The following is a 288,358-nucleotide window of genomic DNA, read 5'->3' as shown; positions in this document are numbered from 1 at the left end:
CACACACACACACACACACACACACACACGCAAACACACGCACACACACACACACACACACTGTAATGCTAATTAATTTGAAAGCTCATCATCTCCTGTGTCTGAGTTAGGAAAACAGACAGCCATCGCCACAGATCAATCACATAATGTTCTGTGAATATCCTCCTGCCTCTTGCTCATGCTGTGCTTGATTTCTTTCATCAAGAGTCTTCATTACCTTTCACAGGTAGACTCTGAACGTGTGCTGTTGGCTTGATAAGTATCCAACTTAAAGTTGAACTGAAATTCTAACTCAAACTATTGTTATGATGAAGCATATTTGTCATGCATATTTTCCGTTTTTCAAAAGAGGCTTGAACAGTTTCGGGACATATTTCTGTGTTCAGACAGAACGCTGCATACAAAATCAATGTATTAGACGTGAATTGGCCCAGGGCGGCGCAAATTGCTGTGAAGACGCGTCCTTGCAAGTTCAAAATGTTTCAACTTTTTCTAAATTCGTCCCGGGGCTTAATGGATCTATAAATGTACAATGATGAGAGGAAGAAGAAGAGAGACTGGAGGGAAGTAACTGAACTGAAGATGACTGACTGTATTTCTGTGTTCAGTCAGAGTCTGAGCTGCCACACCAACACACACTAGTGATGGGAACTCTGGCTCTTTTTAGTGAGCATCAAGAAGAGCCGGCTCTTTTGGCTCCCAAACGGCTCTTCATTTTACCACTTCTGCCTTTTATAATTCAGCCAAATTTAGTGCTGTTTTGACCCATGATTAGTATGTGTGCATATACAGTATATCACTAAAATTAAGTTCATTAATCCAAATGCTGCTTCGTTTCCGACTGTCACTCATCTTGTCTGGTAGTTGCGCACCGCACCAAACTCCTCTCTCTTTCTCTCCTCCTCTACCTCCTGCTCTGTACGTGTAGACCGTCAGCGCACCGCGCACCCCCGCCCCTCCCTGCTTGATGGTATGATCCTTGTCTGTCATCACTGGCACCGCACGCAGGTCATTAACACAACATGCAGTCACAGTCGGTGCATGCACGGAGTGCCCGTGGCATTCTGCCTTGTATCAATTAACAACAACAACAGAAATGGCTCTGTGACGGGAGCCTCTGATTGGCTGACCCTGATATTCTTACTCTAACCCTAACCAATCCCACTCCTCATGCCTAAACCATAGACTATTTATAAGAAGTGAACATTGTCACTGTGACGTCACCCATTGGTTTGTGTACTACCATTTTGGAGCCTCAAGTTCAGCATTTTAGCCGTCGCCATCTTGTTTTTTGGCCGTAGCCATCTTGTTTTTATGCAACCAGAAGTGAAACGAGAGGGTGGAGCAACCGAACGCTGAATAAGGCATTTTTAGGCAACCAAAAATGTTATAAATAACTTTCATGAACTACAAATACACTGTGAAAGGGTTAAAGTTCTAAGAAGAAAACACGGACAACTCCCAGATTGGACAACGCCATGGTAGCAACACGGTAGCCCCGCCCTTATTGGTCTATCTGACTCTAAATGGGACCATCATTTACTAAATGAACATCATGCTGTAGAAGACTTGAAGAAGACTTGAAACTAGCGATTGAGAACATAAACTCATGATTACAATGTTTACTGAGGTAATAAATCAAGAAAGAAGTAGGCTCATTTTCTCACAGACTTCTATACAACCAGAGGAGTCTGCAGGTTTAAGGCATTTCAGCTTCACTTTTCAGAGGTTTCCACCTGGTTTGAGCCTAACCAACCCAACCAACAAAGGTAACAAGTACTAGCCGATCAGAGGCAGAGTAGGGCGGGTCATGACTTTGCCATCCTAGGAAAAAAAATATAGCCACCTGTACAATACTGGCTGCACAGCAAACAACGGTTCAGCGGGCACTTTATGGGGGCATCCCAAGTCTCTTAATGTGCATCCGCATTTTCCTCACTTGTGTCTCATTTCCTTGCGTATCTCCATGCATTCCCAGTGGGAGAGACGCAAGGAAGAGGCAAGTGAGAGAAACGTGGATGCAATTTAAGAGGCTTGGGATACACCCTATGTCTTGACACACCTTGAATAAGTGAGCATGTTAGCCCGCAGACTACAAACGTGACGTAAAGTGGGGTGAGTCAAAATAACAACTCAAAAGGCCGGGCTTAAGGTTTACTTTGAAAGATGAGGGGAATAAATATGTCTTCTTGACAACTCAGATCTGCTCCTCACATTTCAAACACAGTTAGGGGGAAAATTAATATATTTTTTATAATTAATAACTACAATTAATGCCACAAGATAGTACTGTCCTTTGCTGCCTAGAAAGGAAGCCATCTTGTTTACCACAGCGCTGACGCACATTGTTTTTCCTAGGAATTGTTGCTGTTTTTCTAAAGGTAAATCCTGTTAATGTGGCTTTTGCACAAAATACCAAGTGATAAACATTTAAAAGTACACACACTGCAATCCAAAATGACTGTCATTTCAAATTTGTGGTTTGCTAGTCGTAGTTTTTCAGTTTGACGTCTTCTCAGTATTTGTGCTTGGTCATTATGGTAAATGGCTGCAGCTTATTCATCTGAGCAAACATTAATTTTCGTATCTCATTTAAATCCCATTCTGTTTAATTCAAAGCCCACGCGGTTCTCCCCAGATGTCACAGTCGGTCCTCGGGCTATGCTGTCTCTCTAGCAGACTGGTTCTGGCCTTTGATCTGCAAATGCTAAGATACTGTACTGTCATATGGTTCTGCCCTGCTGTATCAGCTCTGTACCCGCACACTGGCTCTATTTGATGGGGGGGATTTTATGGTGATTTATCACGGCTAATCAAATCAAAGGAAACAGCCAGGTCACTTACGTAACATTCATCAGGAGCAAGAGAGTTACATGGTGCTCATGTGGAGTGTGCGAATGTCTGTATTGTTGCACAAAAAATACCCTTACAGTAAATGCAGCTGAACTAGAAGAGCTCCTTGTTTTTCTAATTGTGTTATATATACTGTATATATAATATTTTTTTGAGAAATGTTTAATATGCAAAAAATAATTAAATTTGAGTTATAAAAAATGATGTTCAGTACTCTAGGGTCTGGGAAAGTCTTGCAAAAATAAAACCTCCATGGTTTAAAGGTTCATAAAACAAAGTAATAAAGTAATAAGTAAAAAGTAATAATCTATAATTGATCTTGTTAACGGACATCTCTTTTGTCGTATTTCCACTGCAAATTGACTTGCTCTTTTCTGGTTTTTCTATTAGCAAAAGTTGTAAAGACTGTCCACCCTCGGTCGAGGTTCCAGCATGCTGAGCCGACACTAGAAGGTGGAGTTCTAATACTGCAGACCACTGATTGGTCAGAGAGAATCGTCAGTAGCATGAAACGGGACATCCTGCACCAAACCCGCCATTTTTAAATAGCCAAGCCACCGTCAATAGCGTCCACAATTCTTTTAGTCACTCGACCTAAATTAAACAAAATTGCCAGCCTGCAATTAGTACAGTTTGTACTTGTAATTGACAAAGTGCAGATGTCCTCTATTTGGGTGCTGATGAAAGGATATAGTGAGTGCAATGTTGAAGATGATGTCACAGCAGATTCACACGGCGTTGCTTTGGTGATCAGCTGAGAATGCTGCCTACATCCTGGGGGTACTATCCGCAGTGGAAAACAAAATACAGAAAAGAACCTGGTACCAAAAGAGAGTCGAGTAGGGTCGAGCCGAAACCATGCAGTGGAATGAGGCATTTTAGGTGGTCTATGGGGAAAATGCTTTTTGGGCTGCTGGTACTGCAAGTGGCCACTGGGGCAAATTGACAGCAAGGTTGAGTGCAGTGTTGCCAGATTGGGCTGGGTTCCGCCAAATGGGTTACGTTTGATTAAGTTGGGTGGGGGGAAAGTAGTGTTGGGCTGGTAGGGGAAATTTGGGATGCTTTTGTCAACATTTGGCAAGGTTTTGGAAATATTATAAAAGCAATATTACCAAACAAGCTTGTAATTTTATGGTCAAAAACACAGATACACAACTCAGTAAACTTTGTTGTGTCCACTCACTCATATTATAGACTCATTTAAGTAGAAAAATAGTTGATGGACATGAGTTGTATTCAATGGTCGTTAGGGATAACGGAGGACCTACTTACCTTGACGTCATCATCATTGACATTGACATGGGAATTTGTGAAATCGGTTGTCTGACTGCACCCTTTGTGGGTTGCGATAGCCTATTCATCTAACATTTTATCTTTGGTTATTTGATGCAGATATGAAGCTTTGAATGATTATGATGTGTTTCTATTGCACATGTAATGGTTTACGGTTTCACACAGGTTTCTGACAAAGTTATGATTTGGACTTGTTTCTATTGAATTGGACGGGTTTTAAATTGTGATTGGACTTAAAACTGTCAATCTAATCTGGCAACGCTGGTTGAGTCCGGTATCCAGCTCTCTTTATACATCTATGGTTTGCACACTCATCTAACCTGACACTATAAATTCAGTAACTACAAATGTAAGGTGATTAAAAATAATGAAATAGTATAAACAGAGCAGGAATAACAATCACTATGGATAATACAAATTAAAGATAAATATATGAACAAGTACAAATGCAGATTGTGTATGAGGCTTACATAGCCAGTAACTTACAAATGAAACGCCATCTGTAGATATGAGGCCAGCAGGAAACCTTGTAGGCCAGGCAGATATGTGAGAAAGTTTAGCATGGCCAAGGATCATCTCCATTTAGCCATGAACCAGGCTTTGCTCTGCAGGATCCTTTTAGCTTCCCAGGGACTCCTCAGGCCGAGACAGCTGCCGCTCTACACTCAGCAGCCAAAGAGCTGTGACCCTGAGCACCACAACAGAGCTCACCGCCTCGCAGCCTGTACCAGACAGAATATCATTATGTATAGACAGAAGGACACATTTAGAGTCTCATTTAAAGGGAAAGTTTGATTTTTAGACGGAAAACTGTTCTACTAACTATTAACTGTACTACACTGCAGAAAAGACAGACTGCAGCCATGCTAGCAGCTCTGTGAAGCTGGTTACAGTCGGCACGGTGGTGCTTTGAGATAATGCTGACATACTCACAATGCTAACATGCTTATATTTCAACACAGTCTCACGGCAGTTTGTGAAATAGTCACCAAATTGAATCTATTTGATTTGTGTACATAGACACAAATTTCCCTTTTTTTCTGGTGATGCTCAGCATGACTTTCAATAATGTGTTTTTCATCTGTTTTCCTAAGAATATCCAGCAACATGTGACACACGTGTCAATTTCCGCTCCAGTCTTTTCAAAATAAAACTACTTAGATAGGTTTAGGAAAAGATCGTGGATTAGGTAAAATAAACCTGGAATTGGCGTGAATTAAGTACAGAAGTTACGTAACAAAAACTACTTAGTTAGGTTTAGCAAAATATCCATGATTTGCGTTAAAATAACTAACGGAAGTGCTGTTAATTAAGTACGGGAGTTACGTGACAAATAAATCAACTTTGACTTGTGGTTTCATACAGGCACCAACACCGGTCTCCTGGGGCGAAAGTCCCGGTGTTTTTTGACCCACCATCCACGCCGACTCTTTTTACTTCCCGGTTCACCAATTACGTGAATTACATAAGAATTGATTTTTGTGCTGACATCACGAATAATACAAATTTGTGTCTATGTATACGAATCAAAACATCGCATTTTGGGACTATTTCACGAACTGCTGTGCGTCTGGGCTGCATATTTATCAGGTGTAAGAGCTGCTAGAAAAGAAGTGCTTTCCAGAGTGTTGACAGTCTTCCATCCTCGTTATCAGTGGAGGGAGGATGTGGTGAGATTTGGGCATCAATTCAGATTTCCCTCCAGGCAGAGCTGCTATTGAATACGCCATGAACAGATGTTACTACGAACCTTACTTTGCAAATGAGAACTCCAGTTTTTTCAGTTGCAGATTGAGGTCACTGGGGTGTTTTTCTCATTACAACTTTCCACAACCTTTTTTTCCAAGAAACCTGTCTACAGAACAACTCTGTGCTTTACGTATTTTACCCTATTTTCTACATTTTCAGAGTCAGACGAAATTTAAATCTATGTTGAATGGCGCTAAAATGGATGTCTATGGGTAGTAGGAAAAAGTAGGAACTTCTCTAAAGAGGGCAGAAACACAAAAAACAACCCCACTAATTGTTAGGAACAATAAATGTGACAGAGAGAGATAGGCTGAGACGCCGTTGTCTCCGCTGTCGTGCTGCTGTGTTTTTCTGGCACTTTATTGCTTTCTGGGAGTATTTCAATGATGCATACCGAAGACAATTACCTCCAATCATGCTAGGGAGAGAGAGAGAGAGTAATAGGATGGGCTGCTAACAAGGCATTTAACAGCAGAAAATGACTGCTGCAGTGCACACAGCAAGCCACCTCGAGTCTTCATTACTCATTCATGTACACTAGTTGCCGAAAAACGGAGGAAATAGCACGGTGTGGTACAGCCTCTGTAATGACCTGAGAAGAGCAACTTACTTAGACCACTGTGGATAAAGTTGAAACTGTACTCATGTCACAGATAACATACATTAACATGATACATTTAGCCTATACGGTCTTGAACACAGGCTCAAATCTTATTTGAATCTAAAAATGTTGGAAACCAAAGAGCCAAAGCCTCCATCTGTGAAATCATCAAGAGAGCAAACTTGGAGCTGTTCCACTAATAATTAATGCAGAGAAGGATATTTGGGGACTTTAGCTGAGTGTCTTACATTAAAATGAAATTGTATTTTTTTTACTGTAGTGCCAGAGGCTTTGAACTCGGGGAAAAACATTGTTATCGCCACCAGATTTTCATTTAATGTCCGTGAAGCAGCTGTAGGATTTGAGTTTTTGTTGTATCACCATCTGGGCTCCCTTGTCTCTTGCTTGGAAGAACTTTTCATGTTCAAAAACCACAAATCCTTACCCCGAGGAAAAGTCCAAAATCCACATAAACAAGAATCAGAGATAACATACTCTTTTTTTTCACGAGCTGCAGCAGGATTTGATTGTAATTGAAACTGCCATCAGTGTTTTGCTTTTGTCCCTGCTAACAGAAACATTAAGGCTGACTCATGAGGCAGGTGACATGGCTGTGAGCCTCCACGCCATATGCTGAGCTCTCTGAACATATGCTTGAGGGGCTCCTGTAGTTAAAGTTTGTGAGATTAAATTTTTTGTGTGAGGTATAGGAATCAGCAATGAAGGCCGTCCTTCCTTGAACTTGATTGGCTTTAAAGTATGTAAAGAGAAGCCGGAGGGAGACGCACGTATCAAATCAAGAAACCTCCTCAGCTTTTAAATTAATCTCAACACTAATGTTAGTTGAGGTAAAAGACAAAAACACAGAGAGTGCCAAACACTGGAATTCTATGGAAACCTATAAAGTTGATCATTTGACATACATACTATACAGCTATACTATATCATTTTACTGGTAGTTCAAATATAAACCTTTTCAAACCAGTGGTGGAATGTAACTAAGTTTGTGTTTAAGTAAGTAAGTAAGTAATGAAAATGGCTTCTATGGGTACCCACGAGTCTCCCCTTTACAGACATGCCACACTTTATGATAATCACATGCAGTTGGGGCAAGTCATAGTCAAGTCAGCACACTGACACACTGACAGCTATTGTTGCCTGTTGGGCTGCAGTTTGCCATGTTATGATTGGAGCATATTTTTTATGCTAAATGCAGTAGCTGTGAGGGTTTCTGGACAATATCTGTCATTGTTTGTTAATTGATTTCCATAATATATATATTCATACATTTGCATAAAGCAGCATATTTGACCCCTCCCACGTTGATAAGCGTATTACATACTTGACAACATATTTTGTTTGATAGTACTTACATACTTTTACTGAAGTAAGGTTATGAATGCATGACTTTTTACTTGTAGTGACATTTTCACAGTGTGGTATTAGTTCTTTTATTTAAAGGCTACTATGAGGAACTTCATTTTGTGATTATTTTGGTGGTCCCTAGCTGTGGGTGCGGTAGTGTTTCTGAGCACCAGAGTCTCTTATCTCTTAGTGGGCCACCAGCAGCATGGCGAAGCTCTGCTCCTGGCCAGAGGAAGAGCTCCTCACCTTGCGACGGAGCTCCGACTGCAGGTTGAAGGCGGCAGCCGAGCAGGATCTGGGTCTGTTCGTGGCAGGCTAGTCGCTGTCCGGAGGCCCCGCTGGAGTCTGAGCTGAAGGATGTTTCTGGTGAACCTGCATGATTTAGTCTGATTTTTGTGTGGAAACTGAGCTGGGGGGTACCGATGACAAGCATTAAGAACAGCTTATATAGAAATAGCCAATCTCTCGCTGATGGTCTCGTTAACTCATGTAGGTCATATAGAGGCATCAGTATTACATTGAGACTGTATCATATCCAGTTAAATGTTCCTCACAGTAATTTTAAGCAAAGGATCTGAAAACTGTTGAAAACACACTAGAAGATGTGATTTGGTGCTTTAGTGGAGATGTGAGAAATTAATTAACTGCCCAGATAATGAACATGACACCCGATTTATATTGTGTCATCTGATTAGCAATACTTTCCCCTTGTCAGCTAGTGTAATCAGTGGATTAGCCCTGTGTGTGCTAGTCTGAGGTTGGAAGTCCTGGAATGCTATATGAGTTGGTATGGAGGCTCCGTGTCAACCCACTCCAGAATAAATTGGATCGGAAGGATTTACAGCATACCTGATTGCAGCGACTTGGTGGTAATGAGAACCTTTTAGAATGAGATTGCTTTTGGGTGGAGGCATCACCGTAGGGCCCTAACATCTGCCCCCATCCCCCATGCAGCTCTAACAACAACTGCAGACGTTTTCCTGCTCCCACCCTTCATCTGTAATAAGCACACCTGCCTGTCAGGGCCACCCAGAGATCCAGACCCAGACCCAGCTTCCATTCAGCAAGCCTGCTGTAAATTCAGCAGCAGTCATATCAGCGCCTGGCAGCGGCCGTGGCTCAGCTAATCTCCTGAAGCTTTAAACAATGTGGTTGTCAGAGGCAGGGCCCGCCAAGCCCCTCAGCTAAGCCGAGTCTCGTAGTGGCAAACGATCCCCAGCAGCACTCGTCTCTCTGCTCTGCTGTGCTGCAGCCAGAAGTGCAGAAATGTGCATCTGAGTGCCTGAAGCAAGGGCTGCAAAGGAAGCTCATTCCTTCATCTTTTTGCCAGAGTTGTGAGGCTCGAGGGATGGTCTATCGGTCGGTCCACCATTGTGTTCCAGACTGAAATATCTCAAAAACTATTGATGGATTGCCATCAAATGTTGTACAGACATTCATGGTTCCCAGAGGATATATCCTAATGAATTTGGTAATCCCCTGATTTGTTCATTAGAATCATATGAGTTTGACATTTATGGTTTTGAGTGAAATGTCTCCATAAATATTGAGTGGTTAGCCATGACATTTAGTACAGTTATTCGTGTTCCCCGGTGGATGGATCCTGAATAACTTCAGGTATCTATTGACTTTTCATCTAGTATCAGTCATCAGGTTAACGTTCTGATTGATCTAGTGATTTATCCAAACTAGGGCTGTCAAAGTTAACGTGATAGTAATGCGTTAACCCAAATTTGTTTTAACACCACTAATTTCTTTAACGCATTAATGTAATTTGCCGTTTTTAGGTTGTAGCGGGCTTAGTTATAGCTAGAGTGAAGGTACTGGCATCATATGAAACTAGAAAACCTAATGAATCCATTGGTACCAACCATGTCATGCCAAAACGCCCCAAAGTAACGCTACATTTTGGTGAGGAAAAAACTGTCATGGCCATTTTCGAAAGGGGTCCCTTGACCTCTGACCTCCAGATCAGTGAATGTAAATGGGTTCTATGGGTACCCACGAGTCTCCCCTTTACAGACATGCCCACTTTATGATAATCACATGCAGTTTGGGGCAAGTCATAGTCAAGTCATCACACTGACACACTGACAGCTGTTGTTGCCTGTTGGGCTGCAGTTTGTCATGTTATGATTGGAGCATATTGTTTTATGCTAAATGCAGTACCTGTGAGGGTTTCTGGACAATATTTGTCATTGTTTTGTGTTGTTAATTGATTTCCAATAATACATATGTTTGCATAAAGCAAGCATATTTTCCCACTCCCATGTTGATAAGAGTATTAAATACTTTTCAAATCTCCCTTTAAGGTACATTTTGAACAGATTAAAAATGTGTGATTCATTTGTGATTAACTATGAACAATCATACGATTAATCACGATTGAATATTTTAATGGATTGACAGCCTTAATCCAAACAGTTGCCAAAGGGATTGGCACAACATTTAGTGCAGATATTCTGCACAAAATTCTGGTTCCAAAACGATGTATCCTAATGATTTTAATAACCTGACTTTTCCTGTAGCGCCACCAGCAGGTTGATATTTGGGTTTTGAGTGAAATATGTCAACAACTATTGGATGATTACCATGGAATGTGGTTCAGACCTTCATAACCCCCTCAGGATGAATTGTAATAACTTTGGTCATCTCCAACACTTTGGTTAATGATCAAACATCTGCAAAACTAATGACACTCAGCCTCAGCTGTACTTTGTATTTCATGCTAATTAGCAAATGTTAGCATGCTAACACTAAACTAAGATGGTGAATATGGAAAACCTGATATATTGTCATTGTGAGCTTGTTAGCATGCTGACGTGTTAGTATTTAGCTCAAAGCATCGCTGTGAGCTGCTAGCATGCCTGTAGTCTTGTTTCAAAATGTATGCATGTGTTTATCAGACCACATTGTAATTCATGTAATGAAGCATATGTTGTTGTTTTCCCTCCTTCTTCCTCTATTTTACAGTAACACAATGAAGGGCATCGGGGAGGCAGGCTGCAGATGAGATACCAAAGCCAATAGATAAATCACATGGGCAGGATCAGTGTAGAGGAAGGGTACGGCGTAAATTTGCCAGTGTGTGAAAGCATTGCCTCCCACACTTGACACAGTTAATCAGGAAGCTCTCACTGATGTCCATAAATAGCCCCACATTAGTCAGTTCACACCGCCTTGGCGTTCTGCGTGAGACGCGTGGATGACACTACTGTGACTCCATAATAACACGTAGGTGTGGTGTGGTGTGGTGATGTCCACACGCTGAGGCCATGCACTGGTGAAGTCTGTTTCAATGCTGTTGTAAGGGGGGCGTCACAACTTGACCCTCTGTGAAGGAAATGAAAACTGGCTGATGGTATGAAAGTTTGGCCCCTGCTGAACAGTGCTCAGGGAGATTGGCAGGGGGAAATATTTGGAGCTGATTCACTGTTTTCATTCAACAATATGTGATTTTTACTCACAACGAGGTGCAGACCAGTGTGAGTTATCTTGTATTCATCAGAGTGTCTGAGGTTGTTCAGAGGTCTGTACTACGAAGCCAGTTCAACACACCCAGGGTATCTTCTCGTTATCTGGCTTCACTAACTCTAACAAACGAGATCACGCTAAGTGGTCCTAAGACGCTGGTTATCAACTCAGTTAATCAACCCAGGGTTTCTCAATCTGGCTGTGAGCGCGTTCACATGAACAGGGCTGTGTTTGCAGTTTATGACCAATCACGAGACATGGACAAGTCCACAGATTTACAGACATACAAGCAGAGCGGCACATTTTACAAGAGTAAACTATATTAGACAAATACAGAAGAAGTTAAACACTTAATCAGACTAAAGTAACTCAGTTGAAGCTGCCAAATGCAAGGACAGCTGGCAAAAGAAAAAAACTCCAGATGTGTGAATGCGTAAATTAACACTTATTAATTTAACAGAGAACTCAAAAGTCAGTTATAGACGTCTAGATATAAATAGCTTTTAAATGTGTAACGGATGACTGGATTACACCTAATCATGCCCCAGTTACAACAATGCGGCATGTACGACTATTTCAACCTTCTTTCAGCTGCGTCCTCCATCTCCAGCGGAGTGTACGGACTCAAGAGGAAGTTAAAAAATAAGTTTGAAATATAATTCAAAGCTGTAAGTACCCAGGGCATAAATCCAGCTGTCCTTCCTGCATTGTCAGTTTAAACTGTGTTGTTTTTAGCCTGGATTATGACTTAACTGCTTCATATGTGTGTAGTATTATCATACGATCCGCGCACTGAGCTTCTGATTGGTCAGCAGGCGGTGCTTTTATAACGAGTTGATCTCTTATCTGGAACATAACCTGCTCTGGAGCAGGTCAGCTGTTCAGCATAAGTTACCATGGTGATCTACCCCGGTAAGAAGTGATCCACCTTCGTAGGATGGAAAACCCTGAAGGGTTGCTCCTCATCTATGGCATCTATTGGCTTCCACTAACCTGACCCGCCTGATGATTTGTTACATAGAATCATCTGAGAAGCCGTCATTTTGAAACTGTTTGAAAAGGGCGGGCACTTTCAAGAAATCTGTCAATCAAACTCTTGCCCGAAGCCAGTCGGGAGAAGAACGAAAACATCTTCCTTTCAAGTGCCATTCTTTGCTCTTCTTTCAATGAAGAAATACTCTCCTGCTCTGATGTAACTGATGCTACTGCCAGCATCTAACCTCTTCAGGAGCTGCCATTGTTTAGAGCCAACAGTCGCCTCTCCGTGTTGTCTCTCACACACCTAAGCCACGCCTGTAGCTGCCAGCTAAGCTCCTCACAGACGCTGTTGGCTTACCGGACACAAAAACATTAATTGACAAGATAGATTTTTGTGTGATATGTGATCCCAGCACGATTCTCGAGTAATTGGTAAGTAATTTTTGCGTGCAATAACAATGCCTTTGTTGCTTTTGTGTACGCTGTGTAGTCTGTTCTGACTGCAATGCAAATGCATCTGTGTGAATGTGCTACACTCAGAGCTAGTGATGGAGAATAAAAAGTGAGAAGGTCTGCTTGTGGTGGTGGGAAGGGAGGTGGATGGGTCCAACAACACAGGACTTTTAACCAGGATACTGTTGTTTGTGTTCCAAGAGTTGATGAGTTATTTTGAAGTTACGTTAGTGACGTTTGTGATGTGTTTTCTGTACTTTTCTTGAACTTCACTATTTCACGGTCTCACAACATTAAATGGCATATAAATGACACATGAAAAAGCCTAAAATGGTTATTTGACACACGGTAATGTCCTTAAATGTCTGTTCACAACTGTCATCTTTAAAAATGGGTTGGACTGATATTGACCCTTTGAGAGCAGCATCATTTGCTGCAACGAGACCTTTCGTATTTCACCTTTATCTGTTTGGAAAACATGCCGTATCACTGTTTTCTGATTTCAGAATTAAATAATCTGTCTTGAGCAATAATATAATGTCAGTGAGTTTCCGCTTGGCATTAAGGTGATTCACATCTCTGTGCCGAGGTAAAGTTACCACCGGAGAGAGGACGGACAGCGGCTGTGCAAATGTCAAATTAGATATTGCCTGTCAGAGCTGAGACTGAGAATTCTCTTCACAGAGGAGTCCTCATGGGGCAGCCTGGACTGGAAAATAATAAGTAAGCAAAGCTTTAATTGTTTCATACACAGTCAGGTTTTACGAACCCTTCCTACCTCAGAGCCGCTCAAACCCCAAAGTGAGCTGTTCATTAAAAATTCGCCTCGACAAAAAAAGCTTCTTGAAGCTCTCTGTCTTAGACGAGAGCAGACACACAGCTTCAGTCCAGGCATGCAGTTTTTCTCACCCACCAAGGCTTTGAATAATATATGGCACAAATTTTCTTGACTTTGTGTATTATAATAAAGCTTTGTACACCTCACAATTTTAACCTTACAGCCTCTGCCGTGCTTTACGGCCCTGAAAACCCACTCCCTCAATCGGCTTCTTGTCAGCATTTTAGGTTATTTCAATAAAGAGATTTCTACACCTATACTCTTTTCCCTTTTGAGAGTATTAGTTTAATCCATTTTTATTTAAGGGGAAAGTTACAAGGTTTTACACTTTAAAGGGACTATTTGTAACTTTCAGAAATGCTTGTTAACAGCGACACCTGTGGCCGTTAAATCAACGAAAGTCAGCGTCCTGTTGCTCGCGCTTGTGCTCGCTCTAAATAGACATGAACGAGCATCGCTCAAAACAGTGAGGCGACACACGTCAGCTAAAACCGCAATATCACTCTATATTTCAGCTGCTTGGCAGTAATGTTAGCTGACCAGACGAAGGTCTCTCCATGAATCACTGCTGATCCTAGTGTTGGCTTTTCCTGCCTCAGCCCTGAAGCAGGAAGAGAAACGTTATCATCTCCCGACCGCAGCCGGAGTGAACAGGGGAGACACCGGCACCCGGTCGGAGACGATAACGTTTCTCTCTGCGGAGCCCCGTCACTTCACAAGACACGGGAAACCTCTGTTGGTCTGGAGGAGCTGCAGCAGTTATTTCTGCACAAACATCCACTGTACATTCACTAGATATTCTCAGAACTAAACTAACTCTTCTGCAGTGTGGAGTGTGCGCGCATGAACGTGAGGTGGAGCGAGAACACGCGCGTTGTGTGAGTGAAGACAAGCAGGCAGCGGAGCAGTCTGAACAGCCACACGCAAGCGTGCAGATGCGAGCGCCACATGCAAGCGCGCGCAGATGCGAGCGCCACATGCAAGCGCGCGCAGATGCGAGCGCGCATGGGACACCGGCCCGGTAGATTTATACCTGTAAAAAGTTACAAACAGTCCCTTTAAGGGATTGTTGTCCATTAAAATGCACCACTTTTAAAGCATGCAGATGATCCATTAAAAAGCTTTAATAGGCTGTATAATATGAATTATTCAGGTGAAGGTCACATGATCAGGCTCCTCCATCACCTGCAGAGTCAGGTGAACCGCCTGCAGACTTAAACACTACAGATAATGTGAAGTGATAACAAAAGCAGCCAATTTGCCCGCTCAAGGCATCAGTAGCTCAGTCTGTAGGTGGACTTGCTTGAGAGCCGGAAGGGTCACCGGTTCAAGTTCCCGCACGACCCAAGTTCTGAGTTTTGGACTTGTGTAGCTGGAGAAGTGCTAGTTCGCCTCCTGGGCACTAATCGAGTTACCCTTGAGCAAAACACTGACCCCCAAAATCTGCTCCCCCGGCATTGTAGTAGCTGCTAACTGCTCTTATGTGTAATTAAATTTCATTGTGTGCTGTGCAATGTGTGACGATAAATCTGATTTAAAAAAAGAAAGAAAAAGAAACTAGCTTGACCAACCTGGGCTCACTTGGAGTGTACGTGTTCTCTGTTTCCCTCTTCGTTGGTCGATGCTGGAAACTCGGAAATCCTCAAGTTGATATTGACATGGAATCTCAACGAGCTGTTTTTGCGATCATTTGGAATTTTTTGTTTGTTGTTTTGAGCAAACAAATTGCCACTGTGTGACATACCACAGTCGGGCTTCAACCCATGTCACTACGTTGCTGGTTGTGTCCTTAACCACCGGACCATCATACCAGAGAAACAACGATTACACACTGAAACAGAGTCACACTAACAAACTGACAAACTCTGATTCTATATCTGTGTGAGACGCAGGTTGTACCTCACAGACTGTCCTGACAGCTCAGCTGGTAGAGAAAGATCTATAGTCTGAAGGTTGGGGGTTCAGATCCAACTGACTGTTTGTGTTTTCCTTCTGTCGGCCCTAAGCGGGCTGTTTCATGCCAGTAGTCTTTTATTGTGAAAAGCCTGTTTTGACTGTGCCAAACTGAACCAGGATCAGTCTGTTTCATAAAAAGAGCGGCACATGTTTGGTTCTTCTTTTAGGATGAAGAGTAAAAACATTTGATCAACTTTCCTAACTTGTGAAGTGACTCATAACTGCAGAGTTTTAACCTGACAGCAGCTGCTAATGGAGCTCAAGTTGATGACATTAAACTTTTGGACTAAAAGCAGAATATTATTTATTCATCCTTAAACACAACTTTGGGGTGAAGTCCTCAAGACTCAGTCCTAATAGCTCAGCTGGTAAAGAAGGAGTTTTATAGTCTGAAGGTTGTGGGTTCATCTGTGCTGTTTGGGGTTTCCTTCTGTCAACTGTCAGGGGACTGTTTCATAAAGGTCAGTTTAAGGGATTGTTACCCCTTAAAACACCTTAAACCGTGCCTATAATCCATTGAAATACACTGAATAGGAAAGGTAGGATTGGCTCAAATTAAAAGCCACAAAAACGTTTTTGCAGTGTTTGAGGGTTTTAAAAAAAAACTTAAACGGGAAGAGACAACCAATTAAAACTAATTATCCATTAATTAACCTGAAACCTGTCGTAAAACCCCGTAAATGTTGAGCAACCTCCTGAATTTGAACCTTAAATGAAGAATTGATGTCGCTAAGCCCCTCCCTAGAACGGCCACCGTCCAATCAGCAACCGTACTGTAAGTAGTGCAGGAGGCCTGTCAAGCTGTGTTAATGGAACCTACAAGTCCGACAGCAGATATCCTCAAAGTTTAGAGGGGGGTGTCGTATTTTTTCGCTTTTCTGAAGCCAAAATCACAAGAGGAACAATGTCAGATATGGATTAAACAGTGTGGAAGACTTCACTCAGCTGAATCCACTGAAGATCAACAAAAACTCCTTAGTTTGCTCCACAGTAAAACGCTAATAACGTTAGCTAGCTGAGCGCGTTAGTAAACAAAGACGGTTGAATAATATTCAGTTATGAGTTCCAGTGTGCGAGCTATAGGGAATGGGAATGTGACGTCACCGACAGCAAGTCGGCCATTTTGGGAGGATAAAGGGTACGACCGCCATACGCTAGCTGTTTACTGCAAGTGTCAAAAGATTACACAAAACACAGCACAGTGAATAAGATGTCGTATTTATAGCATACAGTCAGACACAAAGGTAGGCTGACGTTGTGGGTTTCATTTTGAAAGATACCGGTAGATTAATGATGCAGTATTAGCCGATGTTTTGTTAGTATTCCGTTAGCATAACATTAGCTAGCTTATCTTTGTCTGGATTATTGTGTAGTTAGCATTTAGCTTGTAGATCTTAATATCGTATACCTACCCGTTTGTAAACTGAACATCAGCCTCCAAAGATGAACATATTTTGACCTGCTGACAGGTGTTCACTAACGCCAAAACACATCAGTGACTGTAATGGGTGGCGAGCTGTCAAAGTCCTCCTAATTCGTAAGGATCAGTGTCATAAACTAACTTCAGTTTTGTAATCTATGGCCCCTCTACCTCTGTCAGCTTCTCTTTATATGGGCATTTGTCTTTCACACGTACTTTATACATTTCTGTTGATGAACGATTGACAGATGTATAGACCGGTGATATATAATGACAGTCTATCGTAGGTCCGTACGCTACCCTCCAAACATGGCGGCGCGCCCCAGAATGCTCTGCGATTCCCATTCCCTATATCCTGGCGCGCTTTAAACAAATGGAAAAAGCATGATAATTTAGTATTATATTAGATAATGAAAGCTAAAGAGAGTAATACCTAAATGTTAGTTTTAAGAAACGCTTAAAAAAACAACAACAACAATGTATTGATTTAGCCTGATTTGCAGGAACATTGTTGTTCCTGTACATGTTTGTCCTTCACGTGAGTTGTCAAGACGTGGGGTGTCTGACGCTGGCATGGGGACCGCCAATGAGCTTTCCCTCAATTATAATGGCCTCTTCATTCACAGTACTCAACAGATTAGCCTAGGTTGTGAATGTAGCCCTCAAATGCATATTGTAGTCCTTTCTGTCTACTTCTCTCTGATATTTCATGATTATTCCAGAAATCTGCTATTATTTCCAGTAACCAAGGGGCTTAGCGAAGGGTGAATTAAGGTCCTTTTATAGTACAAATTAAGGTGCACATGATAAGTACAGTACGACTGCCGCTTTGTATCTCTGTTCTACATTTAGTGCACAAATTTGAGTGCTCTTCAAACATTTTGGTAATATCTGACATACATATTTTAAAATGCAATTAACCACATGGGGCTGAACTCACAACTATTAAAAAGACTGAAGTCTTTCATTACTCTTTTTATATCAAGGGGAAATGTTTCACCGTGCCGTGTAGTAAAAGTTCAGCTCATGATGAAAGCCTCTCAGTACATCTCCCCGCGGAAAACTCAGCTGACTTGACTTCTTTATCAAATAAAGAATGGTAATTTCAACCACCAAATATTTATACAACCACCGAGACGCATGAATCACAGATCTCTGCAGAGACGCTCCCCTGACGGAAGAGCGAATAATGAAAGAGTTGAAAAAAAGCATTCGGGGATAAGCTTCCTCTCCTTTCCTCTATATTTTTGACTGAATGGGGTCTAAATCTCACTGATGGTATGAAGGAAACAATAATAGACACTCATCTGCAGGATCTGCAGAATAATGGCACGGAGGACGAGGACAGGAAGGGACAGACAAAACAAGAGCTAGATTTGAAAAAGGGCTTAAACAGCACACAGTGCAACATAAAAAGGAAATAGGGTCGGGAAAAGGGGGATCATGGTGGAATCTCTCACTCAGAGTGCACGTGCAGAAATATCAAAAGAAGATTCCCAGAGCAGAGTTATGTAATTCATGGACCTCATAGTTGTTTTGACGAAACAGAGCAGAGCAACTGACTGAAATATTATGCATAAAACTCGCAACACATTCACAGATAATAACTGTGAGTATAGCAGGAACACAGCCAGAAGCTCAGAGCAGACCTTTAATTGCATTAAATATTCAAATGTAGTCGCATCAGCTTTCTTCAGCCAATACGACAGAAAACACTGGGCAAAGCATGCTGATTAACGTTGTGCAGCCACATGTACAGTATACTGTATCTGTCAGTCATATAGGAGATGAATACAGGCATCTTGTTATGATTTAAAGTATTGCTTTGTATTCTGCATCCATGCTCCGAATGTCAAATTACACCCTTGAAGTTGGTTCGAGAGAGCGCTCGTCTTTCTTTGGTGCTTGCACTGCAAACTGTTGAAGTGCTCTGCCTCAGTAGGAGGAAGAAAGAGCAAATTTACATTTCAATTTAGCAGCTGGTAATTAAGCTACGCAGCAAAGCTCCTCCGTGAAGTCTGACTCAAGTTAATTGTAGATAAAAAATAAAAATAAAAGCGCTCACATTAATGGACCCCAAAACTCCCCTCGTTTGAGCCCTCATATCATGCCAAAAGAGGGGAAAGTTGATGATCAATGATTAATGCCAGCAGTGATTTTGTGTTCAGAAAGCAAAGCATCATCCTCCTTGTGGTGCTCTTGTTTTGACAGTTCAGTAAGCTGCGACCCCGAAGTCAAAAAGTGACATCAGCCACATGATGAGGGCAAGTTTGTTACTGAGATGAATCCTGTAGATCCAATCAGTTCTCTTGATGAACACTGCGCTTCATGCTGGTTGATGAGAGTTTATTTATTTATACGGCTCATAATGGGAAAGTAATGGCTTATTAAACTAATTTGCATAATCATGAGACCTCTAAACACAGTGTGACATGCAGTGGCGGACTCAGGCTGTCTGAGGGGCAGGGGTGGGAAACAAAAGGGCACCAGAGCATAGAAAGTTTTCTAGAATGTCTATATGGCCCTGCACTTTGTCATGTTTTATCTTCCGTAGAGGCATCCGAGAGGGCACATTTTCAGTGTTTTTTTCAAACGGGGGCAGAACACACACTTCATACTAAGTCTCCCACAGAAAATAATTAGACTTTATTGGTGTGAACACAGTTTTCAGTGTGTAAACTTTGTTTCTCTGCAGATTGATGAAGGTGAAGTTTCTGCAGCTTCAGTCTGATCTTCTTTCTCTCTCTGGTTCTTTGTATTGCTTGGCGCCGTACGATGGTCCAGTGGTGAAGGACTCTGACTGCCGACTTGGAGATCTGCGTTTGAAACCCGACAGGACCTGAGGTATGTCACTCAGGTGTGTGCGATGAATGTGTTTGTGCGGTTTGATTTTGAAATGTTGGGATTTCAAAAGCTGTTCATTCGTCGCTGATTTCAACTTGCGTATTTACGAAATTCATCATCCACCATTGAGGAGGCGACAGAGAACACGTGAGTCCAAATGAGCCAAGGTGACTCGAGCTAGCTTAGTAAGCCAGCTAGCTTGACTGGCATTTTGGCTGATGATCTACAGGCTGTTGAACTACATAGATAGATAGATAGATAGATAGATAGATAGTAACTTTATTGATCCCGAGGGAAATTCAAGTTTCCAGCATCACAGTTCAATAGTGCAAACATATTAGTAAAGAGACACAAGTTAGTAGTACACATATTAGTAAAAAGACAAGAGGAAGCAATACAGAGTATAAAAAAATATACCAGATATAAAAATAACAGGAGATGAAGCAACTGTTAAAAATGATTATAGTGCAGGGTAACAACTGAGATACGGGACTAATAAAATGTAACTGACTCTACTGGTGATAGGGGAGCTGATCATGTGACCGTCAAACCTGCCTTATTAATGCTTTTTAATGGATCATCTGCATGCTTTCTGTTTAACAATCCCTTCGAATGTAAAACCTTAAAACTTTGATTAAAAATTGATTGAAGTATTTTTGAAGTGTAAAACCCCTTGAAAGGTACAAAATAGCATTACAGTTACACCTTCATTTGTACCTTAAAGGAACAGTGTGTAGGATCTGGCGGTGTCTCGCAGTGAGGTTGCAGATTATAACTTGTATAACTCCCGTGTGCTAAACCTGTGGGATTACGCGAATGGCCCTCTCTAGAGTCAGTTGTTGTAAGAGTAGAGTGCGTAGAGTGTGTGTGCACGTGGTAAGTGAGTGGTGAAGCAAGAGAGAGAGAGCGTGGCAGCCAAAGAACGTATATTGCTAAGAAGTGAAAATCAATTGTTCGTTCCATTGCAACATCAGTGCCCAGCAGCAAAGCTACGCTTCCGCCATTTTGGACTGAAAAAAAACTACCAGGCGCCAGAAAAACGGGCGGCTAAAAAGTGCCATATAAAAGTAAAACAAAATTATTTCTGTTCTATTTTCATATTCTACCGAAATGACCTGTGTTGAACACTAAAATATAAATATAATAAGCGTTTTTCAGTCAAAAATGGCAGCAGTGGCTGTTGTGAAAAAAAACCCAGAAGTTTCGTCTCTGCTCTTCTATACTCCTTGGCGGTGGCGGCGGCGGCGGCGGCGGCGACGGGAGTAACGTTATCGTCTCCGGCCCAAGCAGGAAAAGTTAACAGTGTTTGGTTTGTCCGTTCTGGGCTACTGTAGAAACATGGCGGTGCAACATGGCGGTGCAACATGGCGGACTCCGCAAAGAGGAGACCCGCTCCCTATGGTAGATGTGAAGGGCTCATTAATAAGGTAACGAAAACAAGAATTTTTATTATCATACTTATTATATTATATTCCATTTCTGCCAATAGATCCCCTAAATGCTACACACCTGGTCCTTTAAAGGACCTGAATTTTTCAATTAAGATGCATATTTGGATAAATGAATGGATTCATGTATATAATAGGGTTTTAATTGTTTATCTCCACAGTTCAAAGTTTTTTTAAAAAAAAACTCAAAGAGTTTCTTCTGTCCTGTATTTAGAGTCAATTACATTTTTTTTCTTTCCTTTGTAATGCTGATATTCTGGTTATTTTATGGATTGTATAGGATAGGCAAAAATAAGCCTTGGGGCTTCCGCCTATTCATTTTTCGGTCATTGATTATCTGAACTTAGTGTGAAATGGATACAGTGTTGGTTTAGATTCACACAGATTGTAAGTTTTTGTTCTTTTTGATGTATGACCGAAATAAACTATTAATCAATTCATTCATTCATTCATTCATTCATTCTTTTGAGCTGATATTACCTTCCCTCATTATTTATTTATGAATTATATACAGTAATATAATACATTTTTAAAAACTTAAACTTAAAGTGTACAAAATTACATGACAGAGTCAGAGGGGCAGGGTCTGAAATTAGCACCCGCCAAATGCGGGTACATTTTTGGCAGTGGCAGATAAAATGTTCAGGCCACCCGCCACTTTGGCAGGCAGTGAAAATAGTAAATTTCAGACCCTGCAGAGGGGGCATTCTGCCACTGTTTCCCACAGTTATTAAATCCTGTCTCAGAGTATAATAGACCGTTGTGCACACCCCCACAAACTCAGCCCCTTGCATTGTTTTAACACAGAGCTGATTTAATCTTCTTCTCATCCTTTCCTTTTGACTAGGGCTGTCAAAGTTAACGCAAATAATAATGCATTAACGCAAATCTGTTCACAAATTTGCATTAAGGCAATTGATCTTTCGGAGGTTGTAGCGGGCTCAGTTTTAAAGCTAGAGTGTAGAAGTGTCCATTGGTAGCAACCATGTCATACTATATTTGTCGCGAAGGAGGTTAAATAACGCTCCAAACTTGCGCTAAATTTTGATGAGGAAAAACTGTCATGGCCATTTTCAAGGGGGTCACTTGACCTCTGCCCTTTCCCCTTTACAGAAATTGCCCACTTTATGATAATCACATGCAGTTTGAGGCAAGTCATAGTCAAGTCAGCACACTGACACACTGACAGCTGTTGTTGCCTGTTGGGCTGCAGTTTGCCATGAGCATATTAGAGCATATTGTTTTATGCTAAATGCAGTACCTGTGAGGGTTTCTGGACAATATCTGTCATTGTTTTTTTCATTGTGTGTTGTTAATTGATTTCCAATAATAAATATATACATACTGGGCTTTAAGCAGCCCACTCCCATGTTGATAAGAGCATTAAATACTTGACAAATCTCCCTTTAAGATACATTTTGAACAGATATAAAAATGTGTGATTAATTTGCGAGTAATCGTGATTAATCATGGACAATCATGTGATTATTAGTGATTCAATATTTTAATTGATTGACAGCCCTAATTTTGACACAACACTGTCACATATACAGTGGCATGCATTAAAACACTCAAACAATTTCATTTGATATTAACTTTATATGATATAGATGGTTTAATAACACAACAGTGTGTAAAAAAAATGTACTTTATGTATGTCACACTCTTTCACCTTCATGATGTACAAGCCCAAATGAAGAACCGATCCTGTTATTAAATGACCCCCTTGTGGATTTCAACCAATTGTCCAGTTTCACAGGATAGACTTCCTATTAAAAAGCAGCAGCTGGAAAATGAGCAATCTGAGTGAGGGAGCCCAAGTGAGACATTAATGTGGAGGGTGGGGAAGAGAAATGGCTTGCAATTTACTTCTCCCACCTAAGACATGCACACATGCACATACACGAGCAAACACACACACCGCACTCTCTCTACAGTACATGAGCCCATAACTTGTGTTTCAATCTGCAGCAGGTGAACCTTAGAGACACACCATATAAACACAACAACAACTGTTAAGCAGATATTCAGCTTCCAGAGGGGAAAAGAAAAAGCTGCTGCACAAACTTTCTGCTGTGTTTGTTTTATTTGCTGTGTCACTGAAGATGAGTTGGATACATCAGCACTGCTGTGAAGAAAATATATCAGACCACAGAGCTTCAAAACAGCTGTGTTATCTGGGATGACGTGAGTTAGGGACAATCTGCAAAATTATAATTGGGGAGGGAAAGCAAAGTGGGGATCTTTCAACTCATCCCAGACAATATTTAATTTCATCATTCCTGTCACAGTCTGTCTCTCTGCCCCTCCTCTTCAGCCAAATTCCCTATTCCCCAGGCCTCTTCATTGCCATTTTCCATCCATCCATCCATCCATCCATCCATCCATCCATCCATCCACCAGATGCCCTCAGACTTTCCCTCCTTTCCCCATCACCTGACTGCCCCACCCATCTTCACACATGATCCCACTTTCCCTCATCAGCCCTCCAGTTACCTGACCTTCTGCTCACCTGCATCTCATTCCCTCATCAGCCTCTCAGTTCATATACCGGCTCTGTTCCATTCATTCCCCGCCCATACACTCGCTTCAACAAGAAGCCACTGAAATCATCCTACTACCTTGACTGTCAGCATGTGGGTCCTTCCCTTGTTGCCACTCTCCCTCACTCTTGTGGCAATTCCCTTATAAGATTTATTGTAAAAAATATAACAGCTTCTGGCTCAGGCCCCTGCTCAAAAATGGCATGCCTAAAATGAATAGAGTATATCTCTGCAACTACAAGGTAGGCCTATATTTGAATAATCTTGGTATCATAATAAAGGTATCACTTGTGAGTTTTCTGCAGAGGTGTAAGCATTAGTATGTATGTTACTGGGTATATGTAAATGAAGATGGAACACAGCATAAATTATTTCACTTCATTTCAGCCAAACAAAACTGTACACTTTTAGAATGAATATCCCTTTGGAATGATGCTGTTGCAGCTCAAAACTTCTAGCAAACCATTTCACAACATCTGAACATTACCTGTGCACAGACTGAAGCTAATAAAGTGAAGCAGAGCAAAGCTGGAGAGATTTTAGTAGAGGCATGTTAAGGCAGAATCTTCAAATTGGCCATTTGGGTACATTTGGGTACCATCTTGAAAAATCAATCAATCAAACCTCTATACGTGTTCCCATTCAAAGAAAACCATAACCCATGGATATATGTGGACACCCAACACGTTCTCATCCCAACTCGTCACATACCGCTCCCTTAGCGTCACGCCCCTTGGCGTCATTTTATTTTCCCCTTCAAAACCACTTTAGTTACCCTTGGCATCACTTTAAGTTAAGGTAGCAAAACCACTATAGTTAGGTTTAGGAAAGAACTACATGGTTGGGCTTAAAACGACTGCGTTTGTGCAGTGAAAATGACGCTGAACGTTGTGAACACGGGACACGACCGAACAGCTGATTGTAACGTGACGCACAGAACATGAACAGCGGTCTCCTGGATGAAAGCCTTGTGCTTGTTGGACCCATCCACCTCTCCTCCCACCCGCCCGGAGTGTGTCTTTCTGCTCTTTAAACTACGTCACCACACACCCGGTGCACTTTCCCTGGGCGTTTATTGTTGCCGTGGATGGGTTTACATTGTAGTTAATGGAAAGCCCGGTGCGTTTCATACCGGCGCTATGGGGTGCCTTGTGCAGCGGTACTGAACGCTGATGGCCGTGACAAAGCCTCGGTATTTGACACCCTCGGAATGAGAATGGGCTGGGACACCTCAGGTTCAGTTTCAGGTGACTTTATTTTTACCCGTAGGTAGATTTGTTTCGCAGCAAAAAATAGAGGATGACATCCGTATTGACAATTGACACCTCATGCCTGTATTGAAGGCAAGTGCCTTTAGAATGAGTGCAGTACCACAATTCATCCACCAGATGGAGACATACTAGACATAAAGTTTTCACATGGAAGACTGAGGATCTGCTGTTAAATGCTGGAGGAAGGCAGAGTGCAAATGCTCCTTCATGCCATGCAAATTAATACAGACGGCTGGAATCGAATCAGAAATGATCCAGAGACATCAGAGTAGCCATTAGCAGAGTTGATATGCCCTCGAACACAACTTTTGATCATTAAACTGCAAAGGTAAATTCTGGTTATGGCTGTAGAAAGTGAGGTTTATTTTTTTCTCTTCTTCAGCTGCTGCTGGTTCAGTGAACTTTGGTCATAGAATGATAAGACTTCTACTGTTGGAATCTGTGGAGTCTCAGCTTTCATAATGGCATATCGTTTGTGCGGGTAGCATGAAGTAGTAAAATCGCTAGCACCACTATGTGCGCTAGCACCACTATGCGCTTATGCACCGTTAGCATGTTTTTGCTTTGTGCTCATTTAGTTGCTTGGTGTTGGAATTGTGTTTCGTTTTTGGTAAAAATGGTTATCATGAGCTTTTTAGCTGAGCTTCTTCCCGTTATGTGGGTATGCAGGATGAACACTTTGCTACATGTTTAACATGTCTTTATTAGATCAGGCTTAGCTTTAGGCTCTCTGGTGTTTGTTGTGTGAACAACTACCCCCGTTATCAGATAGTTATGTTAAAGAGATGGCTTTTGTGTGCGTCACAGCTAAAGGTGGGTTGGCAATCTTGTCTTTGTATCAGGGTTTTACTTTCCTCCATCAAAATCAGCTAGCTAAAGGGACCCATATGCCAGAGAGCGCATCATTTTTCATCAGCCTGCAGCGACCTTCACTTTCATTTTATTCTTCATCATAACAGAAAGCAGCACACAGCTTCCTTTGACTTGTCCCCACACTAGACATTAGTTTAACAGTGTTTTGATATTCAACGCTGCACTCTGTGGAGCAGCTGTCCGGAGAAAACGTCTCCAGCAACATATCAGGTAATATCATCTGATTCATTTCATATCTATTTTAATTATTTGGAATCTGGTAGTGGGGCTCAAGTCCATCACCCAATAAAATATAATATATTCTGCCCTCCCCTCACCCTAATCATTTTCATACAATTCTTAATATATTAATTGGTCTTTACAGCTTTCAAAATCATTATCGGTGTCCCTAATCTATACATACATGCTGTAAACGTTACATAAACCAAGTACTCCAAACAATCAATACGCATTAAAAGAACCCTGATTTTTGAGTGTGCTGTTGATAGACACTATTCTTACACAACGTAATGGAAACGGAGGAGGAGCTGCTCACATCCTGGAAATAACTCAAACTATTATGGATGGTGCTGAAGCAAATGCAGAGAAACCTCAAAAACTAGAATAACTAAGTTTAACTGCTAGCTGAAGTCACAGGTTGATTGACACCTGACACTGCAAGTATTTTATATATTTCCTGTTATTATAAAACAGTTAAGTATGTGATTTATTGTATACTAACTAGGGCTGTCAAGTTAACGCAATAATAATGCATTAACACAAATTGTTTGTAGCGCCACTAATTTCTGTTAAAGCATTAACGCAATCAATCTTTATTGGAGGTTGTAGCTGCTCAGTTTTAAAAGCTAGAGTGAAGATACTGGCATCATATGAAACAAGAAAACAGATGACAATGCCATGGGTACCCATGTACTGTACACGTAGCTTGTCGACAGGAAGGCTGCAGGCTGCAGTTTTGGGGCAAGTCATAGTCAAGTCAGCACACTGACACACTGACAGCTGTTGTTGCCTGTTGGGCTGCAGTTTGACATGTTATGATTGGAGCATATTGTTTTATGCTAAATGCAGTACCTGTGAGGGTTTCTGGACAATATCTGTCATTGTTTTGTGTTGTTAATTGATTTCCAATAATAAATATATACATATATTTGCATAAAGTAGCATATTTCTCCACTCCCATGTTGATAAGGGTATTAAATACTTGACAAATCTCCCTTTAGGTACATTTTGAACAGATTAAAAGTGTGTGATTAATTTGCGACTAATCGCGATTAAATTATTTAATCGATTGACAGCCCTAATACTAACTACAAAACAGTGTACTATAAAGATTACAGTATATAATGTATACAGTCAGTATGTGGTGTGGAATTGGGTCACAGTTTATTCTCAGAAGAAAGTGACACATTTTTTATGTCATCCTGACAATGACGCAAAGATACCAGAAACAACAGTGTAAGTTTGTAACTAAGCTAAAAAAAGAGAAGAACAGTTTAACATTGTGTCTTTGTAATGGACTTAAGGTTGCAGTGATGATGTACAGTCTGTCTGACCCAAATGATAAAGGATAATTATAATGGAAAATGGGAACATGGCCAGACGGCTCTATCTTTCTGAGGGTAATATTTCTGTGGATTTTGTCTGAAAAGCAAGGAAGGTCGCGCAGACAAAAAGAAAAACTTTGAAAAGAAGAATGAGACAGAGAGAGAGCAGAGAGAGAGAGAGAGAGAGGAGAGAGAGAGAGAAGGGTTAGTGGAAAACTAACCATCCTCATTCAGTGTTGAGGGCATGACTGTTGTTACTGCCAGAAACACTCCATTTGATGAAATGAAAACACATCGATCTTGGGAGCTTTGGACAACAGACTCGATCTCATTTGGAGCTGGCACAATAAACCCGACTTTCATGAATAGAAATCTGTGTAAATGTCCAGGTAGTGTATACAGAGAACTCTATGTAGAAACCAAGTTTCTGTGGGAGATCGTGTCTGTCAAAAGAATCATCGTCTATCTCACCAAAGACATGTATTCTGAATAGTAAGCATTTATTTAATTTTCACTCGATCCATCCCCTTTGTTCTGTTTCAGCACTTTATACCACAGCAGATTAAGAGAGTATCAAGGCTTTCGAGCTTATTCACTGGGGACTTTTAGCTGAACCAGCATATACCAGAAACTTCATATATCAGCACAGTGTGCGGCATTTAAAAAGACCACTGTAGCTCTGGCCTATCAGACAGCTTTTCAAATTAATAGACTGAGAACCCAGTGTGAATTGGTTTGCTTGGGGGCTCGCTAAATTAGATTGTCAGTGGCCACATCCGCGTGATTCATAGGCTTACGGCCGTTTGTTTGTAGTAACAGATGCTGCCATCTCTCTCAGGGCTCGCGAAGCGCATGACATGAAGAAGACCTTATAAGACACAGCATCTTCACAGCTACCTTCGATGAAAGGATATGATGGATTCGTGATACTTCCGAGGGGCCACAGTTTTACACTTAATAGATGGTGTTATAGCAGCTGGTGGTAAAGGCTCTGCATGAATTACAGCATCTGCAGCCAAATATAACCGATCCCATGTGGTACCCGGAGTACGTACTGAGCTTGTGTGGCACTGTCATGTTGCAGTAGTTGCCTAAAAACGTTGACACATTATCATGTTTGTTTAGTAATTTCATTTTATATGCTGACAGAATTTTGTAGGGTATGGAATAATTGTTTTGTACCCAATGATTTTAAGTCATTTTATATGTTTGCATTGTGATCATAGACTGTATATAAGAAGGGAACATAAACCATGACGTCACCCATTGGTTTGTGGATTATGGTTTTGAAGCCTCAAATTCTGCATTTTGGCCGTCGCCATCTTGGTTATTTGGCCGTCTCTATCTTGGTGTTTAGCCGTCGTCAAGCTAGGCAGCGCTGATCAAATATGAATCAATATTATGTTACGTTAATGTCTTCTGTCTGTAGACTTCTATACAATCAGACTTCTTTTAGCAACCAGAGGAGTCACCCCCTGCTGGCTGTTAGAAAGAATACAAGTGTAAGACACTTCAGCTTAGCTTCACTTTTCAGAACCGGAGGTTGCTGCCTGGTTGTGATATTTAAAAGAATAGTTTTGGTAAAAACACCGTATTTGTCTGTTAAATAAGAAACTAACAGTTTCTCCAGCTATCTGTAGAAAGAAATAAGACGTCCTGCTTTTCTTTTTGCTGCTACTTTACTTACTAACTTTAATAATTTACAGTACTTTATGTCTGTGATTAACTATGGTGATGTTTTCTATATGCATGCATCTTTTCAATGCCTTCACTCTTAGATACTTTATCCCATGGAGCATTGAAGTTCATTATAAAGCTTCAGGCCCTCACTCGACCATTGCTCCCGTGTATGCTATAGGGTTGTTGGCCTGCATAGACTTGATCACCAGCATGTCCTTATTTTAAGGCAATTCTTAATGTGCTTCCTTCGTATCTGCATCAATTTATCCATCTGAAAAAAGCTGGAAGCTACCATCTCCGCTCTGTGACATATTCACGAGACTTACTCTGTGCCAAGGTCCATCTTGAAATGGGTAAAAAGGGCTTTTAGGTATGCTGCTCCTGCGTTTTAGAATTAATTGTAGATTGATTTGGGTCTAGAGGGAGCTGGTCTCTTTAAAGTGTTTTCAAGAGATAGATAGAAGAAGTTGGAGGAAGATACATGCTTTGACTGAGCTAATGTGCCCTATGTGATGATCTTTGTCTTATTTTGGTGTAGTCATGCTGTGATCTGAAAGATGTTTCTGTAACTGTTATATGTTGTATGTCTGAAACTCTGTTTAGTGTGCTGCTGCCTGTCTTGGCCAGGACACTCGTAAAGGAGATTATAAATCTCAATGAGGCTTGGTTAAATCAAATTTTGATTAAAAAAATAGCGTAGCTTAGCTCAGCATAAACACTGGAAACAGGGAAAATAGCTAGCAGCATTCTAGCATTATCTCTGGTCACTGGATGCCTGGCAATGTCACTGTGACGACAAGATGACAGGAAGTCACTGAGTTTGATGAGGAAAAACTGGCATGGCCATTTTCAAAGGGGTCCCTTGACCTCTGACCTCCAGATATGTGAATGAAAATGGGTTCTATGGGTACCCACGAGTCTCCCCTTTACAGACATGCCCACTTTATTATAATATATAGTCAAGTCAGCACACTGACACACTGACAGCTGTAGTTGCCTGTTGGGCTGCAGTTTGCCATGTTGTGATTTAAGCATATTTTTTTATGCTAAATGCAGTACCTGAGAGGTGTTTCTGGATTTCCACCAATATATGGTACATATATCTACATTTGTATAAGCAACGTATTTGTCCATTCCCATGTTGATAAGAGCATTAAATACTTGAAAAATCTCCCTTTACATTCATTTTCAACAAAGAAAAATGTGATTATTTGCAATTATGCATGGACGTCATGCATTAATCGTGATTCAATATTTTAATGGATTGACAGCCCTAATGTTCACACAGTTCATTAAACAACGGACTAACATGTTATTTGATGCTCTTTAGAGGTGGATAGAGCCAGGCTAGCGGTCTCCTCTTGTTTTCTGGTCTTTATGCTAAACTAGGCTAATTAGCTGGGCTGCACGAGTGGTTAGTCTGGTTAGCGTTTTCTCCAGCTTCCTCCCACTGTCCAAAGACATGCAGGTTAGGTCCATTGTTGGACTCTAAATGTCCCGTAGGTTTTGAATGTGAGTGTGAATGGTTGTCTGGGACTCTTTGTGTCAGCCCTGTGATAGTCTGGAGAGACTCTTGTGCCAGGGTGGACCCCGCCTTCGGGACCTTCGCCCAATGTCAGCTGGGAATCGGCACCAGCCCCCCCGCACCCTGACTAGGATAAGCGTTTACAGATAATGGATGAATAAGCTAATTAGCTGCTTCATGTTTATTCATTCATTCACATATTTCTCGAAATATCTAAAAACCCAGATTTTCTTTAAAGCGCGTAAACTGGCTACCGTTCTAAAGACATTCTTTATGAAAGTTCAGATGAATTGACTAGAATAGCCTCTTTAAGAAATTATCTTACTTTATAACCAATTGGAAAATTACTAAATCAGAATTTACAGAATTTAAATGTACCAGCCGTCTCCAAGGGCACCATGGTGAGGTCCCTTCAAAGAATGAACAGAACTATACTGAAAGCTGACACAGATGGAGGTTTAAGTGCAAGGGTGTCGGCTTGTTGTGGCGAAGGCTCGTTAATCCTAATTAGCGCCCTTTGCTAATTAAGCCATTAGCCCTGTTGTAGAGCCAGAGGACCATGCTCCTGCTGCTGCTGTTTGCTGCTTACAGATCGCACTTGTTTTCATCTTGTTATATTTTACCTTTCACAAGTGGCCTCTAACAGATAATAAATCTCACTACCATGCACTTTAATTTGGCAAATAAGGCTTATTTATTAACACTGTTACGGATTAATATTTACATTCAGTTTTATTTTAGTCACAGGTTGAACTACAACACTTCAACTGATTGAATTAAACATAAACGTTATGGTACGATATCAAATTGCATACCAAAGCCACAAATTGATTATTGAATGTAGGCAATACCACTGAATAGCAACTTTTGTAGCTGCGGTTTTGCAAGGACGTTTGGTTTGTAGCTTGTGAGAAGGGAGCGACAGTTGCCCGAAGGCTGAATACTTATTATTCTATGGGGAGCTGAAAATGCTAAGGAATAAAAGACTATCTTGGCAGTGAATCTGCCCGTACTGCATGGAGCCGAGAGTCACTGCATTCATTATTTGTTAATCAAGCATCATCATGAAGTGGCAGAGAGTGCTGCTAAATCAAACCGATGTCACGGCACAACAACAAAGTCAAATAATTCAGCAGTAAATTATTAATACTCTTTATGTACCTTCATTTATGATGTTTTCCGCTGCTCTTCATAAAGCGCTTAAAATACTAGTGTGTATCAAAAGAAGGTCTCTGATATCAATGTGCCCAGTTACATCTGCACTGAAGAAGAAACTACTGCTTGCAAATACAGAAAAGAAAATACAGCAATGTGCTGCAGATACAGAAAACAAGCAAGTTGCACAGAAGTAACACAGAACTGAGTCACCAAACAAGAGAAGTTTCCTGGGGACACGCACTTTATTTGAATAGGCAGGCTGGTGAAGGTGCGTAGCAAAATAATTCTGAATCATGCAATCAGAATGTTAAAAGGGAACTTACATCATTACTCTTTTGTCCAACTCCACTGACGGTTTGTCGACTTCAGTAACTCAATGACCACAAACCATGGCAACAACTCATCTATGAAGTAGACTGCATACATATAGATGGATGATGCCACTCCACTTCCTACCACTGTATAAAAGTGAAGCCTAATATCCCGGATACGGGAGCTGCCATCCTTGAGATTTTGATGTCATTTGGAGCCAGAGTCTGCGCAGTAGTGATTGGGGGGGGGGGATGGAGCTATTAAGGAGGTATTAAGGTCCGCCACACACCCACTCAAGCCAATCACGGCTGCAGCTTGTTAACGTGAGCCACCTAGCTGCTACGTTAGCACCACGGTAGCAGTTTGGCTAGAATAGACAACAGCCAACCAGAATTCTCTAGAACTACATTTGATGATCAATTGGCAGCCTCTGGCTGCGACTGCTTCGCTCAGAGCAGCTATCAATTACAGCTGTCAAGCATGACGTCACACCCCCTTTTTATAGCATCAAATAACTCATTAAAACCAAACCAATGGCCCATTCTCCCATCCACTACATGGAGGGGGCAGGGCTAATGACCTATACTGCAGCCAGCCACCAGGGGGCGATCAAGATGTTGATGATAATCATAGACTGTATATAAAGATGGACGACATGACAGCCCCCCTATAGTGAAGCTATCATTCGTCCATCTTTATATACATTCTATGATGTATCCTGGCAAATAGTTGTTAATGTCCCCTTGGAACGTCTTTTGTTTCATTACTCCTATTCCATTTTAGTGCTGTGCAAAGTGCAGTTTTTTTGTATTTGTTATGTTTCCTGTATCGGGTTGTGTTTTCAGTATTTGTAGAATTTATTTGATTTGTTTGTATGTTCTGTATCTGTAGTGTGTTTCTGTATTTGGTTCGTGTTAATGGGCTTTTTGTGCGCCTTTTTGTGTTTTTGCAGCAGGTTTCATGCTGCATAAGTATCAGTATTGATGAAAATGTTTTTTTCATTTGCTGTTGTTTTCCCCAAAATCCAGCTTGACAACTCCTCCCAACTGTTTTGATGCTCAGGCCTCACAAGGAGTATCATGACTTCAGTTGGTGTCTTGCACAGATTGTTCTCTTCCTGCCCCGGTGCTCAAGGAAATTCCATCAAATAAGAGCTTGTGCATTGCCCGGGGTGCTCCACGACTCATAACACCTGTCTCTGTTTGGAATTGGCCAGGGCGGTAACGTGAATCTCTTTAGATCAGGCCGGTTTACTCCTCGATTTCCCATCAGTCTCTCTTTCTCCGTATTGATCGCCACCCCTCCTCCTTCATCTCTGCGAGTAATCACTGGCTGGCAGCGAAGGGGGGGGAATGACAGCAGTTCTGTTGCATTCTGCATACAGAGGAGATGTAATCTGTCTGCCATCTCCAGCTGGAAGTGCTATCTGGAGGCCACGGGGCACGGGAGCGGAAAATGACTCTGTTCTGTTCAATATTGTTCTCTCTTGAACTGGGTGTCCTGGGACATAGCTGAGAGCTAAACGATTTAGCTTTCACACAGCACCAAGAAGGTGGCTGGTCCCTTTGATGAGCAGTATCCAGGTTAGAGCGTATAGCTTCAAGGCGACAGTCTCTGCTTTATTTCTCAGCGACAGAGATAATTTCTTAAGTTTCAAGCCACTGGATCACCCCTGACATCGCAGTTCTGCGGAGAGAACAAGCTTGACATCCTCTCTTAGATTGGTAATCTGCAGAGACTTGCATGATGAAGCAGCTCAGACTCGGATGTGACACCGCGTGTGTGTTCTCTGACACGGGATCCAACATATTTCTTTCCAGCGAGCCTAAAGAAGCTTGTTAAAGTAGCTTTACCTCGTGGGGGTGGAGGGATCCACTGAAGAATCAGACTGTTTGCCAAGTACATTAAGATTCTGTCTGAGTAGTTCAAGTTCAAAAAGAAACTCCAAGCCGATCCACACCCACCAATCACTGTCAAGCCGACCTCGCTTCTCTTCGCGCGACAGCTTTGGAGGCCTCTTCTCCGTCTCCCTGCTAGATTGGGATGGAATGTGATTATGGTCTCCTCTGAGTGGCAGCATCATTTTTACACAGCAGAGCTTTCAGAGCACATGAATTAATTGCTCCACTTCGTCCTCTTGCTACCTTTGCCTTATGCAATTTCAACTTTGTCAACTTTCATATGTCAAAACAAAAGTCTCTCGGCACTGCTGGCACAGGACTTTTCTCTCTTCTCTCTCTCCACAGTGTTGCCGCCGGTTGCTTTAATCACTGTTGTCTGATCAAAAACATTTCAGTAGCTGTCTGAACACTTGACTGTGGTGCATTATTCAGTGTGGACGGGTGTTCTGTGCAATGTGGCATGTACACGGAAGGCATGCAAAGTACACGCCGAGAGCAAGATGTACAACAATGATGTCGCCTCTGTAGTTTGTTGTTACATAAAACTGCATCACATTACAAGATTAGACAGGAGACAGTGGATGTGTATTATAAAAGTAAAGGGAGTGACAGTTGTTCACATCCAAACACAGCACGCCTCATGGCTAGTTTGAGACGTTCTGTCAGCTCCGATGCGATCAGATATTTAGTTTAATCCCATCACATCGGCCCCTCTGTCACTAACTCGCTTGTTCTTCCTCACAAATCCTCTGTTTGCACCCCAAATGTTCCCTTTCCCACCGTCTGGCAGTGACACGCAATACAAGCCAGACATGAGTGTCACTTCTGCTTCGTCAAGTTTTAAATTAGCACAGTAGCTTATTTATAATTGTCTTCCACTGTCTGGATCAACAATCAGATTCCCTGCACATTAGTTTCAACACAGTTATGATCGAAGGAAGTACTCAGATCCTTTACTAAGTAAATGATCAATACAACAGTGCAAATGTACTCTGTTACTGGTAAAAGTCCTGCATTCAGAATTTTACTTAAAGGAACAGTGTGTAACATTTCAGGAGATCTATTAGCAGAAACATAATATATTATAATTATATAACCATATTTTCATCATTGTGTTTTCGTTAGATTTGAATGATCCCTACATAGGGAGCAGGTCCTCTTCACGGAGTCCACCATGTTGTTCCGCCATGTTTCTACAGTAGCCCAGAAAGGACAAACCACCGTAGTTCTCCGACACACTTGTGAAACTGCGATAACTTGAGTCGCAAAGTGCAAAACCGTGGCGGGTCACGTTACCGCAGTCTGGGAAAGGGAGGAGTGAACGGAGGGTAGTTGGTTGCAATCTGCAAACACACCGCTAGATGCCACTAAATCCTACACAATGTGCCTTTAAGTATAAGTATGACGCGTGGCGCCACGAGGTGCTGGACATTCGTAAGAAAACACATGAAAAATGAGAATGACTTTTCATACAATAGTCATATATTTTGTTATGGTGCAACTTGCAGCTTCTTCGCTATTTGGTTGTATCTTCTGTATTTGGTTTGCCTTTTTGTATTTGGTTGTGTTTTTCCTCTATTTGTTGTGGGTTTTTGTATTTGTTTGCTCTGTCTGTATTTGGGTCGCGTTATCTGTATTTATAGCATGCTTTTGTATTTGGTTTTGTTTTATGTATTTGTAGCCCATTTTTGTGTTTGGTTCCTTTTCTGTATTTGTAATACATTTATTTTTCTTTGGTTGTGTTTTCTGTGTAGTTCGTATTTGGCTGTAGCCTATTTACTGTTGGTTTTTTTTTTGCACTTTTTTGTATTTGTTGTATTTATTGTGACATCAGAAGTGTAAAGTTGCATAAAATGGAATTAAGCACTCAGTCAAGTATAAGTTCTCAAAACTGCAGTGTAGCCTACTAAATCTACTTCATTACTTTCCTCTTGAAGGTACTTTAGAAACATTTACCATTAAAACAACCGTGACACACACACACGTTAGGATGTTTCCACCAGTGAGTCTTGTTATTAGCTGGTAAAGAGGTGGGGGAATAATGTCAGCGGGCTCTGATCTGAGGCTCGAGTGGGGTTATCAGCAATATCTCTGCAACAGAACAAAGCTCTGCCTTCCCTTTGAGGCTCGCCCTAAGTTATGAAACATGATTAAAGTGCTCTACTTTCTGCTAATCCTCTGAGGGGAAACTTGATTAATCTACCAAGCAGCAAAAAGGATGTGGAAGCGAGCAGAGGTAAAAAAAAGAAAAAAGAAAGCGGAGTGGAAGCCAGCATTCCACACGTGTCCTGTCATTCAGTCTTTACATATTAAAGACCAAAACCAAAGATGCCTTTTATTGCCCGCATCTAGCAAATTAATGACAAATAAATTCAGTGAAATGTTTTCAACTGTGCATCAAATTTCCTTCCAGACTGGTCTCACTTCACTTTGTAGGGGATGAAATAGAGAGATGGACACACTTCACATCTCTCTCATGCCTCTGTAGTAAATGTCTTTCATGGAAACTGAAGTGCTGTTATTTGCAATTACCATCCCCCATCCTGCATCTCAATTACTAATCACTCTCTGTGTTCCTGCGCCTCAAACCCTTCCAGGCTGACATTTTACATTGTTCTAAAGCCTCAAACTCTGATTGTTTACCACTTCTTCTAAGTGAACTAACTGTAATTATTTGTGTTGCTGAGCAGATGTGTCTTGTCTCAATATTTGCCTGTTATGTAACAAGCTAATCTCCCACATCTGGGTGCTGGGCACCTTGATGAGCTACACCTGCAATGCTGCTCCCAAATCACAAGGTCCCAGGACTACCCAGTACTAGTTATTCAAGACAATGCTCACCCATGCTGCGGTCAAATAGTCTTTTTTGCTTAGGAAGGTATAACGGAGTGAAATGACCCGGAAATATCTAAGTGTTAGCCATGCTAAGAGCTGTTTGAATTCTCTAAATGCTAAGGAAAGGTGCTTCAATGCTTCCTCTCTTAACTCCTTTAGCATAGGATACGCTGGACCATCCTTTACGAAAGGAAGGAGATAATCCGTCCCATAATTCCTTGCGGCCGCAACATTTAAAGCGACGCACCATTGGCCGTCCATGAAAACAAACAATATGCTTATATCATATATATTTAAAGACTAACGTTTCAACACCAACTGGTGATGTTTTTCCCTACACTTAACTAAGTGGGTTTTTTTTTTACCTAAACCTAAAGAAGTTGTAGTTGTATTGCCTGAACCTAAAGAAGTTGAAGTTTTATTGCCTAAACCTCAAGCAGTTGTCGTTTTATTGCCTAAACCTAAAGAAGTTGAAGTTTTATTGCCTAAACCTCAAGCAGTTGTCGTTTTATTGCCTAAACCTCAAGCAGTTGTAGTTTTATTGCCTAAACCTAAAGAAGTTGTAGTTTTATTGCCTGAACTTAACTGTTTTTTTGCCAAACCACCTAAAGAAGTCTTTTTGTTGTGTACCAAAACATGACGTGACTGATAACGCCTATTTAATGGCTGATAACAATGAAATCGGGTGCCCTATGTGTGTTTCGGTTTACGGGGCTAGGGTTACGGTTCTGGGGGTTGAACCCTAAGCACAGGCTCTAAATCTGACTTTGTCTAGGGTACCAAAAGGGTTAGAGCCGGCCCTGACCATTCTGTGTGTAGGATAGAGGATATATTTCCTGCTCTTGTCATCCAGTGCCATATTGCTGACTCCAGAAACGTCAATGGTTTTTAATATTCAGCTGTTCTCTCCCAGGTGTGTTCTGCCAAAACTGTCAGGGCCCAACACTTGGACCATTCATCTCCATTTAGCCCCAAACTCTTCTCAATGAACAGAGGAAACAAATGGCCCCATCTTAGACGTTAATGGATTTTAGCGCTGACTGGTTGTAAAACCTCACGGAGTGTTGGCCGAATTATGAGATAAGATAACTATTAAATTGAGAATCCAGTCTTTTACAAGTAGGATCGATGGCTTATTTTCTGTATTCGCTTTGTCTCGGGTTTGTGGCTCGCCATGACAACTGACTCTTAGTTGTATTTTATCGAATGGAAGTAGTCTGAACTAGAGTAGCTGATTCAGTCACCTCAGCCTGCTCATGATCCCCGTCCTCCCATTCGAGACCAGCATCTATTTTAGGGTGTCCAATACAGCCATCAAGAATGCTTTTACCCTGAAAAGCGACTAAAAATAAAGCTTAACTACACAGTAACAATGCAACATTAGACTTTTCTGTCATTTCTCTTTAAAAAACAAAATCTATTGCAGGATTGTAGTAATGAATATTCTGTTTTTTAAAATCATATTTCAGCCTTTGCCTTTGAGCCAATTATTCCATCTTCTGTATATTTTACACATGCCTGTTGTCCCAGATTCATGAAACAGCCTTCTGGCTGCAGCCATGTCAAAGAATTAAGAAGAGAAATTGTAAAAAAGAAAAAAGATAAAGTGCATCTGCAGGGCCAGAAGAGAAAGAAAGAAAGGAGGAGGAGGAAAAAGAGGCTGTTTATGAAGTTGAATGGCTCTTTGGTTTCGAAGAGAGGACGTCGGCACAATAATCCGGTCACGTTTTCATCTCAGCTTCTGTCATGCCTCGGAGCTTCCTGGCGTCCCACTGAACTCCAACAGTTGTCTGACCACCAGGACTCTGCACCTCGGCTAGAGCAAGTGTAGAGGACCAGGCACATGCAGCTTCTTCCCCTCTTTCTCATTTTGCCTCTAATGAAGCCTCTCCAGCAGATTAAAACACTCTCATCACTGCGTTATATTTTCGTACATTCATAATCATTGTAATTCAGAAAGCATGATGTAACATTTTCATGTGCAGACACAACACTTGAGTGGAAGGTCTTATTATAATCAGAGAGGAGGAGGCGAGAGGAGGAAGTGCCAGCAGGGCTGCACCTCATCTGTTGTTTTTCTGCTCCTCATGCTTTAATGATCAAATGCCCCCTGGTGGTTCAAATACGCCATGTGCATTTTCATCCTCTAGAATATTAAGCAGACACTTCTTTTTGTTGTGATATTCTTGGAACCATCATTGTTTTTCTATTTATCTATTAACAAAGCTTTTGTCTTTAGAAAGTTGCCTGAATATTGGAACATCTTTCAAGTACTTTACTTTTGAGGTACTTGTACTTTACTTGAGCATTTCTATTTTATTCTAATTTACCCCTAATTACCTCTAATTTAAATACAATGCATTGTGAAGCCAATGGTCATTTGGCTGGTGCCCTCTCACAAAAAAAGCAGTGTCTCTTGTCATCCCTACTCGTCATATTTTGCGTTTTATCTTGATGCAGAAGGTTTGTATGTGGTTAGCGTTTTGAAACAGCTGCGTTTTTGTCATGTTATCTGATTGGCAGCTTAGTGTTTCCTTTGTTTCCCTGCCCTTGTGTCTCCTGTTTATGTTTCCCTTTTGTCCTAGTCTGTCTGTGTGTTGAGAGGTGTGGCCTTCTGTCTCCTCCTCCTACGTCCTCCTCTGGGCGGGGCATGCAGGAGCAGCTGAAATCAATCACCACAATCACCAGCAGTATATCTACCCCGTCTTCCTACAACTCATCGCCAGATCGTTCCGTCACCCACAGTGGTACATTCACTAAATCAGGCTCCTAGATTTTTGTACTCTTGTCTTTGCGGTTGCTCTTGTGTTTTCTTGGACTTGTTTGGACTAAAACCTCGTTTTGTTGCTCTGTACTCAGGTCTGTTCTCCTGTCAGCTGTGGCTGCTTCCAGACCTGCCTGCTCACTCCTGCTCTCTGCTCCTGGATCAACCTGGAACCTTTTTTTGTTAAAAATAAATATTCTTTTGTTCATACTTTAAAACGTCTCGTTGTGTGCTGCATTTGAGTCCATGCTGTTGTTTAATCCAGAACATAACAGAACGATCTGGCCCTAACAATGGACTCAGCAGACACAAATGTTTTTCAGGAGGCTGTTTCCCAGCCATGATATTTTGTCAGGACAACATCACCAATTACTTCAGGGGGTTATTAGAGACCCAACAAGCCTTAGGTAGTCAAATGTCTCAGATGGGAAAATGTTGGAGACAATTTTCAGGCAAAATTAGCCCCATCCCCGCTCTGCCTCCTCCTTCTCCGCCTCAGCCACTCAGAGAATCACCTGTTCCTCCACCTGAACCATATGGCCGGTGATTTGGGGAGATGCAAAGGATTCCAGCTCAATGTTCGCTGGTTTTTTCCCGACAACCAGTCACCTTCACCACAGACCAAGCCAAGTAGCGTATGTTTACGGGACTATTAAGAGGGAGAGCACTGGACTGGGCTGAAGCAATGTTGGGAAGAGGAGGGATACATTTTTTGCCCTATGATTGTTTCATGAATGAAATGAAGAAAGTTTTTGATCACCCTGTATGTATTGGAGACGCTGCTAAACGTTTGCTTAACATACGACAGAGTCAAAGAAGTGTGGCGGAGTATTCTGTGGACTTCCGGATTCTGGCTGCAGAAGCTGGATGGAATGACGAGGCATTAAAAGGAGTTTTCTACACGGTTTGTGTGAGCAGTTAAAGGATGAACTTGCTGTCCGTGATGATACTAACTCTCTTGATGCTCTTATTGATCTGTCTATAAGACTGGACAACCGTATGCGGGAGAGACGCCGGGAGAAGAACTACAAATCCCACACTCCCGTGAACTCCTTTGCTGCTACCCCTACTCTCGCGAGAGTTGCCTCCGGCCTGTCAGAGACTCTCGGCTCCGGTTCCAGCTCCTCTGCTCACTCTGATGAACCCATGCAGATGGGTCGGGCTAAGCTCACTCCCGCTGAACGTCAGAAACGGATCCGAGCGGGTGAAAGCATCTACTGTGGTCAAGTCGGACATTTCCTTGCTGCATGTCCTCTCCGCCCAAAAGAGCGGGCTCACCAGTAGCTGTGGGGATACTGGTGAGTAAAACTGATGTCCCCACCAACACTAGACCTCGTACTCAAATACCTGCTAAACTGTGTATGAGTAACATGTCCTTGCCCCTGTTAGCATTGATTGACTCCGGTGCAGAGCAGAGTTTTCTAGATGCTGAGTTAGTCTCTCAGGCTGATATCAGCATTGAACCCCTTGAGATTCCTGTCAGAGTCTGTGCTTTAGACGGCAAGTCTTTAGCATTAGTCACTCACCGCACTGAACCTCTGTCTCTAATTCTGTCTGGAAACCACCGTGAGCTAATACAGTTTTTTGTTTTCTCTGCCCCTACGACTCCTCTTGTTCTCGGACACCCGTGGTTAAAGCTACACAACCCCCAGATCGACTGGTCAACTAGTAAGATTATGGGTTGGAGTAGTTTTTGTCATTCCTCGTGCCTGCAGTCTGCATTACCACCAGTAGATATTAGTGTTGCTCCTCCGCCCTGTGTTCCTCCTGACCTGTCTACTGTGCCCCCTGAATATCATGATGTCGGGGAGGTTTTCAGTAAGGAGAGAGCGTTATCCTTGCCACCTCATCGTCCGTATGATTGTGCTATTGAGCTGCTACCTGGTACCACTCTGCCTTCAAGCCGCCTGTACAACCTGTCACGTCCTGAGAGAGGTGCTATGGAGACCTACATAAATGACTCTCTGGCTGCAGGCCTCATCAGACCTTCCTCTTCGCCTCTAGGGGCAGGATTTTTTTTTGTTAGCAAGAAAGACAAGACTCACCGCCCGTGTATTGATTTTCGAGGGTTAAACAATATCACGGTAAAGAACAAGTACCCTCTGCCATTAATCAGTTCTGCTTTTGAACCACTACAGGGAGCTACTGTCTTCAGCAAGCTGGATCTGCGAAACGCGTACCATCTGGTACGGATTCGGGAAGGAGATGAATGGAAGACAGCATTCAACACACCACTGGGTCACTTCGAGTACTTAGTGATGCCTTTTGGACTGACTAACGTTCCTGCAGTGTTTCAAGCACTGGTTAATGATGTTTTGAGAGATTTTTTTGGACCGGTTTGTGTTTGTCTACCTGGATGACATTTTGATTTTTTCTTCTGATCTCGCAGAACATCAGCTTCATGTGCGCCAAGTGCTCCAGAGGCTACTAGAGAACAAGTTGTTTGTGAAGGCTGAGAAGTGCGAGTTTCACGTAAGCTCTGTTGGATTCCTTGGTTACATCATCGAGAGTGGGCAGGTGAAGACGGATCCGGACAAGATCAAGGCGGTGGCAGAGTGGCCGGAACCATCCTCCAGAAAGCTCTTACAACGCTTCCTTGGATTCGCCAACTTCTACCGTCGGTTCATCCGTGATTACAGCAGAATTGCTGCACCACCTGACCAAGCTCACATCCCTCGCTGTTCCTTTTCACTGGACTCCTGAGGCGGACCAGGCGTTTGCCTTATTAAAGGACCGCTTTACGTCCGCACCTATCCTGGTGCAACCTGACTCTTCTCTTCAGTTTGTTGTGGAGGTTGATGCCTCGGACATTGGTGTGGGGGCTGTTCTCTCCCAACGCTCCGGACCAGATAAGAAATTACGTCCCTGTGCTTTTTTCTCTCGACGCCTCTCTCCAGCTGAGAGCAACTACGACGTGGGAAATCGTGAGCTGTTAGCAGTGAAGTTGGCCCTGGAGGAATGGAGACACTGGTTGGAGGGTTCGGAGATCCCGTTTATTGTATGGACTGATCACAAGAATCTTGCTTACATTCAGTCAGCCAAACGATTGAATTCCCGCCAGGCTCGGTGGGCTTTATTCTTTGGTCGATTCGACTTCACCATTACTTACCGTCCTGGTTCCAAGAACATCAAGCCTGACGCATTATCCCGGCAGTTTTCATCAGAGGAGTCACCAAGTGTTTCAGACACTATTCTGCCGGCAGCCTTGGTGGTGGGGGACGTTAACCTGGGAGGTTGAGTCAGCGGTTCGGGAGGCTCAACGTGAAGAACCGGATCCAGGTACTGGCCCCGCTAATCGATTGTTTGTTCCTGTGTCAGTTCGCTCCCAGGTCCTGCAGTGGGGACACGTTTCCCGGTTCGCTTGCCATCCTGGGATGAGTAGGACTTTGTCACTCCTCAGACGACACTTCTGGTGGGCCACAATGGAGAAGGACGTCAAGGAATACGTCCTCGCCTGCACAGTCTGTGCCCGGGGAAAAACATCTCATCGGCCGCCTGTGGGATTGCTCCGCCCATTGCCCATACCTGGCCGCCCTTGGTCCCACATCGCCTTGGATTTTGTTACTGGTCTTCCTCCTTCTAATGGTAAGACAGTGATACTTACCATTGTTGATCGGTTCTCCAAGGCCGTTCATTTCATTGGCCTTCCCAAGCTGCCGTCAGCACATGAGACAGCTGACCTCTTGACTAACCATGTTTTTCGTCTGCATGGTATTCCTGTGGACATCGTCTCAGACCGTGGTCCTCAGTTCATCTCTCAGGTCTGGAAGTCTTTTTGTCAAGCCCTTGGAGCCACTGTCAGTCTGTCTTCTGGTTTCCACCCTCAGACGAATGGACAGTCAGAGAGGGCTAATCAGGATTTGGAATCCGCCATACGTTGTGTTGCTGCTATTAATCCATCTTCTTGGAGTTCACAGTTATGTTGGATTGAATATGCGCATAATTCTCTCTCTTCTGCTGCCACTGGTGTTTCTCCTTTTGAAGCCTCATTAGGGTACCAGCCTACACTGTTTCCAGCACAAGAGGAGGAGTTGGCTGTGCCATCTGTGCAGCACCACCTTCGACGCTGCCGCAAGGTCTGGAAGGACACTATGGCTGCGTTACTTCGTACGGCGGAGAGAAACAAGAGGATCGCGGATCGTCACAGGACCCCGGCTCCTGTCTACATCCCAGGTCAGAGAGTTTGGTTGTCCTCCAGAGACATTCCGTTGAAGACTGACTCCAGAAAACTGGCTCCTCGTTTCATCGGACCATTTGAGATTGAGAGAATTATTAACCCTTCCACAGTCAGACTCATCCTGCCTAAATCCCTAAGGATTCATCCTTCGTTCCATGTCTCTCAGCTGAAACCGGTCCTCACCAGCCCTCTGGTCCCTCCAACCAATCCCCCTCCTCCCGCCCGGATCATTGACAACCAACCAGCGTATACGGTCAGGCGACTGCTGGATGTTAGACGCAGAGGCCGGGGGTTTCAGTATCTGGTGGACTGGGAGGGATACGGCCCAGAGGAGCGCTCCTGGGTACCTCGTTCCCGCATCCTGGATGCTGCTATGGTTCGGGAGTTTCATCAGGCTCATCCTGAGAAACCTGGAAGATAGCCTGGAGGCTCTCGTTAAGGGGGAGGTACTGTCATGTTATCTGATTGGCAGCTTAGTGTTTCCTTTGTTTCCCTGCCCTTGTGTCTCCTGTTTATGTTTCCCTGTTTGTCTAGTCTGTCTGTGTGTTGAGAGGTGTGGCCTTCTGTCTCCTCCTCCTACTCCTTCTCTGGGCGGGCATGCAGGAGCAGCTGAAATCAATCACCAGCAGTATATCTACCCCGGTCTTCCTACAACTCATCGCCAGATCGTTCCGTCACCCACAGTGGTACATTCACTAAATCAGGCTCCTAGATTTTTGTACTCTTGTCTTTGCGGTTGCTCTTGTGTTTTCTTGGACTTGTTTGGACTAAAACCTCGTTTTTGTTGCTCTGTACTCAGGTCTGTTCTCCTGTCAGCTGTGGCTGCTTCCAGACCTGCCTGCTCACTCCTGCTCTCTGCTCCTGGATCAACCTGGAACCTTTTTTTGTTAAAATAAATATTCTTTTGTTCATACTTTAAAACGTCTCGTTGTGTGCTGCATTTGAGTCCATGCTGTTGTTTAATCCAGAACATAACAGGTTTACGTTGTAACACATGGTTGACGTTGTGAAACAGTTAGGTTTAGGCAACAAAACTTTGTTTGGTTAAGAAAAAAGATCACGGCTTGGGTTCAAATACATACATCTGCAACGTATCCTCATACAACGGTTTCGTATCTTTCGAAAAGTTATTTCATTTTTTCATGCATTTTCCAATGAATGTCCATCAACATGTGTCAATTTCTGTTCGTTACATGCATGCAGTCTTTTCAAAATAAACTTTCGTCTTCACAGGAAACTAGGTTAGGTTTGGGCAACAAAACTCCTTAGTTAGGCTTAGGAAAAGATTGTGATTTGGATTAAAATAACTATAGAAGTGGCATAACTTAAGAACAGAAGTTCGTGACAAAGAAATCAATGTTGACTTGTTGTTTGACACGGTTTACAAACATCCATCTCCTGGGCCAAAGTCCAGTGTTTTTTGAGCCACCCATCCAACCTGATATCCTCCCTACGTGGCGTTTGTTACTCTTTATACTTCCTGGTTCATGATTACATGGATTACATACAAATTGATTTTGTGGGTTACACACGTAGGCAAAATTGTTGGTACCCTTTCGTTAAAGAAAGAAAAACCCACAATGGTCACTGAAATAACTTGAAACTGACAAAAGTAATAATAAATAAAAATTCACTGAAAATGAACTAATGAAAATCAGATATTGTTTTTGAATTGTGGTTCAACAGAATCATTTTAAAAAACAGACTAATGAAACTGGCCTGGACAAAAATGATGGTACCCCTAGAAAAGATGTAAAATAATGTGACCATAGGGACATGTTAAACTAAGGTGTGTCCTGTGAATAGCATCACAGGTGTCTTCAAACTTGTAATCAGTCAGCCTGCCTATTTAAAGGGTCAAAAGAAGTCACTGTGCTGTTTGGTATCATGGTGTGTACCACACTGAACATGGACCACAGAAAGCTAAGGAGAGAGTTATCTCGGGAGGTTAGAAGGACAATTATAGACAAGCATGTTAAAGGTAAAGGCTATGAGACCATCTCCAAGCAGCTTGATGTTCCTGTGACTACAGTTGCACATATTATTCAGAAGTTGAAGGTCCATGGGACTGTAGCCAACCTCCCTGGACGTGGCCGCAAGAGGAAAATTGATGACAAATAGAAGAGACGGATAATACGAATGGTAACCAAAGAGCCCAGAACAACTTCCAAAGAGATTAGAGGTGAACTCCAAGGTCAAGGTACATCAGTGTCAGTTTGCACCATCCGTCACTGTTTGAGCCAAAGTAGACTTAATGGAAGACAACCGAGGAGGCCGCAAATCATAAAAAAGCGAGACTGGAATTTTCCAAAATGCATATTGACAAGCCACAAAGCTTCTGGGAGAATGTCCTTTGGACAGATGAGACAAAACTGGAGCTTTTTGGCAAGTCACATCAGCTCTATGTTCACAGACACAAAAATGAAGCATACAAAGAAAAGAACACTGTACCTAATGTGAAACATGGAGGAGGCTCGGTTATGTTCTGGGGCTGCTTTGCTGCATCTGGCACAGGGTGTCTTGAATCTGTGCAGGGTACAATGAAATCTCAAGACTATCAAGGCATTCTGGAGCGAAATGTGCTGCCCAGTGTCAGAAAGCTTGGTCTCAGTTGCAGGTCATGGGTCCTCCAACAGGATAATGACCCAAAACACAGCTAAAAACACACAAGAATGGCTAAGAACAAAACATTGGACTATTCTGAAGTGGCCTTCTATGAGCCCTGATCTAAATCCTATTGAACATCTGTGGAAGGAGCTGAAACATGCATTCGGAGAAGGCACCCTTCAAACCTGAGACAGCTAGAGCAGTTTGCTCACGAGGAGTGGGCCAAAATACCTGTCGACAGGTGCAGAAGTCTCATTGAGAGTTACAGAAATCACTCGATTGAAGCGATTGCCTCGAAAGGTTGTACAACTAAATATTAAGTTAAGGGTACCATCATTTTTTCCAGGCCAGTTTCATTAGTTTGTTTTTTAAAATGATTCTGTTGAACCACAATTCAAAAGCAATATCTGATTTTTATTAGTTCATTTTAAGTGTTTTTTTATTTATTATTACTTTTGTCAGTTTCAAGTTATTTCAGTGACCATTGTGGGTTTTTCTTTCTTTAACGGAAGGGTACCAACAATTTTGCCTACGTGTGTATATACGAATTACAGTGCATTACTTTTTGTAGATATAGGTACAAACGGTGCAGAACAGCCTGACATCTGCTATATAACTTAAGCTACGAAAGTAACGTCATGTGACAAAACGTTATCAGTAAAAATAAATAAACTTTTGGTTTCACATGGGACATGAACGTTGGTCCCCAGTGAAAGTCCTGCGTTTGTTTGCCCCTTCCTTCCTAGCTCTTTATACTACGTCAGCTGCTCTGAGCATCTAATAATGACACGGATGGGTTAACATTGAATTTAATTGAAAGCCGGGCTGCGTTTGACAAGTCAAAAGATGACGTCCTAACGTCTTTTCCTAACCACTTCTCCTTGACCTCATGACGTTTTCATCGAGGTACAAAACGACTACAAAAGGCGCTACTTCCCCGTGCTTTGTTAAATAGGTCTTTCAATGACAGACTGCTTCACCCGCGGTGTGTGAGAGAGAGATACCACAGGTCCTCCTGCTGCTGGAACACTCTATCAACAGATAATAAAGATTATCTGACCTAACGTGAACAACCGGTGAAAAATATCACTTCATTACCAAGGCTGGAACTGAAATAAACAAAGGAATATGATAAATATTGAGTTAATTGTTGGAGTTATGGAGAAGGTGTAGGACCATGGACTTCTTCCAACTTCTTTTGGGACATGTAATATTTATTTATGTTGATTATTTGTTAATTGATTGTTTATTGTTCATTTTATTAGTTTTTGTTGTTTTGTTTTTTGCTGAGGTATTTGTTACATGTTCCAAATAAATAATTAATTAAAAATAAAGTGAAATGAAATGGTTGTCACTGTCCACTCATATTAAACATGAATCCCAATTAGTGTATGAGCATATGAAAATAATATGCAAGATAAGCATATCGTTTGTTATTATGAACGCCAGAATGGTGCGTCGCTTTAAATGCTGCGGTCGCAAGGAATTGTGGGATGTTATTCTCTCCTTTCCTTTGGTAAAGGATGCTCCCATTAATCATTTCACGACCACTCAGATTTATCTTGAGACCCTTAGGTTGGGAACCACTGGACTAAACTAACAGTATATAAAGTAGTCCAAACGTAACTTAAAGGTGCAGTGTGTCTGCCAGCATCAACTGAAACTTCTCCCGTGTGCCAGGCATGAAAGAGAACTACGGTGGCTGACACGAAAACCTGAAAACGTAAATGTCCCTATCTAGAGCCGGTGTTTGGTTTTGTCCTTTCTGGGCTACTGTAGAAACACGGCTCCCTGAAGAGGACCCGCTCCTTATGTAGATATAAACGGCTCATTCTAATGCATCAAAAACACAACGATTCATATTTTCAGGTGATTATACACTAAAGAAAACATACTCATTAATATTAAATTATATTTAAGAACAATAGATCCTCCTAAATGCCACACACTGTTACTTTAAGTACATTTTCCTGTTAATATTTCTGTTCTTATATTTCAGCAGGATTTTAAATGTAGGACTTTTTCTTGTAATGGAGTATTTTTAGTGGTACTTTTACTTAAGGAAAGGGTCTGAGTACTTATTTTACCACTTTCTTTCTGGTACGAACCATGTCATACTAGCTCGTCGCAAAGGAGGATAAATAACGCTGCAAACTTGCGCTACATTTTGGAGAGGAAAAACCAATAAAAAAAAACATTTTCAAAGTGGTCCCTTGACCTCTGACCTCCAGATCAGTGAATGAAAATGGGTTCTATGGGTACCCACGAGTCTCCCCTTTACAGACATACCCACTTTATGATAATCACATGCAGTTTGGGGCAAGTCATAGTCAAGTCAGCACACTGACACACTGACAGCTGTTGTTGCCTGTTGGGCTGCAGTTTGCCATGTTATGATTGGAGCATATTGTTTTATGCTAAATGCAGTACCTGTGAGGGTTTCTGGACAATATCTGTCATTGTTCTGTGTTGTTAATTGATTTCCAATAATACATATATTCATTGCATAAAGCAGCATATTTGCATATTTTGGAAAATCTCCCTTTAAGGTAAATTTTAAACAGTTAAATAATGTACAAATAATTTATGATTAATCGTGATTAACTATGGACAATCATGCAATTAATCATGATCATGGTTAAATATATTAATTGATTGACAGCCTTAGTATAAACGGTTCATTCTAAGGTAACGAAATCACAACGATTCATATTTTCAGGTGATATACACTAAAGAGAACATACTTACTAATATTATATTCCATTTCTGGCATTAGATCTGCCTAAATGTTACACACTGTTCCTTTAAGTACATTTCCTGTTAATATTGCTGTACTTTTACTTCAGCAGGATTTTAAATGCAGGACATTTTCTTGTAATAGTTAAGTAAAGGGTCTGAGTACTTCTTCTACCACTTTCTAAATGTCTATTTAGACTAAATGTCTATTTATGTGTCTACCATACCACCCCGGATACTCCAAATCCCTGCCAGGGTCATTAGAGTAAACTCTGTTTTTGAATGAATGACACATATTGGAAAATAATGGATACTGGTGGCCTAGTTTTGGGAAAAGAAGCCAATATCATTGTCAAACATGTTTTTATCTTCCCAGCTGCCACAAAGCAACAAAGAGTCCGTTGGGAGAAGCGGTTAGGGGACTGGTCACAGTCTGTATGCCTCAAATCAATACTTTTCAATGAAACACACAAAACCCAGAGTGGGAAATTTCCCTTTGTGAGCCAGTGAGCATATAGGGAACTCTGGATCAACCATGTCAGGCGATATACTCTCTAACACTCCCCGGAGAGGCCATCTCATGCCAGAACAAAAGGAATCAGCCTTTATGTAACCAAGCCTGTAGAATCAGAGACATAAAAGCCGTGAAATCCATCAATCACATGGGGCACCGACACACCCATCGCCACAGAAGCGAACGGGGCTGAGCAGTGAAACCAGAGATGCCTCTAAAGTAGGCCATCAACTATTCATTCTGTTGTGATGCGCCTACACCTATCAGGTGTGATGCAGGCTGTACGGATTTCATCTGGCTTTAGCCTCCGCTTGTCTTTACAGGAATCACTGTTCACCTCAGAGCCATCAAACAGATTGCTCGGAGGGAAGACTGCCTCCATGCATATTTCATGACGCTAGTCCACTTTTGGGAAAGCTCATCAGCTGTTTTAGAGATTCTGGTGACAAGCAACCAAGACTTACACTCTACACCGAAAGGGATCGCTGTAGTGTTTAAAGATTAATCAGTGTAGTGACTTATTAAGAGTCCTCCTGTAATGGCTTTACTGACCCGCTGTCTAAGTGACACAGCATAAGGAGGACTTTACGAATTATCTATCCAAACAAGCGTTGTTAAAAGCCTCCACTACATAAGCAAAGAGCGGCGACAAGCCTTTGAGCTGGGATATCCGTATTGTAATTACAAATAAAGAAGCCAGCCAGAGAGTGGGATGATCAGTCATTTATTAAAGTATATAAAACAGTACAGTTCATGTCATTGATTTCTAACACACTCACACTTTCAATCTCTCTCTTTGTAACCTACTTCCATGCATTTGCTCAACTCTCATACTTAAGTGCTTTATGCATAGTGCCAGGTTTATAACACCACTACTCCATAAATAAACCACATGAAATTGGCAGTAATCACTGACTTACTAATTCAACTAAAGGACAAGGCAGCTGCTTTGTCTTCCTCCACCACACACACACACACACACACGCACACACACACACACACATCCGGTATATAGATTCTTAATCACTGTAACTGAGTTAGTTCATATTCAGATTGACAGAAATTCTGTATGCATTAATGGTCCTATATGGATTAAATGTGACTGTAAGGAATAAATCAATCTAATTTTGCATTATTTGTGCCTTCATTCAATATTAAAAGAGTTGATCAAAAGCATTAATTTTCCCATTTGATGTTTGTTTTTGCAATCCAGTACAAGCCCACAAACATATTGAGTGTGAAAATTGACCCAATAGTTGAATCAACAATTTCCTGCAAACTAACAATTATTTTCTGTACTTTCCGACCTGATTAAATGGTACATCAGAAATTAGTGAAAAATGCCCACCACAATTTCCTCGAGCCCAAGAAAACATCTTCAAATTGATTTTTTTGTCCGACCAACAGTAACGTAACAGTAAAGTCAATCCATCATCAAATGTTTGTAGATTTTACTTGAAAAATTACTTTTCTTATCATTTCAGTTCCAGTCTTAAAAGCGCTAAATGCAAGATTGGGAGCATTTCTGTTGCCTCCGCACAGCTCTCAACATGGAGACGGCTGAGTCGGCAGCTAGTAGCAAAAGCGCTAACAGTGATAACAAAGACAACACTGCTGACAGAGCAAACAGTTTTTACCTGGGGGGAACCGGAAGGTGGGTGCTACATTTCCGCAACGGCGCTGTCAGCGTTATCAGCTGTAACCGCTGTATGAGAGCAGTGCAGCGCAGCGCCCGGCGATGTCAACAAAGCATGGAGAAGCTTGGATTACAGCAACTTCGGGGTCTGAGAGGTGAAGCTACCACGGCGTTGTCCGGTCTGGGTGTTGTCCGTGTTTTCGTATGAGAACTTTAACCCTTTCACAGTGTGTTTTCAACTCATGGAAGTTAATTACAACATTTTGGTCCCCTATAAACATCTTATTCAGCGTTCGGTTGTACTTTGCTCAACCCTCTCGTGTCACTTCTGGTTGCAAATAACCAAGATGGTGATGGCCAAAAATCAAGATGGTGACGGACAAAATGCAGAACTCTTCAAAGGCTTCAAAAGGGCAGTCCACAAACCGGTGGGTGACATAACAGTGACTCTGTTGACTTCTTATATGGAGTCTATGATTACAACACACACAGAGGGAGGGCAACTTCATTCTCTGCTCAGGTAGACATTACTTCACTATATCTTTGCATAGCAATAGTTGTTTGCTGCTATGTTAATTCTCTGGATAGAGCACCTTTAACAAAAATAAAAACATCACAAGCTTCACAAATGGGTTGTTTTGCAGGGCTCCTGTATTGGATTGCATTATATTGTACAGTTGTTGCTGTTATTGTGTCAATCACCTGTAAACGAGCATTGAATGCTCATGTGATCTTTGATGTTGCAGTTGTAGCACCGGTTAGACCCGGATACATTGTGCATACACCTGCTTAAAGCATTTCAAATAATTTTCTATGAGCACTGAGCAATTAAGCAGTGAAATTGGCACCTCATTCTTGATGTTGTGGAAATGTGGTCAATATATATCCTATATATGTCCTTTTTTTCTAGCAGAGGGATGTGGTGAATTATTCATCACTTGTTTTGTTTTTGAAATGCTGTAAACAGATCAACAACAGACATGATAAATATTCAAGCTTGAAAACTTAAAGGAATAGTTTGACATTTTACACTTATTTGCTTTCTTGCAGCAAGTCATATCTGCCAATATGAAGCTGGAGCGTGGTTAGCTTAGCTTAGCACCATCAGCCACATAACCCCCTTAAAGGGACTGTTTGTAACTTTCTAAGCTTATAAATGTAGCGGATCGGCACACATGCGCGCTCGCATATGCATGCTCCCGTGTGGCCGCTGTCTCGTCTCCTCTGCCTGCTCGCCTTCACTCAGACAGCGCGCGCGTTCTCGCGTACTCGCTCCACCTCTAGACGTGAACGCGCACTCACTCCTCACTGCAGAAGAGTTAGTTTAACTCTGAGAATATCTAGTGAATGTACAGTGGACGTTTGTGCAGAAATAAATGCTGCAGCTCCTCCAGACCAACAGAGGTTTCCCGTGTCTTGGGAAGTAACGGGGCTCCGCAGAGAGAAATGTTACCGTCTCGTTACCGACCGGTTGCCGGTGTCTTCCTGCTCTCTCCGGCTGCGCTGAGGCAGGAGAAGCAAACACAGTATCAGCATTGATTCATGGAGAGACCTTCGTCTGGTCAGCTAACATTACTGCCAAGCAGCTGAAATATAGAGTGATATTGTGGTTTTAGCTGACGTGTGTCGCCTCACTGTTTTGAGCGATGCTCGTTCATGTCCATTTAGAGCGAGCACAAGCACGAGCCCAACGCTGACTTTCGTTGATTTCACGGCCACAGGTGTCGCTGTTAAGAAGCATTTCTGAAAGTTACAAATAGTCCCTTTAAAACCACAACTTGTTATTTTTTACACTTTGGTTTTTATATAGATTAAATGAACAAAATATATAACATTAGTGAGCTTTAGAGGTGCTGGTATGCAGATTTTAGTTTTCCTCTCGTGTCTTTATTCTAAGCTGAGCTAACCAGCTGCTAGCTGTTCATATTTAGCGTACAGATATGAAAGTGCTATCAATCTTCTGTTCTCTCGGCAAGAAAGCGAATAAACGTAATTCCCAAAATGTCAAGCTATTCTTTTAACACATTAACATATAATTAAATGTGCACAAATGGTAAAAAAAGAAGAAGAATATGTTAAATCAAAGAACAGAAGTTGAAATGAAGAGCATTAAGTCTCCACAATCTCAGTAACATTGGGTTTTAATCCTTGTTACACCTGCTGTAGTAGCTGAATATGGTGTTGTCTATCCACCTGCGGAACTTGGACACAGCAGTGTAGACTCCAGGAAACTGGGCATCGGCACATCCCACCCCCCAGGACACCAAGCCATAGACCCGGCCGTCACATACGAGTGGACCCCCAGAGTCCCCCTGAACCAGCAAGAGAGAAGGGGACATCAGGGATGACATGATATTCTTCCAGGCTTCCAAATAGAGTCATGTTTTACTGAACAGGAAACTTAAAGCTAGGGTTGGTAGTGTTCTTCAAAAACATCTTTTGTTATATTTGTTGAAATTCACATCACATCCTGACAGCAATCAATAAATCAAATGCTCTGACAAAAAAAAAGAAAAAATCTTCCGGTATTTGTGGCTGTCGCAGGACTGTAATAAACCTGTCTGTCTGCCTGCATGCACTCTGCCCGTGCACTTATTGTGCGTCACCGGAGTCTTACGCAAGCTGCTAGCTTGCCAGCTGTGAGTACTAACAATAGCCATGTTAGTTGTTTATGTTCGTATTGATAGTGTTGGGGGAGTGTCTTTGGAGGGAGTGTCTCTGAAGGAACAGGCTGTCAATGTTGCCGACTTGGCAACTTTCTCGCTAGATTTAGCGACCTTTGGAGCTAGTGCTGCTAGTTACTTTTATTGGAAAAGAGTTGACAACACTGGGCTGGGATTTTAGGTTGGATAATTCTTAAAATCTAGCGTACTCTTGCTTGTTTCTCAAGATTACCAACCCTAGTTTTAAAGGGTGTGATATTTTATATTTTCCTTATTGTCAAAAAACCTGCGGAAAGACAAAAACCAACACTGAATTGATATTAGGTATCGTCTGTGTAGCCACAAGCAGAAATAGCTTATTCCTTTGTGCCATAGAGCTCCATTTTTGTCCAATTGTTGCCCTCGGTGACAATGTTTCTTAATTTCAATGAACATAAGCACTGTACTTAATTTAGACTCAACCCCCATACACCATCCTGCTGCCATAAACATTCACTATTGCACCAAATGTGTTTTAATCCACAGCTGAAAATAGTCCCAAAAAATGCACAATTTACTCCTGTTGAGTGCCATTTGCTAAAAACTACAGTGCCCAGGTGTTTTAGGAAATTACTGAGGCTTTTTCAAAAAGGGCACTATATATTTGAGACCAGTGGTGAAAGAAGTATTCAGATCATTAAGTAAAAGTAGCAATACCACAATGCAAAATACAAGTTAAGGTTGTGCATTCAAAATGTTACAAAGGTAAAAGTACATATGTGGCCTAATAGTAGTGAGATGTCCTTAAAGTATTAAAAGTAAAAGTAGTCATAACGCTTTGTTTTATCCATTTGTCAGTTACTGTTCAGCCCAGTCGCACAGAAAGGCATATGAATGACACGATAATGTGCAAGACATTTAGCGTGCAATAAGAACGCTGCTCTTACTTTTGGCATGTCATTTATACGCCATGTCTGTACTGACATCCGCGTAAATATGCTACAATCAGAGCTAGTGACGTAGAATAAAAAGTGAGACTGCTTAAAGTAGGTGGGAGGGGAGGTGGATGGGTCTAAAAAACACTGTGTCCAACAAACACAGGACTTTCAACCAGGAGACCGGTGTTCGAGGCCGGTGTTCGAGTCCGGTGTTTTGTTTCGTAAGCTACGTTAGTGATGTGTTTTTTAGTGACGTTTGCGACGTGTATTCCGTACTTATGTTAAGTTGTTTCCGTACGTATTTTACTTAGTTTACGTACTTATTTTAAGCCCAACCATGACGTTTTTCCTAAACCCACCTAAGTGGTTTTGTTGCATAAACCTAACTGCGAATCTTAAGTCGAGTCAAGTCAATTTTATTTGTATAGCCCAAAATCACAAATCACAAATTTGCATCTGCTAGTTGAGGTGGAAATAACTTCAGTGGAGTAAACAGCAATCTCCAAATGGTGACATATCCACACACACGGAGTAAAACTAGGTCTTACCTGACAGGCATCCTTCCCACCAGTACTGAAACCAGCACAGATCATGTTTTCTGTGATGTTGCCATTGTAGGACTCACTGCTGTTGCATTTCACTGTGGAGACGATGGGCAGCTTGACAGTGCGGAGGGTGGAGGGGATCTGGCCTCCATTGGGGCTGATGTATCCCCATCCTGACACTCTGCACATTCTGCCCTCTGCTATGGAGGCGTCCTGCCGGGGCAGCAGAGCGATGGAAACGTAGCTGTTCAGATAGACCGGGGCCCTCAGCTGGAGACATGGTTGACAGTGTGATCAGTAAACAGACTTAGTGACAGACAGAGTAACACCCTCCGAAAATATACCAGTAGTTTGCACACTGTACCTTTATAAGCATAATGTCATTGTTGGTGGTGGTGCTGTTGTACTCCGGGTGGGGAAACACATGCTGGGGCAGGATCTCTTGCTCTGTGCCCTCATAGATGCTCAGAGAATAGTCTCCTGCTACTATCATCATTTCATCTACCCTGCAGAGATAAAAAAAAAAAAGCAAGCCATTTTGTAATGCAGAGATAGCATGTCAGATAGTATTTGTAGGTTCTTGTTAATATTTTGTGATCTATCTGTCTGTTGAATCAGGAAGTCGACACACATCGTCCATCTATATGTATGCAGCCTACGTGATAGATGAGTTGTTGCCATGGTTTGTGGCTCATTGAGTTACTGAAGTCGACAACCCGTCAGTGGAGTTGGACAAAAGAGGTAATGATGTAAGTTAACATTCTGATTGCATGATTCAGATATTATTTGCTACGCACCTTCACCAGCCTGCCTATTCAAATAAAGTGAGTGTCCCCAGGAAACTTCTTTTGTTTGGTGACTCAGTTCTGTGTACTTCTGTGAAGTTCTGTGTAGTTCTGTGAAGTTCTGTGTAGTTCTGTGACATCTATGACGTCAAAAATCTCAAGATGGCTGCCCCATATCCGGGATATTTTGGCTTCACTTTTGTACAGTGGGAGGAAGTGGAGACGCGTTGTCCATCTGTATGTACAGTCTATTCTCACAACATTTCAGCTCTCTACTGCCAAGGTATATACAGTATATACAGACGTAGGCAAAATTGTTGGTACCCTGCCGTTAAAGAAAGAAAACCCCACAATGGTCACTGAAATAACTTGAAACTGACAAAAGTAATAATAAATAAAAATTTACTGAAAATTAACTAATGAAAATCAGCTGTTGCTTTTGAATTGTGGTTCAACAGAATCATTTTAAAAAACAAACTGATGAAACTGGCCTAGACAAAAATGATGGTAGCCCTAGAAAAGATGTAAAATAATGTGACCATAGGGACATGTTAAACTAAGGTGTGTCCTGTAAATAGCATCACAGGTATCTTCAAACTTGTAATCAGTCAGTCTGCCTATTTAAAGGGTGAAAAGTAGTCACTGTGCTGTTTGGTGTCATGGTGTGTACCACACTGAACATGGACCACAGAAAGCTAAGGAGAGAGTTGTCTCAGGAGATCAGAAAGAACATTATAGACCTTCATGTTAAAGGTAAAGGCTATAAGACCATCTCCAAGCAGCCTGATGTTCCTGTGACTACAGCTGCTCATATTATTCAGAAGTTTAAGGTCCATGGGACTGTAGCCAACCTCCCTGGACGTGGCCGCAAGAGGAAAATTGATGACAAATCGAAGAGACGGATAATACGAATGGTAACCAAAGAGCCCAGAACAACTTCCAAAGAGATTAGAGGTGAACTCCAAGGTCAAGGTACATCAGTGTCCGATCGCACCATCCGTCACTGTTTGAGCCAAAGTGGACTTAATGGAAGACGACCCAGGAGGACACCAAATCATAAAAAAGCGAGACTGGAATTTTCCAAAATGCATATTGACAAGCCACAAAGCTTCTGGGAGAATGTCCTTTGGACAGATGAGACAAAACTGGAGCTTTTTGGCAAGTCACATCAGCTCTATGTTCACAGACGAAGAGATGAAGCATCCAAAGAAAAGAACACTGTACCTAATGTGAAACATGGAGGAGGCTCGGTTATGTTATGGGGCTGCTTTGCTGCATCTGGCATAGGGTGTCTTGAATCTGTGCAGGGTACAATGAAATCTCAAGACTATCAAGGCATTCTGGAGCGAAATGTGCTGCCCAGTGTCAGAAAGTTTGGTCTCAGTTGCAGGTCATGGGTCCTCAAACAGGATAATGACCCAAAACACAGCTAAAAACACCCAAGAATGGCTAAGAACAAAACATTGGACTATTCTGAAGTGGCCTTCTATGAGCCCTGATCTAAATCCTATTGAACATCTGTGGAAGGAGCTGAAACATGCAGTCTGGAGAAGGCACCCTTCAAACCTGAGACAGCTGGAGCAGTTTGCTCACGAGGAGTGGGCCAAAATACCTGTCGACAGGTGCAGAAGTCTCATTGAGAGTTACAGAAATCACTTGTTTGCAGTGATTGCCTCAAAAGGTTGTGCAACTAAATATTAAGTTAAGAGTACCATAATTTTTGTCCAGGCCAGTTTCATTAGTTTGTTTTTTAAAATGATTCTGTTGAACCAAAATTCAAAAGCGATGTCTCATTTTCATTAGTTAATTTTCAATAAATTTTTATTTATTATTACTTTTCTCAGTTTCAAGTTATTTCAGTGACCTTTGTGGGTTTTTCTTTCTTTAACGGAAGAGTACCAACAATTTTGCCTACGTCTGTATACATATATATATATATACATATATATATATACATATATATATTGATACATATATAGTGTATAGTCCAATAATAGTGACTCCGCACTGTTATTGAATTACTCACTATTGTTAATACAGTATCAGTATTTGAGGACAGAAGCTGTTGTTTGTCGACTGAAGTAGGCAAAACTGACATTCGGGAACTGTCATTTGATAAAAGGCCAATATCAGTTTGCTGATGTACTGCTGTAACCCTAGAGTCTAGCTTAAACACCAAACATTGTCTAAAATGATTGCTTCCTTATGAACCAAACTCTTTACTATCTTCCTGAAAGTGTGAGGCCTCGAGGCCGTCGTACTGTATGCTTGCATCAGATTCCCGTACCACAGAGCTCCATTGTTACTGGCATGCTTGTATCACTTTCATATGCTTTCTCTCAGTCTCGATAACTTGCAGAATTGACTATCTGATATGGCTTGAAATTACTGGATGCTCACAAAATCCTGTTTATACACACATTTACAGGCAGAGAAGTCAAGTTGAGGTCATCATATTTCAATAGGCCTTTTGTTGTGTACAAGTTCTTTAGAATAAGCTGAATCAGGACACAGAGGTGTACTGTGACCTTACTTTATTATCCTGAGGTTATGTAGCTTTTATAGTCAGTGGAGGTAAATCAAAACAAGAAAAATGAGCTCACCCAACGTTACAGTGTGCTGCTGTGATTACCCAGTACTTATTTACCAAGGAGCCCCCGCACAAGTGCTGACGCCGTGTTGACTGTATCGACACAATGTACTTGATTGAATGTGGAACCGGAGCGTATCCTCCTACTATACGTCCCTGTCCCTGTTCCTGTACCACATCTTGACCTGCGACACGCACAGAGGGAAATAAAAAAGAGCTCAGATTGGATTTAGAGAGAGAAACACACATAACAGTCCATAAGGAGCAAACAGAGTTGTAACGTCATTACTGCAGTTGCAGCATCAGCAAGAACAATAGAGAAAACAACTTCAGTGCACAGAAGCTTCTGGCTTAGCAGATCAATGAAAAACAATCTCATCGCTGAGGTGCACTGATTCACAGCGAGGACGAGTCTGACCATCATTATCTACCTGATGTTAACACGGGAGTGGTACAAATCCTACTGTAAATAGCAGTGTTGGAAAGTACATTTACTCAAGTGCTGTACTTAAGTACAAATCTGAGGTACTTGTACTTTACTCAAGTATATTTTTTAAGGCTGTCAATCGATTCAAATATTCAATTGTGATTAATCACATGATTGTTCATAGTTAATCGCGATTAATCGCAAATTAATCGTACATATTTTATCTTCAAAATGTACCTTAAAGGGAGATTAGTCAAGTATTTAATACTCTTATCAACATTATTTTGGGGCACTTGGACTTGTGACCTCAGTATTTCTAGAATCCTGACCCTGACAGTATCTAAACTGTAAACATTTGAAACTTTCTGTCTAAACCTCAGAGTATACATGACGGCGACTGAGAGCATCAGTGATGGAACAATACCCTCTCATTACTGTCCTAGATATATTGACCCCAAGCTATGATTAGCAGCAGTGGTGCGTGTGAAGAGCAAAAAGCGGTAACTCTATCTATACAGTATACATGGATGGATTGGGTTAGTGTGAGATACACATAGAGTAGGTGCATTAGAAAAGTGTTATGTAATGACCTTGAAACTGAACCTTGAACAATGTGTCTCCTATTGTGTGTAATGTGGGCTGAACTGAATAGAATCAAATGTAATATAACGTCTTCTTTTTGCTTACTGCGCACACTGCTTAACTGTGCATTGTAGCAAGTCAGTTATATGTAATTCACTGCATACTGCTGGTGTAGTTATAGCTGCATTAATGCACACAAATCTACTTTTTTTCCATATTCTCACAAGCTATAAAGTAAAGTCTCCAGCAATGTCTGTTGTGAAATTAAAAGTGCTTCTGTTCAGTCCCAGATCCTATAGATGCTTATTGGAGTCTCCTTTTACCTTTTATCTTTGTTATATAATTGCCATGCACAAAAGGAGGTGTTGGCCTCAATTACTTATTGTCATTTTGTTGTTTTGCCTTCATCTGTTGTTCCTGAGGTTTCAAATTCTTGAAGTGAAAAAGCACCCTTTTACTGACCTTTTTATTTCAAAAGCTCTTTATCTCACAAAGACATCTTTGATGCACCGAGTAACAATGTGCATGTTACGGGAATTTTAACTGTTACTGACTAGTTTTGAATGAAACTTTAAAATGTGAGCAAGAAGAATAGCAAATTCTGGATGAATCAGGTGTATTTACAGTGGCTTTTCATCACAGAAGTGTCATTGTAAAGGACTTTACAAAGGCGAGCCTGACTAAATCTTACAAATATCACAAAACAAACCGACGTTGTGTCCACTTCACCACTGAAATATTCTCATCTTTTCATTTCAAGTACAATCTATGCCAATTTTGCCCTTCCCCTATTACTCTGTCAGTGCAATTTATGATTCAAAGCTGTGAGACGCTCAGTCATGCCCGGATGAAAATGGCTCTGAGACACACTTTTCTGTCAAAAGACCGTCTCAAGGGAGCATCAGGACTGCAAGTGCCACAGCTCAAAGGCAACTTTTAAAACATTGATGGAAAAGGGATGCTAATAACATATTAGATACACATTCAGCCCTTGTAAACATTCAATTTATGAACCCCAAAACTGTCATGCATGTAACTTTTCAGGATGTTAAACAACATACAATGCATCCCAACTTTCCTGTCATTGTAACCCAACTTCACTTAAAGCCCTTTCATGCATAAATAAACTGTAAATTTAAGATAAAGAAGCTTGTACTTACAGTTTACAGCCAGGACTTCCAACATTATACAGAGCACTAAAGATGGCAGGTCCATAGTGAGACAATGGGAAGACCGGTCTACACAGGGAGCTGGCTTGACTTGTGTGAAACTTTAACAGGAGGGCATTACATTCTCGGGTTTCTTAAATAGTTCCTATTTCCGTTACCATGGCCACCCTCTTGTTCTGGACCGATATATAATTGAAGCTTCCACAGCACCTCTGTCTCACCTCTTCCGTGACCTATTCAAGCTGTCCTGTACCTCTTCATCAGTGTTTAGACTATGTTAACCACCCAGTTAACTGAAAGCCCATTCACTGTCACACTGTGTTTATTGTGTTACCACTTTTATCATGTTACTGTATATTGATGTTGTAGCCCTGTCAGCTACGTCCAATATTTGACATATTGCAGCTTTATTGAAGCTCTTGATACTGATCAAATGGGCTGCTGTGGTACTAAATGAAAGGAGGTACAATAAGGGTCTCTGCAGCTCTTCATCACCGTACCGTCTCCCCTCACTGATTTCCCCAGGAAGGATTAATGAGGGTTTCTGACTGATGACAAGCAGCAAAAGCTTTTGTATCTGACCGAGTCGAGCTAGCGTTGCCGCTCCACATCTATTCTAGGACCGGGTGTCATTAAAAATGGAGCACGGCTCAGGCAGGTCTCATCACTGCTACAATCCCTCTGTGGAGTTCCTGACCTCTCTGGCTAATAGCCCTCTATGTCACCCTCCCTGCTACTGATAGCTATAGCCGCGCTCTCACATCCCCAGAGTGCTGACCGCTGCCTTTTTTTCCGCATGACCCACTCCTCAGTCCAAGTGCTGTCATCATCGCACGCAGCTGCCAGCTCCCCGTTCTCACATTCATCTGTCTGGCCCCGGAATGAAAGGTCATAATCACAAGGCTCTAATCCCTAAACTCCCCTCTTTATATAATTCTCGTCTCATTATCAATACAGGCTTTTCTTGTTCCATTCAGTTAATAGGCATTAAATGTCTATCAGAACAGCGGCATTTGATTTTATGACATCTGTAAGTCTTGACAAAGATTGTAGCTCCTCCTGAATGATATTAAATGTGCTTGAGGATGGAAAGTAGTGGGTGTTGTTTTTACTGTTTTTTACTACTAACCAGAAAAGTCACTTAAAAAATAAATAATTCACGACTCTGTGACAAAATGTTTCACTGGAGAGGAGGCATTTAGATCCTGAGATAATCTTGGTTTACAGTCTTTAGACTGGGGTGATGTTATCAGTGCCAGTATCACTGTCATCACTTCTCGAACAACACCATGACTCAGCGCTGGCTTCCTGATGCATTTCCTCCTGGGAAAAAAGGTCTTGAAGGTGCTAAGCGCGAAATTGAGAGCATATTTATTGCCTCTCAACGTCTCTCAACATGGCGACGGCTGAGGCTGGCAGCTAACTGTGCTAACAGCACTAACAGTGCAAACGCTTCCGCAATGACACCATCGGTCGGGACGTGTTATCAGCTGGAACCGCTGTATGAGAGGAGTGCAGAGTGCAGCTAGCCAGTGGGGCACGCTCACATGCACCAACATGTACTAAAAGCATGCGCGGTCGGCCCGACGATGTCAACAAAGCACGGAGAAGCTCGGATTACAACACGCACAGAGGGAGAGTAACTTCATTCTCTGCTCAGGTAGACATTACTCCTCTATATCTTGACATAGCAAATAGTTGTTTGATGCTATATCAATGCTCTGAATGTCAAATACAGAACCTTTAAGTTACAAATATATTCAGCTAGTCAAAGGGGAATTCCTATTAAGTATAAATAGATGATTTTACTCAATCTCAAAATACTGGGTGCAGTAATGCAGTAAAAGTTCATTTAAAAAAAAAAAAAAAAAAAAACATTTAAAGGCACTATTTGTAACTTTCAGAAATGCTTCTTAACAGCGACACCTGTGGCCGTGAAATCAACGAAAGTCAGCGTCGGGCTCGCGCTTGCTCGCTCTAAATATACCTGAACGAGCATCACTCAAAACAGTGAGGTGACACACGTTAGCTAAAACCACAATATCACTCTATATTTCAGCTGCTTGGCAGTAATGTTAGCTGACCAGACAAAGGTCTCTCCATGAACATGATTTAGATCTGATCCTAGTGTTGGCTTTTCCTGCCTAAGTGCAGGCTGAGGCAGCGGGGCTCTCCAGCATGTCTCCCTGCTCTCTCCGCCCGCAGCCGGAGAGAGCAGAGGAGACACCGGCACCCGGTCGGTAACGAGAAGACAACGTAACTCTCTGCACAGCTCGGTCACTTCACAAGACACGGAAAACCTCTGTTGGTCTGGAGGAGCTGCAGCAGTTATTTCTGCACAAACGTCCCCTGTGCATTCACTAGATATTCTCAGAGCTAAACTAACTCTTCTGCAGTGTGGAGTTAGCGCGCGTTCACGTCTAGAGGTGGAGCGAGCTGAGCTGTCTGAGTGAAGGCGAGCAGGCAGAGGAGAAGGGTACAGCGGCGACACGCGAACGCGCATATGCGAGCGCGCATGTGTGACGACCCGCTACATTTATACGCTTACAAAGTTACAAATAGTCCCTTTAACCTGCCTTAATAATTTTGGCCGATAGCAAGTCAAGTGTCACCATTTAAACTAAGAAATGTCTTAGCGAGGAAAGATTTAAGTGAAGTGTAAATTAGTTGCTTGGAATCATCTGTCCAATCGAATGTAATCAACTAGGTACAGGAAGTCACTGTAGCATCAAGCTGTAACATAACATAAAATAAAAATTTTGGGGGGGCAAATTCAGTCAGCTAGGTTTTAAAAATGGCTGCTGCTCCTCCCCATGTGATCCCCATCTGATCAGGATGTCTTCTGATACCTAATGTCTCTGTCACCTCCCTGTGGAGGCACTCTGGAAGGAGGAGGAGGATGAGGAGGAAACAGACACATTACATATATCCCAGGTTCCCTGGGAATGCCTCAGGCCCCCCCAGGAAGAAATGGATGACGTGGCTCTGTGCTCTGGTGTATCTTGGTTATACCGTGCTGAGCCTGCTACCACTGTGACCCAAATCAGATAAATAAAGTATTGGTGTAAAATTACCAAAATGATGTTTTAAATCAGGCAATATATGATTACAGCATAGGTAACCAGGTCTAGAATCTGATCAAGCATTTGGGGGCAATTTTTGGTGCGTCACAGTTCGTAGTAGTTGTAGAACCATAGAAGTGGTCGTTGCAGTTGTAGTAATAGTAGACTTATTATCAGTTGTTATTACTATAATATAAGTTTTATTACGGTCGGCACTGTTCGATTGGATTCGACCCACTGGCCAGCTTGGGCCCTTACGTGTGGAGTTTGCCCGTCTCTCCTCTGGGTCCTCCAACTTCCTCCCACGGCCCAGACACATGCAGGAGAGTTTAACCGGTGAATCTAAAATTGCCTGTAAGTATGAATGTGAGCGTGAATGGTTGTCTGTCGGCCATGTGAATGACTGGCGACCTGTCCAGTAGTATTAGTTGGTAATAGTTATAAATTTACGCCTATTTGTAAATCACTGAATAATCCAGTCCTATGTTACATTTTGAAGCTATAGTCATACAGTATCTCTGGCTAACAGTGTGGGAAATATGCACTGATAGTACAGTAGAACCATGCCGTGTGAATTGTGAGCCTATATTAATAGAGAGAACAGATTGTGCAGCCAGAGAGTAATCTGAGTAATAAAGCTGAAATATAATATTCTTTGAATTATCTATATGTTCAATTTTCAATTTATTTATATTGCGTCAAATCATAACAGAAATTAGCTCGAGACACTTTTCATAGCAGGTCTAGACCCAACAGTGGCAAGAAAAACTCCTCTTTAACGGGTAGAAACCTCGGGCAGGACCAGGCTCTGGGGGGGGGGGCGGCCATCTGCCTCGACCGGTTGGGTTAATAGAGAGAGAGAGAGAGAGAGAGAGAGAGAGAGAGAGAGAGAGACCCAGCAACAACAATAATAGCACAACAGCTATAATAATAATAATAGAAATAGGACTCATAACAATAATAACAGTAGCGATGGGTATAATAGAATGATAATTGTAATAGCAGTAATAATAGCAGAAATAATAACAAAAATATAACAACTTATATTAACAACAGCAGCAGTGGATATAATAGAATAATAATAGCAGTAATAATAATAGTAATATGGCTAATAATAATGATAGTAGTAGTGGGTGTCAAGTAGGGCCATGGCAGCAGGCGCAACTCTGATCCATGGATATCTACCCCAGCATAACTGTTATAGGCAATTCATAGATCGTATTATGTCTTTTACCCGGTTTTGATCAGTTGCATTGTGGTGTTATATGCAGACAAAATCATTATCACAGCCAACCACAAGGTGTATTAATGTCTGTAATGAAAAGCTTTTTTAATTACACTTTCAAATTGAGATGTTTTGTGTTGATCTGTAAATGAGACACACATTTGTGTATGAATATAACATTAACCAATAAACCCAAAGTACACTGCTGTTGATTGGTCAGGTTCTTTAATTCAACAATGCAAATACATTTATCACTGTGACTCTTTTTATATATATATATATATATATATATATGTACAGTATCCACTACAGACACGCGAGAATATCAATCAAATTAGTCCGAGCGAATTTCATCCATACATCCCACAACCAGGTGATGGTGGTGACTGCTTAGAGGCGTTCCCATCCCAAATACCTCCATATCCCAAGGTGCAAGCAGCAAACTAGAGCTTACAAACAGACATAATACACAAGAGCACTTTAGCTTTGTCAAGTAGTAGGTCAGTTTCATTGTTGCAGCGTGAGATGGTCGCAGTACAAAACAAGACGAAAAGATAATTTAAACAAAAGGTTTGAACAAGGATACGGTTACTCTATAAAAGGCAACTGGAGAGCATTGGTCCCACCAGTTGGAGATACTCTGAACGGCGCTGTGTTTGGGCTTACAGGTAAGTAGAACCTTTAATGATTAATATTCAAGGGCCTACCCTCTATTACCAGTATATTTATGTAATATATGTTAAAATTGTAATACTATTAATTTAGTTTCAAAATGAAATGATGGTGATTCAGCAGAGTAGAATAGACTGTTACCAGTCAGTAGTACGATTTAGCCAGTGATTTCAGAGGAAAGCTGTGAACTTCAGTAATTTGAAGCAAAATCTATAATCTACAAAATCCCTTTCGGTGTCATAGATAGTCAACTGAGAAGAAATAAGGCAGCAAAGTTGCACATGTGTACAGCCTAACCATAATCTGCATTCACTTTCTGTTATTTCACACCAACATAATTGGATTTTATCAGGGTTGTCAGAGTAATTAAATGAACTGGCACATTATGTACTGTGTATAGAAACTTATAAAAGTTATGTTTCTGCATTACAGATGATAAGTGAAAACATGGCTCCGCTGCGAAGCCCTACTGTGCTGTTGTTTTTGGCATTCTTGGTATCAGGTGAGTTCCTCAATCACTAAATTTGGGTGCACAATAAAAAGTATGAAATCCTACTCGAGATGTGGAACCATGTTGAAAGGAACTTTCACAGAACACTGACTGACCCTGAGGGTGAAAACAAGAAATGTATGTATGTCAGGAGTAACGGAGATACCCAAACTGTGCTGACGTGGCCCTGAGACTGCCTCCAACCTCTCTTTAAGATTATAAAGACCGTAGAGCACAGGGCCGGCTGAAGGCATAGGCCATATAGGCGGTTGCCTAGGGCGCCACCTTCTGGGGGTCGCTGGTCGCCCTCTAAAATTAATAATAATATTATTTTTTTTGTTTTTAAATGCCATTGGGCACTCCTCATTTACTGCATTAAGGTCACAAATGAACAACAAAAAGAAACACACTTTTCACCCCTGTAATTCTCTTTCTCACACTTTTCCATCTGCCTTGCAGTAGGGGTGTAACGATACGTTTTTACAACGATACGATACAATACGATTTCCATGGTTCCGATACGATTCAGGATGATATTTGGCTCACGTAGAGCGATACCATACGATACGATTCAATGATTTGAAATCGATACAGTTACTTTTTTTTTGCCAAAAATTCAGTCAGTGTGACTGTGAAATAAATATGTGATACTGGACAGAGCAGGTCAGGATTCCTCAAAGTTTTTCTTGTAAGGGAATCAGGGATAAATTAATTATGGATATAAACAAGTAAACAACGATTAATGGCAAATACATACACCTTTTATTTGAAAATAATAAAAAGTGCAAATGCAGGACCTGCTGATTCTCAAGATACAAGGCAGTGCAATATTTAACAAAGAATATAATAAACCAACTTCTATTCAAGTTAAATTAACAGTGGTTTAACCTGCTGCTTCTGTCCTCATTTTCAATATAAACTGTAGAGCAGGGGTCTTCAACGTTTTTCAGGCCAAGGACCCCCAAACTGATGGAGAGATGGAGCAGGGACCCACTACTGTATTTATTGTATAAAATTGTGTTTTATATTAAACTGGGCCTAGTGCCATGTATAAATGTACCTTGTTATTGTGCATTCAATACTAAGCTATTCAAATAATACACAGGTTCATATAATCATATTTTTATTTTAAACATGTGCAAGGTACAGTGAGTAGATAAATTGTTATAAATAATAATAATAAAAAAAAAAAGAAATTAATAATAAGAAAATTTCGCGACCCCCCCTGCAGTACCTCCGCGGACCCCCTGTTGAAGACCTCTGCTGTAGAGCAATAATACAGAGATCAACCACTGATCGTGATCAAATAGCTGATAGTGATCAAACGGCTTGGGACAATAATCATTCCTATACAAACGCTGGTTAAATAATGTGCTTATTGTAATCAAGTAGTCCACCTACAGTGTTTATTTAGGGTATTTTCATACATGAAAAAACATCTTGAAAAACTTTTTTAAACTATGTTAGACTGACGTTAGTTGAATTTCTGTTTAGTTTTTTACTTTACTCCCATCACTTGTCGTGATAATTTACCTCGCGGACCGTCTGCTCTCCGGCTGGATATGCGAGGCTGATTCTGCGTTCACATACAGTAGATATCATGACGGGGAAAGGAAAGGAATTTTCTCTGAATGAAAAACCGACAGCGCACGGGGAAAGCTCCTTTGGGTGAAGCCGACAGGCCCCTGTCTCCTGCAGACCGACGCTCATCTCCCTCCAGCCGCTACCTGGTGAGAGAGGAGGAGCTCCATTCGTCTGCATGCACGACATAGATGCGCGCTCGCGCTGCAGAGAGCAGAGCTGGCAGAACCGGAGTTACGTTTAACATTTCTTTACTAATACTAATTCATTACTAATTCATATAACGTTTGTCGTCCTTTAATACAAGGTGCAAATCCTTAATATCGATACAATCGATTTTTGCGTTTCAAATCGATTTTATATCGATATACGTCTCCCGTGAAGGACAACTTGCCAAGTACCTATCGATGTAGTTGTATCTTAGGAATATAAATCGATATATCGATATAGTGGATGAATCGTTACACCCCTACCTGGCAGCACTTATTTGTTATTAAAAGTGTAAATTGTAGTGAAACCAACAAAATACTTTTAAGCCAACCAAATCACGGACCAATTTTTTATTTATAATATGATAAATATAGTTATCAGTTATTTATGGGGGGGGGAGGGAGGAGGAATCCGAATTCCGCCTCGGGCACTAAAATGGCTAGATAGATAGAGTATTAAATATGAAACACATTTGACATTTTTTGTAAACAAAAATAACTCACACGGCACCTATTCTCACTGTGTACAGAGGCATTTGCAGATAGGATCATAGGGGGTCAGGAGGTCAAGCCGTACTCTGTCAAATATCAGGTATCCCTGCAGTACAAGTTTGGTGGGAGACACTACTGTGGAGGAACCTTAGTGCACCGTCAGTGGGTGGTGTCTGCTGCCCACTGCTGGAAACCGTAAGTACTGACACAAGACACTAAAAGTAGCCAACACTGACGTTTTGAGATGTTAGAATAATTGAATGTTAGTATACAACGAGGAAAGAATTGTGACAGTAAAGATGTGATTTTACTGTATTTCATAGTTACAGTAAAGGGTAAATTCTGAAGCACCTTATGTCTGTTTACGGCCACCAGGCAGAGTCGGATGAGGGTGGTGTTAAGTGAACACAGCCTGGCGAAGAATGAAGGATTTGAACAGGAATTTAATGTCTCAAAGATATTTTATCACCGCCAATTTAACTACAAAACATTCAACAACGACATCATGCTTATCAAGGTGAGCAGAAGAGCCTGAAATAATGGAGCTCTTGACACATGCATACACTCTTAATTGTTCTTAATTGATGAATTGCCTGGTCAGCATATCTAAGCCCTAAGTTTGGTTTGTGTTACAGCTGAGTAGGCCGGCACAGCTGAACGCCCATGTCCAGCCAGCTGTTCTGCCGGATGAGAACGGTTCCCCTCAGCGTGGAGATGTCTGCACAGTGAGCGGCTGGGGTGTGACACAGATTTACAGTTACTCCCTCTCTCCTGTGCTGCGTTCTGTGGATGTGAGAATAACACCTTACTGCAATTATTACTACTGGGGGAGGATCACTCCAAACATGCTGTGTGCTGGCTCTCGATACGGTGGAAAAGATTCCTGCCAGGTACACAATTTTTCTTTCTCTTTTCTGATGTATGTGTAGTGTGGTCTGTGTATTGGATGCTTGTGTTGAATGCTTTAATGAGTACCTAATCATGTTGCATAATGTTGTCTTGTATATTACATATCATTTTAATTCATATTTCCCTTTTTATTGCTCTGCATGCTGTGTATTGTATGCTTCTGCTGCATGTTTTAATTAGTGCAGTATAATGTAGCCTAATGTCCTGTTGTCCTGTGTACCAGTGGTGGAAAGTAGCTAAGTACATTTAATGTACTTGTACTCTACTTAAGTACAGTTTTACTTTACTTGAGTAATTACATTTTATGCTACTTTATACCTCTACTCCGCTGCTAGTAGTAGTGCAAATATTGTACTTTTTACTCAGCTACATTTATTTGACAGGATTAATTACTTTGCAGATTCACATTATTAATACAAAATATGAATCAACAAATATGATTAGCACCACATTTACCAGCTGCATGCATCAGTAATTATAATTGAATAATATAATATACATTATTCTGAAACTGGCTATTCTACACAATGAGTATACTGATACTACTACTGAATGATACTTTTACTTTACTTTACTTTTATTTGATGCTAATACTTCTGTACTTATACTTTACTAACATTTTGTAATGGAGTATTTCTACACAGTGGTATTGCTAGTTTTACTTAAAGGAGTTCTATACGGAGTTCAAAGCAAATCTGAGTTTGAGGGATTGCCTCCACACAGCTCTCAACATGGCGATGGCTGAGCTGGCGGCTATCAGCTAAAGGGGCTAACAGCAGGAACAGTGCAAACAACAGCAACACTGCTGACAGTGCTAACAGTGTTAACCTGGGGGAGAACTGAAGGGTGGGCGCTATGCTTTTGCGACAACGCCGGCGTTATCAGCGGTAACCGCTATATGGGCGCAATGCAGAGCGGCGGCCATGAGCTAGCCAGTGGGGCACACAAACAGGGACTCACATCATGGATGTATAAAAAGAACTGGATACAGTGGCGGAGGCGGGGCCCCGTTCATGAAAGTTGCTCAACTTTGACTCCCAAGTATAAAATTACCCGCATCTTCCGGCGACATTCCACATCCATGGAACCCATAGAGCAGGCACACTAGTGTTTCCTTTAACCCCGCCTCCCGACCCTCAGTCCAGCCTTGGTCTCAGTCTCATTCACGTGACCGAAGGAAGGAGAATAACTCTGGATTCGGCTATTAGAGCATTTTTTAGGACCTAATGATATAAATAAGGGCTAATCAAGTTGATTTACCTAAAAGAAATGATCCGCTAACATGCACATGTGGCCGGACCGGCTACATAAACAAAGCACAGAGAAGCTTGGATTACAACACACACAGAAGGAGAGTGACTTCATTCTCTGCTCAGGTAGACATCACTGTATCTTTACATAGCAAATAGTTGTTTGCTGCTATATTAATGTTCTGAATGTCCCATAGAAGACCTTTAAGTAAAAGATCTGAGTACTTCTTCCACCACTGCTGTGTGGGGCATGTTATCACTATTAACATTAACATCCCCTTCATGCGTGTATCCTATTTCTGTAACTATTTTAGCTTGTTCTTCAACTGCGATTTGCCTTGGTGATCCACAGGGTGACTCTGGTGGTCCTCTCATCTGCAGTGGCAAGTTCGAAGGCATTGTCTCTTGGGGTATCAGCTGCGCAAACCCATACTTCCCTGGAGTCTACACCAAAGTGAGGAAGTACGTCAGTTGGATCAACTGGATTATCGACCATAATACAGCATGAAGAGTGGCCACGATTCTTGATGAGCAGCCTGCAGAGGCAGGCTTCTAGATGTATTCATTTTGAAAAGGAATAGACGATTCACCACATTATTTTCAATGGCCTATTTCATTACTAATGACTTTCTCAGTATTTTTTATAGTACTAATTGTCAATTTCACACACTGAGTTTAGTTGCAGTTCATAATGTTGGGATATGCTAAATAGAGCCAGGGTTATCAGTCATTTCTAGATGTAAGGTTTCCTGGAAATGTGTTAACATGCACAATTCATTGATTTTCATTTGTTCATTGTTCTGATAGAGAAATAAAACACAGAAATAAACATTGTTATTATCATTATTACTTTTTTATTGTTATTATTATTATCATTATTATTATTATTATTATTATTATTATTATTATTATTATAATAATAATAATAGTAGTAGTAGTACTAGTAGTAGTACTAGTTGTAGCAAAGATGTTAAAGCAGCATTAATCAGTAGAGCTGGGCATCATACATTAGATCAGCACATAGCCTACGGTTCGCAAAAAGTCAAGACCACGCCCCTTTTTGGGGGAAATAATACCGAGGATCCCAGAGACTGCAATGCAATTTGACGTATTTTTGGATTGTAATTTTGACAAATTTGTATGCATTCATCTCTTGTTATACAAACATTCGTTTTATACACATGTCTAATAATTATTTTGCGATCTTGCCTGAACCTGAGCGTTGGCGATACCTTAATAAATGAAGGTTGATCGCCGCCATGTCCCTTCAGTCGTCCCCCGTCCAACACAGTGGCCGAATATTGCTTATCCATACATCTCAACATATCTGATTGAATCCTGTTGGGCTAAGTGTTGTCCGTAAATAACCAACATGTTAATAGTCAACTGTTTGATCTATAGGCTGAGATTTAGTTGGAGACGACAGTCTGATGCTGCTATAACGTTAATGTATGACGTATTACTGCAGCAGCCTCACACTCAAGCTAACGTTAGCTAGCCATGCTAGTCACTGTCACCAGCATCATTTAGCGATTCACCACACTGACAGTGAATATTCATGAATCATATGCGCCTCAAATCTCAGCATGAAAGCCTCAGGTTAACCCGCTACACAACAGCTTTTCATCATTTTCCATTTTCTCTCCTGTGACAGCGAGTTTCTTTCCCCCAAATGGGAGCACAGCCTCGGCAATGACGCCGTGCTGGTCTGGTCTATAGCTTGGAGCCATAAAGCCATGCTGGTCCGGTCTATAGCTTGGAGCCATAAAACTCCTCTATTATATCCTTTTTAGGACATGGCAGGGGAACAAATTGGGAATCAGTGTTTTTGGATTTATTGTTTGTGCAACCAACTACACAGCAACTCTTCAGCATAGCGTTATTAATGTTAGCGGTTTGTTTAAAGTAGAAGTTGGAGACATGTTTCAACTTCTTCTGTTTACAATGTTACCGTCTATGAGGGACACGATATTGGTTTCCCCCAAAAGGGGGCGTGGTCATTCGAGCCTACTCTGGATGACGTATTGCCGGTCTGATGTATGGTTAAAATCAATGATAATATTGAATTATCACCCAGCCCAATTTTTTTTTTTGTAATGTCATTACAAGTACTGCATGAATGATTAACCATCCACAGTGATATTAAAGAGGAGTTGTTTCTCTTGTGCTGACAGCTGTATTTGATTCTTCTCTTGCCTTGCCATCACAAGAATCAAAACAGCCGATGATGAATTAGATTCTCACACCCCGAATCAGCAACATCTGTCTTTAAAAAAAGCCAAGAATAAGACAACTGGATGAAAATTATTTTTTCATGAGCCCTACAAGGCTAATAGAGGTTGATTTGTGTCCTAAGGGAGAGTTCAGAGTAGGAGCAGCCCTCATGGCAAAGAAAGGAGCAGTCAGTAAATCATTATGTCTACTGACTGAATTTCATACAGCTGTCCGTGCATTTATAATATGTGTTCATGCATGTATGACATATATGATGCTTCTACTGATAGGCTACTGCATGTTTGCTGACACATTTATGGTTGATTTTTTTTTTTTTTTAACAAGTAAAAGAAAAACTGGCATCTTGTCTAAAACAATGTCTGCTGCTTATGTAGGTTAGTTGTATTAAACCAAAACTAACTTGCATACTGATATGGCTTACTATCCAGGAAGGCTGATCACATACAGCTGTGCTATACAATCATTCAATGGACTATACCAATGTGCACTAATTTGCAAGTGCAAGTTATATGCATACTTTACATGTTTGACTGTTTTTGAACGAATGCTATATAGTACACCTACCAGTGTACAGAATCTAGGCATTGGTCTACATTTATGTCTGTATGGTACAAAAAATCAATTAGCCAATAAAATCAGTTCCTTTAAGTCAGATATTATGACTCGTGGCTTGTTTCACCAGAATCTGTGACCGAGATTCAGTTATGAACATAGTTTAGTTTGGTTTAGCTCTTAAGTTAGCAACTACTTAGCCCTGGAGCTATATAGCTGCATGTCTCCCCTTAAAGCTGCAGCAGGCAAGATTGGAGCAAATATGATTAAAAAAAAATTGAGTTTAGTTTTTAGTTTTATAAAACGGTCGCTATATCGTGAAAGTAGTACATGAAACAAGTAACCTGAAAAAAATCATGTTCCTCTGTTTCCTCCGGTGCTCCTAACGGCATCTGCAAGATTTCACATACCGTCAAACTAGGCCGCGCTGATCAAATATGAATCAACTGTTACTGTAACACCTATTTCTCACCGCAGATGTTCTCAGAATCATCTCGTAGTGCATGGTTTAGCTGTTTATCCGCTAACTAAATGAGAAAGTTTGTGACACCGCCACCATTGTGAAATCTGGTGAAGGAACGCCAAGTTCAGGTCACATGACCGGAGCATAGCCAATAGGAACGGCAAGTGATTGACAGCTGCCTCCGTTGATTGAACAGTCAATAGGAACGCTCTCTCTCTGAAATTACCTGTGATTGGCCTGTGATTGGCCAAAGTCTCCCGTCACGGGATAGATTTTTTAAAGCCTGAAAACAGAGCCATGAGGAGGAGCAGAAGTCTAGTTTTCTCTCAGAACACTTGAATTACAATATGCTGAATGGTTATTATGGAATTTTTGCCTAATGATGCCAAAAATATACTGCTTACTGCCACTTTAAGTTAGCAACTACCTAGCCCTGGATCTATAAAGCTGCATCTCTCCCCTTAAGTCTGCAACAGCAATCTGTAAATGTTCAACTATCATAATATGAGTTGAAAATTCAGTACTTTGAACCGTGCAGTGTATGTTGAAGGAAAAGCAGAAGAAAAAAAAAGCCTGGCATCAGTTGTCAATTTTCAACCTATTTACACATTCCACTAAATTCACACAATACTGTCTGGCTAGCCTATTGTGGTCTTTACTTATCATACTAAAGGGACAATAGGACCCATACACTTTAAGCTTAAAGTGATTTGTGTAATTTTGCAACTGAGGCCTCACGCATAGGCGTGTATATATGTCTATGAATATTTAGGTTGTTTGTCCATATAGGAATGAAAGGAAATGAATTAGCTGACAAGTGTGCAACGGAAGCCACAAAAACTAATCAGATTGACACCACAGTACCATTTAGTAAGACGGAAATGAAGACCACAATTAAGCATAAGCTGAAAAAAAGGTGGCAAAAGCAGTGGGAAGAAGGGAGAACAGGAAGGTGGTTATACAGTATTCAAAGAAAAGTAGGTAAATCATCAAATCATGTCTTATGATGAACTTGAACTAGTATACGGTAATGTTTGTGACCTTTTTTACATATAATCAACTCTGTGCAGCCTCAGATCTGGAAAAGGAAGCTATCATTATGTACAAAACAAAAGGCATGTTGCCCCTACATTAAGCATACAACATGGATGAATGAGAGAAAAATAAACAAGAAAATATATCAGTATTTCATGCATCTCAAAAACATGTCTGCTGCACCAGTAGCTATTCATTCTAAATGGGAAGATTTGTTAGATGTATCCCATGGGGGAAGGTATTTGCATGTATTTACACAACTTCTTTTGATGTCTCCATTAGAATTTTACAACTAAAACTAATCTTCAAATACTTGCCTACTAAGAAAATGCAAAAAAAAAAAAAAATGGGGCGTCCAACAATGTGACTTCTGTAGTTTCTTGGAGGAGGAAGAGGAGTCAGACATTCATTATTTTGGTATTGTAAAGAAGTTGCATTATTTTGGATTAAAATTGAAAAGTGGATCTCAGTTTACAAATCAAATTTCTATAGTTGTCCTTTATCGATAATGTTTGGTGATTTAAGGGATGATGAAGGAAAAGACCTGAATATCATTATTATCATTATGATGGGGAAAGCATATATATTTAAAGCTACAAAAAGACAGCAGTTAAACACTGAACGTTTCAAAATGTTTTTGAAGCATCAGTGGGTTCTTGAGAAAGATGTTAATAGGAATAAAGATCAGAATATAATTTTTGAACATGGGTGGGATACTTTGAGTCAGGGTGAAAATTGGAGTTAAACAAAAATTAATAAATAAATAATGTCGAAAAAAGGTCAACTAAAGGGATGTAAATATGTCTATTTTTTGACTGTATAATAGAATAGATAATTGTGTAAGCGAATTTGCCTAAGTGGATATGTATATGAATGCATGTGTAGATATATATATATGTATGTATATATATATATTAGGTTGGGTGTATGTATATGAATATGAACTTATCTCTTGACACTGCACTATTACAAATTATTTTTTTTTTTTTTTCTTCTTTATGTTTTTTTTGTATATGTTGTTGCTGCTGTCTTTATGTCCCTTTACAAGTATGTGTATGTATTCCTTTAACCTTAAATAATAATAAAAAATAAAAATAAAAGTAGGTATGAAGAGAAGCACAAGGAGAACCCGGCGAGAGGAAACCGTAATATCTCGGTTACGTTATGGGCGATTAAAAGGTACATCATTTAAAATAGCAAAACAGGAAGGTGTGAATTTTGTAATCGGGAAGAAACTTTAGAACATATTATGCTCCACTGTCTGAAATATGATACCCAGAGAAGGGAACTGGTAGTGAATCTTGAAGAAATTAGGTTAGGCTATGATCTAAGTGATCTCTCACAAAGAAGTTCTGGGGGAAAGTGTTATATATACAGGATATATATACATTTTATATATAATTTTTTTTAAATTGTAATTATTTTCATTTTCTTTTGTAGTAAAACTAGTTAGAATCCTGATCCAAACTCCAGACCAGTTAAAGGCGGTAATGCTTAATAAAGTTGTTCAACCGCCATAAAACTCCAACGAAGAAGAAGAAGAAGAAGAAGAAGGTGGTCCGTCATTCTCGCGCATGCTCAGTAGCAGTAGCAGCTGTTTGTTGACATAACAGTAGCCGAGGCCTGGCTGACACCAGACGGGGATAAACAGCTTCAGTGATGTCTGTGAAACACGCTCTTAGCCGGGGACTCGAGCTGGGCCGGTCGGTCTTCCAGCTGGGTCTCCTCAGATCAGGTGGCCGAGTCGCAGCAAAGCTCCGAGCTGACCGTGTAGGCCCGTCGGTCCGCACCGTTCAGCCTCAGGCTTTCCTGCCTTCTCGGTACCGGTATTACCGCACCTCTCTGAAGGGCCTGGCAGCCCAGCTTCAGTCCCGCCGGCTTCAGAGGAGTTTTGGCGGCGGGTCCCCACGGAACAGGGCCGTGTTTCTGGCTTTCGGTCTCGGTGTGGGGCTGATTGAACAACAGCTGGAAGATGACAGGAAGAGTGCTGCGACATGTTCAGAGATCCAGGTCTGGTATCTACACATACTGTACATGTTGAACTACATTACATATATTACATTACATACATGCTGAACTACATTACATACATGTTGAACTACATTACATATATTACATTACATACATGCTGAACTACTATTACATACATGTTGAACTACATTACATATATTACATTACATACATGCTGAACTACATTATATACATGTTGAACTACATTACATACATACTGAACTACATTATATACATGTGGAACTACAATCGACATACATACTGAACTACATTATATACATGTGGAACTACATGACATACATGCTGAACTACATAAATACATGTTGAACTACATTGCATACATGTTGAACTACATGACATACATGCTGAACTACATTAAATACATGTTGAACTACATTACATACATGCTGAACTACATTAAATACATGTTTGAACTACATTGCATACATGTTGAACTACATGACATACATGCTGAACTACATTAAATACATGTTGAACTTACATTACATACATGCTGAACTACATTAAATACATGTTGAACTACATTGCATACATGTTGAACTACATGACATACATGCTGAACTACATTAAATACATGTTGAACTACATTGCATACATGTTGAACTACATTACATACATGCTGAACTACATGATAAACATGTTGAACTACATGACATACATGTTGAACTACATGACATACATGCTGAACTACATTACATACATGTTGAACTACATTACATACATGCTGAACTACATTAAATACATGTTGAAAACTACATTACATACATGCCTGAACTACATGATAAACATGCTGAACTACATTACATACATGTTGAACTACATTACATACATGCTGAACTACATGATAAACATGCTGAACTACATTACATACATGTTGAACTACATTACATACATGCTGAACTACATTAAATACATGTTGAACTACATTACATACATTGCTGAACTACATGATAAACATGTTGAACTACATTACATACATGTTGAACTACATTACATACATGCTGAACTACATGATAAACATGTTGAACTAACATTACATACATGTTGAACTACATGACATACATGTTGAACTACATGACATACATGCTGGAACTACATTACATACATGTTGAACTACATACATACATGCTGAACTACATTAAATACATGTTGAACTACATTAAATACATGTTGAACTACATTACATACATGCTGAACTACATTAAATACATGTGAACTACATTACATACATGTTGAACTACATTACATACATACTGAACTACATGACATACATGCTGAACTACATTACATACATGTTGAACTACATGACATACATGCTGAACTACATTACATACATGTTGAACTACATTACATACATACTGAACTACATTAAATACATGTTGAAACTACATTGCATACATGTTGAACTACATTACCATACATGCTGAACTACATGATAAACATGTTGAACTACATTACATACATGTTGAACTACATGACATACATGCTGAACTACATTACAACATGTTGAACTACATTACATACATGCTGAACTACATTAGGTTTGGGCTACTCGTACTTGGTTTTTTCCATTTGATGCTACTTCTACTCCAATACATTTAACTGACAACCAGAGTTACTAGTTACTTTACTTGCTGATTTAGACTTTGACCAGTGGGGGAAGGAAGTATTCTGATCTTTTACTTAAGTACAAGTAGCAATACTAGCCCACAGTGTAAAAGTACTCCGTTATAAGTCAAAGTCCTGCATTGAACACTCTTAAGTAAAAGTACAAAAGTATTAGCATCAACATATACACCATAAGTACTCATCAGCATGTAGAAGGGCGCATTTTATAATCAAATAGCCTATGTTATATTACTGGATTATAATTATGGATGCATCACTTTAATGTTGCAGCTGGTAAAGGTGGAGCTTCATTTGAATGACTTTATATACTGCTTGGTAGCATGATGATCATGATCTGTAATTATACATCATAATATATTAGTTGATTTACAATTTGTATTAATAATCTAAATCTGCTAAAGTACTTAAGTTATCAAATAAATGTAATGGAGTATGAAAGTACAATATTTCCCTCTGAGTAGAAGTATAAAGTAGCATAAAATTTAAATGCTCAAGTAAAGTACAATACCTCAAAATTGTACTTAAGTACCAGTATTAAGTATAGTATATGTATTTAGTTGACTTTCCACCACTGGATTTTACACACAAAACATATGATCAATTTTATAAAATATTATACATTGTTATAGATTAACAAAGGAGATAAAACTAACTGTTTTAGTGTTACACAAACTATAACACTAAAATGCTGCTAACATGTCAACACATCCGTTAATAATAATCTAGCGATATTAATGTATACAGTAATATAACATAGCATTATGCACACTTAAGTATATCACTGGTAATACTTCTGTACTTTTACATAAATTCAATTTTTAAATCCAAAGCACTTTCTGGTTATGAAATGTTTTACACTGTTGTATAATTAGTTTGACTTTAGTAAAGGATTTGAATACTTTGAGTACTTGTATTGTAGAATACCATGGACTTTATTGAGACGTAATAATAGATAAAGTGTTGCCACCTGTTTTACACTAATCCTGTACATTTCCCTCATACGACTACTACTACTACTTACTATTATTAGGGGGATGCCTTTACAGTAATTGTTAATAGTTCATGTGGTTAAGTTTGCAAAATACGATGCATTTGACTATACAGAAATGTCAGCCAGCGAAGACACTTTGGCTGCTGACCTGACATATCTACAACTATAAAATGTGCCATTATATTATCTACAATTTATTATTATGTCTAAAGAAATATTTCTGGATTAAAGCTCCCAACATTGGACTGAGAAAAAAGGAAACATTTCAACCTTACTGGGTCGTTGGGAAAAATAAATAAACATAATTTAATAAAATTAGGGATGCACTAATACCGGATTGGATATCGGGCCGATACTGACTCAAATAGCTGGATCGGGTATCGGTGACAATGGGGCCGATCATATTCAATTCTATGTTTTATATACTATGTACATTATATACTGGTATTTTAATTCCTGTTTAAGTTTTTTGACCAATTTGTTGCTGCATTAAAAAGGTTTACACTTGAACTGTAATTCCTGTTAATTTTGAAGATCTTTTACCAAGTTGCTAGTGTACGATGTATTATTCTATTTAATAAATATCAATTCAGTAATTAATATCTATGTATTTATTTGTTTACATTTTGTTTTACAAAGTTAAGAAAGCAATGTTTTAAGTCGAGCCTGATGTTTTCTTACACATAACAGAATGATCCCAGTCACTTCCACACATGAGGCCTACAGCTTATTAATTAAACACTGGTATCGGATCGGTACTCGGTATCGGCCGATAATCCAAGGCCCAGGTATCGCCTCTTGGGTATCGGGACTGATAAAGTTGAATCGGTACATCCCTAAATCAAATATTTTTGCCAAATAAGTTTTAGGAGCTTTAATCCAGTCTAGAGAAACGCTTGACTGAATCTGTTATTCTTCACCGGACCTAAAGGAAGGGATGTGCACACATTTACCTTTCTGCATCTTAAAAAAATATATATTTCTCCCAATTGCAGGCAGTGTTTAGGAAGAAAAAATTCAGAGCCCACTCAAGCCTTTCACCTCTGGATATAAACTGGAGGATTACATTATTGGGAATCAGATTGGGAAAGGCTCCAACGCTGCTGTGTACGAGGCTGCGGCTCGGTTTGCCCCTCCAAAGGAGACTAACAGCAAGTGCTCCCTGGTGCAGCTGAGAGAAGATGAAGAGGAAGGGGAGACGGCTCGTTCTCTGACATGCTGCTCGCTGAGAACCTTCCCTATGGCTATCAAGATGATGTGGAACTTTGGGGTTGGTATTCTACAATATTACACACTTCTCCCCAGAACTTTAGATATTAGTGGGGACACAGACGACTGGCACAAATCAGTACTGACGGGTAGTTTTTGATGACATTTATTTGCAGGCAGGGTCGTCAAGTGAGGCAATATTAAAATCCATGTCCCAGGAGCTGGTGCCTGCAGGCCCCCTGGCGTTAAAGCAGGAAAAAGAAGAAGTCACTCTGGATGGGTACGTATTACACTTTTATTACACTATTACACTCAGTGCTTCCATCGGTCATTACTAGTCCTGCTGTCCTGAACAGGGTGTAGTAAAGATGCTTGTTGTGAGCTGCTGTGATCTCTCTACATGCAGACATTTTGGAGTCCTGCCCAAAACAGTGTCGGCACACCCTAATGTGATCAGGGTGTACCGGGCTTTCACAGCGGACGTCCCGTTGCTACCAGGTGCCCAAGAAGAGTATCCGGATGTGCTGCCAACCAGGCTTAACCCTGCTGGTCTGGGCAACAATCGCACTCTTTTCCTCGTCATGAAGAAGTAAGACCTGCCATGTTTTACCCTCTTGCAATTATTAAAAACAAAAAAAAGTCACCAGCTTCATTTTAAAGGGATAGTTTAGGGGTTTTGAAGTGGGGTTGTATGAGGTACTTATCCATAGTCAGTGTATTACCTACAGTAAATGACGGTCGGCATGCCCCCCCAATTTGGAGAAACTGACAGGAGATACTGCAGAGAAGCAAAACAATGTACTGCTGATTTTTAGCCACCTAACAGAAAGGGCCACCTAAAAAAATCAATATCAGTTTAAGTGTACGCTATATTTAGAATATTTTTGCCAGCATACCTTGCCGTCAGACGGCTATACAGTCTGTGTTTCCCGACGGGGAACTGAAGCCGTTATCTACACTCTCGCCAAAGCAACCAGACTCCATTGGAAAAAAAAAACACATTAATTTGACCTTGCAGAACACGGGAGTTGTTGGTCTACTGCTGCCCCTTTGTGTTATACAAACAAACTAACCGATCGAGGCAGCGGTATAGACCAGCAACTCCCGTGTTCTGCGAGGTTAAATTACAGTTTTTTTTAAATGGAGTCTGGTTGCTTTGGCGTAGATTGGATACAACTGCTTCAGTTCCCCGTCGGAAAGGGCTGACTGACGGCAAGGTAAAGCGGTGAAAATATTCTAAATATAGCGTACACTTAAACTGATATTGATTATTTAGGTGAGCCTTTCTTTCCCAAATCCGTTTTGCTGCCGGCCCCGTCCACAGCAGTACATTGCTTTGCTTCTGTACGGTAACTCCTGTCTGCTTCTCCAAGATGGAGGGGGGTGCCGACCATCATCTACTGTAGGTAATACACTGAATATGGATAAGTACCTCATGCAACCCCACTTCAAAACACCTAAACTATCCTTTTAATGTCATAATCCTTAACTCCTGGTTGATTCGGTGACACCCGTGTTTAATGGTGGTAACAGCAGTTTAATACTCCAGCAAACTCTCATTGAGCAGCTTGTGTATGTGTTTACAGCACAACCGTACAAACTGATTTAATAAAGAAGTCAATCAATCATGCCATGAGCACTCATGATCTAATCTCATGCTGCACAGTGCGAGTATTTTTCCCACACAAAAGCAGGGCACAGTAAATTGTGTTTACCTTTCAGTTGTCACCTGCAGCTCTTCATGGAACAACTCGCTGTGGCTGCTCCTTGTTCCACTTCTCCCTGCGATATTTAAACCTGATCTGCTGTCAAAAAATGCAGAAAAACAGCGTTAGGAGAGTGACTGTGAGGCTGAAATAAAAGAGTAATGCTGGATTACATGCTGCATCGTTTCCCCTTAATCCCTCATGCCTGTGATTTGAATCCCATGTGGGAATTGCAGACCTCGCCACTAAACATGAAAATCGCTATACAGAAAGGTAATGACAGAATGTAAATTCATTGAATTACTATTGCTGAAAAAATGACCAGACCATAAAGAGCATCAAAAGTGGCTCTGATTTCATGAAAATCTTAAGGATTACAACTTTAAGAGGTGTATACCAGAAAACCTAAAGCTGCAGTAAGCAAGTTGGAGCAAATGTGATTTAAAAAAAAAAAAAAAGTTATTTTTTTTTAAAACAGTCATTAAATCCTGACAGTAATCCACGAGACAGGTAATCTGAAGAAAATCATGTGCCTTTGTGTCCTCCGGTGTTCTTCGGTGCTCCTTAACGGCATCTGCAAGATTTCACAGACCGGAGGAAACAACCAGTCAGAGCCGAGCTGGAGTCTTGCTGTCTCTGAGCAGCTGTCAATCACTCGTGAATTCCGATCAAAAGATCAAACTAGGCAGCGCTGATCAAATATGAATCAATATTCTGTTACTGTAATGCCTATTTCTCGCATAAAATGTTTGCAGAATCATCTTGTAGTGTACTGTTTAGCTGTAAAATGAGAACGTTTGTGACCCGGCAGCCATGTTGAGATCAGTTGAGGAAATACCAGGCACCGCCCACCAGCCGGAGCAAACGTTCTCATTTTACAGCTAAACAGTGCCCTACAAGATGTTTCTGAAAACATTTTATGCAATATTAATTCTTATTTGATCAGTGCTGCCTAGTTTTACCATTTGGTCGGAGTTTACGAGTGATTGACAGCTTACTCCGTTGAATGAACAGCCAATAGGAACGCTCTCTCTCTGAAATGACCTGTGATTGGCCAAAGTCTCCCGTCACAGGCTAGATTTTCTAAAGCCTGAAAACAGAACCATGAGGAGGAGCAGAAGTTCAGTTTTCTCTCAGAACACTTGAATTACAATATGCTGAAAGGTTATTATGGAATTTTTGCCCAATGACTCCAAAATAATTCTGCCTACTGCAGGTTTAAGTCATCCAGATGAGTTGGACTGACATCTTGTCTTCTGCTGTGTTTATAGCTACCCCTGCACGCTGCGACAGTACCTGGAGGTGTCCACACCAGGCCGCAGGCAGGGCTCTCTGATGGTGCTGCAGCTCCTCGAGGGGGTCGACCACCTGTGCAGACAGGGTGTTGCTCACAGGGATCTCAAATCAGACAACGTGCTCTTGGAGTTTGACTCAGGTCAGGGGAATATTCAGTTACCAAGAGAACAATTCAGAGTTTTGATTCCATCAGTTCAATGTCAAAATCTCAATTGATTTTGCTTTTATCCAGATGGATGCCCTCGTTTAGTGATTACCGACTTTGGCTGCTGCCTGGCCCAGAGGGATTCTAATCTACAGCTGCCCTTCAACAGCATGTGGGTCAACAGAGGAGGGAATGCCTCCCTAATGGCCCCTGAGGTAGGCTTAAGTAGCTCTTTATTGTTAAGTAAAAGAAGAATGGCCATCTCTTATTGATCCCTATACAACTTGAACTAGTTCAAATGGTAATAAAGAAGTAGAACATAATCAGACATATGAAATACTGTGATTTAAAGGGCAATAATCATTGTAATTAGGGATGCAATTCTGGCCCGATACCGATGTTTGAAATAACAATGTGTCTGATGGCCGAGAGCCGATACCGATGTTTTTGTTTATTTAGTTTTTGCTGTTATTTATTCCCATTTTGTGCAGGGGAAGCAAAGACCTCTTCATTATAAAAAAGAACTGAGCTGTTTTAAAGTCATTCAGCATTTCATTACACCATCTTTGAATGAGCACAAATTCAATCATACAAATTTATGAAACAACCTTTAATATAACCTTCTCTCACATTAAACATATTCTTTTTTTTTTTTCAACTGCTTCAAAAGCCTTTTTAGCTGCTATACATCTACTCAAGGAGAAGAATGTTTCAGTATTTACACAGCCCAACAAAAATATTTGTTTTGTGAAACATAAATGAAATGTAAGTATAAAAGCTATGAGAAACATCAACAGCGTTTCTCACATATAGACTTAACTTGGGCGGGCCGTCAATGTATTAATGGCAGTCAAGTATATTAAGGGACCCATTTTAGCATTTCATTTTTTTTAATCCGTCCGAGAGAACGACGCCTCCCGTGATTGATTAACTAGTGGAGTAGTAGGGGCAGAACGCCGGCGGGGAGCAGATGGAGATGGAGAGCTCTGCTCTGCTGGAATAGCTTTGGGCTTCACTGCCTCAGCTGTCCGAGCTGGACGGACCAAGATGGCCGACTTTTTCTTTCACTTTTATTTGTAAACAAACCACACGTGCGCACAGCACCCATCATACCACAGTCGTGTCCAGCCAGTTGCTTATTCTCTGAATAAGCAGCTGGTTACTGGTTATCCCAGACCGACCGCAAGTTACCAACACAACATTTAGCCGGCGCAAAATTGATGCAACACAACAGATAAACATCGGCCACTGCCATCGGCGATGTCATCTTATATGCCGATGACAGTCAACAAGGAGAATATGGGCCGATATGATGAATCAGTGCATCCCTAATTGTAATAAATACAGATTTTTGACACACCAAGAAAAACATTTAGTTTCAAACAACTACTTGTACAATAATGACAGTTAACCATAATATTACTTTTGTTAAATAATCACCCATGTAATCACTATCATTTCCATGATGTGTCTGCCCAAAGGTGGCCACTGCAGTTCCAGGGAGCGGTGTGGTGATTGACTACAGCAAGGCGGATGCCTGGGCAGTAGGTGCCATCTCCTATGAGATATTGGGTCAGAGTAACCCATTCTATCGAGCAGTGGGACTGGAGAGCAGGAGTTACCAGGAGAAGCAGCTCCCTCCTCTGCCCTCCGGTGTTCCAGCTGATGTGCAGTCAGTGATCCGATTACTCCTCAGGAGGAGCCCAAGCAAGGTATAGCAGGGGTTGTACACAGAGGTCTACCAGTAGTCTGGTAATACTAACAGTTAACCAACTCTTCGGTACTACAATACTCATACTGTATGTGTTCCTATTACTCTGCAGCGTCCCAGTGCCCGTGTGGCAGCTAACATGCTACATCTTAGCCTCTGGGGACAGAAGGCCCTGGCCAACCAGGACAGCGTTGGCATGAGGAAGCTGGCTGATTGGCTGCTGTGCCAGTCTGCTGTGGTTCTCCTGAGGGGCTGTAGTGGACCCAGTGGGAACAAGGTAGGGGCGGAGCTTCAGAGGAGCTTCCTGTCTAACCTGGACCTGGAGGACCTGCGCACCGCTGTGGGCTTCCTCCTGTATGGGCGAGAGCAGCGTCAGGCCTGCATTCTGTCTGCATAGATCCACTCTCACTCATTCAGACGCCTATCTTAAAGGTGCAAGTGATAACATATAGCCAGTAGAGGTCGCGCTCTCTCTCCCCCGTTCTGTTGAATTCACTTCACAACAAGTGGTTGCCAGTTCGTTGCACAACCTGCATATTTTCGTGTAGTCATTTTGCAACACTTGGCTATACATGGCTATTGATTTAGGTTACTTTGTGCTGTGGTGTTTCAAGATTCATGCAACATAATCTATCATAATCTAAGGGTATGGCTATCTAGTTTAGGTAACGTTTAGCTTGTCATCTAAGCAGTGGTATAGTGCAAGGTATATGCTGTAGACCTACTGATTTCCAGTCGGCCACCCACTTCTAAATCACCTCTGATGTGCATCTTCGTTACAGATTGTTAGAGGGAACTATAACGTTGGGTAACTGGACGCAACCCTCACTAATGCTAAGATGCTAACGTAGCTCCTCAGTGATTGAAGCAAAGTCCACTGACACTGTACTCCTACATTGTTGTACGTCATCTGTGACTGTCAGTGTACTCCAGCAGTTATTATGAACTATCAAATGGTGTAATTCACCCCTAAACAAGTGTTGTCTATTGCTGCTGAAATTCCTGATCTGCATTTAACCAGAATGTGTTCTCACAAACTCAGCGCCACAACAGCATCAGCAGGAGGTAACTCAAAGTGCTACTACTAGAGATGTTCCAATGTCATTTTTTCCTTCCCGATTCCGATACCTAAACTTGCGGTATCGGCAGACACCAATACCGATCTGATACCAGCATGATAAAAAAAAGTATATAGTTATTGTTATTGTTATTGTTATTATTATTATTATTATTATTATTATTATTATTTAACAGCTGTGTACTACTGACCATGTATGGATGTGATATCATTGCTATCTCTGTTGTATGGCCTGGCTCAGGTTAAAACCTTTGTAAATCATGAACAAATACATACAGAGAATGAATGCAATAGAACTTTTTTTTATTATTCAGTTTGTCAGTTACAAAAAACACAAATTAATAATATAAAATATTATTATAACATGAAATAATCCGGTTAAACAAGTTGATTTTTCTTTTTCTGGGTTAATAAATGATGGTATCGGAACTGTGTATAGACTGCTGTACCGAATCGGACGCATTTCTGATACTGGTATCGGTATGGGAACAACTAGCTACTAGTGCCCCTTCATGCAAAATACAACATGTTTTTTGGGTGCATTACATCACATACTATTGAGGCTACTGTTGGTGGAGAAAAGGCCCTGGTATCTCTGTGTTTTCTATGATTAAGTTCTCCTTAAGAGTGTTGTTTGTCAGCACCAAACAACTAAACTGGCCCAGAGATGGAAGGTACCAATGGCTTCTGGTGTTTCTATTATAAGAGTGGATATTTTCTTTTACAAACTGTGATGCACTTTAGATATTTGCGAGGAAAGACCCCACACTACAGGTGTTGTTACCTGTGAGTTTGATAAAAATTGGTCTGTGTAGACTGTAGAGGTTTCAGACTGATAAAGGTGAAGGCCAAAGCAGATCATTTAATGAGTAAAACATGCATAGCTACTGTAGACCCTACTGTGTATGGAGACACTGAGTTTGACATATTCACAGGTAACATGCTGCCTGGTAGATGGTATGGATCAGCGACTTTATGGATGTGATTTTGGTTTGTTTTTGTTCCTGTGGTTTGCACTTAATGTCCATGTTTGCACTTGCCTAGAGCCATTGTTATGACTTACTGGTGTTTGTTTGTTGCCAGCTTATTATTATATAAGAAATGATGACTTGAATAGAGTGATTTAACCCTTCACACTTCACTATGATCTGTTCTCAAAACTAGTCACAGTAAGCCTACAATGTTGGCATCATAACAGACATAAATATAAATATAATCATGTGAGGGATATATCTATAGAGTGTGTAGGTTTTCATACCAAAGATGGTGAGAAATATTTTGGATATATGTGGATTTTTCTGCTGTTTCAGAATAAAATCTGTGAAAATAAGTCTGAATGGGTTGTCCAAATCATTCCTCTCGTTTATTATTTAACCCCTCTTGTTTCAACGTTTACATCTCTGTGAGTCAAGTGAATTTAGATATGTTTCTCAAGTAAAGAGTTGGTGGCGTATAATACACAATAAAATGTTTTAGCAACCGGTGGGGAGAGCGCTGGGGATCTGGAAAAGGGAAGTTGTAGCTCAAATATGCGGACCAGTTTTTCACTACAAATATAGCACATATTTAAGTAGAACTCAATCACTGTGTACTGTAGATGTTCTGCAAAACTTGACATGTAATGAAGTGTTTTTGCTGCACAGCTATTTCTCAAAATTATAGACCCTTTTTGTGTCGACGTCATGATGATGTCACGGTGTTAGTTGGAGGCAAAACAAAGGAAAGACTGGAGGCTAATGCTAGCAGTGGGCTAAAGTCATCCATCTAAAATATCATCTTGCTGTGTTGTTTGGTACCAGAATCCAGATATTACAGACATTTGAGATGACAAACTGTGATTCGAGGCTCGGGCGAGCTACAATATTGGAAAAATGTTTCAGAGATGGAGAGTCAATGTTGCTAATATTTAGCCTTCTGCTAACAGCAGCCGTGAGCCGCTGGCTGCGGTTAGCAGAAGCTAAACTATTAGCAACCCTTTCTCTCCATCTCTGAACGCTTCCCCGATATTGTCCGACTCTCTTTCTGACTGACTTTACTGAAGGATAGTTAACTATAGGCATCCAAAGATTTATACGCCCTCAATTTATCTTTACAGCGCTGCCGTTGGCTACTTAGCTAATTTAGTTTGCTAATTCCACCATGCTGTCATGCAACACAGAAAGTGAGCCAAACAAACAACTTCACGTTACAGGAACTTTATTTAGGACAGAGCCAAACTGACATTTTAATGACCTTTACTGTGAACATATACAAGCTGGTAATGAATAGGCAAACATTTCTGTTTGGAATGGGCTTAAGAACAAATTAAATCATTGTTTCCTGGTGCTTTTATGTTCCTTTTAATATTCCTCTCCCTCCTCCTCTCCCTCTCCCTCAATAGAGTCAACTCCAACCTCTTCGTAATCCTTCTCCAGAGCTGCCATGTCCTCTCTGGCCTCAGAGAACTCTCCCTCCTCCATCCCTTCCCCCACATACCAGTGAACAAAGGCACGCTTAGCGTACATCAGATCAAACTTGTGGTCGAGTCGAGCCCAGGCCTCCGCAATAGCAGTGGTGTTGCTCAGCATGCACACGGCCCTCTGGACCTTGGCCAGGTCTCCACCAGGAACCACAGTGGGAGGCTGGTAGTTGATGCCAACCTTGAAACCAGTGGGGCACCAGTCCACAAACTGGATGGAACGCTTGGTTTTAATGGTGGCGATGGCTGCGTTCACATCTTTGGGCACCACATCACCACGGTACAAGAGGCAGCAAGCCATGTACTTGCCGTGGCGAGGGTCACATTTCACCAGCTGATTGGCTGGCTCGAAGCAGGAGTTGGTGATTTCTGACACCGAGAGCTGCTCATGGTACGCCTTCTCAGCGGAGATGACGGGGGCGTAGGTGGCCAGAGGGAAGTGGATGCGGGGATACGGCACCAAGTTGGTCTGGAACTCTGTCAGATCAACATTGAGGGCACCGTCGAAACGAAGGGAAGCAGTGATGGAGGACACGATCTGACTGATCAACCTGTTCAGGTTGGTGTAAGTGGGACGCTCGATATCGAGGTTCCTACGGCAGATATCGTAGATGGCCTCGTTGTCCACCATGAAGGCGCAGTCGGAGTGCTCCAGGGTGGTGTGGGTGGTCAGGATGGCGTTGTAGGGCTCCACCACGGCGGTGGACACTTGGGGAGCTGGGTAGATGGAGAACTCCAGCTTTGACTTCTTGCCGAAGTCGACGGACAGACGCTCCATCAGCAGGGAGGTGAAACCGGAGCCGGTGCCACCTCCGAACTGTGGAAGACCAGGAAGCCCTGGAGGCCGGTGCACTGGTCAGACTGACGACAGAGAGGGAGAGAGACATATATGAGACACAGTTATGTCATTTAAACCTGCAGTAGGCAGAATGTTTTTGGCATCATTGGGCAAAAAATCCATAATAACCTTCTAACATATTGTAATTCAAGTGTTCTGAGAGAATACTAGACTTCTGCTCCTCCTCATGGCTCTGTTTTCAGGCTTTAGAACATCTAGCCTGCGACGGGAGACTCGGCCAATCGCAGGTCATTTCAGAGAGAGAGCGTTCCTATTGGCTGTTCATTCAACGGCGGCAGCTGTCAATCACTCACAAACTCCGATTAAACCAGGCAGCACTGATCAAATATAAATCAATATTCTGTTACTGTAATGTCTATTTCTCTCCTCAGATGTTCTCAGAAACATCTTGTAGTGCACTGTTTAGCTGTAAAATGAGAAAGTTTGCTCCGGCTGATGGGCGGTGCTTAGTATTTCCTCAACTGATCTCAACATGGCTGCTGGGTCACAAATTTTCTCATTTTACAGCTAAACAATACACGACAAGATGATTCTGAGAACACCTGAGGAGAGAAATAGGCATTACAATAACAGAATATTGATTCATATTTGATCAGCGCTGCCTAGCTTGACCATTTGATCGGAGTTGGTGAGTGATTGACAGATGCTCAGAGATGGCAAGGCTCCAGCTGGACTCTGATTGGTTGTTTTCCTCCAGTCTGTGAAATCTTGCAGATGCCATTAGGAGCACCGGAGGACACAGAGGCACATGATGTTTTTCTCATGCACTACTGTCAGGATTTAGTGTCTGTTTTATAAAAATAACTCTTTAAAATGATATTTGCTCTGATCTACCTACTCCAGCTTTAATTTAAAATTCTGGAGCAAAATTATAAATGTGTCCATCCTGATGTCAAGTTACCCACCAGTTTGCGGATCCTATCCAGTACCAGGTCGATGATCTCTTTGCCGATGGTGTAGTGTCCACGGGCGTAGTTGTTGGCTGCATCCTCCTTGCCGGTGATCAGCTGCTCGGGGTGGAACAGCTGGCGGTAGGTACCACTGCGCACCTCATCTAAAAAGGAGACAGATTCAATCAGAAATTGAAGGTTTGACTAAATTAAATCATGACACGACTATGATATCTATTATTTAATGGGAGTTTACCAATGACAGTGGGCTCCAGGTCGACAAAAACAGCCCTTGGGACGTGCTTTCCAGCTCCGGTCTCACTGAAGAAGGTGTTGAAGGAATCGTCTCCTCCTCCTCCGATAGCTTTGTCGCTGGGCATCTGCCCGTCCGGCTGGATCCCATGTTCCAGGCAGTAAAGCTCCCAGCAGGCATTGCCAATCTGGACGCCGGCCTGGCCGACGTGGATGGAGATACACTCACGCTGGGTTGGAGAAAAAGCAGATTTGGATTAAATAGTGCTGACAAAGGAAACCACAACCACTGCTGCTAATTAAAATGGAGGGATTGTTTTGAGAGAACCTTTAAATGGATGCTACAGATCAGCACAAAGAATCGATTATATAATCAAATAATTCTTCCTTTCTTGCATGAAAAGCTTTTATTGTCACACCAGTCTATTATCTATGACATTATGTCTGACTGAGGTTCATTTATTTTACATGAGCCCATCCATTTTCTGCTGCGACATAAAACTGCCTAGGATTACTGTAGGGAGAGGATTATCTAGGTCAGACACCATGCAGAGGCCTGTCTCTTTAAAATGCCACACTGCTCACTGACATTATGTGCCATTTTTTTTTCATTTTATGTGACACACAAAGACAGTCAAAGAGATTCATCATTTCACATAACAGGATCTTCAGAACAAGGAGGAGCAGTGATTTGATGTTACATATATATATATACATATATATATATGTATATATATATATATATATATTTATATAAAGGCTATGTTAGGGTGAAACCTGTGGTCAAGCAGTGGTAGTGGCTATCTAAGCTGATTTAGACGAGTTATGTAGGAAGAGGATTAGGCGTTTGTCGTGCAGGAATGCGTGCGTCAAATTGTCTGACAGCAAAAATATTGACAATGAAACGATTTGTAGTGATGATGGGCCGCAGAATATGGCGAGGCAATACAGGGTAACGTTGGAGAAGTCTCGACCTATTTCCCTCCCCATCCATGTTAATTGGCTGGACTAGAATCAATAAGCAATACCTCTAGGAATAAAACGTTAGAAATGGCATTTAAAGCAGCGCTTACCATGGCGGCTTGTCGCTATTATGCAATGTAACGAGACAAGTCTGATGAGCGGTTGCTGCCGAGGTGCGTGCTGTCTGGAGCGGATCTGCTGATGCTGATGCTGATGCACCGCGCGCTGCCTCTTCAGGAGGACAGGTGAAGTGCGCACATTAAAGGGGAACACCACCTAAATTAAGAATTCTAATATGATATTTCCATGGCCTAGGAAAGTTCAATCAATCTCTGTGAACATGAGCTGCTCTCTCTCAAGGCCAGAAACCAGAGAAGGAAGTCTCAATTGTGATGTCATCGGGTTAAATGTCTGGAGCTGCTCCATAGACAATGAATGGGACACTGATTTTGTGTTTTTTTCTTTTTTATACCCAAATGAGCTTTATTCTATCTTAGTGTTCTCAGTTGTGAAGCAGAGGATGTTCCCATCTACTCAGAACATTCCTCTGGTGCTCTCAGTGTCATCTACAAGGTCTCTCTCCCAATTCATCATCTACGGAGCAGCTCCACACTTTATACGTGAGCACATCACTAGTTTGAGTTTTAGCGCTCTAGTTTGGGGATTTGGGAGAGAGTTGTTCATGTTTACTGATATTTTTGGACTGTCTTAGACCATAGGAATAACGTATGAATTTTGAAAATGGGCGTATTCCCCTTTAAATCTCCCCCTCCTCTCCTCCGTTAACTGTTTCACATCCACAACAGCCAAGATGCTGTGGTTGAGATACGACTTTGACCCCCAAAACCATCATTTGGAGGATATGTTGATGATTTGGTCCAGGGGCTGTGCAGACTACATGTGCGTGCAACAAATTCAGAAATAGGAGAAAGGGAATATTCAATGTGTTAACTTATACATTTAACCTTACTCTGCAAATGTTGCCGAACGTAAAAGCTTTTAAATGTTATTATGTTGGTAACATTGGGCTCATGACACAAGATCTTGGATGTGGACCCTAAATTGTCACTTTCAATAGCCTAAACTCCAGTTATAGGATGGTTACCGTACCCAAGTATGGAGGATAGAACATGCCAAAATAAAAAATAAATAAAAAAATAAATGACTAGATAAATACATAATTTTTCACTTTTATTTATCTATGTATATATTATTTTTATTTTTTAAACTAATTCATTAATTTTTGCATTTTTTATGTATTTATTTATTTTTACATTTATTTATTTATTTTTGCATTTATTTTGTATTTATTTTAAATTCATTTTTAAATATGTAAGTATGTATTTATTTATGTATTTATGCATTTATTTATTTGTTTCTGCACGATTTTCCCTTTGCATTTCACCCCTTATTTCTGGTTTCTTTGCTTTATACATTTCTTTCCACATTTCTTTTTACATTTCTTTATGCATTTCTGCCTCATTATGCAAATGAGGGTCTGTCACTCACTGTGTGTCATCATGGGGTCAGAGTGCATAGATTGACTATATGCTAGCTAGCTAGCTGCACTCCAGTCTTCATCCCCGGCTACGTACAGTGGGTCATCGGCGAATTTGGGGAAACAATTAAGGGGTGAAATGCAAAGGGAATATCATGCATAGATAAATAATGCATAATACATACATTTAAAATTAATATAAAATAAATTAAAAGTAAATGCAAAAATAAATAAATAAAAATGTATGCAAACATAAATACATTTAAAAATTAAAATTAAGAGTAGACTAAATAAATAAGGGAAGTAATACAAAGATAAATAAATAAAGAAGCAAATTAAAGCAGACATATGAATTTATGTCATATTTTATCAATTAATGAATGGCTACATTTATTTTAATAATTTCTTTGCTACATTTAATGACATATTGATTGATTTATTGAGTCATTTATTTATTGATTGATTTTTTATTTTGGCAGGTTCCGTCCTCCATACTCAAGAGGTCTTAAGGCAGAAATAATGTAAGTGGTTGGGTTATGTATTTATTTATTTATTTTGCTCCAAAATCCCTGAAAATTGAAGCACTGTGAAAAAGGTGCGAAGAAACAAAAAAAAGAAAGAAAAAATTAAACTACAGCTACAGTACAAAAAGAAAAAGGACACAAAATTATGAAAAGTTATACATGATCAAAATAATAATAATTACACTCATGGTACGTCCACTTTTTGATTTACGACTCAAAATTCTGAGATAATAAGCCGAAATGAAAAAAAATAATTTGACATACCTCATTATTTTGACTTAGCAAGTTCTCAGAACTTATTACATCATAATGTTGATTTACAATGAGTGCTTTGGTTTTTATCATGCATAATAGTAAGTCAAAGACGAACAAAAATGTTGACTTCTGTCAGTATTTTTGACTCGGCAAGTTAAAAATATTAATTAAATTATTAATTTAATAATTTAATTCTAGCCTACATTTGTACTTAATAGCCCATATTTTTTTAGTTGCTATACCACAAACTCAAAAACTTTATTTACTATCTAATAATTCTCATGAGGAGGCTTGTTGTTGTTGTTTTTTTATCATGCAGAGGCTTAGTAGTTATTTATGGACTCATGCTGCCTTCACGCTCACAACCATTTCGTAACTTTGGAAAGCAGAAAGCACTTGATGAGAGAACGACATGAGAAGCAGCAGCTGTATATGACAGCTGCGGTGACGTCATGAGCCAAGTGCGTAAAGTTTGTATGATTATCAGAAATGGTGCATTCAACACAGCACTGTGTCCGTGTGCTCCATGGTGAGCTCATAGAATCTGACCCTTACTATAGTCACGGTGCAGCCTGTTACGTTACTGTGTGTGTGAGAGTACAGCCTACTTTCTGTCATTTCCTGTAGGCTAATATTACTAGTAAGAGTTAAGATAGCAGCAGAAGTCCCACAGCTCCCACAGCTCCATATCACACTCACAACTCAGAGCAAGTATGTTTTCATTGTGGAGAAACTTGACTACAAGTCGCTATGTTATTTTCAGAGGGACTGCAGCGGACTTGTCCTCTCTACGGACACGTCAAACTTGTCTGGCTCCGTGCAGCGACAGACCATGTCTGGGCAGCAATCCCAACAGAAAGAGCTCCGGGAAACGTTTCAATGTGCCACCGAGCGCCGAGTTTGTCGCCCGGGTGTCGGGGATCCCCACCATGGCCAAGCTGCCTTTCCAGGAGACCGCGGAGGGGCTGGACGCGGCGTTTATCGGGGTGCCCATCGATACCGGGACATCCAACCGACCCGGAGCAAGGTGGGGTTAGCTTTCTCTGCTGCTACCTGTTGCTGCTGAACGCCTGTAGTTCGGTTCATTTGGTCTGGACCAAAGGATTTGGATTTTACATATTAGTGTAAGCCGTGCTTTCACACCTAACCTGGGACTCAGGTCCGTTTTCCCTGTTAGAAGGCTACAGTTCGTTTAGGCTGGTGTCAAATTCAGTCTCATTTTCAACTTTGTGTACGTTTATATATATATATACAGCTCTGGAAAAAATCAAGAGACCACCTCAAAATTATCAGTTTCTCTGATTTTACTATTTATTGGTATGTGTTTGAGTCAAATGAAATGTTTTGTTTTATTCTATAAACTACTGACAACATTTCTCCCAAATTTCAAATAAAAATATTGTCATTTAGAGCATTTATTTGCAGAAAATGACAACTGGTCAAAATAACAAAAAAGATGCAGTGTTTTCAGATCTGGAATAATGCAAAGAAAACAAGTTCATATTCATTTTTAAACAACACAATACTAATGTTTTAATTTAGGAAGAGTTCAGAAATCAATATTTGGTGGAATAACCTTGATTTACAATCACAGCTTTCATGCGTCTTGGCATGCTCTCCACCAGTCTTTCACATTGCTGTTGGGTGACTTTATGCCACTCCTGGGGCAAAAATTCAAGCAGCTCGGCTTTGTTTGAGGGCTTGTGACCATCCATCTTCCTCTTGATCACATTCCAGAGGTTTTCAATGGGATTCAGGTCTGGAGATTGGGTTGGCCATGACAGGGTCCTGATCTGGTGGTCCTTCATCCACACCTCCACTGACCTGGCTGTGTGGCATGGAGCATTGTCCTGCTGGAAAAAACACTCCTCAGAGTTGGGGAACATTGTCAGAGCACCAAAGAAGCAAAGAAGAGCCAGGCTGAGGTTTGTACTTGGCTTGATTCACAAAGACAAATCTGCCCGATTCCAGCCTTGCTGAAGCACCCCCAGATCATCACCGATCCTCCACCAAATTTCACAGTAGGTGCGAGACACTGAGGCTTGTAGGCCTCTCCAGGTCTCTGTCTAACCATTAGACGACCAGGTGTTAGGAAAAGCTGAAAATTGGACTCATTGGACTCATCAGAGAAGATGACCTTACTCCAGTCTTCTATGGTCCAATCCTTATGGTCTTTTGCAAACCTCAGTCTGGCTCTTCTTTGCTTCTTTGGTGCTCTGACAATGTTCCCCAACTCTGAGGAGTGTTTTTTCCAGCAGGACACCTTCACTGACCTGGCTGTTTGGCTCCATGCCACACAGCCAGGTCAGTGAAGGTGTGGATGAAGGACCCCCAGATCAGGACCCTGTCATGGCCAGCCCCAATCTCCAGACCTGAATCCCATTGAAAACCTCTGGAATGTGATCAAAAGGAAGATGGATGGTCACAGGCCCTCAAACAAAGCTGAGCTGCTTGAATTTTTGCACCAGGAGTGGCATAAAGTCCCCCAACAGCAATGTGAAAGACTGGTGGAGAGCATGCCAAGACGCATGAAAGCTGTGATTGTAAATCAAGGTTATTCCACCAAATATTGATTTCTGAACTCTTCCTAAGTTAAAACATTAGTATTGTGTTGTTTAAAAATTAATATGAACTTGTTTTCTTTGCATTATTCCAAATCTGAAAACACTGCATATTTTTTTGTTATTTTGACCAGTTGTCATTTTCTGTAAATAAATGCTCTAAATGACAATATTTTTATTGAAATTTGGGAGAAATGTTGTCAGTAGTTTATAGAATAAAACAAAAAATTTCATTTGACTCAAACACATACCAATAAATAGTAAAAACAGAGAAACTGATCATTTTGAGGTGGTCTCTTAATTTTTTCCAGAGCTGTATATATATGTATATATACACAAGCACATAATTAATCATGTTGAATTGGAAGTGTTGAGCAATTCAGTTGGCATTATGCAGATCGGTAACATTCAAGTTTTATATTTATCATGTATATATATAAAATTATTATTACTATTACAGCTAATTTTATTGACGTCATCTATAACAATACCTCATATTGTATAAACCCATCATATGTTTTTGATGTAAAATCTTAAGTAGAGATGCACCGATACGATACAGATACCCGATCGGATATCAGCCGATACTGACTCGAAGAGCTGGTATCGGTGGCAATTCAGTTCTATGTTTATATACTATATACATTATATACTAGAATTTCGGTATCAGGACTGAAGTGGGATCGGTGCATCTCTAATCTCAACCTGAAAAGAAACTAGTGGGCTGAATATTGCTATCAGATGAATGTAGTGTAGTGAAAAGTACAATATGTCCCTGTCAAATGTAGTGCTGTAGAAGTGTCATAACATGGAAATACTCAAGAAAAAATACAAGTATCTCAAAACCGTATTAAGTAGTGTACTTGAGTAAATGTAGCCTACTTTGTTGATAATAACAGTCCAGTTTGCTTCACAGCGTTGACATGAAATACCAGATGTTCCCTCCACCGCTGCAGGTTTGGCCCAGGCAGATCAGAGTGGAATCTGCCATGTTGAGATCTTACAACAGTGGCACCAGGGCAGCACCTTATGAGTCCCTCATGGTGGCTGATATCGGGGACGTCAACGTGAATGTGTATGACCTGAAGGACACCTGCAGACGCATCAGGGAGGCCTACAGAAAGATCCTGGCTACTGGCTGCATTCCTCTGACTATGGGTGAGAGTGACTGGATGAAAAGGTTTTCACCTGAATCTAGATGCACAAACTTTTTCCCTTGGAGGGCCAAAACAAGAAGTCAATAGTGTGCCACGTGCCAAAAGTAAACACCTATCCTATTGTATTGTTAAGATGCTAAATGGTACCAGGATCCCAAGTTCCCCTAATATAATATTATTTTAGCTTTTACATAGTTAACCCCTTAAAACCCACTTGCTGAATACAATTGGGCTAACTTCCAGTCATACCCAATTTATGCATTTTCAAGACAGAAATATTCAAATAGCCTACACAATTTTTAGAAAATAACACATTTCTACTGCATTCAAAAAACTGCATGTTTTTGCCCAGAACTGCACGGTATTAGTATAAAGTGGGCATGTCTGTATCTTGAGGTCAGAGGTCAAGGGACCCCTGTGAAAATGGCTATGCCAGTTTTTTTTCCCGCAAAAATGTATCCTAATCTTTGAGCGTTATTTTGCCTCCTTCCCGACATGTTAGCATGACATGGTCTAACTCTAAACCGAGCCTGCTACAGCCTCCAAAAGACAGAAAAAATAAATTTGCTAAAATCTGGCAGGTCAAATCCAACCTGATGGCGGGCCAACTTTTGCCCGCAGGCCCCACTTTGGGCAGCCCTGATCTGACAGATAGTCAGTACAGCTCAGTAAATATTTTAGAGCCAATAAAGCAAGCTCTGCAATGTCTGTACCATTATTATCCATTTAAATATCCTCATAAACTGTATTTCATGTTGGTTGTTGTGTCTACAGGTGGCGATCACACAATTGCATATCCGATCCTGCAAGCTGTTGCTGAGAGGTAAGTAGGTCAAACTTCATTGGCAGGGATGCACATGATAGATATGATCAGATTGGCATTATATGGCCTGGACAAGTTTGGAAATTACTTTATCCTTGTTTTCTCGGTGAACAAAAATAACAAAAATAAAAATTGTTTTAGAGATGCAACGAACGATTTTTTTCATTATCAATTAATCTGTTTAGATGAATCGATGAAAAATATCATGTCAAATAAGCTCAAGGTGAGGATTTCAGATGTCTGACCAACAGTCCAAAACCCATAGATATTCAATTTAAAGGTGCAGTGTGTAGGATCTGACGGTATCTAGCGGTGAGGTTGCAAATTGCAACCAACTGAAGCTTTTCCCGTGTGGCAAGCGTGTTGGAAAACTACGGTGGCCGACGCAAAAACGTGAATGGCCCTCTCTAGAGCCGGTTGTTGTAAGAGTAGTAGGTCATTTGGAGCAGAGCCAGTGTGTAGAGTGTGTGTATGTGAGAAGTGAGTGGTGAAGCAAGAGAGAGAGAGAGAGCAGCGGCGACGGCAGTGAGTAGCGTTATCGACTCCGGCCCAAGTCGGAAAAGTTACCAGTGTTTGGTTTGCCCGTTCTGGGCCACTGTAGCCACATGGCGGACTCCGTGAAGAGGACCCGCTCCCTATGTAGATATAAACGGCTCATTCTTAGGTAACAAAAACACAATGATTCTTATTATTAAGTGATTTTACACAAAAAAAAACATACTTATTAATATTATATTCCATTTCTGTAGACTCCCCTAGTTGTTACACACTGGTCCTTTTAAAAATGATAAAACAAATGGAGAAAAGCTGTATACCTTCACATTTAAGAAGCTGGAACCAATAAATATGTGTCATTTTGGTTAATAAAACAACTGAAATGATTTGTCAATTATCAAAATGTCGATTCAACGAACTGATTAATCGATTAACTGTTTCAGCTCATTAATATTACAAGTACAAGGTTAATTTATTATCTTTCTACAATGCAGGGTTGCACAATGAAATGCGAGTTGAAGTCCCTAAATGCTACACATGAAAAAAACAAACAAAACCATATGTTTTATGATGGAGGATGAGTTGAGGAGTCTTACAGCCTGAATGAAAGAAGCTGCTCTGTAGTCTAGTGGTTCTGATTCTTATTCTTTTTTATCGCTGTATTGTGTATCTGCTCCATGATAAACTGTATGTCTTTTTACATGACCGTCCATCGTTTATAGACATGACAAATCAAGCAACATCTTGGACAAAGCTTGGACCAAACTCAAATCTGAACTCTTAACATGAACTAACCGTTAACCATGTCATACATTGTGTTCTCGTTGACTCGCTCGGTTTGTTCTGTAATCATTTGTCAGGCATGGCCCGGTGGGTCTGGTCCATGTGGATGCTCATGCTGACACCAGTGATGTGGTCTTGGGGGAGAAGATTGGACATGGTACTCCATTCAGACGTTGTGTGGAGGAAGGGCTACTGGACTGCAAGAGAGTGGTCCAGATCGGCCTGCGTGGTTCAGGCTACTCTCCAGATTCATATGAATGGAGCCGGGCGCAGGTACCTCTGCTAGAATACTAGAGGCCTTTGATATAACATAAGCCTTAAGGCCACTGGCTAGCTCACTGCAGCCGCTCTGCACTGCGCTCATGCAGCAGTTACAGCTGATAACGCCGTCCCAACTGATGGCGTCGTCACAGAAGCGTAGCACCCACCCTCCGGTTCCTCCCCAGGTTAACACTGTTAGCTCTGTCAGCAGTTTTGCTATGTTTCCACTGTTAGCGCTGTTAGCACTGTTAACTGTGAGCCACCGGCTTCAGCCGTCGCCATGTTGAGAGCTGTGTGGAGGCAATAGAAATGCTCGCCATCAGCACGCCTGGTTTATGTTTAATATATTTATGATGATAGGCCTTTTTCACAGCAGACATTTTGACTTTTCTTAGTAGGAAAAGCACAAGTGTTACTAATAATATTAAAGGTGCTAATATCAAAATTCAGAGCATCAATATAGCAGCAAATAACTATTTTCTATGTAAAGATATAGAGGAGTAATGAGCAGAGAATGAAAATTGCTCTCCCTCTCTGTGTGTGTTGTAATCAGAGTTTCTCTGCGCTTTATTTACGTAGCCAGTCCGGCTACGCGTGCACTGGCTAGCTAATTGCCGCTGCTCTGCACTGCACTCATACGGCGGTTACTGCTGATAACGCCGTCCGTACCGACGGCGTCGTCCGCAGAAACTTATCACCCCACCCTTCGGTTACCCCCCAGGTTAACACTGTTAGCTCTGTCAGCAGTGTTGCAGTGTTTGCACTGTTTGTGCTGTTAGCGTCGTCGTTAGCTGCTAGCGACCAGACCAGCCGTCGCCATGTTGAGAGCCGTGTGGAGGCAATCCCTCAATCATATATATATATATATATATATATATATGTTCTGAATTAGTAATTAAGCACCTTAATGATGGCTCTGTCCTATTCAAATTTCACAGTTGACTACGTTTATATGAATAAGAAATCTTTCAGATTTTTGCGGCATTGCTATATTTGCGCATATCGAAAACCTGCTGATATCCAAGTCTTTCATAATTTAAAGTAGGTGTGTTTCTCCTTCCAACCAGAAATGTGGGAGGTGTTTTTTGACATGCATGCATCTCTGCAAACTGTTGGCAAGTTGGTTTGTGTACAACCAGTGTACAACGCACAGAGCTAGCCATAAACAGACAGAGGCTGAGTTTTGCAAACTGCTGTAAAAACCCCAACTGAGACGCATATTCCAAATGCGCTGTATACATGTCCGAAGAATCCTCCTAAAACCCAAATGATATAAAGCATATCTCACATGTCTTAATCAGAATGTTCCAGTCGGAATAAATCCTAATTCAGAATATCTAAATGAAATATGTTGTTTACATGACCCTTATCAAATTTGGAATATTGTCATTTTTGGAATAATAGAGGAATATAAGTGTGCATGTAAAACATAATCTGTGAGGCAGCATAGAACAGTACCAGGCAGCAAAATGGAATTCAGTCATCATTTATGTCATTATTTACACCTTTGCTTTTCCTACTGCGACATGTCTGACTGTCTTCTGTGAGAACAACCAGTTGTGTGCTGACATTCTCAGGAGAAATAGCTTTTTGGCAGTAATAATGTTCTATATTGTCCCTTTTAAGCAAACAGAATGATTGTCTTTGACTAAACAACTGTGATTTGTATATTTTGTGCAGGGTTTCCGTGTTGTTCAAGTGGAAGAGTGCTGGGTTCAAATCTCTTGCACCTCTGATGGCTGAGGTCAGGGCTCAGATGGGCAGCGGTCCAGTTTACCTCAGCTTCGACATCGATGCTCTTGACCCGGGCTTTGCCCCCGGAACAGGCACACCAGAGATAGCAGGACTCACTCCCATACAGGTACACGTGGTAAAACAGACTTTAATATCCATCTGAGCTATCTTTTATGACTTTAATCTGATGACACAAGCTTGTCATATTACAATTTACTCCAGTAGTTCCTCACAGGTACTGTACACCAATGTACATATAGGAGGTTCTTTGTGAGGTGAATTTTCTGTGCTTATTTATCTTTTCGGCTGTATGAACACTAACATGTTTTGAATTTAGGGAGTGGAGATTATCCGGGGCTGCCGTGGTCTAAACCTTGTTGGATGTGATTCTAGTGGAGGTGTCTCCTCCCTACGACACCACAGGTACTTAGCATATTTCATTTCTCACCAAGTTGATGTATTTTATTAATATGACTGTTATTTATACTTCTTTTTCTCAACAGGGAACACTGCAGTGACTGGTGCCAACCTCCTTTTTGAAATGCTGTGCGTCCTTCCCAAAATAAAATACTACTGATCAGTACAGACCACACAGTTTGTTAATAATGAGTACAGATACCCGAACGCCAAATGAGCAGCAGGCTGTCCTGCTGAATAAACCGCTGACAACCAGTTGAAACACTCGACTGTAGCAGACATCATGTCTCCACTAACTTGTAAAAAGCATCATATTCTCCTGATGTACAAGTTACATATTGTTTAAAATAATACTCCAGGGTCATATAGATGACATAATTATGTCATGTGCAACTCACAGTAACCAACGAGATTATGTTATTGACATTTTTACAGTTCATATTGACGAAACAAATGAATAAATCAAGCGCACACTAAAGTTTGATTTCACTTTCATGTGTCATGTCACATAATTTTTACCATACAATGCCATTTTGAAAACATTCAAAACTGGAAATGCCTGTTATGTTTTGCTACATATATAGAGCTCATACTGTACATACACTGATCTGGCAGTTGTTTCGACATGTTTGACTGTACTTGTGGTGGTCACTGCACTGTCCTCGTTCTGCATACGTGGAGCTGTTGCTGTTGCTGTTGGAACTGTACTTCCTCTGTACTGGTAGAGCTAAAGAAAGAAACCTGGTTCCTAAAATAAAAGTTCCCTTCATCACGTGTGGACCAGTGGGCACCTCCGGTTCTGAAAGTGAAGCCAATTCTGAAGTGCCTTAAAGTTGCATTCTCTCTAACAGCCAGCAGAGGGCGACTCCTTCTGGTTGTATAGAAAGGTCTATGAGAAATGAGTCTACTTCTCTCTTGATTTATTACCTCAGTAAACATTGTAAACATGAGTTTATGGTCTCAATCGCTAGTTTCAAGTCTTCTTCAATACAGCATGATGTTCATTTAGTATATTATGGTCCCATTTAGAGTCAGATAGACCATAAAGCAGGGGATGCTTTAGGGCAGGGCTACTTTATGAGTGACCGGTTGCTACCACGGTGTTGTCCGGTCTGGGAGTTGTTCGTGTTTTTTTCTTAGAACTTTAACCCTTTCACAGTGTGTATTCAGTTCATAAAAGTTAATTATAACCTTTTTGGTCACCTTATTCAGCGTGCGGTTCTACTTGGTTGTCCATCCTCTTGTGTCACTTCTGCTTGCAAATAACCAAGAAGGCGACGGACAAAAACCAAGATGGCGACGGACAAAATGCCGTACTCGAGGCTTCAAAACATCAGTCCACAAACCAGTGGGTGACGTCATGGTGACTACGTCCACTTCTTATATCCAGTCTATGCGTGTGACCAGCAGGATGCAGTATCCGAGTGGAGGATATACATTAGTTAATACTAACTGCATAACTTAAAACACCTCAATTGTGATGTGCTTCGTTGTTGCATCACCTGGTAATTTTCTCTGACTTATGAGGTGTAGACAGATGTTCAAAAAACAAGCTTAGGTCTCTTTTGTCCTTTTTCTATGGAAGTCTTTGACAGGACAGAGCTCATCAAATACCTTCTCATCAACCAGCCTTCAGGACAGGGACAAATGTGTTGTGTGACATCAAAAATGTGCTTTTTCATTCTGTCAGTCTGCAGAGATCAAACACAACCATATAGGAAAAATGAGTGAGGTTACATTTGAATGTACACAAGAGAGCAGTAAACAGTGAATAATTAAAATCAAGCCCCTTATTGTTGTGATTTACCTGAATATGTCAACTTTCATCATTTTGTCCTTTTTGTCAATTTTGTTCACTTTCGAAATCAGAAACATAATTACTTTATTGATCACCTACGGGGAAGTTGGGAGGTTACAGTTGCTCTTATATATAAGTATAAAGAAATAGAAATAAAGGAGTATGTCAAATGTAAATGATGTACATATACTCCAATACAACACAATATATGTAGAGTAATATAAATAAATAATAAAACAAGAAATATGTACAAATATGGAATCAAACCACATAACCATATTGGCAAATAAGTAAATCAAAATTGCTGAGAAGTGGGATCTATTAAGTGTGTTAAATATAAATGCAAGAATAGTATAAATATGAATACAACATCTTGAAATGTACAGTATTAATGCCAGAGTATGCACAGGTGAATTATTGCACAAGTTATTGGACAGTTAAGTCAGTATTACACATAAGAATGATACAAAGTGATGTGGTAGTAGCTGCTGAGTGTCTGACACTCTTGAGGGACAAGTTGAGCAGTTTGATGGCCACAGGCAGGAATGACTTCCTGTGGTGCATCTCGGTGGAATGAGTCTTTCCACTGAACTTTAAAGACCAGACGGTCTCTGAAATGCCCTGCTCTATCCACATAACCACTATATGTGGAGCCATATAAAACAAAACCTGTCAGCTATGGAGATGTAGAGATAAACTGTAATGCAATTACTATCAGTGTCACCTATGAAAAATGCAAATGTATTAACACTAGTGACCTTCATGTGATGTCCTGTACTACTTTTAAACTGCATGTTTTAGTCATCCTTGTAAATGCTCGGCCTATGCAATGTTTATCAGCATTACTGCTAACAAGACAGCCAGATATTTACCTGTTCTAAAGGAGAGATCAACCTTTTCACGTACGTAGAGGACAAGGCTGCTGAATCATTGTGGATGATTTACAAAGTCTCCACTCCTACACTCCCAGACAGGCCAATGTGGATGCAGCTGAAGCACGTCATTGATCTTATCAGGTATGGTCTCTGGAGCTGTCAGGCAGTACATTGTTGATATAGCTATCATGTTAAAGTGCAATGTGGCTTGCTGTCAGCACCGTGCCTCTGGTTCTTAACGTAGAAAGAAAGGGTTTAAGAAGGATTTGTTTGAAGTAAAAGCTGATTGTGGTGACAGACGTTTGTCCGTTACTGGATAAGGACTGGATGTTTGGAAGAACAAATATTAATATGAGCAGACACTTTCATCTCATGCATATGTTTTCGCTTTCACAGCATACCATGTGATACCTACTAATTGGAGGACGGAACCTGCCAAAATCAAAATACATAAATGACTAAATAAATAAATATGAGATTAAATGTAGCAAAAATAAATGTAGCCATTAATTAATTATTTTTATTCATAAGATGTATTTCATTATTATTATTTCTGTTTTAATTTGCTTCTTTATTTATTAATCTTTGGATTAATCCCCTTAATTATTTACTCTTCTGTTTCATTTTCCCTTTCATTTATTTATTTTTTATTTACTTATGTTTGCAATTTATTTTCACGTATTAATTTATTTTTGCATTTATTTTTTATTTATTATATATTTATTTTTTAATGAATGTATTTATTTAATTTCTGATTTTCCTGCATTTCACCCCTTTATTTATTCCTAAACTCCTTTATTTCTGTCATTCTTTTCTTTACACATTTCTCTTTATATTTTGTGCATAAAATAAATCATAGGTAAATATATAAATATATACATACATGCATTTAAAAATAATTATAAAATAGAATGCAAAAAATAAAATAAAATTTAGAAAGTTAATGGATTTTATTTTTAAAATGTATGTATGTATATAGTTATGTATTATGTATTTATGTATGTATTTATTTATTTATTTATGCATGAAATGTTAAAAGTAATGTATAAAGAAGGAGAATACAGAAATAAATAAGTTTAAGGAAATAAATAAGGGGTGAAAATGCAAAAGGAAAATCATGCATACATAGAATAAATAAATACATTTAAAAACAGATGTAAAATTATAAAAAAATAAATGCAAAAATAAATAAATAAATACATAAAAATAAATGCAAACATGAATAAATTGAAAAATGAATAAAAAAAATAAATACATAAATGAATAAAAGGGAAAATTAAACAAAAGAGTAAACTAGAATGGCACTCGGAGAGTGCAGACCTCCCCCCCTTCCCGTTCAGCTTGCGTCCTCATCAACGTGTATTTCCGTTTATGTTGAGATCAGCTGTACATAGCGGAGCATCGTAAAACACTTCATTCAAACTGGACAGAAACAAAATAAAACTCACTTAAACCGTCGTCGTTACTCTTTCCAACAATCACCAAGTGTGCTTTGGTCCAACTCAACTCTAATTTCACAGAGTTTAATGTGAAAAAATGCAGATTTTACAGTTGCCCCCTCCCTCCACCCCCCGCTCTCTCTCTGTCTCTCTCTCTGAAGGAAAGAGGCGGGGTCATGCGTCATTAACGTGTCATCAGTTACACAGCGCATGTGTTATACCCAGAGGTCTTAATGTTCTGGCTGATCGAAAAGCTTAAAAAAAATTCCTTCCTGAATCCGGATCATGATCTGGATCGTCACCAAAATCTAATGGATTGTTCATTGTGCCACACCCACCTGTCCAAAAACATTTCATTCAAATACATCGCAGACTTTTGGAGAAATCCTCCAAAGGGACAAACCAACAAACCAACCAGCCACGCCGTGAAAACATAACCTCCTTCCTAGGCCATCGGCCTTTGTGGAGGTAATAAATAAGGATTAATACAAGCTAAATAAATAGAGAAGCAAATTGAAACAGAAATAATCAATTTATATCACATTTTGTCAATTAATTCATGGCTTTAATATTATGATATTGCTATATTTAATGACATATTTATTTATCGAGTCACGCGCGGTAAACTGAATCAAAGGAATCAAAACCTGCCCCGCCATTATCTTATCTCCGCGTGCTCCCTTTAGTGCACCAATCACAGCAGACGACGATGTAACAAGGAGTGGGCTATTCAGCCGCTCACAGATACAATAAATGAAAAGCAAAACTTCTACACAGGACAGATATCATTTCATTTTCACAGTTAGGAGAGCGACTGACAGCATGGTAAGAGTTCATTCTGGTTTGTTTGTGGTTGTGAATGCTCGAAGCCACACTTAGCTACTCATTTAGCATTGAGCTAATGTTGCTGCAGTGTTACACACCTGTTAGCCTGTCTCCAATCAGTACCATGGCATATTTAGATATAGATAATTGTCATAGCTGTTTGTTAAAGTTGGTCTTTGTATACAGTCTACCTATAGTTAGCTCCCATTAAATAAATAATAATATTTTCCAAGGAAACCTAACCAAAATATCAAAAGTATTTACATTTTCGAATGAGCAAAATCACCAAACGATAATGAAAAGGTAAAGTCCAATGACACTTTAAAGGCAAGAAATAATCATTTAAATATGCCTTTTAAATTGTGTTTATGTCCCAGAATCATGTTCATTTTGTTAGTATATTGGCCTCCATCCAGAGATCATAGCAAAGTTGCAGGCAATGTTTATAATATTTTGTATGAAAACTACCTTGTACCTCTTTTTTATTCATGCAACATCACAAACAAAAGAGCACATTTGGCTTACGCCTGCAACACCAAGACCCCATAGAATCACTCTCTTTTTTTATATGAACACTCACTATGGTGTGATTTGTTGCTCATACAATGCCATCTTTGTTTCTTTAATATACTCTCCATGCTGATTAGCAATTTGTTTAGTTTCTTGATATTTAAGGTATTGATGCTTTGTTAAAGCACCTGAGAGGGGAGAACAGTAAGAGCAAAGCCTCAAGGCAGAACACAACGGGAGAGGGATTCAGGTAAGCACCATTCATTTTTTTGTGTACTTAAAAACAACATAAAGACAAAAGCTTTTGTACTGTAGAAGCAAATGGATCTGTATTGCAGTACTAGAATACATATTCTCTTTTATTTCTGCTTTGTTTAATCTCAATTTATCAGAATCAGAATCAGAAATACTTTATTGATCCCAGGGGGAAATTGTTACAATTGCTCTTGTATAAACATAAAGGAAATGTAAGAAGAAATAAAATATAAAGCAGTATGTAACATGTAAATTATGTACATAATGCTACAAATAAAATACAATATCTGTAAAGAAATATAGAGCACTCAAAATTAACAAATAAGGAAAACCGGATAAAAAGAATATGAAATATGTACAAATATGCATTAAGTCGTGCAATATATAACAAATAACCCAGTGCAAAAAAGTAAATACAAAATGCTGAGAAGTGGGATCTATTAAGTACGTTAAATATAAATGCCAGAATGGTATAAAATAAAAAATTATTACTGTATTTCCTTTTCTTATATGCGTAGAATCCAAACTTTAAGATGTATAATAGCCTTTGTTGAGCAGTGTCCCGTCATCATCATAAACACGTGGCGAGCTGGAGTGAAGATTCAAAGCATCCAACTTTATTGGGAAGTCAAGACAAACTTGATAAGTAAGAATCATTTCTTCTCCTCCCTTCTCCAGTGTCTGAAACCACATCTACAAACTTTGAGCTCCATGTTTGTTAAGCAAACGTTATCTTCACATTTCAGCAAATCAAACATGAACGGTCAGCTTTACCTGAAACGGATTCTTCCCAGTATGACTGCTGTGTGGTTATGGCAATGTCTCATGCTGCTGAGGTAAGACAGGTGCTTTTTTGTTGTTGTTTTTTTTTCTTAGAGCAATCGTAGTGATTGCAATAAAGAGAGCCTATGACAACGAAAGTTGTTGCATCACCTGGAGCGTTCCAAAGTCCATGCCATCATGGTTATCTCAGGTTTGAGCCTGGAGACTACAAACTCCTAACGAAAAGCCTGCTTACAAACTGGGGACAGTTAGTTTGAAAAGACATGGGTATTTATGTGGCAGGGAAGGTCACACAAAATACACTATTAAGTTGCATTATAGGATCTAGTGTTTGCAGGGCTTGACAAATATTACGGACTAAAAAGTCAGGATATCTCTGATATCTCATAGGGAACATTTGTGTGGCATTTGTGTTTGTCCTTCAAGGTAAAAAGAGGGTGAGCCATGATGACGTTACTCTGTCCATTTAGCAACACAGGACAGTTAATTGTGTTTTCTATTTTTATTTGATGCTTGAGTTGGTCCTTTGTATCCACAGTCTTCAGTGTAATGCTTCTAACTCCAGTAGAGGGCACTTAATGCTCAAGTATACTGTGTTGAGCAAGAGAGCTTTTTTTTTAAGAATATTTCTCGGCATTTTGTCTTTGCTGACAGTTGACAGTGAAGAGGCAGACAGGAAACGGGGGTGGGAGGGGGGATGTATGACATGCAACAAAGGTCCCCAGCTGGAATCAAAACTGCGCTCCTGAAGAGAATCTCTTTAATGAGGTCTGCAACCCGCAGTTCTACTTTCTTACCAAAATAAGGGAATATCAGTCTTCTAATGACCAGGGGCCGGATTCATAAAGCTTCCTAATACAAAAGATTTGCTCTTAGTGCCAAAATTCTAAAGAAATTCTTAGAATTTCCCCTTACAGATAAGACTAGATCCTGTAAAAATAAAAGTTATTCAAAGCATTTTAGCCCTTAAGAGAGCTCCTAAGGTGAAACACTTTTAGGAGTAGGAAGGAACTCTTTTAAAAGACTTAGAGTTTCTTAAGGGAGGAGAAATATTATCCGAACGCTGAATGACAGTGTGTTAATGAAACGCCAAAGATTAAATCCTGGATGTTTAATGTTTGTGGTCGATCTCATTAGACATGTGCTCACATCTCCCACCCAACACAATGACACTATACACCAGAAATTAAAGTGATTACAACACTAAGATATTTGACTTACTGAAAAAAATGCAACAGTGGTTTGCTGGTTATAGATCTATAGTTAACACTTTATAATAACCATAATTTATAAGTGGTAAATTGATAGTTATGAAACTTAGGTAATAGTTTATTTTCCTGTTAGCAAACAATGAAATGATAATTAAAAATGTTTTATTCATTATTAGTAATGCTATATGTTATATTAACAGCTTTTTGTTGCACACATATAAACATTATATATACTTATATATATACTATATATACATATATATTATATATATAGTTTTTATTAGTGATTACGAAATTATTTATAAACCTTAAAGAAATTGTTTTTAAAACATCTATAGACATTGAATAGAGAGATGGACAGTTAATAATAGATTTTGTAAATGTCTGTAAACATTATTTGGATGCTATTATATCAGTCACAAGAGGTGATTATAATAGCTTGTTAAAAGGTTAATAAGTCTTTGTAAAGCATCTATAAACATTTATTGATAATATTTGATCAATGGTTTAATAAGGTTTTTGGACCATCTATTTATGTAATGTTTATAGATGTTTTACAAACATTTCTTAAAGGTTTTACAGTTCAGTTGGTAATAATTAACAAATACTTAGTATAGTATATGAAATGTTATGTGTGCACAATAAACTGTTAATAAATAGCTTACTATTTAATCGTAATGTATTGTTATTGTCTCCTATCAGCTATGATACAATATAGAATTTATAAACCAATTATTTAATATTACACAAACTAATGATTAAGAAACATATAAAATAAATTATAGCATTACTAAAAAAATACTAAACATTATTGATTATCATTTAATTGTTTGTTAACAGTAAAATAACTATTAAGTGAGTTTAATTAACTATCAATTTACCATTTATAAATTATGGTATTATATAGTGTTACCGATTTACATACCAACCAACGCAGCTACTTATTAGACTGGCCAGCAATCACAGAAACTGAAGAAAAGCCATTGAGCCATTTCCCCCCGTTAATATCAAAGTACCCTGCTTAAATTACCAGCATGGTAAATTAAACATAGGCTGATAAATATAACTATCAGCAGTGAATAGGCTACTGCGCAGTAGGTCTTATGATTTTAAACATTTTATTGGCGCTTTCAAAGTGGCTTACAATTTATTCAACAGAGATGTTCATTGCAAAAAATGTATTCATAATTACACCATATCTTAAGAGAGATAACATTCTATGATTAGGCCTATCTATTTCACTGTTCAAGAGTGCATCTTTATTCTTTTCATCAACCCATCACCAACTTTTTAAAAGAATACGTCATAGATAGCAATGCGATCAATCCTCACTAAGGTAAGTTTCTTTCCTTGCCTAGAGTTACACTGAGAAATTTCCTAAATCATTCCTAAAGTAGAAATTTTTAAGCTAGAAAGTTAGGCGCTCTCTGACATTATTCTCAAATGTTTGTGAATACGGCCTCAGGAGCTTTCCATAAAAAACCATTTAATTGAAGTAAAACATTGAGTGGAGTGGAACTATGTTTCAGGAATGCCAGTAAGAACTTTGAAAGATATGTGTCTTGAGGGCATGAAAGTACACTACAGGCTGGTTTAGTTGCCCAAACAAAGACAAATGCAAATCTCTAAGGATCAGGTCTAGTCTTCTTTGTTTAAAAAGGGACTATTTGTAAACTTTCAGAAATGCTTGTTAACAGTGACACCTGTGGCCGTTAAGTCAACGAAAGTCAGCATCGGGCTTGCGCTTGTACTCGCTCTAAAATAGACATGAACGAGCATCGCTCAAAAACAGTGGAGGCGACGCACGTCAGCTAAAACCACATATCACTCTATATTTCAGCTGCTTGGCGAGTAATGTTAGCTGACCAGAACGAAGGTCTCTCCATGGAACATGAGTTATATCTGATCCTAGTGTTGGCTTTTGGCTGAAGCAGGAAAAGCGGGTCGGGTGCCGGGGCTGAAGCAGGAGAGAAACGTTATCGTCTCCGATTGGCGCCCGCAGGGAGACACTGGCACCCGGTCGAGACGATAACGTTTCTCTCTGCGGAGCCCGTCACTTCACAAGACACAGGAAACCTCTGTTGGTCTGGAGGACTGAAGCATTATTCTGCACAAACGTCCATTCACTAGATATTCTCAGAGCTAAACTACTCATCTGCGGTGTGTGAGTGAAGGCAAGCAGCAGAGGAGGAGAGACTCCAGCCACACGCGAGCGCGCAATGGATCCCGACCCGGTAGATTTAACTTGTAAGAAGTTACAAACAGTCACTTTAAATCTGCTGCATTGATTTGGACCATTCTGTCCATATTCTCTGGGAAGTCCCCCATGCCATCAGTTTTGTGTGTAGAAAGGCTGCAGTCGTAAAGTGTATTCCATCCACTGACACGTAATAAAATCCTACGAGAGCTGCTCTCTCTCTCTCTGACCTTCTCAAGCAGAGATCCAGATGATTTTAAGACCTACTGTATACTCGTATAAACAGCATGTTTATAGGTGAGTCACAGTCGCTTCCCTGGTACTGTGGACGATGTGGATGAACAGCATGTCCCAGTTCAGCACATCACAAGTACCTAACGGCATTGGAAGAACAAAGCCAGTTACTCTTCATCCAGCCGTGTGGAGGGGGTAGCTAACAATGTACATACTGTTCAAATAAAAGTAATAAAGCATGTGTAAAATGCAACAGTTATCCTACTAACAACATCGAAATATTTTGCATGCACTTAAACTGGTCTCATAGGGAACATTTGTTTTGAAATAGTGTTTGTCCTTGATGTAAAAGAGACACAAACAGGTTGTGGAGTGTCCCCTGGTGGGTAACGCTTCCCCACTGGTAGAGCAGATTGATCGGATGTCACTTGATGTCATCCAGCAGCAACTGTCTGACTATGTCCGGTGAGCTGGACATTCTGGTGTGACATTCTGGTGTCACTTTCCCCGGTGTTCTGTGTTTGAATGTGTCATTGCATTCATGCATCTGTGTTTATTTTGGTTAATGATAGCACAGTCTTTCGGAAGCAAGCCACAGCTATAGATAGACTGTGAACTTGCTATGTAACCCGTCTTCTAATGCCTCTTTGACTCATGTGACAAACACAGGTTACGTGTCTTGAGAGACATCCAGTCGGGGCTCCTGAAAGCTTGAGACACTGGATTGTATATTTGAGGAAACCACAGAGGAAGTGTTGGTGATGGTGAGCCTCTCTCAGTATTAGCTGGGGCCCTAGTTGAATCCTCTTGACCATTAAACGCGTTTTATTTACACACAGACTACATAGGCTTTGCAAGAAACTTTAACCCTCCTCTGCAGGAGTTCAAACTTTAGCACAAGGGCAAAGTGTAGTGTGACAATACTCGGTTTCACTTTTCAGGGAGTGAGTCAATTTCAACTCCATAGGGCCAACCACATGTCACGCCAAAGCGCGTAATAGACCAAGCAGAGGATAGCGTGTCAGTGTCACGTTTTGCAGAGGAGACATGAATATTACATCATGTATGAAGGTGGCAGTACCAGCAGGGGCAACAAAACGTCACTGTTGGCCTTGAAAATAAGTATGTAAACTAAGTAAAATACGTACAGTAACAACATAACATCAGTACGGATAACAACGTCATGAACGTCACATAACGTAACTTACAAAACAAAACACCGGCCTCCTTGTTGAAAGTCCTGTTTGTTGGACACCATCCACCTGCCCGTCCCACCATAAAGCAGTCTTTCTCACTTTTATTCTACGTCACTAGCTCTGAGCGGAGCACATTACACGGATGCATTTACATTTACATTGCAGTCAGTACAAACATGGTGTAACACTGACAAGCCTAAAACCAAGAACAGCATTCTTATTACACGCTTTTGCCTTGCGCATCGTCATGTCATTCACATGCCTTTTCGTGTGACTGGACTGATAGGTCAGACTGTAACTTCTGTGGATTATGTGAGTTGCAGATGTATGAATTTACTTAATTGTGGCTTTGCGTTTATTGAAACAATCATGTCTTTCTATGTAATTAATAGTTGGCAACTTTTTTAAATTAACTTTTAAAGGGACTGTACCTTCATACACATATAAACCATTGCGGGTCGGTGTCCCATGCACGCTCGCGTGTGGCTAAGCTGTTCAGACTCAGACTCCAACACAAACTACACGGAAGCACCGAAACCACAAAGTTGTATCTAGTGAAGCCCGTCTGTTAAACAGTGTTGGCCGCGGTCGGAGGACGCGGGGGAGACCGTAGCTTTGGTCTCCAGGACCAGAGTCTCTGCTGTACTCTGCTCCTCTGCCTGCCTGCCTTCACTCACACACCACACTCGTTCTCACTCGCTCAGCTCGCTCCACTCTCACATGCATGCACGCACACTCCACACTGCAGAAGAGTTAGTAGCTCTGAGAATATCTAGTGAATGTTCAGTGGACGTTTGTGCAGAAATAACTGCTGCAGCTCCTCCAGACCAACAGAGGTTTCCCGTGTCTTGTGAAGTGACGGGGCTCCGCAGAGAGAAACGTTATCGTCTCCGACCAAAACTCCGGTGTCTCCCCTGTTCCCTCCGGCCGCGGTCGGGAGGCTGAAGCAGGAAAAGCCAACACTAGGATCAGCATTGATTCATGGAGAGACCTTCGTCTGGTCAGCTAACATTACTGCCAAGCAGCTGAAATATAGAGTGATATTGTGCTTTTAGCTGACGTGTGTCGCCTCACTGTTTTGAGCGATGCTCGTTCATGTCTATGTAGAGCGAGCCCGACGCTGACTTTGGCTGACTTAACGGCCACAGGGGTCGCTGTTAACAAGCAATTCTGATTCTTACAAACAGTCCCTTTAAGGGTAGGTGTCATCTCAAATATTTACAGACTGTTAAAATTTGGTTTAGGTTAGTTTTTTTATATTCTTGGTGTCTGACACATAGTCACTGTCAAATTTCGTAGAGTAGATAATCAACAACGTCTTCAATTTGTGCTCTGCAAAGTAGTTTAAAAGAAACATCCTTTGCTGACGCTTATTTTAAAGGGGACATATCATGAAACACTCCCCTTTTCCAGGGCTTGTGCTCATACATCTGGGTATCTGGAGTTCCTACCAACCCACAAACTGTGAAATAAGACGACCCAGTCAGTTTTTTTTGGGCTGTCTAGATCAGAAAACGTGATTCAGCAAGCCATTCATATTCGGCTCCCCTACCTATGTCACATGACGGCTCATTAGAATATATCGCCCACAGTTTGAGAACTACCTTTGCAAAGGTGCACCATAATTTTCTCGCAAGCCGATCAGAGCAGACGGGGTCTTAAAGAGATAAGAGCTAAAAAGGAGCATTTCAGACAGAGACCAGCCCATTCTCATTCCCATGGCGTTAAATACAGAGGCTTTGTCACGGCCGCTGACGTTTGGTGCCGCCGCACACGGCACCCTTTAGCGCCGGCATGAAATGTACCGGGTGTTCCATTAATTATAATTTAAACCCATCCACGGCAACAGTAAACGCTCAAAGAAAGTGTCACGTTAGTGTAGTGACATAATTTAACGTGCGAAAAGACACACTGGGCGGGCGGGAGGGGAGGTAGAGTGGTCCAACAAACACAAGGCTTTCATCCAGGAGACCGCTGTTCGTGTCCTGTGCGTTAAGTTTCACTTTTACGTTACAATCAGCTGTTCTTTTGTGTCCTGTTTTCACAACGATCAGTGTCACTTTCACTGTTCAAAAATAGTAGATTTAACTATTTGATGTTGTTTTTTCCTTTAACTATAGTGTTTTTTTTGTCCTAAACCTAAAGTTACGTCAAGGGGCATGACAGAGTGGCAGTATGTGTTTTTTGAACATTAAAGAATGTAAACACAGTCTAGTAGAAACCAGAAAATACAAGTATGTACCTGAAAATGAGCATATGTTCCCTTTAAGTCTCTTTAATAAACTGCTCTAATTAACAGAATAGGATTTTGTGGCGCTATTTGGTGAAAATGAGGGTGGATGCAAGGACAGATATGACCCATATATGAGTTGAATTAGAGGAACGGAAAAAAAAAGTCCTGTGTCATCTTCCAGCATAACTTAATGTGTTTCAGAGTCCAAGGGCGTTGACCCGCACTGAGAGCGGAAGCATTTTATATCCTTTGGCTGCTCTGCCGCTGATTGTCACAGCTGTGTTCTACAGCTGCAGCTCCAGTTGGCAACACACACTGTCCTGCAGGTACTCTAATGTAACACACAGAGCTGGTCAGTGCTGGAGTGAGTCATCTGACATCTTCACCACCATACCTCATGGCTGAATCTAATAATGTGTACAGAGTGCAAGCACAGCAACATAACAGGGAGTCAATCAGATTTGGCTTGTGCTCGCAGAGCGCTCCTAAATTTATAATGTTATGAAGGACCGTCCCAGCTGGATAAAGTTGTCTCTCAGTAGTGACATGAAGCTGTTTAATAAGCCTGACTTTAATATCTGTGTTTGGTTGTTTGCTTCTATAGTGTATTCAGCTCTCTAAGCCAGCATCCAGCTCATCAGCTGTGTTAACACTCTCTGAAGGCGGAAGAGAAAAATTAGACATCAAACTTTTTTATAATGTTATGTTGATTTTACCAGTCTGGCGACCTGTCCAAGCTGTACCCTGCCTTCGCCCAATGTCATCTGGGATCGGCTCCAGCCCCCCCGCAACCCTGAATAGGATAAGCGGTTTCAGATAATGGATGGATGGACGGATGATTTTACCACTAATTTAGACTCTCTGGGCAATAGATGCTGTTACCTTACTGGACTCTAGACTCCAAACACCAATAGATGCTGTTACCTTACTGGACTCTAGACTCCAAACACCAATAGATGTTGTTACCTTACTGGACTCTAGACTCCAAACACCAATAGATGCTGTTACCTTACTGGACTCTAGACTCCAAACACCAATAGATGCTGTTACCTTACTGGACTCTAGACTCCAAACACCAATAGATGCTGTTACCTTACTGGACTCTAGACTCCAAACATCAATAGATGCTGTTACCTTACTGGACTCTAGACTCCAAACACCAATAGATGCTGTTACCTTACTGGACTCTAGACTCCAAACATCAATAGATGGTGTTACCTTACTGGACTCTAGACTCCAAACACCAATAGATGCTGTTACCTTACTGGACTCTAGACTCCAAACACCAATAGATGCTGTTACCTTACTGGACTCTAGACTCCAAACACCAATAGATGGTGTTACCTTACTGGACTCTAGACTCCAAACACCAATAGATGCTGTTACCTTACTGGACTCTAGACTCCAAACACCAATAGATGCTGTTACCTTACTGGACTCTAGACTCCAAACACCAATAGATGGTGTTACCTTACTGGACTCTAAACTCCAAACACCAATAGATGGCGTTTGTGAGTCACACAGGACTGGGCCAGGAGTCGAGGATGCCCAAGTATCCTTAACATTTCGTGGAATGGTACATTGGTTTTGGGACCTATAATAATGGGTTGAGACAGTTTTGACTAAACACAATTTTTCCAGTCCTTTTCTGCTGACAGGAGGCAAGGGAGGAGTCCATAAATCACACCCCTGTGGTCAGTGAGATGCTTCGAGTATGTATTCACGGTCAAAGAACAGAAATGATGTCTCATGTATTAAGGAAGAGTCTAGAGAGCACAGGAACAAATGTCTGCTCTGAGGCCTGCACTTTACTTGGTGATTCTGCCTCTGAGATAAAGCGTGTTGTTTACAGCATATACTTTATATGGTGCTCTTGAATATGGTATCAACAAAGAAGCTCAAATTTGAAATATTAAATATTGCTATTGCTACAGCAGTGGTTCCCAACTTTTGTGGCTCCTTTGGGTAGTATCATTTTTTGTTCTGCTTTTTGCATTTCTCTCTTATTCATCATCTTATGACCCCCAAGATGTAGGCTATTTTGTAAACCCTTGCAGTGGTCTCAACCCCAAGGTTGGGAACCGCTGTCCAACTGTGGGCCTGTGGGGTATCTTTCTTTTCCTCCAAGGTTGAATGGCTTCTCCTCTTTATGGCTTGGCCAAGTCTTAATTTTACACATACCTCCCTCATTTTCCCTCATGTTACAGTATCCATCGACATAGATAGATAGATTAGCACCAGCCACCAGCCAAATATGGTCAAATATGTAGCTGCTAGATCTGCTTCACTCACCAGCGAAAAATCAATGGTAATCTATTGAGTGGCTGGTAGATTTTGGAATCCACCAGCCACAGTGGAAGAAAAAAAGTTAATTTCCAACACTGATATTAACACTGGAGATGAATATCTATAGTATACACAATATACTGTATATAAAGAGTATATTAGAATACACTATAAATCTACCAGACTACTGCAACTAACATACCAAATATAAAATCTAAACATAGAATAACAATAACATTCTATATACATTCGCAAAATGTGCCATGACATACTAACATAACATAAATTAGCAAAGTGTGCAAGTTGCAATTTTTGTCTTAAATCAAAATTAAATGAGGTAGAAAAAAACGATGTGCAAGTTGAACTTGTGCAAGGCTATTGCAGGAGCAAAACAGAATGGAGTGTGGTTGAGACAGAAACTATGAAACTGAGAGTTCTCTGACAGCAAAGTTGAATCAATCTGTTAGAGAAAGAGCATCGCTGTCTGTCCAGCAGGTGGTGGAGAGGGTAGTCAGGATTATCCATAATGGATAACCGTTTGTTCAGTGTCCTCCTCTCCACCGCAACTTCAAAAGTGTCTGGTTTGCTAAACCTAACTAATAACATTTTCTTTTCATTTGTCATGCCTTCTTTTTATTACACAGCTATCACACAGGGAGAGGCTGAATTTAAAGTCCCCTTCCACTCAAAAATATGTTTTGCTTTATTCTCACTTCACTTGGATGTTTGAGGTTCACTGTGCAGAATGATGTACTGTATGTGTCTCTGTGCTCATCTTAAAGGGGACATATCATGCTCATTTCCGGGTTCATACTTGTATTTTGGGTTTCTACTAGAACATGTGTACATGCTTTAATGTAAAAAAAACAAACACATTATTTTTCTCATACTGCCTGTCTGAATATACCTGTATTCACCCTCTGTCTGAAACGCTCCATTTTAGCGCCTGTCTCTTTAAGACCCCCTACCGAAAAAGCCCAGTCTGCTCCGGTTGGCTTGCGAGAAAAATATGGCGCACCTTTGCAAAGGTAGTTTTCAAGCCGTGGGTGGAGATCGTGGATGTATAAAGAGAACTGGATCCAGCGTTGGAGGCGGGGCCCCGTTCATTCCTTTGAAAGTTGCTCAGTGGCGCATGATGTCTTTTTGGGGCCAATGGCATCATGTGACGGACACGGAAGTTGCAGTACCATCGTTGGGCCACAACAAAAGTTCGGATCGACGACCGGCGCACTTCCTGGGGGCTTGGTGGAGATACTCAGATGGGGAGGGCGGTATATTCTAATGATCCTGCATGTGACATAGGAAGGGGAGCCATGTTTTCTGATCTGGACAGCCCACAAAAATCTGACTGGGTTGTCTTATTTTACAGTTTGTGGGTTGGTAGGCACTCCAGATACCCAAATGGATGTGCACATGCACTGGAAAAGTGAGTTTTTCACAATATGATATTTTCTTAGATTATGGATTTCTCGGTGTGGCAGAAGGAGTAACTTTAAGAATTTGTAACAAGGCATTTGAACTTTTATTGTGGAAAAAAAAACACATCAGACACAAATAATCATTAAAAGTACATCTATGTCTTAAAACATGTCTGGAAGAAAGTTAATTTTTAATAATGTAGCTCTTGTAATCTAATTAGACTGTAAAAATACAGTATCTCACAAGTGCTACATTCATAACATACCAACCAGCTTGATAAGCCCATTCTGTTCGTCTCTGTTTTAGCCTATTTTGGTGAGCAAATGAGAACAGCTCCTCGCCAAATCTATTCAGGGTTCAGCTTTTAATTGGCAACAGCTGTCTCTGAGTGTTACAGTGCGCTCTTTACACCAGTGACATGAGTGGACACAAACATACAGCCCTCCACACAGCTCCTGACATTAGTTTACCACATATTACTGTGTGTGGATGTATATTTAGGACATGGCTCTGATGGGACAGAAACACAGGACAGTTAATTGTGTTCCTACTTTTACTCAATGCTTGGGTTGGTCCTTTGTGTCCACTGCTGGAGAAGTTATTTCAGTCTTTGGTGTAGTGCCCCTTCTCACACCAGTAGAGGGCGCTTAATGCTCAAGTTTACTGGGTTAGAGCTCTTTTAATGAAGTCTATAAAGCAGTTCTATTTTCTACCAAAATAAGGGAATCTTAGTCTTTTAATGACCAGGATTTTTCCATAATAACATTTATTTACCATTAATTTATTAAGTAAAACACTGAGTAGAGTGGAACTACGTTTCAGAAATGCTAGTAAGGTATTTGAAAAATATGTGTCTTGAGGGCATGAAAAGTACACAACAGGCGTGGAGCAGGTTTATTGCCCAATCAAAGGAAGATGACAAATCCCTGAGGATTTGCTCTATTCTTCATTGTTTAAGTAAAGTTTTTTGACATATTAAAAGATTTTTTATGTCACTGACATATCCTTGTGTGATCCATACAATAAAAATAATCTTGTAATGCTTTCCAAATGTCTACATAAAGTCCCTGCAGGAAATGTTATTATAGGACTATTATACTAATATTATACAGGACAAAACAGAGAATGGCTTCACTATTTTATCCCATGCCATTGTACTTTTTACTCCACTACATTTATCCTACAGTTATAGTCACTGGTTACTTTGCAGATTATAGTTTTGAAGTTTATGACGCATTAAACTGCCCAACAGTATATAAAGTAGTTAAAAGCATCTCCACCAGATACAACATGAAAACACTTCTTACACGTCTATATGCATCAGTATACAGTATATGCATGTGAGGCTTCTACATTGACTACTGTTTTTAATACAATAAGAAGACTTTGCTGATAATACTTTGTATGTATACTTCACTAAGAGAAGAATGCACAACTTGCTTGTAATGGAGTATTTTTATGGTATTATTACTTTTACTTAAGACAAGGCTCTGAATACTTCTTCCACCACTGCAATACAGTGACATATGTAACCAGTGGTGGAAGAAGTACATACTACATACATTTACTCAAGTACTGTGCTTACGAACAACTCTGAGGTACTTGTTGTTGAGTATTTCCATTCTAAGCTACTTTATACGTCTACTCCAGTGAAAACATGTACATGTACTTTTTAGTCCACTACATGTATTTGACACTTACAGGTACTACTCGCTTTTTTACATAAAAACACATGATATGCTTATATGATATGATGCAGTACTGTACTGTACTGTACTGTATGACCCGGTAGTATAAAAGTATCTAGTACATTGACAAACTACAACATTAAAATGTTCTTACGTGTGTTTTTGGTCATAAATAGATAATGTAATAATAATATAATATAAAACTGTGAAAGGAGCCATTCTGCGTAATTAATAGGCTACTTTTACTCTTGATACCTATGTACATTTTGCATACTTCTGTACTTTTACTGAAGTAATATTTTGAATTCATGATTTTTATTTTATTTTTTAGACTATGGCATTCCTACTGTGGATCTGGGTACCAGTGGTGGAAAGTTACTAAGTACATTTACTCAAGTACTGTATTTAAGTACAATTTTGAGTTACTTGTACTTTGTGTGAGTATTGTAATTTTACGCTACTGTACTTTATACTTCTACATCACTACAATTCAGAGGGAAATATTGTCGCCTACTTTTTACTCTACTACATTTATTTGGTACCTGCAGTTACTTTGCAGATGAGGATTGGAAAAAAACTATAATGAGCATATAACGCATTGTTATACAGTAAATAAAACCACCCACGTTATAAAAAGATAATAAAAGTAGCTGTATTGCAGCCAGCTATTAAAATGCATCTTACATGTTACTGCACCAAAAATAATCGACTGTACATAATGTAACAACGACAGAGCCCATTTCAGCTGCATAGTGAGTATTTACTTTGATTCTTTAAGTACATTTTCTTGATAATACTTAGGCTACGTACTCTTACTTAAAGGGACAGTGTGTAGGATTTGGCCACATCTAGTGTTGTGGTTGCAGATTGCAAACAACTGAGTACCCCTCCGCTCACTCCTCCCTTTCCAAGACTGCGGTAATGTGAGCAGCCGAGTGCAAAACCGTGGTACCGCCGTTCACCTCGCTCTGAGTCCATCCATACCATAATAACACTACTTTAGGAGCAACGGAAGTCAGACGGCGGCTGGCGGCAAAGAGTATAGAAGCAAAGAGACGAAACTTGTTTTTTTGACAACAGCTGCTGCCGCCATTTTGGACTGAAAACGTTTATTACTACGGTGGCCTTTGGGTAACGTAAAAACGCGTAAGACTCTATCTAAAGCCAGTGTTTGGTTTGTCCGTTCTGGGCTACTGTAGAAACATAACAGAGCAACATGGAGGACTCCGTGAAGAGGACCCGCTCACTATGGAGATATGAAGGACTCATTCTAAGCTACCGACAACACTATTATTCTTAGTTTCAGGTGATTATACACTTAAGAAAACATAGTTATGAATATTATATTCCATTTCTGCTAATAGATCCCCCAAAATGTTATACCCTGTTCCTTTAAGTAACATTTTGATTGCAGAAGTTGTACTTGTAATAGAGTATTTAAATTGTAATTGCTACTTTTATTTAAGTAAAAAATCGGAATACTTTTACCACTGCTATAAAGTCAATATTTAGTGCCACAGACAGACTTTAAATGTGCGTGGGGAGATGTTATAAATACTACAATAGCGTTTATACAGGACCCGACACACGTGAGTAGTGTGTGGTCATGTAAAGAGCTAACATGGGTCTGCTGGTGGCGTCTCCACACACTGGGACACTGGGACTAGCTGTCTTCTCTTTCAGCACTCCCCAAATTCCATTCCGCCTTTTACTTTTCAACAGCGCTCTCTCTCTCTCTCTCTCTCTCTCTCTTTCTCTCTCTCTCTCTCTCTCTCTCTCTCTCTCTCTCTCTCTCTCTCTCTCTCAGCTCAGGACTTCCTCAGATAGATTGCATGTAGCTCCACTACTAGTCCCAGTAGTTTTGCAGTAGTTTTGGAGTTCACAGGAGCAAGTTCGGAGCGATATTTGACGCCCCCTGCATTTAAGAAAGAAAAGAAACAGGCTTGAAAAGGCTGTGTGTTACCTGTTGATGAAGTCCGGCCGGGTGAGGGTCGCAGAGGAGCAATCGGGTTTCTTTTCAGAGAAGAAAAGTGTGAAAAAGGTGCAAGCAACACACAGCTCCAGCGGCCAGGAGGACTAAGGGACCAGGAGGACTGAGGGACCAGGAGGACTGAGGGACCTCGGCTTTTCTTTCCCCCGGCATTCGCAGCCTGTGCTGGGTTGGTGGAAAATGGGCACTCCGACCACTTGGATCTGTGGACTTATCCTCTCTCTGATACTCACATGCCAGCTGGTTACTGTAAGTGAGCTCAAACTTTCTCTTTACTTTTCAACTCTCCACTGTGGACTTTAGGTTTCATTCTATTCACCTATAAAATCATTTATTCCCCCCAGAGGTCAAGCCAAAGTTACAAATCAGTGCTTTAATGTCATAATAAAAGCAAAAAAGAAAAGGATCAGGCATGTGTTGATGTTACTATTTCTGTTCAGTAAAGAGTGTGGTCTGCTGGTGCAGGGCTGCTGCTGCAGGGCTGCGCACATGCAAGTGGGCTGTGTAACAGATTCCAGTCATATCAGCCTGTACTGTAAAGATGCTTTTAAAAGTAATAGGACAAACTAGAAGCTGCTGTTGACTGAAGCTGGGCTAAGTCTGTCCATAGAAACAAGCTATTCATAGTCTCCCCTCAACTCCTAAACCTTCTCAAACTTGGTCAGGCTACACTTTGCATTTCCTACTGCATGTTTAATATGACATATACTATGTATGGAGTTGGCTTCATTTGGTGAGCAAAACATATATGAAAATGTGCATTTATTGCTAGTCTTGTTAGTCCTTTGTGTGGGGTGACTTCTTTTCTTTGTCTTCCTTATTAATGAATCAGTCCTGGAAATCCTTCAAAATAAAAGTTAGGGTTCCTTTTTTTAAAAAAAAGGGCTTTAGGTAGTAAACAAAAATAGAAAAGAAAATGATGAATCCACTTCTCCAGTGTCATTCTCCTCCATGGAAGACTTACTGCAGTTGGGAGAATGTGCCATATTGGGAATTTACTACCAAGTTACATCCCCTGGTTTTATTCATCGAGCTTTCACTATGCAGTATACTGTCAGACTGCAACTAAACATTATTTTCATTATTGATTATCTTTTCAATTATACACAAGTCCATGGGGGAAATTGCTAATTTTCTCCAACCAATAGCCCAAAACCCAAATATATTAAACTTACAATGATATACAACAGAGAAAAGCAGCAAATCGTCACATTTCAGAGGGTGGAAACAGAATGTTTGGCACTTTAGTTTGATAAATGACGATGAATGTTGCAGTTTAAAGCTGCAGTCGATAACTTTGAGCGAATATGATAAAAAGTTGTTTTTATAAAACAGTTAATATATCCTGACAGTAGTGCATAAGACAGATAATCAGTGAAAAATCATGTTCTCTGTGTCCTCCTGGTGCTCTAATGATATTTGCAAGATTTCACCACGCCTGAAGGAAAACAACCAATCAGAGACGAGGAATCTCTAAAGCAGCTGTCAATCACTGCGCGCGAAACTCACAAACTCCGATTTAACTCTCAAACTAGGCAGCGCTGATCAAATATGAGTCAAGGTTCTGTTACTGTAATGTCTGTTTGTTTCAAAATATGTTTCTAGAAACATATTTTGGAAAAGTTTGTGACCCGGCTGCCATGTTGAAAACAGTCGAGCCAAAACCAAGCACCGCCCGCCGGCAAACTTTCTCATTTTACAGCTAAACAGAACACTGAAATATGTTTCTGAAAACATTTGAGGAGAGAAATAGACATTACAGTAACAGAATATTGATTCATATTTGAACAGCGCTGCCTAGTTTGACAGTTTGATCAGAATTCGTGAGGAGTGATTGACAGCTGCCCAGAGACGGCAAGGCTCCAGCCCGGCTCTGATTGGTTGTTTTCCTTCGGGTGTGGTGAAATCTTGCAAATGCCATTATGAGCACAGGAGGACGCAGAGGAACATGATTTTTTTTTCCACAGATTATCTGTCTCATGCACTACTGACAGGATATAGTGACCGTTTTGTAAGAATAACTTTTCATTATATTTGCTTACTGATGAATGAATTATCCCAGCCCATGCACTGTTGGCTATTTATTCTAGCGTTATTAATGATTCGTCAGTCTGAAATAAGATGTTGTTACTCTGCTATATCTGTGGTATGAATCATATAGAGGAGGACTATTGCCTTGCTGCTGAGAATAGACTCCCCCCCCCCCCCCCCACCCTCTAGAAATCCCGTCTAGTCTCTCACCTTTATGCCCTCCAATAAACAGAGCTGTCATGGTTGAGATATCTGTGTTGATTTGATCTGAAGGAAAGCCTTTTTGAATGATGGGACATAGTTGCTGTGGCCCGGCACACATAAATCTTTCACCTGCTGGATATAGAGTGTATGACCAGTAATATCCTAGACGTTTGGAAAGCCATAGCGTAGATGACTTCAAGGTATATTTAACATCCAACTGCGACATGCTATCGAGCGCCGAGCCTTTTCGTGAACGGACGTGATCTATCACTTTGTGTCAGTTCACAAAGTTGACACAGAAGGTGCATTACCTGGAACACGCGTTATATATCTTTAATACCATCGATCCACAGAAGCTATCCAGTCCCCCAGAGGGCCATCATCATCTGTTGTGTCCTGACACTGGAAGGTAACAGGAGATGGCCTCTACTCATTTACCACAGCCTTGATTGACTGCTTCACCAACAATACCACCATAATTGAATTATCTGGAACCGCGAGCATCTGTTTCTTGCATTATGACTTTGAACTACAGCAGGCGGACTGCCTTTTGATTCAATTAAGCACACATACTGGTGTTGCTACGGGCCCTTCTTTCTCCACACTGGAATGTCAGGGTCATGCGCATCAACTCTAACAATCAAAGTCAATAAAAAGTCTCGATGGGTAAGAGCTCTACTCCACAAATGGGTACCCATATCCTGCTGTGAGCCACCAGCAGCACTGGTGTGAGAAATTACCCGAGTCAAGTATTTTTACAGCTTAATGTAAGCTGTAAAGACGGCTACTCCCAAATCTGTTTTCACTCATTTTTACAAGTGGAAATGGATTGATAAGGCCAGTGGTCTTTGCTTCTGGTCTCACTTAATCATATAAAAGAGAGTGAGGCCACTTTGTTTTCTGATGTATGACATCATACTGACTGAGCACCGCTGCTGACAATTTTGGCTCAGAGATCTCTCCCAGTATAGACTGTCACAAGTGTCCCTTGACTTCATTGGGGGTTGGACTGGGTTTGGGGGGAAGGGCGGCCTGGATTCCTATGACTATATAGTCTGCAGAGCGTGTGTCTTTGGTGTAAACTGTTATCTTTGTCTCCTGTGTGCAACTCAACCCCTTCATTCGCTGCTAAACGTGACGCGACGACAGTTTGATCTGATGATTTATTTAGTCTACGCTGGGTAACGCAGCGACTAGGCGAGGTGGTTGGTCTCTCTGTGTGGCGCGTTGTCGTTTCAGAACCAGCTACCTGGTGTTTAATTCCCATTCAGAGTCGACAACTCTATGGAGTTGCAAAGCACAGCAGTGCAAACACCAACTCCACTCCAGAGTTTAAACAGTAGGGAAGGTCTGCCCCCCTCCAGACCCATTCACATAATTGCTTGAAGACTGGGTTCAGTAAACATTGCATTGTTGAATTATAGCCCCGGGGGGAGAGGCCATCTTGGCTGATGGGACAATGCCGCACTGAAGTGGCTCGCCCCCTCCTCAAGCACATTGGCACACATGGAGTGCAGGCCGGCGGGCTGGCATTTGTTGACTCTGCAGCGAGGTGCGACTTGGGCCGGTATAGAGGTCAGAGAGGTGAGGGCTCTGAATCTGACTCTGGTTCTCAGCTCAGCGGGGGGTTCCTCATGATTCATTCGCAGCCAAGATTAGCTCCCACTGCAAAGCTTCCGAAACTTTTAATTTGCAGTATGCGGTTGCACAAGTCATGCTGCTCGCCATTTGTCTGGGCAGTTAACTTCACATATTTCATGTTTTGCATGTCCTCGTGCAGTGCAGTCATTCCAAAAAGTTTGCTACTCCAAGAAATGTGATGTGGCGCATAAAGAAGACCAGCATTTGTTTAGCATTCAGTTCAGCTGTCCATTGTCTTTGTTCTTTCTGTGAGTATTCCTCTATTGTTACAATATTTCCACTGAATACAGATGCTAAAAATATTCCTTTTTAGTTTGTGCTTCTTTGCCCCCCTACAGAGAAGTGAGCCTACGGTTGGTTTGGATGCAGCCTGTAGCTCGTATAGGTAGAAGAGCACACCCTCCTGTGCCCGACTTAAAGCCAGGGTTGGTAGTGTTCTTCAAAAAACTTTTTTGTTATATTTGTTGAAATTCTTTATACATCCTGACAGCAATTAATAAATCAAATACAGGGCTCGGAGAGTGCAGACCTCCGCCAACGCCAATTTGCTCCAAAACGTAATGTTTTTTTTCTTGGCCCATGCTACACCCTTCCACTAATGGCACATTTCCACCAAGTAGTCCCAGTTCAGTTCAGTTTGTTACACATTAGAACGGTTATTTTTGCGTTTCCATTTGCAAAAAATGTAATTGGCAGTTTGCAACCAATGCCAGTTTGTATTATTGTGTTGTTAGAATATAATCAATGCAGGCATTTTCTTGAAAGAACCACATTTCCATTTAACCTCAGAGATCAGTGTAATATGCATCAAAGCCTTAAAGATGGATAAAATATATTTGGGTTGTTCACCCCACCCTCGCCTTGGACACACCTTCACACACACACACACACATACACACAAACTACTGTCTCCTCACAATACACCATGCTCTGCTGCTGCAGCAGCGTTGCACTTTCAAAGTCGCATCCGTGTCGGACAGAAGAGCCGACTCCAAACACAGCTGCACCTCAGCTGGTACAGCAGCAACGCTGTGCATGTGCTGACATGAGCGCACATAGTCTTGAGTACCGCCTGTTGTAACTAGAGTCCCACTCTTTCCACTCACACCTCTTCACACATCTACGTTTTCTCTCTAAGGAATATGTCCGTGGCTGCCTGGCTTTTGTTTCAAACCACAGTTTTACACAGATTTATGTACCATCCTCAGAGCAGATTGTAGCTGCTGTCAAGTCAATTGGCATTCTGCAATAAAGATTAAAAGGTTTCAACCTTTTAATCTTTATGTGGAAGAAAAGAAAAGACTGAATATAACTATTTCTGAAATACATGACATTTTAAGCCGTCAAACCTTTCTGATTATTTGATATCACATACACACTGGCAAACATGGAATGAAATTCACTGTTTGTTCTTTTCTTCTCAACAATGCTTGTTAGAAATTACTGTAAGATCTGAAGTGCCCAAGAGCAAGATACTAAATCAACACCAATGTCTGGATTTCGCTCTTTGGTGAACCCTGTAATCTGACCTCTTTGCAGTGCAGCGAGAACTTAAGGGATTTCCTGGCAAGAATCATTAAGATTGTCCACGTTGTATAATGTAACTGATCATATTCAGAAGTTGAAAAAAATATGGATAGCAGATAAACAGTTAAACAAATGCCATTTTTTAAAAGTAAAACATGCTTGAAGTATCATCTTTCTTGTGTTATGGAGCTACAGGTGCTATAAACCCAACAGAGTTCATGTTGAGGTCACAGGATGTCTTGAGGACACAACACAGTCTACAGCACACGCAATAAAAAACAACTAATGGTCAGAAACTATTTGTGGTATAGCAAATCACAAATGTCCAATGTTTTTTTCTCCTTGTTCAGTCAGTGTTTGTATGAAGAGTATTGGAATTTTATTCTGAAAATTAGATTTATATGTTCAGTTTGGAAGAAGCTTAATACAGAGTGTTTTTTCTTCCTGTCCTTTGGAATTCACTCATTTTTGCGAAATTAGTGATTTAATGTGAGCTTTCACTCTGCTCTTCTGGAAATAGTGAGCACGAGTCTCTCAGCTTGATAAGAAGAACAAAAGGCTGTAATAGACTGTTACAGACTCTTGACTGATTTCCCCATCTTAACCAGCCCTCTTCAATCTTTTCACATTGTCTTACTGGGCTTTTTCCCAGGCTAGCACTCATTAGAGATTCATTGAAATGCTAAGTTAACTGTATTGCACTTTTCCCTTTGAAGGTGCTCTATAGTTGTCTGTGCCCTATTGAATCTGCCATTGTCTTTACTGGCAGCATTGATGTGAAGTCACTTGGGCATTCTGCTTTTACCTCAAGGGAGTTGCTGCATTGTCTTGTATGGTCCCTCCCAACTTCTACAGCTACTCTGATGGGGGTTGCTGCCCTTTTCACCAAAGACGTAGTCTTTTTTTCCCCAGAGTACTTAAGTTTGCTAAAGGAATGCTGTCAGTCTTTTTTTCTCTCCATTGTCTTTTAAAGCCAGGTTTGACCCTGACATCCTGTGTCAGGGTCAAAGTGCCTGAAGTGTTTAGAAGAAATCCCACCCTGGTGTCTTATCAGAACTGATGATGTCTCGCTCCTTGAGACTAGTAGCGCCCCGCCTCCACTTCCTCTTACTGTACAACAAGTCTCTACCTGTGAAAAACCGAAAGGCTGCCATCTTCCCAAGACTTTATTGTAACCTTAAGAAGATGCAAATTCATCTAAGCTGTTGTTAAACCCTTAATGTTCAGAGAGGGAGGTCGGCAAGTGGAATTTTGTAGGCTTCGGGGTGTAATGGCTCAGTGAAATGTAAATATAGGGGAACACCGGATTCCCCTCCCTGCTCGCTTTTATTTGATTCCGGAGCTCGTTCGTATGCAGCCATACAAGTCTGCTACTCCTCAGGAGCCTAATTAGTGAGCGACTTCACAAATTCAAGATCTTTAATGTTTTGAACACCAGAGCTTCAGCCCGGTCGCACGAAAAGGTGTGTGAATGACACATTAATACGCAAGGCAAAAGCGTGTAATAAGAATGCCGTTCTAGGGTGTCATTTATACGGCATGTAGTCTGTACTGACTGCAATATAAATGCATCCACGTAGATATGCTACGCTCAGAGCTAGTGATGTAGAAGAAAATGCGAGAAAAACTGCTTATGGTGGCGTTGAATGGGTCCAACAAACACAGGACTTTACACCGAGAGACCGGTGTTCAAGACCGGTGTTTTGTTTTGTAAGTTACGTTAGTGACGTTTCTGACGTGTTTTGCAGTGACATTTGTGATGTGTTTCCGTACTTTTTCTGCTTAGTTTGCGTACTTATTTTAAGGTCAACCATGACGTTTTTCCTAAACCCAGCTAAGTGGCTTTGTTGCCTAAACCTAAGTGAGTGGTTTTGTTGCCCCCTGGTGGTACTGCACTTTCATACACACATGTAATACCGTACGATGCCTGGAGGGTCTGAAATTAACACCTGCCAAGTGCCAAATGCAGCTGCTTCTGTCCTCTGCTCTCTGTGTTGGAGTTTGACAGACACACACACACACACACACACACAACAGCGCCATGCAGCAGCGAGATCCAGAGATGCAGAGATCCTTTATGTTCAAGAAGGAGATTCACTCGTCGGGGAAAAAACTGAACTAAACTGAACAAACTGAATTTCTATCTTTTGTTGGTTATTGCTAAATCTCTGAAAAGTGGTGTTTTTTTTATTATTGAACTCTGGACTCTTTATTTCCGGTGAATGTATTTGGGTCTTGCATTTGATTATCTTACACTTAACTCCCCAGATCCACTTTGTTTGAACCAATCCAACGGCATCCAATAAAGTTTCAGGAGAAAACCATGAAGAACTAACGTTACGTTAATGAGCACCAGTTGGATCCAGTTTCTCTGCTGTTAAAATTAAGTTACATTTGGTGAAGAGTGCATATGGCTTGTTTAGGACTCGAGACCTGAGTTGGGACTTGACTTGGGACTTGAGTCAGACTTGAGACTTACTTGTGACATGCAAAACAATGACTTGGTCCCACCTCTGGTAGCCTATACCCAGTGAAATATCACCATGTCAGTGAATTTAAACTACTGCTTTCAATCTGAGGATATGGGATTTATTGTTATTTTTTTTTTTTTTTACTATGGTATCGAATTTGGTATCGAGAATCATGGAAATTCACTGGTATTGGTATCGACTACTAGATTTTTGGTATCGTGACATCCCTAATCTATTACACGCTTTGGAGTGATATCGGGTTGAGAGCTGATGAGCTACAGAAAATCTAACAACTGAAAATCAGCTTTACTTAAAATCAATTCAATTATTTTCTTGCCTAAGATAATAATGATACTATATGCATTTGAAATTGATCTTTTCCACGTATTCTGGCATTAGACATGTGGTTCTTCATATTCTTGGATTTGAGGAAGTTTATTCTCCAGCAACCCCAGCTGAAGTCGTTACCTGAAGTAGTATTACGTTTGCCAAACTCATAATCCTGTCTGAAAATACAAGCAAGTATGTAAGCTAAGCAGTCAAACAGCTACTTTAAAAGGAAATAACAGTGTGACTACACATTTTTCCCATAGGCTGTATGTAAGAAGCGCACGTAGTTACCGTGACATCACCCATTGGTTTGTGGACTGCTGTTTTGAAGCCTCAAGTTTGGCATTTTGGCCGTCGCCATCTTGTTTTTTTGCAACCAGAAGTGACAGGAGAGGGTGGAGCTAAGTACAACCTACCGCTGAATAAGACATTTTTTTACTGAGGTAATAAATCAAGTGAGAATTAGGCTCATTTTCTCATAGACTTCTATACAATCAGACTTCTTTTTGCAACCAGAGGAGTCGCCCCCTCCTGGCTTCACTTTTCAGACACAGAGGTTGCCCTCTCATCATACTACCTAACTAACTCTACACTGCTGTTTCTTTATTTCCATTGCTTCAACATGGATCATCAGCTGCTGAGGATGCTGACTTTTTGCTTTAGCCTCAGTCTTTTAGCACAATATCATGTAGCCACTACGTGCATATTTAAGACCCCTTTTACACAATTCTCGTTTTAAAACAGGAAACATTAAAAAGTCATCCGGAGACCGCGTTTTCCTAATAATACTGTGACAGACATAACAAATGACATAGAAACAGGTAAACTGCTAAAAAATGCCTTCAAAATGTTTTAGAAGCCACTGTTCAAATTAAAATTGATGGAAGAGTTGTACTGGGCATTGGCTTTGCCCCTCACTGAGGCTGCAGAGGCCCTCAGGAGAGACAGGACGAGAGCTGCACCAGTCTGGTCTGTGTTATCATGTCAGCGGCCATCCCGCAAGACATAACAACTCCTTCTCTTTGTTATACACACATCCACACACTTCGTGTTCTCACAGGACTTTTCGTCTCTTCACCCTCTGTCCCGTCCTCTTTCTGCTCGCTCTTGCTTGTGACTTTTACAATTTGTGACTCCTCGCACATTGTAAATGAGCGGTAAACCAGTATTTATATCATAGTCGCTGTCAAGAACTCATTTCTACCCACCTGACCGTCCTATTTGTCCAGCGACGAGGAAGGCAGTTTGGACAAGTGATTGGCTCCATGATTGAGATATCTTTAGGGCTGAAAAGCAAATGGGTTTGTGGTTAAGAGGTCGCTGGCAGTCCATTGTTTTGGTGCAGTGGCTTGTGATGGTCTAAAATGTTCGTCTCTTGCTGAGTCACCATCCTGTTGGGGAAATGAAACCTGGAATAATCTACAGGACAAGAGGACCCCACTTCCCCTGAAGCAAAGTTTATTCAGGCTTTCCTGTGTGCAGTTCACATGTGCTGCTCTATATATCCTGAAAGAAACAGTGTATTTGTTGTTTTTCCAACCCCCATACCCACGTTTTTCCCCTATTTAAATCTTTTTTCTCTATATAGTATGTTTATAATTCAAAATCCTCATAATCTGTAGTCATTCTAATTTTTCTGCAATCATATCTCAACAAGCAAGTTTTTATTTAAACATCTCCCTCGTGTCTTCACTCTTTTTTTCATGCAGTACAGATAAAGAAGCATTTATCACAGCTTTTTATTTCTTGCACAGCGAGAGCTACTTCATTTGGAGGGCTCGTCAGCTGGTCATAAAGTGTGGCTGTACAGAAGTTTTCACAAGTTCTCATAACTTGGCAAGTAACAAGCTGGAACTAAGGATTAATGAATTCCCCTGGACCTAATTATGCCAAAGTACAAGCCCTTGTTGTTTTTATTTTTCTCTCTCAGCTGGGATGTGATATTTGAATTTCCTTCTCAGCATGTTTCAGCTGAGCAGAGCTGCTTGGTTGGAAACATTTTCCATTCAGGTTTGCTGCTTTTTGAAGATTCATGTTCCGTGCCATGAGCCAAACTGTGTTGTAATGGAAAAGGTCTTTGATTCAGACACACACACACACACACACACACACACACACTTACACTCATTCACATACTGTATTTTTAATGAAAAGTAAATGTTGTTCAGAACAAATCACAGGGGCTTTCTCAGTCCTTTTAAATGAAGCAGAAAACTTGTGTCCATTGTCAAAGTTCTGCCAATGCAAATCTTGGCTGCATCAGAAGTGACACAATAATACACCCTCATTGCTTATTATAGTAAATCAAATGATATAATATAATGTTTGACCATTTGCTAAGCCCCTCCCCCTTAGTTACTGTTGCTATGCCTGTCAAGCATTCCATTCTTTTAAGAGCTGCTAACTAGGGCTGCACGATATGAGGAAAATATGCAATATGCGATAACGTTGTTGAATATCATGATAATGATATTACTTGCGATATTTAAACCGATATTAAAGTGTACTCAGTGCTTGACTGTGCCACATCTTCTCTCCTGTATCCAAAATATTGCTAGACAGTTGACGCGCTATTTTTTTTAAGCACCAATTCCTCGTTTGCTCTTATCTTGTCACACTTTCCTCCTTCAACCATGTATAAGCAGCACTAGTCTGATAAACCGCACTTATATGCATGCAGATTCTAACCAATCAGATGATGCCTAACGGCGATGGCTCTGTCTGATTGGCCAGAGAGTTAACAGAAAAGCGTGTGTCAGACAAAGTATCATTTTACTATATTCAAAGTGCAATATCGCAACCTTTCGCAATTTGTTTATCGCGTATCACATTGTTATGATGATGATTAAAAATAAATGATACTGTATATTGTGCAGCCCATAGACTATAAGAAGTGGACGCAGTCACCTTGACGTCACTGTTTTGAAGCCTAGAGTTTTGCATTTTGCCCATCGCCATCTTGGTTTTTTGCAAACAGAAGTGACACGAGAGGGTGGAGCAACGTGCAACCGAAAGCTGAATAAGACATTTTTAGGCAACCAAAATGTTACAATTAACTTTCATGAGCTGAAAACAAAGGGTTAAAGTTCTAAGACAAAACTCCCAGACCGGACAACGCCGTGATAGCGACCTGTCAAGCACAAGGTAGCCCCGCCCTAAAGCATCCCCTGCTTTATGGTCTATCTGACTCTAAATGGGACCATCATTTACTAAATGAACATCATGCTGTATTGAAGAAGACTTGAAACTAGCGATTGAGACCATAAACTCATGTTTACAATGTTTACTGAGGAAATAAATCAAGAGAGAAGTAGGCTCATTTTCTCATAGACTTCTATACAACTAGAGGAGTCGCCCCCTGCTGGCTATTAGAAAGAATGCAGGTTTAAGGCACTTACGCATTGGCTTCACTTTTCAGACCCGGAGGTTGCCCCCTGGTGCAGCCCTACCGCTACCACAGGTCTAAACTGTGGTAGCATCTAGGACCGACTTCCACACATTGGGAAAATACGTCAATGGAACTTTTTTTAACGTAACCTGTAACCCCACAAACCTATGTACTTGGTTAATGGTGACCACTCTGGAAGTAATCCAAAGGCAAAAAAAAGGACACCACCCACCAAAACTCTTTATATACGGAGCATCGCTATTACTGCAGCCCCAACACCGCCTTTAGCATGTTTAGAAATCTAAAGAAAGGTCAGTTGTGCTAGTTTAGTTTCCCCTGCTACCTCACTGGACCTTTGCACAATATTTTCAGCTGGACGTGTCTTCCAGGTGATACGGACCGCTTGAGTCTTGCTACCAAGAGATGCATGTCTTTTGTGAAACAGGGAGGTATAATAGGAATGAAAGCAATTGATAAGAAAGGAATGTGGACCCTGTTGGTGGTTGAGCGTTTCACTAGATTAAAATCATAGCTTCTTGTACGCTGCTGGAAATCATTACTATTGAGCCATCTGATCGTTTTCACATAGACTTCTCTTGAAGCCATTCCAGATAGCCATCAGGGAGAAGCTGAGTGAAGGATTTCAGATTTTATCTTCATTCATGTAGAGCATTGCCAGCTATATACCAGGAAATACAGAGAGTCCTTAACCACCATGCTGACTAAAGTAGCTGAGCATCCATCATGTGCCCAGAGGCTTGACATGTATGCGAGTCTACCCAGTACCTGGCAGGCCTAGTGAAGGCAAAGGGGAATTTCTGTGGTTTTAGACTAAAGTGGCTGTATGTAATTTTCTCTCCACCCAAACCATCTGTTGATCCGGTGGAACGACGAGCCATCTAAATACTCCGCTTAAAGGCTTGTTTCTATGCCTCTGAGAGTTTCAGTTTGATCAGAGATAGCATAGATGGAGACACCAATGGATGAGATCTGTTGGAGAGATACTAACTTTAAAACCAACCTAAAGTTCATCACTGTGCATGTATCACATATCTGATGTAGCAGTATTTAACTTCTGTGGAAGCATGAGTCAGCGCGTGTTCTCAGTTAAGACATACAGTTTACAGTAAGTAGCCGGTGACCACCAACAATGCCTAAACAACACCACATCACTCAGGAGACTTATGGGAACAGCAGCTGTTTAGCATTGCAGATGTTTTATAAATCAATGCAGATTTGTGTATTTGTTAAATTCTCACACTCATAAGTTCTTTCCTTGATCTCTTTTTATAACCATGTGAGGTGCATATATTTGATTTGCTAATCTAAATTACAGCTCTTGGTTGTTCTTCTGTGATCATAAGAGACAGTGAACGCCTCACTTTTCCGTTCGTCTTCACGCAGGCAGGACCTCCAGCCAAGTCAGGCAATTATTGCTTTAAAAGGGGTAATTAAATGGTTCTTCCCCTGAACTGAAGGCTTGTGTGATTGATGTGGACTATGAGCACATAGAGGAGGCTCTTTGAGCTGTGCCAGGATGAAGAGGCCCCCGTCCTCCCTACCCAGCTCCACCTGCTGAGGCTCCGTTATGACCCCGTCATGGGTGTAAATGGAGGGCAGACTGTAGTCAGATCCTCTGGCACAGACATCAGTTTTGCCTTCGGGCACATGGTTAACCTCGGTCTGTTGTTTCACCAGGGCTTTCCTAGTGCAGGAATAATGGAAAACAAGATTTGAGGGAGATAATAGAAGAACGAGAGCAGAGTTGTTTTTTCATGCCTATTTGTTTTTTGGAACAGGCCGGCCAGACAGGCGGAGATTAGGGTCTGATCAGCCCTGGGTGCTTTGTCCCTGAGGGCAAGTCAGCACTATTGCTGCAGCCCAGAGGTGGAGCTTCACCTTCTCATGCCATATACTCATAATATAGGCCCTGTCTACATACAAATTTAAATAGTACTATTGTAAATGTGCTGCTGCAGACCTGCTCAGTCTCTCTGGTAGCTGTTGGGTCAAAGGTAATCCCTGTAAATACATTTAAAAAAAGAAAGAGTCTGTTGCATAACACTCTTGAAAGTCACCCCTGACTCAACAGTGCTTATGCTCAGTGTAAAATATGTGTATGGCCGAACTTTAAAATGTGTTGTGTGGATCAGTGGGAACATGAGCCGTTGTATTCTGTCTCTAAAACATCTTGAAAGAACACCTTCAATGAACAATGAAACATAGTCAATACCAAAGCTGTTCTGTACATTTATTCAAAATGCCGGTATATGTTATTTTTCAAACATAAACACTAAGGCAGTGAATCTCAAAGTGGGGTCCGGGGACCCCCAGGGGTCTGTGGCACTCTGTGAGGGGGTCCGCGAAATAATTAACCATAAATGACTAAATTGTGCTGTATCATTACAGATGGAGACCATTTGCACCAATAAAACAAACATATTGTGTCCATTACTACCACCCATGTTAGCTTTGGGCCAATAGAAACTCTGATATGATGGTGACACGTCAATCTGTCACTTCACTCAGGGCGCAACGAATAATTAGTTCCTGCTGCTGCTTAGCTTATTAGCCAACTAGCTAGCTGGCGATCATGGAGAAATATTTGAATCAGTCCGTATCGTCAAGTGACGCTAAGCCCAAACTAGCTAAATTAAAGGGACTGTTTGTAAGAATCAGAAATGCTTGTTAACAGCGACACCTGTGGCCGTTAAGTCAACGAAAGTCAGCGTCGGACTCGCACTTGTGCTCGCTCTAATAGACATGAACGAGCATCGCTCAAAACAGTGAGGCGACACACGTCAGTTAAAACCACAATATCACTCTATATTCCCGTATATATCCCCGTCACTTCACAAGACACGGGAAACCTCTGTTGGTCTGGAGGAGCTGCAGCATTTATTTATGCACAAATGTCCACTGTACATTCACTAGATATTCTCAGAGCTAAACTAACTCTTCTGCAGTGTGGAGTGTGCGCGCATGCACGTGAGAGTGGAGTGAGCTGAGTGAAGACAGGCAGAGGAACACAGTACAGCAGAGACTCCGGCCCTGGAGACCAAAGCTACGGCCTCCACCGCGTCCTCCGACCTCGGCAAACACTGTTTTGCAAAACGGGCTTCACTAGATAGAACTTGGTGACAAACAGTCCCTTTAAGGAAATATGCCGACAGTTATATCGAACGACATCTGCAAGATTTCATAGACCGGAGGAAAACAAGCAGTAAGAGCTGATCTGAGGTCTGCTGTCCAGCTGTTGTCTATGAGAGCCGGCTGTCAGTCACTCGTGAACTCCGACCAAACGGTCAAACTAGGCAGCGTTGATCAAATATGAATCAATATTCTGTTACGTTAATGCCTAATTCCCTCCTCAAATGTTTTCAGAATCATCTTGTAGTGCACGGTTTAGCTGTAAAATGACAGTTTGTGATGCCGCCGCCATTGAAAAATCTGTTGAAGGAACGGCAAGTTCCGGTCATATGACCGGAGCACAGCCAATAGGAACGCTCTCTCAATGAAATGACCTGTGATTGGTCAAAGTCTCCCGTCACGGTCTAGATTTTCTAAAGCCTGAAAACAGAGCCATGAGGAGGAGCAGAAGTCCAGTTTTCTCTCAGAACACTTAAATTATAATATGCTGGAAGGTTATTATGGAATTATTGCCCAATGATGCCAAAAATATACTGACTACTGCAGCTTTAACATGATTAAAATTGAAATGTGTTTCTGTTTATCACTATCAAACAGTTATGAAGTATTTAGGTTGAAATGTTTTAGAATATAAGTGGTTCCAATGGCACCTACGATTACAAATGGTAGTAAGCATATGCTTAATCTGTATTACAATTATGGCGGGGTCTTTGGAAAATGTTCTCCCCTTCAAGGGGTTCCTGGTCCCAAAAAGTTGGAGAACCCCTGCTGTAAGGGTTAGCATGCATTGTCAGTCATGGCTCATCCTGCTCCCATCCAGCCCTCTGGGCAGGAATACTTGGAATTAAGTTGAGGAATGAGCATTGGCTGACATGAATACCTGAAGATTCACTTGACAAAATGCAAGCAAAATAAATTAGAATGCGTTTTACATTTATTCATGTAAAAATACTGTTGTGCTATTGCTCATTGTCTGAGACAGCAGAGTTTCTCTGTGAAGACCTGTCAGCAGCAGAATGAGTGATGTAATCTCACTGGTGAAAGCTGAGTCTTAAATTATCCCTTTTCTGCTCTTTTTTTCCGTGAAAGGTCGTGAACTGGCTTGTGCTGGCTTGTCCATTAGCACAGTGATGAGTCACACCTAGAGCAGACTGCAGTTAGTTTCACTGCTGTCTCTCATGTACCTGACAGGTTCACTTGGCTGACAAACCACCGGAGCTCAGTGTATTTTCACACGAACACATGGGGCCCCCTTGCCTGTAATTACCTCTTATTATAGTAGGAAATGGATCCCTCACATCTGCTTCCAATGAATGGCCAGGTTAGACCTCCTGCTTTCTGGTATTATTGCATAAACTCCTGGCAAACAGATGTCTTTGTAGGTGTGAGCACGCCTTCAAATTAAGGCCTGTTGTTGAATTATGAGGACAGGTGAAAATTCGTCTGTCAACTGTTGAGAGGAAGATACTCCCAGACTTTTGTTTATGGTTGTCAGATGTTGGGCCCCCGGGTTTGTTGTATAGTTGATACAGAGCCAAATGCCAAAACCAAAAGTCTCTATATGACGTGAATGTAGAATGTTATTAAAATTATCTGGCAAAGTTTTGTTCCCCCTGCAGCATTTGTTTAAACACAGGTCACTCTAGAATGAACAAAGAATTCATGGTCCTAATTACAATTGCAGCCCATTTAATAGAGTCATCCCATGTATAGTCAACACTATGGGTTGCAGTAGGAATGCAGAACATGTGGACGCTGGCGTTTGGGGCCTTAAAGGGGAACTATGCCCATTTTCAATTCAATTCATACATGTTATTCCTATGGTCTAAGACAGTCCAAAAAATATTAGTAAACATGAACAACTCTCTCCCAAATCCAAAAACTGGAATGCTAAAACTCAAACTTGTGATGTCATAGGGTATAAAGTATGGAGCTGCTCCATAGACAATGAATTGGAAACAATGTTCTAGATGACACTGAGAGCACCCAGGGGTAGCGTTGTGCCAAGGCTTCAGAGTGTGTGTCTGTGAAGTGTTTATCGAGGCTCGTATCGTTTTACACCAATGATGTCATTGAAGACACCCAAAGCCGAACTACAGTTGAGAATGTATTATTCCTGAATAAAAAGGAATAATGTCTCACATCTATCATTTTCTTATTGTTACACAAGCACCTTCACTGCCCTCTGCCCGGTTAAACCACATATCTGGAATATATCTGCCTGCTTTACACTATTTGACCGACAGGTGGTTTCGTGTGCACATGAAGCCCAGATGAAGCCTCGTGAAATGAACCCTTTTACGAACCAATTTGCTGGAGAGCTTCAGTGCTCCATGAAGCTTCATCTCGCCATCACTACCCAGGGGAATGTTCTGAGTAGATGGGAACATTTTCTGTTTCACAACTGAAAACACTACAATTGAATAAAGCTCATTTGGGTATAAAAAAAGAAAACAAACATTCTGTGGGTCCACAAAATCAGTCTCTCATCATTCACTGGCTTACAGAGAGAGAGAGAGCAGCTCATGTTCACTAATATTGATTGAACTTTACTAGGCCATGGAAATAACATATTGGAAATCTTCATTTAGTTGGTGTTCCCCTTTAAGTTTTTATACTTTGGTGATTCATGATCATCTTTAGTCAGGTATAAGTAACTATTCAAGAGCACAATATTGCTTCTAATATCATATATTTGTGTTATGACATAAATGTTGAAATACAAAATGTGATGACACTTAAATTTATGGAATAAGTGCTCCTGTTTAATAGACCCACCTTTTTTTGGTTAACTGCTGACTTTTACGTCCTGCTCCTGGCTAATTGTAGTGGGATCTTTTTACAAAGCACAGGACCGGGATCGTTAAAAAGCCTCTGCTTGCAAGGTAAACGTCTGCAATGAACGGCCTCAATAAAGGTTTGTGGTTCCAATTAGCTACCCAATGGTGGGATTATTACTCATTAGTTTAGACGCAAACATAAAAGATTATTATGGGGAGTTTCCATTTCGGTCACCTCTGAGAAAAAATTATGTAATTGCAACCTGGGTCTTATCTTTGCATGTTTAGCCATCTTTTCTATCTGTTAAGGTAACAATTTAGCCAACGGCGTAGTTTTAGAAGTATGGGGACATCGTTTCTCTGCTAGAAATGCAGACATACATGTATGGTCTGAAGCATCAGCAAAATTCATCTGCCCACATTCACAAAATAGATTCCTCGCAGGGCCATTTAGCGAACTAGTGTGTTGGGTGAGCTAACCGCTAACACGCTAGCAAGCTGAGAACATGCTAGCGACAGTCAGTCACAATAGCTCTCTGAGCTTCTTTCTGTTTTCTCTATATTGTGCCATTTAATCCCCCTGTGGCATTTTATATATCAGTTCATTTAATAAAGAGTTATTGAAAAGCTCCCAGAGCTAGCTTGCTTGCTAACTGTCGCAAGCTCGGTCGCTAAGGGGACAATATATTCACTGTTTATTTAAAAGAGGTTTTTAGCATTGACCACTGTCTAAGAACTGTCTGCAAACAATTTGTTTTTGTTTTGGTGAGCAGTTTATTCTCTGACAAAGGAGGTTAAATCAAAGTGAATGGTGCGACGTGATTGCTGATTGCATGATTGACTACGATGGCTTGCTCCATATTGGACTTTGCAGCTCTCCGTTCCCTCAAAGGTCAGCACTCAAATGAAGGGTCATGGCTAAAAAGGTAAATTGCGAAACTCTCGTGAGATGGTTAAGGTTAGGCATTGACTTTGAATAGTTAAGGTTAGGATAGGTCGTCAGGAAGCGAGTCTTGCGGGAGTTTTTGCAATTTTTGGGTTACCTTATAAATAACCCAATGAAATTCTCATGTGAAAATTCACAAAAAGTTGAACTTGACGCAGAACAATTTCATGTACTTTGTACCCAAGGAGAGATTTCAGATTTTATGGAAATAAACTGATTTTGCTGCAAAATGTCTCCCTTTAAATGCTGATGTGTGCTCTGTATAGTATGAATATTTGGCATTAAGTGTGCTTCATTTCATTTATAGTTACATACCCTTGTTTTTATACCATAGTGATATTCAGTAACGTATTTGTTAAGTAATAGAGATGTGTCATATTTGCTGACATGCTCTAAACTCACAATCATTCATTGTGATCCAGTCTGTTTCTGTCTTGTTGATGCTGTGGTGAAGGCTGTCTTTGCATTTAGTTATTGTTCTGCTCTGAGCTTGCAGGCAGTTTATTTTTGGAACTATCTTGTGGAGGAAGGGTAAGCGAAGTTAAGGAAGTGTTTAAATTAGTTTAGGGATTTTATCTGGCTCTCAAAGCGTAAGATCCGGCAGGCGTGGTCCCGTCTGGGGGAATTCCTTCTCCCAAGTTCATCGAGGCTGCTGTCAGGCGTACAGAAAGGCTCTCTTATCACACTTACTATCCACATATACATACAACCAGATGATGCTTTGAAATGTTGATATTTATTGACTCATTTAATGAATCTGTTAGTTTCAGAGGGGATCATTTTAATCAATCTGTGAATCATGACAGCTGAAACCACTTCACAGCCTGTGATTCAGTCCTGTGTGATAGACTGGCGAATGATCCCTGCAGGGAAATAGTCTAGACAGGAAGATTCCCAGCCTAGGTGAGTTAATATACCGTAGGTTATTTTGCTGATACAGTCGGTAACTAAATACAGAATGTCATAGCTTTTATGCATGACTCATAGTGAAGGTTTATCTCAAGTTGAACAGGATAAGTAGTCATGATGAGATAGGAAAAACCATAAAAAGCAATATTCACTCCTTCAGCCATTGCATTTAATGGGAAAATATGGATATAGGTGTAAAATTAAACATAATAAAATTGAGTTTTTTTAAATGTATTACTCATGTATGGTAAGATTCTGTGCTAGACGTCAGGCCTGCGAAAATGCAAATGATGCAGGAAAAGTCGGAGGCGTCTCAAGAGGCTCTTGTTGAGCCCCTTGTTGACCTTGGACAAAAGCAATGACGGGACTTCTGTTTATCTCCCGTCCAACAGCTTTTCCCCTGGCCCTCGTTCATAACCATATCTTCATCCTGCACTCTGTTTGCTTATCCAAAGTCTGCTCTGAGACTGACTTAGGTTTTGGCTGGCTTAGATTTCCATAAAAGTTTGAGGCATTGCAGCAGTATAAGGAACTTCTTGTGCAAGTGTTAAAACAACAGCTGCCAAAACTTCTTTAAAAGTTTTAGCCAAGTGATTTTTCTCACATGTAGAAGTTGTAAAATACAGAAAAGATGGAAATGAAACCAGAGCATAGAATGAGAATAGAATGGCCAGTGGTTACCCTGAGTAACACAGGTAAACTAATCCTATTTATAGGGTTGGGGGCTTTGTGACCAGCCAAAACAAAAGCACTTTACACCTGGAGAAATCCAACCTTTACATCACTGGGATTCCCCCAGACATCCTCCTCCTTGAACCAGCCTCCAGAACATAATCCGGTTCTTTGCAAGCGTCCTGCCCCTTGATCCTTTGTCAGGGGGTGACAGAGGGAGTCTGAACCAAGGGTTTAAATCTGTGAATGAAGAAGGTGAGAGCCAATCAGAATGAAGGCATTTCATGCCGGCAAAGGGGGCACCTGATCCCCTCTCACATGCCGAACCTGATAATTGGCTTTAGGAATGTCCACATGTATCTGCTTTAGGGTATCGTTAAAGAAGCAAAGCTAGCTGGCTTTATCGGAGGGTGGTTGAGATTTGCCTTGATCCTTGGGTCGGGGGAAATAAATGACTTCCTTCACCAAACATAGAAGACAACCTGCAGGAAAGTCCCTTGTTAGGCTGACACTTTAAGGTCACGTCTCTGCTAGAGTGTGGGCGGATTTGCTTCGAAACATTCATGACTATTTTTGGTCATTAAAAATTGGACGCTGTCAAAACAAAATTGCTAAATCACTCTATTCTGGAAGACGAAGAAGCAAAAGTATAAACAGTAATCTGTGTTGTGTGTAATGTCTTCTAACTGAATCCCATTCTCATACACTACACTGAGGCGCCCGTTCTTACTGTCAGTGTAACAGTTTGAGGAGATCTTGATTCGTGTGCTGTGCAGATGTGGGGTGTGCCGGTATGCAGAGCAGCAGTTGGCTGTGCCTGCCACCACTCGGAGCGTTTACTGAAACATGGCTTTCTTCAGTGTTTATTGGTTCTTGTCCAGGCCTAACCTCAAATGGGGAGTGGAGGGGGTTGCCAACCACAGCAGCAGACGGCCTACTGTACCGAACCTCTGTGACGATAGATTTGGAAAAAGCATGTGTGGAGTTTTACACCGGGGGGAGCCTTGCACAAAAGCATCTTTGACTGTTACTGTAATAACTAGGAGTTCTGGGGAATGTGCAGTGACTAGCAAGCCCTAAAAGTCTTTTAAACACTGTTTGTGGCAGCTATATAATACAGTTTTGCTTGTTAAGTACAAATGTTAATGCAATTTAGCTGTAAGGCATTAGTAAACTTAGGTAGACCGCAGACGTCTCCTCACTGGACCTCACCCCCCCTGCTCTGCCCTGCAACCCATTCTGACTGCAGGGCCTCTGACGGAGGGTGTAATAACACCTGAGGTATTTTATCTTCCTCACCTGGAATTCCACCTCTTCTCCTCGCAGATATCCTGTCTAAATACTTGAGAACTCAGTCGGTGACCGGTCCTGGACATAGATTCTCGCAAGTTCGCCTGCCTCATTGCATTTTCTTCATTCTCGCTGACGTCTTTCCACATTAAATCATTGTTGGATCCGTGCACATTTTCTGCCTAGGAGATGGGTTGTAAGTTCTGTTAACAAGCACACACACACACACCACACACACACACACACCCACATACATTCCATGATCAAAATGAGAGCAGCATTTTGTAGTCAGGATGATGTTAAACCACAAGCAGCTGTGAATAACTGAGGAAAACACCCCTCTGATCTGAGTTTTTCAGCGTGGGTAGTGTGCTCTTCCCAGCCTTGTTTAGAACCGAAAACAAGGGTGCCGAAAACATCAGGGCTGTCCAGAATACAATTTTTTGGGCTTCAAGTAATAATCAACAGCGAATATTCAAAGTTTCGTTTTGGGTGGGAGCAGCTCTCTGCGCTCATCACTCACTAGTGGGACCGCTGTGACCATAGTGATCACTGCCACCGCTCTGTCTGTGCTCAGTTCTCCTCTCCTCATCCCTCTGTGTGTGCGAGTGTAGACGTACCTCAAAGTCACGTTCGCGGGCCCTCTCTCCCTAAACGGCAACGTTTGAGGTTGATGTCTCCACGCATTACGCATAGCCTCTCTGGCACGGCCCAGCTGCAAGCCCGTGCGTAATGCAGCACTCCACAGGGCTTCCGCTCAGGCCATTCGGCCCTGAGCCCCCCCCCCCCCGGTTGGTTACATCGGAGAACACTCCGACACAAGCAACGGCGGCGAGGGCTTGTCTCCATGACATGACTCGGGAAGGGAACATCCAGACTGGATGGACATGGACAGCATAGCGCTGCAACATTGTTAGGTTAGGTTTAATTAAAGGCATTAATTTTGAAGGATTCTGCATTGATAGTGTTGTTGTTTGTAATTGTATTTGTTATATGAACAGAGCCGTCAAAGTTAACCGTGATGATAACTCGTTAACCGCGAATTAGTTTTAACTCCACTAATTTCTTTAACACATTAACGCAACTTGCGACTTTTAGTTTGTGGCAGGCTTGAGTGACGATTCTGACATCATATGAAACTAGAAAACTAAAGAATCCATCGGTACCAACTATGTCTTAACTAGCTTATCGCAAAGGAGGGTAAATAGTAGGGGTGTGATGACGAAATATCGTGCCACGAAATATTGCAATATAAAAACGTGACGATATGAATTGTCGAGATGAAAAACTGAATGGCGATATCAGGGCATAATAAGTACTACGTACATACGTGCTCTGGGTCTGAAGCTGCAGCCTCTTCCTGCTGCTGTGCAAGCCTCTGGAAGGACGCTGAGTACGCCTCAATATCTTCAGGGTACAACACATGCTAAAATCTGGTCTGCCCTCGCCGAAATTGAACCAATCGCAACGCTTCAGTTACACTGCGCATGTGTCATACCCTGAGAGCCATGTCCGCCCGTGTCCCAGCCTCCTTTTCATAGGTCCACACACATCAACACACACAGCGCAGTCAGTGAACAGCTGATCAGAGAGGCCGCGGTGGAGACGAGCTTGAAAACTATGCCCGTTGCTGTAAAGTGCAATAAAACTTTGCAGTGTAAAGCCAAGATATTACATTATTATTATATTAGTATTATTATACGTTATTACAACCTGTTCAACAAGCATAAACCACGATGAGCGGTTAAACATGAAGGAAAGCGACGTTTCAATCTGCTCTGTCTGCTGTCTCTCATCCACCGCTGCTGTGTTACACAAGCACAGAACGTAGCTTCGGCAGCTATAACAGCTAACTGTTAACACGTGTTAGTTATTTAGTTGAGTGTGAATGACTTTAGTTCCTCGAGTAAGCCGTGTTTTTCAGTGTATGTGTCCGGGGAGTTTATTGTGAAGGGAGGAACGGAAGACGTGAAGCGGTGATGCGCTGCAGACTACGGAGGCTCCGTGGTATTCATTTATTATCTTCATAAAGTATTGGAGCAGCGTAACCCTAGCTTACACAAGACTGAAACTAAAGCTGGCAGTAGGCTGTGTAGTCTCACTGTTTAGGTTAGTTTGTCATGTATCTCACTGGTAAACTGATCAGCTGGCTGAGACAAAAAAAAAAATGGAACTATAGGGCAAACAACAGCATTGTTTTGCATTTTATATCTTTTGAATAAAAGGCTGTTTTTTCAGTCATATATTTTCATCATTCAAGTTTGTTATAATGATTGTTATAATATCTATCATATCGAGATCGTGAACCAAAATATCGTGTATCATATCGTATCGTGAGCTGAGTGAATCGGTCACACCCCAGTATAATACGCTCAAACTTACGCTAAATTTTGAAGAGGAAAAACTGGCAGGACATTTTCAAAGGGGTCCCTTGACCTCTGCCTCCAGATCAGTGAATGTAAATGTGGTTCTATGGGTGTACCCACGAGGCTCTCCTTTACAGACATGCCCACTTTAATGATAATCACATGCAGTTTGGAGACAAGTCATAGTCAAGTCATCACCACTGACACACTGACAGTGTTGTTGCCTGTTGGGCTGCAGTTTGTCATGTTATGATTTGAGCATATTGTTTTATGCTAGATGCAGTACCTTTGAGGGGTTTTCTGGACAATATCTGTCATGGTTTTGTGTTGTTAATTGATTTCCAATAATAAATATATACATACATTTGCATGAAGCAGCATATTTGTCCACTCCCATGTTGATAAGAGTATTAACTACTTGACAAAATCTCCCTTTAAGGTTCATTTTGAACAGATACAAAATGTGTGATTAATATTGCGATTAATCCAAATTAAATATTTTAATCGATTGACAACCTATTATTGAATAAAACATAATTTTCAAAAAGGTTTGGTGTATTTTATCCATGTTTGTAATCCCAAGGAGTTAAAAATATAAAAACGAATATCCAATCCCAATATTGAAAACCGAATACATACCAATTAACGAATATCCGAATAGTCGAAATATTCGCTGCCCAACCTAAAATGACATAAATGTCTCTGTGCTTGTTGCTGTGGAATTGCCATTGTTCTGCCAAAACCTACTGTATAATATGTGGCAACAGCTGAGGACATTCATCACAGGGTTATTTGTAATAATGACCCATAACTGTGACTATTTTAGATGAGGGTTCCGCCATCGTACTTTCTCACGTCTGTTGCGAAGAAATTAATTCTATCTGTAAGAGAAATAAGAGTTGTAACCTTGGATGAGGCACAGATGGTTCATCTCTACTTGGATGACCCTCCTATAACACTGCATGTCTTTGCAGTTAATGTAGTGCTGCTCATACTTTCCCTTTGTCTTCTCGTCTTCAAAGGATGTGAGATTGTTTTCTAGCTGTAAATTTCCAACTGTAAGAGTCAGTTAATATGGACCTTTAACAGAATAATTTACTCGACTCTCTGATCCGACAGGTCAGGTTCACTACCTGTATAAGTGACTTCATGCATAATGAGAAAATAGGAGCTCCCTCCAAAGCATTATTTGAATAAAACATGAAAGTACAGCAGCAGTGAATGCTGTTGTTTACGCCTGAAGACAAAAAGGAGTCCATCATCTTAGTAACATATGACCCTCCGGTGCAAAGTAGTACCCATTGTGAATGGCTGACTATGTTTCATATTTATTTCTTATGGTTGACTTTGGGCACCCAGCCCATGATACTCACATGGATATTTTTTATTTGAGATTTGGCGTTAAGGATCAGAGAATCCTTTTTATGCTCGTCTGTGTGGGCTGTGATGAAAGCTGACCTTTTCTTCTTGCCCGTGGATGTTTTGTGCCGTTCGACAAGTGAGTCCCGGCCGGATCTGATTTCTCTGTTCTCTTGTCTACTCCCAGTTTTCGGCTTTCCCATGGTGCACACAGGTTAGCGAAAACAGCTGCCATGTAATTTCCAACGGGGAGGATGGGGTCTCTTGAAAGACGAGGATAACCCCTGAATACCTTCTCCGCTTCCTCCCTTTGATGATTTTCTCAACATCAGACTGCAGTGTTCTGTTTGCTCTGCGCGCCGAACATCTGGAGAGGAGCATAGCTATGTGTTTTCTGCTGTAGCCTATTATGTTTATATTAATGGCATAAACAGCTGAGAAAGAATATTTTTTGTTCTCACAGCCCATCACTTCTGTGACTTATTTTTGTTTAATCTTGGCAGAGCTAACAGAGAGTATTATTGAAAAAGTTGTGGAAAAAAGGCTTTGATGTGCAGATGGCGCCCAACAAAGAGTTTTGTTCACAGCAGGTTTTGTTGTGATTTTATAAGCTCCAAGTGCAACTTGGGTTACCAAACAAAGACTGTTCAAAACTCATCGGTTTGAGATGCTCAACATGTTGGAGCTGCTCTGCGTTCCAAAAGCTTCACCATGGTTCCCTGCCAAATCCCAGTTAATTATGAGATCGCCCTCCCAAATAGCATGACCTTGGGAACCAGTGGAAAGTAGCTTCACCAACATGAAATGATTCCCTCCGGTCAGGACGCCTGGAGGGTATTCTCTCCGTGGCCAAAGGGCCTGGATGCTCTTCTGTTCTCACAGCTCATGAGTGATGTATTATTGTAAAGATGCGAAGTATTCATCTCTGCACCTCAGTAGAAAGCTTCGCATATGTTGCTACTCCAAGGATCCAATTTGTTCCAGAAAATGATTGCATAAGCTGCGTACTTAAAAAGATTTTGTCTACTTAGCCTACTTTTCCCACGCAGTGTAACCATGAACTAATCGAGTATGATACACAGGGGAGGGAAGGGACTTGACAGACCGAGCTAGCTCCGGACGGTGATTATGTGGGACAATGCAAGTGTGGCCAAGTCAACAGGTGGCGTCAGATTAGTTGGTCCTGAGGCGAGAATGAGCGAGAGAGAAAGAGAGGAGGGTAAATCTAACACTGCTGCTGCCGTCGGTGTGGGGAAACCAGAGCTTAGCCATCACACAGCAGCTGCTACTTCCTTTTTTAAAGGGGACATATCATGCAAACTGACTTTTTCAGTTCTTGCTGCACATACATATGGTTATCTGAGTGTCTACAACCAACAAACTGTGAAATAAGACGACACAGTCAGTTTTTTACGGGCTGTCTAGATCAGGAAGCATGTGATTCAACAACAGCTATTCAGATGTGGCTCCCATTCCTAGTCACATGCAGGCTCATTAGAATATATCGGCCATAGCTGGAGAGCTACCTTTGTTAAAGGTGCACCCAGGGGGCTACGTTCCAAATCACATCACTAATTATTTTACTTTAGTACATACTGCAGCTGCCTTTATAAAGTAATGCATGCAAGTATACATACAATTGGGACATACTACTTCGTCATAACCATTGCACATTGAAACTTTGACCCTGTTGCTTATATATCTGCTGTTGCAAAGGATTGTGGGTCATAATAGCTAGATATCAAAAGTTACACTACATTTTGGCGAGGGAAAATCTGGCATGGCCATTTTCAAAGAGGCCCCTTGACTCTGACCTCAAGATATGTGAATGAAAACTCTGAGGCCCTGTTTCAGACCTGGTATTAACATGCATCCTCAGTGATCTGATCACAAGTTCACAGCTTAAGTACGTCTGTTCACACCTGCGCATTAACATGCTTCTCCACATGCGTCTTCAGTGGCCCACTTGTGGTCCGATCCCACTTCCCGCCTCATATGCAAATAAACACGCAGTAAAAACACACGGCTAATACAGCAGCCGTTATGACGAAATATTACATGAATGTCAGTAGTAATATCCCACATATTCGTGATTCTGGTTCATTGTATTAACATCAAAATAAAAAGTTATTATACCGGCGGTCCCCGGGACCTCCGTGCCGCCGGCACCGCTGCTTTTGCCAGACAACAGCCTGTAGGGGTACAGAGCTCCAGAGAGCGGGGAGGACAGAGAACAGACGTGAGCTGTCAGCTGAGCAGCGGAACAAAAACACAGACACATCTCCGACAGTATGATAATAATGCACTTTGCGTGCACAGAGGCGGTTTTCCAATGCTGACAAGTGCCCGTGTCTGCCTGTTTATTCACCTGAGGGGGCGTGGTGATCCCGCGGGATCCCAGCAGGAGTCAGATGAGTAGGCGGTCCTTAATGTGGCCCAGGACACATTTACTACACACTGCTATAAGAATGTGTTCATTTGTGGCCCAGACCTCCTCTGAATGTTGGTCTGAAGATCCGATCTCATGTGGCGTCCTCTACATGCATCTTGAGTGTGTTCAACCTGTACTCAAAGCTGTCCACTTGTGATCACTGAGGACGCATGTTAATACCAGGTGTGAACAGGGCCTGAGATGAACAGAGTGAAAACTGTTATTCAAAGAGATAAAACAGATGTTGACAAACTGCAAATTTTGCAGTTTAAAAAAGGTAATAAACCGCAATATATTTGATTTGTAATACTCTGCATATTGCAAAGTGTTTAAAGATCGTATATGGTGACTTTAGTTTGGTGATAATATCGCATCGTGGGCCTCTGGTGATTCCCACCTCTACTAAAATGTACTTGTTATTTAGATTATATTTTCATATATTGTGCAGAACCTTTTGGTAAAACTTTGAATACTTGTGTGATATGCTTTGATTTGGAGTAATGTCATTTGCATGTAGAAATACATTTTTTGTGTATATTTAGTATATTTGGAAACATTACAACTTGAGCATTGCGCTATGAAGTAAATGTATACGTGGGTTTTCCTCCGTGCTGAGAGCTCTGTACTGTAAACTACTTTCTGTATATAACAAAAAGTCTCTCTCTTGTGCAAGGAAATCCAGCGTTTGATGCTTCATGTACTGCAGCTGAAGCTCAAGTAGTCTTTGTCCGGAGATGTTCCTGTATTTGCAGTGTCCAGCTTAACGTCAGGGCACCTCACAGATCCCTGATCCTCTGAGTCTCCCCAGTGGGAAGTAAAGCGGCGTCGGTATGTGACAGAGGAGCGCTTTCAAAGGGTCCTCTTTCTGTTATAAATAAAACAGGTCGGGGGCCGGCCAAGCCGGGGCTGCTCTGTCCCCTCCGAGCTGGCCACACCTTTCGCATGTCAGCTGTCGTCTGGTGGAACTGGAGCTGCTGGCCCCTCGGTCCCCTCCTCCGGCAGGTCACTCTATCAGAAATGTTACCGGAAACACTTACGCTATTTATAGACCCACCAAATACTCTCACAGTGTTTATGTTTGATGGTGACATGCGTTCAGGTGAGAGAGTATTTTTTCCAGCTTTTAATCACTCTTTTTTTATCCTTGCTGCCTGTAGGTTAATCACTTAGCTCTGCCCTGGTTTACCAATCAAGAGTATGACATTCGTTGGGATATTTTTCTCACAATAACCAACACCAGTAGTTTTAAGAGCTAAACCTCAACTCCAGTAAATTGGCCTTTCCCACAAACCACAGAGCCCTATTAAAACCCAATAGCTTCATTCCTGTCTGAAACAGTCGGCTGATAACTGTGTGCCAGTTAACAAGGTGTGTTACCAGTGGTGCTTGCCGCCCGTCCATGTGTGTGTGTGTGTGGTGTGCATTCTTAGTACCTGCATGTGTAAATAAGGAGGTGGTTCAGGGCTTTTGTCCAGTGGTGGCGGGGGCTTTCAGGCTCCACCGATGGATGAGCGGTGGCCGCGATTCTAGGTGGTCCGTTGACGCAGGGTCCTGCTGGGGCCCCTGCTGGGGTGATAATTGAAAAGATGGGGCTTCTGATGGGTGTCAACTGGACCTTCACGCCTAGGACGTTTGGGTGGAATGTGGTCACGCTCTAGTTATCCAACCCAACAGTGAAAATGTAATCAGTATAGCTTTTAAAAACACTTTCAGCTACCTGTAAAGTAGCCTGAAGGATAGGGAATATCCATTGCTCAGCTGGAAAAAAGCTTTTATTTTTGGCAATTTGACAGTTCTAAAATGACATAAACATAAATGAAGGGACTCATGAGGCTTTGCTCTGCTGATCTTTACTCAACAAATCCCACAACAAAGTCTTGTGATTGTTGCAACCACTGAGGCTGGAAAAAAGCCCATCAGAGATAGCATTCCGTTAGTGTTACGCGGGGTGTCTGGTTTCACATCCCGCTTAAGATCTCTGCTCTTGTCTGGTCGCTTGTGTCGCCAGGCTGTGACCTTTGGCCTGAAATTCATTATGGTGGCCTGTCACCCGCAGTTTGCAAATTGTGCTATTGGAAGGGCAGAGATGACACATAAAGTAAAGTACCAGGCTACTTTGAAATGACCCCTAAGCCTTTGTTTTTAATCTATGTTGGGGTATCTGACAAAGGTTTATTTGGTGCATCAGGAGAATCAGTTTTAAATCATATTGTTTACTAAAATTGACTTGCCAATAATGTCCATAATTAATCTTAATTAATGTAAATTAATTGCAATTTTTTTTATCTGTTCAAGATGTACTTTAAAGGGAAGATTTTTGTCAAGTAGTTAATACTCAAATATGCTGCTTTATGCACATGTATACATGTATTTATTATTGGAAATCAGTTACAATAGAAAAGAATAAGTATTGTCCAGAAACCCTCACAGGTACTGCATTAAAACAAATGTGCTCAAATCAGAACATGTCAAACTGCAGCCCAACAGGCACAACAGCTGTCAGTGTGTCAGTGTGCTGACTTGACTATGACTTCGTGACTCGTGGGTACCCATAGAACCCATTTTCATTCAGATATCTTGAGGTCAGAGGTCAAGGGGAACCCCTTTAAAAAATGGCCATGCCAGTTTTTGGAGCATTATTAGCCTAATTCCTGAGAAGCAGTATGACTGTGGTTCGGTACCAATGGATTCATTAGGTTTTGTAGTTTCATATGATGCCAGTATCTTCACTCTAGCTTAAAACTGAGCCCGCTACAACCTCCGAAATATTGATTGCTTAATGCATTAAAGAAATTAGTGGCATAAAAAGAATGTGTGCTAACGCGTTATTATCGCCGTTAACTTGTACAGCCCTAACAGCATAACAAAGTAAAGCTAAAGCTTGTTTTAATTAGGCATGGTATTAACTCACATGGTTTTTAAAGTGTGTACTGTAGCAGCAACATGGTAGCAAATTCATTAGTTCACCCTCTGGTTCCTTTGATCCCGGCAGCAGAGGACAGAAAGAGAAAGCTCACCGACAAATTGCATTTCTTTTTCTATTTAAAAAAAATTGTCACCCTGCAGATCATCCCTTCTCGCCGCCGTTGTAGCAGCACCTCGTACACAAGTCCGCACAGGCTGGATGCTTATTTTGACATGCCTCCCTAAACCGTTTGGTTTAAAAGGAGAGGAGTGTGTGAGGTTGTGTGTGGCAGATGCTGAACAGGCTGGAGGCACTGCTTGTTTTACCACAGAGACTGTTTGAACGTGGTTTGTGCCTCAGAGGGGGCAGACGCAACACAAAAACACAACACACTCTTAATCTTATGTCTTTGTGCTGAATTTGTTTGATCACATCAAGGCGTGTGGTGGTTATGATTTGCCATATGATACTTATATAGTGGACAGGAAGTGATTAACATTTCCATTGGTTTCAACTTTTTCCAATTAAAGGGGAACTCCACTCCACATCAAAGTGTGTGTTGTAGGTGTTGGGAAGTACTACTGCATCTGTGAATAAAGTTGTATAAAGCCTTTTGTGGCTGAGCAACTTAATTAATTGCTTCAAGCGATGTCACTTGAGTCAGAGTTGGTTGGGACTGATGACTACAAGTTGAAAATGAAAAAAATCTGGGGGGTGTGGAGTAATGCGTAGATTTACGCTTGCCGCATCTGTGAGGGTCGCAAGTGCCGCACAGTCAAAGTGACGTCGCACCACCAGACACGACCTTTGGGGGGGGGTTCAGTTGCAGCGGATTTTTGCACGTCCGTTGCATATCCAGAACCAGATCCACGCGGATGGGTGGCGAACATTGGAGAACTTTTAGGAGCTTTGAGAATGTCGGTTTGCCTGCCAAGAAAATCCCGGACGGAGTTCGAGTTCGGCATATTTGGCCGTCGCCTATCTTGTTTTTTTGCAACCAGAAGTGACCAAGAGGTAGTGCTGAGTACATCCAAACAAACAAAGGGTTAAAACAAGACGAAAACACAGACAGCAACCAGGACTGGACAACGGCGTGGGTAGCAACCTGTCAATCACAAGGTAGCCCCCGCCCTAAAGCATCCCCTGCTTTAATGGTCTTACTGACTCTAAATGGGACCATCATTTACTAAATGAACATCATGCTGTATTGAAGAAGACTTGAAACTAAGCGATGAGACCATAAAACTCATGTTTACAATGTATTACTGAGGTAATAAATCAAGTGAGAAGTAGGCTCCATTTTCTCATAGACTTCTATACAACCAGAGGAGTCGCTCCCTGCTGGCTACTAGAAAGAAATGGCAAGTATAAGGGCATTTCACTAGTGGCTTCAATTTCCAGAATTGGAGTGTTGTCCACCTGGAGCATAACACACATGAATCTCTGACTGAACTGTGGGCGGTCGAGTTGCATTGTGGGTAATGTAGTGCTCGAGGCAAAAAAGACGATATCTCTGGTTCTGCTTGCACTGAAATGTATCTCTGTCCTCTGACAGTGTCATAGGATGCAGTGCTAAATCGTTGGAGTCCTCTTTTACATCTTATTATAAGTCAATTAGTTGGCTCTTTAAATATGCACCACAGAGAAAAAAAAGGTTTCTTGCCCCTCTGCAGTTACCCGTTAAATCTATTTAATGGCATAGTCGTCAGTGCAGTAAATCTGCTGACATGACCTTGCAATACCAGAATATCATCGGAAAAGACATCATGCATTTCCAGAAAATGTGGGTCCATACTGCCTATTTCCAGTGGGAGACCAAGCTTATTGTAAAATGCATGGCATGACCGTTGTGTGGGAGAGAGAATGAATGACCTGGGGAAGATGGCTAGGCAGGCACTCTAAGCATGTGTTCAAAATGCAGACTCGCTCTTCACTTTGACTCCCCTGGCCCCCCTCACTCCTCTCAACAAGCTTCTGTTTTCTAAGAAAACTCAACGTGTTTGTTGCACCAGCAGCATTCGTTGTGGAACACTTTGAGAAGACAATCCCTGCATGTTGTCAAAGAGTGTTTGTCTGTTGAATGAAGAGCCTCCTTCCACTTCCTCCCCGTCCAATCACTTTGGATTAAACCCTGTGGAGACGTCAAAGCTGCAGAGAGCAGAAGGGCCTCACTCATCGGGCCCTTTATGCGAGAGGGGCCCTGGCCGAGGTTTTAGTGTCAGGAGTGGCAGTTTGTCAATTCACCCACCGCTCCAAGCAAGGGTTAAACACAGGAAACTCTGTCTCTCTCACACAAACATACACAGACACAGACAAAGCTTCCCTGTTGTTTAAAACCTTGAAACGTCTTGTCTCCTGTTCCTGTAAAAGAAACATTTCTCCGGGGCTTATCCTTTTTTCTTCCTTCTCTTTCCATCATCCCTTTCACAACACAAGGCCAAACATGTGCACACATAATTTATTTTCACATTATCAAGGGTGCTGATTTAAGGCAACCCTGCTAATACCCCTGCACCTACTCCACTGATAGCAGCGGGTCAAGTAAAGGGAGTGCTGGGGTTCTGCAGCTCAGTCCTCGTTTGCTGCCTGGATTAGCGGCTTGGCGAGCTCCTTCTTTTCAGTCCTACTCTACCTAAAGAGAAGAGAGTATGTGTCAGGCTTTCATCCACTTAATGCTCTCTGACGTTTACATTCCATTCCTGTTTAGTACCGCCGCAACTTCAAGTCTAAGCAGATATTGTTAGTCTTTCAAAGGGAGAGAGCAAAAGAGAGCAGAGGCTGGTTAGGGAGGGACGAAGGGTCAAGGAGGTTGGGAATATCATCTTGTGAAGGTTTTTTCCGTCGAAGTGCCTGGTGCATTGAAAGGTCACACCCGGTGTTTGAATCAGTTGATAAGAATGAGCAATATGCCGTGTTGCCTTGTTCCCAGCTTTCACCGCTTTTCTATGTTCCCTGTCACAGGCTCTGGTGGGAACAGAAGCATTTCCTGAGCTCAGGAGAGGCGTAAATGCTAAACCCTTTGCTGCTGCTGTCAGAAAACGACCTACAATATTTCTACAAGAGAGCATCGCTCCTCTCTGTGGGACTCTTGTCTGAGTGCGAGCAGCTTCTTGTTTTGCTGTAACACACTGGTTATGCCTTTTAAGATGTTTCTCACAGATTGTCCTGCAGCTGCATCTGTGGGTTTATTAGCCGAGTGGGCGAATCGTGTCCCGTGAAGAATTCTTCTCACACTGCCTCTGACAGGCGATGGTTGTCACAGAGATGTACCCAGGATGGGAATGCATGAGTGTGGGTTTATGATAGTGTGTGCATGAGAGTGTGGGTGTGTTTTTTGCATGTGCTACCACATGCCAGTGTGTGTGTGTGTGTGTGTGTTCTTTTGTATTTGTAACATTTCAAGATTCAAGATTCAAGATGTTTATTGTCACGCCGGTTGTACAGGTACAAACGTGTGAAAGTACTTTTCGCTAGGAAGCTCCATTAAATATAAATTATATTACATATATTATTTAAAGGGGCCATCGGAAGTGGTTTTGGATGTTTGGTCTGTAAATGATGATGTGCTTTATAGTACAGCTGCTGACCATTCTCATGACAGCGATATCTCATGAAAGCCTTGAGGGAAGAGCTTTCTTCAAATTTGGCACAACATCCACTTGGACTCAAGGATGAACTTAATTAGAATTTGGCTCACAAAACACATTTTTGGCCATAACTCAAGAATTCATATGCTAATTCTGACAATTGCACACAAATGTCTAACAGGATAAAATGATGAAGTAATGACATTTTGGACAGACATGATGTAAAACTGCAAATTAGACGGTTGGCAGAGGTATAGAACCACAAGGCGGTAATTCTAGTTCAAAACATACTATAGTGTTAAACTCACTTTAAAAGACTAGTGTGCGACAATAGGGGGATCTACTAGCAGAAATGGTATATACTATTAATAATTATGTGTCTTTAGTGTATCTAGCACCAGATAATAACAATTGTTTTTTTTCCAGTTTAGTTTAGAATGAGCCGATTATATCTACATAGAGAGCAGGTCCTCTCCACGGAGTCCGCTCATGTTGCAACTCCATGTTTCTACAGCAGCCCAGAACCAAACTCTGGAAACTTTTCCTGCTTGGGCCAGAGTCGTTAACGTAACTCGCTTCTGTCACCGCTGCTCTCTCTCTCTCTTGCTTTAACACTCACTTTCCATGTACACATATTCGCACTGGCTCTGCTCCAAATGACCTACTAATCTTACAACAACTGGCCACGCACACTTGGCACAAGGGAGAGGTTGCAGTTGTTTGAAATGTCCTCACCTCACCGCTAGATACGGCCAGATCCTACACACTGCACCTTTAAGTTCACTTGATTCCAGTAGCTTGCCTTGCTCACAACAGGTGATCCATCCCAGTAAACATGTAGTCACTTTTGTGTATTGTCAAAGTTACTGTACCATTCATGTGGTAATGTCAAGTGCAAGAAACACACATTTGGAAAGGCCCATTTTGAAAAGTCTTCTTTGTTGGTGCATTACAGGAAACTCCAACATTTGTGAGATTCTGCTATGTTGAAATTCTCTAACATCTGAGAGAAGTTGGCAGCGGAATAGCAGAAACCAAAGCCATACACGCTATACTTGTGTTCTGGGTTTGATTTCCTGCAGAAGTAGCATGTGAATGCTGTTCCATATAGCTGAATCTGAAATTTCTATATGTAATGGCTTAATAGTATAAATCTGTGATATTCTTATATTTTTGTTATTATCAACAAATCCCATCAAAAGACTAAACCAACAATGAATAGCTCCTATAACAAGTGTGCTGCCTGACTTTAGCTCCTCCGTCAGTGCCACTCGTGCTCCATTGTGTCCAATACTACTAGAATGTGCCTCTCAACATTTTGTGCATGTTATCTCAACACATTGTAGGTAGTAGAGAACCCACCAGTTTATGGACGTGTTAAGTACAGCAGCTGTGCTTAATATGGAAAAGTGAATTGCCACATCAGTTACTGTACCACACCATTATCTCAGGCTACATCCACACTAATACTGTTTCTGTTTTAAAATTGCATAACTTTTGCTGCGTTTATGTCTAACGTCCACACTACTCCGGTGTTTTCAGGCCCCTAAAACAGAGACCTTTGAAAACGAGGCTGACTCCATTTTATATTTAAAACTGCTGGGTTGCATTTTTTGGACAGAAACAGAGACCTTTAAAAACAATGACGCATACACCACGGTCACTACTTGATTGGGTCTTATCAGTCATGAAGTGTCCTTGCCTGATTCGTCACGCCCTATCACCTGAACCCTTTCGGGATGAAAACGGACATCAGCCTCAACCACTAGTGGTTAATTTCAACACGGATAACGAGTTACAAGCGTTGCTCACCTTGTTGTCTGTGCTAGCAGCTATTGTGCTGTTAAATTCAGCATTTTATAATGCTACTACTGCCTACATGCGCAGGAGACACGCCATTATTCGAGCGCTTTGCATCAATTCCGGTGTCCAGTTCTGCTTCCTGTTTACACCAGCACGCGCATGCCCAGTGTATGTGAATGGTCATGTGATATGCGCTTTCAGGCATGGTAGCAAGGAACCTATATTGGCAAGAAGTCAATTGTTTGTTTCATTGCAACATCGGTGCCCAGCAGCAAAGCTACACTTCCGCCATTTTGGACTGAAACGATTACCGGATGCCAGTAAAACGTCCGCCCAAAAGTGCCGTACAAAAGTAAAACAAAAGGATTTATATTCTATTGTCATATTCTATCGAAATGGCCTGTATTGAACAGTAAAATATTAAAATTAAACGAAATGTTATGGTGTGGATGTAGCCTCAGTATCAATGTTATGATGCCAGAAAGAGAAGAGAACAAATGGATATGGACACAAGCCATTCTTTGGAATCATTTATGGGACATTTGTTCCCGTGGTCCCTACAGATAGAAGCTGTGGAGAATTGGGAAGCTTTGAATGGCTGTTATCAGTTCTTATCCATTTCAGGAAACAAAGAAGCATGCCCATCTGATTAGCTGTTAATGGCCAGTGACTGTGAGATGAAATAACAGGCTTGCAGTACAAATGTGCATGTTGGAAGAGCCAGCGTTGGTTTGGAAGTGGAGATGACAGCAGGTCTCCAGCTGCAAGATTTAGCTGATGGAAGAAAGGATATTGGCATTAATTTTACATTTACCCAGTCTTTTTCCAGACACGTTCTGCTTCTGTCCCATTGATTATCAATTGTTCAACGGACCGAAATGCATTTTCTTTCCCCTCGTCCCGCAATACAATACAGCTGGGCAAACTTAAAACCTATCCCCAGGCTTCTGTATAGCGTCCCTGTCACTCATTAATCCATAGGAATTCTGTTGTTCCCCTTTTTTCTACAGCTACTATTAACTTCATCCTGCAAGGCAAACATTGTGCATTGTGAGCAGAGTAATTCATAACGTAAACAGTGGAATTCCTTTTGGCTGGAATGTGTGTGCTCGTCTGGTGTGTCACAATGTGCGGTACGGTGTTTGTGTGTATGTTCGTGCCGAGTAAGCTACCTGGTTGCCAGATGTCCTTCTGGAAATTGCAACAAGTTACTAGAGCGAGCGGATTCTCTGAAGCCATTGTCCTCTGGGTGGGGTGGAGTTCAAAAGAATTACAGAGTCGGTCAAGACCTTTATCTGGAGGGAACTTTAACACAACAGACGTGTCTTAACTCCTAGACTGAGAGTAAAGGTCGCAGCAGCTTTTTGAACTAGAATGCAGTAGCGTAGTGAGAAAGCAGATTCATATGTAGCGCCGAAGATGAGGCCAGATTGACATGCTCAAACAAGTGTAGCTTAACATGTTAGCTTTAAGATCCAGTGCAAATATGGGCTCGCCCAGCAAAGGCTACCCTATAAGTTTGTGGTGCTTTTTGCCCAGATGGCATCCAGCATGTCCAGATGATACCCCATTCCGAGGGAGCGGGAAGCGGGAGGTGATCACACCGATGGTTGGCTGGACGGCACCGCTGAAAAGAATTTGGTTAGTCAGCGGTTTCCTTTTGAAAATGGCCCGGGATTGTTGTTGTAAGGGTGTTCAATCAGGGGGAGAGAGGATTTGGGGGGATAGATGTAGTTATTTATTAGCCGGAGTCATTTTAAATGTGAAAACCACCGTGATGGAGTTTGGGTGGGAAATACGAACTGGCGGGCCATTGCCAACTGGAAATGCCAGGGGTGGCATCCTGCCAGGGTTGTATCCCAACTTATTAGCTGGAGTCCTGGGCAGTCTGGATGCTGAGATGGTGAGGCGCGCAGAGATAAATAACCCACACTGTGCTCCACTATGGCTGGCACAGCGAACGTTATCGAGATGATCAGATATGAGAGCGGCGGGCCAAGCGTTGTGTCTCCTCATTGAGAGTGTTTAGGATCTATCAGGTGTACTGCCAGAGGAGGCAGCTCTGTCTTTTATTTATGGGACTGGTGTTGGATTGTCCTTTAGAGAACTGTTGTGATAGAAATATATACTGCTATAATCTTTTTGATAATAATACTTTGGCACCATTACATAAAGAAAACCTTTCTGCTTGTAGGACTAAAATTGCGTTTTCCTACCAAGCACCTTTTTTTTAGCCCTCACTAGCACTGGCAACTCTAAATTCAATTTTGGTACAGATATTCATGGTCCCCAAAGGAGGAATCCCAAGGGTCCTCTGGTGATCTCCTGACTATTCTTTTAGTGGCACCATGAGGTTGACGTTTTTGGTTTTTGGTGAAATGTCTCAACAACAATTTGATGGATTGCCATGACATTGGTACAGACATTCATGCCCCCTCATAATGAATTATAATAATAATAACTTTGGTGATCCTTTAACTTGTCATTCAGCGACTATTATCAGATCCATATTTTTACAATACATTACATGCAACACCAAAGGTATTACCATCAGCCTCAGTTGCACTTTGTGTCTAGTGCTAATTAGCATTAACATGCTAAAAGAAGATGGTGAATAGAGTGCTGCAGGAATGAGTTCTAAAACCCGGAAATGAGTTAGCATTTGAAGCACTTTCCGGTTCCTCGTCTGGAAGTCAATGGGTTTTTTGAATGTTTTTTAATCAGATGCCTGATATAATGTCTGGTGGTTAACACAAGCTTAAGAGATTTTAGGTTTGTTTTCCTACGATATAGAATACATCAATAAATACCCCACTCAACACACTCAATTTTGAAGCTTTTTTGTGTCTTTAAAAAGGCGGTTGCTAACAGGTGGCTAAATGAGACTATTAAACGTCATCTCGCCGATTCGTCCGCCTTTACAACCTCGTTGTATATACTCACGTTCATGTGACTGTGATGAAGTTGGTGTATAGCCTAACGCTAGCTTTTTACTTCTGGCGATTGCATTCACACAGAGCTTATTTTCTGCAATAATTTAAAACCAAATGGAACGATCCCATTGGCTTTCTGTCGAGGGAAACCGGGGCGATGCTAACTTCCTGGTTGGCCTACCTAAAATACGTCATCCCTGCAGCACTCTATATGGTACACAATATACCTGCAACACATCAGTGTGTTGAATAATCACTATGAGCACTATGAATCTTATTTATTGCCAGATGTATCAGGTATACACTAGGAATTTGCATTGGTTCGTTGGTGCAAATAAGCAGTAAAAAAATAACAATAGAATAAAATATGTTCTTCCTCAATACCCTGAAGAAGACACGTTGAAACGTTGGTAAATTATTAAATTATTTTTTGCATCGTGGTTACGAATGTGCGACTATTTTTCTCTACACTATCATCCTGATATTAGTATTTAGTTCAAGCACAAGTGCAATGACTGTGCCCCAATAAAACTGTTTTAACATTTTTATTTAAATCAGAAACTGGCTGATCAAAGAGTAAGTACTAAGGTTTGATTTCCTGCCCTTGCGCTTTGTATGCTGCTCAAGTTGAATGAAATTCTGCCGTGCTGTGGCTCGGGGCCAGGCGCTCCATTCTCAGTTGCTCTCCCCATCCTTCAGTTACTATTGTTCCATTCATATAACATGCCTTAATGACAGGATGATCCACAGATTTTGAAGCGACTTGTCGTCTGAGGCGCTGCATGTGTTTGAGGTGTTTTTACTGCTCCTGGAGGTGACATCATGTTTCCGTGATTGACTCCTTCCTAATTCCAGAGCGAGGAGCCGGTTGTGTTTTTTTTTACCCGAGGGGCATGAAGTTTAAAGCATACTTCAACAGATTTGTGTCATTCTGATCTCAACCTCAGCTGCTTTCCCGGACTTTCACAGTTTTGTGGAGTGTGTGTTCATGTGTGATTGTGTCTTTTACTTGTGTGTGTACTCATATGTGGGTCATTGTACTCAGCTGTGCATATCTGGAACCAACTTCCACCATTCAGATTAGAAATACTTCCAACAGAAATTGAGTTTTTTGGACATTTGTTCAGTGAACAAACTTTAAGCCCTGAGTTAGCTCTGCTCATACCAGTGTCATGAACTTTTATTTGCATGCAAACTCTTGAGGAGGCCTCTAAGAGATAATAAATGGTAAAGTAAACACACCACAATGCCCTGTTTCCTGTCTGAGCTTTTGTTTTCCCTCCACCCTTCCAGGGTCCATGTATAGAACTGGGTGTAACCTTTCTCCGTGGAGACTTCAACCCCTATAAAATCTCTCTGTGTTTGCCGCAGGTGACTCAGGCCTCCAAGGTGTGGGGAGAGGTTCCTCTGCCAGAAGACTTGGAGGGGGAGAAAGATGTCCAGGCGTCTCAGAGCTTACTTGGACGACGACGGAGGACTTTGGCTGCTGATGAAGCTTCAGGAGATCCTATTGGTAGAGGCTGGGTGACCACAAACCACAGCCACAGCTGCCCCTAATTCATTGGAGATGTTTTTCATTAAGCATTCCTTCGGTTGTTGTTAACCCTCTGAGACCCACAATGGACCCGTTTCCTTTTTTTGGCTCAGAAACATGGTGATAGAAGTGTATGACGGGGCCATCCCAATTCTCTATTAAGTCTCATAAGTTGTTGCAGCAATTTTTGGGTTGATGCCATTTGTTACACAGCTTTGGTGCTAAATTTAACCATTTTTAACCACTGGAGAATTGATCAAAATGATCAATAATCCCTCCAAAATACCACATTAAGACACCAAGACCTTGAGGAACACCATAGAAAAAGCCATGCTGTGATTTGGGATAAAAAACTTTTGACATTTGGAGATTTCTGCAGGAATTGCATTTTTCGGCAATTGGATGGCGAGCACTTCTGTTCTGGAAACTGCTCAGAAACCCCCTTATTGTCATCTAGCTAGGAAAGCCATCCATCCTCTGAATGCTCTAGGTCTCTAGGCTGATCCATCCATCCTCTGAATGCTCTAGGTCTCTAGTTTGATCCATCCATCCTCTGAATGCTCTAGGTCTCTAGTCTGATCCATCCATCCTCTGAATGCTCTAGGTCTCTAGTTGATCCATCCATCCTCTGAATGCTCTAGGTCTCTAGTCTGATCCATCCATCCTCTGAATGTTCTAGGTCTCTAGTCTGATCCATCCATCCTCTGAATGCTCTAGGTCTCTAGTTTGATCCATCCATCCTCTGAATGCTCTAGGTCTCTAGTTTGTGGCTCTAAAGTTTCATGAGGCTGTGATTATCCTAGAGGTCACCACAGGTCATTTTATACAGTGAGGTCAAATTTTAAAAATGGTCTCACTACATGAAATGTCTCCTATGGGGGACAAACATCATCACACCATGAATGCGGGTCTCAGGGAGTTAAACCATCCCAAAACTGAAAACAAGGAATGTTGCTCAGAGATACAAGATGAAATTCTTATTTTAATTCTTATTTTGATGATTTCATCATACAGAGTAACACAAAAGTGCAGGATTCACACTTTCCAGGAGGAATTTAGAGCAGATTTTAAGTTCTACTTGTTACACAAGTGAACCAGACGTGATTCGTTTTCTCAACTTGAACTTGCACATTGACTGTTTCCCCATAAACCTCTGTTTCTTGTCTCCAAGATCTGCCCAGTGGAGAGGATGATGGAAGCACACCATGGCCTCCAGTCTCCGAGAGCACAAGTAAGGGACCAGAACATCTAGTGAATCTAACAGTTTTTCCTTGCGGCAGATTTCGTTGATGTGTGGTAGATCACTCAGCCTCTAAGCTGCCAGATCTGTGACTCCAACTTCAGCATGTGTGTGTATGTTATGTCTGTCTGTACCTGAATGATGATGCCTTCACATCCTGCTACACCCTCTCCACCCACCACTCCCTCACCAGCTTTCCAGAGTCTGGTCATAACATGCGCTTTGTGCTTCGTTCTTCGAGACAAAAACCATCTCCTCTCCTCTTTCATCTTTTTAACCGGCGGCAGAGGTGACAGCACAATAAGACACATGAAAGCACCGTGAACAATAAAAGCTGCAGCACAGCTCACTCTGCTTTTGCGTTCCATTCACACCCCTGCACTTTTTCCAGGCCCTCTTATTTTTGTAGACCTGAAAAGTATTTATATGCGGGCACCCCCCCTCTATATCACATCGCACAGTAGCAGGGAAAAAACAATTTAAATAGATTACTAAACTTTGCATGATGGGTCTAACTCTTTAATCACGCCTGTGGTTTGCTGCTTCTGTTCTTGGTCCATTTTTCTTGTTTTTACCGGCTATAGATTTTTCTTTTATTATTGCAGACAGCAAAACAACCAAGAGTTACTGTCATGACTTTTCCACTGAATATGTGTGCATGCTACTTGGCCTTAGCCACCAAAGATACCTCAGAGGTCCCATTTTGTAGAAAGTGAGATTGTCATGTCTTTTTTGATGATAAAGCAGATATAGGTGCTATATAAATACTGTGAAGGTATCAAAACACTCAATCAACGGAGAAATACACACAGCCCGTATTCAGAAACCGTGCCAATACCAGAAATTTAGTAGTTGATACCAATACCTGTGAAATTCCACAATTCTACCAATTCAATACCAGGGTAAAAAACAATAAATAAATGAATCCCATGTACTTCAACATACACTCCTTTATTATTGTTTGCATACTGTTTTTGTTAGGAAGTTAAAACAGGTCATAATTCCCTCTTCTATTATATATTTTCTGTGAAAAATTAATTTTACAAGATTACATTTGAACACATCATGATCACTTTTGAATTTACCTTTTGCCCAATACTCACTGACCTGAATAGAGCCTGAACGCATCATAATGTAAATCAATGGCACAATCTCGTGTTGAAATCGGCAGGGAAAATGCTAGTTAATGTTGGCTGTTAGCAGCTATTAAGCAGCACAGTCCTGCAAGGAGCTAACAGCTAACATTAGCTTGCTTCCGTCCTGCTGATTTCAACACGGATTTGCTGTTTCGGATGTAGCATTATCAGGGAAAAAAATAGGGGGCCTCCCCTGGACGTATTGATAGAGGTTACCGCGTCCCAGACACTTTTTCTCTGGACACCGTAGTGCTCCAACCCTGATGTACTATAGAAAAATAAGTACCGTTGCGTTTTCAGAAGTTTGGCATTAACTTGGTTCCAAGGTATCAGTTCTTGTGACATCCCTAGTTGTGATGTCACAACTATACAGTCTCGGGCAGAAGTGTCACTAAACTTCCCTGGCTGCAGTGACGCTGTGAAGACGGTGACAGCACAGAGACCGGAAAACACTGACCAATCAGAGCAAACTGGGCTTTTTCCAGAGGGAGGCTGAAAGAGACAAGCGCTAAAACGGAGCGTTTCAGACAGAGGGGGAATACAAGTACATACAAGTACAGTATATTCAGACAGACGGGATGAGAACAATAATGTGTTTTTTGAACATTAAGCATGTAAACATGTTCTAGTAGAAATCCAAAATACAAGTATGAACCTGAAATGAGCAGGATATGTCCCCTTTAAGAGTATAAACTGGTAATAGTTTATTAGGATACTCCAGTTATAGTTAGTTACCATGGTATTGAATTGGGTATCGAGAATCGTGGAATTCCCCTGGTATTGGTATTGACTATTACATTTCTGGTATAGTGACATCCCTAATACCAATGCTGATACTCAACTACAGCTGGATTTTAGTCTCCATGGCTCACTTGACAATATATTCAACAAAGTCCTACTTCCATTTGGTGCATCTATCCAGACTATGGACTTTCAGGGAATTTTTCTGTGTATGAGCAATTTTGGGAACTCTCAACATTTCTATTATTATACCTATCATTTCCCTCATGCAGGAAATTCCTTTACCAAAGCAGACACATGTTAATATCCTGACAGGTCAGATCATTTTCTTATGAAAGACAAAGGCCTGGTTGGTAATAGCTGCTGCTTCTCAGTCTGTCCTCGGTGCCAGACGTGGCACTCGACAGGTTAGCTGAGCTGATTACGTCATGGCAGAATAATTGTTTTGGTAGCAACATTGCGAGCTGACATCATAGCTGGGGCGCGTAAGCATCATGTGCCTCGCTCACAGAAATAGCACGGCTGTGAGGCCTCGCTGAATTTGGGTTGTTAAAGGAGCCAGAGGAGCTTTTAACAAATCATGTGTATGATGTTTGACCGCATGTGATTGTGACAGTTTAGGCTTGTGAGGTTTAGCAGAAGGTTGAGTCAGTTTTTAGCAGCGCATTGATGAAGAAAATATTTAGTTAATAGAGACAGAGATGGATTCATTAAGGCATAGTTGTAAGAAATTGTATTTTTCTTGTAAACACAGCTTCTCAGATCATTTCAGTTGAAGAAAGTTTTATTTCAACCATCAAAGTTGAGCGTGTTTTGAAGTGTGTGTGTGTGTGTGTGTGTGTGTGTGTGTGTGTGTGTGTGTGTGTGTGTGTGTGTGTGTGTGTGTGTGTGTGTGTGTGTGTGTGTGTGTGTGTGTGTGTGTGTGTGTGTGTGTGTGTGTCTCCTGGTGGGTACCCTCGGGTCAGAGTTTGGCACGTACAAACGTACAAAAGAATATGAAAGTCACAGAACACAAAGCCAGTTTGTGCTTTGTTGACAGCACAAGTTGGGAAAATACTTTCTGTTGATGTGCTCACATTTTTTGGTGCGACATGCACCTACAAACATTCCCCATTACTTGGTTTATTGCTTCTGTTTCCATAAACTTCCCGGCTTTTGTATCCACATAAAGTTCAGTGTTGCTTTAATGTGACAATTAAACTGGAGGCTGAGATTATGCAGTGCTGTCTTTAATATATTACCTCATCTCAAAGGTGGCGAGACATTTGCATTGTGCTCAGTGTGATCATGGTGCTATGATTGGAGGAGACAGGCTATTTCCATGTATAGATCTGAGCACAACAGCAATGGGAAGGAAATTTGGTTTCCTGTGCTGAATGCTGAATACTTCTCTGAGTGTCTCTGTCCTGTTGGCTGTCCAGGCTGTTCGCACAAGCCTCTGCCTTCCTTCCCCCTCCAGTACTTTAAAGTACGTAGGTGCCACCGTTGCCCCCAATTATGGCTTATATCCTGTTATGCTACTATTTGCAGACGGTGAAGGAATTCCCATTTCCCACTGTCTTAGCCTCGCGCATTGAAGCTGTGAAAAAACACCTGGAGCCTAATCTGCTGTTAAGGCTATTTTTAACCTCTTCTGTCCATTGTTGTTCTTTATCGCCTCTAATCAAAGTCTGCGATCTCCTCAAGAGATACCAAGGTTGCGTCTCATGTCCTCTCAACCTTGACCTGTACACTCAGATCCCCGAAGAGATTCCTGGGAGACAAAATACAACTTATCTCGTCTGCGAGAGCCTTTCCCTGTTTCCCAGCTCCATTACAGACATTCCCATTGCACCAGGGATATTGGGCACTTTGTTTAGAAACCAAAGAAACAAAGGTTACAATGTCCACTTGGTAATGGTTATATGGTCGGTGGTGAGGGTCTGCTGGGGTTAAATTCTTCCCAGTGCTAATTTTGGATGAAAAGCTTGAGAATTCATATCTCTAGAGTAGTGACTCCTGTAGAGGGTGCCCTGAAGACCAGAGAAGGATGCCCATTTGTTCACCGGATTTTGTATTCATTATTCGTGCGATTTTATTTTATTTTGTTTTTTAATGTGTCACTGCGTTAAAAAAAACACCTTTTATCATAGTTTTCAAATATATGAAATAAGCAATAGTACGTATTAGGGTGGGAAAAAAATGTGTTCCCCTATGTATTGCAATTTTTTTTTTACAATTTTGAAATAATTCTTTTAATGCCAGAATCAGCATATTTGCTTGATTTGAGTCTATGTGGAGGTAGAAGGAAGACTGCTTTTATTGTTGTAGTCTGAGTAACCTGACGTCATATCCGTTCCGTATCTGTCAAAAACCAAAACAAACCGCAGCGAGCCGAAACGAGAAAGTATAAACCGTTTGGAGGATGGATACGACCTGCACCCTCCCATGTTACATCCAGCGTGGTAAGCACTACACATCCAGTAAAGGATGGAAACACTTTGGGTTTCACACATTGACAGGAAAAGCAGAGCTAGACATCACGGCTAAAGCTGCATGCTAACTCTGTCACGGACAGGAAACGTTATCGTATTGCGGTAACGTGCGGTCGAGCCGGCCGTCGCTCTCGTCTCCGTGGTCAAATCGGTCCAAGCTACAACTGTAGAGCACCATACTGACATACTAGTACTAGTATCTTCGTGCTAGCCTGAGCGCGAACCCGCTACAACATAAAAATCGCAAGTTGCGTTAATGCATTAAAGAAATTAAGAGCGTTAAAACAATTCCTCCATCCTATCAGATGGAGGACCCGGGGACAACATCTTATGCGATGGGGGTCTGTGGTCTAATTTGTATCAGTTGGGATGTGAAAAAGTTTGGGAACCACTGCCATTAACTACCTTTGAATTTACTCAGTGCTATGTGATTTTGAGACTAAATGTGTATATTGGAGTTTGTCAGTTGATTCAAGGGAAGGGTGAGAGGAGAGATGTATTCTGTGTTTAGTCTGCAGGGACGTTTTCTGCGTAAACTCAGGTTGTCCTTGACTCCCAGACAGGTGTCTGCATTCTTGTGTAGCCTCAGCTGGTTTGACATCAATTATCAGTGAGTGCTTGCTGAAAAAACACAATCCAGGTTCATATTGTCCCATTATCTCTAGAGGAGAGCAGATGTTGCAGCATAAGTGGACAATGCATCAGGGTAATGTAGCCTGTCTTGTCACTTTGGCCTGGGCAGCAGAGAGACTGCGGCCGGGCCACCCACTCAGTGTTTCATCATGGGCAGTTTCTCAGTGGCACTGCCTCTGAGTGTGTTGGTGTGTGTCACACACTCCTAGGTAGTTACACAGGGGGATGAGTGCTGGCAGCTGCAGCTATTTTGGTAAAGTCTTTGTTGCTGCACTGCTGGGGGCCCTCAAGGTGGTCACACACTGACCCAAGAGTACAGCAGAAACTTGCCTCGCATTATAATCAGACTCCCTTATAAACAAGGACGACACAACACCAGAGGCCTGTACTTACGAATCAGGATTTTGCGTTTGCGAGGTAACTTCAGTGTTAACCCTTCAGGGTTTCCATCCTACGAAGGTGGATCACTTCTTACCGGGGTAGATCACATGGTAACTGATGCTGAACAGCTAACCTGCTCCGGAGGCAGGTTATGTTCCAGATAAGAGATCAACTCGTATGAAAGCACGCCCTACTGACCAATCACAGCTCAGTGCCGGTGATTGTATGATAATATTACACACATATGAAGAAGTTTAAGTCATAATCCAGACTAAAACAACACAGTTTTTACAATGCAGGAAGGACAGCTGGCTGTATGCTGGGGGTGTTTACCACTTTGAATTATATTTTTATATTTATTTTTTTACTTGGTCTTGAGTCCGTTTCACACCGCCAGAGAGGAGGGGCGCAGCTGAAAGAAGGTTGAAATAGTAATAGACGCCACTTTATAAACATAGTGTAAAAAGAAGAGTAATCCATTTATCTATTACTCTCCCAAAAGCTATTTATATTTAGACGACTATATCTGACTTTTGAGTATTCTGTTAAATTAATAAGTCTGTTAATTACGCATTCATACATCAGGAGTTTTTTCTTTTGCCAGATGTTCTTCCTGCATTTGGGAGCTTCAACTGTGTTACTATTAGTCTGAATTAAGTGTTTAACTTCTTCGTATTTGTCTAATATAGTTTGCTTTTCCTTTGTAAAAAGTGCTGCTCTGCCAGTCTGTGGACTTGTCCATGTCTGTGATTGGTTATATGCTGCAGACACAGCCCCGTTCATGTGAACACGCTCATAACCAGACTGAGAAACTCTGGGTTGATTTACCGAGTTGATAACCAGCTTCGTAGGACCGCTTAGCGGGATCTCGTTTGTTAGAGTTAGTGAAGCCAGATAAGGAGAAGATACCCTGGGTATGTTGAACTGGCTTCGTAGTACAGACCTCTGGGCTGTGTTGTTGAAGGACATGTTTGGTTTTATCTGAATGGGCAGCCACTGATAAAAAGCCATTACCAAACAGTTAATTGTCAGTGCGACTGCATATTGTTCTGAAAGACTACAGCTGATTGGACTTCAACCTTGTTACTGCACCTTGCCCGATGATGCCACGCTCTGTTGTACCAATAACAAATGTGTTGCCTTGGAGAACTCGCCCGCGCCGCTCCTCTTTAGGAAAGAGATGTTTCATAGAAAGAGAGCGCGTGCGACTGTTTGAATGATCTCTTTTTCCTCAAGGACGGGCTTGTAACTGATACAGCTGTTTATTTTGTCGACCTTCATGATGATCTATGCCGCAGCAGAGGAGAATAGCTTAAATTGGAGAAGGAAAAAAAATGTTTTGTTGTGTCACAAAACAAATATTGAATTAGAACTTGTGGTTATTGGCCGGGTATTCAGTTCGTCCCGTGGTTTTCCCAGATCCGAGAGTTTATTTGGATAAAGCCCCACAGTTGATCAGCGGCTTCCTGGTTGAACACTAGAGAATATCTACGTCAGATAATACCTCTCCTGGGACTTGTTAAACTATTTTTCTCCTGTAGGACAATACATTCAGTATATGTGCTTCCTTTCAAAAGATATCACTCGTAATTTCACTCTCGATTGGTAAGAGGGGTATACTGTATCTTTGCAATGTTCCTGTCTGTTTGTACTCTTATACAGTGACTGCTTTGTTTCAGTCAGTGATCATCATAAAAGAGTGGAGAGTATAATGAAGCCCTCTCTCTGGCTCTCACTCCCATTCTGACTCTGACAGAAACCGCATATCTGCAGCTTTTGAAGTTAGTAGCAGATATTTCATTAGCTTTGATTAGTCAACTATTCGTGGGAGGAGACTCAGATGGTTCGGGTAGGGCAAGTTTCCTGTCAACTGTTTCCTGGCTGGACTTTGTAGACTTCAATAGTTTTGCCTAGTTTGCAGCAGTAGTGCAGTGCCCATTCGGAGCTTGTGCCTGTCGGGAGCGGGCTGATTGCGTTATGGCTGCTTGTACCCGCCAATTGTGAAGTTGATTGGATGAACGGTTCTCGAGATATGCGAAGGACAGACAGAAAAACACTTAATAGATAGATGATGATGCTGCTGCAGCACCACCTATTGGCCAAAATGTGCTATGGTCACTCAGACATCATATCTACACATGTCCACCAAATGTGTTCAGGAGATATGACATTTTGTGTAATTCAAGCCTCTGCCCACAGCATTTGAGCTGAGTTTGAGGACCAGCTATAGCAAAACTGTTTCAAGACATCATCAATCCAAAAAGTATGTTTTTCTGGCTTGGTTCAGAGATGTTCTGTAGCAAATTTTGGTGGCAATTGCTCAAAATTTGTAGGAGCAAAAAATCAGATTTGGACAAAAGACGTCAAGACGCAAATGGGCGTGGCTTATATACAGTAGATAGAGTACCCACAAAATCCAGGGAAAAGAATTTTGTTTCTGAGACTTTAGATTCAAATTTACAGTCCAAAACATAAAGTTTGTTGTTATAGCACCACCATCTGGTTAAATGCACCACATTCGACACTGCACTTCCGTGGGTCTTGAGCAATACATACGCCGAGTGTGAAGTAGATCAGATGACGGTTCTAGAGATATGCAAGACAGATAGGGAATACTTAATGGTTAGATGATGCTGCTGCAGCGCCACCTATTGACCAAGCGGCACCAAATTTGTCATGGCCAGTCACAACTCATATCTACACATGTCCACCAAAATGTGGTTGCAATAGCACAAAGCCGTTCAGGAGACATGACATTTTGTGTAATTTAAGCCCTGCCCACCGCATTTGAGCCAACTTTGAGGGCCAGCTTTAACCCAAACTGTACGTAACATCAAAAATGAGAAAAAGTACCTTTTCTGGCTTGGTCCAGAGATGTTCTGTACTAATTTTGGTGACAATTACTCAAAATTTGTAGGAATAGCAGCAAATATCAGATTTGGCAAATGGGCGTGGCCCATATGGATAGATTTCATCTGGACCCACAAAATCCAGGGAAAAGAATTTAGTTCTGAGACTTAGGGTTCAAAAGTTACAGGTCAAAACGTAAACGTTCATTGTTAGAGTTCGACTGATAGTGGACTTTTAAAGGCCGATATAATAACGATAGTTTGGAGCAGGAAAAGCCGATAGCCGATTAATCAGCCGATATCTTCTTACTTCTGCAGCAGCCTTAGTCGGCTACTTTAGCATACCCCCTTTTAAATAAATCTGTTTTTTGTCACTCTGAATATAATTATTTGTAAGAGAATATCCTGAAGTGTGATCAGTTGGATTACATCATTGGAACATATTCTATTTATTTGTAATTTGGGATGAGCTTGCTCTGTGGCTTACAATACGACTGGCCAGGACTACGTCTGTTGCACATCTCGTACATTGTTAAATGTTCATGCACATTCCCGGGGTAAGGAAGATCCTTAGTGTGCGATATCATTTCATGAATGGATGGTTACGTGCTGGATTATTTGCAAAATGAATTGGTAAATTAAAGTAACAGTTGAATGATTTGTTCCTCCCTGTCTGCCTGTCTTGTATCTGGGACAAAGACCTGATAGTGTTGAATTATATATTTGAGAGATAACTTTATTTCTCCCCCTCTACCTTGACCCTTGTGTATGGAGCCTCCATGCAAAACCGGTGATGTACGTCCCGCGTGACTGTGGCGGCTGTGCAGCCATCAGCCACAATAAGAAGCCTAGTTCGGCCAATTAATCGGCCCAAAGCGATTAATCAGTCTACCTCTAGTTCATTGTTATAGCCTCACGATCTGGCCACATTGCACCACATACGACACCGCACTCCCCCGGGTCCTGAGCAATTTACCCGCCAGGTGTGAAGTAGATCAGATGAAACGGTTGTTGAGATATGCAGATAACATGCAGAAGGACAGACAGACAGCAGCAGTTACAGTCAGTCTGAAAGCAAAACTCTACACCAACTTTTCTTAATCTCCTCTCCTCTGAAAGACATGCCACAGCTCCAGTAATGATGTATTAGGAGCCATGTGTTTCTTTTTTTTTGTATACGCAGCTGTAAAACAGCTGGATCCAGCACACCCACTTGATTATGAAGGAGCTGTTGTTTACTGCTGTCTGTCGAGGTTTAAGGAGTGGACTCTTTCAGAATCCAGATTGGAGTGTGAAAATCGGTCTTGGCAGCCACAGTACATGATAAAAAAAAAAATAAACATTTTGTCAAATCTGTATTTATCCACAAGATAACATTGTCCCCCGTTTTATTGAAGACAGTGAACAGATTCACGGACAACTTTACACAAGGATCCCTCTCTGAAAGCCATCTTTGTCTCAGAGTGACCGATGAGGCCTCTTCAGCTGACATTTCCGAGCATGCCCCACGGTGCAACTGCATCCAAAGCAGTGGAAGAATGAATGAGTCAGCCACAAAACAGAACATGGTCATTGTTGCCCACGCCAGGGCTGAGGGCTCAACTTTTTGGTAAAAAAATGGTTATAATGGTGCTCAGTTTCTTTCCAGTTTAGGAGGGAAAACAGGAAGCAGCTCCTCCCTGCGTCTCTCCAAGCCCCAGGGGGTGTGTGTGTGTGTGTGTGTGTGTGTGTGTGTGTGTGTGTGTGTGTGTGTGTGTGTGTGTGTGTGTGTTGTGTGGTGTGTGTGTGTGTGTGTGTGTGTGTGTTGTGTGTGTGTGTGTGTGTTGTGTGTGTGTGTGTGTGTGTGTGTGTGTGTGTGTGTGTGTGTGCGCGCGTGTGTGTCGGAGACAGCAGACTTGTGAAGAGTGGCGCATGGGAGCATGTGTTTGGTTCGCAGGATATCCTCTTTGTTCTGTTGGACCGGAGAGGAGTCATTTAGGAAGAGATGCCCTCTGATCTCCCCTCCTTGACGCTGTCCATGCGGCACACTTCCTCGTGTGTTTTCCAGACAGACGCTGGTTGAACTCATTAGTTAATAAAACCACAAGATCCAATTGTCCCACTGACTATCCACAACATGGGGATGGTAATGATGGTAATGATTAGTGGGACAGCTGATCGCAAGAAATTGATGCTGAGCACTACAAGCTTCTCGTAGAATTGTGATGTCAAACTTTATTTTCCCTTCCTGCTGTTGCTGTTTTTATTATGTGTATTCACATAATTCCATGCAGATCAGTATTTTCCATTTGCAACTATGTGTATTTCAAGTGGTTCTGTTCACAAACTAGGCTGTCAAAGTTAATGTGGATACGCATTAACGCAAATTTGTTTTAACACCACTCATTCTTTAACGCATAAGGCACCTAGCGAATTTTTGTAAGGTTGATATGCGGGCTCAGTTATCAACGCTGGAGTGAAGATATAGAGGCCTCATATGCAAACTAAAAAACCTAAAGAGTCCATCGGTACCAACCATGTCATACTTAGCTTTTTTGCGAAGGAGGTTAAATAACGCTCCAAACGTTAAAAGGAAAACCGGCATGGCCATTTCAAAGGGGTCCCCTTGACCTCTGACCTCCAAGATATGTGAATGAAAATGGGTTCTATGGGTACCCACGAGTCTCCCCTTTACAGACATGCACACTTATGATAATCACATGCAGTTTGAGGCAAGTCATAGTCAAGTCAGCACACTGACACAGACAGCTTGAGTTTGGCCATGTTAGGTTTGGGGCATATTTTTACATCTGTCATTGGTTTGTGTTGGTAATTGATTCCAATAATAAATATCTACATACATTTGCATGAAGCAGCATATTTGCCCACTCCCATGTTGATAAGAGTTTTAAATACTTGACAAATCTCCCTTTAAGGTACATTTTGAAAGAATAAAAAATGTCCAATTAATTTGTGATTATGGTGATTAAATATTGAATCGATTGACAGCCTAGTTACAACTCTTACGGCAATTCACTTTCTGATTGTCACTTTTATATTTTCTCTCCTCGCTTCCAATCATTTCCTTTTCTAACTTCCCTGAAATGTTAACCTTTCTTCTGCACCTGCTGGCTAACTTCTCCCCGGCCCTGTGTCGCTTCTCTTGTTTGACCCTTGACCTTTGGCTCCTCTTTGTGCCTATCGACCTTCGCGCCACGTCTCTACTTCCCCCCTTGTCTCTCTCGCTCCTTGCTCCTCGCCACCTCATTGCTCGCCATAGCACACTGGTTGGACTCTTCATATCTGGGGAACATACAGAGCCCAGTCGAACCTAGATTACAGTAAGTCCTTCAAACTCTTCTTATTTCTGTTTTATATACTGCGGTTTCGCCCCCTTCCTCGTCTTTGCACACTCTCCCGTCACCTGCTCCGCTCAGTTATGCACTCTCATTTCCAAACACACTCTCAGATAACATTCCAAGGAAGACTCAGCTTGGGCATGCAGTGTTTCAGTCCAGCGAATCGGTTTTCCGAGTGTCTTGCAGGCGTCTCCCAGTGTTTTCTGATGCCAGTGGAAAATGACGAGGGTTGTTCCATCGAGTAATAGAGTTCATCCCATACGAGTGACAACACTTGCGTTCCAGCTGAGAACATCTTTGTGAAGATATGTTTGAATTACATTACTGTTCATCTCTTTGGACAGCCAACACAGTTTAATTTGAAAATTGCGTTTGGTAATTTCAACCTCATGCAGATGGCTCGTCCCAACGATACGAATCAGCTGTTTCAGGGAATCACTGCAGCAGTAGTATGAAAATCTGCTTTGTTATACACAATGGTGGTTTTTGATGCTTACATAGCGAGCCGTGGGAGAGCGCGACGGGGCAATCCTAATAGTGAAGCCAGAAGTTATTCCCAAGAGCTCCCCGGAGGGCAATGAGTGGACTTGGAGACAGAGTTGTTTGGCTGGCCACCAGCAAAAGGGTTAAGTAGCAGGAGTCCTGTCTGCAAGAGTTAAGCTGAGAGAGAGGCAGCTGGCACATGAATATATTACACACACAGGGAAAGAGAAAGATTTAGAAGTAAACAGAGATGAGAGAGAGAAAGAGGAAAAACCCATGGAGGGGAAAAACCTACTATCGGTGTTCATCTTGTCAGCTATTTTAGATTTAGTCTTAAAATGAAAATGTTATTAGTTTTAGTCATTTTCATCCTTCAGAGTTTTAGTCTAGTTTTAGTTGACAACAACTCAAAATGTTTTAGTCTAGTTTAAGGCAGGGACACACCAACCCGACATCAGAGAACTAGCGGCGACGAAGGCTGCCTATTGCGTCGCATCATGTCGCCTTTGTTTTGGCCGACAAGTTGCACTCGAACGCACCGCAAAGACTACAAGCGACAACCAGTTAGCACGTACGCTCTGCGACTGCGTGAGATGTAATAACTCCACGCCAATAGGCAGCGGTAGTCTGTATTCATCATTCAAAAAAGGAAACCGGAAGACCGAGGACGGCTGATATACTGTACAAGCCATTGTTATGATATGTAAATGAAACAAAGCGGCGTTTGCTGAACATTTTCACACCGCCTAGCTTCATTCCAGATGACCACGTCGTGAAAATATCCGTGTATTGGAATGATCAGATGAGATGAAAATGAGAAATGAGAAGAGCCTTCTGTGTGTTTCCTCTTGACTTTACTCGTGGGCTTGAATTCCTCACTTCCGTTTCTTCTTCTCGTGCACTGATTTCGTTTAAACTGAACCACCAATCAGAGTGATTTCTCCCACCAACGGGCGCTGCCACCGATTCAATACGCTGAATCGGCTGAAAAAAACTCCAACACGGGCAGAATAGAGCCGACGGTGCGGGACACACTGACACACTAGGACGACAGACGCTCACCGACAGCCCCAAACTGTCCGACCGCTGACTGTTGGCTTGGTCGTCTGGGCATTTAGTCAAAATATTTTCTCTCAATTTTGTCAGCTATTTTTTTTCTTTACTCTCAGTCCTGTTTAGTAATCAGATTATATTGAACATTTCTGTCATTTTTGTCAAACCTTTTTCATATCAAGTTTTATTTTATCATTATCTGATGAATTCACAGGTTGAATGATGAAGAATGCAGCTTTAGTCAGTTCGAGTCGTCCTGACCGAGCTAATTAATGATGCACCGGTCAGTCACACCTACCGGTCTGTTATGAGACAATCTGCCCGGCAAATGTGTAAAAATATGCGTTACTCAACCACTTGAACTCAACCTGACCCGTGAATCGACAACTTAATGCATTACAATAGCGTGTTTGCCAGGACTGAGGTGTGAGACAAGAAAGACAAAGACGGACTGAGTGCCACCGCCGTACCGCCGTACCGTCGTACCGCCGTACCGTCGTACCGTCGCACCGTCGTACCGTCGTACCATCGTACCGTCGTACCGCCATTGTGACAGAAGGTGACAAAAATAAAGAGAAATTTTGGTAAAGTTTTTTATTTTTTAAACTACATTATAGTCTTGTCTCTTTTCGTTAACGATATTGCATGTTTGATATCGTCACCGTTAGTGTTTAATGACGTCGGTACTGTCTCGTCATCATCTCGTCTTAGTCATGGGACAAAAAGGTCGTTGACAAACGTATTTGTGTTCGTCATAGTTTTCATTGACAAAATGAACACCGCGAACCAACGATTAAAGATTTCTGATTGGCTAGCCAAGGCTGTGTGGTTGAGGCCTTGTTCTTATATATTCTGTCTCTAAATGGCTCGGGTGGTGCTGGGCCGGTGCCATGGGTGCAGCCTTGGGGGTCAAAGGTCAAGCCCAAAGCGGCTGGGCTTTAAAGGACAGGCTGGGCTCACTGCTCAATCAAGTCTTTGTCTTGTGCATAGGCCTCTATGTGTTCAGAGGAGGCCCGTCGTACAAAGCCCCCACAGTTCTACTGAACAGCTTTAATAGCTAAATAAGTTTGTGAATTAAGAGTGTGGAATGTTACTTTTCCACTTTTTTTTCATTCGTCCCATCATGTCTGCACTCTTTACAGTTTCTTGATGGTAGCGGTGCTTGACGAGGGGATTCCCCCCCGCTGGAAACTGTGAGTGATGCACAAGAGAATGGGTCTCAGAGTAAAAGAGCCGCTCGTTAGCAGCGAGGCACAACCCGCCAGTCTAATCAAAGGATCTCAGGCGGCGGCGGTCCCACACTCGCCAATCGGTAACGTCAAAGCGGCAAGCTCAGAGAGAGTTCACGTTGACCCGGCGGCGAATACCCGCTCAAGTGATTAGATTATATGCGGGTCAAATGAGGCGCTTTGATGCCTAACTTTGATGTTGCCTGTCCACATCCAGGCCCAACAATGACTCCTCTTAGTCTGACAGTAACAGCCTGCAAAGCGAGCACTCGGGCGTCCTGCCAGGCTGTGCGAAAGCTGTTGTTACATGTTCACCTCACTGTGTGTTTTCATAGGCAGCAGTGCTTGGTTTACTTTGTCATAAATGTGGCTTTTCCTCACCAGGAACGGGATGTCTTGTAGTGCCAATGCTGTGTGTAAGAAAAGCAAATTCAGCCGCTGTTTAGCAGCCAAAGCTCAGGCAGTGGAGCATAAGGCAGGCAGCATGGCTCCCCATCGGCCTTTAACACAGAAAGCACACAGTGTGACACACAACATCTTTGACTTTTAATTCAGTAGCTCCCGGTAAGCATGATAAATGTCTGATGTCAGTGGCCACATGTCTCGTGATTATCCAAGGAGAAAGGAAAGAGAGGAAGCGATACACACCAAGAGTGTTGGTATTTTCTCTGCACGCTGTATGTGTGTGCAGATTTATTGTTTTGTACATATTTGGGCATGTATGTTTGTACTGGAGGCTCAGGAGATGCCTACTTAGAACACAACTCTTTGCTCTCGGCATGGCAAGTAGCATCTGACTGCAAGAAACAGTCCAAATATTGACTTCCTCCCTAAACCCACACTGGCAGTCTGAAATCAGAGGCTGGCAGGCCCGTCCTAGCAGAGTGTTGGCAGCCGTGTGAGAACGGGGCACCCTGCGGGCCGGGGCTATTTTAAGTTTCATGGGCTAAGCCTGTGACATTGGAATTATAATAATACAGACAACGTTTTTGTTGATAATGAGTTATATAATAGCTTATAATATAAGAACACATAATAACGTAATATAGCTCATCATGATGTTTTATACAGGTAGTTGTATTTAGAATTTGACAGTGTTTCAAAAGTTGATCTATAACTGGAGTGGAAAAATTGATCAGATGAATTTATCCTTTTTTTTGTTTTGGGATGTCAAAAGTACGACTGCCCCCTCTTAGTCAACTAATCGGTCGTTTTGGTCGTAGTCGACTGAGAATTCTTTAGTCAATTAGTCGTTTTTTATGCTTTTTTCATGCTGATTGACTTATTTCCAAGAAAGTTATGAGCACATCTCTGGCAAACAGGATTTAAAGTGGTGCTTTTGTGTGATTCTTTGTGGGAAAAAAACATTTTTACAGATCTGTCGATTAACCTCTTGCCATTCTCTCCTCTTTTTTTAGAGGGGTAGGGGTGGGGTACAGGGAATGTTCAGGGGTAGATAAAAAGTTAACCGTAGATGTCTAATAGAAGTAGTGTACATCATCTGAAAGCATGGGAACCCAAAGATTAATTTGATATGCAGCTCACTGAAGTTACCCAATTTAGATAATTCTAAGACTGTTTAGGGACCCCAGTAGGCAAAAATATTCAAACACACCATTTTAGATTAGGTGAAAATAACTTATTTGTACTGCATGCAAGAGACTGCATAGTTTTTGCCCCAAACTGCATGTGATTATCATAATGTGCGCATGTCTGTAAAGGGGAGACTCGTGGGTCCCATAGAACCCATTTACATTCACATATCTGGAGGTCAGGTGTCAAGGGACCCCTTCAAAAATCGCCATGCTAATTTTTTCTTCGGTCGATGACAGCCCTAGTTCAAATCATAATGCTCAAAAGTCAACACACATTTGGGATCAATTGCTCCCATAACATGCCAAGCTTTATATGCGAGAAGATGTGTGCCATAGAAAGTGTTAGTAGCACTATTACTGTATGAACCTTTCATTCATTTATTTTATTAGGTGTTATCCTATAAAACTGGTTGCTTACCAATGCATTGAAGTCAAAATGACATCATCATACATTGCATAAAAACTCTCTTTTATGGTCTGTCTTCACCCACATATGTGGCAGATGGGTGCTTTTTTGTATGCAGGGCAATATGAGTGTTAGAAGACAATTCTACTGTCAGTGTACAAGAAGAAATTGAACTTTGTCTTTTTCCCATTTTGTCAGAGTGATTAGAGAGAGTTTGTCCACCATTTTCACACCACTCTCTCACCACTTAGCTTCATTCCAGATGTTCATGTCGTTGTGAAAATATCCGTGTGTTGGAATGATGAGATGAGATGAAGATGAAAAATGAGAAGAGCCTTCTGCGTTTTTCCTCTTGACTTAACTCGTTGGCTTGCTTTCCTCACTTCGTTTCTATTCTCGTGCACTGACTGGTTTAAGCTGAACAGCCAATCAGAGTGATTCCTCTCACAGACGAGCTCCTCCGCAGATTCAACACGCTGAATCGGCCGAAAAACCTCCAACAAGGGCAGACTAGAGCCGACGATGCAGGACACACCGCAAAAACTAAGCCAACAGACGCTCACCGACAGCCCCAAAACTGTCCGACGGTTGACCGCCGGCTTGGAATGTCGAGGCCTTTAGTGATTTTCTGGGTTCAGTGCCTTACTCAAGGACACTTTAGCAGAGTCAATGGACTCAGCAGTAGATGTTAAACCAACCAGCTGCTTTTAAGGGGTTGAAAGTGAAAGGTAAAACAAAGGGAACTAGTTGCAGCTTGTCTGATTCATGCCGGAGTGCCTTATGTTCAACCAATTGACCTCTATGTTTGATGACCAGCTAACGCAGCCTCTCTGCAGAGTCTCAACAGTGATATGATCCCAGCTGCAGACTTGACTTGGTACATGTGGAGGGAATGTCGAGGCCCCCTTCTACAGTCATCCACAGAGGATTTTCTTCTTCCTCTGCAGCCGCTGGCACAGTTGTGACGGTGACTCAAACTCCCACTTACCGTCCAACTCTCTGATATCATCAGCGTTCAATCAGGAGATCTAGTGCAAACTCGCGGCCTTGCTATTTTGTGTTTGAATGTTTGCATTGATTAGGTTTCAGACAGTGTAGTCAGTTCTGCCTTTGCAACAAAGTGGCTTTAACAGCATCTGTCTGCCACGATTTGTGAGTATGTTATGCGTCTCCATGTCCATGACCCACAGGAAGACCCACACAGAGAAGAAGATACTTTCATTTCATGGTTCTTTTTCAGTATTTGGGGGCAGAGTGTGCCTGTATCAGCATGTGCCTCTTGTTGGGGCCGATGTTTGGTGCAACGCTGCAGTCGTCGGTTTTAGCGCAGACCCGACCACAACTGAGATATGGAAATAGACGCCATAATTTGTATGTGGCTCTCATTTAAGCCACAGTCACGCTCTTCAGTTTTTGCCTTTCTGAAACATTCAACCAAAGTTCCCTGAGGGGAATACTTCCCAAACGGTATCCCGTATCACATTGTCTTTAATAAACGTAACCGCTTAATCTTGGATCTGGCTTATGATATCTAAACTCTGCAACAGATGGACATTAATGCTGAGCCTGCGGTCGTTGTGTGCTATTGTGCGGTCTAGCTGACAGATTCTCCTCCCCTCTGTGTGTTTCCAGTTTATTACAGAGCTCTCGTCAACTTCACCGACTCCCTGGTCTACGGCCCCGAGCTCGAGGACATCTTCTCTTCAGCCTTTAATGAGATCTCTGAGGCAGTGGTGGACACGGTACGTCATACTCTCACAGGATAAACTAACAGCAGTCATGTACAGTACAGTACGCCGCTAAGGCTACCTTATAAGGTTCAAGCATGTTATTTATGACTTTGCTGATTTTAGTATGTGTGCCCTTATGTCTGAAAATAAGGCCCAGGCTTGTATGTTTCAACTTAACCGAGTCTGGTTTTCCCTTCGCAGCTGGAGTCGGAGTACAACCGGATTCCAGGTGTCCAGACAGTCAGCGTGGTCCTCATTAAGTAAGAGCACCAATCTTTTAAATCATTCCTTGTGACACACAAAGTAGATACCCTGCAGCTGTGTGCTGCTGCTGCTGCTGCTGCCTGGGTGTCTCACTCTGGCTTATAGGTGATATTTCTTTTCCTTTTTCCAAAACTGCAAAAGGCCAACAGTGGTAGGCCTGTAGTCGGTAATTCATCAGCAGTTAGTAATTCCTCTAAGCGACGTCCAAAGAGAAACCTTACCTCTAAAGAGCTTTCCTGTTTACCCCTTTACCATTCCGCCCTGTTTTTTAGACAGGTAGTGGGGGGGACAGGGGATGTTCAGGGGTAGATAAAAAGTCAACAGATGTCACATAGTACATCATCTGAAAGCTGGCAACCTGAAGGTTAATTTGAGCACTATGTGTCAAGTTGCTCTAGTCATAAATAAGAAATAAACAAATAATAATACTCAATTATAATTATTATCCATCCATCCACTATCGGTAACCTTAGCTTAGCCTATCCCATTTGGGGTTGCAGGGGGGTAGAGCCGATCCCGGACATTGGGGCGAAGGCAGGGTACACCCTGGACTGGTCTCCAGACTATCACAGGGCTGACCCATAGAGACAGACACCACATTCACACTCACATTCACATCTACAGGACATTTAGAGTCAACTATGAACCTGCATGTCTTTGGACTGTGGGAGGAAGCCGGAGAAAACCCACACTAACACAGGGAGATGCAAACGCCACACAGAAGGGCCCCAAGCCAGATTTGAACCTGCGACTAATAATTATTAGAATAGATAGTAATATATGATCATTATAAATTATTAAATTAAATTAAGTATATGATGGTCATTCACATGCTCTATTATGTTGCATAAATTGTTGCAGCAACTTTGGGGTTGATACCATTTGTTACACAGATTTGGTGCTAAATGTAACCTTTTTTTACCACTGGAGAAATGATAAAATGATAATAATCCCTCCAAAATACCACATTAAGACACCAAGACCTTGAAGAACACCATAGAAAAATCCATGCTGTGATTTGGGATCAAAAACTTTTGACATTTGGAGAATTTGTCGACAATTGGATGGCAAGCACTCAGAAACCCCCCTATTATCAATCTAGCTAGGAAAGCCATCCATCCTCTGAATGCTCTAGGTCTCTAGTTTGATCCATCCATCCTCTGAATGCTCTAGGTCTCTAGTCTGATCCATCCATCCTCTGAATGCTCTAGGTCTCTAGTCTGATCCATCCATCCTCTGAATGCTCTAGGTCTCTAGTCTGATCCATCCATCCTCTGAATGCTCTAGGTCTCTAGTTTGATCCATCCATCCTCTGAATGCTCTAGGTCTCTAGTCTGATCCATCCATCCTCTGAATGCTCTAGGTCTTTAGTTTGATCCATCCATCCTCTGAATGCTCTAGGTCTCTAGTTTGATCCATCCATCCTCTGAGTGCTCTAGGTCTCTAGTTTGATCCATCCATCCTCTGAATGCTCTAGGTCTCTAGTTTGATCCATCCATCCTCTGAGTGCTCTAGGTCTCTAGTTTGATCCATCCATCCTCTGAATGCTCTAGGTCTCTACTTTATGGCTGTAAAGTTTCATGAGGCTGTGATTATCCTAGAGGTCAACGCAGGTCATTTTATACAGTGAGGTCAAGTTTAAAAAAATGGTCTCACCCCAATGAAATTTCTCCTATGTCTCCTAACATCATCACACATGAATACAGTTGGGCTCATTGGATCCACAAGAGTCTCAGCTTTACAATGATACCTAATTTATGTAATTCAAGACTGTTTAGGGACGCCAGGATGCAGAAATATTCAAATACATTATTTAAGAATAGGTGAAATAACATATTTATACTGCATTCAAAAAACTGCATGTGATTATCATAAAGTGGGCATGTCTGTAAAGGGGAGACTCGTGGGTACCCAGAGAATCCATTTACATTCACATATCTGGAGGTCAGAGGTCACGGGACCCCTTTTAAAATGTCCATGCCAGTTTTTTCCTCGCCAAAATTTAGCGTAACTTCGTAGCGTTATTTAGCCTCCTTCCCGACAAGCTAGCATGACATAGTTGGTACCGATGGATTCCTTAGATTAGATCTAGTTGCATTTGATTCCAGTATTTTCACTCTAGCTTAAAAACTGTGCCTGGTACAACCTCTGAAAGACAGAATAGCGTCCGGACCTGTGTTAAGGGGTTGGCCTGCTGAGCACTCCACAGTTTGTAGCCTCACCAGGCCTTTCTTGCTCATTGCAGGAAAATGATACGAGAGGATGGCGTTGACGTGTTTGTTGAGTTGGATGTGGGCTCCGACTACAATAGCAACGACGAACAGATCCGCAGCGTGCTGTACAACGTGGTGAAGGAGGGAGCCATTGCTTCCTACGTCACATCAGTCCAGGGCTTTCAGTTCAGACGGCTCGGGGAAGGTAAGACCTCGACAAAGAGGAGCACCGCTTAACACGGTCGTGAAGTGACTCTGGAGAGTGAATGTTTGCTGTATGTTTGCAGCGAATTGAGGTCCACCAGAGCGGTGGGCAGTGCTCTTAACATTTCCCTCTGGTTTCTAGCTCAACCTCTGCCTCCAGTGGAGCCTATAGCGGCGCCAGGTTTGTACTGAGCCATGCCCTGTGCATGGCGACTGAGCCGACTGTGCTGTAGAAGCTGTAGGATGACTGTAGTGCCTATTAGAAAGAACAGTCGAGCATTTCCCTCCTTTATGATGTTGAAACTTTACGATGACCTTTACCTTGACACGTACAAGCAATGGTCACGTTGTTTGAGGAATGTTTTGCATGGATCACCAATATAAAATAGACTTCTGAGTGTCCCTAAAGTCCAGTAGCGCATAGTGAATAAGAAGGACCTATGCATGGCATGAGTTTGATTCTGCTGTTCACTGCAATCTAAACCAGCTTTAGATTTACGCAAATTCCACCAATTCTGTACACAGGCATGCTAACTGATAGAGGGGAATGGTAACGTTATCTTTAATGTCTGTACGAGGAGAAGACAGGGTTCCATCCATCTGTCTCCCTATCTGTGTGTGTGTGTGTGTGTGTGTGTGTCTGTCTTGTCTAGTGTGGTTTAGTCTAATCTAGTCTGTGTGTCTAATCTAGTTTGTCCATTCTAGTCTGTGTGTCTAGTCTAGTTTGTCTATCTGGTTTGTGTATCCAGTGTAGTCTGTCTAATCTAGTCTGTGTGTCTAATCTGGAAATGTCTTTAATATAATCTTGTGTGTATAGTCTATTATGTCTAGTCAAGTCGGTCTAGTCTAGTGTGTCTGTGTTTAATCTAGTCTCTGTGTCTAGTCAAGTCTGTGTTTAATCTAGTATCTGTGTCTAGTCAAGTCTGTGTTTAATCTAGTCTCTTTGTCTAGTCAAGTCTGTTTAATCTAGTTTTGTGTGTCTAGTATAATCTGTCTAGTCTAGTGTGTCTAGTCTAGTCTTTATTTAATCTAGTCTGTGTCTAATCAAGGCTGTGTCTAGTCTAGTGTGTCTAGTCTAGTCTTTGTTTAATCTAGTTTTTGTTTAATATAGGCTGTGTCTAGTCTAGTCTGTGTTTAATCTAGTCTTGTCTGTCTAGTCTAGTCTCTGGGTCTAATCTAGGCTGTGTGTCTAGTCTAGTCTGTGTTTCTAATCTAGTCTAATCTGTCTAGTCTACTCTGTGTCTAATCTAGGCTGTGTGTCTAGTCTTGTCTGTCTAGTCTGTGTGTCTAATCTAATCTAATCTGTCTAGTCTACTCTGTGTCTAATCTAGGCTGTGTGTCTAGTCTAATCATCTGTCTAGTCTAGTCTGTGTGTCTAATCGAGGCTGCATGTCGAGTCTAATCTATCTAGTCTAGCCTGTGTTTAATCTAGTCTAATCTGTCTAGTCTAGTCTGTGTTTAATCTAGTCTAATCTGTCTAGTCTAGTTTGTCCTTGAAAGTGTCTTTGAGCACCTTGAAGCACACCCGCCCGCTGTAGTAACCTGGTGGCTGAGACGCCCAGGACGCTGTTGTGTTTCACTTCACGTTGTTTTCTTTGTGCTGTGATATGACATTAGTGTGTATGACATGTATTGGCTGTACCGAAGCCTTGGCTTGCATGTATTTGATCCTTTAACACTGCCCCCCCCTCCCCTCCTTCCCTCTGCATCTCTCTTAGTAACCCCCGGCATCAGACCCTGCATGGCAGATGAGCACAGGTGTGGTGATGGGACATGCATCGTGATGGAATACCTGTGTGACAACAGACCCGACTGCAGAGACATGAGTGATGAGACCAATTGTGGTGAGTGGCTTCAGCTGGACTGGCCAGCCAGTTGTAACGCTGTCGGCTGTAGCATGGACTACTGGCTGGATGTGAGACGCATTCACTCACGGTAACAGCTCCAAGTCACCACTTTGTACGTTTGCCAAGTTTAATCAGAGATTTGTTTTAGACATAAAGCGGCCGACTCCTCCAGTCTTCACCACCCCGGCCACCACAACCACCACCATCAAGAAGCCCCCGCGGCCACCCGCCCCGCCTGGACCTTGCAGAGCGGATCAGGCCACATGCCAGAGCGGAGAGTGCATCCCCAGAGACTACATCTGTGACGGAGAGAGGGACTGCTCGGACGGAAGCGACGAGTTAAGATGTGGTAAGCGACGCGGCCTTGTGCATGCGCATGCTCTCAGACGACAACATACGCTCTAATTATCCTGTATCTTTTCACAGGAACTCCATCTCCCTGTGAACCCAACGAGTTCAAATGTAAAAATGGTCGCTGTGCCCTCAAGCTCTGGCGTTGTGATGGAGACAACGACTGTGAGGATAACTCGGATGAAACAGACTGCCGTAAGTCTGCATTCCTTTTGGGAGTCATTAAAGGGATAGTTCGGGTGTCTTGAAGTGGGGTTGTATGAGGTACTTATCCGTAGTCTACCTACAGTAGATGACTGTCGGCACGCCCCAGTATGGAGAAGCAGACAGGAGTTACCGCACGAAAGCAAAGCAATGTACTGCTGTGGACGGGGCCGACAGCAAAACGTATTTTAGCCACCTAAAAGAACGGCTCACCTAAAAAAATCAATATCAGTTTAAGTGTACGCTATATTTAGAATATTTTCACCGCTTAACCTTGGCGTCAGACAGCCCTTTCCAACAGGGAACTGAAGCCTATGCTTTGCCAAAGCAACCAGACTCCATTGAAATTTGTTTTAATTTGATCTTGCAGAAGACGGCGGTTGCTGGTCTACCGCTGCCTCGTTCGGTTAGTTTGTTTGTGTTATTGTGTGACTTTGTTGTTTTAAGGGGTTTGTTCAGATTCACCAAAGTCACACAATAGATCAAACAAACTAACGAATGGAGGCAGCGGTAGACCATCAACCCCCTTGTTCTGCAAGGTAAAATTACAGTTTTTTTTCAATGGAGTCTGGTGGCTTTCACAAGAGAGCATAGATGGATGCAGCAGCTTGGGTTCCCCGTCGGAAAGGGCTATCTGACGCCAAGGTAAAGCGGTGAAAATATTCTTAATATAACATACACTTAAACTGATATTGATTATTTTAGGTGAGCCTTTCTTTTAGGTGTCTAAAATACATTTTGCTGCCGGCCCCGTCCACAGCAGTACATTGCTTTGCTTCCATGTGGTAACTCCTGTCTGTTTCTCCAAACTGGGGGCGTGCCGACCATCATCTACTGTAGGTAATACACTGACTACGGATAAGTACCTCATACAACCCCACTCAAAACACCCAAACTATCCCTTTAATGATCTGCTTTGAAGGGATGGGTCAATGTTCTCTTTCTTATTAAAAGTTAGACTACTACTTACAGGTCACTGAAAGTTGCTCTAAATCTCCATTTTGTCTAAACTACAGCCACCAAGGGTCCTGGCGACAGGTGTGCTCCTGAGCAGTTTGAATGCCTGAGCGATCGCACCTGCATCCCGGCTAGTTACCAGTGTGATGACGAGCCCGACTGCCCTGACCGCTCTGATGAGTACGGCTGCAGTAAGTCTCACACCAACAGCTGTCTCTGCTCGTATCTGTCTTTCTCTCTCATGCACATTTTCTTGCACTCTCTCTCCATGCTTCTTTGACTCTCCTCTATAGTCACCCTCTGAGTCACATCGACAGAGACACAGAGCTTTTTGTTGAACCGTCCATTCCTGAGAACTGAAAGGGAATTGTCCGTCCATGGCGGAGAATTGTGTTTCCTCTGACTTTCAGGCATTTATGAGCTTCACTGGATTGCCAAATTCCAGTCCCATGCCAGCCCTTTGGTACATGTGCATTTATTATGTGGTTAAAACTGTTCTCATCTTCATGACACTTTGCAGCCCCTCCCTCTGTGACAAGCCCGCCGGAAGAGTCCATTCAGGCAGCACGGGGGGCGACAGTGACGTTCACCTGTCAGGCCGTCGGAGTGCCGACACCCATCATCACCTGGAGACTCAACTGGGGACACATTCCTCTCAGCGGCAGGTGGGTTTAATGAGAAATCCTCCTTCTGCACTGTAATCCAAACTAACTCACTTTGACAACATCACAGATTATTCAGGGTTTATGGGAAATGTTGTCCAAATGATTTTGAATATCTTTGGAACTGATATACTCTGAATGTTAAAAATGGATTCTACTTTCCAAAAAGCATGTGTTGCTCTATTTGGAGAAGCTGTCTCAAACAGAACATCTGCATCTGGTGAAATCCAATCTTGCCTAATTGATCTGCAGCAGACCGTGAAGATTTGAAAATAATTCTGAATTTGCCTTCTCTACACATTTCTCGCCTGACATATGATGACTGGCTTTTATTAAGACCTGTGATTCTAATTACTGAGATATTTGTGGTGCACTCCGACTCCAAAAGTTGCTGTATCAGAACTATCATTCTGGGCGTAGGCAGCTGTGTGTGTGGTTTCATTTTCTGGAGTTTGTGTAACAACATTTCTGCAGGCTGTTACAGCGAGAGTCAGAAACAGACGGGTTCCTATTATGTCTCTCCACTGAGTTTATTCTCTAAGAGCGATCATTTGTGCTGCGTTTCTGTGTTCCCCAGGATCTCCTCAACCAGCGAAAATGGCCGCGGCACTCTGACCATTCGTGATGTTAAGGAGGCGGATCAGGGAGCGTACACCTGCGAGGCCATCAACGCTAAAGGCCTTGTGTTTGGTATCCCTGACGGAGTGCTAACTCTCACATCCAATCCAAATCAAGGTACGGACACCTCACCTTTACTGTGGGTTCACCGTCAGAAACACTACAGCTTTCACTATAAATTAATTCTAGTAACAATAAGAATTAGAGCTGTCAATCAATTAAAATATTTATTCACGATTAATCGTCTGAGTATCCATAGCTAATTACGATTAATCGCACATTTTTTATCTGTTCAAAATGAACCTTAAAGGGAGATTCGTCAAGTATTTAATACTCTTATCATCATGGGAGTGGGCAAATATGCTGCTTTATGCAAATGTATGTATATATTTATTACTGGAAATCAGTTAACAACACAAAACAATGACAGATATTGTCCAGAAACCCTCACAGGTACTGCATTTAGCATAAAACAATATGCTTAAATCATAACATGGCAAACTGCAGTGTCACAGCTGTCAGTGTATCAGTGTGCTGACTTGACTATGACTTGCCCCAAACTGTATGTGATTATCATAAAGTGGGCATGTCTGTAAAGGGGAGACTCTTGGGTATCCATAGAACCCATTTACATTCACTGATCTGGAGGTCAGAGGTCAAGGGACCCCTTTGAAAATGGACATGCCAGTTTTTTCCTCACCAAAATTTAGCGCAAGTTTGGAAAGTTATTTAACCTCAGGCTAGTATGACATGTTTGGTACCAATGTATTCATCAGGTTTTCTAGTTTCATATGATACCATATGGTATCTTCATTCTAGCTTTAAAACTGAGCCCACTACAACCTTAAAAGTTCCATTAATGCGTTAAAGAAATCAGTGGCGTTAAAACAAGTTTGCGTTAACACGTTATTATCGTGTTAACTTTGACAGCCCTGATAAGAATATAAATGGACTCTTCTTGTTCTCTTTAGACAACTGTCCTGATGGTCACTTCCGTGTGGAGAGCCGCTGCGTGTCCTGCTTCTGTGCTGGAATCTCCAAGAACTGCAAGCGCACCGGTCGCTACCGCAACCAGATCAGCATTCGTTTCACCGAGGAGGAAAACTTCAAAGGCACTGAAGCTGTTGATGCTTATGAAACTGATAGAGAGCTAACAGCTTCACCTGAAATCCCTTTAAACGTTTGTGTAGTCGTAACATTTAGAACATGAAACATGCTGAGTGAATCTGTTATTCTTACCTCCAGGAGTGAATGTCACCTACCCGTCCAGACCAGGCACTCCTCCTCTCTCCTCAACTCAGCTCCTCATTAACCCAGAGATGGAGGAGTTCCAGCTCGTCGACCTGTCGCGCCGTTTCCTCAACCTCGACTCATTCTGGATCCTGCCTCGCCAGTTTCTGGGCAACAAGGTAAGGACTAAAATTATTAACAGACTTTATTTTGCTTAAAGGGATAGTTCGGGTGTTTTGAAGTGGGGTTGTATGAGTTATTTATCTATAGTCAGTGTATCACCTACAGTAGATGACGGTCAGCACGCCCCCAGCTTGGAGAAGCAGACAGGAGTTACCGTACGGAAGTAAAGCAATGTACTGCTGTGGACGGGGCCGGCAGCAAAATGTATTTTAGACACCTAAAAGAAAGGCTCACTTAAAAAATCAATATCATTTTAAGTGTACGCTATATTTAGAATATCTGACCGCTTTACCTTGCCTTCAGACAGCCCTCTCTGACGGGGAATTGAAGCTGTTGTATCCATCTACTGTATGCTCTCACCAAAGCCACCAGACTCCATTAAAAAAAAACTGTAATTTGACCTCACAGAACATGGAGGCTGCTGGTCTACTGCTGTCTCCATTGGTTAGCTTGTTCGTGCTATTGCGTGACTTTGGTGAATCTGAACTAACCAAAGTTACACAGTAACACAAACAAACTAACCGATCACAGCAGCGGTAGACCGGCAACTTCCCCGTCCACGGCAGTACATTGCTTTGGTTCTGTGCGGTAACTCCTGTCTGCTTCTTACAGTTACAGTTTCCATAGTTTGGAGAATATTTTTATTTAAATAATTATCACACTTAAGCATTAAAATCATTTAATCTGTTTTCAGATTGACTCCTATGGAGGATCCCTGAAGTTCAAGGTGCGGTACACGCTGGCCCGTGGACTGTCTGAGCCTGTGGAGAAGCCGGATGTGATACTGGTTGGAAATGGCCGCAGGCTTGTGTACCGCAGAGGCAGCCCCACCCCTGCCCAAGTGGTCAACCAGAGGGAGATCAAATTCACTGAAGTAGGTCTTTGACTAAGAAAGTGAAATTCTGCACAATCCTGTGGTCAATTTGTGATGAAGACATGTAGTTTTTGCAAAAATACTAACATGTGGTAGAGGTTGTCTACAAATTCACAGTGAACACCAAATTTCACAATAACAACATTTTGACCAAATTTGACTTGCACTATAACATTCAAATCAAGAGCAAAACACCCCCTATCAGAAATAATGAAATAAATGTGAAGTACATACATCAGTTAACCTGCTTGTTATTGTTTTTAGGATAAATGGCAGCACTCCAACGGTCGCCCCGTGAGCCGGGAGGACCTGTTGATGACGCTGGCCAACCTGGACAGCATCAACATCCGCACCATCTACGACAACCACATGGTCAGCGTGGCGCTCAGCGACATCGTCATGGATACCACCACTGTGGAGTTCAGCACTCTGGGTCATGCTAAGGATGTGGAAGAGTGCAGGTAAGAAAAAAAACCCTCAAGCATGCTACTGTGTGGTTGAGTGAGACGGGAGATCCTTACAAGCAGTCAGTCAACCGTCTACATTCAAAGCAACCTGTTGGGGCGTGTCCACTGTGGGCACATTGAGAGTAAAAAGTGCTTGGGTATTATCCATAAAAAACTGCAGTTTCATGGTTCCAGTAAATTGTGGTCACACCCTCGTCATTTGAGCACTGGATCGAACTAATGTCCAACACAGCAGGTTACGAATGAGCCATATTCAGACTCGCAAGACGCCGAGACTTGTTCCTGAATATATGGAGCCCATTCGTGGACCACATCAACACCAGACAGTATCAAAGAACTGATCTCACATCACGCACAGCAAATGTCAACTGATAAAGCCCATTGACTTTTCCCATTTATTTGTTTATTTAGTTTTATTTAGTTCTATTTTATGTATTTATTTATTTGTTTTGTTTTTTCCCGACAAACCTCCCTCTTTGTATTGTACTGCTGAGGGTGGGTGGATCGGGAAATGTCCTAAGAAATGTCTTGTAACCTTCATGTTATAACCAAATGTTGGACACAAATATTAATGATAAAAAAATAGAGTGAAAAGTGCCGCACAATAATACAGTAGTATTCATATATAGCATGAAACCTTTGTTTTTTAAATAATTACAAAAATCTATTTTGAGAGACATTTTGGTGGCCATGCCCTGGTTCATTTCTGGCCAATAACCTTTGTTGCATGTCATGCCCCTCTCTCTCTACTTGTGTTTTTTGTCAGTATCTCCACTCTTTATCAGTTTCTTATTTACAACATGAGGAAAGTGTGCAATTTGTAGTGTTATAATTTTCATAGTTGTGTTATGGAGGGAGTTGGTTGAAACCTGTGTTTACTGATCCTCATATTTCTCATTCCCAGATGTCCTCCTGGATATTCAGGCCTGTCCTGTGAGACGTGTTCCCCTGGTTTTGAGCGCGTCCCCGGTGGCTCCCATCTCGGCACCTGTGCTGGTTGTAACTGTAATGGACATGCCAGCGCCTGTGATCCAATCAGTGGACACTGTCTGGTAATGGCTAACTCCCTTTTTGGCAACAATGGCTTTCAGTAAGGCTGTGTAGGGGCAAGAATCTGGCGATACGATACGTATATAATACAGGGGTTACTATTCAATATATTGCGATACTCTAAGGAAGGCGATATATTTTGCTTTTTTATTAAAATCTTATTATAGGAAACCTGTCATAGTATAAAGAACACACCAACATAAGCATAGCAAGCAACAAGACTCGGTCAAAACCGAGTATATGGCAGGACCGAACATGGTTAGTCTGTGAATTTGTGACTAGATTGTTCTACAAATAGTCAGTGGTCATGTCTATAATGTTAAATCCAGCGGTACATGTCCACCAGGTCCGATGAGGACACTAGGGGGACGCACTGCTCCACTCAACTGGCCGCTCAAGCGGTGACGTGAAATGCACCTGATTGGTTCCTGGTTTTCTGCTTGCAGTTTCAAACAGGAAACAACATGGCGGCCTGCTCGTAAACTTTCTGTTGTTCCGTCTAAACGATCCACTAAAATCTACTCCTGAAAACATTTGAAGTGAGAAATAGGCGATGATGCCTTTGCTGAATCCTGTTTCATTTTAGAACTAGATCTCCTAGTTTGACAGCTTGGTCCGAGTTTCGTGAACCGGATTTGCACTGGACGGGCTCATTTGCATAACGGACTGTACCCCACTTTTTCATTTCGAAAGAGCAACGGCCAATGAGGAAACTCCAACACTCAGCCGACCAATCGTGTAACTTCATCACTCACTCAGTGACAGACTTTTGCGTTTGCAGGGATGGCATTTGCTTTCACTACTTTTGGTGCAATCTGAGCCACTGTCTGTCTGCCATGAATGTTTGCATGTAAACTGTTAATTAAAAATCAATACAGTTTTTTGGAGAATCGATACAGAATCACAAAACATGATATTGCGATACTCAAGTGTATCAACATTTTCTTACACCCCTAGCGGTCAGTCACCTATGATGAATTGGAATTTGCTGATAATTACTTCCACCCTTAGCATGTTGATCAAACAAGATGTTTGTCTGCTTAAAGGACTCTATTATTCTCTTTCTTTCCAAGAGTTAGTTGAGAAGATCAATACCACTTGAGTATGTACACTAAATATGAAGCTGGTGTTTAGCTCACAGTAAAGACTGGAAACGGGGAACCTCTCCAAAGATAAACAAATATATATATATCTGCCTACCAGCACCAGATTATTTAAAGGCTAGCTGTTTCCACCTGTTTCCAGTCTTTATGCTAAGCTAAGCTAAGCAACTCCTGAGTCTAGCTTCATATTTAGAGTACAGACACAAAAGTGGTGTAGATCTTTTCGTGTAATTTTCAGCAAGAAATCGAATAAGTGTATTTCCCAAAATGTCAAACTATTCCTTCCTATTTTGAGCGGCATCCCTGCTAGAGAATGAGCAGTGTGTTCTCCCCGCCACAGAGCTGCCAACACAACACAGAGGGCCCTCAGTGTGACAAGTGTCGCTCCGGCTACTTTGGTGACCCGAGCAGAGGTCGCCCCGATGACTGCAAGCCGTGCCCCTGCCCCTACTATGAGACCTCACGCCGGTAAGGTCACAGACCCACCCAGACCACACACACATCTACTGTACAATGAGGGGAAAGACATATTCACACCCACATACCACACACTAAGCAACAGAGGGAATAGAATGTTTCGGTCTGCAGGTTTTTTACCCCCAAAGCTGAGCTCATTCAGATGTTTAAGCACCGGTTCATTCTTTCAACATGCTACTCATTAACCCAGGGTTGTAGATTTTAATCTATGGCTTTCTCACTGGGCTTTGTAGGTTTTCTGACACCTGCTTCCTGGACGTTGACCAGCAGCCAACATGTGACGCCTGCAGGCCCGGCTACACAGGAAGACGATGTGAAAAGTAAGGAAACTGATGTCGTCAACTGTGCCTTTAAAGGGATAATTTGGGTGTTTTGAAGTGGGGTTTTATGAGGTACTTATCCATAGTCAGTGTATTACCTACAATAGATGACGGTCAGAGCCCCCAGTTTGGAGAAACAGACAGGAGTTACCACACAGAATGCAATGTACTGCTGTGGACGGGGCCGGCAGCAAAACATATTTTAGCCACCTAAAAGAAAATCAATATCAGTTGAAGTGTAGGCTATATTTACAATATTTTCACCGCTTTATCTTGCAGTGAGACAGCTATTCAGTCTATGTTTCTGACAGGGAGCTGAAGCCGTTATATATGCTCTCACCAAAGCAACCAGACTCCAGTGAAAAACACTTACCTTGCAGAACTCGGGGGGATGCTGATCTACCGCTGCCTCAATCGTTTAGTTAGTTTATGTTATTGTGTGACTTTGGTCAGTTCGGATTCACCAAAGTCACACAATAACACAAACATAAACACACAAAATAACTAACCAATCGAGGCAGCAGTAGACCAGCAACTCCCGTGTTCTGTGAGGTTAAATTACAGTTTTTTTTCAATGGAGTCTGGTTGCTTTGGCGAGAACATAGATGGATACAACGGCTTCAGTTCCCCGTCGGAAAGGGCTGACTGACGGCAAGGTAGAGCATTGAACATTTTCAAAATATAGCTTACACTTAAAGGGACTGTTTGTAAGAATCAGAAATGCTTGTTAACAGCGACATCTGTGGCCGTTAAGTCAACGAAAGTCAGCGCCGGGCTCGCTCTACATAGACATGAATTTTTCAGCTGCTTGGCAGTAATGTTAGCTGACCAGACGAAGGTCTCTCCATGAATCAATGCTGATCATAGTGTTGACTTTTCCTGCCTTGGCCTCCCGACCGCAGTGGAAGGGAGGCAACGGCACCCGGTCAGAGACGATAACGTTTCTCTCTGCGGAGCCCCGTCACTTCACAAGACACGGGAAACCTCTGTTGGTCTGGAGGAGCTGCAGCAGTTATTTCTGCACAAACGTCCACTGAACATTCACTAGATATTCTCAGAGCTAAACTAACTCTTCTGCAGTGTGCAGTGTGCGCGCATGCACTTGAGAGTGGAGCGAAATAGCGAGAACGAGCGCGGTGTGTGAGTGAAGGCAAGCAGGCAGAGGAGCAGAGGAGTAGAGTACAGCAGAGACTCCGGTCCTGGAGACCAAAGCTACGGTCTCCCCCGCGTCCTCTGACCGTGGCCAACACCGTTTAACAGACGGGCTTCACTAGATACAACTTTGAGGTTTTGGTGCTTCCGTGTAGTTTGTGTTGGAGTCTGAGTCTGAACAGCGTAGCCACACGCTAGCGTGCATATGCGAGCGCGCATGGGACACCGACTCGGGTGTTTTATACGTGTAAGAAGTTACAAACAGTCCCTTTAAACTGATATTGATTTTCTTAGGTGGGCCTTTCTTTTAGGTGTCTAACATATATTTTGCTGCCGGCCCCGTCCACAGCACTGCATTGCTTTCCTACATCAAAATACCCGAACTATCCCTTTACTGTAAGTTTACAGTTTAGATAGTTTGGAGATGGCAGTAATATGGTTTATAAGACATGATATCACTCTTTAAAGACTGGTAGTAATGATAAATGTCATATTTATACTTTATTACAAGATTGTTGTGATGATATTAATAACACAAACTACCCCAGAATATGGTTTTGACGAATGAAGATTGACCGTAACAAGCAGAAGGAGCTATAACAAATAGGTAAATCATATCTTTTATATTTTTGTTTCATTTCAGGTGTGCTCCCAGTTACCAGGGTAACCCTCTTCTTCCTAATGGAAAGTGTGTTCCTAACAGTGAGTATATGTTCAACTAATTGCTCATACAACATTTTTTAAATTCTCATTTCAACGCATGAAATCGACAGAAGCTGCACCTGGTTTGTTTTACCATCCAGCGATATGACCACAAGGAGGTCTGTGTAATGATTACCATTGTTTTGTTCCCCGGTGTTACAGTAGGCAGTAATATGTGGTCATGGCTCAGGTATGCAGAGTGGCTGGAACACTCCCAGGTGCACTTTCCACCCCGTACAGTGTGTCATCTTCTTTCCATTGCTTTCTCCCAGCACCAAGCTCCAAGTGTGATAACAGAGGAAGCATCAGCTCCAGCTCCAGCAGCAGACCATGCAGCTGCAAGGTACATATACAGTATGCCAAGCTGCTAAGTGAAATATTAGGATTATATTATGACATTTATTGTGACATCTGTATATATATATATATATACGTATATTTGAGGCTGACGTCTCTTACTGTTTCTTTTCTTCTGTCATCTTTTATGAAAGAAATGAGCTTGACAGGCAGATTGATTACACATGTGCATGTGTTTGTGTTTCAGAGCAACGTGTTAGGCGCTGTGTGCGACGAGTGTAAGGCCGGCTTCTTCCACCTATCGGACACCAACCCCGATGGCTGTCTACGTTGCTTCTGTATGGGCGTCACCAAACAGTGTGCCAGCTCCACTTGGAATAGAGATCAGGTAGGTTGCCATGCTACCGGCGGTAAAGGGAGGGGTGAATATTTTTGGTATCAAGGTTTGACTCAGTGTTTGCGCAGTGTGCGGCATCAGCAAATCCTTTCAGACGCTAAATGGTGAGATGTGCAAACACTGATTGTGCGAGCGCATTCTATTCTCAGTTCCCATCAGTGGTCATTTTGGCAGCTATTTTAGATTTAGTCTTAGTTTTAAGACAAAAATGCTTATTAGTTTTTAGTCACATTTTAGTCATTTTTATCCTTCACGGTTTTAGTCTAGTTTTAGTCACCAAAAATCATTACATTTTAGTTAACTTTATGTCAAAATGTTTTCTCTCTTAAAGGGACTGTTTGTAAGAATCAGAAATGCTTGTTAACTGCTTCCGTGTAGTTTGTGTTGGAGTCTGAGTCTGAACAGCGCAGCCACACGCGAGCGCGCATGGGACACCGACCCGGATTGATTTATACGTGTAAGAAGTTATGAACAGTCCCTTTAATTGTGTCAGCTATTTTTTATTTAGTCTTAGTAGTCCTGTGTCAAATGTCCTTTTTAGGCATCAGATAATATTGAATATTTCAGTCAATTCAGTCTTGCCAAACCAATCATTTTAGTCATTCTTATTTCACAGAAGATTTTATCTTCTGATTATCTGATGAAAAATAATTGTTGAATGATTAAGAATGCAGCTTTGCAGTTACTCCGAGTCCTCCTGACTGCGCTCATCAGTGATGTGCAGCTCAGTCGTACCCACCGGTCCGTTATGAGAGCCAGTCCGCCCGCCCAACATGCGAAAATATACTTTAATCCCCCACCTGAACCCGACCCGACCCACAAACTGCCAGCTTTATGCATTAATGTAGCACAATTGTCAGGGCTAAGGTCTGAGACATGGAGGATGGAAACTGACTGAGCGCCACTGCCACAGCGCGATATGTGTGTGTGTGTGTGTGTGTGTGTGTGTGTGTGTGTGCGTGCGTGCGTGCGTGCGTGCGTGCGTGCGTGCGTGCGTGCGTGCGTGCGTGCGTGCGTGCGTGCGTGCGTGCGTGCGTGCTTGAGACAGAAAGAGAGTGACAGAGAGAAGGATAAGAGGGTGGAATGTGACAAAAATAAAAAGTCATTTCGGTAAAGTTTCTATGTTTTTAAACTACATTTTAGTCTCTTTTTGTCAACGATATTGCATGTTTGCTATCGTCACCATTAGTTTTTAATAATGTCGCTGACGTCTCGTCATCGTCTCGTCGTAGTCATGGAAAAAAAGATCGTTGATGAACATCATAGTTTTTGTCAATGAACACTGGTTCCCATCTCATTCAGTCAAATTGTTTGTGTCTGTAGGTTGAAGGAGGGGTGAACGGGCAGCTCTTCTCCCTGTCCAACAGTGCCAACACTAAAACTATCTCTGAAGGCATCTCCCAGAGGGGCTCCTCTGAAGTTGTCTACCGCTCATTCTCCAGCGTCCCCAATGACATCTACTACTGGGTCCTGCCTGCGAGCTTCAGAGGAGATAAGGTGAGAGGAAAACAACAAAGTAGAGAGTGGGCGAGGGGATAAGAGAGGAAAAAAACTGTCAAGTGTAAGTCAAGCGAGATTTCTCTGCCCTCTCTGTCCCACTCAGTCATGCCTCAACATGTTGTCGAGTGAAAAGGCTTCACTTATCTTCTCCTTTGAACCTTTGACTTAAATTCACAGTTGAGCCCAACATGGGTGTCTTGTGACTTTCCCCCTCAGTATCATAGGGGGGAAATACCTTTCCACCATCCGGTTTTGTTGAGATTTCTTTTCACCATGTTGCTACCAGGTGACGGCGTACGGAGGGGAGCTTCGCTACACTGTGCGCTTTGAACCGTCTCAGCGCTCACTGGTGATTGACGGCAAGCCGGCTGTGGTTCTCCAGGGCAACGGCATCTTCCTGGAGCACTACTCTCAGACCAAGCCCCTCCCACGTGTCCCACATACTGTCACCGTGACCTTCAGAGAGGTACGTTTCATTGTTCACGTATCGTTTAGCTAAATCTGAATCCTCACACTATGTTAGTTATTTAACTTTTTCTCCGTTCTCCATCCCTCTCTGGCTGATAGTCTGGATGGCGACGGGCTGATGGGCAGCCGTGTACTCGCGAGCACCTTCTGATGGCCCTGGCTGACGTTACTGTCTTCATGATCAGGGCAACCTACGCAGACAACATGGCTGAGAGCAGGTATGGTGGGACTTTCCTCTGTCACTGCACAGCTCATCCCCATACCTCAAAATGATTCCAATAGCATTGCACACAAAGGGATAGTTCAGGTGTTTTAGAGTGGGGTTGTATGAGGTACTGATCCATAGTCATAGTCAGTGTATTATCTACAGTAGATGATGGTCGGCACGCCCCCAGCTTGGAGAAGCAGACAGGAGTTACTGCATGGAAGAAAAGCAATGTACTGCTGTGGACGGGGCCGGCAGCAAAATGTATTTTTAGCCACTTAAAAGAAAGACTCACCTAAAATAATCCATATCAGTTTGAGTGTACAATATTTAGACTATTTCCGCTGGTTTACCTAGCCATGAGACGGCTATACAGTCTATGTTTCCGACGGGGAACTAAAGCCGTTATCTACGCTCTCTACAAAGCAACCAAAAAAACTGTACATTTGACCTCGCAGTATACGGGAGTTGCTGGTCTGCCGCTGCCTCGTATGATCGGTTAGTTTGTTTGTGTTATTGTTTGACTTTGGTCAGTTTGGATTCACCAAATTCACACAATAGCACAAACAAACTAACTGATCGAGGCAGCATGTTCTGCAAGGTAAAATTACAGTTTATTCAATGGAGTCTGGTGTCTTTGGCGAGAGCATAGATGGATAACAACGGCTGTCAAGGGCTGTCTGACTGCAACATAAAGCAGTGGAAATATTATAAATATAGCATACATTTAAACTGATGTTGATTCTTTTAGGCGGCTAAAATACATTTAGCTGCCGGCCCCGTCCACAGCGGTACATTGCTTTGAGTCCGTGCGGTAACTCTCCTAAGCAGGGGGTGTGCCTACTGTCATCTACGGTAGCACTGACTTTGGATAAGTACCTCATGCAACGCCACTTCAAAACACCCGAACCATCCCTTTAATAGCAAACATAAAGTTGATTGTAAATGTGGGTTTGTTTTTGTGTTAAATAGTATCTCAGACATCAAGATGGACGTCGCTGTTCCTCACTCCACTGGTAATGAACGTGCTCTGGAGGTGGAAGAGTGCGCCTGCCCTCAGGGATACAAAGGACCTTCTTGCCAGGTACACATGCAGATTTCAGAGATGAGACATTTGTAACCAAAGGTCCACTTACTAGCTTTTTTTGGAGCTTTCATCATTTGAACTAGTATTTCCAAGGTCAAGAATGAACTTTCATTCTCAAGATTAGTTTAGTTTAGTTTGAAAATAGGAAAGAAAAGTATCACAGATATGCCTAAGCTTGTTAATAATAGCACAGTGAACTTGTTTCCATTGCAGTCATTGATGATAATTGCAGTGTGTCTCCCTGCTGCAGTGGAACAAAGACGTATTAGAGAAGTATTCCTCTTTGTCATCACTTGTCTCTCACCTGAGGTGTTTTTCCATGTCGTTGCAGGAGTGTGATGATGGTTACACTCGGACCAGCTCTGGCCTCTACCTTGGCACTTGTGAGCGGTGTGACTGCAATGGTCACGCCGGCGGCTGTGACACGGAGACTGGCAGGTGTCTGGTAGGTTTTACTCTCCTCTCTCCTTCTTCTTCTCTCCCATGTTTTTGCCCTTGTTGAACCTGCTTTGATCTGTGCAGTGGAATGCACTAATGGTTTCTTGGCGAATCCCAACATGTGGAAACACACCATCACTACTGTATATTCAACTGTTCCATGGATCTCACAGTCTTCTTTATTTCTGTGTGTCCTGACCAAAAGCAATGTCTCCATAACACCGCCGGGCCAAGGTGTGAACGCTGTCAGACTGGTTTCTATGGAAAACCGGTAACGGGCGGCGCTCAGGCCTGCCAGCCCTGCCCCTGTCCTGGAACCGCTTCCAGCAACCAGTGAGTTCATGTCTTAAGGTCTTTTCAACTTGTGTCAATTTGATTCAGTCAGTATAGATTAGGGTTGTGTATTGGCAAGAATCTGGCAATACGATGCATTTCTTGCGTATTGTATCGCTTGTATATTGCGATATATTGCGATACTGTAAGCAAGGCTATATATATATATATATATATATATATATATATATATATATATATATTGCGATTTTTTTCAATTTAATTTTAGGAAAACTGTCATAGTATAAAGAACACCAAAAATACACCATTTTGGAATAGGCAAAAACAACAAATGTTTACTGCATGCAAAAAACTATGCTGCGACAATGCTTAAAGACATTAGTGGCGTTAAAACGAACTTGCATTAACGCGTTATGGCGTTAACACCTTTAGTATAGATTACTGTTAATTATTCTGTTTAATGCTGGACTAGGCAAAGTACACAGTGTGCAATGCAGGTGCTGAAATCACTGAAATACTCCACAATAAACAGAGATCACACTGTGAATGAAATAACATGATGGTATCCTCATGGTATGCGTGGCCCTCTGTTGGCACAGATTCTCCCCGACCTGTTACCTGGAGTCTGACGGTCAGCCGACCTGTGACAACTGTCCCCCTGGATACACCGGACGACGCTGTGAAAGGTACACCCCCAACCCTTGTTCTCTCTCTGCTTTTCTTCTTCCTCTCTGTCTTCTGGACAGTGTTTTGGGTTACTGGGCGGGCCAGCAGCAAGGTTAGCAGGGGCTGGCAGGAGCACCCAGTGGTTTCATTCACAGGAAAGGGATAAAAGCATGTCTGTGGTTGCATCTCCCTTGTTTTTTTCCCGGCAGTTGTGATTGAGTGGTGTCAAGTCCAGGGACGGGCAAATCAGTGCCACCCATTCTGAAGTTTTGTACTGTACGCTGTTATATAGATCTACTGTTGAATGTTGTTTTCTTGGATTTATTGATTTGCAAAATGTAAGGTAATTTCTTCTGCGGTAGAATAATATATCTTTATTATAGGATAAGGGGCCTTTGATGGTATGTAATCACTCAGATTTTATTGTTCGTGGAGAAGAAATTCGTCAGAAATAAAAGTGCTGTAAGCCCTCAGGAGACATTAAGTTTAGTCTGCCTTTTGCTTTCTTCTGTCCTTTGCTTTCCCTTTAAAAGACTTCTTGCTTTCTGCTTCAGCTTTGCGCTTTGCCGGCAGCGACATTTTAAGGTGTTGGCTCACGTGATTTCTGTCTGTGCACAGACCAAATATATTTTCTGGGTTTCTACGACATAAATGTAGATGTGGCATTTATGAGGACTCCTGTCTGGCTAATCGATCTTTGCCGCTCCGAGGGCAAAGATGACGAGGTGACTTCTGGGTGTAAAACGCAACTTATAAATCATTCATTTATTTGAACGTCTCTGCCTGCATCATACCTGATTCTGCTGTTTTGACATTAAGAGAAGAGATGCCGTCTGCAGACAGTTGTGGGGATCCCTTCCTGGAGAAGCAGATAGAGGGCCTCCTACCTGCGGGATGTGGAGCTGAAGCAGTGTTCAATTTCAGCTGGGAGAAAGAGATAGAACCGTATGGCAGTGGAGATGATGATGAGACCATAGGAACAACCCTCATCCCTACTCGCTCAACTCGTTCCACTACAGCAACTGGGGTGGGCACGGTCTTAATCACCCCAAACAGAGCAGTATCCAGGCTCCCACCACGCTTCACGCCCAGCCCAGAGAGCAGAGACTCCAGCTTCCAGCACCTGCTCCGGCTTCACCTGAACACCTTCAACCAGCGCCTGAGCATGCTGGAAAGCAACACGCTTGACATGAAGGAGAGCATTCACAGTCTGGGGGATCAGCAGAGTCAACTCAGCTCCCAGCTGAAGGAGCTCATCGCCATCCAGTCGGCTGGGGAGAAGAACAAGAAGGTTAGCGAGCTGGAGAAGAGCTACACAGACATGGACACCCGTCTGAGCAGACTGGAGGGGAGGCTGGAGATCCTGATCGACGGCTTCACCGCCCTGGCTCAGGAGATGAACAAAATGAAACGTTCCAGACACGTCTCCCGTTCGCCCCAAGAAAAGAGGGCTCTGCCTTCAATCGCTACAGTCCTCGCACTCCCGTTGTACTCAACGCCTCGACCTCCTGTGAGAATTATACCCACAGAAACACCATTCACCAGTAGAGCCACAGTGCCCAAAAGCATACCTACCCCAGGCCTCCCCGCAAACAAACCCACTTCTGCTTCTCAGAGAGAGAGAAAACTCAAACCAGCAGCCACCACTACACCAGTGATAAATACAGTCACTAGATCCAAAAGTGAAGTCTCAACAAGGTCAACGATTAAGTCGAGGAGCACCCTGAGTAAACCCAGGACTACCTCAAAATCTATATCTGAAGCTACAGTGAAGCCTAAAACAAAAAGGCCTGAGGGTGGGAGGTCCGCAGCTAAACGTGTTTCACAGCCGAGCCAAACAAAACCAAAGCAAGTTACAGAAGCAATTACTAAATTCCAACTGGAGCCACCATCTCTCAAACCAAAGCCCAACCAGGCCAATAAAAAGGATTCATTTTCTGTCAGAAACAATGGACGTAACAAGACGTTCAGATCAGACGCACCAGTTCCAGAGAAGGTTCAAGAGGGTGGAAAGTCTTCAGAAGGCGATTCAAGGAAATCGTCAGAATCACAGAAGGGTAACTCTAACCAAAATGGGAAAAAGGTGGAGACCAATTCATATAAGTTGGTCTCTAACAATACAAAGAAGAATTTTGCAAAGACCACGGTCTCAACCACAAAACCTACCAAGTCTACTACGAAGAAGAAGTCTAAAAGGAAATCAACTCCTGCTAAAACCAAGGCTACTACTACAGTGAAGAAGTCGAACACGTCAGTGAAAAGGATATCAACTCCCCTTAAAACGAAGGCTACTACTGCAAAGAAAGTAACTAAAAAACCCCAGCAGAAGAAAAAGAAGACTCATTCTGGTTTGTTGGACCTACTGCGGCTCTTACAAGGAGATTACAAGTCTCCAAAGCAAAAAAAGCATCAGGACGGTTCTTTTCATGTTGTCTTGGGAAGGCTGGCCATTCCTATCAAAATTATCCCCGATGATTGGGAATAATGTACTGTGTTTCATTATATTAATCAGTTTCCATTGTTTATATCTCTGATCCTGATATTTATTTCTGTTACACATCAATAGAACTTAATGAAGGGACTGATTTTATGACACTGTTATTTTAGAGGGACTTTCCAGATATTTAATGCCATCCCGATGTCGTATAATATAGTTATATATAATCAGAACTATTGCTATGCAATGCAATGAAGAGATAGCTTAGCATTAGTACCTCTTATGTGTATACATTTGTCCATTGTGTTATGGCCAGACTACCTCACGTTTTACAAGTATCCCCCCTGGCCATTGGTTAGATCGTTCTGAAGACCTTGTGCCCATCATTCTTGTTTCCTGCATTCACATGGGTTTGCATTTATTGGTGCTTCCAATCATATGTGTTGGTGGCCTGGAAAAGCCTTACACCTCCATGTCACCCTGTGATTTTAATACTTCTCGTTTGCAGAGTATGCATTCTGTACCGAATGTTTTTAATCAAAGAGCCCCAACATGTTCACATTTTGTATTTTTGTATTTTTTTCCACTGTCTTAAGAAAATTAAAGGATAGGATAAAGAGCCAATACATTACAAACAATTGGACGTACAGTACATGCTGCAATAGTAATTATATGCATCAATATGAAAAGATTGGAAGAAAAAAAGCATCATACTTAATTTGTTATTCATAGAGCTTTAAAAGTAATGAAGCCCTTCAGACTGACGGATTGCCATCCATTTTCTTTTTTTTACAGATATTTATGGTCCCCAGAGGATGAATGATATGATGAATGATATGATCTAATGATATTGATGATTCCCTTTTTTTCCACTTAGCACCACCAGCAGGTCAAAATGTATTTTGTCCAATACTTTGGCTTATGACAAATAACTAATAATGGCAGTCCCATAAAACTCAGCTGTACGTTGTACTTGATAAACTAATAGAGTGCTACAGGGATGACCTATTTTTGTAGGCCAACCCAAAAGTTAGAATTGCACGGGTTCCCTCGAACAAAAAGCCAATGGGATTTTTCCATTGGATTTTGGATTATTGCCAAAAATAAGCTCTGTGGCAAATAAAAGTTTATGATACTTACACGTTTTGTTCCGTACGGTAATCTTCACAAACTAACACCACTTTTATGATTTTTGAAGTGTGACCGCAATCCCCAGAAGTAAAATGCTAACGTTAGGCTATGAACTAACTACACCACGGTCACATGAGTGTGAGTATACACAACGAGGCTGTAGAGGCGGACGTGTTGGCGTGATGATGTATTGTAGTATCATTTAGTCATTTGGTAGCAACCGCCTTTTTTAAGACCTATAAAAGCTTCAAAATTCAGGAGTGGGGTATGTATTGATTTATTTTATGTCGTGGAATTTTTTTTTTTAAATCTCTTAAGCTTGTGTTAACCACAGACCTTATTCCAGGCATCTATATAAAAACCCATTCAAAAAACCCATTGACTTCCAGACGAGGGAACCAGAGGTGCTAAAATGCGAACTCATTTCTGGGTTTTAGGACTCATTCCTGTAGCACTCTCTATGGTAAACATTGTAAAAATTGTACCTGCTAAACATCAGCATGTTAGCATTGTCATTGTGAGTATGCTAGCATTTAACTCAAAGCACAGCTGTGCCTAAGAACAGCGTCACAGAGCTGCTAGCATGACTGTAGACTCTTTCTGACTGATAAAACCTCTTGGGAGCATGAACGTGCTCAGCCAATTTCATGGCATCCTGCCAGTTAGGTTATGAGGCATCTTGATAAAAAGTTGATATTATAGACTGATGGTAGCTGTAGTTAAAAGGTCAAGAGTTCAGCAAAAGCAATAGGACTTAATACTATGGGGACAAAATGTGACCATAGTAGATCCAGCCTTTTGTTTTGGAAATCTTATGTAAAAGTTATTCTACATAAATCAAATATATTGTATTAAATATTAGTAGTTAGTTTGACATGATCGTTACGCTACCAGAAAACTCATGGTGAGGCCAGAGTTGAAGGGGATCATCCTCTGTGGAGCAAGACATTTTACTGAAAATGATACTTAACATTTTTATATTTTTGCCCAATAGTGGCACTAAAAGAAAGGATGGAGGCAAATGAAAACAACTGGATTTATCTTCTGGGGACCATGATTATCCATAGTCACTTTTATGGCAATAGTAGTAGTCGTCGAGACCAAAGCATTAAATGCTGAACACCCAATATTTCCACTAGCGAGACCAAGGTTTGATCTTTCATTGAACAACTGTCACATCATCAGCATATAGAGAAATGTAAGGAATGCATAGACACAGTTTCCAAGATAATTATATAATTTTTGCGAGAAATTAAAGTTTAAATTGTTTGTGAGATTGTTTATTTTTATTTGAATGTGATGCGAGAGCACATTGTTTGTCTTGTTGGGTTTATCATGAGCTGTATGTACTTTCTTAGTAGCATATAGTTATGACATTTTTTTAGCATTTTCACATGCCCATATCTATTTTGATGTATTTTTTTTATTACCCAATGTAATGACATTTATCCACCAACACTGACTGGAAGGACTGGGTTAACCACACCTTAGAATCTATTGTACGACTCAGGTGTTAGTTTGAAAAGGGTTTCCCAAAGTTCATAGCATGGAAGCCCTCTTGTTGACTGTTGACCGACGGACCTGCCAGAGGACAGGTGAGGTAAGACTGACAGCAGCTGCACAGATATGTGGTTGGATAAGCCTTTTCTCTGGTGGCAGGGGCGTAGTTTGCTTGGGTTGAAGGCGTATTGCTTTGCTGTGCCACAATATCAGAAATAACTCTCCTCATTAGCAGCTTAGCGTCTTCTTCTACGGCTCTTTATATCAAAGCTATCTGTACTCACCTCTGCTTTGTTCTGATATCAGTTTTGTATTTGTGAAGCTTTTATTTTGACTTTTTTTTTTTTAAATTGGTGATAATTTCTCTGTTAATGTTTCTGTTTCTGCAAAGGTGTTCCTCAGTTTTGGCTGTATCACACTCGTATGAGCGATGGAATCAACATCTGAGACATGTTGAATGTTTTAGTTGCGGCTGTGCTTCATCCATCTCCAAACAATATTTCATGATCTTTTTTTCTCTGGGAAAACAAAAGCTGGGTGTGAATATAAGACTAGTGCAGATATGAGTACTTGCTGGACGGAATAACAGAATAGTTTGTATGTTCCTTGTCTGAATGAGTCAGTCCTTTGTTCGTGGTTAAGGGGTCAACATGACTCCCCAAAGGACACGATTCATCAAATGTATCACCTCTTGCAGATTTCCCAGCTTCCTGCCTCATTGTTCTTTGGGTTAAAACTTGTATCCTCCTTGACTGGAAATGTTTACTCAATCACTTGTCTATTTTTTATTTCAGATGTGCCGCAGGATACACTGGCAACCCACTGCTTGGACAGAGATGTAATGTTGGCAACAATGAAGTCAATGGTACATACTGTGTTTTGATTCAGGAACATGACAGATATTGTTCCATCTTCTGGTCTATTCTTTGTCTGAAAGAGATAGTTCGGGTGTTTTGAAGTGGGGTTGTATGAGGTACTTATCCATAGTCAATCTATTACCTACAGTACATGACAGTTGGCACACCCCCAGCTTGGAGAAGCAGGCAGGAGTTACCGCATGGGAGGAAAGCAATGTACTGCTGTGGTTGGCTGGGTGAAAACATATTTTAGCCACCTAAAAGAAAGACTCACCTAAAAAAAAATCAATATCAGTTTAAGTGTACGCTATATTTAGAATATTTTCACCGGTTTACCTTACCCTGAGACGGCTATACAGTCTATGTTTCCGACGGGGAACAGAAGCCTTTATATACGCTCTCGCCAAAGCAACCAGACTCCATTGAAAAAAAACCCAGTAATTTTACCTCGCAGAACACGGGAGTTGCTGGTCTACCGCTGCCTCTATCGGTTTATTTGCTCGTGTTATTGTGTGAATTTGGTTAGTTCGATATCACTAAAGTCACACAATAACACAAGTAAACTAACTGCAGCAACTCCTGTGTTCTGCAAGGTAAAACTACAGTTTTTTTTCAATGGAGTCTGGTGGTTTTGGCAAAAGCACAGATGGATACAACGGCTTCAGTTCCCCGTCGGAAAGGTAGAGCATTGAACATTTTCTAAATATAGCGTACACTTAAACTGATATTGATTCTTTTAGGTGACTAAAGTACGTTTTGCTGCCGGCCCCGTCCACAGCACATTGCTTTGCTCCCGTGCGGTAACTCCTGTCTGCTTCTCCAAACTGGGGGCGTGCTGACGGTCATCTACTGTAGGTAATACACTGACTATGGATAAGTACCTCATACAACCCCACTTCAAAACACCCAAACTATCCCTTTAACAAAAGTTGCAAAGATTCCTTTCATATCATTAATATTGATTCAACAGAGTGTCTTTAAATAGAGAGCTGGTACACACTGTAACTACCTGGTCTACTGTCCTGTTACAGGTAACTGCTATAACTGTGACCAAAGAGGAAGTGAAGGCTGCAATGGTGGTGTGTGCCGCTGCAAGGTGATCAAACAAACCAACTTACTGGTTGTTGTTATCTTTTGTATCCTCGTTCCCACTTCCAGGGCAGACTCAAATGGACTGTATCTCACTCCCTTGATAATGTATTGCAGATGAACGTTGAAGACCCATCTTGCTCCAGCTGCAAGTCTGGAACCTTCCACCTCAGCCCAGAAAACAAAGACGGCTGCCTGTCCTGTTTCTGTATGGGAGTCACCCAGCAGTGCTCCAGCTCCACCCACTACAGAGACCTGGTAAGGCCTTTAACTCGTACATGACACAATGACACAGCAACAGTGCAATGGCTCATACCTCTGAACAACCAAACCCAATGTAAAGTTTGCACTGGATAAAGACACTATGCCGCAGCAAAGATCATATCAGCAAGTGCGTTACACATTTATTTAAAAACCAAAAGATGTGTGTGGTCTAAATTCGCCCTCATCCTGCCAGTCTTAAAAGACCAAAATGTAATGTATTTACTGTAATAAATCATAAAATAACCTTGAGATGTCATCAGAGATTAAGGAAACATGAAATACTGGCTTCTCCGACAACAATGCTACAGCCAGTATGTTCTCCTTTGAAATGCCCACGTGAGATCACATCTTTCAGTGGTGTTGGCCAGACACTGACTGAAAAACATCCCCTTGTACTCCAGGATGAACTGATTACATTCTGGTGGTCAAAGGTCAAGGGCACTGTGACCTTACGTCCGTCCCATTCTCGTGATACCTCAGGAACTCCTTGAGTGAATTTCTTTAAATTTAGCACAAACGTCCACTTGGACTCGAGGATGAACTGAAGGTCACTGTGACCTCACAAAACAAGTTTTTGGCTATAACCCAAGAATTAATATGCTAATTATGACAATTTCACATAAATATCTAACAGGATAGAATGATGAAGTGATGACATTTTGGACAGACTTGGATGTAAACTGCAACTTGACCAAAGAATAAAGAAGCAAAATGACAAAACTGTCTTTTTCGTTTTGTTTTTGACATCAGCTGCTGCTACCATTTTGGACTGAAAACGCTTATTATATTTATAGTATTTTATTGTTCAACACAGGCCATTTGGGTAGAATATGACGATCGAATAGAAATAATTTAGTTTTACTTTTGTACAGAGCTTTGTAGGCGGACGTTTTACTGGCGTCCAGTCGTTGCTTTCAGTCCAAAATGGCGGAAGCGTCGTTTCGCTGCTGGGCGCTGATGTTGCAATGGAACAAACAATTGACTTTGCTTCTTGGTAATATATACGTTCTTTGACTTGACTGGTTAGCGGAGGCATACAACTGCGAGGCGGTAATTCTAGTCCTCATGAAAACTGACTTTGCGTATTTCCCTACAATGGTCATGCTCCCAGCAAAGCGAGCCGTATTTCCAATCTCAAACTGTATCTTACTGTATGTGTGTGCTCTTGCAGGTTTCTTCGGTCTTTTCTCCAGGAAACTTCCAGGGATTCGCTCTGGTGAACCGTCAACGCACCAACCGCATCGCCACTGGTTTCACTGTGGAGGTTTCCACCGAAGGCACTCAGCTGTCCTACACCAACTTTGACTACCTGGGACAGGAGCCTCATTACTGGCAGCTTCCAGGGGTCTACCAGGGAGACAAGGTCAGCATCAAAGAGTACATACAATGGCTAAATCAGTGGAAGGAGCCCAAGCAACCCCTTGAGCCCCTTACTGCTGTACATAAGGGGCTGAGCAGTCAGAAACTTGTAGACCACTTTCATTCTATTGCTGTCTTCATTTTTCTGCTTCGTCTTATTTCAAATCTCATCTTTCTTTTCAAGCTGATTGCTTTTTCGGTCTGTCTACAACTTCTTTGCCTCCGTTGCTACATTTTGCTTCATCTCTTTAACTTTGTGTGTTCACAGAGTAAAATAATGTGCACAGTGTCCACTTTCATAACATAGCTCTCCGTTTCTTTGTGTTTGCCGCTGCACTCTATAGAAAGATTCTGTCTTTACTCGAACAAAACGAGCAGATCAGGTACAGTAACGCCAGTCGGTGGTCGTCATGTTGGGACTGATCTTGCTGTTTGGCATGTTTGAAATAACTGTTGATGTGGCATTGTGCGATATACTGAATGCCATACGTTGTGCTTTTTATGTGGTGCATATATCCATACATTATGGATATATATGTGTCATGTTTTGTGATTTTGATCATTTTTGTGTTTGTTAGATCCATTGTGTTTTATATCAGTTTGCAACTGAAGTTGTCTCTTAGATTTGACCATTCACATCTTAGTGTATATTGCACACAGAAATTGCGTTCTGCTCCACATCACATGAGCCGAATTGATCATTAATGGTCCATTAAAGAACTTCATACCATTTAACTTTGCTCCAATAACACTGCCATAACACTCCCGAATACCATCAGCTCAGTGATAAGGAAAGTGATCAAAGAGCTTGCTTTATCCACATCAATAGAGCGACTTGTACTTGCCAGAGGAGCGGCTGAGGAAGGATGCTTCCATTTGGAACCTAATGGCCTCTGAACGTAAAGACATCCACAGATCCAAAAGAGCTAGCCAGGTATTTTGAGTATGAAGTGCACCGTAGATTGTTATAACGAAGACAACACTCACACGTCTAATGGGAATAACACACAGATGCACAGTGTTTGTGTCATTATAAGCTAACACGCTGATAGATGTAGCAGCATGGAGAAGCACCTTGGTTTGATGAAGGGTCACTGAGCAGCAGCATGTTGTCAGACTCTACGTGTGCATTTGCATGTGTGTGGAACACAAAGAGGTCTGAATTGCAAAGTCTCAGGATAGTTTCTACAGCGCAAGAAGTCGATGACACTTCATAATAACCATCAGTTATAAATGGTAAATTGATGGTTAATTAAACTTAGTTAATAGTTGTTATCCTGTTAACCAACATCAGAATTATAATTAACAATGTTTACTAATTATTAGTGAAGCTATAATTTCTGTTATTTTATCATTAGTTTGTGTAATATGAAATAATTACTTTATACATTCTATATTGTATCATAGCTGAAAAGAGACGATAACAATTACATTCTGATTACAATAGTTAACTATTAAAATAACAGTTTTCACACGTTATAACATTTTTTATACTACATTAAGTATTTGTTAATTATTACCAAACGATTTGTAAACCTTTAATAAATCATTTGTAAAATCTAAATAATGTTTATAGATGCTTTACAAAGTATTTATTAACCATTTAACAAGGTATTATAATCATCAGTTGCAACATTATAGTAGTATTCAAATAATGTTTATAGATGGTTTACAAACCAGTTATTAACCATCGACAAAGTGCTACAAATATCGGTCTATGTAATGTTTATAGATGTTTTACAAACAATTTCTTTAAGGGTTACAAATACTATCTTAATCATTAACAAATACTTACTTATATATATATATATATATATATATATATATATATATATATATAGTATATAACTGTTAAAATAATGTAAATTATAGTATTACTCATAATTAGTAAACATTAATTATTTAGCTGTTTGTTAACAGGAAAATAACTATTAACTAGGTTTAATTAACTATCAATTCACCATTTATGAATGATGTTTATTATAAAGTGTTACCGATGTGTTTCATCTGTGTGAGTCGACTGTTTGAAGTGAGAAAAGTTTCCTTCAGCAGGGCCTAAACATCGTTGTGCAGCACATCCAAGCATCGTAGGCTAAAAAGCATGACGCTGCATGTTCACCTTCTTACAGTGACGTGCATCGTTGTAGAAATTCTAAACCCCGTCTCCGTCATTTTGACTGTTCCCATGGTTACGTATCCTCTGTATTTCCGGTACCCCACTTTTCCGCCTCCCCAGGGTGAAGCCAGACAGCTGGACGATGAGGTCTGGGCGCTCTTCTCTAACTTCTCCAACAGACGAGCTGGTCCCCCTCCATTCTTTCCCTCCTCCTCTAAATCCTCCTCCTCTTTCTCTTCGTCCTCCTCCTCTTCTTCTTCCTCTCGGATCCCAACTTCCTCCTCCTCCTCCTCCTCCTCCTCCTCTTCCTCTCGATGGTCTTTGCGTAACCTGAGCCCCCCTTCTCCTCCATCTGGTATCTCCTCTTCAGTTAGACCCACCAGACCCCAGCCCTACTCCCCTGGCCACTCTCCCCATCTGCAGGTACACTGACTCTGTCAGAGATTGCGAGAGGTTTACAAGCTTTTTTGTACCTCGTCACATTGGTGACTTCTGGTTTTTCTCTTCGGGGTCCGGCGGATCGAACAGAGCAAGAACACATTGAGCAAGACTTCTGCTCGTGCTTCTGGGGACAGCGGCAAGGTAGACAGTAGCATGACTGACTGGCTGACTTCATGTCTCAGTGGAAACCGTAACGCCGTCTCTGATAGTGAAGCTTTCAAAGTTAATTAACAACCAGCTGTCCTCAGTTTGTCCAGGCCAGTTAATGTTTAGTTCAGAAACTCAGCACTGATCTACTGAAGTAATGCAGAACATATTTAGTTACCAAAGAATAGATCATTTCCACAATCCCAGTGCTCGACTGGGTGGTATTTTCCATTGTTACAGTAAGCAAATAGCTCCCACTCAGTGCTGTCAGTGTAATTGTCCACTTGGGAGTAACATTGAGGTTTTACAATGCTCTGTCATTAAACTGTTGTCTGCTTTAAAACAGCCTCTTAGTGAAGCGCACGTTAAGCTGTCATTTTCAAATTATTGACAGTTGTTTTAGTTGTCAGAGAAGGCACGACGCCACTTCTATGCTGTTATCAAACTGTCAGCGGAGCCTTTAATAGCACGCATACTGAGGAACATGAACTTTAAAGAGTTTAGCTGTATGTCACACTATAGTCCTGGTCATAGATTCTTGTCGTGCTTTACTGTTCGCCATGCTTGCCTGCTTGTACTGCTTCTCTGCCTGCTTATTATTTAGTCTCGCTGCCTCTCTCTTTCCATCTGTGGCTTATTCTCTTATGCCTCCTCTTCCTCCTCTGCCTCTCAGTACGCTCTGGTCTACAAAGGTTTCAGCTTGCACCAGGATGATCTGCTCTACTGGCAGCTCCCAGCACAGTTCACAGGGGATAAGGTAACTGCGAGAACGTCCCATCCTGACCTCTAGTCAACCCTTCGAGGTCACAGAAAATACAGCACCCGTAGTGTCCTCCAGCCCACCCACTGCCCTTCATCCCCGTCCTCATACTCCTTCATATGTCCACACTCCCTATGCCCCCTAACTTTGTTCCAGCCCTCCCTCCAAAGTGTCCTCTGTAGATCAGTAAGAAAGGCTTGTGCCATGTTACCATGAGTATAATATGTTTTTTTTTGTTTATAATCCACTCCAACTGTCACATACAATCGGAAATAGAAACTACAAATATTCCTTACTACTCTTGGGTTTCACCTGCTTGGCTGAATATGATTTAACATTTAATTTAAAGGTCTTATTGATAACATTTTTGTGTAGACAAATATAAAAAAAAAAAAATAACACATCCAAAGAACTTTTAGAAAGGTGCCGAATAAAAGTATGGCTTTTCCTGAAAATAAATTATTAGGATTGTGAATTAATCATTTAAAAAAATGTTACGGGTCCAAAATGAATGTTTTGTTTATCTCTGTGGAAGATATCTGATGTTTGGTTCCCACTTCTAACAAGGCTTGTGAGCCAATAGTAAAACGACGTTGGTATCACGTGGTATCTCTGGGTCGTCAGTTAGTGTGGAAAAAAAACGGATAAATGGCAGAGATTGACGGTAAGTGCCTGACAATGACTTGCTGTGAAGTAAATGCAATGGAACGGGGAGAATGCAACATCTAGTGGCTGAATGTTATCAGTGTTATCAATAGCACCTTTAAGAAGGTTTCAAAATGCCAGAAGTCATATAATTGTCTTCTGTGTCATTAAAGGGACACTCCAGTGATTTAGTATTGCGCCTTTATAAAGTTAGGGGACTCACAGGAGAACACTAAAAACCAAAAATCGTCAAAATCATAGCAGCAGAAGCTTAGTTATCTTGTCTTTTAGTCTCTAGAATGGGTTAAGCTCCAAAAAACCTTAGATCCTACAATTCCCACAATGCATCTGGATAGCATATTTCATTAGAGCCAGCCTGCATCCTAAATGCCCACTTCTTTAAAACCCCACACCTCCAGTTTGTTTTCTTTATTTTTTATTATTTGTCTTTATTGACTCTGTTAAACCATACATGTACTTTGTTTTTTAAAATACAAAGTCATTCCATCATACCATATCAATGACTAAAACAAAGAACATGCCATAACATGATCATAAATCCAAAAGCAATATTTTTATGTGAGAAGAAAGAAAGAAAAAAATACAATAAAATAAAAGCAAGTAGAAACAGTCAAACAAACAAAATATTGTTAATAACTATAATGTAAGTGACTGGAAAATAAATTGAAATTTGTTAGAATAATAATACTCATGATCATAAAGAAAGGAAATGCATAGTATTATAATAAAATAAGTACTTACATATGAATAGGTAGATGAAAGCTGGTTGTGAGACTGTAATAGAAGGCGGGGCCCCGTCATCATAATGCTTCCCCTTATTCAGCTTAATAATAAAAACATACTTCCCCACGGGCCAATAAGAAAGAAGAGGGAGAGAAGAAGAAGAAAACAGCATAAATGAAAGCAAAACATGATCAGTACATGGGCCATACTAGTTTCTAAAACAGGTTAAAAATGTTAAGCCTCAACCCAAGTTTAGATAATCCTGATGACCTCACTATGACATCATCAGGGTTATTTTTTCAGATTTAAGAACGCTCCCTCCGGATCCACTGATGACATTATACAAATGTTTTCACAGGCTGAATAGTACTCCCCATGACGGCTAAACTAAATCCTGTTAACATGGTAACTCTCACATGTTTAAAAGAACTTCTTCACATCCTTTCAGTGCGTCGGATTTGATGTGACTGCACACTCTGTGTTGCTCTAAGAAACCATCTGGCTTTGATTTGTGCTACATTTGATGTTTCATCCAGGGAATTGCAGCACAGTTTGACCTGTCAAAAGATCTAAAGCCTCTTCTTTGCTAACCGTGTCTTAGGTGGGTTCTTACGGCGGTAAGATTAAATACACCATCTCCTATGTGGCTGGTCCAAGAGGAACACTACTTGATGACGGTGACGTCCAGATTATTGTGAGTGGATGTCCTCATACTGATTCACTGTCTTGTCCCGTAGTTACATGCATTTGTAGCATTTACTGAGCGGTCAGTGTTGTTCCTGCAGGGTAACGACATCACGCTGGTTGCTCGGCAGCCCTGGCAGAGGAGGCAGCAGGGCAGCAGAGAGACTCAGCAGTTTGAGATTGTCTTCAAAGAGGTGAGAGGCTCGTAACAGCACTGTTACATGATCAACACAAAGTGTATCAGCAAGCATCCGGCCTGTTCAGGTGATCTATGACTGAACCGGCCCTCTGGCTTCTACCCAGAGAAGGGCAAGCAAAAAGATGTTCCAGCAGGAATAAATAAATTATCACATTATTAATAATATGTATAAATAATAGTCTTGTTTTTATTTCTAATTACAAAATACAAAATTAAGCAATAAATGTGCTCTTATTGCATGAGTAAAGCGTTCATTTTGTTTCACAGGAAAACTGGCGTCGTCCTGACGGCATGCCCGCCACCCGAGAGCACCTGATGATGGTTCTGGCCGACCTGGATGACATCCTGATTCGAGCATCCTACTCCACTGAGATGCGCTCCTCCAGTATCTCTGATATCAGCATGGAAGTTGCGGTGCCTAACTACAGCGGCTTGGCTCAGGCCCTCGAGGTGGAGCAGTGCCGCTGCCCACCTGGATACCAGGGACTGTCTTGCCAGGTAAATTATTCTTTATTAATTTTTCTGAATTTTTCTGCCTCCGCGCCAGTGACAGCCGTGACTGGAGGCATTATGTTTTCAGCTTGTCCGTGCGTCTGTTCGTACCATTGTCGTGAACACGATAGCCCAGGAACACCTTGAGGGAATTTCTTCAAATTTGGCACAAACGTCCACTTGGAATCAAAGATGAAGTGATTCGAATTTGGTGGTCAAATGTCAAGGTCACTGTGACCTCACAAAACATATTTTTAGCTATAACTCAATAATTCATATGCTAAATGACCGATCCTATGTCCCACCCCCTTTAGTTACAGTTACTAGGTTGGACAAGCTTGACAAAAAGAAACATACCTCAGCACACTTTGGGGCCGAAATCAGATGAAATCATGCCGGTTCACCACAAACTCCTTCAGTTCAAACTCCAGCAGCGTCCCGCAGTCGGACCTCTGGCAGGAGGTGGAGAGCACTGCGCCCGCTGCGTCTCCTCCTCCACCGGTCCCCGCTGGGAGCCAAGACTAACACCACGTTGCTGGAGACCCAGGCTATATTGCTGGGCCCGCTGGAAAGATGGGAGGACTGGGAAACCAGAACTAGGACTGCGCAGGTGTCCGACCCTGCTGCTGTAAAATGAGAGTGTTTTCTAAAGGGACTCTGGTGTTCAGAAACACTGCTTTTGTCAACAGGGACTGCCAAAATGCATACAAAATAAAAGTTATTTGTATTAACTGTAACTATATACAATGTAATGTGATGTACATAGTAATGTTACCTTTGAACAGATGTAGCATATAGTACATGTACAACCCAACAGGAAAGGGGAAAGTTGACTGAGGTTCTGCCGGGTTCCAAGCTTGCTCAACTGTTATTGGAGCACAGAGTGAAAAGGGGCGGGACTTAGGATGGGTCAGTTAAGACAATTTCACACAAATGTCTAACAGGATAAAATGATGAAGGGATGACATTTTGGACAGATGTGGATGTAAACTACGAGGCAGTAATTCAAGTTCTGAATTGTTGTTAATAATGTCTCTTTAAGGACTGTGCACCTGGATATACTCGCACTGGAGGAGGTTTATACCTTGGCCACTGTGAGCTCTGTGAATGCAATGGCCACTCTGACACCTGCCACCCTGAGACTGGCATCTGCACGGTACGAAGCACTACATTTATCAGCGTATGGCTCATATTGGTCTTGTTGTGGCTACGGTATAGCTCCCTGCTGAGATGGGCAGATCTCTAAACATGATACGTTTCTCCTGCCAGAGCTGCCTACATAACACCCAGGGGGAGCTCTGTGAGCAGTGCGCTCCTGGCTTTTTCGGTGATCCCACTGCTGGTACTCCAGAGGACTGCCAGCACTGTGCCTGCCCTCACACTGACCCAGACAACCAGTGAGTACTGCACACATACCAAGACGTCACATTCCACCTCCATTAATAGCTCAAGACAATTCTGTGCACGGCTCACTTGCTCTGGTTTATACAACTAATTCTATTGTCTTGTAAATTAAGGAGTTTGATTAATTTCCGTTATTGACCTACTTCCTGCCAACTGACATGAAATGTTATATGTTGCTACTGAAAGCATCAGATTTTTAATCCTTACTAACTTAATTTTAACAAATCCAGATTTTGTTGTCCAGCAGTGCTAGTAAAAAAAAAACTACAGTGTGTTGAAGAAATCATCTTTGTGTTCCTTTGCTATACTCTAATATTCATATATACTCAATATTCATAGCTGTGTCATGGAAATTCCTGAATTAAATATTCTTGGATAGATTTTTCCAGTCAATTCACACCAAAAGATTTCTGTGAGACTAAATGACTTGTTTGGTTGGGTTTATATTGAACCTTTCTCTTCCTGTCTGTGTGTTTAACTCATGTAACAGGTTCTCTCCCACCTGTGAGAGCCTTGGAAATGGAGGCTACCAGTGCACTGCCTGTCAGCCCGGGTACACCGGCCAGTACTGTGAACGGTAAGATAACCCAACACGTTCTCTCGATGGGAGTCAAAACAGCTACTGAAATTCTTTCAAGTAGTTCATTTTGATAAATTGCACTCAGTCAATAATCAATAATCAAATCAATACTTGAGCTGGATGAAACATTGTCATTGACTTAACTCACGTGTTTTTATCATCATCAGTTGTGCTTCTGGATACGTTGGCAACCCACAGGAGAGACAGAAGTGTCGTCCATACGATGGTGAGGCTACATTTTGCTTCAGTAGAAATGTGACTGAACTGTGCTCATGTTCATGCCATTAACTAGGCCCGCCATGGTTTCATAATCAACCAAAAAAACAAAGTGCTCGCTGCGCCCTCTCTCCCTTTGGGGAGGGACGGGGTCCCCTGCCTGACTGAAAACCGGGGCAGACCATCCTAAATGCGTCAGAGGTCTGCGGCGATGTCGGCAACCCGCCTGATCCGTCTTGAAACACAGACCCCATCTCGTTTACCATGCTTTGTGGCTGTGACTTTTTTCTGTCATCACCATTCATATCTATACAACCTGTCACTGTGACCTCACGTCTGTCCCACACTTATGATATCTCAGGAACGACTTGAGTTCATTTTATTCACTTTGATTCAAGGATGACATGTTTTGATTTTGGTTTTCAAAGGTCAAGGTCACTGTGACCTCACAAAACACGTTTTTGACGATAAATCAAGAATTCATATGCTAATTATGACAATTTCACACAAATATCTAATAGGATGAAATGATGAGGTGATGACATTTTTGACAAACATGGCTATAAATCGCAAATTGACTGGTTGGTGGAGGCATATAATCGCGAGGCGGTAATTCTAGTTTTGGTATTCTCAGAGAGTATTCCTGATGAGTTTGTTGTGACCTTTGCACTGTGCAGCTGCAGCCTCCCTGGTGGTGAAGGTTTATCCAGAGAAGGTCCTGTCATCGCAGGGCGGCCCTGTCACTCTCCGATGCCAGGTGTCCGGCTCTCCTCCACACTATTTCTACTGGTCCAGAGAGGATGGACGAACCATCTCCAGCAGTGCTGACAGACGCAGACAAGGTAGGGCACACACTTCAACCACATGGCCATGGATAGATGTGATCATATCCCGTAGATCCAAGAAATCCCCAAAAAATGTTTTGTACACTCTTTCTTTTTGTTTGAATCTGAATACGACACCTGTTGCTCATCTGTGTGCGCAGGAGCAGAGCTGTACTTCCCCAGCGTCCAGCCGAGTGATGCTGGCGTCTACGTCTGTACCTGCAGAGACCAGCGCAGCACCAACAGGAGCCGCGCTGAAATAGTTGTCACAAGTGTGTATGGTCTCACTGTTGTATTAGCGAACACGTTTTTCCCCTCATGCTGCTTATTACAGCACTCTAAATAGATCCCATCCATGGTTCAACGCATGGGTTTGCTCATGCACGGATTATGTAAGACCTCATTCTTCAGTTTGGTTGACTGTGGTGTGGTGAGTTCTTGGTATTTGGAGCTTTGAAGGTGCTGGGATAAGGTGTGCATATTTCTTGTTTTAGCTTTTCTAGTGAATTTGAAATTTTTTCTTGTGATATCACTGATTATTGAAATTGCTTGCAACAAATGTTGAGCTGGCTGTGTTTGATTAGGAGCTTCATTTTAAGATTTTGGCTGATTTGCTGCCGTTTATTATCTTTACATTTACATTCCATGTCTACCTTCATCGATGAAGAAAAGGCAGCAAAAATAATAAAGTACAAAGATGTTCTACTGGTGTCATGCCAACATAAAAACTGACAGTAATTTGAATTTTGGATTATTATTTTTACAGTGTTTTATCAGTTTGCTTTCATTTTATGATTTGCAATACGCTAACTGTATTTATGACCAATCAGTATGAACTCATTGTCTCTGCATTTCACCAGGTGTCCCATCGAAAGCCATTGAGGTGACAGTTGAGGAGCCCAAAGCCCAGACTGTCAGGGTGGGGTCTACCGTCAGCTTCATCTGCACTGCGAAGAGCAAGGTAACACTGGTCAATGATCATTGTTTTGATAAATTTATTCTTTTTTTATAAGAAATATTTGTACAATTTAAAGAGTAGTCCAACATCTTGTTCACTTTCTTGCCAAGAGTTAGACGAGAAGATTGATACTACTCTCTGAGAGAGGTTCTGTATTGATCTTCTCAGCAAGAAAGCAAATCAAAAAATAAATATTAAACTGTTATTTTAACAAAATGTTTTATCTATATGCTCTTTTAATACAAAAGAATATGGCTATTGTTGTGGCCACCAGCCTACTGTTAGGGTCATTTTCTGTTACAAGTTTAACATTAAAGCATGGCGGAATTAGTTAGCTAACTAGCGGACAGCCAGTTAGTTAGCTAACTAGCGGACAGCCGGCTAGTTAGCCCTACTAGCGGACAGATGGCTAGTTAGTTAACTAGCGGACACCCGGCTAGTTAGCTAACTAGCGGACAGATGGCTAGTTAGTTAACTAGCGGACAGCCGGCTAGTTTGCTAACAAGCGGACAGCCGGCTAGTTAGCTAACTAACGGACAGCCGGCTAGTTTGCTTACTAGCGGACAGCCGGATAGTTTGCTAACTAGCGGACAGCCGGCTAGTTAGCTAACTAGCTGACAGATGGCTAGTTAGTTAACTAGCGGACAGCCGGCTAGTTAGCTAACTAGCGGACAGATGGCTAGTTAGATAACTAGCGGACAGCCGGCTAGTTTGCTAACTAGCGGACAGCCGGCTAGTTAGCTAACTAGCGGACAGATGGCTAGTTAGTTAACTAGTGGACAGCCGGCTAGTTAGCTAACTAGCGGACAGATGGCTAGTTAGCTAACTAGCGGACAGATGGCTAGTTAGTTAACAAGCGGACAGCCGGCTAGTTAGCTAACTAATGGACAGATGGCTAGTTAGTTAGTTAGCTAGCGGACAGCCGGCTAGTTTGCTAACTAGCGAACAGCCGGCTAGTTTGCTAACTAGTGGACAGCCGGCTAGTTTGCTAACTAGCGGACAGATGGCTAGTTAGTTAACTAGCGGACAGCCGGCTAGTTAGCTAACTAGCGGACAGATGGCTAGTTAGTTAACTAGCGGACAGCTGGCTAGTTAGTCCACCATAATTTCATGCTACGCTGGCAACAGAAAATGAGCCGAAGAAAGTTGTCAGTCATTTTGCGATAGCAATGTGCCTTCCCACGCTGTGATGAGAGTGTGTGGTTGAAGCATTAAGCTGTTAAATTTGACTCATTTACTCTGGCTCTATATGCTTCGTAATGTTTACGACTAATAATATAATAATAATAATTCATTTTATTTAGTGGCGCCTTTCTAGACACCCAAGGACACCTTACAAGGATCAATTTAAACATAGACAGATAAAACAAATAAAAACAACAGGACATGACAGAGACATATTTGTACAGACACGTATGATTGACTGACGGGTACTATAGAGAGTAGGCCAGTTTGAACAGGTGGGATTTGAATGATGTAACAGTGTCAGACTGCCGGATGTGTGGAGGGAGGGAGTTCCAGAGCCTGGGAGCAGAGCAGCTGAACGCCCTAGCTCCCATGGTGCTGAGGCGTGAGGTGGGGGAGGTCAGAAGACCGGCTGATGATGAGCGGAGGGAACGGTAAGGGGTGCACTCCTGAAGGAGGTCTGTGAGGTAGGAGGGGGCGAGGTTGTGGAGGGCTTTGTAGGTGAGCAGAAGGTTTTAAAAGTCAATCCGGTATTGAACAGGGAGCCAGTGCAGTTGGATGAGGATGGGGGTGATGTGGTTGGAGGATCTGGTGCGGGTGATGATCCGGGCGGCAGAGTTCTGAATGATTTGAAGTCTGTTGAGTAGTTTGATGGGAAGGCCAGAGAGGACAGCGTTGCAGTAATCAATCCGGGATGTGACAAATGCGTGGACCAGGATTTCAGTGCTGGAGTGAGACAGGGATGGGCGGAGTCTGGAGATGTTGCTTGTTTTATTTGTTACTGCAGAACCTCACCTCTGTGAGTCCGCGACTTGCCGTTAGTCGGTTCAGTTTATACGGAAGTTAGTCAGCTACAGCGGATGCAATGGGTACGCATAAAATAGCCGCCGCTCTGACCATCCTGCTATGTTGATTTGAATGTATCCGTTCTACTGATATTCTATCTCTATGATTTATTGAATAGTTGGCCTGCAGCCGAACAACAAGAGCATTTTCCCCCATGTTTGAGATTGCATACATTTTGTGATTTACACATGTTTATCTGCTCCCCCTCGCCCCCCAATAGTCGCCAGCCTACACCCTTGTGTGGACACGGATGGGCAACGGGAAGCTGCCCAACCGGGCCATGGACTTCAACGGCATCCTGAGAATTCAGAACGTCCAGCCTGAGGACGCGGGCGTCTACATCTGCACGGGCTCCAACATGTTCGCCATGGACGAGGGCAACGCCATCCTCTATGTGCCAGGTTCGTGATCCTCGGCACCACATTCCATTACCCATCACCCCCTGCTACCCTACCAGCTCTGGCTCCCGTACTACTGTAGTTTCCCCTCCCACTAAACTTGAGTCCCCCTCCAGCTTGCGATGGTGCATGCTTCCCTGTTTTACTGCATCTCCCATCATGCACTACAAACACTCAGCTCTGGGTTAACAGCATTATAAGCTTGCAGTTCTAACTCCCAATGCTTTTGCCTTCTGCTCTCAGATAGCAACATATAAGCTTATTATCATACTGCCAATCCAGCTCTTCTTACTGCTTTACCCTGACTTTAAATGAAGAAATACAGCTTGTGGGTTTGGTTCAAACTAAAACTGTACAAATTTTCCAGATAACATATGGGGTCTAGTATGCAGTTTCAGATTTAACTAATGGGCACTCAAAATCACTGAGGCCAAATGAGCGCTCTTTCGGTTAAGTGATTTGTGGGTAATGCTTTCCGCTAACACTCTACTGAAGCAGATTTTTTCTTTCCTCTTTATATTTTTCTGTTCACATGGGTTGAATTAATCGGTGGTGGTTCGGTTGCTTCTTGATCACTGGTAGAGTTGCTGGTTTCTGCTGTTAGAGGTTTTACTAGCAGGGTGCTGGATTCTGGTGTCTTTACCTTTGGTTCTCCTGGGGCCACTCATGCCTGAGCTGTAGTGTATAATGATGAGGAGGAATGTGGACGCCACGATTGGTGCTTAGTGACTCTGCGACTGACATTCAAAGAGGACTTCAGTGTATCTGGAAGGAGAGGAGAAGTAGGAAGAACCCCTACTATCTCCGATTTCTTTGTTGTTCCACTCCGTACAGTATTCCTTCCTGAAATTACCGTCTGCTGAATGAACAAAACGGTGCTATTAGCCATGCAGTTGGTTGAATTCACTTTCTAAACATGCTGTTATACTGCTGTAATAATCCCTCATTCAATCCTTTAGTGTCGGTCCTGTTTGTATCCATTGTTACTTGTCAGATTTAGTCAGTAAAATATTTAAAATCTGGCTTGAAATGCAAAAGAAAAGGGGATTTTTTTTTTTTATATTTTTAATCCTAATTTTGTCAATAATCATCTCCATTTGTATGTTATGGTCTTTGTTATTTAGCTCCTGTCAATATTGTTGGCACATTTTCTTTTCTTTTTTTTTAAATTGACTGAAATATGATATCCTGAAATGTTTCGATGAAATCAAATATATCAGAAGTGTTAGAATTTTTTTTCTTTTCTGGTAATTTCTTTTCAAGGGAATTGGCCACATGAACGCAATTACCTTGCATGATGTGTGTTTAAATTTAGGCATTTTCAAGTGTTTTTATAAAAAAATATTTTTTTTTATATATCTCTGAGAACATCTTACTTTAATTACAGGTCACATTTAAAATCTTTTTTTATTATTTTTTATGACTGCATTAGCTTTATTTGTTCATTCATGACTCAAAGGCTATATGATTGCAAATATACCCAAAATATACCCAAAGATGTAAAGATTTTACTCTTTTTTTCTACATTTCTTTTTAAAGAATACCTATCTGATGTAATGCACACATGTCACATTGTAATGTATTTATCTTAACTGTGAAAATATTTTGTGGAAAAAAAGAAAATTGATTAAAATAATGACAATTGCTCAAAGTGATTTGCTAATTGGTGGATTGGGCTCATTTACATATATTAATTTGATCAAGTCAGGATAACCACAAGCTGTATGTTGGCTTTTTAATAACAGCTTAAAGGAAACTAGTGTTTCAATGTTTAAAACGGCTTCTCGCTACTAACCTGCATGTCTCATGTGTGTGGCTACTCTGCACAACTCCATCTCTCCATCATAGTCATGATCCTTGAGTGTACGTGTGTGTTTGTGCATCTTGATTTTCAATTTGCAGCATAAGAAGCATTTTGGAGCGTTGTTGTTTTTGGTTTGTGTAGAGTGTGAGATAAGCATGAACTGTTACAAACAAATGGACACAACATACTTCACAGCAGGTAAGTGTGAAAATGTAATGAACTAAATGGCACCAACCATCAAGTAAATGATGAGCTCAGATGTTAAAACTACCTTTAAGTGCTTGATGTGAAGTTGGTGCCAGTTTAATTCAAGTTTTTTTTTTGCATGTGATGTTTTTTTGGAATCAATTGGACAAAACCACGGCGGCCCACATTTGGAGATGGATAAGTGTCTCCGGGGGGGGGGAGGTAAACTGCTGTTGCCCTGAAACCTGACCTGTCAGTTTACCTGTCCCCTCCCTCCCTTCCTCCCACAACTCCAGAGGCCTCACAGACTCAGATGTTTTACACAGCCTATGAAATGTTTGAAGGACACGGAAAGCGTAAGTCCGCATGGGCATGGTTTCCCTTTCTGCCAGTCGGGCTCCCTGGAGGGACCTGCCTCTTCCTCTCCCTCTCTGTGTCATGCATGCACTCATCTTCCTCAGCATGGATGTATACTGGTGGCCTGGTAGCGCCCATGTACAATCAACCAAGCAGCATCTCTAGAAAAGCTCTACAAACATGTCGGCCCAGAGCGTCTGTGCTGTCTTATGCTCTTCGTAAGCCAGCGTCTTTAGTTGAATTTAGAGCTAAAGATGGATATTTGTTTTCAGTATATTAGTACAGTATATTATAACATATTATAAGTTCCTGTCCTTTGTTAAAGAGTCGAAGCTTGGATTGTACATGAGCATTGCTGGCTCCTACCAGGCTCTTTGGGTTCATTGGGGTCCATCACTGCAGGAAAAAGTGCATGTTCACTCTTATGGGCAGCTCCTCATGAATGTTGAGTCAAGTTTCCATCATTCAAAAAGATCACAAACAGTGTTTTACAGTAACTATAGGTCTTAAATTAGAAAGTATTTTTTCAAATGTACTTCAAAACTGGTATTGTAAATTACAACCCATTACACTACTCAATAGAACTATGAGATAATTTCCCTCTAAATTGTACAAAAGCATAAAAAAGCCTATATTTCATGATTTTTAATTTGATATAAAAAAAATCAACATAACAAAATGTAAAGAATTACTAAATTAATTGGATTACATTATCCAGCAACATGCTGTATTAAACAAGCAGGTTTAACCCATGAGAAGGGACATTTTATTACGTCTTACCAAATGATTTTGTCTGTTAGTTATTACATTATCAGGAGCTAGATGCTTACTTACAGCGTCTCCACATTCAGAGACAAAAGATGTCCCTTCTTCTTCCTTCTCTTCGCACTTTGCTCTTTTCCTTTTCCTCCTCAGGAAACACCCTATACTGGGAAGTAGCTGTCACCTGGGCTTCAAACATCATACTGTGCTTAATACATCCCATCACAACCTCATTACATAGTAGCTGAATGTGGGTAGCAGACTTGTGTCCAGTGCGAGAGGCCTATTTTCAGTGCGTCAAACAGATGGAAGTGGACTTTAAATAATAGTTAACATGATATTAATAGATGTAAGTCAAACTATATTGCTTATCTCATTAAGAGGTTAAATATTTTGTACATCCAAAGTATAAGAAAACACAATTTCATTCCTCACCTCTGGTGGTATCTAGCCATTAAGCTAGGTTTAGTTTTATCTCCCCAGGTTTAGAGATTTCTGCCTTTACTGCCATGGCACAACATTTTGTAGACATTCGTGGTCTCCAGAAGCTGAATCCTAATGACTTTGGTGATCCCCCAACTTTTCATTTTCGTTTTTTTTAATAGATAGAGACAGAGTAATATTGAAAGGGGGAGAGAGAGAGAGGGGATGACATGCAGCAAAGGGCCAGGTGAGCTACAGCTGCGCCCCTAAGTCAAAGTTTTCACCCTTACAAGATGTATTGGCTCAAAATTTTGTACGAACATTCATGGTCCCCAGAAGATGAATCTTAATTATTTTCGTGATCCCCTGACTTTTCCTCTAGCGCCACAATTGGGGTTTTGAGTGAAACTTCTCGACAACTAAGCAAAGTTTCGTTTTATCATTCCAGATTTAGAGATATCTGTCTTTACTGACCTTGGCACAACATTTTGTAGAGACATTCGTGGTTTCCAGAAGTTGAATCTTAATTACTTTGGTGATCCCCTACAGTAACTTGTCATTTAGTGCCATCAGCAGGTCAAAGTTTTCACCTCTACAAGATGTATTGGCTCAAAATTTTGTAAGGACATTGATGGTCTTCAGAGGATGAATCCTAATTATTTTCATGATCCCCTGACTTTTCCTTTAGCGCCACATTTGTGGATTTGAGTGAAATTTCTCAACACTTAAGCAAAGTTTAGTTATATCGTTCCAGATTTAGAGATATCTGTCTTTACTGCGTTGGCACAACATTTTGTAGACGTTCGTGGTCCCCAGAAGTTGAATCCTAGTTAATTTGGTGATCCCCTGACTTTTCATTGAGTTCCACCAGCAGGTCAAAGTTTTCACTTAAGTTGTGCAATATCTCAACCTCCACAAGATGGATTGGCACAAAGTTTTGTACGGACATTCGTGGTCCCCAGAAGATGAATCCCAATTATTTGAACTATTTGATGTATTACTAAGAAATTTGATACACACATTTATTACCCCTTCAGAACGAATTTTAATTGTATGTTTTTGTCAAATACTTTGGTTTATGACCAAATACCAGCAAAACGTATGGCATTCCCATCAGCCTCAGCTGTAGTCTACTTTGTGTTTAGTGCTAATTAGCAAATGTTAACATGGTAATGTGCTAAACCAACTGGTGTACATGGTAAACATTACACCTGTTAAACATCAGCAACTTAGCATTGTCATTAGCATTTAGCTAAAAGTAGGGCTGTGCAGTGGAGCCTCACAGAGCAGCTAGCGTATTTGTAGACTGGTCTTGTTCAAATCTTTCTCTGTTTTCAAATGAAATTCCATTTACCATTGTATTGGGGTGGAGGCTAACAGCTAACTCAAAACCTGGCCAGATAAAACCCAAACTATCCTCTTGGATAAATAGCACTAATGAAGTGAGAAATGATGTGTTTTCTTAATCAACCCTTACATTTTCATCTTCTGATGCACTAATTAGGTCAGAGACTCTACAAAACACCTGTATACCCACAATCAAATCATTTATCATTCTTAGATGTTGAGTGTTGAGTGTAGACTTAAACCCGCCATATCTGCCCCCTGTCCTACAGGACGATGAAACTTCTCTCCACCCTGGAGTATTGGTGTCACCAAGGTCAGAGAGTCAAAGTCGGGCCCAGACTAGAGCAGTCCCAGAGGTTTTCAGCCTGCTTAGATAGCCTCATACTCCTCCCTCCCTATTGAAAGAGGCCTTTCTTTTGCTCCGTCACCCTGGGATCATACGGGATTTAATACGAAGTCTAGCAGCCAGCCAAACTAGCGCAGACAGCAGTATGCCCTGAGGCCATGCCAATGCCTGCCTGCCGCTTCTCATCTGTTTGGTCTGCTCTGAGGGTCTAGACTGCCAAAACTGAGGGTGGGGGCACGGTCGGGCAGAGGCCATCACTCTTTCTCAGTTTGATCAGTTCATTACAACCAAAAGTATTCCCACAGCTTAATGTAATGCCTAAGCAGTGGTTGTAGACTCCTGACAAGGTTTCATATTCCACTTCACCACCGCACCAACAGAGCAGTCCGCATTATCACGCTTTATTTCTCTACGCGCCTCTGGGAAGTTTCACTCTCCGGTTTGAGCTGTGTCTGACAGCTGTGTCTCCTCCTGTAGCTGCAGAGGGGGCCCAGCCGGTGGCCACCGTCACTCCCTCGGTGCTAAATGTCCAGCAGGGCCAGCGGGCAGAGTTTCGCTGCACAGTGACCGGGAACCCAACCGCTGCCATCGAATGGATCGGTATGACCAGTTAGTGTTTGGTGCAGGCCTTGTTGAGCTACTGTATATTCACTGTCATCTGAGTGGAAAGGCCATTTTCTGTTGTATGTTTTTGACAAATTCAATCCAGTACAGAGTCACAGATCTGAGTGTACCTGTGTGATTGTTCCGCAGGTCCAGGGAACAGAATGAGTCCCAGGGCTGTGGTTCGAGGTGGCGTACTGACATTCACAGCAGTGGACCCAGCTGATAAAGGAGAGTACACCTGCAAGGCTCTGAACACTCATGGGGAGCACACAGCGCGGGTTTCCCTCTTTATCCAAAGTATGCTTTGAGTTTATGTGTGTGTGTGTGTATGTGCATTACATGTTATGGGAACGTAAATCTGTTTACACACTTACATTATTGGGACTCGCCTCCCTTTTGGGGACAAAATGCAAATCCTCACAATATAAATGATTATTAAGATTTGTTTACAGCTTGTTTCCACATAGCTCTGTGTACGTATGCGAGTCAACCACAAGTTCATTCATGGGAACCTCCGTGAGCTCTGATGTTTTTGCAAAACTCCTCCTTACGTTTTTTTTCAGTCCGTAATTTTCATTGAGTACGTTGAACATTTTGTACTTTTGTGGCAGATGGCGGACAGACCTTATGCACTGTAATAACTTTTCGATGAATGTAATACAGCTCTGTTTATAAATTTATTTCCAAGTGAAAAGTTCGACGGCACATTTAGCAGTTTTGTGAAGTATTTTGTTAAAAGCTGTGAGAACCACATGCACTCTATATGTTACACAGCTAGCATGCTACCAATTTCAGCTAATATGCAGTCAAACTTCTCACTTAGAAAATCCGTAAAATATCCATCCGTGATGAGATGCATTTCCTTGCGTTGAGCACTAGGAGGCGTAATCTGTATACTATACTATACTATACTATACTACACTAACTGTGTGGAAAGCGTTAGGGTTAGGGTTCGGTAAGGAGTGGGGTTAGGGTTAGGGTTCGGTAAGGAGTGGGGTTAGGGTTCGGTAAGGAGTGGGTTTAGGGTTCAGTTTAGGGTTCGTTAAGGAGTGGGGTTAGGGTTCGGGTTCGGTAAGGAGTGGGGTTCGGGTTAGGGTCCGTTAAGGAGTGGGGTTAGGGTTCGGGTTCGGTAAGGAGTGGGGTTAGGGTTGGGGTTCGGTAAGGAGTGGGTTTAGGGTTCGGGTTAGGGTTCGTTGAGTGGGGTTTGGGTTCGGTAAGGAGTGGGGTTAGGGTTCGGGTTAGGGTTCGTTAAGGAGTGGGGTTAGCGTTAGGGTTCGGTAAGGAGTGGGGTTAGGGTTTGGGTACGGTAAGGAGTGGGGTTATGATTCGGTAAGGAGTGGGGTTAGGGTTAGGGCTTGGTAAGGAGTGGGTTTAGGGTTCGGGTTAGGGTTCGTTATAGAGATGGGGTTAGGGTTCGGGTTCGGTAAGGAGTGGGTTTAGGGCTCGGGTTAAGGTTAAGGTTTGTTAAGGAGTGGGGTTAGGGTTCGGGTTTGGTAAGGAGTGGGGTTAGGGTTCGGTAAGGAGTGGGGTTAGGGTTAGAGTTCGGTAAGGAGTGGGGTTAGGGTTAGGGTTTGGTAAGGAGTGGGTTTAGGGTTCGGGTTAGGGTTCGTTAAGGAGTGGGGTTAGGGTCGGGTTCGGTAAGGAGTGGGTTTAGTGTTCGGGTTAGGGTTCGTTAAGGAGTGGGGTTAGGGTTCGGGTTCGGTAAGGAGTGGGGTTAGGGTTCCGGTTCGGTAAGGAGCGGGGTTAGGGTTCGGGTTTGGTAAGGAGTGGTGTTAGGGTTCGGGTTCGTTAAGGAGTGGGGTTAGGGTTCGGGTTTGGTATGGAGTGGGGTTAGGGTTCGGGTTCGGTAAGGAGTGGGGTTAGGGTTAGGGTTCGGTAAGGAGTGGGGTTAGGGTTCGGTAAGGAGTGGGGTTAGGCGTGCAGTGGTTATGTTTAAGTTTAGGTAAGCTAAGGGTTAGGTTAAGTCTCCAAGGAGATCTTGTAAGTCAATGCAATGTCCCCTTATGATATGGAAAGTGTTTGGATCTCACATATACATTAAGTTGAAAACACAACAGTTGGAATGTGAAACGAGGGAAAATCCTTGCAGTACAATAGATTTTTCCATCTATTTTCAGTGCATTTTTATTGGTTCAAGGATATATTGACAAACAACTAGCTTGAAACAACAAAAAGCATCTTACGTCCCTATTTTTAAAAACCTATACATCATCCTCTTGCTTTAAAGCAACTTTTGAAAAAAGAAATAACATAATCTTCCTCTCATAAATGAAGAGTTCATAAGCAATAATACACACCCTTGCTCAAGCCAACACACTCAGGAGTTTTGCTGGTCTTACTTGGTCTGGTATGACCTGTAGCTTATGGTGGCTAATGTCAGCTAATGTTAGCAAAATCTGGAAAGAGATTTATTGATTTCATGATGCTTTTCTATTTGTGCTATTGTAACACTACATTTTAGCGTGCCACAGACTTTATTTTATAAGAAAAGCAATAAGTAAGTATTCATTACTAGGGCTATCAATCGATTAAAATATTTAATCGCGATTAATTGCCCATTTTTTATCTGTTCAAAATGCACCTTAAAGGGAGATTTGTCAAGAATTTAATACTCGTATCAACATGGGAGTGGACAAATATGCTGCTTTATGCAAATGTATGTATATATTTATTATTGGAAATCAATTAACAACACAAAACAATGACAGATATTGTCCAGAAACCCTCACAGGTACTGCATTTAGCATAAAACAATATGCTCAAATCATAACATGGCAAACTGCAGCCCAACAGGCAACAACAGCTGTCAGTGTGTCAGTGTGCTGACTTGACTATGACTTGCCCCAAACTGCATGTGATAATCATAAAGTGGGCATGTCTGTAAAGGGGAGACTCGTGGGTACCCAGAGAACCCATTTACATCCACATATCTTGAGGTCAAAGGTCAAGGGACCCCTTTGAAAATGGCCATGACAGTGTTTCTTCGTCAAAATTTTGCCTAACTTCAGAGCGCTATTTAACCTCCTTCACGACAAGCTAGTATGACATGGTTGGCACCAATGGAGTCCTTTGGTTTTTCTAGTTTCAAACTGAACCCACTGTAGCCTAAAAATCGCAAGTTGCGTTAATTCGTTAAAGAAATCAGTGGCGTTAAAACAAATTTGCGTTATTGCGTTAACTTTGACAGCCTTTTTTATCACAAAAGTAAAATCGTTAGTAAACAACTGAACTGATGTAAAATAAACTGTCAAGCTCAAGAGGTTGTGGTGGGTATATTTTGTGTTTTTGAATGATCATAATTCTTTTTTTTTTGTTGGTCAGAGTCTAACCCAAGTGGCCTCGGCACTCAGCCTCAAGTCCAAGTCAGCCCCCAAAATATTGAAGCCCACGAAGGCGACAACGTGAGGTTTGTACTGCCGAGCAACAGGAGCGCCCACCCCGAAGCTCACCTGGCTGAAAAACGGGGGACAGATCCCTCCACAGGTGAGACGCCTCCTGCCGTCACAGTGCCTTGATGACGACTTTAACACGGACTGATTACTGTATTTACATTTTGCTGTGATATACATCTCTACCTTGCACTTCAAGGCGTGTCCGGTGCCGATGGTTTTTCATCATACTGTGTCAGTTTTCATGACTGTTTCTGCATTTTGACCATTTACCTTTATTTTTCCCTCTGTTTGTCTCCTTTTTTTTTTTTATCCCACCCTGTTCTGACGTTTGCTCAGGCCATTCCCTCTCAGGGTTTCCATCAGTTTAAAAGCAACAGTCTCGATGTGTTACAGAGACGTATTGAGGAGCTGCAGGTCTGTCCATCTGTCCGCTGTCTGTCTGTCTGTCCTGTCTCGTAGTTCACCATCATTGTCCTCCACTGACCTCGTCTTCACACATTGTCGACTAAGTGCATGATCAAACTTGTCCTTGATTCACCCCGTTAATTCACCACAGCTGCCCACTAAGTCCCTTTAGAGCCAAATACATTAAAGTCAACCAGCTGGATGGCTTCTTAGTGTATTTGCATTGGTTTTTATGTTGCATTTTATTAATAAAATGTTCCATAGTCTTTTGTTTTGTCCACATCATACCATCCCTAACTTGTTTGGGCTCTCAGCACTCAGTTGACCCTCATCATTCCATTGAGTGTATTAACAGGACTAAGTATACAGGAGGTATACCGTAGGTATTGCAGACATATTTTGCTCCGTGCCAGGCGCAGCTCGCTGCCCCCCTACCCAACGGGGGTATTGTGTTAGTCTGGTCTCTGCGCAGCCCTCCTCGGCTCGACGAGGGCTCCGGGGCCCGTTTAGTTCTGCCTCAGGGAGCCACCGCGTTGTGTCAGCCTTTCCCAGGGGGAGCCGGGCTCTGCCGTGCGACCACGCAGAAATTCTGTATGCTCTAGCAAACGGCTTGCTTTGAAAGCTCCTCAATGGGTTCAGACACATATTGAGCCGGGGCCCGCCTCAGCCACTGCTCGGTTTAGCCTCCCCTCACGGTTGAACGGGCCGGAGCTAAGCAGCTTTGTCCGTGGATGCCCCGACACCCCCCGGATACAGTAATCCCCTCCCCAGACCCTCCCCTCCTGGTTCCCCTACCCCTCTGAGGTGTTTCCAAACTTTATGAAAGCTCATTTTCAGCCTTGCTGGGCCCCTGACTGCCATGTGGAGGAGTAGTGTACAAACAAGTCAAGTTGTTGATTGCTCATGAGCCAGAAAGTCACCAGAGTTCTTAAATATGAGTGTTAAAATTAGTGCTGGGTTTTGGTACTTAGTCGATATTTAATGGTTGATATTTTTGATTTCCAGGGCGCTGGCTAGTGATTATTATCAGATTTCACAGTTAAGAACTGCTTTGTAATTCTTAACCTCTGTCTCAAATCAAAGTGTCATAAACTGTCAACTCTAACTCTTAATTTTTCCCTAATTTTTTAAAAATCAATCATCGATCTTGTTATAGAATAAAGATACTAGTGTAGTAATGTTCATGGTATATTAACAAATTATAACCCCACCAATCATTGTAGAAATGTTGTCACTACTTTGTGCACAGTTCCATGTACAAAGTACAGTGTCATAGAAATCATGAATCCATTCACAGAGAGACTGAACTGTAGCAATAACTGCTCTTGTCTTGTCTCAAATATCCACGCTGTAGTGCTTTTGTGTCGCTATTAGTTAGTATTGTCAGCAATGTCATATTTGTGTTGTTTCAAGCGGCGTGAGACAGGTAAGTGATGTGCTTTGTCTTCTGTGTATGTGTATTTTTATGGTGTAAATATTAGTAAAATCATATCTATGAAATGTAATGTACAGTGCTGTGAGATAGGTGTCTAATCTCGTCATGTATCGGTGTTTCCTCTCCAGGCCCGCATGGACCGCACCGACATCGGTACTCTGCTCATCCCCAACATCCAGATGTCCGACTCGGGCACTTACATGTGTGTTGGTAGCAACAGCATTGGCTCAAATAGTGCTCCCATTAAAGTCTCTGTGCTCAAAGGTGAGTTGTCTTGGTAGCCAAATAGAATCATCCCCTCCAGCCTCTCAATCCGTGAGCCCGACCCGCAAAATTTTGTGCCACCTTGGAGGGACCACGTCTCTGGGATTTTTTTTTTTTTAAAGGTCCACGTCCCTAGTGTTGGAAAATACATGATAGCTTTGCAGCAATGGTAGCTTTTTATTTGCTATCACTCCTTTTTTCTTCCCTCCATCATTACAATTTTTCCATGTTTTTTTTCTTTTCTTGCCATTTTACAAATGGAGACATTATAAAAGAGGGTAACCTACACAGAATATCATGAAGCTATATATCATTGTAAAGTTTAGACTATAATCTATCTACCAGTCACATTGTCATGACTCTAAGGACAACAGAATTTAAACTTTGACCTCTAGCGCTGCAATAGGGCAAATTCTGAATGCCTCAGCAAATGTCCTTATAACTAACTTCATATCGATCTGATCCACCCGTGGATAGTTCCACCACAAAGAGCACAAAACAAGCTTTAAAATTATATATTACATATAAATAACAATAACAACCTTTCTTATCAGAATAAACATATTATTTCACCATCTACCAATATCCCCACCACCCAGCATCTGAGAAACACAGTAACACAAACAGTAGTTTCATTATAACCATGTCAATCAACGTCATTTTCAAAGAAACTAACTAAAAAGCACATTGAATGTGAAAAACGGAATAAGTATCAAGAGCACTTGGATCAAGCGTGAATAACTTTGTACTTAACAAGAAAACAACAATCAGTAGTGTTTGTGTGTGTGCAGGGGACCACAGCTCCTCAGTGGTCAGCATCCAGCCGTCTATCGCTGACGTCCAGGAGGGTCAGAGTCTGGAGCTCAACTGTTTTGCCCCAGGAAACCCTCCTCCCCAAGTCACCTGGACCAAAGCCAGTGGACGACTATCCTCTAACCACCAGGTAATCACACAAAGATGCAAAGATGGAAAATTATTCATCATTTTGCCCCCATTTGGTTAGACATGTATTACATGCTGGTAACGGTTATTTTGACGATATACAATATATCGTCAAAACTACATAAAATTGTCTATCGTCTATGTTTTTCTATATAGTTTCTATTGCAGTATAGGCTATGCCTACATTTATTTACTTTTTCTCTAGAATTTCACTTCAAACTGTTCTGTTCATTTTGCTCTCAAGTTCTTAAAATGAGAAAATACTGGTAAAGTACTTTTCATTTGACAAGTATTTAATTCACACAGGAGTATGCAAAAATAGGCTTTACGATGTAGTTATTTCATAAAGATTTATTATTTATTAAAATACCATAAAACCTGCTGTATCGTGATAAATATATCGATATCGAGATATGAAATGACCTATATCATGATAGAAGATTTTATCATGTCATGTCACCCAGCCCTAATACATGTAAAGTATATGTTGATATTTTTTTCTTTATTTTGCCAACACTTTGATATTAAATCCCATATTCATATTCATTTGTATCGGCAATATTAGTATTATATAGTATTATTTGCCAGTGGTAATTCATTTATCAGAAGTAAAATGATGAGCATTCTTGTAAGCTGAACTGAAGAGACTCTGTTCCTTGCTGCTGTGTGCAGGTTCTGGGCAGTCAGCTGCGTATCCTGTCAGCCTCTCCAGAGGACTCGGGGGAGTATATCTGTCGGGTAAAGGGCAACTCTGGAAACCCCGGATCTCTCGTCCACCAGGCCTCTGTGTCGGTGTCTGTCACTTCATCTTCTTCACGTAAGTTGGTCAACACTTCAGGCCTCATACAGGTGCTACTGGATATTAACTGTTTTGCTTTGCATGCAATAATAAAAACAAAGAGCCCATTTTGATATTTTCTCTTTTTTCAAATGTTCCACTGTACTTCACTGTGCTTGATGTCCGGGTGATTTGATTAGACGTCACAGTCGTTACATTCTCACCAAGGACAGATGGCAGCATCAGTCAGAGGCTGGGCAGGGCATTACATGGCAGGGTGTTGTTCTCACAACACGCTTTCCAGTGTAGCCCAGTGTGACCTCAGATTGATTGATTTTCCTCGCTACTGTCCCATGATCTCATCCTTGTTCTCTCCTCCCTGGACTTCAGCGATGTTTGAGGTCTTTAACTGCTGCCAATGAAGCCATTAGCCACACTGAAAAGGAATTTCTTACTTCTGTGAATATAAGTCAGCTAAATGAAGTGACATCGTGAACAGTAATGTTCAAATAGAATCTGTCCGAAGCCCAAAACGCTGGTTTCTGCTGCAGGTCTTCAGAGTCCAATCATCGCCATTGAGCCCCACAGTGCTGCAGTGCGTGTGGGGGAGTCGGCCAGCTTCAGGTGTAAGGTGTACAGTGGAGCTCAGCCTGTCAGACTGGAGTGGAAACGGGCCAACAACCAGCCACTGCCAGGTAATAACCACACACACACACACACACACACACACTGAGGAATAAACCTGCCTAATGAAGTCTGATTTTATGATGTAATTATTTGCAAGCAATTACAGCTGCAACCCACCCATGAATCACTCCTCTGTTACTTCATTTAATGACTAATTTAGAACTCAAATCCCTTTTTTCGGGATTAGCATTGATATTTTTGCATTACTAAAATATTGCATGTCATTTAGCCCAGTAAGATTTGATGACATGATGGCTTTTTAAAGGGGACCTCTTATATTTTTGTGTGTTTTCCCTTTCCTTTAGTGTGTTACATAGTTTTTTGTGCATGTAAAAGGTCTGCAGAGTTACAAAGCCTAAATCTACACCAATGGGAGTTACTCTTTCCCACTGGAACGCTGCTCTTGAACTGCCTAAAACACTTTGCTTGAAGTCCCGCCTTTTCTTCTGTAATGTGGTGATGTCACCAAGTAACACATTTTGCATAATGGCTAGTTTGGCACGCCCTCAAACAAAGCTAGTTAGAGCGGAGCTGGAGCAGAGTCCGAAGTGTTTAGTTCGGTTGACCAATCACAACAGAGTGGGCCAGCTGACCAATCAGAGCAAGACTGGGCTTTCTGGGAGGGGCGGGGCAGGAGCTCAAACTGAGCGTTTCAGACAGAGGGGGGAAAGACGTGCTGAGAAAAGTAAAGCGTTTTTTTGAACATCAAAGCATGTGACCATGTTCTAGTAGAAACCCAATATACCCAATATAACCCAATATAAGTATGCATCTGAAAATAAGCTTAATAGGTCCTCTTTAAGGCTTCTCTACCCCAAAAATATCCATGCTTTGTGGTGTATGTTCAACAGATAAATGAAAGGCATGTGTTGTATCCAGTTGTTTCTTCCTATGCCAGATTTGCAATCTCACTCTTTGGCTTTCTGTAGCTTTTCTTACACCTTTATTTACTTTTGAAAATCTGAACTGAAAAGAGACCACAACATTGGATCATAAACTTCCCATAATGCACTGAATAGCGTCTCAAGCAGGGGGCTACCTCCGGGTCTGAGAAGTGAAGCCAATGCTGAAGAGCCTTAAACCTGCATTCTTTTTAATAGCCAGCAGGGGGCGACTCCTCTGGTTGCAAGAAGAAGTCTGATTGTATAGAAGTCTATGGGAAAATGAGCCTACTTCGCACTTGATTTATTAAGTCAAGTCAAATCAATTTTATTTGTATAGCCCAAAATCACAAATTTGCTTCGGGTTCTTCACAATCCGTACAGGATACGACACCCTCTGTCCTTTACAGAACGACCCTCTCATCGGATAAGGAAAAAAAACCTTTTAACAGTAAAAAATGTTTAGAAACCTCAGGAAGAGCAACAGAGGAGGGATCCCCCTTCCAGGATGGACAGACGTGCAATAAATGTTGAGTGTACAGAGTAACAACATAATGAAAATATAACATAGACAATCCATATGACAAAAAATAATACATATAATGCGAACATATGTAAGAATGTGGATCCAGGAGGATGTCAAGCAGCTTCCCGGCGTCGCCAAACAGATAGAGCCTTAGCAACACGACCTCCTCTCCACACCAGATAGATAGAGCCAAAGCAACACAACTTCCTCTCCACGCCAGATAGGTGGAACCAGAGCAACACAACCTCCTCTCTACGCCAGATAGGTAGAACCAGAGCAACACAACCTCCTCTCCATGCCAGATAGGTAGAACCAGAGCAACACGACCTCCTCTCCACACCAGATAGGTAGAACCAGAGCAACACGACCTCCTCTCCACGCCAGATAGGTAGAACCAGAGCAACACGACCTCCTCTCCACGCCAGATAGATAGAGCCCGAGCAACACAACCTCCTCTCCACGTTAGATAGGTAGAACCAGAGCAGTTTTTAATTCACAGTTGCTTAGCAATCTAAACGTATGTTACCCATGCCAATAAGCCCCCTTTGACTGAGGTCAGTTGTTAGAGAGGCTAAATCTCCTGGAGGACGGAGGTCCAGGTCTGTCATGGGGAATGAGGCACCACCAGAGAGGCAGAGAGACCTCAGTAAACATTGTAAACATAAGCTTATGGTCTCAATCGCTAGTTTCAAGCCCTCTTCAATACAATATGATGTCCATTTAGTAATTTATGGTCACATTTAGAGTCAGATAGACCATAAAGCAGGGGATGCTTTAGGTCGGGGCTACCTTGTGATTGACAAGTCACTACCACAGTGTTGTCCGGTCTGGGAGTTGTTTGTGTTTTCGTCTTACAACTTGTATTTTTAGCGTGTTTTAATATGTGTTTTCAGTTCATGAAAGTTTTTTATAACCTTTTCGATGGAATGTTTTATTCAACGTTCAGTTGTACTTAGCTCCGCCCTCTCGTGTCACTTCTGGCTGCTTCAAAACGGCAGTCCACAAACCAATGGTTGACATCACGATGGCTACGTCCACTTCTTATACTGTATACAGTCTAGGGTCTCAAGCCCGAGCCGAGACAACCCTTATGACAACATCAGGGTTCTTTTTTTAAACTTTATAATGCTCCCTCTAGAGCAGCAGAAGGTAAACAACTGTTCGTGCTGAGTACTGCTGACCATGATGAGTAAACTGAATATCATGTATAAAATCAGTGGACTGCCCCTTTAAATTGCAGCAGTTCTAATGATTCATTTTCTCCTCTGTTCTGCAGATAATGTTGAAGCTGGCCCTGATGGCTCTGTTATTACAATTACCAATGCCCAATCTATGAACCATGGCGCCTACCGTTGTGTGGCGAGCAACCTGTTCGGCATCACCCACACCATTGTGTCTTTAATTGTCAAAGGTGAGCCACATTTCAGTCATGATACACCCACATAAAGCTCTTAAGTGAAGGGTTCCCCCTAGTGGCTGATCAAATACAGAGTTAGACCAGTATTTTGTATCTGTGCCCTCAGAGTCTCCTGTGACCACTGTCACCCCTGTTGGACCCCTGCGTGTCAGGGTGGGTGAACCCATTAACCTGGAATGCCAGGCGACAGGAGAGCCCCGCCCCTCGGTGTCATGGCACAGGCTGGACAGCAACCGCAAGACCATGCTGAGCAGCCCCGTGCCCATGGAGTCCAATGCAGTCATGCAGGTACTGATACATCTGATAACACCATCAACATCTGTAGAGCCGTTTAAGGCGAGACACCCCAGGCAAAAACATCGTTTTTCATGCACTGGTCAATTTTGAGATTTTAGGCTATTTTGTTTCAATAGCATGTTCAGACTAGTAGAAAGAAAACATCCAAAATACATATTTATGTCTTTATTTTACTACATTTTGTCTATCTGTGTCTTTACATTTCTCCTGAATTCAACCCAAGTTAGCATTAGATAATCCCTCATTTGCATATTTAATCATTACATTTCAGAAAACTTGTAATGCAAAAAAAAATATTGTCTTAATGTAAGTAATCAACTGGAGAAGTTTCATGGTGATATTTATTAGTTTATTGTGTGAATGCTGTTAAGCAGCATTCACACAATAACTATTATAACTACTAACTATTGTTATCCAATTCTTTATTCATCAACTTCATCTTATATTATTTCTTCCATACGTTTTTAGGACTCTAACTACCTCTCCATACTTTAAGCCACAGATGCCTTTAAAATATCAAAATATTCAGCTCTTTAAGGACATCCCTGCTTGAACCCACACACCCTTCAAAAGAGATAGATATCTTAACAGGACCTAATATTTCAAAATAAATGTTCATTCTACCCGAATACTACTTTCTTTCTAACGACTTACAGTTTTAAAGGTTCATCCACTCAAATACCATTTTCTGTAGTACGTCAAGTAGTAGTAAGTACATATAGTTTTAAAGGTTTATTCCGCGCAAATACTACTCTCTGTCTAAAGACTTAAAGTTTTAACAGTTCATCCACCCAAATACTACTTTGTCTAACGAATTCGAGTTTTAAAGGTTTATTCCACCCAAATACTACGTTCTAGTAGTCTATTCTGTATTTGCACTTTAACATTTCTGCATTTTCAGCAATGCTTTAAAATCAATTTGAGCTGTCAGCATTCACATGCATTTTCTGCAGGAAATGCAATCATCTCGTTTTTTACCCTATTCACCTATGGAATTTTACAATACGTATCTTTAAAGGCAAGCTCTCTCAAAATTAGGTTTTTCTCATACTCCACTTCAGTAGTACTTACATACACAATACTGTCCAGTTTCATTCCTATCTATATGCTGAAGGTTTTTTACAGACGAGTGTGTTCATATATCATTCATAGCCTGATTTATAGAACATTTCATTCCTTTTTTAAAAAAATGTTATGGCTGTTGACAGAATTTTCTGATTTATGGAGTGATAATATCCACATTTCTCTCTGTAAAAACCTTTGACTCTAATATGTGACTCTAACAAAATGAATTGAGAATTTTGAACCTGGCTCTATCCGATGTTCAGATTTCTGTTCTGGAAATTTATGCAAGTTGGCACATATTTGTTAACATAATGCCTCATTTGCATATTTAAACATAACATTTCAGAAAACTTGTAATACAAAAAATAACTGTCTTAATGTAAGTAATCAACTGGGGAAGTTTCAAAGTGATATCAATTAGTTAATTTTTTTACCCTATTGACCTCCTCTGTGTTGCTATTTGAAGACTCAGCTTCAAAGTCAATGTTTGAAATCAGCTTTGTTCCGTTCTGAAATTGTGAATATTTGGTGGTGAGATGTATAATTTTTTCCTCTTGTGCAGATACTCGTGGCACGTCCAGAAGACAGTGGCACGTATGTGTGCACAGCTCGCAACAACGAGGGCTCCACTGAGACGAAGGTGGAGGTTGTTGTCGAGGGAGGCTCTCAAGTGCCCACAGTGCCCAGGGCCTCTGTTCCTGAGCCGCTGATGGTTGTGGTGGAGGGACAGACTGCAACGCTGCGCTGCGAGGCCCATGGTAATGATGGCAAAAAACACCTCATTTATACAGCTGGAATTCACATAAAAGCATTTTTTATATCTCGTTAAATCTGTGGCACTTGTTGCATCACCATATGTTGCATAACCGTATGTTGCATCACCGTACCAAAGACTGTCTAAAAAAACAACAAATTAGCTGAGCACAGAACTTGTGTGTTTCTAGGTTTCCCGTCCCCGAGGATCTCCTGGTCCAAGCTGCGGTCTCCTCTGCCCTGGAGACACAAGGTGGTGAATAACAGCCTGGTGCTGCCCACAGTGGGCCGCCAAGACTCTGGAGAATACATCTGCACCGCCACCAACAACATGGGCACCACTGAAGTCACCGTCATGCTAGATGTAGAGAGTGAGTGCTGTGGTTTTGTTGCTTGGAATCTAGACTACAATGGGTATATCATGTCTTATTATGCAATGTACATCTCTTGAGAAAATACGGAAACCTAGTGAACCTTTTTCCTCCTGTCTCTAGCCCCTCCTTATGCCACTTCTGTGCCCGACGATGTGGCTGTTCGGGTCGGGGAGGTGATCAGGTTGCAGTGCCTGGCCCACGGCACTCCTCCCCTGACCTACACTTGGACCAAACTGGATGGAAACCTGCCCCAGAGGGCCCAGGTTAGCGGAGGGGATCTCCAGATCAACCTGGCTACTGCTGAGGATGCTGGGAGTTACAAGTGTGTGGCCAGCAACAAAGTGGCCAACAGCGAAGTGATCGCGAAAGTAACAGTCAGATGTAAGTTTGCTGATAATGTAATGATCGTACAAGTTTTGACATGTTGTAAATAATGATAGCTCTGAAATAGCTCAACAAAGGAACTTAAAGACTGCTGTGCACCACATATGAAGAAAAGACTTCTTCTCTCCTACAGAGAATTTGTGGAGAGCAAGAGCTAAATCATGTCTCTTTCCCTCCCGTCTGTAGCCCCCTTGGCAGTACGTGTGTCACCCCAGGTTGAAGTAAAGGCCCAGGGCAGCGCTGTGGAGTTCACCTGTTCGGCAGCAGGCGGTATAGAAACCAAAATCGAGTGGCTGAAGGAAGGAGGAGCCCTGCCACCAAACCACCACGTCAAGGACGGGGTGCTCAGGTGACTCATACACTCGTGTTGCTGTCTATTTGTTGAAAATGTCGATTGTGTATATAGATGGACGACGTGTCTCCACTTTCTCCCACTGTATAAAAGTGAAGCCAAAATATTCCTGATACGGAAGCTGCCATCTTGGGAGGCAGTAGTGATCGGGGGGCTGGAGCCGTGGTATCGAAGTCCAGCCCACACACCCGCCTGAGCCAATCACGAGCCGAGCACGGCCGCAGCTTGTTAGCGTGAGCCACCTAGCTGCTACGTTAGCATCACGGCAGCTGTTTGGCTAGAAAGACACAACAACTAACCATAATATCTCTAGAACTACATTTATGATGGAATTGTCACATGTTCTATTACACAGACTGGTGACGGTTATGAAAAGTTAAAATTACGTCTCCTCTCTCACAACTACTTCCCTCAGAGCAGCTGCCAATCATGACGTCTCACTCCTTTTTTATAGCATCAAATATAACTAATAACTAATTAAACCAAACTTGAACACTTGAACATACACCGATCAGCCGTAACATCAGGTCAGCACAGGCACCCTGACCGGTCTGCAGCTACGCAACAAACTGCTCCTCACTGTGTGTTCTGACACCTTTCTATCAGAACCAGCATTCACTTTTTCAGCAGTTTGAGCTCCAGCAGCTCTTCTATTGGATCAGACAACACGGGCCAGCCTTCACTCCCCACATGCATCAATGAGCCTCGGGTCTGACCCTGTTGCCGGTTCACCGGTTTTCCTTCCTTGGACCACTTTTGGTAGGTCCTGACCACTGCAGACCGGGAACATCCCACAAGAGCTACAGTTCTGGAGATGCTCTGACCTGGTCGTCTAGCCAGCACTATTTGGCCCTTATTAAAGTCGCTCACATCCTTACGCTGGCCCATTTTTTCGGCTTCCAACGCAGAGTTCAAAATGTTCACTTCCTGTCTAATATATCCCCCCCCCCCCCCCCCCCCCACACACACACTGCCAGGTGCCATGGTAACCAGATAATCAATGATATTCACTTCACCTGTCAGTGGTCTGAATGTTATGGCTGATCGATGTACATCATAGTGATCAGAACTACCTAAAAGGACAGAAACCATCTTTGGAAATATGTATTTGATGTGTACTTTGACTTTTTAGTTTGGTCCATGTCCCATCCGTTAACATGGAGGAGGCGGGATTTATGACCTGTACTGCAGCCAGCCACCAGGGGGCGATGGAGATGCTTTGGCTTCACTTTTGGGGAGCTGTCACATCGTCCATCTTTATAGACAGTCTATGGTTGAAAACACCTCTGAATGTATCAATATGTATGACGTTAAAGGACTAAACTGACAGTTTTGCACGTTTTATCCATTAACAGCCCATTCCAAAATTTAGCACAATTTATACATAATATGTACTTAAAGGATAAGGACATTACTCCAACAGGAGTAAACTGTGCATTTGTTGGGGACTATTTTCAGCCATGTATTTAAAGCAGCAGGACAATGTACAGCATGTGGGATTGACTCAAAATAAACTACAGTGTCCATGTTCATCTCAATAAAGGAACATGTGCAACAGTGTGGCTCATTAATGTGTTTTTATAACTTTTTGGACGACAATCGAGTTCCATGCTTCAGAGGAATAAGCTGCATCAGGCATTGGCTACACAGATTTAGTTTAGTTTAGTTTTAGTTTTAGTTTAGTTTAGTTAGTTGTTTTCATGGGAATTGTCGAAAATAAGAAATGTTTAGACTTATCCTTAAATGGGCTAAAGCATTCAAATCCTCTCATAGGGTCCCTTTAAACATTGTGTACTGTAATATGTGAAGTAAAAACCTAACCATGGCTTGTTTGCATGTGTGTAACTGAATGTCTCTCTGTAGGATTGAGAACCTTGAGCAGAGCAACGAAGGCATATATATCTGCAGAGCCAGCAGTGTGTACGGCCAGGCCCAGGACATGGCCAGGTTGACCATCCAAGGTCTGTTACATTCACTGCAAATATACCAGTATATTCACCACGCGTCATCAAAGCCAAGTATAAAGTGTTGTTTTCCTGCTCTTTTCTGCAGCCCTGCCAAAGGTGATGATCAACGTGCGTACCTCGGTGCAGACCGTGATGATCGGGAACTCTGTTGAGTTTGAGTGCCAGGCCGTCGGCGACCCGGAGCCGACGGTTAGGTGGAGTAAAGTCGGCGGCTCTCTGCCCGCTCACATCATGGTGAAGGGTGGCATGCTGAGGATCGAGCAGGTGACGGAGGCCGATGCCGGGCAGTACCGCTGTACGGCCACCAATGACGTGGGCTCGGTGCAGTCCCAGGTGGTCCTTAACGTCCAGTGTGAGTACACAAGAGAGAAAAAAAAAATGTTTTTACTTCCATTACATACACACAAATGCATGTACATGCATCACTTATTTAAACCCGTTTCCTGTTTGCACAGCTCTTCCTCAAATTGCTGCACTACCTGAAACTAAGGAGGTGACAGTTGGGTCTGATGCGGTCTTGCCCTGTGTGGCTTCAGGATACCCTGTACCTGAGATCAAATGGTCCAAGGTAAACAAGATATTTCTGTAATTCAATCGATTTAATGTTTTCAAGATGGAATATTTAAATACACAATGATGTCTGTAGTCTTTATGCTTGAAGAGAGTAAACTTGTTGTTGCTAATATTATTCATAATACTGATTGTGTCTGTTTCTGTATCTAGTTGGATGGAGAGCTTCCTCCCAAGTGTTTCCAAGAAGTCAACGTACTGACGGTTCCTCGCGTCGCCCACGAGGATTCTGGGACGTACGTCTGCACCGCCTCTAACAAACAGGGAAAAGTGGAAGCCTTTACTACACTTCAAGTTCACGGTTAGTCTGCAGTGTGGAGAGTACTGGGAAGTAATGTCATTAAATAAATCAATTAAAGAAAGGTTTGAAGTATGAATTATGATGCTATGTGCTTTTTTCTCAGAGAGAGTGATGCCGTACTTTGCCCAGGAACCCTTGTCCTACCTCACCCTGCCCACCATCAAAAATGCATACAAGGCTTTCAGCATCAAGATCAACTTCAGACCTGATAATGTTGATGGTAAGGAGGTGCAACCTTAAATGTGCTTCACAGCTGAATTGAATAGTTTATTATTGTACACGTTTTTCTTGTTGAATCTTGTGTATGTTTTCTGCTTTTTGTACTATGATGTGTATCATGTTTTTCATATTTCCTCATGTATAACTTCACTGCGTCTTCTGTCCCTGTCCTTGTCTCCCTCACCCACGTGTTGGGAAGGTCTCATATTGTACGCTGGTGAGTCTCAGTGCTTGAGAGCAACAGGAGCTCCAGACTGATGTTGGCAGTGCTGCTTTTTGGCTCCATCAGACATATTTCACATAATCCAGCTCAGAGCTGATTTAGGGGCTGTGAAAGAGATGCAAGAAGATGGTGCATGTTTTTCATAAAGGCTTTTTTCAGTCATGATCACAAATCTACTTTTACACCCCAGTCATCAGCTTCTACTACACAGCATTAACGCTGCTAAACACCACAGTCCCTGTATGCTAGGACTGTTAAAGGCAACGCTACACAAACATTTCTGTTGCTGTTCTTTTATTCAAACATTACTGCGGTTCTGAAAATAGTGAGAGCCACAGTAAGTCAAATTGCCTTTGCAAGAAAATATGGTTTCTTTTAACCTACCCACAGCTGGTGCCGGATGTGTGGGAGCGTGACAGCAAAATGAATAAACAGTGCAGTAAGATGTTTGGAAAACCAAAGGAAAAGACATACAGCTGTTATTCTTTATGTTGACTGGCAACTTATGTGTGACTGTTTGGATTTTTGCTTGTCTCAGCACATCTCACGCATCAGGTAACAAACAAGCTACACATTTATTGCAAAAGCTATTTGAGCATTCTTGGCTCCTTAAATGTATAAATGTGTGATACAAACATCTACAGCATGTTACTGTAAACTTGTTTTACACTTAAAGCTAGGGTTGGTAATCTTCTTCAAAAACATCTTTGTTATATTTGTTGAAATTCTCATTACATCCCGACAGCAATCAATAAATCAAATGCACTGACAAAAAATAAAGAAAAAAGCCAGTATCTGTGGCTGTCGCAGGACTGTAATAAACATGTCCAATCATTTCATTCACCACCTTTATATAGCATCAAAGAACTAATTAAAACCAAACTTATCAGAAAAATTAACACTTGAACCATCAGCGTGATAAGAGCTAACTAAAATGACAGAAACCATCTTTGGGAAAAATGGATTTGACGTGTACTTTGACTTTTTAGTTTGACCCGTGTCCCATCTGCTAACATGGAGGGATTTATGACCTATACCAGCCACCAAGAGGCGATCAAGATGTTTTGGATTCATTTTTGGGAAGCTTTCATGTCGTCCATCTTTATATATGGTCTATGGTACTGACAAAAGCCATGTTGGTTGTTTACATTCATAGTGATAATGTTGGGGGAGTGTCTTTGGAGGGAGGCCTGAAGGGACGGACTGTCAGTGTTGATGACTTGGAGACTTTCTCTCTAGATCTCAGGACTTTTGGAGCTAGTGCTGCAAGCTACTTTCAGTGGAAAAGAGTTGGCAACACTGGGCTGGGTTTTTAGGTTGGATCATTTTTAAACTCTAGCGCGCTCTTGCTAATTTCTCAAGATTACCAACCTTAGCTTTAAACAATCAACTTTGTGTTGCACATTCATGCATTTGACTCTCTCTTGATCACTCATTTTCACAACTATCAGAGATGATATACTGTAGATGGAGACATGTTAAGAGGGCATGTTCCTGCTTCCCCATGAGCCTCTGTGGCTCATATAAAGCATGTGTTCCCGGCATGTGGAGACAGAAGAAGGAGGACGAGTTTGACAGTGATGCCCAGATAGGATGGCAGCTTATAACCTGGCTTTGGTTGGCTTTAAACTTGCCTCACCATAGCATGCTGCTTTACCACCCTGTTTACCTTGTGTATGACTGACTCTGTTGCAAGCAATGTCCATCCTAACAAGTCACTTACTCTCACATTTAGTCTAAAATCTTTTTTTTCCTGACTAAAAAGTTCTACCAGTGGGATCAGATGGTTATTTCAGGAATATTAAAGAAATAATTATCTTGAGACAACGCTGAAGAACGGAAATTATTCCGTTCCGTCAAGACAATTCTTGAACGAACTGGAAGATTCCACTTGTTTAAATAAAACTACTAGATTTATTGACTTATTGAGATGGATGTTATTGTAGGGTATACGTTTTTTTCTAGTTCTCACTCATCCTGTCTTTGTGGTGTAGGGATGATCCTCTACAATGGCCAGAGAAGGACCACAGGAGCAGACTTTATCTCTCTGGGACTTGTGGGCGGCCGCTTGGAGTTCAGGTCAGTTTGTACTGATCTTAAAAGATCTCCTAAACACTGCATGATGACCATGTTGATAATGATTCTGATGTTGTCTCAGGTTTGACGTGGGCTCTGGCATGGCCACCATACGTGACCCCAACCCTGTCAAACTGGGAGAGTTCCACACAGTTGAGCTGTACCGCAACCACACCTTGGGCTATATCATTGTGGACGGAGGGGAGCTCATCAACGGCAGCTCACAGGTACTTCTGTCAATGTAAATGTAACTCCCACTGTCACATATGTGCATTGAATTCATTAATGTAAGTTACAGTTGGTAACTTAAAGCAAATATAATAAAAAGTGTTTAGCTGTAGAATGAGAAAGTTTGTGACCCGGCCGCCATGTTGAAAAAAGTCGAGCCAAAACCAAGCACCGCCCACCAGCCGGAGAAAACGTTCTCATTTTACAGCTAAACAGTGCACTACAAGATGATTCTGAGAACATCTGAGGAGAGAAACAGGCATTACAGTAACAGAATATTAATTCATATTTGATCAGCGCTGCCTAGTTTGACCGTTTGATCAGAGTTCGAGAGTTTCACGAGCCGTGATTGACAGCTGTTGTAGAGACTCCCCAGCTCTGACTAGTTGTTTTCCTTCGGCGTAGTGGAATCTTGTAAATACCATTAGGAGCACTAAAAGGAGGCGGAGGAACTTGATTTTTTTCACAGATTATCTGTCTCATGCACTACTGTCAGGATATACTCATCTCACTTATACTCATCTTCAACCTCTTATCTGGGATCGGGTCGCGGGGGCAACAGCTCCAGCAGGGGACCCCAAACTTCCCTTTCCCGGGCCACATTAACCATCTCTGACTGGGGGATCCCGAGGCGTTCCCAGGCCAGTGTGGAGATATAATCTCTCCACCTAGTCCTGGGTCTTCCCCGTGGCCTCCTCCCAGCTGGTCGTGCCTGGAACACCTCCCTAGGGAGGCGCCCATGAAGGGGGCATCATTACTAGATGCCCAAACCACCTCAGCTTTCAACGTAAAGGAGTAGCGGCTCTACTCCGAGTCCCTCACTGATGACTGAGCTTCTCACCCTATCTCTAAGGGAGATGCCAGCCACCCTCCTGAGAAAACCCATATCGGCCGCTTGTACCCGCGATCTAGTTCTTTGGATCATGACCCAGCCCTCATGACCATAGGTGAGAGTACGAACGAAGATTGACCGGTAGATCGAGAGCTTTGCCTTCCGGCTCAGCTCTCTTTTCGTCACAACGGTGCGGTAAAGCGAATGCAATACCCCCCCCAATGCTCCGATTCTCCGGTCGATCTCACGCTACATAGTCCCCTTACTCGCGAACAAGACCCCGAGGTACTTGAACTCCTTCACTTGGGGTAAGGACTCATTCCCTACCCGGAGTAGGCAATCCACCGGTTTCCTGCTGAGAACCACGGCCACAGATTTAGAGGTGCTGATCCTCATCCCGGCCGCTTCACACTCGACTGCGAACTGATCCAGTGAGTGCTGAAGGTCGCAGACCGATGATACCAACAGGACCACATCATCTGCAAAAAGCAGCGATGAGATCCTCAATCCTCCGTCTCGATATCCTGTCCATGAATACAGGACAGGATTGGTGACAAAGCGCAGCCCTGGCGAAGGCCAACCTCCACCGGAAACGAGTCCGACTTACTGCCGAAATCCCGAACAAAGCTCTCGCTTTGGGAGTACAGGGATTGGATGGCCCTGAGAAGTGCCACCCTCACCCCATACTCCCGCAGCATCCCCACAGTATCTCCCGGGGGACCCGGTCATACGCCTTCTCCAAGTCCACAAAACACATGTAGACTGGAAAGGCATACTCCCAGGCCCCCTCCAGGAATCCTCGTGAGAGTGAAGAGCTGGTCCGTTGTTCCACGGCCAGGACAGAATTCGCATTGTTCCTCTTCGATCCGAGGTTCGAGCAATAGGCCGAACTCTCCTTTCCAGCACCTTGGAGTAGACTTTACCAGGGAGGCCGAGTAGTGTGATACCCCTGTAATTGGCACACACTCTCTGGTCCCCCCTTTTTGAACAGGGGAACCACCACCCCGGTCTGCCACTCCTTAGGCAACGTCACCGACTTCCACGCAATGTTGAAGAGACGTGTGAGGATATTGGGAAAGTTTTATAAAAAGTTTTTTTATCATATTTGTTCAAAGTTACAGACTGCAGCTTTAATATGTTTCATAAATGCACATATCCGGTCCTCAGGGCAAGTTCCAGGGCTTGGATCTGAATGAGGAGCTGCATGTGGGTGGTTACCCCAACTACACAGTCATCACCAAAACTGCAGGAATTAAGACTGGTTTTGTTGGTAAGAAAGAAAATATGGTATAGAGAAAAAAATTCCTGTTGGCTTGAAGTCCTTATTTAATATTGCTACTATGCAGGCTGTATCCGTCAGCTGGTCATCCAAGGTGAGGAGGTCATCTTCAAAGATCTCGACCGCAGCTCTACTGGTGTCACAAACTGCCCCACGTGCAAAGACCACCCATGCCAGGTCAGTCACATCCATCCACTTGATGTATTTGTAGCCTTCGGTCTGTGTTTAATTCCATCCAGTTCATTTCTTCCATTGTGGTTATTCAGAATGGAGGAAGGTGTGAGGACTCAGAGACCAGCTTGTATAAATGCGGCTGCCCCAGAGGATTCACAGGCAGCAACTGCCAGCACCACTCATCCCTGCATTGTCACTCAGGTACATGGGAATCAACTCTGTCCATATGCACCATTGATAGTGCAATATTATACCAGTAAATAATCAAAATGTTTGCAACCTAAACTCCCACAGAGGCCTGCGGACCAGACGCCACTTGCATCAACCGCCAAAACGGCCTCGGCTATGACTGCCGCTGCCATCTTGGCAAGTTTGGAAACAAATGCATGGATGGTAAGAAAAATATTCTTTTTTTTACATAATAATTTATTGGGAACATCAGGTCTACAGAAACATACAAATAGAGCACAAATGTAAATTATTGTCCCTCCATATTTTTGGTATTTTTCCCCCAAAGCCCCCTCCCACCCAAATCTCACCCATTGCCGATGCAAAAAGGATAAAGAATAAAAAACAAAGTTAGATTTAAAAAAAGAAGCAAATAAGATTAAAAAAATAATAATTTAAATAAAATAAATAATAATAAATTAAGTACACATTGACAGTAATAATAATTACAGGTTAAATCCCAAACTACAGATAAAATAGGCTGATAAAGTAAAGTATTTTTACGAAGATAAACAATATTGGTATCGAATATTTTTCCTTCAAAATATCCTTCAAGAAATTCTAAATTTGAATGCATTTTTCTCCTTGTTATCTTACACTAGGGGAACTGGTGACCACTCCGCTGTTTGATGGCGAGGAGTCATATATAGCCTACCCTCCCTTGACTAACGTCCATGATGACCTGCGTGTTGAGCTGGAGTTCAAGCCGCTGGAAAGAGATGGCCTGATATTCTTCTGTGGAGGGAAGAAAATGAAGGTTGAGGACTTTGTGGCCATCTCCATGGTGGAGGGACACGTAGAGTTCAGATATGAGCTGGGCACAGGTAAAGTATCAAAACTAATCGGTTGTACTGTCATAAAGGTATTGATGGATGTAAGACATTAACGTCTCTCTGGGCCCATCTTGATTTTCAGGCCAGGCGATCCTTCTCAGTCCAGAGCCAGTCTCTCTGGGCCAGTGGCACAGAGTCGTGGCCGAGCGAAACAAGAGGGCCGGCCACCTCAAGGTCGATCAAGGTCCAGTGGAGAGAAAGACGTCTCCAGGAAAAGCCCAGGGCCTCAATATCCACACCCCCATGTACCTGGGAGGAGTCCCCAACATGGACATCCTGCCTAAGCCCGCCAATGTCAGCGAGCTGTTTGAGGGATGTATAGGAGAGGTGAGCTCTCTCTGTACTGAAAAAGGAAATATAAAGCAATTAATGTTTTCTGTATGCGGTTACTTAAACGTGTCTGCGCTGTGTGCTTAGATTTCCATCAACAACAAGAAGGTGGATCTGTCCTACAGCTTCACAGAAAGCAGATCTATCCGCAAATGTGTGGACAACAGCCCCTGCGACCGCCGGCCGTGCCTGAACGGCGGTCACTGCATGTCCAGTTTTGAATATGAGTACCAGTGCCTCTGTAAGGATGGATTTGAAGGTTAGTGCTCATGCTCAAAGTCTTATTAACACTGGAAAAGACATAGCATTCGTCAGATCTGCCCAGAATTCCTTAGCAACATTTGCAAATCTTTCTCCATGGTTCATTATTATTATTTGCAACACAGCTCTGGATTCAGGTGCACCACATTTGTGTTTTTCTGCCCATTTTTTCACTTCACTTTCTATAAGTGAAAGATTTTAGGAGCTGTGTTTTGTTGAAGGCGACCTCCTTAACTATCAACTATGCTCATCGGCTTCTAGGAAATCCATGCATCGGGACATAAAAAAAAAAAATCTATTTAAACTAGGACTGTCAATTGATTAAAATATTTACTTGTGATTAATCGCAAATAAATTTAAATAAATACATTTTTATCTGTTCAAAATGTACCCTAAAGGGAGATTTGTCAAGTATTTAATACTCTTAAGTGGACAAATATGCTTGTCGTATGCAAATGTATGTATATATTTATTATTGTAAATCAATTAACAACACAAATCAATGACAGATATTGTCCAGAAACCCTCACAGGTACTGCATTTAACATAAAACAATATGCTCCAATCATAACATGGCAAACTGCAGCCCAACAGACAACAACAGCTGTCAGTGTGTCAGTGTGCTGACTTGACTATGACTTGCCCCAAACTGCATGTTATTATCATAAAGTGGGCATGTCTGTAAAGGGGAGACTCGTGGGTACCCATAGAACCCATTTACATTCACATATCTGGAGGTCAGAGGTCAAGGGACTCCTTTGAAAACGGCCATGCCAGTTTTTCCTCACCAAAATTTCGTGTAATTGAAGAGTTATTTAGCCTCCTTTGCGACAAGCTAGTATGACATGGTTGGTACCGATGGATTCCTCAGGTTTGCTAGTTTCATATGATACCAGCATCCTCTAGCTTTAAAACTGAGTCTGTGGCTAAATAAAAAACACAATTTGTGTTAAGGTGTTATTATAGCGACAGCCCTAATTAAAACAGATCTGTTCCTTGAAAAATAATGAGCATTTTCCATGTCCATGACCTTTCACCCAGGTGAGCGTTGTGAGGTGGTGAAAGACGTGTGCCAGAGCAACCTTCAATGCCAGAACGGCGGCAGCTGTGTCGACGGCCAGTGTGTGTGTGCACCCGGCCACACGGGCCTGAACTGTGAAGAAAGTAAGTACTGACTAGCTACACAACCATGTATACCTAATATGATATAACAGTCACAGCCAGAAATAGCAGAACGTGTGAGAAAAATATTTAATTGTATTGTTAAAGGGGACATATCATGAAAAACCTTTCCAGTGCTTGTGCTCATACATCTGGGTATCTGGAGTTCCTACCAACCCACAAACTGTGAAATAAGACGACCAAGTCAGTTTTTTGTGGGCTGTCTAGATGAGAAAACATGTGATTCAACAAGCCATTCAAATTTGGCTCCCCTTCCTATGTCACATGCAGGCTCATTAGAATATAGCGCCCACAGTTTGAGAACTACGGCTAAGTTCCAAATCATACACTTTTTCTATTTACTTTTAGTACATTTTGCAGCTGCCCTTACAGAGCATGCTTACTTGCATACTGCAAAATGCGACGTGATGTAGTAGGACATCCTGGTATTTTAGTATACTGCATTAGACATACTATGTACTGGGACATGCTAAATCTTTTTCTGGCATACTAAATAGTGTGGTAGTATGGGTGTTGGAACGCACAGTATCTTTGTTAAGGTGCACCATATTTGTCTCGCAAGCCAAGCAGAGCAGACTGGGCTTTTTCAGGAGGGGGTCTTAAAGAGACAGGCTCTAAAACAGAGCGTTTCAGACAGAGCGTGAATACAGGTATAATCAGACAGACAGGATGAGAATAATAATGTGTTTTTTGAACATTAAAGTATGTAAACATGTTCTAGTAGAAACCTAAAATACAAGTATGAACCTGGAAATGAGCATGATATGTCCTCTTTAATTTATGATTCTACAAATTCAGTAGCGGAATCTGTCTAAAAGCAGTTCTGAAAATAATTCTCCATTTCTCCAAAGCATTTGTCCCCCTTCAGTACGTTACTGCAAACATCCTATAGACAAAGATATTCAAAGCTGAAACACTAGACACACAGCCAGAAATGAGGCAATATGACTCATAGTATGAAGCCCTTCTAACATCAGACAGCAAGAGGGTTAACCCAAAGTGATTACGTATGTCTTACCCCTGCACTCTCATGGCTATATATCCTGCACACACAGGCCAGGTCTCCAGCTTCCCCGAGGCCCTGAGGAATTTGGAAAGTAGCGAGGCAAATGGTACAGTATCTCAATATTCAGTCTGCCTGACACGACTGTGACTAACAGGGGCCCGTCTGAGCTCGAGGGGCCCCGTGTCCCTTCCAACGCAACCCAAACCGTCTATTGCCTAACATATGTTCGCACATACCAAACACACGTCTGTACTCAACTGAGGCTCTTATCCCCATCGGACCGTTGGGAGAGGGGAATTCTGCATCTTTGCTAAAAGGTAACAGGATGGTAACAGATTTGTGATGCCTGTTTTTGGACCCAGATGGAAATGTGGAATTCCCCTTGTTTTTCTTTTTCCCCTGTCGTCATGATGGCTACTCACAACATAAAATCTCGTCTCCGTCTACCTCAAGAATGCCTTTCTATACAACAAGAATATACACAAAAAATACTTCTTCTTCTCTCTGAAAGCGTCTAAGTCCAAACACATTTGTGCTGTTACTAACAACTCAAACATGTTTGTTGAAGGCACCGTGTGAGGGTGTTTGGGTGAGATGAGGTGTATTTCAAACATATTCTGTATTAATGCTGCAGTTGGTAACTTTTATACAAATTATTTTAGCATACTGTTGTAAAGGTAGTAAAGGCTGTAAAATGAGAACGTTTAAACCCGGCCACCATGTTGAAAACAGTCGAGCCAAAACCAGCTCATTTTACAGCTAATCACAACACTAAAATATGTTTCAGAAATGATCTGAGGAGGGAAATAGGCATTACAGTAACAGAATCTTGATTCAAGGTTCAAGGTTTTTTATTTGTCATTCATCAATTTCAGCAAAGCAGTCATTTAAAATGGAAATCTTTGGTCTCAGGTTCCTCCAACAATGCTCATAAAATACGTATATATATAAAACAGGAAATCACACAAGTAAAAGTAAGTGCAAAATGATAATCTAAGGCATAAAGAAGTGCAGTTCAAATATAAGTTTTGAATATAAACATAATTAAATATAAAATAATAACGTAAATGTAACTTTATAAATTAGTAATTTATATATATGGTTGTTTTCCTTCGGGCGCGGTGGAATCTTGTAAATGCAATAAGGAGCACAGGACACAGAGGAACCAGATTTCTTCAGAGATTATCTGTTTCGTATACTACTGCCAGGATATAGTGACAGTTTGAACAAATATGATTTTAAAAAAAAAGTTATTTCGATAAAAGTTACCAACTGCAGCTTTAATGTAATATTTGTGCATGGACCCATGGTGAGTTCAGTCTGTGGAAGGTCAGAGATGGTGCAGCGTGTGAGGAAATAGCAAATTGCTCATATGTTGGTGAGGACTGTCATGAGTGTTGCATCACGGAGCCTGGTTTGGACGTACTGAAGAGCTTTGTTGTTTTTGGTTTTGAAATTGCAGTATTTGCATATGATTTTTTGAAGGATCACAAGAAAATAGGAAATAGTAATAAAGCGTTTAATTGATTAATAACTAATTGTACGATAAAAAATAGGCATTAATATATTTGTTTACAAATGAATGTACAGTATTAATCTATAAATAAATGGACTAAAGTACAACGTAATTAATTATTTGACATTTGAATGGTCAAATGATGGACTCAGCAAATCCAATAGCTAATACATTTAGGAAAAGCAGCAGAGAAATGTTGCCTTTGTCTGATAATTCAAATAAGTTACTTATTTCTCTTTTTAAACTGCATTTTCAAATAGATTTTTAAATTACATTATTTATTTATGAATTCATGTATGTATTTTTAAATGCTGTACTTATTGACTGTTTTATGTTTTTTTGTAAATCCCTTTTTAATTTTGACTAATTGTTGATGGATTGATATTTCATTTGTAAATTCTTCTTATAATTCTTCTTTTTATTGCCCATTAAAATTTCAAAGAATGAATTACTATGTAATTTAGTCTATTTATTCACAGATTTATGAATTCATTTGTAAACAGATTTATCAATGCCTAATTTTATTTACAGTTCATTATTAATCAATTAATAACATTATCTTCCTCTTACAAATGAAAAGTTGTAAGCAATAAAACACCCAATTTCTGATTTCTATACACTAGAAGTGTTGCTGTTACAGACTTGCATGGTCTGGTGTGTGCTTATATGGTGGCTAACGTTAGCTAACTTCAGACAGATATTACTTTGTAACTGAGTCAGTTTGCTGACTTTATTATCTTTCTTTACTTGTGCTACGGCCACGCTGTATAGATTTAGTTGTATCACTGTAGTAAAACAAGAAGTAACACACCGTGTTTATGGAATTTATCTCTGACATGCTAAAACCTAGTGTGACAGTAGCACAAACAAAGAAGAGTAACAAGGTCAACAAACTAATTCAGTAATATCAGCCATCATAAGCTATATTGCTTATGAATTCAACTTTTCCTTAGTAAGAGGAAAAATGTATTTCTTTATTTTAAATGTTACATAGTCTCACTTTAAACACCACCAACAAATCAAATACTTTGCTGAGTGATTTCAGTGAAAGATTACCTCTTTGTCTATAACTGTTGTATCTAACCAAGCCCGTCTTACCAGAGTTTCTTCCATGCTTTCGCCACTGGAGGGCACCATAACAGTGAGAATGAAAGTCCACAGCAGCCTTACACTTATTTGAATATCATTTTTAACCTGTATTTACTGTATTTGTTTCTAGATTCACCCTATCAGTATGCAGCTCATTTCCATGATGATGGATACATTGCCCTTCCTAAATCCATTTTCCCAAGAAGGTAACTGTATTTTGTTTTTCTACACCGTTATAGCACAGTGTTTCTTAAATGGGGGGTACTAGCTGGAGTACTGAAGGGGGTAGGTGAGATTTTTAAAATGTTAAACGTCTTATTGATGAAATTTCTATGCAGACAAATATTAAAAAAAATAATAATAATAATACATCTACAGAGCCTTTAAAAACATGCCAAATAAATGTATGGCTTTTCCTGAAAAAAAAATATTATGATGAATATTTTTTGCGGGTCCAAAATGAATGTTTTGTTTATCTCTGTGGAAGATATCTGACGTTTGGTTCCAACTTCTAACAAGGCCTGTGAGCCAATAGTAAAACAACGTTGGTATCACGTGGTATCTCTGGGTCGTCAGTTAGTGTGCAAAAAAAACAGATAGATGGCAGAGATTGATGGTAAGTGCCTGGCAACCACTTGTTGTGAAGTCAATGGAATGGAATGGTGACATCTACTGGCTGAATGTTATCAATGTTATCAATAGCACCTTTAATTTAAAAAATATCAGTCATGCATAATTCCTAAAATAATGATATTATTATGAGTTCAATGACAAAATTTAAATGTAAGTTTGATAAACCACATTTTATATACAATATTCCTATTTTCAATACAATCATAAACTGCCGTAAACTGTCAACTGCTGCAACAAACACTTCTTTTTCTATAAAAAAAGGTTTTGCGCTGGTTATGGAGTACTTGGCTGAAAACATATTTCAAAGGGTGTACATTATTGAAAAAAGTTTGAGAACCACTGTTATAGCAGACGGTGTATTATTAGGAGTTCATGTAACAATGCCTCATGGGTCAAATTATTGTCATTTTTTCTGTTTTAGTGCCCATGACTCGCCAGAGACCATCGAACTGGAGATCAACACAAGCTCCTCTGAGGGGCTGATCTTGTGGCAGGGAGTGGTAAGTCCTGGTCCTGTCCTGACACTTATTTATAAAACTGAGCCCTGGTTTTAATCCACATCTTAAACCTGATACTCACATGCTTCCCTTCCACCTTTTCATCATCACTCTAACTTTGCAACTGCACTTCAGCATCCTTAATCATCCCCATTACCTCATCTGTAAATAAATGATGCTCATTAATGTTCTCATAGCATTCAGAGAGTTGTTTTACTTACATGTCACCAATAATACAGCTCTTACATTGTCTTTCATTTCAGTGTTAACTGTCTAATTCATACTTGTGCCACTGAGGCTGAGACATTGTCGGACAAGTTGGCTGCGAGCCCGGCTCCATCTCACACCACTAAATAAATGCATGTTGCTTCTCTAACTCACCCTCCATTTTCCTCAGGAGACCAATGGCGCACGCAATTTGCGAAAGGTGCATGCTAATAAAAAGGTATCCACTCAAACACAAGACACTCCTTGTTTATTTTGCATGACTCATAACATGTGTGTTACATTTTATTATGTATATTTATAAGATACTTGTGGAGAAACACGCCATTTGAAATGAAAAAGTGTTTGTTTTGCACAATGTGCATGATGGCTTCTATTGTCACTGTTGGGACTTTTCATGGAAGGTTTTATGTCACACTTTTACAAATACTGTTGGATGCAATCTGTTTGCATTGCGTCATATTTGCAATCATAACAGTTGGTGCGGAAAATTACTGCAGGGCAGCTGTTCAGTGGTTCACAGTATTCAATCGCACAGCATCCTCTCCCTCTGCTGACTAAACACATTTACTTCCAGGAACTTGGAGAACACGGCAAAGGCAAGGACTTCATCAGCCTCGGCCTGCAGAATGGACACCTTGTTTTCAGGTGACTCAGCCCTGTAACTCCGTAGCTCTGTGGACATCTAGATGAGTTTTTATTATTTTCAGCTGATATTAATGGGGTAGTAATGCTCATGATTTGTATGATATCCAGTTACCAGTTGGGCAGCGGAGAGGCAGAGATCTTGTCCCGGAGGGCCATCAATGATGGGAGATGGCATAAGGTCACAGCAGTCAGGTCTGTATGTTTATATATACATATATACATACATTTAAATGTATGTATATATGTATGCATATAGTGTATATATATATGTTTTGTTTTTATAAATAGATATACTGTACTAACTATATCAGATATTATCAATATATTAACTGCATCTGCAGTTTTCTGATTTGTCTGTGCATGTTCAGTGCTCGTATTGAGTTGTGTTTTGTCTCCTTGTGCTCTTGCAGAACTGGAAAAGATGGATACATCCGGATTGATGGAGGAGCCACGTTACATGGACAGTCTAAAGGCAGGAGCCTCATGGTCAACACCAAGGGCAGTATATACCTTGGTGAGTGGATTGAAAGCAGATCACGATGTTGGGCTCAGTGGTCGATGACTTTCATCGGCCCAATCCTAATTTAAATGGAGTGTAGAAAAATAGAAGGCTTTATACTTTTCATTTAACAGGTTGTAAAAAAAACAAGACTCGGTCAAAACCAAGTATATGTCTGGACCGTATATGGTCAGGATGTGAATTTGTGGCTAAATTGTTACACAAATAGTCAGTGGTCATGTCAATAATGTTTTATGAACATTTTTTTCCATTTATATCTTAATGTTTGATTGAAAGACAACTTATAATGAAGCAAATGACATTCAGTAATAGTAAATGGTAACATTTACTAGTCAGTATATTATAAATTTTATACAAGGTGAAAAGGTATTAGCATGACATACAGTATGCAAGGTTAACAGTATTTCAGTTTTTTATTAAAGCATGTGTATCAAAAGCATTCATCATATAAGTGGTGTGTAACAATATACACATACTTATATTTTAAGTATAAGTTTATCAGCGTTGAGATTCCCCCGCTGTCATCACTGATGTTGTTGCTGCCGTATTTATTCCTAGATGGAGTGTTAATGGAGCAGCTACAATGTTAGCATAGCCTGGCGCTGATCGACCCGAACTCCATTCAGAAAACAAGCATCTTAAAAGTTGTTTACTTGTTGTCTTGCAGAGAGACTTCATAAAGCATGAATTCAGACTTTTTACAAATCGACATCATAATGTCGTTATTCTGGCATCATTTTGATCCGTTTATTGTATTATTATTATTATTATTATTTTGGGTTCATACCGCAGTAGCAACGTGTGGCTTGCTAAATACAGATACAGTGTGTAAATACAGCTCGCCGCCAGGTGACGTTATGAACCCAGACACAACAGCGTTTGGTTTTCTGACATATCTGGGACTTCCTCAACATGTACAAAGCAGCGGTTTCTGGAGGAAAGCGAGACGAAAAATGTGCTTTGCGCTTGGTGTGAATGCACGGTAACACAATACAAAGCACAACATAACGTAACTTAAACGAACATAAACAATAGCACATGCACAACAACAGCACTATGTAATGATACATTGAACTGCTGACACGCTCCCCAGAAAACCTAAACACAGAACTGTTCTCCGCCTTTTCATTTTGAAAGAGCAACGGCCAATGAGGAAACTCCAACAGTCGGCTGACCAATCCTGTAACTTCATCACTCAGTCAGTCACTCAGTGACAGACTTCTGCAGTCCAGCCAAAAACTGTGTGGCTAGCTAACTTATCTGAAAACACTGATGACTAAACCCAGGAAGAGCGCCGGCTTTTGAAGCAAGTTTTTGTTTTTTTGTTTTTTTTACTGTTAAGCTAGCTAGCTATCCACACAATTAAACTAGCTATCCTCTAGATTGGTACATTTTCTCAGTTTTGGGGCTCCATGTCATAGACTGTATATAAGAAGTGGACGTAATCATCGGGATGTTACCCATTGGTTTGTGGACTGCTGTTTTGATGCCTCGAGTTCAGCATTTTGGCCGTCGCCATCTTGTTTTTTTGCAACCAGAAGTGACACAAGAGGGTGGAACTTAGAACAACCGAACGCTGAAAAAGACATTTTAGGCGACCAAAAGGTTGTAATTAACTTTCATGAAATGAAATGAATGAAAACCCACTGTGGGTTTAAGTGGTAAGACGAAAACATGGACAACTCCCAGATCAGACAACGCCGTGGTAGCGACCTGTCAATCACCAAAGCATCCCCTGCTTTATGGTCTATCTGACTCTAAATGGGATCATCATTTACTAAATGAACATCATGCTGTATTGAAGAAGACTTGAAACTAGTGATTGAAACCATAAACTGATGTTTACAATGTTTACTGAGGTAATAAATCAAGAGAGAAGTAGGATCATTTTCTCATAGACTTCTATACAACCAGACTTCTTTTAACAACCAGAGGAGTCGCCTCCTGCTGGCTGTTAATAAGAATGCAAGTTTAAAGCACTTCAGTATTGGCTTCACTTTTCAGACCCAGAGGTAGCCCACTGCTCCGTATAAAAGAGTTCATCACTGCAGAAATTGAAAATGTAATCTTATTTAGTTGATTTTCTGTATTTCTCCCAAATTTCTTCATTTATTTCAAGCTATATCAGAGACCAAAATCTCCTCAAAACTGTTTTGTGGGTCCAAATGTTCAAAGAGAAACTTTCTCACATGTTGCTTTCTGTGTGTGTGTTGTGACAGGTGGAGCCCCAGACATGGCTGCTATGACTGGAGGGAAGTTTTTGTCTGGAATGACGGGCTGCGTGAGGAACCTGGCACTGATGAACGCCCGGCCGGGACAGCAGCCAGCCCAGGCCATCGACCTGCAGACCCACGCAGCCCACGGTGTCAATGTGCTGCCGTGCTCTTCATAGATCGCAGCATATACACTTACACAAACACACACATACACACACACAGAGACTATGGAGTGATGTCATACACACACAGCAGACTCACACAGAGACTTGGTGCTTTGCTGCTACCAAAAAAAATGACACAACAAGATATGTTTCTCTGTGTGCAGTAAAACCAAAAAAAAGAGAGAAAAAATGAAACGATATTAACAAGTCTTCTCTTCGTCAGTGTTATATTCTCAATGAAGGACTATTAACACAGGAGAACCAGTACAGTTTACATACTTCCAGCAGTAGTTTTAGCCATGAGAAGAGTAAGAGTAAAACATATTAGGCCTTCTACGATGGGTCAGATCCTATGGAGTTGGAGATGTTTTTACAGCACTGAATTTTTATTTATATACATATGAATATATATATATATTATATTTGTGGGGGGAAAAACATGCAAACTAACCATAACTGCTCTGCAACTTTCCTAGAGTTTATTCTGGGTTCTAATACTGTGTGTCCAGGGCTTTTTAAAGGCCTAACTGTATTAATACTTGAAGATGTTTAGGCCTTCTTTCTTCACTTCTGTAGAGGAACTTTTCTTGTTTGGGCGCGCGCAAGCGAGCATGCTTACAGTCTTTTGCAAATAGTTGGAAGAGGAGCACACATGGTCACGGTCACACGCAGCTTCAGTACACAACTCAGGTTATCAAATACAAATTAATAACCGCTACTGTTACGAAGTTCTGTCGCTTTAACTCGGCTGATTTTTTTTTTTTTACTTTGCGAGTCATTCACAGCGCTGTTGTGTCTTCCGTGTCTGTATTTGTTCTTTTTTATGAAAAAGAAAGAAACCTTGGTGCTAACGTCAGACATGAAGATACAGCACATAGTCATGTGGTAGTCTGTCTGTCACATGTAGAGTAATTCGGTTACTTAGATTAAGAACATCTAACGGTATTCGCTAGTGTCCTGTTTGTTGATATGCATGGCGTTTGAGGGTGATTTTATAAGAATGTGGCATGATTTGTTGCCTCTGCAGCCTTATTTGATTGAGTAGATCTCATAAAAGCAGTTTTAAAGAGCTGAAAAGGGTGTCATTTTTTATGTGTGGTTGTTTAAGATGATTTATGTGTAAAACTATCTGCCAGACAGGTAGATATCTCTAGAGAATGAGTGTTGTATGCTCGTAAATGTGTTGGTTATGTGTGTCTCAGCCTCTTCCATTTCTCACAGGTCACTCTAGCCCCAGTATGGAGTCAGGTGTGTGTGTGTGTGTGTCATTATCCATATCCTCAGGAGGGTCAACCCAGAACTGCCTCAAGATGTTACTTAATTTTCAGGTTTGGTAGCTTTAGCGATAATTCAGTAAGCTATAAAACCCTGAAGGCTCTGTGGTTTTCTCTGCAGAAGGAGATTCATCAGCAGTTGGGATAGCGTTCGGTCGTGTTAGGAATGCAGCGGAAGCCTCCTGCAGGTGCTGTGACCAGTAGTGTAGCTCTGATAAAGCATGCTCGCCCTCCTTTAGTCGACCACACCACAACACCACGACGGCACGATCACTTCGGGGGTTCGCAAACCTTTTTTTTCTCATTTTTGTAAGCTTAAAATATTTGTATTAATATCCTTTTTAAAATTAAAATGAGCACTATCCTTTCACTTAGAGTTGCCTCATTTTTATTTATTTTATTTTTGTTTTTCTTCTCCTTTTCATCGCTTTTGTTTCAAGGCTTGATTCTACTGTTTTTTAGAGCAATCACTACTTGCTATTTTCTTTCCTGTGGTTATTGTGTATTGCCTCCCACATCCCCTTGTTTTTCCCCCTCATGTTTGAGTTGGAAGTTCTTCACAGATCCCCAATCAAGTTCCACATGTAAAACCTGGAGCTGCCTGGTCAAATGGTTGGAAACTGGTCTTATTATTCACTCAGTGAAAAAGTCTTACAGGCTCCAAATGCAACGAATGGATTATTTATCTACGCAGAAAGTTGTCATCATGTTTTGTTCAGATATGAATATGTGAATCGAACAGAGCCACTGTTGTGGTCCAGGTTTAGGACACACGGCAGGTCGTGAAATAGTCACGAAATGGAATCTATTTGATTTGTGTACAGAGACACAGATTTCCCTTTTTTTTGTGAAGCTCTGCACAACTTTGCTTTTTGCTTTTTCCTACGAATGTCAGCAACACAATTTCCGCCCCAGTCTTTTCAAAATTAAACGACTTTGTTAGGTTTAGGAAAAGATCAACTTGGTAAGGCTTAGGCAACAAACTACTTAAGTTTAGGAAAAGAACGACTTGGTAAGGCTTACGCAATACAACTACTTAGTTAGCTTTAGGAAAAGATCGTGGTTTGGGTTTAAATAACTCCAAAAGTGCTGCAACTTAAGTACGGAAGTTACACAACAAATATATCAACGTTGACTTCTGGTTTCACATGGGACACGACCACCGGTCTCCTGGGCCACTACTCGTACTTCCCGGTTCACAATTACGTGGATTACATAATACAATTGGTTTTGTGCTGACCATCACGAAAAGAATTTGAAATTCATGTCTATGTACACAAGTCAATACATTCAATTTTGTGACTATTTCACAAACTGCTGTACGATTGGGTTGAGGTTTAGGACACTGAAGCAGAGAATGACGTGTGCGCCCCTTGTTGGGTGCCTTTTTGTGTATCTGCTCTTAAACTGGATTTTCATATATACACTGTACACTCTTGCTTCCAGTGGTTGTTTTTAGGCCATTGCAAAATATGACAGGTGCACTTTTAAGTAATGATGGACATTTTTATTTTGAAATTTGTTTCACTTCTGAATGGCAGAAAAAGTGGATAACTTGCATAAAATAATGAAAGTGTACCAGATTAAATATTGTCCATGTCGGGACGACCTGACTGCTCCACTTCCAATGTTGAAAAGACGCCCCCCTTGCCCTCGGTGTTTCTTAATTAAAAACAAAATTCATGTGCTATTTGTAATCTTGTGAGTTTTATTTTTTCCGCCTCAGTACAACTGTATTGCTCTGTATTTTGTATTTTTGCTTCAAATCACTTCATTGTTCCCAAATAATCCATTGCACAGGTAAGCGTTTAGGTGAGCCGGTCCCTGAAGAGAGGCCAATTACGCCGCTTATTAACAAAGTTAAGCCTCAGTGTTCCCTTGTAGAGGTAAGCCTACACCCAAATCAGGTTTCTAACATAAACCTGTCCCATCGGGTACAGTACTCTCATTTTATAGAATCTACTGTATTTATCTGTGAAATTTCCTTGGCAATGGATAAATATGTAAAGCATCATGCAAAGTGAATGTGCCAGCAAAAGTTGGAAGAACAAAAAAAGACGAGGTTAAGTACGTTGTTGACGCTGATAGTGTACAATGCATAGACTGTATAAGAAGTGGATGTAGTCACCATGACGTCACCCATTGATTTGTGGACTACATCTTGAAGCCTCGAGTTTGGCATTTTGGCCGCCGCCTTGGTTTTGAGCCGTCGCCATCTTGTTTTTTTTGCAACCAGTAGTGACACGAGAGGGTGGAGTTAAGTATACAACCAAACGCTGAATAAGACGTTTTTAAGCAACCAAAACTTTCATGAAGTGAAAACACACTGTGAAAGGGTTAAAGCTGCATTATCAGTATATTTTTAGCATCATCGGGCAAAAATCCCATAATAACCTTTTAGCATATTGTAATTCAAGTGTTCTGAGAGATAACTAGACTTCTGCTCCTCCTCATGGCTCTGTTTTCAGGCTTTAGAAAATCTAGCCCGTGGCGGGAGACTTTGACCAATCACAGGTCATTTCAGAGAGAGAGCGCTCCTATTGACTCTGCTTCACCAGATTTCACAATGGAGGCGGCGTCACAAACTTTCTCATTTACAGCTAAACTGTGCACTACAAGATGATTCTGAGAACATCTGAGGAGAGTATTAGGCATTAACGTAACAGAATATTGATTCATATTTGATCAGCGCTGCCTAGTTTGATCGGAGTTCGTGAGTGATTGACAGCCGGCTCTCATAGACGGCAGCTGGACAGCAGATCTCAGATCAGATCTTACTGCTTGTTTTCCTCCGGTATGTGAAATCTTGCAGATGCCGTTAGGAGCACCGGAGGACACCGGAGGACACCAGAGGACACCGACACAGAGGAACATGATTTTTTTCATGTTACCTGTTTCATGTACTACTGTCACGATATAGCGATTTTATAAAAATAATTAATAATAATAATTTTTAATCATATTTGCTCCAAACTCGCCTACTTCAGCTTTAAAGTTCTAAGACAAAAACACGGACAACTCCCAGACCAGACAACGCCGTGGTTGCGACCTGTCAATCACAAGATAGCCCCGCCCTAAAGCATCCCCTGCTTTATGGTCTATCTGACTCTAAATGGGACCATCATTTACTAAATAAACATCATGCTGTATTGAAGAAGACTTAAAACTAGCGATTGAGACCATAAACTCATGTTTACAATGTTTACTGAGGTCATAAATCAAGAGAGAAGTAGGCTCATTTTATCATAGACTTCTATACAACCAGAGGAGTCGCCCCCTGCTGGCTACTAGAAAGAATGACAGTTTAAGGCACTTAAGCAATAGCTTCATTTTTGTGATGATTCTGTTCGTTTTTGTTTTTGGTTGTTGGATTTTAGTGTTTGCTGCTCTCTCTCTCCCCTTCCCCTCTGTCTTTTCCTCATGGCAGGGGGTTTGGCTGGCTCCGCCTTCGGTCAAACTAAAACAAAACTTAACGACTTTTCCGACCCTGGAGCTGCCCACTGGTACAATGTTGAACAGTAGTGTACATTGTAAATATTGTGTACAAGTGATACACATTACTGTGAAATACAGTTGATAGATTTGTCTGCAGCTGTTCATAATGCAGTGTAAATAGAAATAAACATTCATCAACTACTGTTGACACGTTAACCTGAAGCAGTCGGTGACAACAGGGTGCAGTTATGTAACCAGATCAGAGGGACCCCTTCAGAGCCACGGGGGGGTTACCTGTACATAAACGTGACGACTAATCCTCTTTCATTGTCAGGATCTTTGCCATTGGACGACAAGACAGAGGTGGGTTTTGGGTGGCTCAGTTTTCATCTCACATTATGGTGGTTATGTAAGACAATGTAACTTCTTATAGTTTTTTTGGAAACATTTCTCAAATTTCTCATTTGCCCACCAGCAATAAATAAATCACTCTCCAAGGTTTTCACAACTCCAGCCAGCTCCTATTCATTCTGTTGTCTGTGGTTTTCCTCCACCTGCTCACCTACTTCCAATTTCCCTAATCAGCCTTGCAGTAGTATGCTCATCTCCACTTGTTCCCTGCCAGATTGGGCTTTCCAGCCTTTGTTCTGCCTGTCTGACTCCTGGATTGATGATTTGCTGCTCAGCCCCTTCTCAGATAAGTTTTCCTGATATATCTGCCAGCCTGGTTTTGACCCTTGCCAGTTTTTTTACTAGTAAACATGAACTTTTATCTTAAAGGCGCTAAATGTGAGATTGGGAGCATTTCTATTGCCTCTGTACAGCTCTAAACATGGCGACGGCTGAGCCGGCGGCTCGTAGCTAACGGTACTAACAGTGAAAACAACGGCAACAGTGCTGACAGAGCTAACAGTGTTATACGGAGGGTGGTTGCTACACACTAAACGGAGAGAGAGACTTCATTCTCTGCTCAGGTAGACATTACTCGTCTTCACATAGCAAATAGTTGTTTGCTGCTATATTAATGCTCAGAATATCATATAGAGCACCTTTAATCCGTGCTTCTTGGTTAAAGCTTGTTTGTTTTCTGAGCCATGACAAAGGTTTGCACAGTTAGTCAGACTTGTTTTTAGGGATTCCAGCCATAAAGGCTTATTATTTTCTTCAGAAATATTTGTGCAAAATCCTGTGAGATGGTACATTGTAGACACACAATATTTTCACCAATGTTGACCTGATGGGGGAGCTATAATAAAAGTCAACTTTGAAAAGTCTTATCTGCTACTGCTACTACGCCGTAAGTCTGATTCACACAAAACTTGGTAAAGACATCCATCTCTGTTCACGCAACAAATTGTTTTAGTAGATGCAGACAGTCCTCAATTATGTCAGGATGGCTTTTTATATGCCCCCCCGTCCTCCTTCCAAGAAATGTCAGTGTAACAGATTCATGTTATTCCGGGTCTGAAAAGTGAAGCCAGTGCTGGAGTACCTTAAACTTGCATTCTTTCTACCAGCCAGCAGGGGGCGACTCCTCTGGTTGTATAGAAGTCTGATTGTATAGAAGTCTCTGAGAAAATGAGCCTACAGCTCACTTGATCTTGGAAAACAATAATGAGTTTATGGTCTCAATCACTAGTTTTCTTCAATACATTCATTTAGTAAATGATGGTCCCATTTAAAGTCAAATAGACCATGAAGCAGGGGATGCTTTAGGGCGGGGCTACATTGATTGACAGATTGACAGGTCACTACCACGGCGTTGTCCGGTCTTGGAGTTGTCCATGTTTTCGTCTTACAACTTTAACCCTTTCACAGTGTGTTTTCACTTCATGAAAGTTAATAATAATCTTTTTGGTCGCAAGAAATGTCTTATTCAGCGTTCGGTTGTTCTTAGCTCCACCCTCTCATGTCACTTCTGGTTGCCAAAAACCAAGATGGCGACGGCCGAAATGCCAAACTCAAGGGATCAAAACTGCAGTCCACAGACCAATGGGTGACGTCACGATGACTACTTCCACTCCTTATATACAGTCTACGGTTATTCCCCTTTCTCTGTCTTTACTGTGAACTATTTATTAAAGCATAACAAAAACACAACCCTGACTTTTCAAGCGTTTCGAGACTGAAAGCACAATACAAATCCATAACACGACTCCGCTAAGGCCCATTAGTAGTGTTTATGAAACCTGGAACCAAGGTCACCTTATTGACGTCCTTTCTTCAACACAGCTTAATTATAAAGTCCCTTGTGTCGGGGATGCTGTGTCTTGTTCCAACAGTGATGTCAAAATTCATTCACAGTAGAAATAAGATCCCATCAGAAATACAGCATTTAGTACATAATTGTAAATAAACACAATTTGAACACAATGCTGATGCAACACTTGAATCATTCTTACCTAACATGATATCTCCGTCACAGTGAAGCCCTGTGGTCATTTCCTGTCAGACAGCCATCACTTTCTTGGCTCTGGGCGTGTGGTGTAACAGTGTCATGCAGATTGCAGTTATTCTACACTAATCCTGGTTACTTTATACTGTTCTCTCAGTGACATTTAACAGCAGGGCCTTGGGCCTGGCCAACACCCCAATTGTTATCTACAGAAACTCAATAGTCGCTTCCAGCAGGTGAGCTGTTTGGTCCTCACTGTGCAGGTAGACTATTACACTCTGACCTTCTCAAATAAAGGACAGTGCCATGCAGTGTTGGTGTCAGGAAACGGCAACGAGTTCAACAAATCATTCAGTTTATGTATTTGCTAACATCCCCTTTAGTTCAAAAGTTCTATATGGATTCTTTCAGCACATGCTGGACTGAATCTATTAGGTGGCCTTTGACCTTTTGTCATATTCATAATAATAGTTGTCAAGCTCACATAGGAAGTGTGTTATCACGTTGCTCTCTCTTTCTTTCTGAGCCTCAGGGACTGTGATTAAATCACCCAGCCCTCAAACCGTGAGGTCTTGACTTTCACCAGTGTGTATATCACATGTTCACTTAACACGGCAGAATATGTTGGTCAAACATTCGGTGACATGTCAGACACTACATGGAAAAAAAACAGTAGGATGACCCATTTTAAATTGACACAGGTAGAGGTGGATGTACAAAGAAATTAAAAACTACGTTTCCTATTATTCAACAGATGGTTTCAGAAGCACTAGAAGGTCTAGCTTCATATATACGGCAACTTAAAGGTCCCATATTGTAAAAAGGGAGATTTTATCTTTTACATTATAAAGCAGGTTTATGTGCCATAAAAATACTGGTAAACTATCAAAACGCTCAATATACGGAGAAATACACACAGCCTGTATTCAGAAATTGTGCGTTTGAAACAAGCCGTCAGGATTTCTGTCCATTTGTGATGTCAGAAGTATACAATATTTAGATCATTACATGGTTTTAAACGTAAACATTCTAAATGTGTCCCAGTTTATTTCCTGTTGCAGTGTATGTCAATTTCATCAGCTGACAGGAAGTAAACATAGACCCACACCGTTGCCTAGCAACGCAATTCCGTTGCAATTCCGTTGAAATACACTAAAACGGAGCGTTTCAGATAGAGTGTAAATAGAGGTATATTCAGGCAGATAGTATGAGGAAAATAAAAGTGTTTTTTTAACATTACAGCATGTTAACATGTTCTAGTAGAAACACAAAATATAAGTATGGACCTGAAAATGAGCACGATATGGGACCTTTAAAAGATAGGTTCACATTTTTTCAGGTCTGTCTAAAAAACAATACTTACATGCCCATATGTACATTGAAACAGTTTTTGGTCACTGCCACCATTCCTCCTTTCTATACTGGCCATTAAGAGATCCCTTCTAAACGCACTTCCAAAGTCCAAAGTCAAGTTGTGGAAAAATGTATTCCACAGTTTATCCACAGCGAACTCGAGGCTTCAGAAGTCTGAGTTAGTCCAATCAAGTGAGTATTCTACAAAGTTAAAGTCTGTTTGTTGTTTGGGGTTTTAATGGCCAGTATGTACTGTACATGAGGCATGAACTGTTTCAGTATACATATGGGCCTGAATATTGTTTTAAAAATTTTAAATTTGAACCTATCCTTTAACCCAGAAAACTGACCTACCATGATTTGGTCAAAGATGAAGAATGAATGTACATTAATTAATAAATAAAAAAATATAGAATATGCATAATAGTACATAATTAGCAAACAAATGTTGAGCATTGATATCAGAGGCAGATTAGTCTTGCTGTCAGGGTTCAACATTATGTTTTTTTTTCACTTGTCAGGAAAGTAGGTCAGAAATCTCCTTGCCCAAAGTCCATTTTTACTTGCCCCTATACAAAGTGTAATTTTCTTGCTAGTGACTGATCGGTACTTTGAGTGTGCAACTCTCAACAGAGATGAGAAGGAATGATGAAGATGGCTCACTCCTTAGATACTTCCATCATCAGCTACGGTTTCACCAAGTGAGTCGCTAGATTAACTAGCCCGATGTGGCATTTTACTTGCCCTGGGCAGTTGGGCAATCTTTATTGTTGACTGAAAATAGCTTTTGACATTTAAACAATGATAAACAGTCTATAGGACATGCTGCGGGTATAGGATTACTTTGAGTTACTTAAAAGCTTTAAAATGTCATACTACTTATACAGTTATTGTTAGCATATCAAAAGCATGATTTTTAGACATTCAAAACGTGACAGAAATAGGAGATGTTTCTAAGTATATAGTGTACATACTGTACATGGAATTTTGACTCCGGTTTTATGCAGCTCTCTCAATGTACTTACACAGAATACAAATAACGAATAAAAATAAAATGTCTGTATACAAGTGTTTTGGAGGTTGTACATCATTCAAATAATACAAAGGATAAATACTGGATGGATGTATTAAATAATATTAATAATAATATAAATAAATAATATTGAAATATTTCTGATGCATTTATGCATTTAAATACATCTCTGAAACTGAGGAGTCAGAGATACAATAGTACTATTTTTAAGAATAAAAACTCATGGCTTATTCTTTATTTACATTTGTTTTTTTGTTTTTTTGATATTTATACAGACTATATGTTACAGAACAAAAGAGCACTATACAACACTAATAATGGGAGGTTTAACTACAGTACAATACCACATAGTTAAATATGTTATTTATTATCTGTTTTGGTGAACACAGATGCTTATTATGATTCACAAGCTGGTCTTATTTATAGATCACCTCTCACAAGTCCTAATCTGAGAAGACAAGACAAATAATTCCATCGATCATAAAGAAAAAAATGGTGCTTGTTTTTCTGATTGTCAGTATTGTTACAGCTCAAGTTTTAGCAGAGAGGTGGGAGAAGGGAGGGACTGAGGAGGAAACATGAACTTCTCCATTACATGTTAGTGATGACTGAGGAGGCTGAGTCTCTGTGGGAGGAGCAGGGATACAGAGATACTCCCTGAGGAGGATGATACACCAGTGTTACACATGCCTCGTGCCTCTGAAGAACAGACTCCTCTTCACATGAGACCACTTTAATGACGAACTGAAGTACATGTGGATTTGTTATATTTTCTCACCCCAAGAAAGATTCCCAGATAGAAAGTCATGCTGGTCCTTCGGGTATTTTGTTTTTGTGCATTTTCAACTGATTTAAGTTGTGTATTTCATCATGGTGCATGCCAGTGATTTCTTTCTTTTCCTCTTATTTTAGAGCTTCGCAGTTTGGTGTCTTCTAGCATCAGGTAATATCATAAATGATTGCTTCATTTCTTATTATTTTATACACAATCATTTAGCAGATAAAATATGTATAACTGATCAAAGACATCTTCCTCCTCTAGACCTTCAGTTCTTTGCCACTGCATTGGAAAGTAAGATCTGCATTATTATTTATTTTTGTCTGAATCTATTGAGAAATGAAGCATTGATGCACAGCAGACTGTCGAGACCTAACTGTCCTCTTCTGCAGCCTGCAAGACAGCCTGGTTTGATGAACACAATGTCTCCATCGACGGGGACTCGGAGCTCTTACGTGACTTGAGAATGAAGCACTGGTCCAGGATCTGCTCCAGCCCAGTGGACATGGAGGCTCAGACGGTTTCTGGGATCAAGTCGCAGCACACCGGGACCACCTTCCACACGTAAATACTTCACTCTTACAGTACTGTTGTACAAAGTCTGAGTCAAGAACTGTTTCTTTTCCTCTGTTCATGAATAACAGCTTTTTTTTTTTTTTTTTACAGTTTTATGGTATTTTTTTAATGTAAATGAAAAACCACATTTGTCTTTCAGATATTAACACTTGTATGTTCCTAATACACAATGTGAGTGCTTGTAGTCCCAACATCTAATATTAGACATTGGCAAATATTAATAGGATCCTCTATGTCAGGAGTTCTCAAACTTTTTGGGGCCAGAGACCCCTTACAGGACTTCCTCTTAACTAACACTGATTAAGCATAATGCTTACTATCAATTGTACTCTTTGATGCCATTATAACTATTTATATTCTAAAACCCTTTCAAACCTAAATACTTCAGACCTGTTTCATAGTGATAAACAGAAACACATTTCAATAGGAATCATGTTTATACCACCTATATACTTTTCTATGTTTAAGTTATTTTTTAACAGAGTATTTATTCAACATGTATTTGGACTCAACTTGAAATTATGCATAGTCTACATTTCAAGGAATTTATCTTAAAAGCTTTCAGAAAATAAACAGTAGCAAGACTGTCTTAATAAATCCAGATATTTAAACCTACAAGTCTAAAGCTGACTTTTAAGTGCTTCAACTTAGAAATAATGAACAAATTGCTGTGTGTCACGATCATATCAGTTTCAGCAGCTAACGTGAGTGGGAGTAATGGACACAATGTGATGGTTTCATTGGTGTAAATGGTCCCCATCTGTAGATATACACTTTTTAATGACAGCATGATTTTAGAATTGATATCAAATTATTTTGCAGACCCCCTGACAGAGTGCCACGGACCCCACTTTGAGAATCACTGGGTTATGTGACTCAACAAGACGAAGGAGACATTTAGCATGGCCCAGAAATAAGGCAGTAATTTGATACCTTACCAGAGGAGATGTGTGGTCAAATGATTGGTCGCATATCTGTCAATGGATATACATTTATTTCATAAAGGTGTCAGATGTCTAGAGTTGGTGACTCAGAGGATCAAAACACACTAACTAACATCTGTTATCACTATTTAAAATGATGAAACAGTACTAGACTCAGACTTTTGGACACCACTGCAGATATCTTTCCTTGATGTTGAACTTAAACCAAGTGTAACATTAGGATGGGACGCATGTGTTTTTCAGCTACAGTGCATCAGAGGGCCTTTTATGCCTGAACTCAGAACAGAAAGGGAGACAGTGCGACAATTTCAAGGTCATGTTCACTTGCACAGGACAGTTCTGCTCAGGTACGTGGCACAGCTAAAACATACAACCTTAAATTAAAGTAGCAGTGTGTAGGATTTGTCAGCATCAAGTGGTTGCAGATTGCAACCAACTGAGTACCCCTCCGCTCACTTCTCCCTTTCCCAGACTGCGACAAAGTGAGCCGCCGAGTGCAAAACTGTGGCAACGCCGTTCGCCTCGCTCAGAGGCCATCCATACCATAATAACACTACTTTAAGAGCAACGGAGAACTACGGTGGCCTTCAGGTAGCAACGCTAAAGGCTCTCTCTAGAGCCAGTGTTTCGTTTGTCCGTTATGGACTACTGTAGAAACATGGCGGAGCAACATAGAGGACTCCGTGAAGAGGACCTACTCCCTATGTAGATATGAAGGACTCATTCTAAGCTAACACAACGATTGAGTGATTATATACTATCGAAAACTATATTATATTCCATTAATTCCAACCTGAAGCTAAGAATCATTGTGTTTCTGTTAGATTAGAATGAGTCCTTCATATCTACATGGGGAGCAGGTCCTCTTCATGGAGTCCGCCATGTTGCTTCACCATGTTTCTACAAACCAAAACTCTGGCTTAAGGCCACCGTAGTTCTCTGACACACTTGTGAAACTGCGATGATTTGAGTCGCAGAGTGTTAAACCGTGGCACCGCCAGCCGCTGTCTGACTTCCATTGCTCCTAAAGTAGTGTTATTATGGTATGGATGGCCTTTGAGCGAGGCGAACGGCGTTGCCACAGTTTTGCACTCGGCGGCTCACGTTACCGCAGTCTGGGAAAGGTAAGAGTGAGCGGAGGGGTACTCAGTTGGTTGCAATCTGCAACCACACCACTAGATGGGGCCCAAATCACTGCACTTTTAAATTTAACAACAAACATTCAGGGTTGAGCTCTAAAATCTGTTTCTCTGATTCCTCATTGTTCACAGAGTGTAGGACACGCTGGTTTGATCATGATGACCCAACAAGAAACGGAGACTACGAAGTCCTCAGTGACCTCCTAAAAATATACCCGAGAGAAATCTGCCCTCGGCCAATAGCCATTGAGGTCCAGACCATCTCTGGGGAACCTGCTGCCAACACCTCCGATACTTTTTTAAAGTGAGATTAATGACATAAGACAAAATTTAAAACAATTGAATTACCTGAAGAGAGACGGGCTACACCCATCGCCCTGCTTTCCTCTTTGTTGCAGTTATGACGCCACCTATGGGTTTGCCTGTGTAAATGCAGATCAGAGGAGTGGGAGTTGTGATGATTACAGAGTCAGATTTACATGTCCAAAAGAGTTCTGTCAAGGTACGTATCATCTTTTACTTTGGACTGAGCATACTGAAGTGAATGTAATTAGTTGTCTGATTGACTAGTCAATTATTTTCATAAACTATTTTCCAAATATTCATATGCAGGTCAGATTGAGTGGAAACTCTAAAGTGCTCAGATGTGAATGTGAGCATCCTGTAATAGACAACCTGACCAGAGTGTATCACATTTTTTGCCCAGTACATGCTGGGATAGGCTTCTGTGTAGTGTGTGTATAGAAAATGGATGGATGCATATTTTCTATATTTGCTGGCTGTATATTTTTTTTTTTCCTGTGTAACAATGTTTAACCCTCTGAGACCAGCAGGTTCAGTTTTAGAGCTGGAGTGAAGGTACAGATATCACATGAAACCAGAAAACCTGAGGCATCCATCGGTACCAACCATGTCATGACACGCTAAATAACGCTCCAAAGTTGCGCAAAATTTTGGCAAAGAAAAATTGGCCTGGCCATATTCGAACGAGACCCTTGACCTTTGACCTCCAGATATGTGAATGAAAATGTGTTCTCTGGGTACCCACGAGTCTCCCCTTTACAGACATGCCCACTTTATGATAATCACATGCAGGTTTTTGAATGCAGTATAAATGATGTTTGAATATTTCTGCATACTGGGGTCCCTAAACAGTCTTGAATTACATGAATTGGGTCTCACTGTAAAGCTGAGACTTTTGTGGATCCAATGAGCCTAACTGTATTCAGGTGTGATGATGTTAGTCCCCATAGTAGACATTTCATATAGTGAGACCATTTTTTAAAACTTGACCTCACTGTATAAAATGACCTGTGGTGACCTCTAGGATAATCACAGCCTCATGAAACTTTACAGCCACAAACTACAGACCTAGAGCATTCAGAGGATGGATGGATCAGACTAGAGACCTAGAGCATTCAGAGGATGGATGGATCAAACTAGAGACCTAGAGCATTCAGAGGATGGATGGATCAAACTAGAGACCTAGAGCATTCAGAGGATGGATGGATCAAACTAGAGACCTAGAGCATTCAGAGGATGGATGGATCAGACTAGAGACCTAGAGCATTCAGAGGATGGATGGATCAGACTAGAGACCTAGAGCATTTAGAGGATGGGATGGATCAAACTAGAGACCTAGAGCATTCAGAGGATGGATGGATCAAACTAGAGACCTAGAACATTCAGAGGATGGATGGATTCAGACTAGAGACCTAGAGCATTCAGAGGATGGATGAATCAAACTAGAGACCTAGAGCATTCAGAGGGTGGATGGCTTTCCTAGCTAGATTGACAATAAGGGGGTTTCTGAGCAGTTTACACAACAGAAGTGCTCGCCATCCAATCGCCAAAAAATGCAATTGTTGCAGAAATCTCTAAATGTCAAAAGTTTTTGATCCCAAATCACAGCGTGGCTTTTTCTATGGTGTTCCTCAAGGTCTTGGTGTCTTAATGTGGTATTTTGGAGGGATTATTGATCATTTAAATCAATTTTTGAGTGGTAAAAAAAGTTAAATTTAGCACCAAATGTGTGTAACAAATGGTATCAACCCAAAAATTGGGATTGAGACATAATAGAGCATGGGGATGGCCATCATATTGATCTCGGCAATTATACACGTTTACAATTTGGTTTAAATAATCTGATTTATGACTACAACAACTTGACATACAGTGCTGAGCTGCATCTCAAATTAATCTTCAGGTTCCAGCTTTCAGATGATGTACACCACTTCTATATGACATCTACTGTTGACCTGCTATCTCCCCCTAAAGACCCCCTGTACTTCCCTAAAAAGACAAAAACAGGTCTATTGTGAATCTCAGAGGGTTAAACAGATTTGAAAAAAATAACCATCCAAATGAAATATAAATACGGGGTCTGAAATCCAGTTTAAATTTGTAATTTCCACTCAGTGTCGAAGCAGTGTCGAACACAGTGGCTGAACAGTGATGACCCGTCAGAGGAGGGCGATGTGGAGTCCATTCTTAAGCTACTGAAAACTTTCCCTGGTCAAGTCTGTAGAAACCCAATCAGCATAGAGGCCAAGACAACAGATGGAATATCTGCTGAGAACACTGGAGACAACTACCTCTCGTAAGCACGTCTTTAATTAGTCATAACGGTTTGATGTGGCTTATATTCAGTGCATCATCAGCCTTTCATAATGACTTCTTTATTCTATTCTTTATTATATTCCAGCTACAATGTTGCTTTTGGATTTGCATGCATCAATGAAAAACAGAGAAATAACGATGTGAGGATTATCAAGTGATACTGACATGTCCCTCCGATTTCTGTCAGGGTAAGTTGTCATGCAGGTAGGATTATGATTTATGATTTTATCCTATAAAGAAAAATGTGGATCACACCTTAATATAAATAAGTGAGCCTTATAGGTGTATAAAATGATGAAAAACAAACCAATTTAAAATCTCTGAATCTGATGTCAATGTTTTCATAATGTTTGTCTCTGTCTGGCAGGTTGCAGGACGCGCTGGTTCAACAAGGACGATCCAACAAAGCGAGGGGACTATGAGACTGTCCTCCAGCTGCAGATGCTGTACCCCAGTCAGGTTTGCTCCCAGCCTGTGGCCATCGAAGCCATGACAGTGTCTGGTGTCCCTGCGCACAAGACTGGTGACGTCTTTCAAATGTGAGTTGTAGAACGAACAAAAACACTACCAGTTGTTGATGAATGAATAAAAAACTTATCATGAAAGATATCAAAAAAGATAGTTTATGTAAAGGTGAAGATGATACTGAATCTGCTAAAAGCAATGACGTATAAATTCTAGTCATTCTGTAGACATTAATTACATCAAACTGAATAGCAACTGAAAGAAGCACTGCATCACATTGTTATGAGTTCCAGTGATAAAGGAATAGTTTGACTTTTTGGGAAAGACACTATTCCCTTTCTTGACAACAGTTAGGTGAGAATATTGATGCCACTCTCATGTCTGTAAGGTAAATATGAAGCTACAGTTGACAGTCAGTTAGCTTAGCTTAGCATAAAGACTGGAAGCGGGGGTAAACAGTTAGCTTGGCTTTGGCAGATTTTATTTCTTGGCCAGCAGTTTCCACTGGTTGCCTGACAACCTCACAATGATAACAGGAAATGACCAAGATTTAGTCAGGCACATAACCCCCTGTAAATCACGTCACATTGTTTTTACGTTTCTTTGTGCGGATGAAACGGACGAGATATAACATGCTAATTAGTGAGCTTTAGAGGTGCTGATATTGTTACCTTTAGACCAGTGAAGTCCCCCTACTTGCATCTCAGAGAAGCTGAGCCTCTCCCCCCTAAAAAAATTACAAATCCTCGAACATAATCCTCAGTTTGAATAAAGTGATTCAGTGTCTTATGTGAGTTAGTCTTTTTTATTAAATCAACTTTCTTTAATGAATAGCATGGTCAGTTTTGCCAACATAAATAAAGTGATGACGTCTTGACGGATTTGCCTAATGAATGCAGATACATAATATGATCTTTTTGTAACAACTTAATTAATTTGCTATTATAGTGTTGAAAATAGAAATACATTTTTTGATATTGGGGTTAAATAAATGTAATTTATGGTGTTTTTAGATGTGTGTCAAGTGGGAGAACAAAATGTTTGACTGCAGTGAAAATGTTGTTTTTGAAAGGCTAATCTCCAACAAACATGGACTGAAACAGAATATTTTTAGCAAAAAAAAAATCTTTTTAAATAGTTTTATAGAATTTTGTATAAATTGTCCAGTAAATGTGTTATTATGATTTTAATTACACATGAGCTAATTTTGACAAACTCAGAGCATCCTGACGCACCCCCTGTGATCTTTGGTGCCCCCCTAGGGGGGTCCGGACCACAGGTTGGGAACCACTGCGATTCATGTGTAAAATTGGTGCCCCTTTAATTTTGTTAATTTTTTGTTTGCTTATTGTATATTTTGCAGATATGATGCAGCTCGTGGCTTTGCCTGTGTGAATGCTGAGCAGCCAGGTGGAAGACGCTGTCAAGACTACAAGGTCCGCTTTACATGCCCACTGGCTTTCTGCTCAGTGTGACCTCAGTGGTTCACATCTTTTTTAGGGGACTTACTGTTGGTGCAGAATTTGTAGTGACTGCTAGCCAATATGTTATGTCATCGACCCATATCATATTAAATATTTGTTGCTGCATAGTGTGTGGTGTCTTAGTATTCATCATTTAGTAAGACAATTAAGTCTCATTTCAAAATACCTATTGTCTCCTCAGGACTTGAAGAAAAGAGCAAACGCATACATTTTCTTGTAGCAGAGTATTCTGCTGCTATGTTTTTACAATGTATGTTGTCATAAAAAGAAAAGAATGCCATATTATTTGCCCCGTAGGTGTGGTCACGCCTGGTTCAGCCTTCACACATCTTTGGATGAGAAGGCCACATTCATACAGACTCAGTTGTGAGTTCATGCAATCATTTGGTAACATTCTTCACCTCAGCAAAAGAATATTGCAATATACTGCCATAAGTCAGTAGGTATAATACTAAGGGAACAAATCGTGGTGGTACGTTATACACCATGAATAATTCAAATTGGTAATACTCAGTATAAACATAAACAAGTATTTGTGGCCTTAAAGGCCTTTAATGTTCTGCTCCACTGTTTGGTAGAGCACATTGTGAGTCACTATAACTTATTGAAAATTGTGTTGAACTCAACGCCATCTCTACCGCTCAGTGTTATGCTAAAACAATCCACTAGATGCCGTTGTGTCTTTAAATAGCATGTCTTTTCAGTTCCCCTTCGTACAGGAAGTTAGTAACAAAAAAGACATGAGGACTCTGTTTGGTCTAATTTTCCAAGGTAAGCATATTTCTTTAAACATATCATAATTTCAGAGGCCTTACTGAACAGAATTATGTAACTTGATACAAAAAAAGACTAATAAGGGTCAAATAATTTCCTAAAAACATCCTCTACCAAAAGGTTCAGTTGTGCTTTTATGGTTAAGGTAGTAAAGCTAATAATGTAATTCAAACTGACTATTTGCTACAAAACTTTTTTTCTGATCATTCATTGTTGATATGATACATTTAATGCTATTTTTTCCATTATATAGGCTATATGCTAAAATGAGTTCATAGCTATGATTTTTTTACTGTCTAAAAACAGCTACATTTAGTGGCAGGCTAAAGGTACTGATGCTAAGATAATCAATTTATAATTTTATGAAATAAAAAAAAACTTATGAACATTCACTGTTGTTAATATCATATATTTAATGCTATTCTATTATATATTTAAGAAAAAAATTGTGTCAGTGAGATTTTTCAGCGTTTCTTAGATGTTTTCAAAGTAGGCTACTAATATCTAGAAAAAATACATGGAGATATTACTAGTACTGGTAATACTACTAATTCCATGGTAACAAATTGACATACTGTTATGTTAGTAATATGTTACTATTAGTAGCATAATAACATGGTTTGTATTTTTCTTTTACCATGAATCAACATCTCAACAGTTTGGTTGAGGCTTATGTTTAAAAAAAACAACACTGGTTGTTGTTGTTATTGCCCCAAGGAAATAAAAGGTATCAGGTAATGACACATTTCTATAATCTCTCACAAGGGGTTGGTCTGTTAATAATATATGATGATTAGTTACTCAATTAAGAGTTAATGAGTGAACTATAATATGAAGGGTTGCCATTCAACTGCCTGATCCCCAGAACTGGCACTTTTAAGTAAAATATAATAGTTTAATAATAATAGTTAATAGTCTCAAAGACAGGTGTCAAAACAGGTTTCAAACCCCAGTGGAGACACATCCCAATCCCAATTTTTAAGTTTTATTTAGTGTACACTGCACATTGTTCATACAGTTGGTTTATTGTTGATATTCACTCATGCTAATATGTACTGTGAATTCATATTACAGATTCGCAAACCACACCCAATAGAATGTACAGGGATAAATATATATTATTTATAATTAATTGTAATTTGATTATATTCTATATCTCTTTATTGAAATGTAAATAGCTTATATTGTTCAGTCAGGTTATCCCTGTCATGAACTGTGTTCCTTGTTTTTCGTTTAGTCTTTTAACCCCAAAGCAGAGACTGACAGAGGTCAGTAAAAATAAAACAAAGTTAATTTTCCAACTAAGAGGAAAAACGCAAGCAGGAGGTCAGGGAGCTGGCTGGCTCATGGCGAGAAGAGAATGGAACACGAGGACTGAGCACATGGGATATCTCAGCCACTGGAGACGCAGAAGCAGGAGCAGCAGCGAGGCACATACCATAATCTGTGCACAGGAAAAACACAGGTTAGTAAGGAGGTCACAAGCAAACACTAGAAAAATAGCAATCTTCAAAAAACACTAGGTCAGAAGGTACGCGATGGACTACTGAACGAGACGGAATTATCTGGCACCGTAGTGGAGTGGAGACCAGGGTTGCGTTCGAAAAGTCAAATCTCCTAACCACTTTTCCTTGACCTCGATGGAAAATGTCATGAGGCTAAGGAAAGATGAGAAGGAGAATTCAGAAGGAGTTAGGATAAGACAGCGGTGGTGTTCAGAGAATCCGACTGGACTTACACTAGGCTCCGTAATTATGATGCGACAGCGGCGGATGTTAGTGACGTGAGTCTGCTGTGGTGAAACTACAATGTTCTGAAGATGGACTACAAAAGACGCCACTACCCCCCGTGAGTTCTTAAACAGCTCTTTCAATGACAGGCTCCTTCACCCGTGGTGTGTGAAAGACAGATACCACAGGTCCTCCTGCTGCTGGAACACTTTACATCAACATATGATAAAGGATCATCTGACCTAACGTGGACAACCGGTGACAAATATCACTTCATTACCAAGGTTGGAACTGAAATAAACAAAGGAATATATGATAAATATTGAGTTAATTGTTGGAGTTATGGAGGTGTTGGACCATATACTGTAAGTGTAGGCTGTACTTCTTCCAACTTCTTTTGGGACATGTAATATTTATTTATGTTGATTATTTGTTAATTGATTGTTTACTGTTCATTTTATTAGTTATTCTTGTTTTGTGTTTTACTGAGGTATTTGTTACATGTTCCAAATAAATAATTAATTAAAAATAAAGTGAAAAGAAATGGTTGTCACTGTCCTCTCATATTAAATATGAATCCCAATTAGTGTATGAGCGTATGAAAATAATATGCAAGATAAGCATATTGTTTGTTATTATGAACGGCCGAATGGTGCGTCGCTTTAAATGCTGCGGCCGCAAGGAATTGTGGGTTGTTATTCTCTTTTTTCCTTTGGTAAAGGATGGTCCAGTGTATCCTCTGCTAAAGGAGATAATAAAGGAAGCATTGAGGCTCCTTTCCTTAACATTTGAGGAATTCGAACAGCTCTTATCATGGCTGCTACTGAGGTACTTCCAAGTCATTTCACTCCGTTAGGAACCTTCCTAAGCAAAAAGGACTATTCGAACGCATCCCAGGCTTTTATGGGGTGGTTGATGAGGTGAGTGGAACCTGGTGTGCCTCGTCTGCTACCGAAGGCGGAGCCAGCCACACCCCCCAACACACACATACCCTGCCATGAGGAAAAGACAAAGGGGAAGGGGAGAGAGAGAGAAAGCAAACACAAAAATCCAACAACTAAAAACAAAAACTAACAGAATCATCACAGTACCCCACCCCCCCCACCCCTCAAGGGACGCCTGGCGGCCTACCCGGGAGAAATCCAGGAACGCTCCTCCGGCCCATACCCCTCCCAATCCAACAAGTACTGGAATCTCCAACCTCGCCTCCTTACATCCAACAACTGTCGGACGGTGAATGCAAGGTGACTGTTAGTGATCCGGGAGGCTGGAGGGGGTCGGCTGGAGGGCACAGAGGGCTGGTGGAAACTGGCTTAAGCAGTGACACATGAAACGACGTGTGGACATTCAATGAGGAAGGCAGTTTAAGTCTAACCACACTGGGATTAGTAATGTGTTCAATCTCAAAGGTGCCAATGTACCTGGGTGCAAGTTTCCGGGACTCCACTTGGAGAGGGAGGTCAAGGGAGGAGAGCCAGACCTGCAGGCCAGGCTGGTAATCCGGGGCTGGAGTGCGGTGGCGGTCCGCCAATTTCTGATTCCAAGTAGCGGTGCTGTTGAGAGCTGCCCGTGCTTCGCGCCAGACTTGACGGGCATGCCGAAGATGCCCCTGCAATGAGGGAGCTGCCGCGTCCGTCTCCTGGGTTGGGAAGAGTGGGGGTTGGAAACCATTTGAAGCCATGAATGGAGACTATCGGCGGAGGAAACCAGGGAGTTGTGGGCATATTCAACACAGGGGAGCTGGGTGGACCAGGAGGCCGGATGACGAGAGGTGACACAACGAAGAGCCGCCTCTAGGTCTTGATTTGCCCGCTCCGTCTGGCCGTTGGTTTGTGGGTGGTACCCTGATGACAGGCTGGCCAATGCCCCCATTAACCGGCAAAAAGCTTTCCAGACCTGGGAGGAGAATTGCGGACCCCTGTCCGACACAATGTCCTGAGGAATGCCATGGAGTCTAAAAACATGTTGGATGAGCAAATCTGCAGTCTCTAAAACACAAGGTAGTTTAGGCAGGGGAATGAAGTGCACCACCTGGGAAAAACAATCAACTATGGTCAAAATAGTTGTGTTACCTTCTGATAGAGGCAAGCTAGTGACGAAAATCCACGGCGATGTGGGACCAAGGCCGGTGAGGAATGGGAAGGGGGCGAAGAAGACCAGCGGGAGCACGGTGAGATGCCTTACTGCGGGCGCAGAAGGAGCAGGCGGAGACATACTCCTTGGTGTCACCAGACATGGAGGACCACCAGAAGTGTTGCTGAATGAGGGCAGGGTCCGATGAAACTCTGGATGACATGCCACCTTGAAAGCATGTCTCCACTGGACCACTGGAGATCTGGCAGGCGGAGGCACGAACAGCTGGTTCGGTGGACAACCCTCGGGAGCCGGATGATCCTCTAGGGCCTCCTGGACCACCCCTTCAATCTCCCACCTGGCTGCTCCCATCACGCAAGAAGATGGCAGAATGGTTTCCTCAGACGTCTCCTCAACTGGAGGGGCGAACTGTCGTGACAGTGCATCGGGCTTTACATTCCTGGAGCCTGGCCGGTAGGTGAGAGTTAAGTTGAACCTGCCCAGGAACAGAGCCCACCGAGCCTGGCGCGAGTTAAGCCTGCGGGCGGAATGAAGGTAAGATATGTTTTTATGATCAGTCCATACCACAAATGGGTGAGCAGCACCCTCCAGCTAGTGTCTCCATTCTTGTAGGGCTAATACCACCGTCAGCAGCTCTCAGTTCCCCACATCATAGTTCTTTTCCGCCGGGGTGAGCCGGCGGGAGAAGAAAGCGCAGGGATGCAACTTCTGGTCGGAGGTGGAACGCTGGGAGAAGACCGCCCCCACCCCAGAGTCTGAAGCTTCCACCTCCACTACAAACTGAGCTGTAGGATCAGGGTGAGACAACACAGGAGCAAGGGAAAACAAATACTTCAACTTCTGAAAAGCAGTCTCAGCTGCAGGGTACCACTCAAAAGGAGCTTTTACTGATGTTAGCTTGGTTAGTGGTGTAGCAACTCTACTATAGTCATGGATAAACCTGCGGTAAAAATTGGCAAACCCCAGAAGCCTTTGAAGTTGCTTTCTTGTTGTAGGAGAGGGCCATTCGGCCACTGACTGAACCTTGGCAGGGTCAGTTTTGGTCTGCCCTTTCTCCACCACAAAACCCAGGAAACTGACAGAGGAAACGTGAAACTCACGCTTCTCAGCTTTAACATACAGTCTGTTTTCTAGTAGTCGTTGTAGCACTAATTTAACATGCTGGACATGTTCTTGGGGTGTACGGGAAAAGATAAAAATATCATCTATGTAGACGAACACAAAACAGTTAAGCATATCACGCAGGACATCAATAATGAGAGCCTGAAACACAGCAGGAGCATTGGTTAGTCCGAAAGGCATGACTAGGTACTCAAAGTGTCCCAGAGGAGTGTTAAAAGCTGTTTTCCACTCATCCCCCTCCGTTATTCTCACCAGGTGGTACGCGTTGCGGAGATCCAGCTTGGAAAAAGATGGCGGCTTGGTGGAGGGGGCCGAAGGCAGAGTTAATGAGAGGAAGGGGATACTTGTTCTTAACCGTAATGTCATTCAGACCCATGTAGTCAATACAGGGGCGGAGAGTTTTATCCTTCTTCTCAACAAAAAAAAATTGGAAGAGGGACGAATGAGTCTGATGAGCCGGCGCTTTTGGGAGAGTGGGACAGATGATGTAAGTAAGTAAGTAAGTAAGACTTTATTTATATAGCACATTTCATACAGGAGTTGCAGTTCAAAGTGCTTTACATAAAATAAATTAAAAACAAGCAGCAAGAGCAGTGCATGGAGTCAACAAAATCATGATAAAAATAATAAAACATTTTAGAACAGTAGAAATAGTAAAATATAAATAGTGCAGGATAAAATTTGTAGTGCAAGTTACGGAGAAAATGCGCTGGTAAAAAGATAGGTTTTAAGATGTCTTTTGAAAATGTCTAGCGTGTTTGCTTCCCTAATATTTATGGGTAGTGCGTTCCATAATTTTGGGGCATAGTTGACAAAGGCCGCATCACCAATCTTCTTACGACTGCTTCTGGTGACCTCTAATAGACCTGCATCTGATGATCGCAGTGTTCTCGCTGGTGTGTAGTTTGTAAGGGAATTAGCAATGTAGCTAGGTCCTTGTCCATTTAGTGCTTTGTATGTGAGGAGGAGGACCTTAAAATCGATTCTGAAAGTAACAGGCAGCCAGTGTAAAGTAGCTAGGACAGGACTGATGTGTTCTCTCCTCTTAGTTTTTGTTAATAATCTAGCTGCAGAGTTTTGAATGAGCTGGAGTCTTCCAGTGGTTTTCTTGGGAAGACCAGCGAAGAGTGCATTACAGTAGTCCAACCGGCTGGATATGAAAGCATGAATTAGCTTCTCAGCATCATTTTGTTTTATGAATGATCGTACCTTCGCTATGTTCCTGA

The 288,358-nt window shown here is 41.5% G+C and overlaps 5 protein-coding genes, 3 long non-coding RNA genes and 1 pseudogene across 8 annotated transcripts; 7 read left to right on the top strand and 2 right to left on the bottom strand.

Annotated features, from left to right (window-relative positions):
• Positions 1 to 53,193: 53,193 nt before the first annotated feature.
• LOC119489224 (trypsin-3) lies at positions 53,194 to 61,126 on the bottom strand. The gene is made up of 5 exons (XM_037771418.1): positions 61,018 to 61,126; positions 58,862 to 59,033; positions 55,838 to 55,979; positions 55,477 to 55,743; positions 53,194 to 53,660 (listed from the first exon to the last, which is right to left on the bottom strand). The coding sequence occupies exons 1-5, from the start codon at positions 61,070 to 61,072 to the stop codon at positions 53,490 to 53,492; spliced, it is 807 nt and encodes a 268-aa protein (XP_037627346.1). The 5' UTR covers positions 61,073 to 61,126; the 3' UTR covers positions 53,194 to 53,489.
• Positions 61,127 to 65,908: 4,782 nt separating this feature from the next.
• LOC119489225 (trypsin-3) lies at positions 65,909 to 71,762 on the top strand. Its single transcript, XM_037771420.1, has 6 exons — positions 65,909 to 65,981; positions 66,418 to 66,487; positions 68,796 to 68,952; positions 69,133 to 69,274; positions 69,393 to 69,647; positions 71,269 to 71,762. The coding sequence occupies exons 2-6, from the start codon at positions 66,418 to 66,420 to the stop codon at positions 71,422 to 71,424; spliced, it is 780 nt and encodes a 259-aa protein (XP_037627348.1). The 5' UTR covers positions 65,909 to 65,981; the 3' UTR covers positions 71,425 to 71,762.
• Positions 71,763 to 76,750: 4,988 nt separating this feature from the next.
• Positions 76,751 to 87,168, top strand: pink1 (PTEN induced kinase 1). Its single transcript, XM_037771398.1, is given in 9 exon segments — positions 76,751 to 77,211; positions 80,848 to 80,869; positions 80,872 to 81,122; positions 81,238 to 81,341; positions 81,468 to 81,650; positions 84,039 to 84,202; positions 84,296 to 84,423; positions 85,690 to 85,920; positions 86,032 to 87,168. Coding segments are annotated over 9 exon segments (1,719 nt in total). The 5' UTR covers positions 76,751 to 76,860; the 3' UTR covers positions 86,317 to 87,168.
• A 2,008-nt stretch (positions 87,169 to 89,176) lies between these two features.
• Positions 89,177 to 92,683, bottom strand: LOC119489218 (annotated as a pseudogene).
• An 840-nt stretch (positions 92,684 to 93,523) lies between these two features.
• On the top strand, positions 93,524 to 107,091 carry LOC119489235. The gene is made up of 3 exons (XR_005207137.1): positions 93,524 to 93,533; positions 94,555 to 94,559; positions 106,941 to 107,091. It is a non-coding gene; the product is annotated as an uncharacterized LOC119489235 (long non-coding RNA).
• On the top strand, positions 95,287 to 103,705 carry agmat (agmatine ureohydrolase (agmatinase)). Its single transcript, XM_037771417.1, is given in 9 exon segments — positions 95,287 to 95,723; positions 98,214 to 98,415; positions 99,189 to 99,237; positions 100,593 to 100,788; positions 102,457 to 102,489; positions 102,491 to 102,637; positions 102,848 to 102,898; positions 102,900 to 102,933; positions 103,014 to 103,705. Coding segments are annotated over 9 exon segments (981 nt in total). The 5' UTR covers positions 95,287 to 95,528; the 3' UTR covers positions 103,088 to 103,705.
• Positions 107,092 to 107,721: 630 nt separating the features above from the next.
• On the top strand, positions 107,722 to 122,391 carry LOC119489234. Its single transcript, XR_005207136.1, has 3 exons — positions 107,722 to 107,864; positions 109,308 to 109,465; positions 122,208 to 122,391. It is a non-coding gene; the product is annotated as an uncharacterized LOC119489234 (long non-coding RNA).
• Positions 122,392 to 123,664: 1,273 nt separating this feature from the next.
• hspg2 (heparan sulfate proteoglycan 2) lies at positions 123,665 to 264,778 on the top strand. Its single transcript, XM_037771388.1, is given in 92 exon segments — positions 123,665 to 123,947; positions 123,982 to 124,115; positions 163,961 to 164,102; positions 165,295 to 165,354; positions 176,837 to 176,889; positions 176,891 to 176,897; positions 183,314 to 183,423; positions 183,613 to 183,671; positions 185,921 to 186,093; positions 186,235 to 186,273; positions 187,811 to 187,936; positions 188,088 to 188,288; positions 188,366 to 188,485; positions 189,511 to 189,642; positions 189,972 to 190,116; positions 190,691 to 190,848; positions 191,703 to 191,843; positions 191,977 to 192,140; positions 192,839 to 193,018; positions 193,283 to 193,479; positions 194,390 to 194,537; positions 195,979 to 196,106; positions 196,349 to 196,435; positions 198,231 to 198,289; positions 198,562 to 198,632; positions 198,834 to 198,974; positions 200,307 to 200,480; positions 200,770 to 200,949; positions 201,051 to 201,169; positions 202,129 to 202,240; positions 202,575 to 202,688; positions 202,887 to 203,014; positions 203,575 to 203,661; positions 209,504 to 209,574; positions 210,598 to 210,662; positions 210,773 to 210,913; positions 212,091 to 212,282; positions 212,623 to 212,661; positions 214,515 to 214,817; positions 214,923 to 214,976; positions 215,656 to 215,739; positions 217,733 to 217,825; positions 217,917 to 218,009; positions 218,282 to 218,512; positions 219,549 to 219,662; positions 219,776 to 219,903; positions 220,401 to 220,487; positions 220,658 to 220,716; positions 221,384 to 221,548; positions 221,692 to 221,802; positions 222,391 to 222,491; positions 224,740 to 224,920; positions 227,204 to 227,263; positions 230,620 to 230,742; positions 230,896 to 231,045; positions 234,070 to 234,155; positions 234,157 to 234,231; positions 234,477 to 234,554; positions 236,109 to 236,244; positions 237,036 to 237,187; positions 237,859 to 238,003; positions 238,516 to 238,659; positions 241,335 to 241,469; positions 241,582 to 241,763; positions 243,400 to 243,595; positions 243,782 to 243,961; positions 244,085 to 244,345; positions 244,535 to 244,697; positions 246,564 to 246,661; positions 246,753 to 247,019; positions 247,123 to 247,235; positions 247,391 to 247,538; positions 247,642 to 247,758; positions 247,957 to 247,974; positions 249,975 to 250,059; positions 250,139 to 250,283; positions 252,284 to 252,386; positions 252,463 to 252,572; positions 252,662 to 252,770; positions 252,864 to 252,962; positions 253,400 to 253,621; positions 253,713 to 253,957; positions 254,048 to 254,219; positions 255,263 to 255,385; positions 256,459 to 256,515; positions 259,145 to 259,220; positions 260,069 to 260,147; positions 260,542 to 260,589; positions 260,947 to 261,017; positions 261,126 to 261,209; positions 261,428 to 261,531; positions 263,757 to 264,778. Coding segments are annotated over 91 exon segments (11,268 nt in total). The 5' UTR covers positions 123,665 to 123,947; positions 123,982 to 124,046; the 3' UTR covers positions 263,930 to 264,778.
• Positions 264,779 to 276,972: 12,194 nt separating this feature from the next.
• On the top strand, positions 276,973 to 281,503 carry LOC119489233. Its single transcript, XR_005207135.1, has 6 exons — positions 276,973 to 277,148; positions 277,243 to 277,346; positions 279,263 to 279,443; positions 279,549 to 279,651; positions 279,831 to 280,002; positions 281,292 to 281,503. It is a non-coding gene; the product is annotated as an uncharacterized LOC119489233 (long non-coding RNA).
• Positions 281,504 to 288,358: the final 6,855 nt, after the last annotated feature.

This window comes from Sebastes umbrosus, chromosome 6 (assembly GCF_015220745.1).
Source record: "Sebastes umbrosus isolate fSebUmb1 chromosome 6, fSebUmb1.pri, whole genome shotgun sequence".
Classification (NCBI taxonomy): Eukaryota; Metazoa; Chordata; class Actinopteri; order Perciformes; family Sebastidae; genus Sebastes; species Sebastes umbrosus.
The sequence above is the reverse complement of the archived record's forward strand: the minus strand, read 5'-3'. Positions and strand labels throughout refer to the sequence as shown.

Bases quoted from the DNA above. Each gene is read 5' to 3' on its own strand.
- LOC119489225 (XM_037771420.1), top strand. From the start codon at position 66,418: ATGATAAGTGAAAACATGGCTCCGCTGCGAAGCCCTACTGTGCTGTTG. The intron at 66,488-68,795 runs GTGAGTTCCTCA...CACTGTGTACAG, and splicing joins TTTGGCATTCTTGGTATCAG to AGGCATTTGCAGATAGGATC. The intron at 69,648-71,268 runs GTACACAATTTT...GGTGATCCACAG, and splicing joins GTGGAAAAGATTCCTGCCAG to GGTGACTCTGGTGGTCCTCT.
- LOC119489224 (XM_037771418.1), bottom strand. From the start codon at position 61,072: ATGGACCTGCCATCTTTAGTGCTCTGTATAATGTTGGAAGTCCTGGCT. The intron at 55,744-55,837 runs GTACAGTGTGCA...CCATGTCTCCAG, and splicing joins ATGACATTATGCTTATAAAG to CTGAGGGCCCCGGTCTATCT. The intron at 53,661-55,476 runs GTAAGACCTAGT...TTGCTGGTTCAG, and splicing joins GTGGGAAGGATGCCTGTCAG to GGGGACTCTGGGGGTCCACT.